This window comes from Caretta caretta, chromosome 3 (genome assembly GCF_965140235.1).
Source record: "Caretta caretta isolate rCarCar2 chromosome 3, rCarCar1.hap1, whole genome shotgun sequence".
Lineage (NCBI taxonomy): Eukaryota > Metazoa > Chordata > Testudines > Cheloniidae > Caretta > Caretta caretta.
In genome coordinates, this window is record NC_134208.1 from 205,260,477 (window position 1) to 205,548,834 (window position 288,358).

Here is a 288,358-nt window from a genome sequence, read left to right on the forward strand (position 1 = left end):
CATTTACATTGGTCAAACTGGACAGTCTCTACGTAAAAGAATAAATGGACACAAATCAGATGTCAAGAATTATAACATTCATAAACCAGTCAGAGAACACTTCAATCTCTCTGGTCACATAACCACAGACATGAAGGTCGCTATCTTAAAACAAAAAAACTTCAAATCCAGACTCCAGCGAGAAACTGCTGAATTGGAATTCATTTGCAAATTGGATACTATTAATTTAGGCTTAAATAGAGACTGGGAGTGGCTAAGTCATTATGCAAGGTAGCCTATTTCCCCTTGTTTTTTCCTACCCCCCCCCCCGACGTTCTGGTTAAACTTGGATTTAAACTTGGAGAGTGGTCAGTTTGGATGAGCTATTGCCAGCAGGAGAGTGAGTTTGTGTGTGTATGGGGGTTGGGGGGGGTGAGAAAACCTGGATTTGTGCTGGAAATGGCCCACCTTGATTATCATGCACATTGTAGGGAGAGTGGTCACTTTGGATGAGCTATTACCAGCAGGATAGTGAGTTTGTGTGTGTGGTTTTTGGAGGGGGGTGAGGGGGTGAGAGAACCTGGATTTGTGCAGGAAATGGCCCACCTTGATTATCATGCACATTGTGTAGAGAGTTGTCACTTTGGATGGGCTATTACCAGCAGGAGAGTGAGTTTGTGTGTGGGGGGATGGAGGGTGAGAAAACCTGGATTTGTGCTGGAAATGGCCCAACTTGATGATCACTTTAGATAAGCTATTACCAGCAGGACAGTGGGGTGGGAGGAGGTATTGTTTCATGATCTCTGCGTGTATATAAAGTCTGCTGCAGTATCCACGGTATGCATCCAATGAAGTGAGCTGTAGCTCACGAAAGCTCATGCTCAAATAAATCGGTTAGTCTCTAAGGTGCCACAAGTCCTCCTTTTCTTTTTGCGAATACAGACTAACAGGGCTGTTACTCTGAAACCTATGGAAATATAGCCTGCCTAGACAAACCTGCTATCAGGTGGGTGCACAACCAAATGAAAACCTGTGCTCCGAGAGCAGTTCTCAATGGTTCACAGTCCACCTGGAAGGGCATATTGACTGGGATCCCACAGGGATCTGTCCTAAATCTGTTTCTTTCAAGATCTTCATAAATGATTTAAATAATGGCATAAACAGTATGCTTTTATAAAGTTTGTGGATGATACCAAACTGAGAGGGGTTAGAGGTGCTTTGGCGGACAGGACTAGAATTCAAAATGATCTTGACAAACGAGAGAAATGGTCTGAAATAAATAAGACGAAATTCAATAAGGACAAATGCAAAGTATTTAGGAAGGAACAATCAATTGCACAAATACAACACGGGAAATGACTACCTAGAAAGGAGTACGGCGGAAAGGGATCTGGAGGTTAGAGTGGATCACAAACTAAATATGAGTCAACAGTGTAAAACGCTTGCAAAAAAAAAAAATCATCGTTCTGGGCTGTATTAGCAGGAGTGTAAGCAAGACACGGGAAGCAATTCTTTCACTCTACTCTGCACTGACAAGGCCTCTGCTGGAGAAAATGTGACCTAGGACAATAAAGATTAAAAAAACTGGGTTGTTTAATCTGGAGAAGAGAAGACTGAGTAGGGGGTGGGGGAGAGGGGAACGTAACAATCTTCAAATATGTAAAGGTTGTTATAAAGAGGAGGGTGACAAATTGTTCTCCGTATTCACTGAGGCTAGGCAGTAGGCTTAAATTGCACAAAGGATGGTTTAGGTTGGACATTAGGAAAAACTTCCTAATTGTCAGGGTGGTTAAGCTCTGGAATAAATTGCCCAGGGAGGTTGTGGAATCTCCATCACTGGAGGTTTTTAAGAGCAGGTTAGACAAACACCTGTCAGGGATGGTCTAGATAATACTTAGCCTTGCTTCAGTGCAGGCCCTGAGCAATGTAACAAGGTTGATCTAATTTTTGAGAGTAGACCAGATCACAGTTGCAGCGCTACATCTTTTAATAGTAATTTCAAGAGGAGCAAGTTTCCAGGCAGATGAGCTGTGACATAGTGGAGGGATACTTATCTTTCAGACTAATTAGTCCTCACCTCAGGGTGTTGAGAGGATAACAGGAATGCTGATTCAGGAAACCTGAGCTACTCTAATCCTTGCTTGAGGATCCATTGTCTACTCACAGAAAGATAATTAGCATAAAGTACAAGGGAGAGACTTTTGTTCTGTGTTTGTGCAGCACCTAGCACAATGGGTCTAGTGAGTAGGGCAATGAAAAGGGAATCATAAGACTGGAGTCTCATGACTTCCAGCTTGCCATTTCTGCTATGTACGCTTGTGCAAGTTATTTCACCTCTCTGTACCCTTTGTCTTGTCTACTCAGGTTAACTGTCCAAGGTAGATTGTGAATGACCAGTGGGGTCCTGGTCTGAGACTGGGCCTCCTGCAATGAACGTTTTTTTCAAACTAGAGCTAGAAACTGATTTGCCAAGAAATAACAAGTACCAGAAGCTGAAATTTCAGCATATCCTTGTTATGTGCGCAATATTATGGATGGATGGCACTGGAAATGAGAGAGACCTCCTGCTATGTGAATGTATTTTGGAAGTCTTAGAGCACATCACCAATGAAGAACTGGTTTATTAAGCAGTTCAAGTTGGCATCTGTCTACCTGTGTCTTTAAAGTGCCTTGCACAATGGGCCCTGATTCTCATAGGAACCCTGGGGTGCTACTAATTTTATTTCACTGTCTCTGAAATCAAACTCCTGCTGGGTGTAGCAAAAATGTGTTTCAGTAAATAAAGAACAAGTTTTCTATCATTTGGGCCTTTCTGAACTTGGTTTATGTTGTCTCCACTGTCCATCTCAGGAGAGCCGGCAAACTCAGAATAAACACAGTCAGTTTTCTTTTTCAAATTAGAATCATAGAATATCAGGGTTGGAAGGGACCTCAGGAGGTCATCTAGTCCAACCCCCTGCTCAAAGCAGGATCAATCCCCAATTTTTGCCCCTGATCCCTAAATGACCCCCTCAAGGATTGAACTCTGGGTTTAGCACACCAATGCTCAAACCACTGAGCTATCCCTCCTTCAGTTTCCTTGGTCTGACTGAGAAGATGGACTCCAGTGTGGCAGTGTATGGCTGTGCTTGCATTCACTAGTGGTTTATAATTATATGGTAAAAATGAGAAACTGAAAAATAGTGAGCGGTGACACTTTTTTGTATTTTTATGTCTGATTTTGTAAGAAAATAGTCTTTAAGTGAGGTGTAACTTGGGGGTACACAACACAAATCAGACTCCTGAAAAGGGGTACAGTAGTCTGGAAAGGTTGAGAGACACTGGTTTAGAGGGAACCACGATTCTGGATTTTGTACTGAAAATGGAATATCTTATTCATATAAACTTTAGATCTTTGAGCAGCTTTAAGGAGGTCAGACCCTTTGAGGAGGTCAGACCTGATGATCACAGAGGTGCCTGCTGACCTTTAAATCTAGAATTTATGACTGGATTTCAACTTCGCCTCCAAAGAAAAAATGTCTGAGCAGACTGTGTTTCTGAATCCTTTATCTAGCCGAGTAAAACCCGTGCTGATTTTAGAGCAGTTAGAAGAGTCAAGCTTTAAGCAGAATGCTGGTCTAAACCTTAACTAAAGTAGACCTGGAGAGGTTCACTAGCATTCAAACCCTCAAGAGACCGTTCAAACATCAGAAATTCATTGGCCAGAAGGCCCTATAAAGCAGGCTGGGGATCTGAAACTAACAGTCCAAATGCAAGCTGGTGATAGTCACACCCAAATACTGTTCTTATCTGGGAAATCAGATGCAAGATCTGCTTTAGTTCCTGGTAGAAAAAATTAACTCCAGTAGCCAGGTTGCGTGGCATATACTGATAGCACAGAGCTAACAGGTGCTCTTTAACAATGCCTACCAGAGCTACCTTTCCACAGAAAAGTCCAAAGGTTACAGACTGTGTCAATAATGATATACCAGGATCTTTGATAGAGAAACCACTTGCCCTGTGACTCTCAGGCTCTTTTCATTGTTACATTTGACTGGAAATAGTGAAGGGCTAGTTAGGTTTATCTGCTGCTCCTCGAGCACCATCTGCTGCCTATTCTGGGTAGTCCTGCATTTGTATCCAATGTCTTCCCTTTGGAGAATAGGGTGGGTCTTTAGCATCCAGTCTGAAGAAGATTATTAATTGTATTATCATAGTGCCTTGAAGCCCCAGTCATGGACCGTGAACCCATTGTGCTAAGCTGTAGCCTTCAAAATGATTTAAAAACAACAACATCTTTTCCCCCTTTTCTACTGCAAGGTCTATTTCCGTCCATTCCATTACCAGCGGGGGCAGAGGTTTGGCATAGCCGTGACTTCTGCAGCATGAGCAAGACAGGAAGCTCTTAAAAGAAAAGCCCCATCCTTATTTGAAGAGGCTGCTCCCTGGCAATTCAGGCTGCCTTAGGCCAGAGCCTGCATAGGGGCGGGGTGTGTGTGTGTGTGTGTGTGTGAAATGACTGTGATGTGCTGGACCAATCTGCAAATCAAATTATTGACCCCGTGGAGTCTGCACTGGGAGTCTCCATTATGACAGTGAGATGGTGCTCAGTCTAACGAAGAGTGCTTCTGCAGAGGGCTCGTCCCCACTACAGACACAGCGCCTTGTTGTTTCTGCTCGACACCAGGCACACACAGTAAAATGACAGAGAGGCGCCTCAATGAGTGACAGGAGATCCATAAAACCCTCTGTTGTGCTGAGCCCTCCCCTGAGCTGACATCTCAAAGGGCGTGAAAAGCGGGAAGCAAGTCGGTGTGACTAGCTGGGTAGCTGGGATGTTACAATTCTTGTTGAAAGGACGCCCAGAAGGGAGACAAAGAAATGATGTGACGCAAAGGGAGTTTGAACTAAAAGATCCACTGACTACAGGGCTCAGGCAGCTCGTGAGGCTACCCAAGCTAACGGGCAAATCGTTGCAAGATGAGGGAAAGTTTGTACGTGGACCATCAAAAATGTGCTTTGATTGGGTCATTTAGATGAGACCAGCTTCCTAACCCTGCTGTGCACTTCTGGGGAGTGCTGGGCAATGCACATAGCTCAGTGGGGCAGCGGCATCAGTCTCACAGGGGCCGTTCTCTTCACTGTGGTCATCACTACGGCCACCCATGCTGGGACCTGGGGCTTTACCTGTTGCCTTTCTTGCTGACCCTGAAATGGATATTATGATTGGTTCAGACAAAAAGGCAAGCAATGACATCACCAGTGCCATGGTGATGCCCTGTATGAAGGTTCTTGTCACCCCCTCCCAGCATGAGAGTTTGCACCCTCTGTCTTATTCCTTCTTCCGACATCTTGTCTTTTTGCCAGCACAGCTCTAACCTTGCAAGGCTTTGGGGCCAGTTCTCCAAGCAAAAAGCTGTCCTGGGCAGCCCAACCTCAGTGAAAAAGATTGGTCTCCCCCAGATTGGCCAGAGGAAATTAAATGTAGATCAGCCAGACACTTCTCAGAGCGGAGGAGTAAAGCCAGATCCCGGGGTGTCGGACGGAGTCTTGGGGCATGTACTTTGTTTGTAGCTTTCCAGCAACTGAACTGCCACCCAGGCAGGAGACAAAGCAGCATTTACTGCACTTCTTTTATCCCTCCCCTGTTGTTAATTCTATGTACTGCACCCCAGGACCCCATTGTTGTGCTAGGCACTGTACAAACACAGAACAAAAGGACAGCCCCGGCTTCAAAGGGTATGTCTACATAGCAATTAAACACCCGCAGCTGGCCCTGGTCAAGACATTAGGGCTCACTTGAGCTCTGGGATCCCATGAGGGGGTGGGGATGGTCCCAGAGCCTGGGCTCCGGCCTGAGCCCAAAGTCTACAGAGCAATTTTTAGTCCCACAGCCCAAGCCCCAGTGTAGACGTACCCCAAAAGCTTACGCTCTCCGTAACTGTGTGTGTTTATCCTGTTTTGAGAGGAGATACCACGAGAGTTTAACATCAGGGCCTGAGAGCTAACACCTCAAAATGATACTTCCTCACCAAGGATAATTGACAGCCTCTGAGAAACTGTCAAGCAACAGTTATTCTCTTTGAAAAACTTCAGACTCTAAAGTTTAGAGGCATACGCTTGGGCCTATGTGTGCATGCAGGCCTGTACACACGCACATATAGTGAAGAGGGAATTACACACAGTGATACACAGATTAATTTGATCATTTTTATGTAAAATGTTTAATGTATTTTTTTTTCTTTTAAAGCATTTAATAAAAGTTTGCATTGTCCTGTATGCAGCAAGACAAACCGCCTCCCTGGCAACAACACCCTGAACCCACATCCCGATTCATGTGGAGCTGGAAGAGTAGTAAATGGGTAACCGGAAAGAATGCCCTCACAAGTCTAACTGATCTTCCCAAAACACCAGGGGAGGAATGTACTTCTCTAATGCAAGAGGGACCTTTTATTGCTGCACTATGACAGGTTTGCATAGCAAATAGAAAAGGAGACTATCTGAAGTACAAAGCAATATCTGAGATTTTTATCCCATACCCTTTTTCTTGCACAGCCACTGATTTTTTCCCCCAAAATATCCATGCCTATGCTATCGTGTTAATTACCAATATTAGTTGTCTGGTCTGGAGTAATAGCTCTTTGTGACTGGTGTAACTTCATTGACTTTAATGGAGTGGCAGCTACTTAGTTACATTGCCAATTTTCAGACCAACCTGTCAGTATTTTATTGGAAACAATAATATTAAAGAACAGCCTGACAGCAATAATGCAGAAGATGTCGCTTTAAAGCACACCATCACAGGGTGTTAGGGGATGAGGTTCTTTGGCCTGTGTTCCGCCAGAGGTCCCTTCTGATGTTAAAATCTGTGGCTCTATCTCCATGCCTTGAGCCACAGGTATTGGAATAGACTCACATAACAGCCTAAACTCCTTAAAAGAAACAATACATATTTTGTGTAACAAAAGCCATGTTATTGTGAGATTGCAAAGGCTTTGATTTTTTTTTTAAGTAAGCAAAAATCATCATCACCCTCGAAACCGTTAATCTAATCAGCGCAAAAAGACAGGGCGAAAGAATTGGCATGTCCTACAAGCTGCACAGCAAAACTGAACTGGGAAAGAGAACACATGGAAGTATGATCACAACGCTATAGGAGGTCCTTATTCAAAGCCCCTTGACATTAATGGAAAGGCGCCCATTGAGTTCAACAAATTTATTTGAGCATAAGCTTTCGTGAGCTACAGCTCACTTCATCGGATGCATTCAGTGGAAAATACCTGGTGCATTGGCATCTGATGAAGTGAGCTGTAGCTCACGAAAGCTTATGCTCAAATAAATTGGTTAGTCTCTAAGGTGCCACAAGTCCTCTTTTTCTTTTTGCGAATACAGACTAACACAGCTGCTACTCTGAAACCTGTCATTGAGTTCAATGGCTATTGGCTCTGGTCCTTAAAGCAAAGTGAGGACTTCCCAAACAGTGCCCATCCAGCCCTTGGATTAGCTGTTCTCTTTCAGATTTCATTTTCTTCCCACTGTATTCCCTTACACATTCCATCCATCTGTAACCTTTACATGAACAGTCAATTCTTTCTTAGTTCCTGGCAGTGTGGGGGCTGAGCCTGCTGCCAGAGAACAGGCAAGCTGATGATTCAAGCTTTGCTCACATGGTACATGGTCTTAATTGTGCTTTGTGACTGCGAGTGCTCTAGATCAGCGTTTTTCAAACTTTGGGTCGCGGCATGTCAGGCACCAGGTCGCTCTGGTCAGCACTGCTGACCAGGACGCTAAAAGTCCCATTGGTGGAGCTGCCCAGCTGAGGCAGGCTAAACCTGTTTCGACACCGCGCTGTGCTCTGGAAGCAGCCAGCAGCGGGTCCAGCTTCTAGACGGGGGGCCACGGGGCTCTGCACGCTGCCCCTGCCCTGAGCACCAGCTCCGCACTCCCATTGGCTGGGAACCAGCCAAAGGGAACGGCGGTGCCTGGAGGCGAGAGTCACGTGAAGCCACTTGCGCACCTCCACCTAGGAGCTGGACCTTCTGCTGGCCACTTCCGCGGCGCAGCGCGGTCCACGGTGCCAGGACAGGCGGGAAGCCTGCCTTTGCACCCCAGCTGCGCTGCTGACCGGGAGCCGCCTCAGGCAAGTCCGCACCCCAACCCTGCACCCCAATCCCCTGCCCCAGTCCTGAGCCCCCCCAAACCTGGAACCACTTCCTGTACCCCAAAGCTCTCATCCCCAGCCCCACCCCAGAGCCTGCACCCCCAGCCCACAGCCCCCTCCCACACCCTGAACCCCTCATCCCCAGCCACACCCCACAGCCCTCATCCCTGTACCTCTGCCCCAGCCCTGAGCCCCTCCCACGCCCCAAACCCCTCATCCCCAACTCCGTTGGGTTGCGGGCATCAACAATTTTCTTCAACTGGGTCCCCAGGTCCCCAGAAAAAAAAAGTTTGAAAGCCACTGCTCTAGATCTTTGCTGTCAAATAGCTCAGAAGAAAATACAGCCTGCACCTCCTGCCCCCAAGGTAAGGAAATACACAATGAACTGGTTTCAGAGTAGCAGCCATGTTAGTCTGTATCCGCAAAAAGAAAAGGAGGACTTGTGGCACCTTAGAGACTAACAAATTTATTGGCGCATTATGCTCAAATAAATTTGTTAGTCTCTAAGGTGCCACAAGTCCTCCTTTTCTTTTTACACACAATGAACAGGCCCTGCTTTAAGCAGCCCTGTTGAGTATTCCCTGGACCACACTGATTAGCTCATTGAATTCACTGCTCTGAAAATGGCCCCTGTCTGTGAACTTGTAAAGCTCTGCGTTGAGCTCATTGGCCACTGCCTGCTGCTCACTCCAGGGAAGAAAAGGATCATCTGTGGAAGCAAACTGCACAATGCGATTGCAGTTAGCCTTGATCTTCTCCCATTGCCAAGGTCGGTTAAAGTATCCTGAAGGGCACAAAAACAATCATTATGGAACTGAATCTAACCTCTCTGTGGTATCTTCAATGTCCTGTTTACTTCCTTGTAAATTTCCAATGCAAATAAATTTCTTCTTGGGACCAGATGCAAACTGGGAGCAGTCACGGATTTAAAAGATTTCTGACTGCCCAGTGTCAAGCAATCAGTCTCCGGTTTGTGGATAAGCAGGCATATGTGAAAGGACAGGACTCTCCTTTCAAATTATTAGGAAATGTCATGCTAGTAATTTTATTGGTTCAAGAGAATGCCACACGTAGATCAGATGAGATCAACTTACCGCTCTCTCTTTCATTCTCATCTCCCAAGTCGGAAACGTAAGCAGACACTAAAATAACTGCATACACCTTGTGAGTTTCTGCAAACCTGAGAAAAAAAGGAACCAGGTGACTAAGCCGGCTGTACATCATTCTCGTACACAATACATAGTTCCTGTCATTTTAAGCAGTTTGCACCTTTGGGAGATGGTTTTTACCTTCTAATCTATCATTTAAGAACATGAAAAAAATCTAGATTGTTTTTACATTTAAAGGAGAACGAGAAGCAGGGAACAGCAGAAGTCAAGACAGAGTAACTGACTGAATCTGACAGCAGGGCTCTACAATGTCCTTTCTGCAAAGATGGGGTGAAGTTCATGTAAAAGATTTGGACAGGTTACAGCTACAGGCAAGTCACCCAAGGATTTTCAGATGGATCATGTAATGCTATAGCACCCAAACTATTACATTCGATTGAGGTGGGGGTGTTTTATCGTGGCATTCCGTCCCCATTGTTACACATCCAGTTCTTCAATGGCAGATCAGAGGCCCAATACAGAGCCAATCCCGAATCCCTTATGCATGGTTCTAATCCCATTAAAAGCATTCTACTCACACTGATGTCAGGGGGTATTTTTGCCATTGATCTCAAGTCAAGCAGAACTGGGATCATTAGCTTAAATCGGCCTGATCACATTAGAGTGTGAAACATGAAGCTCTGTGCAATGTCCCCTGTACTGTACCTCATGGCAGCAGCCGCACCAGAACTGTGTCCAATAATGATAGTCTGCTCATCGCAATGGAGTTCTGATTCCATGAATGGCAGCCAGATTCTCTCTCGAGCTGTAACTGATTTTTAGAGAAGCGATTCAATTGCTTTGTGCTTCCTTATCTGGCAAAGAATGAACTCTTCTCCTCCTCCCCACCCCGGCTGGCATGCTCTATGTGCATCTCTTTCAGGGATTTTCTCTCTGTTTAATTCTCCGTGTACTTATTGCTTGGGAAAGGGGTTAGGTTAGCAGCCCTGGAAACCAAAGGCCTCTGTTTATCCCTACTATGCATCAAGTGTACACTGCAGCTGTGCAAATTCCAACCATGCTACCCCACCAAAAAGCACTTCCACATGGAGCTGGAGGTGCCAGGTGTAAGGGTCAGTGTGTAGTTTAACCTTCACGGCTCAGTCTTTGGCCTCTTGGCTGAGATTGCCAACAAAGACACCAGTCCTGATGGTGGTGGTGGTGTTGTGGACACCGGGGTCTGCTGGAAACTGGGCTGAGACAGAGACTATTTGTCTAGAACTACTGGCAGAAAGAGCGATCTGGAATGTCAGCCTTCATGAACACTTCCCCACCGAGCTCCCCAGTTTGCTCCAGCTCATCCAGGGCCCCGTGGAATCTCTGGGGCTTGCAGGTCTTAGTCAAGCATGTATTGTCTGTGCACGAGCAATGTTTTGCATCACAGTATGTGCACGTAACATTCAGATGAGCATCCCAAGCCCTCTCCCGATTAAAGCATGTGAGCAGGCTATGCACTATGGATCTCCTTGTGGGCTGGGGGTGCACCAACTCCCCAAGCATGAAGACAGCCACTGAGATAGTGCAGGCTCATATTCATTTTCTGGAAATATTGAGCATGGGATAAGGCAAAATAAGGGGACAAGAAAAAACAGACTTACTTGGGTCAGGCATATTTCGAAGTATACACTGGAAACCAGGTATCTGTGTGGAGAATACCAATGATTGCACTGTCAAAGGTTGTCTCTTAGCAAGCAAAGTTAGACAACTACTGGATTGCTCACTTTCCTCCAGAGGGTCTTCAAAGACGGGCCTTGCTACAGTGTGTCAGGTTGAAAGGTTGAACGCTTGAGGTGGACTGGGGAACACGGAGAAGAGTGAGTAGCTAGTATTTACCTAGTCCTTTGAAAACGTAAAGCACTGTACACACTGCAAATTATTATATCCTGGGTGGAGGGAGATTGCTGATTTTACAAATACTCCTCATTTGAATTACCAGCAATCTCTCTCAAACATACCTTTTGGGGTTCTCCCTTGGGGGACCAATCACTGCACTCTTGTGCTTGCATCTCACTAAGAGCGATCCCTTATTTCTGTGCTAACTTTCTCCTCCATATGCTGTCAAGTGGCTGAACGTCATAACAGAAATACCTGAGTGGAATTACAGGGAACCAGGTGAGAGTCCCGAGAGGAGCAATAAAGCATCATATACTGCATCCTTCATGCATCATTCAAATCAGTGTGCTGGATCTTCCCCCAAAAGGGAGGTCTGAACAAGCCTGAGGGGAGGGGGGGATGTTATATGACAAAGACAAGAATCACAGAGAAAGTCACTTACTTCTAATGCTGAACAAGGAACTTTATTAGAGTAAGAAAAACTATATGATCTCTCTCTCTCGCTCTCTGATTCACTACAGAAGTTCTGCCTAGACCAGAGATTCTCAAACTGTGGTCCGCGGACCAAGCTCCATTCAGGTGGTCCGCGGACAGTTCCCTCTAAGGTGCACACCTGGGCAGCCAAACATGAGAGAATGAAGGGCCACCCACCTATTTAGTGGAGCTGCACAGGCAGGGGGTAGGTGGGAGGGGGCAGTAGGGTGAGAAGGCAGCTGGGGGGAATTTGGAACGTGCAGGGCTATGGCTGCCAGGGAGAAACACCCCCACTCCTTCCCAGCCCCAGCTTGGGGGGCTGTCCTGGTGCGGGAGAGAGGGCACATCCATTGCATTAGAAAGGTAAGACTACTGATATTAAAATATGAGTTGTGTGCTTTTATTTGTAGAACAAACAACGTTTATTATTATTATTAAGGTTTTTTATATATAGCACTTTTATGCAAAGCGCATTACAATAGTTAGCTAACAGTACAAACAATATTTGGAAAGATCATTAAGTGGTCTGCTGAGACCCTCAGCAATTTTCAAGTGGTCGGCGAAAAAAAAAAAGTTTGAGAACCACTGGCCTAGACCCTTCCCCAGTCCCCCTCCTGCTTGCCAGCTGTGGATTTAAAGAAAGGGAACATAGATGCTAAACCTCATAAAAGGGAAGCAGAGACTGGGGCACACAGCTTGACGAGGAAAAGAAGCCAGGTGCCTGATCCAGGGTGTTCCAAACACCTGGTGGGGAGAAGAGTAAATAAATGCAGTCAGATCAAACCTCGTGTCATCACCACGTCTCACCTCCTCTAGTCTTTCCCACACCCATCTGTACCAGTTGGCTTGCTCGATATCGCCTGACCCGTTCCCAGGTACGATAACAGCTTTAGTGGCAGGAAGCTTCTGCCGCACCTGGAACATGCTGCTGCCGCACTGCAGCAGGAGGAGCAGATGCTTTTGCTGATACAGACTAACAGGGCAATCACTCTGAAGCCAAGAAGAGGGGATCCTGGGATGGCTGGGAAATGGAGGCAGAAAGGAGGCATCTTGGGAGTTGAAGTTTTCTCGGTAGAAAATTATTCACAGTGTGGTCCTTGCTGTCATTTGTCGCTCTCTGAAATAAGCTAATTTAGAAACTCCAAAGCACAAGTTAATGAGACAAAAGCAACACGTCAAAGACTTGAAAATCACAATGGGAGCTAGCGCCTTACCTGCTACTTGTCAATTTTGTTTGCAGTGTTGTAGTCATGTTGGTCCCAACTCCCAGGATATTAGAGAGACAAGGCGGGTGACGTAACACCTCTTACTGGACCAACTTCTGCTGGCAAGAGAGACAAACTTTCAAGCTACACAGAGTTCTTCTTCTTGTTAATTTTGTTATTTCCATCTTTTTTTTGGATGTTTGTACAGTGTCTAGCACAATGGGGCCCGTCCTGGTCCACAATTGGGGGTCTGCAGACAAATAAATTGGTTAGTCTCTAAGGTGCCACAAGTACTCCTTTTCTTTTTGCCACTTGATTTAAGGGGATTATGGGACATGGGATTATGGGATTCCAGAGGCTGATCAGAGCACAGTAAAGCAACACCTCGTTCACACTGGCGTTGCGGGGCGAGGGTGCAGCAAACATTATTCCACTCGCCGAGGTGGAGTACCAGCAGCCCTGTAGCCGCGGAGTCAGAGTGCTCTGTGTGCCTTGCCAGTGTGGATGGGTATTGAACTAGTGTGCCTAGGGCTCCTTTATTGCACTGTAACTCGCAAGTGTAGCCAAGCCCTTAGTATAGACTGGTCATGGAGAGTGTCACGCTGTCTGGAATGGCTCACGACTGAGAGTGCTAACCTCGGAGCAGACTGTCAAAAGCAGGGCAGATACCCCAAGCTGGTGGTATGTTCTATAATTAGATTTCACCAACCCAGTAACAAATATGAACTAAATCACGGTAACAGTCTTACCATGGAATTCAAGACAGTCCCCTTGGGCTCTCCAGACTTTCATGCCACCCAGGCAAGCTGAACTTAGTGATAAATGGTCACTTGCACCAAAAATCACAAAATATTCAGGTTGCTTCTAGTCGCAAGAGACCAGTCACTTACCCCAGATCAATTTGTACCTTAGATCTCTCACCAAAGACAATGCCTGTAACCAATCCTGTAACAAACTAACCAAAGGTTTATTAACTGGGAAAAAGAAATGAGTCATTCATAGATTAAAGCAAGCAAGCACATACACAGATGAATTTCAGTCTGGGATTCAAAAGGTGACAGAGCTATAGCAATCTGTTAGCATGCCACTGAATGTCTTTTTAGGGCTTAACCCAGGTCGACCCTGGGGATCTCTGCTTTTTGTTTCTTAGCTCCAGCCCTTGTGAGAGATGAAAAAAATCCATGTCCATTATTTTTATATCCCTCTTCCAGCATCCAAACGGATGGGATGAGGACTTCTGCACTACTTCTCCATCCGTGGGTAGGGCAATTAACAAAGCTTTTGTCCTATGATGGCCCACTTAATTTTTGATAGTCCTGCTGGGTGGGCGTGGGTGTGTGTGGGGGAGAGACTGAGTTCACAAGTCAGGCATTTTTATAATTATAAAACAAATTTATATTTTACCTTGTAGGAAGGAATACAGACAAGTGAGGTTAATGCATGCAGAAATTTACAAGCATTTAATAGAGTCTAAACAGTAAATACATTCTTATGAGACTAATACCTATTTTGAACACAACTAACACAGGTGAGCTCGCTAGGTTTCCAGCTATGAGTTTTGTCAGTTCTTAGCTAATGCATATGACCTTGGCAAGAGTTGGCACCTGGTTTACCAGCACTACAGAGGGCCTTAGCCCTTTGTATACAAACAGTACTGGGATTATTTAGTGGTCACATAGTCCATTAAATAGTATCTCTAAAAGAGTGAAAAATTCCCCTCCTACATCAGGTCTTGAGTCTCCAAAACTGGGTTCAGTCCCTTATACCAGTTGTGAGCTTGGCCCTCAGTCTTCCTGCAGATACCCACCGTCACGGCGTGTGTTTTGTTAAACATGACTTCTCCGTTGTTTTATAGCCATCTCTATAGCATCAATTGAGATGGTGTCAGAATACCTATTCCACCCCACAGGTTTCCCATTTGTCTTGGTGTTTGTGCTGACTTTGTCTGGGCCACCCCACATTGCCTGGATCCTCTGTTCAGTGTAAGGGCCTGGGGCAATTTGTGGGGTGACATTTTGTTGCCACGTAAGGATGCTTTGGTACAAGATGGGGACACACGTTTTGACGTGAGAAAGGGGCCTTTGAATGCGCGGCTTGTTTAACGCGACAGGGCCAAGGGCGAAGGAGGCTTTTAAGCGGCACGGGGCGGCGAGGCTTTGATGTGACTGTTGGGTGTCACTGCACTCGGCGTCGGGGTGATGTTTGTGCCAGGAGGCGGGCACCCTCGGGGCTGGCACGGCGGGGTGGCGAGGTGAGCACGTTTGCCGTGTGGTCTCCACCTCAGGGGGGCGAAGGCAGAGGCGGCTTGGTGAGGGAACCTCAGGGGAGCCGCACCCATGCCCAGGGCACAGAGAGCTGGCTGGCTGGGGGATGCCCACATCACCAGGACTCACAGCTGCCCTCCCCGCTTCCACCCCCATCCGCCAGCGGCCCACTGGAAGGGCGAGTCAGCGCTAACCCTGCAAGGCCCCGCCCACGACCGGGAGCCTCATGGAGCCGCCCGCCATACTGGATGCGGGCGGAAGCCCGTAACGAGGCGCGGGTGCCCTCCGCTGAGACGGCGACAGCAGCCGCGCAATGGTGCCGCCATCTTGGGCAAGGGCAATGTAGCCGGCGAGGCGCCCGCGCCGCCATCTCGCTGTCGGGCAGCCCCGCCGCTGAGCTGGCCTTTCGGGCGCGGGCGCTGCCGGGACACGGATCGTCGGGCGCTGCGAAGCGGAGCCGGCAGAGCGACAGCACCGCGGGCAGGTGGGTGTTCGGGGGCGGCGGGAGGGCAGGTCTCGGCAGGGCCCCCCGGTGCTGAGGCTGGGGAGGGGAGGAAATGGGAGGGGGGGGTCCGCCAGGGCGGGAGGGTTCCCCGGGTGGGGGGAGGGGGCGACGGCTCCCCCCGGGCCAGTGGGGAAGGTGCCAGGGGAGGGGGACCCCTGGGTCAGGGGAGGGGTGGGGTGAAGGGGGTCCCCCGGGTCAGGGGAGGGGTGGGGGATGGGGCGAAGGGGGTCCCCCGGGTCAGGGGAGGGGGTTCCTTTCCAGTGGGGGATGGGGTGCGAAGGTCTCCCAGTGGGGGAAAGGGTGCGGGGGTCCTGTGGGTCAGGGGAGGGGATTCCCCCAGTGGGGGATGGGGTGTGGGGGCGAGGAAGGTCCCCTGGGTCAGGGGAGGAGGTCCCCCAAGTGGGCGATGGGGCAAGAGAGTCTCGTGGGTCAGGGGAGGGAGTCCTGCCAGTCGGTGGATGGGGTGAAGGGGTCCCCCAGTGGGGGGTGGGGTCAGTTTCCCCAGGCCACTGTAGGAGGGGAAAGGGCCCCACTGTTGCTTTTGGGGCCGCCTCCTCTACGATTTGGGACTTGAGTAGGGCTGCTCGACCTGTCCAGGTTCCCCAGTATTGTCCCGTTTCTGAGGTCACTGCCCCGGGAATCTGTCGGGGTAGCTATAAGATGTTCGGGGTGTTCGGTGCTCGCTGCCCAGCTTGATGTGCTCAGGATCATCCTGAATATTGTGCTGGTTTTGTACTTTGGAGGTGGCAACCCTAGGGCTCAGAGAACGGGGGGAGGATCCCCTGGGCCTCTGTTGTGGGCAGTGAAGGAGGGACAAGGACCCCCACATCACTGATTCCCCCACTCTATGTGGAGGTTGGTGTGAGGCCACTGTGTTGCTGTTGGAGTGGGATGGGGGAGTCTCCCCCAGTATGGGGTTGGCAGGAGGGGCCCTGCCTCATTATTGCATTTTCTGTGTAATTTTTGGTAAACCTTTACTCTCTTTCACAGAGGAAACAGCTAAAATTTCTCCTTTTTTAAAAATGTTGCCCTGATCTCCTCACTCTCTAACTAACACCCGCAGTTCAACAAACTTCACAAAGACCTTCTGAGAACATCTTGGATACAAGCCCCATTTAAAACTAAAGAGGCAAGAGGTTCCTCTATTAACCCAGGATTAGCTAACTTCTTTACGTCAGGATTAGTCAATTCCGTCAGCTCCTGTTTTGTGATGCTATCAGCCTGCCTATCTGACTCACAGGCTCTGCTCAGCACAGGGACCCTGGTGAGGGTGTCATGATGTTTAGATGCAGCTGAGTGGCTCACAGGAGAGAGCTCTGAACCCTGGGGATGGGGTTGTGTGTGGAGCACTTAGAGGAAGTAGTACTGTGTAGAGGGTTTGAGGATTCCTCCTCACATCCTCAGCCGTAAGACCGATGCAAAGAATTTATTTAGTTTCTCCGCAATTGCCTTATCATCCTTGAATGCTCCTTTAGCATCTCGATCGTCCAGTGGCCCCACTGGTTGTTTAGCAGGCTTCCTGCTTCTGATTTACTGACTTTTTTTTTTTTTTGCTATTATTTTTTGAGTCTTTGGCTAGCTGTTCTTCAAAATTTTTTGGCCTTCCTAATTATATTTGTACACTTCATTAGCTAGAGTTTACGCTCCTTTCTATTTTCCTCATTAAAATTTAACTTCCACTTTTTAAGGATGCCTTTTTGCCTCTCACTGCTTCTTTTACTTTGTTGTTTAGCCATGGTGGCTCTTTTTTTGGTTCTCTTACTATGTTTTTAATTTGGGGCATACATTTAAGTTGAGCCTCTATTATGGTGTCTTTAAAAAGTTTCCATGCGGCTTGCAGGGATTTTACTTTTGGTACTGTACCTTTTAATTTCTGGGTAACTAACCTTATTTTTGTGAAGTTCCCCTTTCTGAAATTAAATGCTACAGTGTTGGCCGTTGACCATTAACATGCATATGGATCCTAACAGGGACTGATATGGTCTTGCTTTTGAGCGGGTCTGTATTTTCTGGGATGCCTCAAGGATGGTGGGCAGTTTCTTATGTGTCGTGAAGGTGCTCTCATATGGGGTTCCCCAGGATTTCATCTTGTCTTGTCTTGTTCAGTGTGTATGTGGTGCTGGTAGACAGTTTGGTAAGGCAGCAGGAATGATGATTTCTTCAGTATGCTAAAGGAACTCAGCTCTCTTTCCATGCCATGTCTTCTGTAAGATGTCATCAGGCAAATTATTCTCTGACGGAGATTGGGACATGGCTTCACATTAGGGTGACTGACACGCAACCCAGCTGTGACTGAGAGAATGCTTACAGTGAGTATGAGGGAGACATTTCTTCTGTCTGCATCTCTGCTTAATGTTTGTGTCTGTGGTTGGTTTGTAAGTGCACCTGAGGATCTTTTTATCTCCACTGCTACCGGAGTCCCAGACGGCAGTGGTGGTCAAATGTATTTCCTACCTGCCCTTGGTGAGGATGTTGTGTCCTTTTCCTTTTGGATACAGACTTTGGCCTGATTAGCCATGCTTGTGTCACCTGTAGGATCGATTATTGCAATGCACTTTACATGGGTCTTCTCCTTGCAACCCTTTAGAAATTGCAGCCAGTGCAGAATCTCACGTAGGGATTTCAGATAGGGACCACGTTACACGATGCTCCATGATCTGCATGGCAACCAGTGATTTCCAGGTGAAACAGCACCTTATATTTCTACCTTGAAAGCCCTAAATAGTTTGGGGTCTTTTTGTCTCTTGCTGCCACAGAGCAGAGATCATCTGAAGTGTTCAGGCTAACAGTTCCCTTTCCTGCTACAAACAGGGGAGGGCTGGCAGCAAGATGTCCTCTGTGAAAGGTCCTGCATTCTACAACTTGCTTCTTCCTTTGGTCCACACACATTCTCATTTGGTGACTTTCAGGCTGTATTGGAAGCCTGACCAGTTTTCTCCAAGCCTTCCATGGGGTAGCCTGCAGCCCAGTCAGCACACAGCTGCAGCCCACGTGACATTCTCAGGGTCATACAGGTAGTATATATACTGTGTGAATGCAGCCCACATAACACATACAGAGCTGCATACGTGGCCCACAGTAGTAAATAGGTTGAGAACCACTGATCTGGAAGCTGTGAGGCTGAGGTCGGCAACAGAGTTGGGGAACTGGGGTGTTTACCGCAAAGAGATGCTCATGCTTAATGGGGAATAATCTTGTGTGAGGGAGAGGTCTACCTGCAGCATTTGGGATCTGCTGATTTCAGTTGGCTGATTTCAGTAGCTTGGCCAGAGCACTGGGTGAGAGCTTAATAGATGTGGATGTACTCATACTGGCTCATTTTATTGTGGGATTGGCTAATTTCATCATGTAGGGCCTGATCCTGCAGTGGCTTGTGTATGACTGTAACTTACTCGTGTGAGTAGTCCCACTGATGGGTGTCCATCTTTGCAGAATTTCCGACTTTTGATGGTATTCTCTTTAGGGCTGGAATCTCGTCATCTTGTGTTTATCTGCCAAGTGATAACTCCCTTGTCGTGCTGTCGCTCAAGTGAGTGGTTCCTGAATGAACATGTGTCATATCGGTTGTCCTTTCTTTCAGAACCTTGAAGATTCCATGGCGACATATCTGGAGTTCATTCAGCAAAATGAAGAGCGAGACGGAGTGCGTTTCAGCTGGAACGTGTGGCCTTCCAGCAGGTTGGAGGCTACAAGAATGGTCGTACCCTTGGCCTGTCTACTGACTCCCCTGAAAGAACGTCTAGACCTGCCGCCTGTACAATATGAACCAGTGCTTTGCAGCAGGCAGACTTGCAAAGCCGTGCTCAACCCGCTTTGGTATGAATTTCTGACTTAACTCTAACCTCTGAATGTTAACATTGGATGGAAATAGAGCTTATCGCAATCTGTTTTCCCTGATCTGCATCCCTTTCCTTCCCCGTCTCTCAGGCCAGGGCCTGTTCCAAGAGACCCTTCAGATTAGGTGTCCTGAAATTTTTCAAACACTTGCACACGTAGTGATAAGTAAAGAATGCCAGTCTGCTAGTCTGGGCTGCCAGAATGAGAAGGAAGCAGAAATGGGGTGGAGAGGCAAATGGTTATCCGAGCTCGGGGGTCAGCGATTCAAGGGAAGCCAGCACTGATGTGCAAATAGCTACATATATCTAATCACTGAGACGTTGCCCTTGTGTAATGTTAGTATGCTGTGCACCTTAAACTGAATGAAAAGCATGGCTAGCGCCTAGAGGCTGCAGTGATGGGCGTATTAGTCGAGCCCTGCACAGATACAAAATTGGTCTCTGCATCCAACCCACAAGCCACAAAAGTGGTCCATGGATATCCACATCTGCGGATATAAAGCAGTTATCTGTGGATTTGCAGGGCTCTACATATTAATTAGGGCCAGGAATGTCTGAAGAGACTGGTCTCTGTGCTTTTGGTGGCAAAGTGGGAATTTGAATCAACGCTGTAGTCCTCCTGGATGTAGGTGAGGTTTGATGTAAGTAGAAAGGTTTTGTTTGTGTGTGTGCTTTTATTTTAGGGGAGGAAACACTTTCTGTGTTCTCAGACTCCCATGATGATCTTATGGACATGCGTGTCTTCTGAAAAGTATTGGGAAGAAGGTGTTGCCAATGAGATCAACAGGAAGTGTGATTGTAAAGGAAGGCTAGAGAAGGGGTAGGCAACCTATGGCATGGGTGCCAAAGGCGGCATGTGAGCTAATTTTCAGTGGCACTCGCAATGCCTGGGTCCTGGCCACTGGTCTGGGGGGCTCTGCATTTTAATTTAATTTTAAATGAAGCTTCTTAAACATTTTAAAAACCTTATTTACTTTACATACAACAATAGTTTAGTTATATATTATAGACTTATAGAAAGAGACCTTCTAAAAACGTTGAAATGTATTACTGGCACGCGAAACAAATTAGAGTGAATAAATGAAGACTCGGCACACCACTTCTGAAAGGTTGCCGACCCCTGAGCTAGAGGAAGGAGAGTACATCCAAGTGTTACTGCACTAGTCTTCACACTATAAAATTACAGGGGCTAAGGGGGCCAAGCTTTTTGGAGCAGGGAACCATCATTTTGTTTGTACATCCCTTGCACATTAGGGTCCAGCTCCAAGACTGTGCATCATAGATCCTACTGCAATACAAATAATAAATAACAGTAATATTCCACTGACTTGTGGCATCTGTTAACTATCAGCTAGTTACGCGTTGGGAGCAAAAACACCAACCCCAAAACACAGGCTGAAAATTGAGAGGTGACTTTATTCCGGTGTAAGGACCTTCCCAGGGAGAAAATACTGGGTACTAAAAGGCTCTTTAACCTAGTGGAGAAAGGCAGAACAGGAACCCAAAGTCAGACAAATTCAAATTAGAAGTAAGGCACAGATTTTTAACAGTGAAAGTGGTTAACCATTGGAACAAACTACTGGGCGAAATGGTGATGCCTTTCTGAACTAGATGCGTTATGTTCTCTTGATGTCTTCAGATCAAACCTTGATGTCTTTCTGGCAGATATGCTGGTAGTCAGACACAAGTTATTGAAAAAAGAAAAGGAGTACTTGTGGCACCTTAGAGACTAACCAATTTATTTGAGCATGAGCTTTCGTGAGCTACAGCTCACTTCATCGGATGCAGTGAGCTGTAGCTCACGAAAGCTCATGCTCAAATAAATTGGTTAGTCTCTAAGGTGCCACAAGTACTCCTTTTCTTTTTGCGAATACAGACTAACACGGCTGTTACTCTGAAACAAGTTATTGAGCTCAATATAGGGGTAACTGGATGACATGCTGTGGCCTGTGTTCTACAGAAAGTCGGACTAGATCTACTGGTTCCTTCTGGCTTTAAAATCTGTGTTTCTGAGGTCCTTTAACTCGGTCATTAAAATTAAGAAAATATATTGAGTGTTTTTATTTTCTTTCATCTCAACTGTAAAGCCTGGTAGGTGTTTGGCTATAAAATCGATACCTTTGTACTAAATGTCCCACCTTTCCTTTCTTCTAGCCAAGTTGATTATCGTGCCAAGCTCTGGGCCTGTAACTTCTGTTTTCAGAGAAACCAGGTAGGTTGGGAAAGTGCTTCACTTTCTCATTATCTTCTCTATCACCTTCATGCTCTCTTCATTGAGTATTCAATTGATAGCATTCTCTAGCGAAGGGTAGAAATTTCTGCTAATGAGACCCTTCCCCATGGCCTCTTTCTCTTGGTGCACCCAGTTCAGCATTTCTTTTTACTCAGTGTGATGTGAAAGCAGTGGAATCTCATCTCTTCTAGTCTTGGTTCAGTTTTGCCAGTGGCTGTTTGCCAGCACATGTGCTACAGGCAGCTGATCTGTAGTTATTTTTGTGCCTTACATTTTCATCATATTCTTTGTGCATGTTGAGGCCAGGGCTCATCATTGTCTTTTGTTCTTCTGAGTATGAAACTTGCAGTGCTGTAAGTGGATGTCTGCTGTCAGAAACACTGTGTGTCATCTGACTAAACGATTCTCAGTTGCTTTCTAATTGAATTATGCTTCAGACCTATACACATGCTGCTAACCACCACTGCTATCCATTCATAATGAAAAGCAGTGAAGAACCAATGCTGCATTTTATTCAGGTAAAAGAGTTTGCTGCTGTATCAGGAAATAAGCAATTGAGCAACACGTACTTGAATTCGAAAGCTTTCCTCCCTTGTACATCATCCAGCCTTCATAATGCAGGAGATATACCTGCTGTTGTACATTTCTTCAAATAACCTGCACAGTTAACTTGCTTTTTCTAATCCTTGCTTCTCATTTTCAGTTCCCTCCAGCGTATGCAGGCATATCCGAAATAAATCAGCCAGCAGAACTTATGCCTCAGTTTTCCACAATCGAATACATAGTGCAGGTAAGTGCATCATGGTCAAGCTTGGGATTCTCAGAAAACATTTGAAACACATATGTATGCTGTAAGATTATTTAAGATAACTTGAATAAAGTGTTTTCATGAGCAAAGTGCAGTTGGACTTTAGGTTAATTAAGCACAGTTTAAACTCCCTGCTGTTTGTCTGATCTCTTGGGTTAAGCCATTCTTTTTAGCTTTTTAATTTAAATAAGTTTCCTCTCAAAATCTGTGTATACAATTTTCATGTGAAGACTGGAGAGTGGAAATGGATGCAGTTTCTTACGTTTAGCATCCAGATTCTCTATTTTAATTAAATAGAAGCCAAACAAGCCATATTCTAAGCATTTGTCTACACTTGGAAATTGACCGGAATAGCTATTCTGCAGTAGCTGTTCCTGAATAACTCCATGTGCAGACATCCTTATTCCAGGACAAGAGTGCCTTGTTCTGGTTTAGTTTAACCCATTTCAGAATTAATCTGTGTGTAGACAAGCCCTTAGTCTTGTTGTTATAGACTGTGGCCCAGTCCTGCCAACCCACTGAGCAATGGGTCTCTAAAACCAGTTTCATAGTTCAAATAAGTCAATGGAGAGATAAATGTCTCCCAGGTCTTTGTCCTGCCTGCATTGTGCTTTGTTCTTGATGCCTCCAGTCATGAGAAAAGGTGACCATCTTTTGCTGATCCAGTTGCGGATCTGTTTTAGCTGTTCTCTATCGTTCAGGAGGAGCGCTGTGATATTCCCGAAACAAGATATTTTAACTTGCTGACTTTTAATGGATATTTGTGAGTGAAAGACATAAGAGTTTTCTTATTTCTGTAACCATTGTGATTAAAATATTTTGTTTCATTATGAGAATTCCCAGCCCAAGGAGGGTGGGCAGTATGTGTCACTGAGAGCATATACAGATTCATAGTAAACCTTTTTCTTTCCACAACAGAGAGGTGCACCAACCCCACTGATCTTCCTTTACGTTGTTGACACGTGTCTGGAAGAGGAAGACTTGCAAGCATTGAAGGAATCCCTGCAGATGTCCTTGAGTCTGCTGCCTCCAGATGCACTGGTGGGGCTGATCACATTTGGCAGAATGGTCCAGGTTCATGAACTGAGCTGCGAAGGAATTTCCAAGAGCTATGTTTTCAGAGGGACCAAGGACCTGACAGCTAAGCAAATACAGGTGTGTTCTGCCTTCTCTTCCTACACTTAATCTAACATGTAATTCCATTTAGGTCTCTTATCACGTTCCCCCCATTTTCAAACTCTTGGCTTGTAGAGAGCAAATAGGAAGGATGGTCTAGTGTTTAGGGCACTAACCTTAGGGAGACCTGGTTCAATTTCTTGCTCTGCTGTAGACTTCCTGTGTGACCTTGGGCAAGTCACTTAACCTGTCTGTGCCTTGGTTTCCCCTGTCTGTTAAATGGGGAGAATAGCAAACTCACAGAGGTGTATGAGGATAAATATATTAAAGAATGTGAAGCAGTTAGATACTAGGGGAAGAGGGGCTAGATAAATACCTCGGATCAGTAGCTAGATAGTAAATAATAGATCTGATGTTTAAGTAATCAAGTTTATCCTTCCCACCGCTTCCCTCTGTCTTGTAGGATATGCTGGGTCTTACAAGGCCTGTGGTACCCGTTCAGCAGGGAAGACCTCTTCAGCCTCAGGAACAGCCACCTATTTCAAGCAGGTAAGTGGCTCAGTGAAACACACTATCCCAGAAGGGCAGGACAGAGCCCATGTTCACATTATGACTTGTAGGACCCAAACCCCTAAATGCGGGTTTCTTAAAGACAATCCTTTGTAAGATGGCTTGAGTTCTCTCATTGCAATAACTTGTTTACAATTGTAGATCTATATTGATGAGGTTTATTTGAGCAGCCTATAGTGCTTTCATAGTGTCTGTTTCTTACAGACTCCAAAAATAGCGCCATCCACGCTGGATTTCTATATGGAGCCAGCATTTGAAAACTTATTACTTAAAGTGTAAGCAGAGACTGCCTTTTTATTCTGTGTTTGTACAGTGCCTAGCACAATGGGACCTTGGTCTGTGACTGGGATTCCTAGGCACTAATGAAATACAAATAATAATATTGTAAAAGTCGAGCAGAATAATGAATTATTAGAAAACAGCGGGAGTTTGTTTCCAGATTAAACTGTTTTTCCCTGTGTTGGGTCCTAGCTCATGTGCTCTCTGTCACTCACTCACTCATAAAGCTCTCGTTCCGTGGTCAGTTCTCTTGTGCATTTTGGTGGAGTAGCTTTTCCAAGTCCTCATGCTATGTGCTCTTTGTATCTTGCTCTGATCAAATTGTGTATCTGTTCCTTGTGCCTGTTTTGAAAACTTCAGGTGTAAGAGGTGCATTACTTTGATACAGTTTTTGGCAGCAAAGACCAAACCAATAGGATTTATAATTGTTCATTTTGAATTCTTGCAGGTTCCTGCAGCCCGTACAGAAGATTGACATGAACCTGACAGATCTTCTTGGGGAACTACAGAGGGACCCGTGGCCAGTGACTCAGGGAAAGCGACCCTTGCGATCAACTGGAGTAGCTTTGTCAATTGCTGTTGGTTTATTGGAGGTAATCCTAATTCACTCTTAATATGAGATTACCTGGTAAAATTAAAATCTTACGGGATTATGCTGTGCTTGGCCAGTATGTCTCAGTATTTGAAAGACTTGGTCTGTGGCCTGATTGTGTATCAATAGGGTTCATGGTCCATTTTGGTCAATTTCATGGCTAGAGGATTTTAAAATTAGTTAATTTCATGTTTTCAGATATTTACATCTGAAATTTCATGGTGGCGTAACCATGGGGGTCCTCTCCCAAAAGGTGGTCAGGGTGGGGGTGGGTCGCAAGGCTATTGTCGGGGGGTCGTGGGATTGCCACCCTTACTTCACAGCCAGAGAGGAGAGAACGCGTTTTTTACGGCCATGAATTTGGTAGAGCCTTACATATCAGATGTGAGTGTAGTTTGTCACATCCCTTAACTTTTGAAATACCTACTCAACTTTGTTATGGGAAAATGACCCTACTTGACTCCTCCTGGGTGTGATGTCAGGGATAGTTACGCTTAAATAATATTTGAAAGATACTTTGTATGAGGGCATTCAGGAATCTCAGAGATATTTACAAACAATATTTGGCTTTCAGATGCATCAGAGGCTCACTGCATCTCTGTGGAATCATACACTGGTTTTGTGGATAGATCACCTGAGGCATAGGGGGGAAGATGGGAGCAGAAATCTGGGGTGGGAGCATGAAATCTGTCCTCCCCTTGTTTAGAAATTGACAGTGGTGCATCAGTCCCCACTATTCCATGTCAAGAAGGCAGGAATTATTTTTTAAGGGAGCACCCAAACACTCCCATCATAATCAGCCCCCTGATGTGCTAGGTGCTGTACACAGAGGTAGACAGACCTTGCCCCAAAAAGTATATTAAAAGTATTGCTGTCCTTTAATCTCTAAAATAAGGCTTTAATTTTATTTTAGGGCACATTTCCAAACACAGGGGCCAGAATAATGTTGTTTACAGGCGGGCCACCGACACAAGGGCCTGGCATGGTGGTAGGAGACGAACTGAAAACCCCCATTCGTTCCTGGCATGACATAGAGAAGGACAATGCACGGTACATGAAAAAGGCCACAAAGGTAGGTCTTGCTGTCTGCTAAAGCAAAGACACTGCTTCTGCTGCACAAACGATGTCGTGGACCTGCTGGGTATAACTGGTTTGGGTGTTACGGTGTATGTGGTGGCAACATAGTTGTGCCAGCTCATGGCTCTAAGCCACCCCTAGGGAGCCAATAGCTAATCCTAGGTCTGTATTGGTGAGCTGCACTTCACCCTACTAACCCCTTTGTGCAACTTTACTAGTGACAAGCACGCTGCTTCTTCGTGGCCCTGAAGCCTGTATGCCCAAACATGGACCTGGGTCTCCCTCAGATACAGATGCTGTTTTTATTACCTAGGTCAAGGTATAAGGCCGGGTTCTGTTCCACCAAGTCCCAAACAAGGCTAAGTCTCTCAGTCCTAGTCTGCATCCAGCACAGGTCTCTCTCCAGAGAGCAAGAAGGTATTTTAGCCTCTCTTCCTCAGCCGTTCGGAGGGCAGAAGGATTCGACCCTCAGTTCCAGGAGTATCCTAACCCCTCTTCTCTTCCTGGCAAGAGAGCGCATTTGCATCTCCTGCTGAGAACCAGTCAATCTCCAAATGCCTCCTGGGTCTTCTTGACACATTGCTAAGTGGTTAAAATGTGCTGTATTTACTCTGAATGTACAGTGCAGTTTGGAGATGATAACAAAGGTCATAGAAGTGAAACGCAAGCTCTAATGCAGTGCTCGTTGTGTATTGTGGCTCTGGGATTTGGGGCCCTTACTTTAGGGGTGGTATGTCACCATTAAAATAGAACATGCTTTCCCAAGGGGCAAATTCCTGCTTTGGCCCCAGCTGTAGAACCCAAGGAAATCCTTACCTGCCTATTGGAATGTTTTAAAAACTCTGCGTGCCCTTTGTCTCCACAGCACTACGAGATTCTAGCTAATCGCACAGCAGCCAACGGCCACTGCATTGATATCTACGCCTGTGCTCTTGATCAGACTGGCCTTTTGGAGATGAAGTGTTGTGCAAACCTTACTGGGTATGTCCTCAGCCCTGAGCAGTGAGCAAGCATGGCCCTGTCTTTTGAGGGGGAAGAGTGGGATAGGAAATGATTAGTTTGATATAAATGTATGGAGGTGAAAATTATTGTCATTTCTCTGATTCTAAGCATTAGCAGTCAGATCTTGTGTCTGTTGTATTCAATGGCAAAGCTGCCATTGACTTCAGTAGCGCAGGGTCGTACTTCAGGGCAGCTTGTATGGGATGAATTTTGATGCAGTCAGTGGCAAAGCAGATGTCCTGTTTAGAGAAGGGTGATTTAATGTTTTAACCAACTCCTAAACCCTGGATGCGGTCTTTTTCTACAAACACGTTTTATTTCACTGAGACTTAGCAAGGACACTTCCAGAGAGGAGAGCTGAAAAACAGATTAAGCAGTGACATGATGAGCAGTGGCATTATGAGCATAATGTTAAGTGCTTGTTAATCCTGCACAGTGTCATGCAAAATGAAATTTTCTGCAGGGACCAGGAGGGCTTGGTTATGGGCTTGGTGCTAAGGCACTGGATTGAATTTGGTTCAGGGTAGTAGCAGAATTATAATTTCTTACGGATGCTAGGCCTCTCTGGAGTCAAGAAGCCAGTGCCAAGAGTCATTTCAGTCCCTAGTGGGCATGTATCCCCAGTCCAACCATCATCATTTGCACTGAGTAGCACCCTTGCTGGTGTCAGAGTAACAGCCATGTTAGTCTGTATTCGCAAAAAGAAAAAGAGTACTTGTGGCACCTTAGAGACTAACCAATTTATTTGAGCATAAGCTTCCGTGAGCTACAGCTCACTTCATTGGATGCATTCCATGGAAAGTGTAGAAGATCTTTTTATACACACAAAGCATGAAAAAATACCTCCTCCCACCCCACTCTCCTGCTGGTAATAGCTTATCTAAAGTGATCACTCTCCTTACAATGTGTGTGATAATCAAGGTGGGCCATTTCCAGCACAAATCCAGGGTTTAACAAGAACGTTGGGGGGGGAGAACAAGGGGAAATAGGTTACCTTGCATAATGACTTTTTTTTTTTATTTGCAAATTGGATACAATTAACTTAGGCTTGAATAGAGACTGGGAGTGGCTAAGTCATTATGCAAGGTAACCTATTTCCCCTTGTTTTTTCCTCTCCCCCCCCACCCCAGATGTTCTTGTTAAACCCTGAATTTGTGCTAGAAATGGCCCAACTTGATTATCATACACGTTGTAAGGAGAGTGATCACTTTAGATAAGCAGGAGAGTGGGGTGGGGGGAGGTATTTTTTCATGCTTTGTGTGTATAAAAGGATCTTCTACACTTTCCACAGTATGCATCCGATGAAGTGAGCTGTAGCTCACGAAAGCTTATGCTCAAATAAATTGGTTAGTCTCTAAGGTGCCACAAGTACTCCTTACCCTTGCTGGTGGCATTTGCAGAGGTGCCAACCACTACATGGATTATTGTAGGGACTGTCTGTCTCTTTAATCTGCCAGTTGAGATCTACTGGGCCAGTTATCTGGAAAGTCCCTATGCTCGTCTTGCTGGCGGCAAGGTGTTTTCGATAGAAGATTCTTAGCTCTAGAATTGCCTTCCCTTTCTTGGTGTGATAGACCTTCAGTCTGCGCTATTAGGCCCTATCCATTTACTCGGGCTTTTTCTGAGGAGGTGAGTTAATTAGAAGAGGATTTAGTTGGTGGTTGTTTGGGGGTGGGGGAGTTCCGTAATGTGTCAAGCATCATCACTGCTAGGGCATCAAGTAGTTTATGAGTTAGGTGCACTGCATGCATTGGAAAATAAACAGATAAAGACAGAACTACCCTCTAGCCCTAGAATTCGGTTTCCCCAATCTCCATTCTAGCACACAGATGGGGAAGACTGCACTGCCATTGCAAAAACTGTTCTGTGGCCAAACGGACAACTCCCTGGCTGTCAATCTAACCCCTTTCATAAACACTTACTGTACTTTCCATTTTTGTGTTAACCCAGAACTTGCTCCTTTGTGCCCTGCTCCTGGGGGTGGTGCCAGCATGTTCAGATTTGAGGATTGGAATGCATCCTTCCTGTAGCTAGTTCCTTACTTTGCAATTCGCCGTGGAAACTTTTAAAAAGTCTGTCTGTCTCTGTGTGGTGGGAGAAGGGTAGGAGAGGGACATCTTTTGCAATTCCGTTCCAGTTACTTGTTGTTTAGTTCCCTTGTCATTTTCCTTTCCCAGGGGTCACATGGTGATGGGAGACTCTTTCAACACTTCTCTCTTCAAGCAGACATTCCAGCGGGTGTTTAGCAAAGACTTCCATGGAGAATTCCGTATGGCGTTTGGTGCTACGTTAGAAGTGAAGGTGAGAGATAGGGCGCATTAAACAGACCGAACAGATAAATCAGTAAAGAGCACTCCGATGTAACAGATTGTTAAATAGTTGGTTCTGTCTAGGATGTAAACAATGAAATACTTAAGCTTACTTTGCAACATTTTAGTGAGTTATTTTAAATTTCCAGTGGCTCTTAGTGATGGAAGCAGCAGCCAGAGAGAGTGTATGTTTTGAAACCAAGCCTGTTTGGAGGAAATACTAAGATCCTGACACTTAGTATCTAACCTAACTCCTCAGCCTTCCAAGCTGTTCCATGCAGGCAGATCCCTGCACTTGGTGCTGAGCCCCACTGACTTGAAGCATCCATGTCCCTTGGGCTGCTGGAAGGGAGGAACTTTCTCTCTGGTCCCATCTTGGAGCCTGTTGAATAGTGAGTGGCTTGGGCTCTGCTGCTCTCCCCTTCCCCTGCCTCCATTTTTGGTGTTGTCCCTCCCCACACTGAATAGCTCCAGTGCCTGCAGCTGCAGCAGGAGAAAGAAATTGACCAGATTTTTGTCACTGTCACAGACTATGGATATTTTGGGGTGTTTTTCCTTAGGGAAAGCTTAATCTTTGCAGAGATGAATGGCTTGGCCCTACTTGCCCTAACTGGTCAAGGACAATTTCCTACTCCCACAGGCAATTGTGGGCTTGTGGTTTTTGTCTGAAATCTGATTATGTAGATCAGAGGTTCTCAAACTCTAATCGTGGAGTGGCGTTCAGAGATACAGTCACGTGGGCTACATTTCCTCCCCTTCACGGTTGCACAACATCCCTGTGGCAACTGCAACAATAGCTACCTTGGAAAATTAGTGGATGTGGTTTAACTGTCTTTTAATGTAACTTAGCAGCTGGAAAGGAGGAGGAGAAGGCAGCTCCATGTGACCTGCCAGGTTTCTGCAGAGCAGTTTGGGAACCTCTGATCATCAATGTCTTTTCTGATTAAAGCTGAGCGGCTGTGTACTTTGTTTGACTGATTTGATTTTCGGACTTTTCTGACCCTATTTTAGACTTCTAGGGAGCTGAAAATCTCAGGGGCTATTGGACCATGCGTATCACTAAACGCTAAAGGACCATGCGTCTCTGAAAACGTAAGTTACCAACATGGAAGATCTTTCATAAAGAAGTAAATAAACAGTGCAAAGCCCAGGCTAGAGGTAAATTGGGTGCATTGTGGAGGTGACATGCTTGGTCTTTGAATGAGGGGTGCGGTCTCCTGCAGGGCTGCTCTTAATGTGTTCCACGGATGGCTGACCAGTGGAAAAAGATGACTGGTGTCCTTGGAGAAGACAGCTGAATCTGGCTTCAGCTGTTAAACAGTAAAGCTTTCATTTAATTATTTGTTTTCAAGTTCACTTTTGGACTTTAACGTGTATCTAGGTGTGAGATGCAGTAGAAGGCACGTGCTGAGTCTTACCTTTGGTCAGAATTTAAAGTGGTCTTAACTTATCCTGCACTAGAGAAAAGATCACCACTTTCTTTTTTTTCCTTTGAACCCTCTCCAGGAACTTGGTATTGGAAGTACATGTCAGTGGAAAATCTGTAGCCTGGATCCCAGCTCAACTCTTGCCATATATTTTGAAGTGGTGAATCAGGTCAGTCCAGTTTTTTTCCTCATTCATGTAGAGTTACAGAATACTGTTGTCTATAGTAGCCAACACCTCCCTAGCAGATCCCCGAAGAGTAATTACAATGGTCCCTTTGTAACGTATGAGATACCAATTAACAAGTGTCATATCTAGAAAAAAACAGTCTCACACAGACTGCATTCATGCTCCTACTTGCTCTGCTGATGAAAAGCACGATAAGAGCTAAGTGATAAATGTTTTTACCTTGCACAGTGACGCTGTTGTTTCTCTTTTCTCTTCCCTACCTGTTATACTTATTCCATGTGCTTTTTTTCCACTGTTGTAGGGATGAGAAACTGCTCCCCTCCTTTATTGCCCAACTGATGTAGAGCCTGTTAGCAAAGTATCTAATTAACTTGCCACCCCCATTCTTACTCTGGGGTTGCTTAATACTCCTTATATTTTCCAGCAGCGCTGAAAAGTGACCACCTTGAGCAGCGGGACTGAAGCTTGCAATTATACTCAGGCCTGACGTATAATGCATTGCAGTTCTTTTGCTGTTCTGTAACTCTACCCTAGAAACGCTTCATGAGAGTAACACTTTATTCCTCTGTTTTGCAGCACAATGCACCAATACCTCAGGGTGGCAGAGGCGCCGTGCAGTTTGTCACTCAGTATCAGCACTCCAGTACACAGAGACGCATTCGAGTAACCACCATTGCCAGAAAGTGAGCTCCATAGGCCAGTCCCTACTGTATTGTTCTTTGATGGCAGAAGCGTTAGTATAATCTGTATTTCTGAATTTTTCCAGCGGTCTGGGTGGATTGGACGCAGGGTGTTTTGCCTGTACAGCATGATCCAGTTTTTGTACTTGGTAAAGATGAATGTATGTAGCACTAACTTTGCTATTATCAGTTGGGCAGATGCGCAGAGTCAGCTCCAACATATAGAAGCGGCGTTTGACCAGGAAGCAGCTGCAGTGTTAATGGCTCGTCTGGGAGTCTACAGAGCTGAGTCGGAGGAGGGACCTGATGTACTGCGATGGCTAGACAGGCAGCTAATCAGATTGGTAAGTGTGATGGGCGAATCTTGTTGGGTTAAATCTGAAACTGTGTAAACTACTAGGCTCTGTCTACACCTAAAACGCTACAGCTGCGCTGCTGTAGCTCTTCAGTGTAGACACTCACTGCAGCAACGGGAGGGGAGGTTATTGCTGTAGTTCTCCACCACCCCGAGATGTACTTAGATCAACAGAAAAATTCTTCCATCAGCTTAGTGCTGTGTACACTGGGGGTAAGTCACAGCTACAACTCTCAGGGATATAGATTTTTTTCACACCCCTGAGAGACATAGCTGTGCCAATGTAAGCTTCCAGTGTAGACCAGCCCATAAACATCAGCTAGTCCACTACTGATCATTTCAGCAGAATCGTCCAGCTGACGTGATTATATTACAACGCCAGACTGCCTCCAACTTTTCTACAGGAGCCAAAAGTCCCAGCTGCCGAAATCTCCAGCTATGCCCCAACGGCTTTTAGGGCTGGTCTGTGCTAACAAATTAAATTGACCCAGCTACATCGCTCATGGGTATGAAAAACCTACACCTGGAGTGATGGAGTTAAGCCGACCTAAGTCCCCGGCATAGGTGGTGTTAGGTTGACGGAAGAATTATTCTTTCGATCTAGCTACCGCCTCCTGGGGAGGTAGATTAACTACAGCAATGGGAGAACCCCTCCTGTCACTCGGGTAAGTGTCCATCCTGAAGTGCTACAGCAGTCCAGCAACAGTACTGAAGCCGTGCTGCTGTGGCATTTTAAGTGTAGACATAGCCTACAATGCTGCTATGTTGTGTTCGTACAAAAGCCTGTGGCATGTCCAGTTCTGAAAATGTGGGGTCAGTGTAAAATAAAAGTGAATTGAATACTAAACAAATGCGAGGGGCTGGCTACTGCTCTTATTTGCAGTGTTCATTTGCATATTTCAGTCATTAAAACCGTCGATTTTCAATGACACTGCTGCAGAATTTCCAGTCTGCTGTTGCAGAGCCAAGGAACGTTGGGCCAGCCAGTGTTTCGTAGCATACAAAACACCTTGGCAATAATGAAGCCTAAGTGATGTGATATACAAAGCATTAAATGAGAGCCAGCTATCAGATCATAACTGATCCAATAAAAAACATTAATTTCGTGGAAGCAATTTTTTTCCCCTTTAGTTATTTTTAATCTGACCTTTGTACTAAGCTTATGATATGTATTTACATGCTAAAATATGATAAGTGAAGATGGAGTCCAATCATTATTCCAGAAACAGCCCCGCATATTAGTGACTTAATTGATAATGTGAAAAGAATATAAGAACAGCCATACTCTGTCAGATCAAAGTCCATCTAGCTCAGTATCCTGTCTTCCAACAGTGGCCAATGCCAGGTGCTTCTGAGGGAATGAACAGAACAGGTTAATTATCAAGTGATCCATCCTGTGTCATCCAGTCCCAGCTACTAGCAGTGAGATGTTGAGACACCACATTGTGTAATGTTTCTCTGTATTACCCGTTGGTAATACGCATTCCTTCCAACAGTGTCAGAAGTTTGGACAATATAACAAGGATGATCCGAATTCCTTCAGACTGTCAGATTCATTTTCTCTGTATCCCCAGGTAAGGACTCCACTTTGCATAGACATGGAGATGTGGAAAAAGGCAGTTACAGGCAGAAATGTCAAAACACACAATTATGATTGTCTGATGATTTTTAAATTTGTTGTGATGCAAGTCAGCACCCTGGCATGCAGTTAAATGCTGTAAACGATTGGTAGATGAAGCTTCCAAAGAGTTAATTAGAGGAAAGACTTTGGCAGTAACTTATTGTACATTCAGACTGGACTTGTGAATAGGGAGGTTAAAAAAAAAAAATTCCATTTTTTTTTCTTTTTTCTTTTCTCATTCATCTTTCTATTTAAATGTAGTTTATGTTCCACTTGCGACGATCTCCATTTCTTCAAGTGTTTAATAACAGCCCGGATGAATCTTCCTATTACCGTCATCACTTTGCCAGACAAGATCTGACCCAGTCCCTCATCATGATCCAGCCCATCCTTTATTCCTATTCTTTCTCTGGACCACCTGAGGTAAGTCACTGACTTGCTATGTTGAGCAGAGAGCTTTGGAACAGTCCTTAATAATGTCTAGTCAGTCATCAAAATGGTACTGTTTTATACAAATGGTCCAGCTTGTAGTATGGTCTGCCTTTAATTAAGATAATTATTCAGAAAAATATTTGTATTTCAAAGACAAGTATAGTCTTTTAAAATTCTAAAGTTGTGAACATACAGTAAACATAATATTCTTTTGATGAGAGATTCTTGTCCAAGATCATTTCAAATCAAACTCATGTAGTTGAAAAATAGCTTTTCTACACATTATATTTCCTGCAGAAACCTTGATGATTCGTTCCGCGATACTTGTGTCATTGGCTACAGTCTGAAATTTGCTTATTCGGACTGATTGGCACTCAATTGATTCTGTTGTGTACTGCTGTAGAACAGTGATCTATTGCACTGAACTTGAAGTTTAATACAGTTCTGAGGGCATCATGGTGACTGACTTCTCATTTTATCTTTCCCAGCCTGTGCTTTTGGACAGCAGCAGCATTCTTGCTGACAGAATTCTGCTGATGGATACTTTCTTCCAGATTGTAATCTACCTTGGTGAGGTACAGTGCAAATCATGTGTCTTTCTCTTGTTACCCTGCACCATTACTGTGTGTGTAAAACGAGCCGTTTGAAAAGCTTGGGCTAGTGTAATGACACCAATGTTAATTCCCCTGAAATATTGCCTCTAAAGGCATGTCAGTTTGCAATGGCTCAGTTATCTGCTTCCTGTTTTTTGAAGAGATTTGGTCTCCGCGAGAGATATGCACACAGATCTAATTAATGTGAATGTGCGTTGTATGTACACCTGAGTCAAGCAGGAGGAATCATCACCTTCCTGTAATGTTGCAGTTTGAGCCAATCAGCTGTTTTGTTGAAATCTGTTGCGGGAAGGGGTAAATTTGTATGTGAGTGGAGCAGGTCTCTGTAGCCTTATAAACACTACAAGAAAATGATTACTGCCATGGTATTTAAGTCTGTTAAACTAAGAAATAGCAATTTTTAACAATGCTGTGCATATCCCTCATAAATGTATATTTTGATGAACTTTAAACTATTGGTTATTTTCAACAAATTGCTCTTGCAGCTCTACAGAAATAAATGTAGATATTTGGCTGAGTTTCTCATCTTGTTAGCATGTTCTTTATTTGAATTCAGGATTAGACAAATACTAAGTAATTGACTAAATAATAAAAATGTGTTTCCTATAACATTTTACTGTTTTAAAGCACAAAAGTTACAAAGTGAGGGGTAACATGGAGACTTCTCTCCTACTTTCTCTCTTTTCCTCCAATAGACGATTGCACAGTGGCGGAAAGCTGGCTACCAAGACATGCCTGAATATGAAAACTTCAAGCATTTACTGCAAGCCCCATTGGACGATGCCCAGGAAATATTGCAGACTAGATTCCCAATGCCGCGTTATATTAACACTGAACATGGAGGCAGTCAGGTACGGCAAAGCCTTATCCAGGAGCACGTGTCTATTACTTTTGATTGAAGCAAGTTCATAGGTTTAGTAATAAGCTGATTCTGTAGACTAAATAACTTTGCAGTAATTCAACCCTCAAAGTGTACAGCCTATATATCTTTCCTTGTGAGCCCTTACCCTAATAGTCTGTTTTAAAAGCGTAGTTTAGAAATTGTTCATGGGACAGGCCTTTGAAATAAAAGGGTGCAAAAAAGAAAATGGTCAGATGACATACTGCATGGAGAATAAATGATAGTTACATATCAAAACGTATCTAGCTTAAGTAATACATTCAGTGCAACTTTGTTTATGAGTCACGCTGGATTAGAAGCCTAGTCCTGGCATTCTCTCTTCCGAAGCCTATGGCAGCATTCATAACTAGCAACAAGTGGGAACACTTGTACCAACAAAAATTGGTATAGTCCATATGCCTCTGGTAATAAGAAGCTATTTAGCTTTATCTTCCTCTTATTCCCTTCTCTGCTTATCACACCCTCTATAAAAGCAGCATAACTGCCACATCAGTTAGCAGCAGTAACTGATGTCCAAAAATATTGGTCAAATGTTTAGCTATTACAGTGATCAAGAGATGAAAACCATTGCATCATGTGGTTACCATAGTGATATCCATAATAGATATTGCATTGGAACTTTAGTGGGACATCAGTTCAAGTTAAATGAGAAAAAAATATTCTCTAGACAAGGGCCTGAAAGCAAAGGCTAGCCAGACTGCTGTGGTGACCTGAGGTGTGGTGATAAGTCCTGAAGGAGTTGATGTTCTTTATTTTATTATTTTTGTAATATTTTGTTTGTTTTTTACAGGCCCGCTTCCTCTTGTCTAAAGTGAACCCCTCTCAGACTCACAATAACCTCTATGCGTGGGGACAGGTGAGTTATGGAGGAGTTACTGCTGTTGGAGGAAGGACAGAAGCATGCATATATAAGATACACATTTTTAAATTTATATTTTCCTTCCCCATTCTATTTGCTTTCTAATCACATAGCATTAGGCTATGAACAATGGCTTGCTTAGTTCCTGTGGGTTGCTTTAGACCTCTCATGCTTCTCCCCTGGCTAGCAACTTTCACAGACATTGATGCCTTGATGATTTGAAATTCTGTCATGTTTTGTGAGGGGAGAAAACATCTCCCTGTAACAATGGAGCTAAGAACGGAACTTCTGTGTGTTGGCTCTGATAGTCACAGTATTTAAAAACGGAGAAATGTACAACTCAATTCTGAGGAGTCAGATTTTCTTTATAACCTAGACATACATCGTGTGTTCATTACAATAAATATCAACTGATTAGAATATACTAGCTAAACTAGATGAACAGGGAACAATTAGATGAACAAAAATAACTTGCACATTCAGGATAATATTTTCAAACCTCGGGTTTCAGAGGAACAGCCGTGTTAGTCTGTATTCGCAAAAAGAAAAGGAGTACTTGTGGCACCTTAGAGACTAACCAATTTATTTGAGCATGAGCTTGCTGATGAAGTGAGCTGTAGCTCACGAAAGCTCATGCTCAAATAAATTGGTTAGTCTCTAAGGTGCCACAAGTACTCCTTTTCTATTTTCAAACCTGGATGTCTAATGTTAAGCTCCTAATTTTTTTTTAAAATTAAGATCCTAAATAAAGGTAACATGATAATTAGTGGGAACAGTAATCTGCTTGTTGGGTCCTGAGCACCTAAACAGCTTTTGCTGACTTCAGTGGGAGCTGCCAGAGCTCAGCAACTCTGAAAACCAAGCTACTTTGATTTAGGCTGCACTTCCAAAGTTTCAGGCAGTCAGGTTTGAAAATGTTGGCCACAATATCATCTTGATCTACCCTTCACTAACTGGTCTGATACCATTAGATCACAGCTGGTTTACATTAGTACTCTGGTACTATAGAGTAAAAATATTAATAATAAATGAATCAACCCACCAGGTATAAGTATACTGCATCTGAATATACAATGTGCTTGTTTTTGTGTCTGTTCATTCTTCCTCTACCTTTATGTTGTCTATGTAAACTTTCCGGGGCAGGGATACACAGGTTGCTTCTTGAATAATCAATATTTCACTCTGTATTCTTTTGGGAATCCACAATATGGAATGTTGTTGCTTTTGTTACCAAGCAGCTTCTTCCCAATATATCCTTATGCAATTGATTTAGCAGGCAATTAGGGTAGAGCACTGAAGCCTGACATCCTTTCAGAACAGTCCTAGTGGTAACTGTGTTTGCTTTGTTCTTAGTTATTTACTAATTTATTTTATATTATTGTAGGAATCAGGATCTCCAATCCTAACGGATGATGTTAGTCTCCAGGTGTTCATGGATCATCTGAAAAAGTTGGCAGTGTCAAGTGCATCATAACTTTGACTTAACAAGGAAGTGACCAAAAAAAAAAAGCGAAGAATTACTGGGATCATGGTGACAATTAGTGTGGAAAAACGTACTACATTCCTTTCCCTCTTTGAGATCAAGGCTTTTAAATATTACACAAAATGAATATTCAAGGAGAGTTTTGTACTTAGTTCTTTTAGTTTTTAATTTATTTGTATTCCTTTTTTATGTGATCTCTCTGATCTTTATTTTTTTCATACATTGCAGCCCAAGGATGTTTTAGCTGATATAGATATTAATACATTTTTAGATTAATTTTAATGGCCTGTGTGTAATATAATTAAAAAAACAGTAACTTGCCTTTCAGCAGCTTCATCAGGGGGACTATACTGATGAAAAATAAAAGTGGAGGAGAGCATTTAGTGCTGGACTGAACTTGTGTGTGTGTGTGTCTGTCTACGCTGAGAGGTTGACTTTATCACACAATAAAGTACACTATGAACTTGAACTTTTTCTTTGTTCTTGAAATCTTAGAATGCTTCATCTTGTTACTTCATTATGTTATGGCTCAGACCTGCTCCTGTATATAGGGTTATGTTGATGAAAAACATAAGGACTTGATCTAAATTACCTTTATTAATTTCCAGCTCTGTTGATTTGCATTGACTTCACTAAATTGACTTGCATTGACTTGTAATTACAGGAATTTTAATATTGGCTTTGTTGAATGTAACACTTATTTTATATAGACCAAAAATAACATTTCTTGCCCATAATTGTCACAGAATTTGAGGGTTTTTTTCCAGACTTGTTAATACAACAAGATTTTCTGCATTTCATTTACCCTCTTCAAAACCACTGATATGAGCCAAGAATGAAGAATGTGTCTATAGCTAGATTTCACATCACAAGTGTGTTGCTAATGGTAAGATGCTTTATATAGCTCTGTCTGTAAAATCTAATTTTAACACATGCCACACCTTTGAAATGCAGTCTGCAGACCCCTACAATCCCTCCCCCACAGAGCCCAGCCCTGATGCCCCCCAGCCAATACACCCGCACCCCCTTCCCTCCCAGAGCCAAGCCACAGGGCCCTCCTGGCCTAGATACCCACACTCTCTTCCCCCCTGAACCTAGCTGTGCCCCTGGTTTTGCTAAGATACCCACATCCTTTTTGCCCCAGAACCCAGGGATTCAGAGGGATGCAGGGTTTGGGGGTAGGAGGGGGCTCTGAGCTGGGGCAAGGGGTTGGGGTGCAGGGTCTGGGAGGGAGTTGGGGGCAGGAGGAGGCTCTGAGCTGGGGCAGGAGGTTGGGGGGCAGGGTCTGGGAGGGAGTTTGGGGGCAGAAGGGGGGCTCCGAGCTGGGGCAGGGGGGCTGGGTCTGGGAGGGAGTTTGGGGGCAGTAGGAGGCTCTGAGCTGGGGCAGGGGCGATGAGGCCAGGGTCTGGGAGGGAGTTTGGGGGCAGGAGGAGGCTCTGAGCCGGGGCAGGGGCTTGGGGGGCAGGGTCTGGGAGGGAGTTTGGGGGCAGGAGGGGGCTCTGAGCCGGGGCAGGAAGTTGGGGGGCAGGGTCTGGGAGGGAGTTTGGGGGCAGGAGGGGGCTCTGAGCGGGGGCAGGGTCTTGGGGGGCAGGGTCTGGGAGGGGAGTTTGGGGGCAGGAGGAGGCTCTGAGCCGGGGCAGGGTCTTGGGGGGCAGGGTCTGGGAGGGAGTTTGGGGGCAGGAGGGGGCTCTGAGCCGGGGCAGGGGCTTGGGGGGCAGGGTCTGGGAGGGAGTTTGGGGGCAGGAGGGGGCTCTGAGCCGGGGCAGGGGCTTGGGGGGCAGGGTCTGGGAGGGAGTTTGGGGGCAGGAGGGGGCTCTGAGCGGGGGCAGGGTCTGGGAGGCAGGGTCTGGGGGGGGAGTTTGGGGGCAGAGGGGGCTCTGAGCCGGGGCAGGGGCGATGAGGCCAGGGTCTGGGAGGGAGTTTGGGGGCAGGAGGAGGCTCTGAGCCGGGGCAGGGTCTTGGGGGGCAGGGTCTGGGAGGGGAGTTTGGGGGCAGGAGGAGGCTCTGAGCAGGGGCTTGGGGGGCAGGGTCTGGGAGGGAGTTTGGGGGCAGGAGGGGGCTCTGAGCCGGGGCAGGGTCTGGGAGGCAGGGTCTGGGGGGGGGCAGGAGGGGGCTCTGAGCTGGGGCAGGGGCGATGAGGCCAGGGTCTGGGAGGGAGTTTGGGGGCAGGAGGAGGCTCTGAGCCGGGACAGGGGCTTGGGGGGCAGGGTCTGGGAGGGAGTTTGGGGGCAGGAGGGGGCTCTGAGCGGGGGCAGGGGCGTGGGGGGCAGGGTCTGGGAGGGAGTTTGGGGGCAGGAGGGGGCTCTGAGCCGGGGCAGGGGCTTGGGGGGCAGGGTCTGGGAGGGAGTTTGGGGGCAGGAGGGGGCTCTGAGCCAGGGCAGGAGGTTGGGGGGCAGGGTCTGGGAGGGAGTTTGGGGGCAGGAGGGGGCTCTGAGCCGGGGCAGGGTCTGGGAGGCAGGGTCTGGGGGGGGCAGGAGGGGGCTCTGAGCTGGGGCAGGGGCGATGAGGCCAGGGTCTGGGAGGGAGTTTGGGGGCAGGAGGGGGCTCTGAGCGGGGGCAGGGGCGTGGGGGGCAGGGTCTGGGAGGGAGTTTGGGGGCAGGAGGAGGCTCTGAGCCGGGGCAGGGTCTTGGGGGGCAGGGTCTGGGAGGGAGTTTGGGGGCAGGAGGGGGCTCTGAGCTGGGGCAGGGGCTTGGGGGGCAGGGTCTGGGAGGGAGTTTGGGGGCAGGAGGGGGCTCTGAGCCGGGGCAGGGTCTTGGGGGGCAGGGTCTGGGAGGGAGTTTGGGGGCAGGAGGGGGCTCTGAGCTGGGGCAGGAGGTTGGGGGGCAGGGTCTGGGAGGGAGTTTGGGGGCAGGAGGGGGCTCTGAGCAGGGGCAGGGGCCTGGGGGGCAGGGTCTGGGGGGGGAGTTTGGGGGCAGGAGGGGGCTCTGAGCGGGGGCAGGGTCTGGGAGGCAGGGTCTGGGGGGGGAGTTTGGGGGCAGAGGGGGCTCTGAGCCGGGGCAGGGGCGATGAGGCCAGGGTCTGGGAGGGAGTTTGGGGGCAGGAGGAGGCTCTGAGCCGGGACAGGGGCTTGGGGGGCAGGGTCTGGGAGGGAGTTTGGGGGCAGGAGGGGGCTCTGAGCCGGGGCAGGGGCTTGGGGGGCAGGGTCTGGGGGGGGAGTTTGGGGGCAGGAGGGGGCTCTGAGCGGGGGCAGGGGCTTGGGGGGCAGGGTCTGGGGGGGGAGTTTGGGGGCAGGAGGGGGCTCTGAGCGGGGGCAGGGTCTGGGGGGCTGGGTCTGGGGGGGGAGTTTGGGGGCAGAGGGGGCTCTGAGCCGGGGCAGGGGCGATGAGGCCAGGGTCTGGGAGGGAGTTTGGGGGCAGGAGGAGGCTCTGAGCCTGGACAGGAGCTTGGGGGGCAGGGTCTGGGAGGGAGTTTGGGGGCAGGAGGGGGCTCTGAGCTGGGGCAGGGGCTTGGGGGGCAGGGTCTGGGAGGGAGTTTGGGGGCAGGAGGGGGCTCTGAGCCGGGGCAGGGGCTTGGGGGGCAGGGTCTGGGAGGGAGTTTGGGGGCAGGAGGGGGCTCTGAGCTGGGGCAGGGGCCTGGGGGACAGGGTCTGGGGGGGGAGTTTGGGGACAGGAGGGGGCTCTGAGCGGGGGCAGGGGCCTGGGGGGCAGGGTCTGGGAGGGAGTTTGGGGGCAGGAGGGGGCTCTGAGCGGGGGCAGGGGCCTGGGGGACAGGGTCTGGGGGGGGAGTTTGGGGGCAGGAGGGGGCTCTGAGCGGGGGCAGGGTCTGGGAGGGGGCTCTGAGCGGGGGCAGGGGCGTGGGGGGCAGGGTCTGGGAGGGAGTTTGGGGGCAGGAGGAGGCTCTGAGCCGGGGCAGGGTCTTGGGGGGCAGGGTCTGGGAGGGAGTTTGGGGGCAGGAGGGAGCTCTGAGCCGGGGCAGGGTCTTGGGGGGCAGGGTCTGGGAGGGAGTTTGGGGGCAGGAGGGGGCTCTGAGCGGGGGCAGGGGTCTGGGGGGGGAGTTTGGGGGCAGAGGGGGCTCTGAGCCGGGGCAGGGGCGATGAGGCCAGGGTCTGGGAGGGAGTTTGGGGGCAGGAGGGGGCTCTGAGCGGGGGCAGGGGCTTGGGGGGCAGGGTCTGGGAGGGAGTTTGGGGGCAGGAGGGGGCTCTGAGCCGGGGCAGGGGCTTGGGGGGCAGGGTCTGGGAGGGAGTTTGGGGGCAGGAGGGGGCTCTGAGCTGGGGCAGGGTCTTGGGGGGCAGGGTCTGGGAGGGAGTTTGGGGGCAGGAGGGGGCTCTGAGCGGGGGCAGGGGTCTGGGGGGGGAGTTTGGGGGCAGAGGGGGCTCTGAGCCGGGGCAGGGGCGATGAGGCCAGGGTCTGGGAGGGAGTTTGGGGGCAGGAGGGGGCTCTGAGCGGGGGCAGGGGCTTGGGGGGCAGGGTCTGGGAGGGAGTTTGGGGGCAGGAGGGGGCTCTGAGCCGGGGCAGGGGCTTGGGGGGCAGGGTCTGGGAGGGAGTTTGGGGGCAGGAGGGGGCTCTGAGCTGGGGCAGGGGCTTGGGGGACAGGGTCTGGGGGGGGAGTTTGGGGACAGGAGGAGGCTCTGAGCCTGGACAGGGGCTTGGGGGGCAGGGTCTGGGAGGGAGTTTGGGGGCAGGAGGAGGCTCTGAGCCTGGACAGGGGCTTGGGGGGCAGGGTCTGGGAGGGAGTTTGGGGACAGGAGGGGGCTCTGAGCCGGGGCAGGGTCTGGGAGGGAGTTTGGGGGCAGGAGGGGGCTCTGAGCTGGGGCAGGGGCTTGGGGGGCAGGGTCTGGGGGGGGAGTTTGGGGGCAGGAGGGGGCTCTGAGCGGGGGCAGGGTCTGGGAGGGGGCTGAGCCGGGGCAGGGGTGCGGGGCAGGGGTGCGGGGCGGAGGCTCCGGCCGGGCGGCGCAGCGGGGCTCAGGCGGCCCGCCGCGGGCCTGTCCCTGCGGGGAGGGGGCAGCAGGTCTCCCTGCGCCCCCCTCGCTCGAACCGGCCCGTGGAGCCACCTGCCCCCCGCCCCGGGGGTTTAGTTTTGCGGGGCCCCGGGCGGCGGCCCCAAAGCCCCGGCCCCCACCGCGCAGGGGAGCGGGGTCTCTGGGGGAGACCGGCCGCCCCGCCCCAGCCGCCGGGGCAGTGCGCCTGCGCGAGTCCGCGTTTGCTCCCGGAAAGACCCAGCCTCCCCATCACGCACTCTCGCAGCCTTGGCGTGAGGCCGCGCCCAGCGCAGGGGCCGCACCCGCTGGGTTCGCTGCACGCAGCCAATAGGAGCGGGCGTTGCCGGCCGCCGGCGCGGCGCGCAGCCAATAGGAGCGGGCGTTGCCGGCCGCCGGGGCGGCGCGCAGCCAATAGGAGCGGGCGTTGCCGGCCGCCGGCGCGGCGCGCAGCCAATAGGAGCGGGCGTTGCCGGCCGCCGGCGCGGCGCGCAGCCAATAGGAGCGGGCGTTGCCGGCCGCCGGCGCGCGGGGGCCGGACGATGTTCTCGCAGCAGGCGTTGCGCTGGAAGGCGCGCTTTGCCGCCCTGTACGCCGTGGGCACCTGGAGCTTCCTGGGCTTCGTCTTCTTCTACTACTACTGGCGCGACCGCCCGGAGCAGCTGCCGCCCGGTACGGGCAGGGCCCGCCTGAGGCCTCGCACAGCCGGGCCCCGCCCCCGACCCCGCCGCGCCTGCCGGGGCCGGAGGTGTCTCTGGGTGTGCGGGGCTAGGCCCGCCCCCTGGGTGTGCGGGGGTTGATCCTGGGGGCCTTGGACGCAGCGTGGCGACCTTCCCCTGGCCCGTTCCTGTGCGTGGGGCTCGGTGCCGGGCGACTGACCCAGGGCGTCCCCCCCGGCGGGCGCGAAGGCCTCAGGGCGCTCCCTGTTTCGGGTGCCTGGCTTGTGTGTCCCCAATTGAACGTCGGGGAGATCAGGGGAGGCTGGAAGTGCTGGCGTTCAGAAACGTGCAGAGCCCGTGCTCACATGGGTGGTGGGCCTCCAGTTTTGCACCCACATTTAATTGTGCTTGTGTGTAACGGTGCCTGCAACGTGAGAGGGGTCCAGTGAAGGCTCAGTCAATATTTAGGCCCCTGTTCAGTTGGTGAGTTGCCCTTGACTTGTAACTTGAAGGTGATCTACAAAGGGCATAAGATGGAGGGAAGCTTGCACCCATATTTGCTGCTGGATGATATGTAAAGAAGTCTTGACAGTTTTGTTTCAAAAACGTTTCCTGTTTGCTACAAAAACTGACTAAAAATATAGTTCTTGCAGTATCTGGATACAACTGTGTTGGCAGCCATAAGCAGGGAAACAAAAGAGTGCTGAAGAATGACCCCCCCCCCCATTTTTTTTTAATTAGGTGAAGAGAAAACTCCTCCAAGGGAGACACCAGCAGATGTCTTTTTCACATCAACAATAACATATAAACAGAATGCTGTACATCCTACAGGTGGACTGCATGATTATGTGAAATCCGTCTTTGCAACCAGTGATGGCCCTGGTCCAGAAGAGTAACATCCTGGAAATTAGAAATTTGATACGTATAGAAGAGAAATGACTTTCATCACGATTGCTTGCTTGGACATGAAAAGTCTTTAGTTGAAGTGCAGGTTTCATTCTATTTCAATTTAAAAAAAACCACCCCCCCCTCACCCCCACGCAAACACACACACTCTCTCCTCCTCCCCCCACCCCAAAAACAAACCAACAAACCGCAGAATAATTTGCAAAGCCTAATAAACCTTTTCAACTCTGTTAAAGGCAGTGTTTTCCCAGAAACTCTTGGAGGGCTGAAATATTAAATAAATTACAAATGATTAAACTTCCTATAATTAAATCTATGTAGTTTGAAGTTTATTTTAATGATATTGCACACCATGTAGTGTCTACTAAATTAACATAATTGCCTCCACTAGAGCTTTAGCTTTGATCAGGTAATAAGAAATTGCACAGAGTCAGTTTAGGGATTGTGAATGTGAGCCAGTCTTGGACACCAACTGCTCTTCCAGTAAAGTGAATTATATTTTACTTTGTTGGATTTTGAGAGAGTCCTCATGTTATTTACTTCCATTCCCAAAAACAAAATTAAGTGACTCAAGTGTACACCACTCACTAGGAGTAACTCATCTGTTTCATCTCTTTTCCTAAAGGAGTGAAGTTAAAGGTGTAAATAGTGCCCAGTATTAACTGCACTCTCACCAACAGCTGTGTCCATTTTCATGACTCAACTGTTCTACCAGGTCACTTTCCTGAAGCAATTTTTATGTGTAAAGTTGCATTAGCAACAACTTAAAAGTGTGGCTCCCATCTGAAGAGCACCTCGGTGAAAATGGCACTACTTTACTCCACAGATCAGTTCACTATGTGTATTCAGAGTCATCTCTGTGTGTATACAGAGTTACTGTACTGGTAAATGTATTTTATCTTAGCATTGCAGAGACAACAGATATGGGAGTCTGAGTTGGTCTGTTTTCTGGCTGGAACTTCAGCAAGAGAATTGTTAAGAAGCACTACTATAAAAATCAAAGTTATGCCTGAACATTTATTTATTACTGATATGTAACACTTGCCTGGCACTTGCCATATTCAAAGTACTGTGCAAACATTGACTAGCCTTCTTGTATTATAAGTAACATCTGAGATCGCTAACTGAAAAGAGTAGAGAAATACCTCTGTTTTCAGTTGCTCATCTAGTGCTTTGACAGTTTTCCTTATGTTGCTCTTTCATACAGCAGTGGAGGAGAGATGCACACTATCTGCAAACATGGGGCAGGTGTACCTGAAGTTACTTAGGTTAGACTTAAAGTTGATCATGTCTTTTTACAAAGTACCATTTACAGAATCTTTACCAATGAGGTGTTTGCCATAATTATACACCTTCACTACCACTATATTACATCTCATCTGGGTTAGGGAAGATCAGTAAACTGGAAATAACATAGTTTGATTTTCAGAGCTCAGCAGGATTTTATAGTAGTAGCAGCTATGGAAGCAATTTTTTTTAATTTATTAACTGAACACACATGATGTGGAAATCATGGAGCAGTAAATATGAAATGCTATCTTTAGAATAACTTTTCAGATTGGGAACACAGTAAAATCTTTAATCTCTTAAATCTTGATTGTTTTGCAGGATTTAAAAAATCTTAAAATTGTAATGGGTGGAGGGGAGAGAACATCATCTGGATTAATCACAAAACTAGAAAATTTTAAAAGGCAGGCGCTTAAGAGACGTTTGGTGCTTTCTCTGCTGGATTTATAGTATTAAGTAACTAATCAGTATTCCCAAATCCATGTTGACAGTAGTGATGTTAATCCACAAGTAATGCATTTTTATTACAGTTAGGCATTGTTTAAAGTGAAGTAGATTTAAAAAAACTACAAGAAAAGCCGTGAATTGAGCAGTATTTGAAAAACAAGACACAAAAATCAACTTTGTTTAGGAAAAGAAACTCCTGCTTGAGGTATTTCCAAGGACTTTAAAACAAAAAACAGCTAAGTGTGTACTACCTTCAGGATAGTCAAACTCCATAAAACAGAAGCTTTATATGTGACCATCAACAGCTGCTAGTATGTAGTGTAGGTAAGGGATAAGTCCATCAGTGGAGATATTTGCATTTACTTTGAAAGGAGTGTCTGCTTTTCTGAGAAATGGTGAATGAACAGCCAAAGAAAGCTTTTAGTAAGAGGGTGGAGGTGTAGTTTACTGAGTTAAAGAATCTTATTTTGCAACCAAAGGCAGATTTCCATAAACACATTTTAAATTGAAGTCTGTATTTTAAAAAGCATGTAGGCCTAGTCAGGGAGTAATTGTGGAGGGGAAATGGGTCTTTCTATTTAGCCTGCTAATCAAATGGATCTTCTTTCTTTAAATTATAAATCAGATCAAGTCTCTCTTCACTTTTTTTTTCTTTAAAATGAACACAATCAACTTGAAATCTAGTCATTTAAAAAAGAATTAGAGGTAGTTTCAGGTACACCACCTGACCCTGAATTCAGTTGTCAGTTTTTGCAGGGTGATATATTTTTTTCCTATTTGTACATGGTTTCTCCCTCTCCGTTAGCTGCCTGAAAAACCATGTGAACAAGGGAAACTGAACATAAGGACAGTCATACTGGGTCAGACCAAAGGTCCATCTAGCCCAGTATCCTGTCTTCCAACAGTGGCCAATGCCAGGTTCCCCAGAGGAAATGAACAGAACAGGTAATCATCAAGTGATCCATCTCCTGTTTCCCATTCCCAGTAGACAAAGTGCTATCAAAAGCACAAGACATTTTTCAGATAGAAGTGTGATGGCAAAGCTTTACCACAGCCTTCCCTCCAATTTTCTACCTCAGTTGTCATTGTCGTCTTACCGGATGTGGAGCTTGCCAAACCAATTTGCAGCAGACTCAGTGAAGGTTAGATATGACTTTCCCTTGAAGAAATTATTCCCCATCTTTTGATTACACACACTTCATTAGTTCAGTGCTATTTCCCAGGCCCTGCCCCTACCTACTCAATCTACCACCAAGAATTAATTAGTTAATATTTCTAGCACCTCATACTTCCTCCCTTCTCAACACTTGGGACTCTTCAGAGTGACTCCCTTGCCTGTCAGTTGTTCCTTGCTTTAGTGGTGGTACCAGCACCAATTTTATGCAGTCTTTGGTTGGGTAGAAGATGGGTCCTTCTGGTGGTGGACTAGGTGGTCAGCTGGAGAATGAGTGTTCTTGGTTTTTAAGGTGGGGAGGTCTCTCCAGGAAGATGGGAGAGCAGGTTTCCTCCCGGGTGGTGGGAATGGTGTTAGTATGGAGCTGGGTAGGTACAGCAGGGAGGAAGCCAGGAGGCAGTAGTGAGAGGATTCCTACTTACTGTAGCAGCATCTTGATTCTGTCTCCATATGGTGCTATTAGAATGGGGTGAGGTGTGGGGCTTACAAGAACTATCTCGTGTCTCCCTAATACACACCTAGTGGCACTGGTGAGGAATGCAAGAAGGACTTCCTCGGGCAGTAGTGACTGCTTTCTAGAGAGGGTTGACCACTAGCAAGCAGAGCTGGCCTTGGCCGTTTGGGTAGATCGTGAATAATTTTTTTATTGCTTTTCCTTTCCCAAATTTACCCAGATTCTGTGATTATCCCACTACTTTACACACGGCAGGTCTGCTGATCTGGGGTGGGTAGTAAAATTATTCTTTAGGATACTCTCCAATCATGACTAATTGGGTGGGTGGGTACTTTAGGTCCTTTAAACCTTACTTCTTTTCCTTAACATAGTGGGTTCATGTTTTCAAGGCTGACTTCTCATGGGAAAAACCATGTCTTTTGTTTAACAAAGCTGAGATTCAGCTTTACAGGGCCCAAGGATGGCTCAGTTAACGGTGGGCTTGAACTACGATGGCTTATGATAGGGTAGTCACATTCTTTTTTGGCTAACATTTTGTATTCCAGAATCTGGCCAAAGTCAGAGAAGACCATCCCAATTTCTCAGAGGGCAGGTCCACTGTGGGGCTAGGTGGCACACTTCGTATCACCCTTAAAAGTTCACTGCTGTGCTGAACTTGAAAAGGCTCACCACCTCAATGCCTTCTCCTCTGTCTTTAAAACCACCCTTAGCATATACTGTCAAGTGGGTAAGCTAAAGGCCACGGGGAAGTGGCGACAAAATGACACTTAGGAATTTTGTGCTGAAAGTGGCCATTTCTGTGGCAACAGAATAGCGGCTTGCACGGAGCGCTGTTTAACGTGGTCACTTGAGTGGTGGTAACATAAATGTGAGGAAAACCAATCACAAAGCTAAAACCAGGACCTCTTGCCTGCATAGATTTCCCTGACATTAGAAACAGCCAGGATGTGTAGCAGCCTTTCTGCTGACTGTCAGCATCAGCGCCTGCCGGCTTGGGTGCAAGACCGGCTTGGTAGCCCTGAAGAAGATCCTCTGCCCACCCTTGTACCTGAGCAAACATCCTGATTTTCATTTTCAAGGAAGACAGTAGTATTTCCCACTCCCACAGGGAGTGTCCCCCATTCTCTCTAGGGGGCTGCCCCCCATTTCCCACTCCTTTGGGGAGAGTCCCCCATTCTCTCCATGGGGTCTGCTCTGATTCCTCCCCTATCTGGCCTGTCCCCTTCTATCCCTCTGTCTATAGGGGCTGCTGCACCCCACCCGGGACTGTCCCTCCCCTATGGGAATGCCCCCCGTTCTCTCCAGAGGGGCGGTCCCGTTCCCCTCCCTGCACCAGGGGCAGAGCTCAGCCCGACCCCCTGCGGGCGCCCCCCCCGACGGCTGCCGGCCGGGAGGCTGCAGTGCCCGCCGGGGCCTGGAGGGGGCGGCCGCGGCCGCTGATTCCCGGATCCCGGCGCTGTCCGCGCCGCCGCCGCCGCCGATCCCCGGCCGGGCCTGGCTGCGCCACCGCGGCACCATGAAGGCGATAATCCAGCGGGTCACCCAGGCCAGCGTGACAGGTCAGCGCCGGGCCCGGCCTCCGGCCCACGGGCATCACCCCTCTGCCCCCCGGCCCTCGGGGACCTCCCCCGGACCCCCTTCCCCCGTCCTTTCTGCCCCCCCGGATCCCCCCCCGTCCTCGCCCTGTACCCAGACCCCCCCTTCCTCCCCCCCGGATCCCCCTCCCCCTGCACCCCGGACCCCCCCGTCCTTCCTTCCCCCCAGACCCCCCCGTCCTTCCCCTGCACCCCGGAGCCCCCTCCCCCTGTACCCCAGACCCCCCCTTCCTCCCCCCCGGATCCCCCTCCCCCTGCACCCCGGACCCCCCCGTCCTTCCTTCCCCCCAGACCCCCCCCGTCCTTCCCCTGCACCCCGGACCCCCCTCCCCCTGTACCCCAGACCCCCCCTTCCTTCCCCCCCCGGATCCCCCTCCCCCTGCACCCCGGACCCCCCCCGTCCTTCCTACCCCCCAGACCCCCCCCGTCCTTCCCCTGCACCCCGGACCCCCCCTTCCTTCCCCCCAATCCCCCTCCCCCTGCATCCCGGACCCCCCCGTCCTTCCTACCCCCCCGGGCCCCCCCTCCCCCTGCACCCCGGACCTCCCCGCCCTTCCTACCCCCCAGACCCCCCCGTCCTTCCCCTGCAACCCGGACCCCCCCTTCCTTCCCCCCCGGATCCCCCTCCCCCTGCACCCCGGACCCCCCCGTCCTTCCTTCCCCCCAGACCCCCCCCGTCCTTCCCCTGCACCCCGGACCCCCCTCCCCCTGTACCCCAGACCCCCCCTTCCTTCCCCCCCCGGATCCCCCTCCCCCTGCACCCCGGACCCCCCCCGTCCTTCCTACCCCCCAGACCCCCCCCGTCCTTCCCCTGCACCCCGGACCCCCCCTTCCTTCCCCCCAATCCCCCTCCCCCTGCATCCCGGACCCCCCCGTCCTTCCTACCCCCCCGGGCCCCCCCTCCCCCTGCACCCCGGACCTCCCCGCCCTTCCTACCCCCCAGACCCCCCCGTCCTTCCCCTGCAACCCGGACCCCCCCTTCCTTCCCCCCCGGATCCCCCTCCCCCTGCACCCCGGACCCCCCCGTCCTTCCTTCCCCCGCCGGGCCCCCCCTCCCCCGTCCTTCCCCTGCACCCCAGACCCCCCCTTCCTCCCCCCCGGATCCCCCTCCCCCTCCCCCTGCACCCCGGACCCCCCCGTCCTTCCTTCCCCCCAGACCCCCCCGTCCTTCCTCCCCCCGGACCCCCCTCCCCCTGTACCCCAGACCCCCCCTTCCTTCCCCCCCCGGATCCCCCTCCCCCTGCACCCCGGACCCCCCCGTCCTTCCTACCCCCCAGACCCCCCCGTCCTTCCCCTGCACCCCGGACCCCCCCTTCCTTCCCCCCCAATCCCCCTCCCCCTGCATCCCAGACCCCCCCGTCCTTCCTACCCCCCCGAGCCCCCCCTCCCCCGTCCTTCCTCCCCCTGGACCCCCCTCCCCCTGCACCCCGGACCTCCCCGCCCTTCCTACCCCCCAGACCCCCCCGTCCTTCCCCTGCACCCCGGACCCCCCCTTCCTTCCCCCCCAGATCCCCCTCCCCCTGCACCCCGGACCCCCCCGTCCTTCCTTCCCCCGCCGGGCACCCCCTCCCCCGTCCTTCCCCTGCACCCCAGACCCCCCCTTCCTCCCCCCCCGGATCCCCCTCCCCCTGCACCCCGGACCCCCCCGTCCTTCCTTCCCCCCAGACCCCCCCCGTCCTTCCTCCCCCCGGACCCCCCTCCCCCTGTACCCCAGACCCCCCCTTCCTTCCCCCCCCGGATCCCCCTCCCCCTGCACCCCGGACCCCCCCTTCCTTCCCCCCCAATCCCCCTCCCCCTGCATCCCGGACCCCCGCGTCCTTCCTACCCCCCCGGGCCCCCCCTCCCCCATCCTTCCTCCCCCCGGACCCCCCTCCCCCTGCACCCCGGACCTCCCCACCCTTCCTACCCCCCAGACCCCCCCGTCCTTCCTCTGCACCCCGGACCCCCCCTTCCTTCCCCCCCGATCCCCCTCCCCCTGCACCCCGGACCCCCCCGTCCTTCCTACCCCCCCTGGACCCCCCCTCCCCGTCCTTCCTCCCCCCGGATCCCCCTCCCCCTGCACCCCGGACCTCCCCGCCCTTCCTACCCCCCCGGGCCCCCCCTCCCCCGTCCTTCCTTCCCCCCCCGGATCCCCCCTGTTCTTCCCCTGCACCCCGGACACCCCCTTCCTTCCTCCCCCCGGATCCCCCTCCCCCTGCACCCCGGACCCCCCCGTCCTTCCTTCCCCCCGACCTTCCCTTGCACCCCCCCTCCCCCTGTCCTTCCTCCCCCCCGACCCCCCTCTCCTGTCCTTCCCTTGCACCCCCTCCCCCTCTGTCCTTCCTCCCCCCCCGGATGCTCTCCCCTGTCCTTCCCTTGCACCCCTTCCCCCTGTCCTCCCCCCGCCCCCCTGTTCTTCCTCCCCTGGACCCTTCTCCCCCGTCCTTCCCCTTGTACCCCATCATTCTCCTGCATCCCCCTCCCTTTGCACCCCCTGCCGTTCCCCCTCCTTCCCCTGCACCCCCAGCCCTTCCCCCTCCCCTTGCACCCCCGACACCTGCACCCCTGGCCTTCTTTCTCCCCCTGCATGTCCTGTCCTTATCTCTCCCCTTGCACCCTGCCCTCCCCAGGTGTCCTTCCCACCCTCCACAGCACCCTCACTCCTGGCACCTTGTGTCCTTCCCACCCCCTGCATCCGCTTTTCCACCCACATGCTGCCTCTGGCCCCCACCTTTCTATGCATCCACTGACCTTCCCATCCACATACCTGCAAATGCTGCCCCTGCACTCCCACACACTGTTCCATCCCTGCACCCACCCACACTCCCCAGTACCCACCTATCCATGCACCCAGTGTTCCTCCTGCCCCTTCACCCACCGTCCTACCCTCTCCCACTGTCCTTCTCACCCACATACCCATTCCCACATTCCCTGTACCCACCATTCATCCCACCTACTGGCCCCCTCCGCCCACGTACCCACATCCCACCCTCCCACTCCCCTTATGCGTCTACAATCCATGCCACCCAACTGTTCTCCCCACCCATTCTCTTTTACTAAACCTTGAGTAAACCACTATGAAGCTTTCCCAGAAGAGCCCCATCACCTTGTGCTGAGTAAAAGCTTTCATTCAAAATCTCCTTCAAGATTAAAAACAAAACAAAAGCCCTTCTAAATGTTAGTGCTGCCTTCCCGAGCCTGCAGCCAGCCCCAGTGCCTCTGCTGCTGCTCAGTGCTTTGCTGAGTTGTGCCACAAAGAGAACAGACCAGGGCCCCCTTCGTTCTCTCTGCTGATGTTTAGGACCTTTGGACAGCCACGGAGCTCACAGCACTAAAGTGAAAACCATTGTGTTGCAGTTGGGTAATCTCAGAGCAGCTGTGGGAGCAGGCATTATAGCTATTCACTGGGGAGAAGGACTCAAAGACAAGGATGAGTAGTGGAGAGAGCACTGGACAGGGACTTGTGAGTCCTGGGTTCTATTCCTAGCTCTGCCCCTGGGTTGCTGGGTGACCCTGGGCAAGTTATTTCACTTCTACATGCCTCAGTTTTTCCATCTGTAAAACGGAGATAATGATTTGTAACTCCTGTGTATAGTGCTTTGAGATCTACTGATGAAAAGCGTTATATATATAATCATTATTCTCCCATTGCTACATTCGGCTACGCTTGCTGTTTGGGAGCCTCCCAATTAAGTTCAAATTTTGTCATTGGTGTAGATGGTTAAAAGGCCCCTTTCAGAGAAGGAACTGATTGATGTGTACTTCCAGCATGCCTGCTACATTTGATTTGACTTGACCTGCTCATAACCTATCTCTTTCAGTTTGCATAGTCCAGAGGTCAGGTTGTCTGTCTGTCTGTCTTCTATTTGGTGGAACTCCCTCTGCAAATTAATTATTTTCTGTTTACTTTCAGTCTTAGTTGTTCAACACACTTCTGTCTTTTGTGTCTTTACTGTTATTCACTGATACAAGGGAATATTGCTGCATAAATCAATTATAATAACATGACTGTAATTGCATGTTGGATTAACTGCTGACTGTTATTGATGGTAGTAGGGCTTTGCTGATCTGCACCTGGCTAAGAGGTTGCAGCTATCTCTTCTGGATGCAGACCTCACTACTGTGATCCATGCCTTTATCACTTTTTGTTCTGTGTTTGTACAGCACCTATGACAGCAGGGCAGTGGTACATGACTAGGGATCCTAGATGCTCCCTCAGGACAGATAACAATAATAGTGCAATACATTCAATTTGGGGCTCCCCTTAAATCCACCTGGAAACTGAAGCAGACCGTCAATACAGCAGCCCACTTATTAATCGGAGTATCTTACGTTGAGCATGGCACCAGTGCTCTGCGATCCACGCTGACGACGTGCTGATTTGTGGATGGGATTTAAAGTGTTGGCTTTGACCCATAAAGCCCTAAGTGGCTTGGGACATGCCTGTCTGAGGGAAATATAGTTGAGATAAGCCGAGGTGCTTTACTGGTGACCTCTCAGTATCAATCAGAGATGGCTGGGGACAAGATAGTCTCCATGAAGACCCTTCAACTCTATAATTTGCTCCTTCCAAACCCTCATTGGAAATTGTCCAAATCTGTTGACCCCTCAGGTGTGCTACGCAGCCAATCACTTGTTGTAGGGTTTTGAGCGAGGGCATGCTGGAGGGTGGGTAAGGTTCTGTTCACGGCTTTGACTCTCCTCTTTCATGGCAGTTTATATTCTGTTTTGTGGGTTTCCGCTGGCTTTTTTCTTGTTCGTACAGGTATGGTTGTGTTTTTTAACAAATATTAAAATGTGCTTATCTCAGTGGGATTTTTTTAGATGTTGTATAAATCTAAATAAAATAATCCTAGCCATGGCCATGGGTTCTCATTAAAATCACTTTTTATCTCTTTCAGCATATTACAGTGGGCCTAGAGGGACGTATTTTGTTTTAGATTTCATGAAACTGATGTTTGTTTTCATGTGGTTGGATAGAATTGGCCCATTTATACCAAGATCCGTTTTCGTAGACAGATTCGAAGGCCAGAAGGGACCGTTGTGGTCATCTCCTCTGACTTGCTGCATAACAAGGTCACAGGGTGTCCCTGTGTTCATTCCTGCTTTGAGTTCAATAGCTGTGTTAGAGCATTACGTTTAGAAAAACACTCAGAAAGCTCGACATGTTAACATGACTGGGATATGAACCCATGCCTCCAGGGGAAACTGCAGTCTCCCCATAGCCTGCTTAGCCAACCTGAGAGCTGTAGAGAACATAGGTCTACTTGGTCTCAGCTTAGGGCCTTAGCCACTGCATCATAATGTGTGTCTCTTTGCAAATCTTGAAAAAACAAAATATTGAATGCAACTTATTTTTTGCAGGGTGGAAAGTACCAAAAAAAAATCAATCTTTAAAAAATGTTAATTTTTTTAGGGACTTCTGCAATGCAGAAATCAAATGAGTTTATTGATTTCATACAGTTGGGTAAATTTTCAAAGAATTATTTCACGTTCTTAACCAAGTGATTCGTATTGACTCTAATGAGAATTGCAGTACTAAAACTCTTCATGCAATGTTTTGAAATGCTGGAGCAAGCATATTGAGCTGCCAGATCGCCTCTTCATTTAGCAAATCAATTTCACGAGAGGCAAGGGGCTGATATTTTGTAACTCACAAAAAAAACCCAAGGGTGCCACTACATATTGCCTTTCAAGGGATGCTAGAAATGTAAACATAGGGAGTAAACATTTGGAATGCTGGTATGGCATGTGTACATGTTCTGATTTTTCTTACAGCATTGCAAGATGCTAAAATTACTTGTAAGGTAATTCTCCTTTCACAGAAATGACTTTCAGTCCTCTCTGTAAAATTGAATTGGTGTACCTGAGCCAACATGCTGTGGACAGCTAGTTAATTCTTTAAGTTCAAGTGACGTTTCCAGAAAGTGTTTATTGTACCATTGCCTGTTGGAATTGATGCTTGGAGGTGGCATAAAACCAGATAGGGTGTTTAATTTCTCTCTCTTTTTGTTGTTGTCCTGCAGTGGGTGGGGAACAAATAAGTTCCATTGGACGAGGCATCTGTGTGTTGCTGGGTATTTCTTTGGAAGATACGCACAAAGAGCTGGAACACATGTAAGTCATGACATGCATTGAATGTTTCCTTGTAATTCCTGTTCATTCATATGCTACTCACTCCATATCAGTAATATCAGAACTATCTTCAGAAAGTAGGGCCTCTTGCTGTAGGAAAATGTGAGCTTCTCTATGTTCTTTTTTTTATGTTACACTTTGTGTGTGGGCCTCCTAGTTATAGTTTAGCTTCATTTTATGCAGCACTGTGGAAAAGTCTCCCCAAAATAAATAAACCAACCACTACATGTTTTTCCCAGAAAATAACCTCCCATTGTTTTTTTTTTCTGGGCGTTTTTTCTGGGTGTTTTAAAAATTTCTATCTGTGTCACTATAAACTGTTTACATTAACATAGAACATATTTGAAAGGTTTTGTGATACTAGAAATCTTAGGATCTCTTTTCAATCTGCACATGAAAACTTTAGCGCTTCTGAAAAGTTAAAAGGGACGTGAGGGGACCATCAAGGTTTTTGTTAAGTCGACAAGACAGAGTAAGAAAACTAAAGACATGTCTAGAGAGGGAAGGGGAATGAAATAGCTGGAGTGATTAGTGATTGGTGATTAGAGAGAAGAGTGGAGAATGGGTGAATCAATTGTAATTAGATGCTGAAGAGAGACGGTGCGTGGAGTGTGAACTGTACCGGGGCTTGACTTGTTAGAATCCAAACTTCTTAGAAGATGGGCAAGAAATTTGAAAATGTGCTTCTGTGTAAAGCTGGGCTATCTTATCTCACTTTTCCGATCTTCACAGTGTGTTCGATTCACTGAGTCACTGTATCTCATACTTGCTTTAGTACCTGTGAAAGCTGGTGATCAATACTGCACATAGGTGATTAGAATGTAGAGATACCCAAACTCCAAGGGATTAATTTATCTGACTCAACATATATGAAGTTGAATAAAGAGTCAGGAAATAAACAATTGAATGGACTGAGCTATTGAAGAGAGAGAATTATTCTTAAATAAAATATAAACATGGTCCAGAATTGCTAAGGAGAAAAAATGACACACTGGTTTAACCAGTTTCTTCAAGTGCCATTGAATGAAACTTTCTCTGTTGCTCCTGCAAATGAGACAATTTCAATGCTGTCATCATCTGCAAAGTGCAGCAGTGATGATGATGATTTAAGTCCCTGCCGCAGGCCTGCAGCCTTTAATCAGCAGCTCGATTCAGGAGCAGTTTCTGTTTCTTTGACACCCAGAGATTCTTGAACATCAATATATGACTGTGCCATAAAAACAGCTGAAAGGCAAAGACTTAGCTTGATGATAAGTGCATTCCAAGTTTAGGCTAATAACATCCTCTTCAATGTGGAACAAAATGATCAATTTAAAGTGATGACTGTAGTGTTTTTCCCTGGATGTACTCCTCCAGACAAACTTAAACTCGCAGGACTCATTACTAGGTGCTGCAAGTGATGAAACAGAGGAAAAGTTAAAGGAAGAACTTAAAAGAATCAAGATGGATGGGAATGGACTATTATTATTGATTGAACACTAGAAGTGAACCAACAATGCATATATATAGAGGGAGCAATTGCATCTCTGCGTACGACTATTGTTGGGCCCAGTTTATAGTTGCCCTGTGGCCCATTTGTGTGCCCAGTCTAGGCAGTTGGTTCTGTTTTCTAAATCAGTTTTAACCCCTCAAATAAATAATTGTCCTCCGCAGTCAATTAATTCTCATTCAAATTATTTAGCCCCAAATTGCCAGTTTGACTCCCCAAATAATTTTGCCCTCCCCTAACTCCACTGCCCCTGTTTCTGCTGCTTTCATGGACTCTGAGCCTTCCAGCTTACCCGCTCCTCTCTCCCTGCTCCCTTCCTGTGCAAAGCACAGTACTCCCTGCTCCCTTCCTTCCTCCTTGCTTTGTTAGCGAAGCCCTGACTCCAGATGACTTGTTGTCCTCCCAGGGACACACTGCGCCTGTGCAAGGGGACAGAGCTCACATTGTGTGTGGCCGTTTCCTGACTTTTGAGATCTTCCTTTTCTAATCTAAATTTTCTTGTAATAAGTCTAATTTCTCCACGCAGTGAGAGGATCATAGTCCTCAATGCCTGTTTACATCTTAAACCAGACAGTTCTGTTTTGATTTAGCCAGTGAAAGGCAAGCTTTCAGAATTTGGGGTTTTCTCGTGGTACTCTCTGGCCTGTTGTTGTTTTATTCCCATCCCAATCCCACATTCTCTAGCAGGATGTTTAAGAGAAGGCTTTTATACAAATAGTGTGATGAGTTTGTAAGGGCTTTCATGCCTATGGCTCTGTATGTGTGATATTGATAAGATCCCCCTTTTTTAGGGGAAGGGATGAATGAATGGCTTGTAACTTTGCCATTTGTGATCAAATACCTGTACAGATATATTATAATATATATCTTGATACCTGTGCGCCATTCACATCTGTTAACCTTACACATGATGATTAGGAACGAGCCGAGGTCATGCAAGTAGCCTTCTTTGTTCTGTTTCTCCTCACAGGGTTCGCAAGATTTTAAACTTGCGTGTGTTTGAAGACGAAAGCGGGAAACACTGGTCTAAAAGCGTGATGGATAAACAGTATGAGGTGCTTTGTGTCAGCCAGTTTACTCTGCAGTGCATCCTGAAAGGAAACAAACCAGACTATCACATGGCTATGCCTGCAGAGCAAGCAGAGTCTTTCTACAACAACTTCCTAGAACAACTTAAAAAAGCCTACAAACCAGAGCTTATTAAAGGTAAGGTAGACCCGATATGTTTGAAAAAGGGGTACTTTAAAAATGTTGTGGGTGACTTTTGTCTTTCCCATTTAGGGTAGAACTGAGTCCTTTCTGGGGTTTAAGCTCCAGTCTTTAATGTCCCCAGCAAAAGCTGCTTACATAGACAGCTCCCTAAGATTTGCCATCTTCTCTTTGCCACTTCGTAACGTTGATGCTTTGCTCCATAGACGATGCCTCAGTCTTTCTTCCCAGTTGTGGCCATGCTACTACCCCAGACAGCTAGACCAAACCAGAATCTTCTCTCCTTAATGTTTTTCTACTAGTTGCACTTAAAAGTGAATGGGGTAGTGAACATTATGACTTTCACTTTTTACTCCTTCATTTCCCACCATGTCACATGTTGATGATGGTAATAGGATATGCTATATGTTGCTGATACTAGGATATTATCTAGTCAGTCTGTTCTCTGCTCCATTCATAGTTACTAAACAGCAGTCTTCTCTTGGCTAAAGGAAACATGGTGGATGCCATTCTTCCTTGCTCTCAGGCCTCTGTTCATCTTTTCTCTCTGCTTCCTATGGTCCTCTCCTAATTTGTGTTGAATTTTTAGTATAACTGTATAGCAAACAAGTGTATACAGCAAGAACATTGGTGTTAATTTTGCTATCGCTAATAGGGTAGATTGAAGTATAAAAATATAACTCGTATTGTACAGGTCTGCTTCATCCTGCTTAAGAGGAAAGCAGAAAAGTAAGGAGAAGAATGGTAGATAGGGAAAGGTTTAAGGGTTAATCTCCTGATTGACAGTATATGAACCATAATTATCCCAGATACCTGTGTATCGTATGGACTTTCAAAAGAGATTGTGTCTGCTAGTGATGAAATCCATTCCTAAAATGTCAGTCTCGTGTCAGCTTTCCAGTGTCTTAGTATAATATTTTTTTGCAGTTAATATGCTGATAATGATCTAAGTAATGTTGTTCTGATAGACGCTTCAGTTTTGACACATAATATAGGAAACCTAAATCTGATGAAATCACAGCGTTCTTGCGTCCTGAAATTTTAAACTCTAGCTTTCAGACTGCTTCTTATCCACCATCGTTAAAGCCTACATCACATATTTCTTTTTATGTGTATGTCAAGTTATTACTAAGTAAGGGGCCTGTTTTTGTGCTCACTGAAGGCAGTAACAAAACTTCCCTGGAAGTCAACGAGACCAGAATCTGGTCCAGTACTGACTTTGCTTGGTTGAATCCTCATCTCTCAGTGAAATTAAACTGAAAACCATAGGTGTGTTTTCCCCCAAAGAATGAAATATAGAAGGTTTGGCATATCTAGCTTTGTTTTCTGGCTTTGTGGAATATTCTGTTTCATTGGTTCTGAACTCTCATACCACAGCGCTTCACTTTGAGGCTTCTTATATTTTGACAGCAATCTTTTAAATGCTCTCTCTTTCTCTCCCCCCTGTCCCCAAGTAACATAATAGTTGTGCACTTGAAATAAAATAGTAATCACCACTGCCTCTTGAATGTCTGCTTTTACTTTAAAAATAGCTTTGATTTCTGCTCTGTCTTGCTGCAATTGTATGTTTAAAAATGCACACTGTCTGTAATAGTGTTGTGTGATGGGTCGGGAATTGCTGTCCTCACTACTGTGCCAGGTAATACACATTTCAAACTAGCTCAGTTAAAAGAACCATCTACTAATTTATACTTTCTGGAGGCTGTTCCAGTCTGTGTCCTATTGAGTCTAATTCTGCTGATGGATATTAAAATCTCCTCCAGCAATTTGTGGCTTACAGAGTGCTATGCCTTTGCCAGAATATTTGAAACTTTCTGAAGTTTGTAAACAGTCTGTGTGCTGCCCCAGCTCTGTGCAGACAGCCGGCATCACAGACATTGAGTGAACCACCCAATGACCAAAAGATCCGTTAAGGTACGAAGGCACCAGGCCAGGTTTATTGTCAACAAAGCACAGTAATAGCACCTGGCAGACTCTACGAGGATACTAAGACACGTATGCTTGTAACTACGGACGTAGCTCAGTGAATGGTGGGACTTTCCATTCCCCCCTTGGCTGGACAAAGATACTCCCTCTGAGATACATCTTTATACCCTGATACAAACAAATTATGTGCTGCCTCTGACATAGTTATTGCCTCCAGACATGGCTAATTATCACCCACCACCTTGTACATGTTGGTTCGATCGAAACATTTCTATTACGTACTGTCATCCTGACCTTACCTTTTAGGAGGTCAGTGTGTTCCTGTTATCCTTGGGGAATGTTTTTGTACCATCCTCGATATTGGGATGTTTTGGTACCACTTGATATCGGGGTATGTTTGCGTGAGTGCTCTGTCCTTAGCACTTCTTAGGAATGTGTATTTCTGCAATATTAGCCCTGTTTTTGCTAGATTCTGTGAGCAGGTCCTGTCTCATACCAGGCCTCTGATGCAAGGGCTTATTCTCAGGCTCTCTTCCTAGTACACCCGGTAGTTTGGCTGATGGCAGTCGCAAACTGTAATAATCTTGCTGAGCTGGAGCACTGTAGCTAACGGAGCTTTCATATTCAGTGAAGAGATACACCAGTGGGGCTTGTGGAGCTCACCAGACCTTTGGCAAAGTTGTAATAACCAGTCTAGGACGTGATGGACCATTCAAATATCCTGACATCTGTACTGAAAACTTCCAAAAGTCAGCAGCCTACATTGCCAGAAATTATTCTGTGCATTAGATTTTATGAGGGATAATGGGAGGAATGGTCTACTGGCCAGAGAACTAGTCGGGGACCCAGGTTCAGTTCCTCGAATATATTATGGAAATGAGGGCCAGGGGAGGAGATAATTATCTAAGACTATGTCTACACTACCCAATTAACCCATGTGATTGGAATCCAGGTTAGCCTAGCCCAGATATGAGCGTGCCGACTGCAAAGCAATGCTTGAGTTACTGTGGCCTCACTATTTCTGCACTTCTCCCGTCTGGGGGCATAGCCTATGGTTCTTTGAGAAGCTCTAAGATTCTTTTTCAGCTGTTTGTGTCAATTCCAAGAGAACATGTCTGTCCTTTGGGAGGGAGAGAATTGTGGGAAGGGTATTGGAGGACTATTAGCACTTGAATGATTTAGCCTGAAGGTTACAGCCAAAGTCAAACTGGAACCCAGGCTCTAGCCCACATCCCCAGCTGAGCCAGCAAACCTGGGCTTAAAACACCTCCAAACCCAGGTCAGAGGTCTTTGTGTGGACAGTAGGGGAGTTAAGGCCAAAACCTGGATGAGAGCTTGGGTTTAATTGCGCAGTGCAGACATATCCTTAGATAGATTTATGAATAAAACAAATATGAAGTTTCTAGGCCATGCTGTCTGAGAGATGTGTCCAAAGAATATTCTAAAAGCAAATTACTTCTATTTTTAAAGTCTCATATCTCAGAAATGTCTTGTTTGTTTCACCTTAAATACAGAAAAGAAAAAAAAATTCTGTGGCCCTGGAGGTACCACACATAGAAACCTCTAAAGGAAAAGGATTTAAAAAAATTAAGAGGGTGATGATGTAAGCAAAAATGAACTTGTGATTTTAATTAAATTTTTACACATAGAGTAATGCCTATAAGCGTATTGTATCAAAGAGAAAGTTGAAAGGTATTTTGGTCAATTGATAAGTGCATAGGCAGGGAGAAGGTATTTGATGAGAGGGCTCCTAAATCTAATAGATATAGGCATACCAAAATCCAATGGCTGGAAGTTGACGTAAAAATATTCAAAAAGAAATAGATGTGTATTTGTTACAGGAAAGGAAATTAACCATTGGAGTAGCTTGCCAAGGGATGTTGTACACTCTGCATGACTTGGAGTCTGCAAATCGAGACTGGCTGTTTTTCTAAAACAGTGTTTCCCAAACTAGGGACGCCGCTTGTGCAGGGAAAGCCCCTGGTGGGCCAGGCCGGTTTGTTTACCTGCCGTGTCTGCAGGTTCGGCCGATCGTGGCTCCCCCCGGCCGTGGTTCGCCGCTGCAGGCCAATGGGAGCTGTGGGAAGCGGCGCGAGCCGAGAGACGTACTGGCCGCCGCTTTCCACAGCCCCCATTGGCCGGGCACAGTGAACCGCGGCCGGTGGGAGCCGTGATCGACTGAACCTGCGGACGTGGCAGGTAAACAAACCGCCCGGGCCTGCCAGGGACTTTCCCTGCACAAGCGGCGTCCCTAGTTTGGGAAACACTGCCCTAAAACATTCACGAGCTCAGCTACAAATTTTCCTGTTTGATGCAGGAATCACTGGATGTGGCCTGTGTTACGTAGGAGGTCAGATTAGATGGTCATCATGGTTCCGTCTGGACTAAATATCTTGTTACCTCGTCAGCTATCTCAACAGGCAGACCTGAGAGCACAAGGGAAGCTAGGCACTGCCTTCACAACTCCCGCTTCCTTCATTCCTGGTGCAGCCCCAAAGTGCTAAGGTGGGTTATGCTGACTCTGAGCAGACAAGCTAGTTTTCTCCCTCTAGCTGTGGCCACTCCACAGCTATCCTTTCCCAAGCCCTGGTCAGGATTATTACCCAGCAATCCCTTGGTGCTTCACAACACTTCAGAAGACCGAGGGAACTGCCTCCCCCTAGAAAGGCCTTGTCCAAGAAATAGCACCTAGATGGTCTTGTCTCCATGTCTTCTATGGACAATACAGGAAGTCCACCAAAAATATAAAAGAAATCCAGGAAGCATCGCAGGGATTTGGACTCTTCCACAGAATCTTATGCTTCCTTCCCTTGTCAAAGGAAGAAAGGAATGATCAGAACTCAAGAAGTCATATGCAGGGTCAGAGAACAGTCTGTTCTCCGTTGTCTAGCTTGGCACTGTGTCCAGGTGTGTTGGTACCGTGTTATGCCAACAGCTAGGCAAGATGGAGAGAGGTACTGCTGTCAGGCAAGTATTTTTCCCTCCTGCAGTTAGGTGGGGCCAGGCTTGCCTCTCAACTCATGCCTTCAGGAATCATTACATCTGAATGAGAAGCGCCCGCTAAGAGAGGATGTCTGAACTGACAGGTAAGGAAGTATCTCAGCTTTTGCTAAAAGGAGCAACTTCTGGTACAGGTACCCAAAATAGAGGCAGCAGTTGCCACGTGTATGAAGAAAATGGTGACTCCTGCTGAAGGAGAATACATGCCTTAGAAACAGGTAGAGAGACCAAAACGAGCCTGTCTATGAAGGCTGTAGAGAACTCGTAGTTCCATCATCTTTCACTTGCTCTTCCAGAACAGTATTGATGAGGTGCAAGGAAGTGATAGAAATCCCATCCCGTCTGAAGCACCGTGCTATCCAGTGCAGCCGCCAGAGCATGGTCTGTGACCGAGTACTTGGAAAGCTGACTCGCAAGCCAAATAACTGCTAGCAACTGCCCCCGGGAGGGATGACAGACTCTCTGGAGACTTTCTAGCTAAGGTGGTCTTCCTCCTCACTTTGTCTGTGAGATCCCATGAGAGAGTGAAGCTGCATAGAACGAAAGCTGGCTTTCCTTTCATTATTATGCCATTTTGAAGTACCACTCTGCTTTGACCTTTGTAGAAACAGAGGCTCCAGGGCAGGGAGATATAGACAGGGCACGTCTACATCAGCAGCGTTACAGCAGTGCAGCGCGTCTGGTGAAGACACACCATGCCAATGGGAGAAGCTCTCCCACCGATGTAGCACTGTCCACACCCGCGCTTAGGTCAGTGTCACTTACGTCACTCAGGGGTGTGGATTATTCACACGGTGTGAGTCATACCAAAGTAAGCTCTAGTGTAGACCAAGCCTTAAGTATAAGGAGCCAGAGCATTAGCAGCAAGTGTTTCCATTTTAAGATGATGTTTTCAGTAGCTCTTATCTTTTTTAATTCTGTTTATCTTTTGGACTGAAATTTGACAAGCTTGGCGTCTGCCTGAGGTGAATGTTGTTTGAATCAAAACAATTCATCCAATTTTAACTATGGGGCTATAAACCTGGTGCCATCTGCGTAATATGGGCATATGTAACATACAAATAATAATCACCTTTTTGGTACAAGTTCATCCAGGGTTTATAGTCACTTCCTGGAGAAGCTATTGTAAACATGTAACTACTTTGCATATTTTTTTGGGTATTGGTGTGGACCATCCCTGCTAGCCTATGTTTAATGCTAGAGTTCCAGATTTAATGTGTTTATCAGAAACAGGAACCTCTCCCTCTGAGTGGGAACCAAACCTGTAAGATGTACTGTGCCATAATCGATATAAATGCAAAGAGATTTTCCCTAAACATTTGAATAGGTATTTAGACTTTAGGTCTGTGAACATGGCTATTGGTTAACCATTGTTAAATTCAGAGTTCTGAAACTTATTTTTCAGCTGGGAATCATTTATAATAGTCCCAGAAAACATTTGCCCATGTGATTCACCAGCAAACCTCTGGGCCACAAATATAGAAAAACGATCTGGGGTTTCTCTGTGGGTTTTAATCTGTTGTGGGTGGCAAAGAGTTTAAGAAATGTGCAAAAGAATTATAATGATTGTGGCTTTTTGATTGCTCTGACGTCATCTCCCCGTGGGGGTCCCCTTTCATGTTCCAGTCTCCTGCAAGTTTGCAAATTGAGAAAGAGGCAGTACAAGGGAGATCAGGTCTGTTTTTTGCTTGCTTGGTAGCAATTCAGTCTCATAAATTTGTTTTATTTTCCATTATTACTTGGTATTTTTGCTGCGTAGCTAGTTAGCAATTGAGAATAGAATGGCATTTCCTCAGGATAGTGAATATTTCATGGTATCTTTTTTTGAATGGAAAATCAGGTTTGTCATAGCTTTTTTTAAAGCAGTAATTCTTCATCATTGTCAGTCCTTAGGGAAGTCATTAGTGAGTTTCCATTGCAAGAAATCTCATTTTGCATTGTGTTTTGGAACGTTGTGACTTTTAGCCCCCAAAGAGCGGCAGTGCGTTGTTACATCTTTGATTATCAGAAAGAAACTAGCAGCTTCGGTACTGATCTGGTTACCGTTGTTCAAAGCAAGTTGCTCCCATCTGTGTGGAAAGATTTGTTCAAACCCCCACCTGCAGTTCAGAGCCCAAGCAAAGGACTGGGAAACAACATGGGAGTTTGGGAGGGCGAGAATAATCTTCAGCCTCTCGGCCTGAAGGGAGGGTGTGAAGCGCTGTGCAGGCTGGCTTCAGCCACTGCCACAGAATGTACAGTATAGGCAGTTGTGTTCTGAAGACCCTCTCTTCCCATGAGCACGCAGGGTGGGACCTGCTGTGGCCAAACCCATGCCACTCCTCTGCCTCACGCGCAGCCCCTTGCACTTTCCCGGAGAGCTGCCTTGGAGCTGGGATCTACATGACACAGGGCCGCGCGGTACCCCTGGATGGACTGTTTGCGGGGTGGCCTGCTGAGCAACAGAAACATGGTATTTCTGCTGAGATTCCGAATGTATGCACCTGCAATGGGCCAGTTGGGATTCATATTCGTAGCAAAACTCAGCTTGTATCTGGCAAACAGAAAAAGGGTCTCAGAACATTTCTTCAGGTATGTTACACAGTCAGAAATGGGGCTTTCCCACGTCACCTCTACTGTCCGCTAACGTCTGATCTATTAGACGTGGCTTAATGCACATCTGTGCTGGGAACACTAATCCAAGGTCAGGGGAAACATTTTCCCCCGGGGTTTTTCACCACTTTGAAGAATGGAAGAAGCCCTTGTGCTTGGGGAGCTTTAACTCATTTTAGTCCGTAATTTTGAGGAGGCGCTTGCTCGGAATCAGAAGTTCCATCAGAGACTGGCTCAGCATGCACAAAAACTTGGAGTAGCAAATTTTGACATGTGGCTATTTCCTATCTGCTGAAAATCCTTTTCAAGCATTATCCAAAATAGCACAACGTTTTTGCAGATGTTCTTCACCAAAACAATTAAGCTCTGGTAGCATTGTCATAAGGCAGCGCGTCAGTGATCTGTTCCAGCCTAGGGGTGCTCCAGGCTACTTAAGGGGTTTCCAGCTACCCGTGTTCAGTGGTAAAGGAGCCTCTGGGGAACTGTTCCTCTCTATCTGTCTGGTATCCTCTTCCCTCTCCCACGAGGCATTACACACAGTTTTTCTCTCTGTGTTGCCACCTCCTGTCTCTACGGCAGGCCTAAAAAGGAGACTGAAGCTCATGCATCGGGAGAGGGAATGTGTTGGGTCTAGCATAGGAGCAATCTGAACTGCATAGGAAGGAAGGGAGACAAGGAGAGTACGGGGGGCAGGGGGACAAACTTGGGATGGAGGAAGCTGAAGAAATGTAAAGAGCTGCAGGAGAAATAAAGGAGGGACGAGAAGGAAAAGGAACAGGCAGAAAAGGACAGGAGAAAATTTGTACAGAGAAAAACCCGAGACTGCAGCGAAGTATGGGCTGGATGAATGCACTATAAGGTGGGTAGAAAGTTGGCTAGATTGTCGGGCTCAACGGGTAGTGATCAATGGCTCCATGTCTAGTTGGCAGCCGGTGTCAAGTGGACTGCCCCAGGGGTCAGTCTTGGGGCCGGTTTTGTTCAATATCTTCAAAAATGATCTGGAGGATGGTGTGGATTGCACTCTCAGCAAATTTGCGGATGACACTAAACTAGGAGGAGTGGTAGATACGCTGGAGGGCAGGGATAGGATACAGAGGGACCTAGACAAATTGGAGGATTGGGCCAAAAGAAATCTGATGAGGTTCAATAAGGATAAGTGCAGGGTCCTGCACTTAGGACGGAAGAACCCAATGCACCGCTACCGACTAGGGACCGAATGGCTAGGCAGCAGTTCTGCGGAAAAGGACCTAGGGGTGACAGTGGACGAGAAGCTGGATATGAGTCAGCAGTGTGCCCTTGTTGCCAAGAAGGCCAATGGCATTTTGGGCTGTATAAGTAGGGGTATAGCGAGCAGACCGAGGAACATGATCGTTCCCCTCTATTCGACATTGGTAAGGCCTCATCTGGAGTACTGTGTCCAGTTTTGGGCCCCACACTACAAGAAGGATGTGGATAAATTGGAGAGAGTCCAGCGAAGGGCAACAAAAATGATTAGGGGTCTGGAACACATGACTTATGAGGAGAGGTTGAGGGAATTGGGATTGTTTAGTCTGCAGAAGAGAAGAATGAGGGGGGATTTGATAGCTGCTTTCAACTACCTGAGAGGTGGTTCCAGAGAGGATGGTTCTAGACTATTCTCAGTGGTAGAAGAGGACAGGACAAGGAGTAATGGTCTCAAGTTGCAGTGGGGGAGGTTTAGGTTGGATATTAGGAAAAACTTTTTCACGCGGAGGGTGGTGAAACACTGGAATGCGTTACCTAGGGAGGTGGTAGAATCTCCTTCCTTAGAAGTTTTTAAGGTCAGACTTGACAAAGCCCTGGCTGGGATGATTTAATTGGGGATTGGTCCTGCTTCGAGCAGGGGGTTAGACTAGATGACCTCCTGAGGTCCCTTCCAACCCTGATATTCTATGATTCTATGATTCTTTTTGAGACCAAGTTTGGTGGGAAGTGGAGTGCCCAGGCACTAATCCATGGTGTAGTGGGCACCCTAGGAAAAAATGCTGTAAATAGATAAAAGAAAAGGAGGACTTGTGGCACCTTAGAGACTAACAAATTTATTTGAACATAAGCTTTCGTGAGCTACAGCTCACTTCATGAAGTCTACCCCCCACCCTCCCTCCCTCTCCCCCCCCACTGCCTCCTATATCTTTCCAATATGAGCGATGAACCTTTATCCAGCCACCCCATAAAGCCTGTATGCCACCCTCCATTTTAGCTGCTTATTATCGTTAAATACTGTGTTCTTGCCTCTTATCCTCCAAATACAGACCAGAAACATGGCCCTCTACCACCCTGACTTCCTGGCATGGTTTCAAAAACACAAATACATGCTGCATCTTTATTCTCTGACTGAAAGAGCACTGTCTCTTGTGTGCCATTCTAGCATGAACTAAGAGCTCAGTCTACCCATCAGGTTTCTCTTTCTGTATTGGAAGCTCTGTTATACTTTCAGCATTCACTCAGCTCAGCATTCACCCCTCGATCGTAAACCACATCCCTACCTTTTCCCACTTCACGCAATGTGTATATCAGAGGCGACAGGCTTCAGAGAGCCCCCATTTACCAAAACAGGCTATGAAGCTATTATTTATTGTATTATCATAGTGCCTTGGACCCCTAGTAATGGACAAGAACTCCATTCAAACACAGAACAAAAAAATGGTCCCTTCCCCAAATTACATTGCATTACATTTTTATTAGATGAAAGCATGAGTGTTTATTTCTGCTTAATTTATTTATAAGCATTTCATTCTAGGAAGTTGCTGGGTGCTCAACACTCTTGAAAGTCAGGCCATTTATCTAGGCACCTACATATAGGAATAAAGGCCTAACATAAAAAGCCATTTAAAAAAAATGTCGATCCCACTTTTTCCATAGTGTGATCCCTCAGGGCGCAGCCTTCTTTCAAGAGTTCTGTGACATTTTTTTTCTTTTCATTTTCAGATGGCAAGTTTGGAGCCTACATGCAGGTAAACATCCAGAATGATGGTCCTGTGACTATAGAACTGGAATCCCCTGCTGCCACGACGGACCCGAAGCAGGTAAGCCATTAGAAGGCTCTAATTCAGAGCGAGGGGAGACACTTGTACAGTTCTCAGGGTGGACGTGCCCTGCTGACAGTTGGGTGGCTTGGGGCTTTACCTTGTTCTGTATCACACGGTACAGCTGACTTTTGTCATAAGGTCTTAATGCTTTCTGAATTGCTCCTGCAAAGTTAAATAATTTTTCTTCAGTCCCCTGGCTTCTTGGAAGCTGCCTACTGTCTTGCTAAAGGTCACGTATGTGTCATGTGGAGCTGCATTTATAGTACATTCTTCATTAAGGCTGCCTTTTAATCATGAGTCATAGATCGTTTTTTTTTTAATGTATTTGCTTTTTATTTTACAATCAAGACTTTTGACATTTTGGGGCTCTTGTACATGGGTGGGTGCATGGGGTGATCTACAGGCAAACTAGTTTTTCTGAGGAACTAGAGTGCTGCCAGATTAAACCCTGAGCAGCGTGGGAGGCTAATGAGAAGTAGGGACAGCACTGCTGTGATGCACTGGATCCGACTAGAGAACTCTGAGAATTTAGTTCCTCTCAGGTGATGAGGATTCCCTACCCTCTAGGGTAAAGATAATTATTCGTGGAGTTATGTTGGGGTTTTCCGTTTCATTCTAGAACGACAGTTGCTGTTGCATATTCATATCGGTCCTCTTGTATCATGGAACTGACACGGTCTAATGTCTCTGGAATACAAATGGTGGCTGTAATCCCTGATGCTTTTTTACTACTGTATACTTATATAATTTTCTCCCTTATCACCATGATGACTCTTTGACTGTTCGTAAAAATTGGCATGATAAAGCAGCACTGTTTTAGCATGATAACCAAAAACATATCTCAATGCATAATAGCATAAGACAAACCGTGATGGACTTGAGTTCATACAGGGTTTTACCCAAGGCAAGTTGTACATTTTCCATGTGTTGATCTTGCCTGTATCTCCTTTTTATGGGCAGTCTTTTTGCAATAACGGAGACTGCTTCTGGAATTGGAGACTGAGGATTGCTCAGTCTTTCTTCAATACGTTTTCTTTTTAAAAAGCACATTCTTTATTCCTGGAAGAGCACACGTAACACTAGGTGTCAGTAGAGTTACATTACTTCAGAGATTGTGTTTATATACAGGTTTCAGAGGAACAGCCGTGTTAGTCTGTATTCGCAAAAAGAAAAGGAGTACTTGTGGCACCTTAGAGACTAACCAATTTATTTGAGCATGAGCTTTCGTGAGCTACAGCTCACTTCATCAGATGCATACCGTATCTGATGAAGTGAGCTGTAGCTCACGAAAGCTCATGCTCAAATAAATTGGTTAGTCTCTAAGGTGCCACAAGTACTCCTTTTCTTTTTGTTTATATACAGTTTTTTAAACAAATATCAGAGTAGGTAAATCAGAAATTCTAGATATCCTTGGATAGTCTTCAAATGTTATTGGGGGCCTTAAAGAAAAGGGAGAATGGTAAAACCCTATGAGGAGTCTTATCCGCAGTAGAATCTCTTGCATATAATTCCTTTAAAATTGCACAATAGAGCTTTAAACAATGCTAATCAGAAAAAAAAAGTGTCTAAATTGGACACAAGAGCCCCAAAGGAAGCAGAGAGAGGATCAACTGAATAATTCTGGTGATTAATAAGCTTCCTTCATTTGCCCCTGCATTGGGTGAGTCTTTGTGGCTACACAGGGGTATGTAATGGCAAGCCTGTCTACCTTCCTAAATTACTATATTTTTATATGTACAGGATAAGCTGTGCTGGAGTTTGGAGATGGTAACTCAACTATATTAAAGGTTTAATCAATACAAATTCCTATCATAAACTGAATAAAGTGACCTTGTCTTGAGAAATAATTTATCTTGAGAGCTGACTTTGCTGTAGGCAAATGTGATGACTGCTTTGATTAGGAAGGTGAAGGTAGAAGTTTAATGAAGAACATCAGATAAAAATAAATACAAGCTACTCTAGTGATAGATTAACATGTAGAGTATTTGGTATTTCTAATTTGGTATTTCTAAATCACTTTAGTCTCTCTTGCATACAGTTTCCCATTTCTCTTCAATTAGGGTTGCTCAGAACTTTTATGGGTGTGTTGCTGCACTAATACCTGTAGATCAAAGGAGTCGCCACTTTGGGACACCTGTAGGGGAAAGATACTTCCGAGTTCACTGCCAAACCTGACACTCCTCCTTTTTGTATCTATGGAATGACATTGGGCCATGTTGTAATTGAATGTTAATTCAACTGCCCATTATATCTAAGCATCATCAGCTATTCTCCTTTTTGGAAAGTGTGAAAAGCCTGAAGGGCCAGTGGTTAACTGAAGAGTGGGTAGTTCTCCCCCACCAAAGAGGAGCAATAGGGGTCGCTGTTTTAAACACAGGTATTGTAATTTGCCTCCCTTGTGATTGCTATCTGATAATTGCATTACCAAGGTAAAAGAACCATTTCCAGGAAGTGCAAGAGTTAATTTGAGCCTGGTGCACAGCATGAAGTCCTGATTTATCGTCCCCCACTTTGCCTCTCTAACTCTACAGCCTGTGTTACTGAAATTGCAAAACTGAAAGATTTTGTTCCATGTTCTTGGAACTACTCATAAATTAAATGTGGTGAGTGTGCCCCCTTCTTACCTCTAGCCTTTTAGGCTTATTCCTAATCTGCATCTCTCTCAGAGACTCATTTTAATCTTTGTGTTGAACCATAAAACATTTCTAATCTCCAACCTGGATTGTAATGCTGAACAAAACATCTGTTGTACTAAAACTGTTCTACACTTCAGAGCATTAATGAGACAGTGCATGTTTAGTCCGTTTTTTAGCACACAGGCTGATTTTCCAGCATTACAGACTTGACCTGCAAAAGGCAAGCGGCAGGCTTTTAGTTCGTGATGAGCTGGGTAAAATGTTTCCAGTAATATGACTTTCAGTATTTCATTCAATAGCACTTTTAGATTTATAGATTCAAATATTGTATTGTTGTTTGGAGCATATTTTTCTAACTCTCTTCTTCCCAGTTCAAAATAATTTGGTACTGCAGTAGCATGTTTATATTTAAATGTATTTTAATACTTATTAGCAATTGTCTTTACTTATAAGATTTTTTTTTTCTAAGTAGAAACTTTTATCTTTCAATTTATTTGTACAAATGCAAACATAATTCTTGACATGTCAAGAATATGGCCATGTCTAGGAAGGGAAAAGGGATGGACTTTTACGTAACATTGAAAAGTGTGTAATATAAAACCTATAGATAGGCTTGGAAGAATGAGATTTTTATTGATAAATGTCAATGAACATTGATTTCACCGAACACGCACAAAGAAAAAATATTTCCATCAATAATAATCGAAATTCACGATAGGCCAGGTAAGAAAAATGCTGCTTGAGAGAACTTATTAGAATTTGATTTAAGGCTATTTGCTGTGTATATTTTGACATATATGTTGGCAATTTGTATTTTAATGCTCACAAAGCTTTAACTTTTTGAATCTCAGCATCTACTGTCATTAAATAATTATTGTCCAATGCGCTCATAGTCTGAGCCTCCCATATCTTTCCACAACTGTGAAAATTTAAATGGATAAAAATAGCCAAAAAAAAATGCTTAAATGTAACTATCAGTATCTGTTGAAATGATAAAAATAAATAAATAAAATTGAATTTGGCTAAGCCTACCTATAGAGTTAAGTTGAACAGTTATTAGCTGCCTTTGGTACCATTAACACGAGGCGGCTGTTTTTGCTAAGCCGTTTCAAAATGGAGTGCTGGTTCTCACGTGGTTCTTCACAGTTCCATCTTGTCTCCCCTTTTCTTTCACATGCATATAAGGCCACCGGGAGGAGTTAGTGAGGATATGTGGGTTGTTGTGTCGTCAGCATGCTGATGACCCCCAGCTCTGTAGCCCCGATGCAGAAAGATACTTAAGCATGTGAGTAGTCCCCATGGAGACCCATGCTGTATTGGGACTTGCTTGTCATTCTCCTCTGATTTAGCCATAGTAGATTATATCTTTAGCCAGCCCTTGTCTACATAAAATTGCTTTGCCTGTATACCAATCCCAGCAGAGGCCTCTAATGTAGACACATCTTATGCTGATCGAAGGGGTTTTTCTGTCAGTATAATAACACCATACTAATGCTATATTATTACGGTAGTTACTACTACGCTTCTGTTGACACAGCTATGTTGAACTTTGTCATGTAGACCTGGCCTTGGTGTTTGTTTGAGATTGCGGTATAGCATGTAAATAAAGTCAATACCACAGTTGACACTTACATTTTCTGATTTGGTACTTTCAGCAGAGTGGTCAAGGATGGAAAAAGCTTAGAGGCTGAACTTCCCCCTAATCCTTCTAGTTAGCCCCTGTTAGATCAGATTCAGGTACGATAGCCAGACAGTGTGAGAAAGGTCACACTACCACCATTTCCAGACTAACCCAGGTCTGTGGATTGAGTACTGCAGTCTACATAGTACAAAGTCCACTTCCTAGAGTATCTGGGTTTTTTAATGAACATAAAAATAAATTAAAGTACTAAAACAAAAATGTGATCAGTAAACACATTTCACATTTGTTTTGTTTATAAATATATTGTTAGGAAAGCTGAAAAAATCTGTGTCCCAGATGATGCATATCAATTTATAAAAGTCAGAGAATAATAAAGAAAAAATAGATTCTCCTTATTTGGGAAGAGGTTTTCATGGCTTGAAGTTGATGTATAATTTATGAAATGTAAATATGAGATTATAAGATGCTCACTCTTGAGGCCAAGCGGGGATTTCTCGGTGCACAGAGCTAAAATTGGAGTGCCCTTATGGAAATTGCATAAGGTCAAAGCTTTTTAGTAGCCCTTTCATCCCTAACTTGTTACACACCCTTCTTGTTTTTATTGTTATTAATACAACATATTGAGGCATTTGCCAGAACTCTTTTGAGTATTTAGCATGAAAGTGTGTTGTTTTTCTTCCATTTTAATCATAGATGTGCAGCTTTAGTTTTTTCTGTCCTAAGGAGATTCTCTAATGCTGTAAAGCACATGTGTGAAATCTTTCTTCAATAGTTGAAACAATACCTGATGACACAACATATGAACCCTGAGCATTAGAACCGTAAGAGATCCAAAATCAGTCCCATAAGTTCAAATAAGTAGCTGTTCCAGTTCGGAGGACAGAATGACAAAGTTCTTATTTCAAATGCATGGAAATAAATGTCCTGACTTTTCCAGATATTTGTGATACTTGGGAAGGAAATAATTTGGGGTTTGCTGCTGAAATAGGACACTGAGGTTTAGAGAACTGAAGCTGTTGTTTACTAGGTCTGGGGACCAAGTCTTACATTAAAGAAATCTGTCAGTAACTCCATGAGGAATTCCAGAGGAAACCTTTCTCCTGATGGCTTGTTCAAGTTATAGTAGCTAATTTGAGAGCTCGTCTGCACATCTAAACAGAACAGTCCTTGCCTAATGCAATATCTGGTTGACTTTGTTCATTTTGTGTGGCCAGTGCCAGTGTCTATCAAGACAAGCACGGAAGGATAGGGAACTTCCAGTGTACAATGGACAACATCTAAAATCACATCTTTGTCTGCCTTCCATGCACTAATTAAAAAGTATCCAAGTTGGGGTTGCACATGGACCATTATTCTATTCTCTCTTATTCTAGGCATTTAAACTGTGCCTATCACCATAGTACCTGAGTGCATTACAACTTCTAAAAGTTAGATTGAATACATTTCTGTTTTTCTCCCTCTCCCCCTCTCTACTCCATCCTTTTGGTTTGCTTTGTTGTGGGGAAATGACACTGAAGCCATGAGATGTTTGTTTTGAATGTGGCAAGGTCTGTGGCCATTCTGATCTCTTGCAGAAGCAAGTTCCGCAGTTGGTTACCAAGTTATTTCACCTGCCATTGCAAGGTAGGCTGTTTCATTGCTTCTGAGGTATGTTGCTGTTGTGGGAGGTCATGACTGCAGCGGAGAGAGGTGCCTATCTCCATGGAGGGCCTTGAACATCAGGACTGAAATCTTAAATGTGACTCTTTCTCCCCTTCCCTGGGGAGTTAGTGAAGCAAGTGAACTCCCAAGGGGAGAGGTTGACTAACCTGTATCGTTAAGGAGGGGGGCTGCATTCTGAACTAAATGGAATCTCTTTTCAGGGCTGGTGTCCGCATTCCTAGGTACAGTACATTAAGATTGTGGGACCTGGAGCTTACAAATGCATGGACCAGAATGGCTAGGTTGGAGCTGGGAAAAGGGGAAATAAGTTACTTACACAGGCTGATAGATGTACACAGTGGGTTTTTAAAAAAAAAACAAACAAAAAAACCCAACCAAAAATATAAATACCATAAAGCAAAACTTCTGTCCCGAAGAACTTAAAATCTAAAGGTATTCAGCTAACTTCTACCCTTGGTTAGAGTGGTTTTGCTGGGGTTCAACTGATGTAAATGAGAACACAGGTCAGCCTATTACGCTGTAGTTTCATTATTAATCTTGGCATCTCAACTTTTGAGGTGTGCTTGATGTAGTGAGCCTTAGATTTCCAGATGTGTGGTGTAGTGTTATATTTTCTTTGAACTTTTCAGAGCACTTGACTTCTGAAGTGTCACAGATCTGTCTGCCAGCATCCTGGCAGACCTTGGTGTGGTGTTGATTCCAGTTTAATGAGTAGGAAATAGCATCTGGCAACCATACACTTGAGCGAGACCAGCTGAGGAAAATAGCGACTCCCTGGGGACCATAGGTTGGGGAAATCAAATCTTTCTGACTGTACCTCAGATAGTGTCTAGCCTGTCGTTAAAAATTGGGTATGAGATAATTAATCTTCGTTGGCCATTAATACCAGACACGATGAGAAATACCTGTGCAGCCTTGCCCCCAGCACTCGGATGGAATGAAAGAGTCATGTGCTGTGTTAATTAGTACCGTACTGTCAGAACAACTTTCCCTTTTAATAAAACATGTAAAATGTTGCTTGCGAATGGCAGGGAGGCAGTGAGGACAGACAAATAGTATTTTTTGGCTGCAGCTTTGTTGAACCGTAATACAGGAGCTCTTCTAAAAACAACCTGTCCTGGCAGCGGTGAAGGGGATGAGGAGGGGCAGGCCTCAGTTCCCATTTTCTGTGCTCTAACTGGGCCTCCTAATGAGCCTGCAGTATTCCCAGGCTTGGCAAAGACCACAGACCCTTTTGCAGCTATGGAGACTGGATCAAAACGAGGAACACTCCGCCTGTGGCTCCCTTGTTGACTAGCTAATCCCAGCTCCTGGAAGAAGTGCTGGGCACTAAGCAATAGCAGCTTCCTTAACAGAGGGATGCCATTTGCCAACAGCCACTGTCAATCTTTCATGGGGGTGACCCTGCCCCTCCTCTCCACCCTGCATTCTGGGCAGGCCAGGATGGACCAACCTGCTTCACCACTTCTCTGACTTCTTTATTTTCTTTCTCTTTCTGCTGCTCAAATATGAGACTTGAAAACTTTGCCAAACACCCAGTAGGCACTAAGATGAGCCACACTCCAGAGGCAATGCCCAATTCAGAAATCAAGCCCTTCCCCCACTCACCTGCAAGGAAAGGGTAGCTGTTGGGATTCCTGCAAGGATGCTGTCCTTGGACCCTTTTCAGTGGCTCCCTCTTTTGTAGCCTCAGACTACAAGCTTCAAACATCTACATCATCTGTCTCTGGTTGCTGGACGGGATATTGAATGTTCACATGCTCTCTCCTCCCCTCTCACATTGTGCAGGCTCCTGGCTTCTACAAGGGAGGATCTCTACTAATTCATCCTTCTCCCAACCTCCATTGTGGGTCCCCCTCCCCCCATCCCCGTATAGCCCAAGTTCCTGCCTCTCCAGTTGCTCAGAACTTTCCCAAGTTGCAGAAGGATGCAGCTGTCTCGAATCTGGTTGGTTTCACTGCTGCTCATGAGGTTCGAACAGCAGCACTAAAAACGGACCCGACCGTTCTGTTTTTCCTCTGCTGCAGCAGAAGCACCGGAGGTGTGTACAGACGTAAGAAGACGCTAAGGTTTTATCGGCAAGATTACTGGAACCATACGGGATGGAATCTCTTTTTTTTTTTTTTTTAAGTGAAAGCCTAGATTCTGCAGAAGTTGATGGCACTTAAAAAGGGAAAGCTCCTATTTACTGTGGATGATTGGATTTTTCAGCCTCAGATGCCCTATATTTTGGAGACTTAAACTCCTGTTACTCCTAAGTTGCCACTTAAAAAGAAATAATCATAACTATTGATGGGAGAAGACGTGAAATTATATGAAATTGCAGTATGTTCATTTTTCTTTTAATAAGCATTTTCTGGTTTTGTGCATGTGGCTGTTTAAAACCCCCCAAAACATTCAAAATATTGATTAAAAAAATTAGACCTGTTTATTGGCTGCAGAAAGTTGTACCTGGATTCATGCTTATATTTGTGACTGAGCAATTGGAAAGATTCTTTGGTGATTCAGTCTACTGAGGATATAATGCTTCTGTTGTTTTTCATTCCCAATGTTTTATTTTAAAATCTTTCCAGATGACACGCTATTGATATTGTGTCAATACTGCTTTGTGCCATACTTATGAACTCAAGTCCTTGCAGTTCTGTTTGCACTTTTATCAGCCAAAGCCATGGAAATCTCAATTTATAGTCTCCACAGTCGGTCATATTTTATTAGTTCCAAGCAGCTTTTTGACGAGTGGAAACAATGGTAATATCTGTTTAATAAAATGTTCTGTGGAATTAGATTAATAAGAGACATTCAGCATTATGGTTGCAATAGAGAGAAGCTGATTTTGGTGGTGATGCAGACTTTTCAGTTTTTCTGAACACTAGTTGATGGTACATGCATTAGCTCTTCAGTGAAATTAAATTCTTTATATCAAAACATAAAGGGCCATTTTATATCTGAAAACAAACATCTCTGGAGAATAGACTTGCACAAGGAGTAAGCATTGTTTTGTAATCACTCTTTATCTAAAATGTAAATTAAAAAAAAAAGTAAGCTACCAATAGTTTGGGTAGAATATTCCAATGTCTAAATATCTGTATTACAGTTGTACTGTACTGTAGAACCAAACTAGTTTGTGCTTCAGTGAGCTGCATACTGGCAGATCTGCACTGAAAACAGACTTTCAGGTGAACCAGATTCTAATGCCATGCTCTGGGCCAAACCGTATGGGCCATATCATGCTGTTTGTGGGTTGATAGGGGAATGCTCTGTAACCTGTCCTGGGCCAGTGCTCAGTAATGTCCAGAAATGGAATAAGGACATTTGAATACTGCATGCACATCTGTTTGCCCCATCTCAAAAAAGATATATTGGAATTGGAAAAGGTACAGAAAAGGGCAACAAAAATGATAAGGGGTATGGAACGGCTGCCATAGGAGGAGAGATTAATAAGACTGGGACTTTTCAGCTTGGAAAAGAGATGACTAAGGTGAGGGTATGATAGAGGTCTATAAAATCGTGGCTGGTGTGGAGAAAGTAAATAAGGAAGTGTTATTTACTCCTTCTCATAACACAAGAACTAGAGGTCACCAAATGAAATTAATAGGCAGCAGGTTTAACACAAACAAAAGGAAGTATTTCTGCACACAACGCACAATCAACCTATGGAACTCTTTGTCAGCTGATGTTGTGAAGGCCAAGACTATAACAGGGCTCAAAAAAGAACTAGATAAGTTCATGGAGGATAGCTCCATCAATGGCTACTAATCAGGATGGGCAGGGATGCAAAACCTGTGTGCCAGAAGCTGAGTCTGGGCGACAGGGGATGGGTCACTTGATGATGACCTGTTCTGTTCATTCCCTCTGAAGTACCTGGCATTGGCTACTGTCGGAAGACAGGATGCTGGACTAGATGGACCATGGGTCTGACCCAATATGGCCATTCTTATGAAATAAGTTGGTGATGCTGATCTTTCTCCTTATGAGTTGTGGAATTTCCATATTGGATCAGATTGATGGCACACCTAGCTCACGTATCCTGACTCTACCGTTACGCAGTAGGTTTTCTACTTGCGATATTTCAAAGGAAGCTATGCAGTAATATGCTGATGGGTTTGCTTTTGTTCTGAAGCATGAGGGCTGGTGCCTCTTACACATTCTAGTCCTAGCTAGTGTAGCTGTAGACGATTTAGTTAGTATGCAGATAAATGTTTTCCATCTTTTTATAATCATTCTCAGTACTTTGCCTCAATATCTTGTGGCAATGAGTTCCACATTTTTATGACATTAAACCATGCTCTAGGATTGTGCAGCAAGGTAAATGGGAGTATCTGACTGATCTTCCAAAGACTGATTATTTTATTCAGCTCCAGCATGCTGCTACCTATTTGTTACCTACCCAAATTAAATACACTCTCCTCCATATGGAAGTCTCTCCATGACTTTTCTGGGCTTTGTTGATTTCTGCTGTATCCTTTTTGAAATGGAGTGATCAAAATTGAACACAGTACTCAAGACTTGCCTGTACTTAGCACTGGAATTTCAATGATGGGTTTTTTGCTACCAAGCCAGTGCTATAGTATGAACAGATTTCTCAGAGTTTTGCAATTTGTTCTAAAGAACGTGTATTAAATAAAGCCAGAGCATATACGCTGGTTTCTACAAAGGCTGTAATGTCATCTGCCTTCCAATGATGAAGAATCACATTGTCAGCAATGTCTTTTAGGCATACCTCTGTCTTCTGTATAGTTCCTGAGCATTGACCCAGACTGGGGTGACTCCCCCTCATGTATAAATGTATTCCTTCCACAAAATGAGACATAGCTAGAACCAAATATCCCAGGGTGCTATTTAAAGTGTGTGATTTGACTGAAGTAGGACACTGTATTGGCAAATGATGTATAAAGTGGACTCCAGAGACTCCAAGCAGCTTCCATTCCAGTATACCGTCATCCCTTATTTCACTAGAAAAGTTTTAAATGATCACTAGTGCTGTGAGACAACAGAGTTTTCCACTGAAGTCATTATGTGGCGGGAGATGAGGAGCCTCTTTGCATTTTCCATCTATTTGGTGTTTGTAAATTTCTGTCGATTTCTGATGTAGCTGACAGACAGTTTCCCCTAACTGGCAACTACCCTTTTCAGCACTGTCTTACTTTTTACCTATGCATACTTTTGAACAGTGCAAACTTTTAAAATTATAACAGACTAATAACAGTAAGATTGTCAGTCAACAGAATGTTTTTCCTTTGAATTGCAGAATTGCATTCTACTGAATGTCCCAGGTCTGTGTTGTTGTACTGAGTGTCCTGTTTTCCCCTTGTCCTTACTTGATGTGCCTTGGGACTCTGATACTCTCACGTCAGCAGAAGTGAATTACAACAGATCTTTGAGAACTTTGTTTTATGGTGGTGTGCGTGTGTAATTCTCACAGCTTTTTTGATAAATGTTAAGGTTTTGTTTTTATCCTTTTGCAGTTTAACTTTTTAATGCATTTTGTGTTCACTTTTTGGCAAGCCCAATGAGATTTAACATCAATTTTTAATTTGCTGGAGTAAATCCTCACAGCAGATAAACTGGGACAGTCTTAGAAAACTTTTTGACTGGAAGTTTCATGTTGCTAGCCAGAAAGAAGTACTCAGAATGCTTAAATCTGAGCCACAGTAAATAATCGATGTTAATATCTTTACCTGAACCTTGCTTTTCATAAATGCATCATGGGAGCTCATTCTTTTTTTAACTACATCATTTATTAAATTTGTCTTTGTTTTTTAAAAATATTGAAACAATGCTGTGTTCTATTTAAATGGTAAAAAGGAAATCTATGGCTTTTAAATAAAGGGAAACAATTTTCAAGTGACTTTTAATTTTTTTTTTTTAATACCTGTGCTTATGTCTTAAGAATTACTAGGGACACTATTAACCTTTTAGACCTTTGTGAAGAGTTTGATCTTGAGTCAAATTGCCTTTTATTTTTTAAAAGGGCACCAGACACTTTCACAGTAATATAAAAGAAGAATTTACTCTGACAGCGCCTGGCTTGTTTGACTTAGCTCGTGAAAGCAGTTCAGAGCCGAAGACCAGCACATTGACTTCACTTTATAAAACAAAACATAAATCAGCTACTTTATACAAATTATATAGTTGTCAAAAAATAAAATCCCTAGTTTTGAGGTTTTAATCTAATTGTTTAACTCTTTGAAAGTTAAAAGCACTGTCAAAAGCACTTAGGTGTGTAGGACCCAGACATGTTCCCTTTCAGAGGGCTAACACATTGCAGCTCCACATTGAGACACTTGCAACTTTAAAAATCTCCGCTGCTCCATCATTGTCCTTTAGAAAAATGCTAGACTTCTACTCAAGTTCCGCTTCCTCTGTCTGGCAATTTCGACTCTGCTTCTTACCTTCTCCCTTCTCTTTGTGATTGCTGTTCCTTTTCCTTTCCCCCGTGCTCTCTGTGAGCCCTAGGGTACAACTAAGTGTAATGGGCTGAAATTAACTCCCTTCGTTGAATTAATACGTTTGTTTTAAATGGAAAATATACTGTAATACATTTTTTGAACTTTTTTTCCCTTATGTATCCAGCACATTTTAGGTAGTTCTATTCAGCACTCCTGGGGGAATTCTGCACCAAAAAATTAAAAATTCTGGCACAATATTTTAAAATTCTGCAAATTTTATTTGTCAAAATAACACTACATAATCACGCCAGTTTCAGTTATTTTGCTAATTTATTTCAAAATACCTGTCAGCAAGTATGTCTGTAACAATACAGACACACACAAAAATTCTCCCAGGAATAGAGAGTTACAGAAACCCCTACGGCAACCCAGTTCCTGTTTCTCTGTCCCCTTTCTGCCTCCTCCCCAGAGCCCAGTCAGGAGGCCAGACACCCACAACTCTTCTCCCCCAAGAGCCCAGCCATGGGCCTGGCCCAGGCATTCATATCCCCTCCCTCCCAGAGCCCAGCCATGGCCCCCCCACATCCCAGACACGCACCCCAGAGTCCAGCCATGGGGCCCTCTCCAGCCCAGACACTCACACCCCCTCCCCCCTCAGAGGCCAGCTGCAGGGCTTCCCCCCGCCCAGACACTCACACATCCTACCCTCTAAAGTCCAGGGATCCAGAGTGAGAAACAGCCTGATGCTGGGTCCTGGGCTTGCACAGAGTTTCCTGCCTGCCGCAGTCTCCTTCCTTCAGGGCATGCTGGGAACTGCAGCTGCCAGGTACCCTCCAGTTCCCTCCCCCTCCCCCCGGCCTTGTCTTCTATATGTGAGCTGGGCTCTGCTGTGTCCAGCAGGCCCTAGTGGCGGACAACATCTTTTCAGCCCATTTCTGTTGGGGGGAAAAAAGAAAATTCTCTAACATTAATTTCTGCAAAATTCTGCATTGCGCAGTGGCGCAGAATTCCCCCAGGAGTAATTCAGCTAATAAATTGTTTAAAAAAATAATGCTGTTTTTGTGGCTTGTTAATTTAATTTGAATTTTTATCCAAATAGATTTCAGAGTAGCAGCCGTGTTAGTCTGTATTCGCAAAAAGAAAAGGAGTACTTGTGGCACCTTAGAGACTAACCAATTTATTTGAGCATAAGCTTTCATGAGCTACAGCTCATGCATCCGATGAAGTGAGCTGTAGCTCATGAAAGCTTATGCTCAAATAAATTGGCTAGTCTCTAAGGTGCCACTAGTATTCCTTTTATCCAAATAGAGCTTGACACAAATCACCTATAAAAATCTAGTAAATAACAGAAAATGATGAGTGATGCAATTAACATAATAAAAAATATAAAAATTAAGAAAGTGAATAAGTGTAAATTAAACGGTATCATTGCTTAAATCAACAGTTCCCAGACTCTGGTTTGTGACCCCAAATGGGGTTAGGCCATCAGCAGATGGGATCGTGGGTCCAGCAGGCCAGATTCAGCCCAGAGACGATGTCATCTAATCTACAAAATGCGCAGGGCATGCGAGGTCACAGTGTGCAGAGGATGCCATTTTTGTAGATCAAAATGGCAGCCTCTTTGTGGTGTGACCTCACATGTAAAGGGTGTGTGAGGCCAAGTTGTGGGGAGGCTGCTATTTTGTAAAATGGTGGCCTCCTGGAGTGGTGTTTGTGGAGCAGATCCGGACATGTTGGCTGAGCGGAGGTGGGTGTGCAGATGCCGTTCTGTCATTCGCACCATCTGGCTGTGCAAGCATCCAGTTGAGAGACTTGAATCCAGAAAATCCTTATCTGTGGGCAACAGTCTTATCAACAGAGCATCCTCTCTGTTGGGGCTGGTAGGAGCCTGTGCTAGCCTTTTCTGAGATAGGAATCTGCAGGAGCTTGGAAGCTCCTTAAGGCAGGGCGCATATCTTGTTTTATGCCACCATGAGTACCCTGTTGGCACTTGATAAAGAATCATTGTAAGTCACTGTACCTGTGATGCCTTAATGTCACCACACAGGGCCTTCCTAAGTCCTGGCTTCATTTGCTTAACTCTGAATTCCTCTTTCTGATTTGTGATAACAGGCACAATGGACTCATTTTATAGAGAGTGTGTGCTTCAGCCTCCCGCAGTGAGTCTAATGATGCAGTTATGAACAAAAACGAGAGTGCAAGAAATGTGCTCACAGATATGATGAGGCTTTCTTTGAGTATGACGTCACCAGTGTGTTTTTGTCAAGAACGAAGAAAAGCCAAAATGCCTGCTGTCACACTGACTTATCTAGTAAAAGCATGATGCCTAATAAACTTAAACAACATTTGGAACCCCTTCAGAAGGAACACATTGGAAAACCAAGGTAATTTTTCCAGCGCCGGAAAGAATGTTTGCGACAACGAGTGCAATTCAAGAGAGCTATGTCTGACTCTGACCACGCTCAAAAGGCATCATTTGAGGTGAGTTACTGCATTGCATAGGCCAAGAGCCCTCCCACAGTTCGAGACCCTTTGTTTTTGCCAGCTTCAATTGATATGCAGAAGGTAATGTGTGGGGAAACCAAGGCAAACAGACTTAAAGCTATACCACTCTGCAACAACACAGTGAAGCAATGGATTGAGTTGATAGTGGCAGATTAGGAAAACACACTGGTGGAGCGGTCTGAAAAACATGGATACTTTTGCTCTTCAAGTTGATGTGAGCACTGAGGGCATGATGCACATTTCTTGGTTGAAATACACATGGGAGGGTGCAGTTCTCAAAGATATTCTGTTCTGACTCCCTCTTCCTGGGCACAAGACTGCCCAAGGAATGTTCAGTGTGCTACATGCAAGACAAAAGTATCCCATGTGATTGCATGGTGGGCTTTTGCACAGATGGAACTCCGTCTACAGCAGGCCACAAAGCAGGTCAGGCTGCCTTGGTAGAGAAAGTTGCTCCATCTGTTGTGTGGACTCACTGCATGATTCACAGAGAACAACTGGCAACTAAAACTCTGAGTCCAGACCTAGGTGAAGTATTGCAGGAGATCTCATCTATTACGAACCTCAACAAGACTCAGCCTCTTCGCACGTGTTCGTTTGCAAAACTGTGTGAAGACGTGGGATCCGATAATGATGTGGTGTTGTTCCACAGTGATGCAAGTTGGCTTTCAAGAGGAATAGCACTAGGATGACTTTTTGAACTGTGAGATGAGCTGTGTGCCTATGCAGTGGAGTGCAAAAAGTGAATTTGTTGATTTTCTATGTGATCAAAGGAAGATGTGACTTCTTGCCTGTGCCACGGACACGTTTGGGAAACTGAAGGAATTGAATACAGGTCTGCAAGGAAAGAACATCCACATCCTTCAGCGAGTGATCAACTCACAGGATTCATGAAGCAAATTGATTTCTGGAAGAATAATCTATTGAGGGCAAACTGTGAATCCTTCCCACAGCTTTGCAAGTTCCTGGCTGACAGTGAAATTATTTAGCTTCCCACACAGGTGATGGCTGAGCATCTCAGCTGGATGGAGGAACAGTTTGCATCCTTTTTCCCAGACTTGGACATGACAAAGTATAACTGGGTGCAAAGCCCCTTTAAGTGCAAGCCTGAGGCCATGGTTTTGCCAGCAGCTGAAATTGAACAGCTCATTGAAATTTCATAAGAACATAAGAACGGCCATATTGGGTCAAACCAAAGGTCCATCCAGCCCAGTGTCCTGTCTCCTGACAGTGGCCAGTGCCAGGTGCCCCAGAGGGAATGAACAGAACAGGGAATCCTCAAGTGATCCATCCCCTGTCACCCATTCCCAGCTTCTGGCAAATAGAGGCTAGGGACACCATCCCTGCCCATTTTGGCTAATAGCCATTGATGGACCTACTCTCCATGAACTTACCTAGTTCTTGTTTGAACCCTGTTGTAGTCAATGTGATCGATTCTTTCAGGGAACATGTGCTCAACTTTCTCTCCCGGAGTTCTGGTTCAATGTCAAGAATGAATATCCTGCACTCTCAACACGTGCCTTGAAACTGATGCTACCATTCGCGAGCACATATTTGTGTGAAGCTGGATTCAGTGCCCTTCTGTCCATCAAGTCTCAGTATCGATCTACCGTTGATGTCACATCAGAGATTAGATGTGTAATTTCTCCCACACAGCTGGACTTCGAGAAGCTGTGTTGCAACATGCAAGCCCATGTGTCACATTAGAGGCATTAAATAACATACTTAATATGTAAATTTGTTAGTCGCTGTGTTGCTTCGTTGCTGTATGGGGTCACCAGAAACAGTCTCCAAGTGGGGTCATGCAGGCAAAAAGTTTGGGAACCCCTGGATTAAATAAATGCATAGCTAGAGTATCTTCCTGATTAGCAAAAAAGAAGCACCAAATTTAGTGGTAACTAAATGTGCAACTAAGTCTAGTTGCAAATCAACATGTTTTAATAGTTACCAACCAATGAGAATCAACCTTCTTTAGCATTTGTACTTTTAGTTATTTTCCTAAACACGATTCAAACCAATGGTTTAAATCAAGGTTTCCTGCTTGCTGATTTAAATGATTAAAATTGGTGATGTAAATCACTTCAATTTAAATCAACCCACCGTATGGAAAAGTATGGTAATGTCAGGGTCTGAACAAGGGAGGGCAGGAGCAAGGATCAGAGCGGGGTCAAACCGGAGGCTGGGAGTAGCAGAGGAGTTTGTAGTCAGCCTCTAGGTCAGGGTCCATACCAAGGGTCAGAGTCCAAGCCAGGTTTCTGGGTCAGGAGGCGAAGTCTAAATCAAGCTGAGGTCGAAGTCACGAGTTCAAGAGCCAGAATGGTCTTGGCGGCTACAGGAAATCAGCAATTACCTTTGCCTGGATACTTCCTGGAACACCCCTTTGGTTCACCCAGCATGGGGAGCCAATCAGGAGCCATGAGACTGTTGCCTGTCAGACCCCTGAGGTGGGACTTCCCATGGTCTCTGTCCACAGCGCATCATGAGTAGCAGAGAACAAACTGGTTGTGGCAGCCTGGAGATGTCTGCAGGCCCGTGTTCTAGACCTGCTGGGCCTTATAGCTAGACCTGATCCAGTGGTATGAAGAGATACAAAATAAGCCTGGTGCTTGAGGAGTTCACACTTGATATTTGGTTGGTGAAATGTTGTTATAGAACACACAACCAGTTTTGGGTGTGTGCCCAGTGTCTTAACAGTCTGCGCTGCAGTTGGCATTCATGGTCGTGAGCCACTCTAGACAACCTGACATGCACTCTCTTGACTTCTGCAGCAAAGCTGTTAACCGTGTTGTCCAGATAGTGCTATCCGGCACATGGACTCTTGCCTGACAAGGACTGGCAAGGCGGGCTGTTAAACTCTTTGTGACTACTGGGGGGTGGGGGTGGGGAACTACTGGGGGTGAGGGCAGAACCCACTAAACAAGAGGCAGGAGACTGACAGTGACTGATTCTCCAGGTCAAGTGGTTAGTGCTTGAGGCTGGGCAGACAAGGATATGGAGGCTGAATTCTGGGTGATGTGGGAACCCACAAATAACCCCTCTGTGGTGTTCAATAAAGACTGGGAGAGGATGAAATTAAGACATTATCTGTCTAAAAGCTCTGTTTTAATGGGCTGTCATAGTAAAAAAGTAGGCAAAGGAGGAGTTCCCCAGGAATCACAGATTGCTGAATAAATGTAATTTTGAGTGTGTGTTAGGGAGTAGAGGGTCAGGAAGAGCAGAAGATAGTATATATATTTTTTTCAACAGGCCTTGGCTGCTGAGACAAGAGAGAGCCATTTCAGGCAGAACTTGGCAATACTGACTAGCTCCTGTTTGCTTAAGCTCCTTCACTTTTCCTGCAGGTGTGAAGGAATACCAAATAAGAAGATGCAGAATTGGAGTGAGCTCCCGGTAGAGGTGATGGGTGGAGAGGGAGATGATATGATATACTTCAGCTTTAGGAGAAAAGCAGGCCTGTTGTTGTTCCCTTGACGTGGGCCTATCCTATCCAGATGAAGTTGCTTTCTATTAAAGAAGCAATTCTAATGCAGCAATTACCTTTTGTATTTGGCTTTAACAGCTGGTGCCCATCAAATCAATGCCTGCTTCTCATCAGCATCTGGTGTTCTTTGAAACAACAGGGAATCGAAACTTCCAAGATTCCTCACTTCATCCTAGGGGAGAAACCAATGACCCTCCACAAGCACAGAGGCTAACCTTTCCAGAGGCAGAGATGCAATTGGCCTCATTAAACACAGGCTGTTAGATCCCAAACAGGACTTGTAGAGTACTGAACACTTTCATTTGTAAAGACGTTTGAGAGTCTAATAACCATGCTGCAATTGTAATACTAGTGAAACCCTTTTGAAATTTCATTTACAAGAAGAGTAGTGCTAGAAATAATACATATTAAGGCATATGGCAGGGAGCTCATGAGGTATATCGTTATTCCAAAGTGTTCTAACACCCTTGTGGAGTGAATACTTTCCAGTGAATTTCATATCATTTAAAAACATCTGTTCTCTTTGATGACAGTTATTTTCTGACTTTAGTTTACATTTTTGTAAACTTGTTAAGATATAGCTTGGTGATATGGGAGCCCTTAAGAGGAGGATTAATACTCCTAAAAAAACAGAACAAAAAGAGGGGTAGGAATGGAGAAAGAGATCTGTTCCTTTGTCAATGCATCCAGAATTCCAATTCACATAAATTAGTTATTAGCTTAAAAAAAAAAAGCAACCCTGCAGTTGTGTACTGGGTATTAACTCTAGACTATGTTATTACCAAGTTATCAGAAAAGATACTCAAATTTTATTATTTTATTATTATGCTTATATGTTTTGCAACAAAATTTGGGTTGAAGTATGTTTTTGAACTGAAAGAAAAGCTATGATAAAAAGTTAGCCAAGTTTATATCTGTGGACATACGGATATTCAGTTGTGAGGGCATTAGCAAATCAGAATTCAAGGATTTGCATACTCTAGTTACAAAAAGATTGTAAATTCGTAATTACTGGGGTGGAGGGGGATCCCTATTCTCTGACTAGCTCAGACTGTAATTTACATCAGTGACTTAATTTAGGGTATGTCTACACAACAAAATTAGGTCGAATTTATAGAAGTCGGTTTTGTAGAAAGCGTTTTTATACAGTTGATTGAGTGTGTCCCCACACAAATGCTCTAAGTGCATGTAGTCGGCGGAGTGTGTCCACAGTACCGAGGCAACCATCGACTTCCAGAGCGTTGCACTGTGGGTGGCTATCCCACAGTTCCCGCAGTCTCCGCTGCCCATTTGAATTCTGGGTAGAAATCCCAGTGCCTGATGGGGCTAAAACATTGTCACGGGTGGTTCTGGGTACATAACGTCAGGCCCCCCGTTCCCTCCCTCCCTCCGTGAAAGCAGCAGCAGACAATCATTTCGCGCCTTTTTTCTTGAGTTACCTGTGCAGACGCCATACCATGGCAAGCATGGAGCCCGCTCAGGTATCCGTCACCGTATGTCTCCTGGGTGCTGGCAGACGCGGTACTGCATTGCTACACAGCAACAGTTTATTGCCTTTTGGCAGCAGACAGTGCAGTATGACTGGTAGCCGTCATCGACGTAGTCCTGGGTGCCTGGGCAAACATGGGAGTGACTCAGCCAGGTCATTTCCCTTGTTTCGTCTCGTGGCAATTCAGTCCTACCGGCAGTGCACTGTCTTTTAACCTCCAGCTAGCAGAAGATGATGGCTAGTCGTCATACTGCAGCGTCTTCTGCCGAGCACCCAGGAGATGATGACGGCTAGCAGTTGTACTGCACAGTCTGCTGCCAGCAAGATGTATAAAGATAGATGAAGTGGCTCAAAACAAGAAATAGACCAGATTTGTTTTGTATTCATTTTCTCCTCTCTCCCTCTGTGAAATCAACGGCCTGTTAAACCCAGTTTTGAGTTCTGTCCTTGAGGGGGCCATTCAGTTTCTCCCAAAGCCATCCCCTTTGTTGATTTTAATTCCCTGTAAGCCATGTCGTCAGTCGCCCCTCCCTCTGTCAGGGCAACGGCAGACAATCGTTCCGCGCCTTTTTTCTGTGCAGACGCCATACCATGGCAAGCATGGAGCCCGCTCAGATCACTTTGGCAATTAGGAGCACATTAAACACCACGCGCATTATCCAGCAGTATATGCAGCACCAGAATCTAGCAAAGCGATACCGGGCGAGTAGGCGACGTCAGCGCGGTGACGTGAGTGATGAGGACATGGACACAGACTTCTCTCAAAGCACGGGCCCTGGCAATGGGGGCATCATGATGCTAATGGGGCATGTTCATGCGGTGGTACGCCGATTCTGGGCTTGGGAAACAAGCACAAACTGGTGGGACCGCATAGTGTTGCAGGTCTGGGACGATTCCCAGTGGTTGCGAAACTTTCGCATGCGTAAGGGCACTTTCATGGAACTATGTGACTTGCTTTCTCCTGCCCTGAGGCACAAGACTACCAAGATGAGAGCAGCCCTCACAGTTGAGAAGCGAGTGGCAAGAGCCCTGTGGAAGCTTGCAACGCCAGACAGCTACTGGTCAGTCGGGAATCAATTTGGAGTGGGCAAATCTACTGTGGGGGCTGCTGTGATGCAAGTAGCCAACGCAATCAAAGATCTGCTGATATCAAGAGTAGCAACCCTGGGAAATGTGCAGGTCATAGTGGATGGCTTTGCTGCAATGGGATTCCCTAACTGTGGTGGAGCCATAGACGGAACCCATATCCCTATCTTGGCACCGGAGCACCAAGCCGGCAAGTACATAAACCGCAAGGGGTACTTTTCAATAGTGCTGCAAGCACTGGTGGATCACAAGGGACGTTTCACCAACATCAACATGGGATGGCCGGGAAAGGTACACGATGCTTGCATCTTCAGGAACTCTGGTCTGTTTCAAAAGCTGCAAGAAGGGACTTTATTCTCAGAGCAGAAAATAACCGTTGGGGATGTTGAAATGCCTATAGTTATCCTTGGGGATCCAGCTTACCCCTTAATGCCATGGCTCATGAAGCCGTACACAGGCAACCTGGACAGTAGTCAGGAGTTGTTCAACTACAGGCTGAGCAAGTGCAGAATGGTGGTAGAATGTGCATTTGGACATTTAAAAGCGCGCTGGTGCAGTTTACTGACTCGATTAGACCTCAGCTAAACCAATATTCCCACTGTTATTACTGCTTGCTGTGAGCTCCACAATATCTGTGAGAGTAAGGGGGAGACGTTTATGGCGGGGTGGGAGGTTGAGGCAAATCGCCTGGCTGCTGGTTTCGCACAGCCAGACACCAGGGTGGTTAGAAGAGCACAGGAGGGCGCGGTGTGCATCAGAGAAGCTTTGAAAACCAGTTTCATGACTGGCCAGGCTACGGTGTGAAAATTCTGTTTGTTTCTTCTTGATGAAACCCCCTGCCCCTTGGTTCACTCTACTTCCCTGTAAGCTAACCACCCTCCCCTCCTCCCTTCGATCACCGCTTGCAGAGGCAATAAAGTCATTGTTGCTTCACATTCATGCATTCTTTATTCATTCATCACACAAATAGGGGGATAACTACCAACGTAGCCCAGGAGGGGTGGTGGAGGAGAGAAGCACCAGGAGGGGTGGTGGAGGAGGGAAGGACAAGGCCACACAGCACTTTAAAAGTTTAAAACTTTAAAACTTATTGAATGCCAGCCTTCTGTTGCTTGGGCAATCCTCTGGGGTGGAGTGGCCAGGTGGCCGGAGGCCCCCCCACCGCGTTCTTGGGCGTCTGGGTGAGGAGGCTATGGAACTTGGGGAGGAGGGTGGTTGGTTACACAGGGGCTGTAGCAGCGGTCTGTGCTCCTGCTGCCTTTCCTGCAGCTCAACCATACGCTGGAGCACATTGGTTTGATCCTCCAGCAGCCTCAGCATTGAATCCTGCCTCCTCTCATCACGCTGCTGCCACCTTTCAGCTTCAGCCCTCTCTTCAGCCCGCCAGCTCTCCTCCTGGTCATTTTGTGCTTTTCCTGCATTCTGACATTGTCTGCCTCCACGCATTCATCTGTGCTCTGTCAGTGTGGGAGGACACCATGAGCTCAGAGAACATTTCATCACGAGTGCGGTTTTTTTGCCTTCTAATCTTCACTAGCTTCTGGGAAGGAGAAGATCCTGTGATCCTTGAAACACATGCAGCTGGTGGAGAAAAAAAAAATAGACAGTGGTATTTAAAAAGACACATTTTTGAGAACAATGGCTACACTCTTTCACGGTAAACCTTGCTGTTAACATTACATACACAGCACATGTGCTGTCGTTCCAAGGTTGCATTTTGCCTCCCGCAACCACGTGGCTAGCCCCTTACCCCTCCCCGTGGCTAACAGCGGGGAACATTTCTGTTCAGCCATAGGCTAACAGCCCAGCAGGAACAGGCACCTCTGAATGTCCCCTTAAGAAATCACCCTATTTCAACCAGGTGACTATGAATGATATCACTCTCCTGAGGATAACACAGAGAGATAAAGAACGGATGTTGTTTGAATGCCAGCAAACATACACTGCAATGCTTTGTTCTACAATGATTCCCGAGTACATGCTACTGGCCTGGTGTGGTAAAGTGTCCTACCGTGGTGGATGGAATAAGGCTGCCCTCCCCAGAAAACTTTTGCAAAGATTTTGGGAGTACATCCAGGAGAGCTGCAAATGCCAGGGCAAAGTAATCCTTTCACATGCTTGCTTTTAAACCATGTATAGTATTTTAAAAGGTACACTCACCAGAGGTCCCTTCTCTGCCTGGCAGGTCCGGGAGGCAGCCTTGGGTGGGTTCGGGGGGTACTGGCTCCAGGTCCAGAGTGAGAAACAGTTCCTGACTGTCAGGAAAACCGGTTTCTCCGCTTGTTTGCTGTGAGCTATCTACAACTTCATCATTATCATCTTCCTCGTCCCCAACCCTGCTTCCGTGTTGCCTCCATCTCCATTGAAGGAGTCAAACAACATGGCTGGGGTAGTGGTGGCTGAACTCCCTAAAATGGCATGCAGCTCGTCATAGAAGCGGCATGTTTGGGGCTCTGACCCGGAGCGGCCGTTTGCCTCTCTGGTTTTCTGGTAGGCTTGCCTCAGCTCCTTAAGTTTTATGCGGCATTGCTTCGGGCCCCTGTTATGGCCTCTGTCCTTCATGTCCTGGGAGATTTTAACAAATGTTTTGGCATTTTGAAAACTGTAACGGAGTTCTGATAGCACAGATTCCTCTCCCCATACAGCGATCAGATCCCGTACCTCCCGTTCGGTCCATGCTGGAGCTCTTTTGCGATTCTGGGACTCCATCATGGTCACTTCTGCTGGTCACCTCTGCTGATGAGTTCTGGCCAGCATGGCAAGCTGCAGGTGACCATGCAAACAGGAAACTGAAATTCAAAAGTTTGCGGGCCTTTTCCTGTCTACCTGGCCAGTGCATCTGAGTTGAGAGTGCTGTCCAGAGCGGTCACAATAGAGCACTCTGGGGTAGCTCCCGGAGGCCAATACCGTCTAATTGCGTTCACAGTACCCCAAATTCGATCCGACAAGGCTGATTTAAGCGCTAATCCACTTGTCAGGGGTGGAGGAAGGAAATCGATTTTAAGAGCCCTTTAATAAGTCGAAAAAAAGGGCTTCATCATGTGGACGGGTGCAGGTTTACATTGATTTAATGCTGCTAAATTCAACCAAAACTCCTAGTGTAGACCAGGGCTTACATGTGCATCAAGGGGAGTAAAGATGCCTTAGTGTTCAGATGCTTTTTAGTGCTTGTAATTTTTTTTTATTCATAATATAAGTGAAAAGCTTTCAGTTCAATAACTGCAATTACGTGCTGGAAAATAAAATTGGCATTTATTTTTTCCAGTGCAATAGTTAAAGCTAAAATCTCTGATGGAAAATATATTTTGAAAAGTAACTTTGTAAAAACACCATAGGGTTCCATGTATGTATTCTTGGTAATTTTTTCATATTAAATCCTTTTGTTAACAAGTAGAAAATTATATTTTTAACTTTAGCCCTGTGGGTTGAATTAGGAGATTTGAAAGTTGGACTGGTTAAAAGTTCTGTTGCCAAAATTCAAACCATAATAGAATCCAGCATGCTCTCTCCCTCTTTTGTAGCTGTGGTGGTGCATTAGCATTGTCAGTATTTTTTTTTAAGTTTATTTTTGTCAGTAAAGTAAGACTGTATTATAACTCTGAATATTCATAGGGAGCAAAGCCCTTTATTATGAAGGTGATATTTTAAAATGGGGCCAGGTATTTATCTCCTGAACAAATACACGCGGAGGAGGAAGAAAGCTAATACAAAAAGTCTGGCTTTTGAATAGCTGTAGAATCAGCACATGATCTCTTCTGCCCCGACTAGTCTAAGGGATTCACAGTGGCAGGACCACACCAGGGTACTGTGGAATCCTAAGGATCCTGGACAGCTGCATGAAAGGTCCCTCAGTCACGGCAGTGTGGCCAGGCCAACAGCCATGCTGCCGTTGGCTTGATGGCTTGCGTTTCATTGTGTCTGTGTCTATGCTAGGGAATTCCCATTGGGGCTACCACCTGTTAAGATACACTGATTATAAGCTCTTGGGTGCAGGGGAAGTCTTTTTGTTCTGTGTACAGCACGTAGTACAATGGGGCCTGGTGCATCACTGGGGATACTGGGCGCTACTGCAATATACGTAATAATAGGAGCCCTAGGATGGACAAAGATCTTACGACTTCCAGTATTTTTGCCACCATCTCACTTAAACCTGCTGAGCAGTACACCTTCTGAGTGGGCTCAAAGCCGCATTAGCAGCCTTTATATTTTACTGTCGAAGGCACGAAGCTCTTGATAGCAGGGAGCTTGAATTCAGTTATTCCTCCTCACCCCAGACACGCAGAGTCTTTCTACTGTGTGGATCTTTCATGGAGGGTAGTATGGATGCAATAGGGAAGGGAAAGATCATCCCATGGTCATCTTTTCAACAAGGGCTTTTTCCATAGATTCACTCCCCTCTGTATCATAGTCAATTATCTGACTGTAACCACACTTTCATAGATTTAAGTCCAGAAGTGCCCATTATGATCATCTAATCTGACCTGCATAGTGCAGGCCAAAGATCCTCACCCAGGGACTTATGTATCAAACCCATAACTTCGGTTTGAACAACAGTATTTGTTTTGGAAAGACCTCCCTTTTAACGGTAGACTTTTTGTACACCTAGTTAACTTAGTATTCTTAAGTAAACTACTCTGCTTTCTTCTAAGGCAGTTTTTTGGCTTTGCCAAAGTTATCACGAAGAAAGATCTTGGCACTGATCCTTTCATCTTGACATACAGTCTGGTAAGCAGCACTTTAAACAGGCAGTTGGTCTAGGCATTCGGATGTGAGACAAATAACAGGTTGGTTAGCATCATGGTAGTTTGCTGAGTTATAGGAACACATTGCGTAGCAATTGCTGAAATCCAGAGAATTGCTAAGGAAATTTAAGCTCAGAATCAAGCAATTTGTTTGACAGTTTCTGTCAGAAGATAAATGACATCTATTTAGAGTATGAGTACTTTTTTCTTCCCCCTGTGAAGCATGTTTTGAAACTAAAAAGCACAAAGGGTATTGCTGTAGAAGGGAACACCATGTTCAGGCTAGTTGTAGCATAAATTGTGGTACATTATGTCTTCAGATCTTGATTATTATAGATGATTTTATGTGTATATATATATATATATATATGATATAGATGGTTGATGAACCAACATACTCAGTCATCCGCATCACTGTAGTATCTGAGCTCCTCCCAGATATTTAAAAATAGAAATAATAATTTCTCCTTTCCTTCCTTCCCTCCCAATCTAGTCTGACCTCCTGCATAGTGCAGGCCAAAGAATGTCACCCAATAATTTCTGCTTGATGAGTTTTATATGGTTATTTTGCTTGCGTGCTTGCTTTGTTGTTTGTGAGTGTGCTGAGCATCTCTGTTTTGAAGAAATTTACTAAGGAAAGCTAGGGCAAAGAAATGAGTTTTGAATTTAACTGTGGAAGTGTCAAGGTCCATGGTGGTTCTTATCTCTTGAGGTTGTGAGTTCCATAGCCTTGCTCCAGCTCCTCTAAAAGATCTGTCTCCTCTGTTTGCAAGCCCCCTTGTAGGTGGTGGATGGTTTTTCCATTGTTCTGGTAAAATGCAATTATTAAAATAATTAATTATTAAAATTAAAATTACAGTACAGCTGCACTGCTGTAGTGTAGACTAGGGGTTCTCAAACTGCGGTCCATGAAGGTACTCTATGGAGTCTACAAGTCATGTCCAGCTCTAGGGGATCATCCCCGGGACCGCTGGCCCCACTGATCAACTCCTTCCCCTCCCTCCCAGTGCCTCCTGCATACCACGGAACAGCTGTTCAGCGGCTTGCAGGAGGCACTGGGAGGTAGGGGGAAGAGCAGAGATGGGGCGTGCTCAGGGGACGGGGCAGAAAGAGGCAGGGAAGAGGTGGGGAGGAGGTGGGGCAGGGGTGGGGTCTTGGGGGCAAGGGGTAGAGTGGGGGTTGAGCACCCTCAGAGAAAATTAGAAGTTGGATTGAGGATCCGAGAAAAAATTTAAATCAAAATGGGGGTCCTCAGGTTGCTAAAGTTTTGAGAACCACTGGTGTAGACATTAACTACAGCAGCAGAAGGGGTTCTTCCATAAACGCAGTGCTGTCTATTAGGTTAGCTTGATTACATCTTTCAGGGGTGTGAAAAATTCACACCCCTTGAGCAGCATAGCTGGATCAGCCTACCTTTCTAGTGTAGATCAGTCTGGAGAAAGAGATGATTTCTCTGGTATTTGGGGCCAGAATGAAGGAGGCATAAAGAGTTTGGAACATCAGAACAGAGACCTTGACCTGAACTTTATGCATTGAGGAGCCTTTTCAGAGAGTAGAACACAAGGTGACATTCATGGAAATCGGTGTTGCTAAGCAAATAGGCTGTTGCAGTTTGAACCTACTGGGAGTTTTTTGAGGTATAATTATAATTAGAGCTGTAAATACCACCAAGATTAGTAGCTTAGTCTGCCTTTCAAACACCACATTTGTATCTAGGAATTGATATTTGTAAGAGGAAAATCCAAATTATATTTATTTACTGCACTTTAATCAAGCAGCGCCAATACTCAGTTACGTAATTTTTTTGATCTGAGGGCGCAAATGCAGATCTGTGGTGTCCCCTTTTGCTTATTGGACAAGTTTATATGACTGTCTCTCAGTGTACATGATACATGAGTTGTGACAGGCCAAAACAGGCTTTATCCATTAAATGTCGACTGGTCTTTTTATCTAGGATTTTCTGACACTCCTATTATTGTATCTTTTGGTCTTTTATCTATTGTAACCAATGTCCACATTGTTGTCAGTGGTAATTGATGTAAATGTGGAAGTCACCAAGTACAGTACATTTTGATTACCCCAGTGCTAGAGTCAACAAGATCCCAAATGGTAGCAGGGGAGAGGGTGAATGACCTGTACGCCACCACAGCTATGTTAATATCATGTAGAGGGTTAGCCAAAGTAGACATGTCACATTTGAACAAATGCCACTTTTGGGATAGCACGCATCTTACATCTCAGATGGAAATCCACAGTCACTTCCTCTCCGTTGCCCATTCTAGGTGCATGCTAAACTGAGTACCCATGCAAGCGAAGTTGGCAGTCTTACCCACAATTGAACCCAGACCTGCATTGCATAGCACTGTCCTAAGGGGAAGGTGTCAGTCTCTTACTTGAGTCATGACTACTGCATGTGGAATATGGACAGATTAGTAACTGATTTGTGCTTGGCTGTTAAATTTATAATCCCTCATATCTCCTGGTTTGTTACTACAAAAATCTGAGGTAACTGATGCTCCAGATTGATCAATCTTCCAAACTCCGATTCAGTCCTCCTGGCCATCCTGATATGGCCCTCAAAAATTCACATCTTCCTTAAGACGAAGGCCCAAGATCAACCTCTCAGCAGAGCACCAAGGCCAAATCCCTTGGATTGACAATATCTCAACATGTAGCTGGGTCAACAGAGGGTGTCTTCAATATCCTCTCTTTACCCAAACCCCAAGTCTCCACCATTAATTGACAATCACTTATTTGCTCTGTTGGGTGATATAGAATTCCCATTTAGTCTCCCTATCAGTACTGAAAAGTTGTATCTAACCTCTGAGTAGATTTCAGAATCCTTGTCTGACATGGGCTGTTCCAAGTTCACCTCCTGCGTTACCACCAAAGTCAACTGGGGAACCTCATCCACAAGGTGGTGGAGGCTGTGCCAATGATCCAGGAGACCTAGTTTTACAGTGACTTTTGCTCTTTGGGTTCACTTGTATTTACAAATTGTATTGTCTTTACCATCACTTTAAAAAAAAAAAGAGAGAGAGAAAGTGAGAAGGAAAGGAAAGCTGCCAGTTCATTTATAAATTTTTCTGTAATAGAAGTCTTTATGATGCTTCTGCTGTGATTAATTTTTCTGCAGCTTGGCAGTTCTTGCCCTGGAATCTAAATTTTAATCACATTTGAATTCTCTTTCCTTTGTAGCCTGTTCATGCTAGAATCTGCCTTCTCCAGTCCAAAGTCTTTTATTAAAAAACAAAAGAAATCTGACTAATAAAACATAATATGAAATGTCACAGAGTATATAACACCTTCCCATAATAAACGTAATTGATTAGTAAAGAACTGTTTTAATAATTTCTTGACTCTGTTACGCTATATTGAGCAACACAAATTCAGCTTGCTTTTCTGGCTGAGTAGACTCCATGCTATGCAATTTTTAAAGCATCACTCTTCCTAACTTAATTCCTATAGCCAAGAATAAGAGCAATAAGTTATCCTAGTACTGTTTATTACATAGTGTAAAGTACTGAAGCTGTCTTCTGTCTGACTTTTAGTAGGCTTTATCATCACACTTTAACTTGTTTGCTGGAAGAGGTGTTAAAATATTTTTGACTTTTGTCTGTTTTGTGTCTCTGCCTGTCTGTCTTGCAATTCTTCAGAACTGAAATAAAATTGAGAACCATACCTGCCCATGCCTGATTTGGTCAAATTTATTACTGGATTACGTAGAAAAGAAACAAGCCCGTTGGAATGAGCTTCCAGTAGAGAAGAAGGTCGGGAAAAATACTCCATTGAATTCCCTTTTGTTTAATGTTAAGTTAGGTCCTGTCTACATTGAGGGTATGTTTACCCTTAAAATGCTACAGCAGCACAGTGGCTGCTCCGCTGTAGCACTTCAGTGTAGACACTCACTACGCTGCAGAGGCAGAAGGGGTTTTCCGATTGCTACAGCTAGTCCACCTCCCGAAGAGCTGGTAGCTAAGTTGATGGAAGAATTCTTCCATCGACCTAGCACTGCCTAGGCTGGGGGGGGGGGTCTGTAGGTCCGCACCCTAAGCTATACCGATGTAAGTTTTCAGTGTAGAACAGCTCTGAGATGTGTAAGCGTTAGCACCATTTTAGAAAGCCTTGTTAAAACGTGTTTCTCTAGAAAGGTGCTAATATGGTATCCCTCATCATCACAGATGGTACTAAAGTGCCTTTATAAAACTGTCAACAGATTGTCTTTAGCCTAGGTAGGGATCTCAGGTCTGGTCTACACTACAGACCTATATTGGTATAACTACATGGCTCAGGGATGTGGAAAAACCACACCCCTGAGCAAAGTAGTTAGGCTGACCTAACTGCCCGTCTGGACAGCACTATGTCAGTGGTAGAGCTTCTCCCGCCAACCTAACTACAGCCTTTCAGAGAGGTGGATTAACTACGCAATGCAGGGTTTTTCATGTAGACATGACCTAGGTAGTGGGGGGCAGAGGGGGGGGCAATGTTGGCTAATGATTAGTACAGGGAGCTAGAAGTAAGAACATCTCGGGGTTTCTTCTGAGTGTTGCTGATTGACTGTATGACCTTGAGGAAGCCAGTGAATATTTATGTATTCATTAATGGTATTTACCAACCCTCCTCACCACCCTGAGATTCTTGTGTGAAAAGCGCTTTATAGGTGGAGTAGTCCAGAAATAAGTCACATCTGCATTTTTTTTCTAGTGAAGGAAGCCTGAATAAGTGACGCATTTTCAAGACCAATAAAAACCTTAACAGCAAATATTCAACATGTTGGTTCCCCAGCTATAGTCTGATGGATTAGTAGTTTTAGAATTTTTTAGGTTTTGTAAAGAAAAACAGTGCGATGATTAGATATTATTAATTGCAAAGTCTTTGTTGCATATATACTGGAACATTTCATGACTCTAATAGGTGGACTGTTACGTAACAAGATATTTTGCAATTTCAGAAAATAGTATTTATAAAAGAATACAAATAAAGGCATTTAAGAATAAGTACTTTCTTCTTTCTGGTAAACCTAATAATTCAAGGTCCATAGACTAGAAGTTTGCTGATAATACGTGGATATGGACCATCTGAGCACTCGGGCCAGATTATGCTTTATGTGGGAGTAGCCTGTGTCACAGTCCGGAAGCTTGCCGAGTTTCTCCTCATGGAATGTTTCTAGAACTGTTGCCTCAAAGTGTCCAGGCCTGGCTGGGGTTTGCCCCCTCTTTAAATGAGATCTGTGTGGGGCACAGGGTTATCTGTGGGGGGACAGTCTGTCCCCTGCAGCCTCAGTGGTATCATGGCTCCAGCTGCAGTATGAATACCGTGTCTGATGCTCTCAAAGAGCTTGACAGACATTAAGAAGTGAAGTGTGTCAACACCTTTGTGAGCAAGGGAGAGCTCAGCCCCAATTTACTGACAGGGAAATGGGCCCAGAGAAGGAGTGGACGAGACTGGGACGGAACCCAGGTGGGCTGAGTCCCACTCCTGTACTTATTTAGAAACAGGGATGATTCCGGAATGAATGAGTATTGAGCATTTTTTACCCACTGAAGCCTATTGTGATTTACATTTTCTGTGGCTTTGGCTTGAAAGACCAACTCTCTTGGTAACAGTTGCTATGGGAAACATGCTGTACTGTTACATTAGTAGCGGTAAATTACTGAACTTCATGATCTAAATTCTCTGCTTGTTTGGTTTTTAAAAAAGATCTTGTTTTGTATTTCCTGGCTCATAATTCTGCACATTATTGCTCTCAGAATTGCTTTTTATGGCTTTTATAATAGCTGCTTTTTATGAGGGATTTATAGCTTATTATACTTTCACTCCACTTCTAGAAATACAGTCGGTCAATGAAATACCTGCCTTTGAAATAAGGTAAACAGTTCTGTAGGCGGCTGTGTTGTATTTGGTTAAATTCTCCATTATCCAGCACTGTTGAAATGAAAAACAAAACAAAGCATAGACTTGAGTATATTTTAGAATAATCTTCCCTAGGTTCTAGACGTTTGAGAACTGTACTAATGGAAACCACAAAGGCTTTCAGCTTTAAGCCTCAGTCCAGTGGCAAGAATGTGAGCAAAGAGTCAACAGTCCAGTGTGACCTCCCAGAGGCCTTGTACCCGATGAATGTACAGTCTCAGGAAGATTAGCTGCTGCCATAGCCTTTGGAAAGCTAAGTACATGCTCCACACACGGGACCAGCTCTGTATAAGCTTCTTGTGCTCCCTGAATCCAAGGACAGAGATTGTGTCAAGTTCCTTCCCATGGATGAATGAGTGGAAGGGTAGCCTTGTGGCTAAGGCATTGTACTGTGTACTGACAAGTCTGAATACGCTCCCTAGCCCGAAAACAGACTTCCTGTGTGACTGCAGGAAAGTTGCATATGGCCTGGTTTTTTTAGAGGTGTTGCACAACCACAGTTCTCATCACCTTCTGTGGGAGTTGTAAGCGATCAGCACCTATGAAAATCAGGCCATTCCTTTCTCTGTCCCTCAGTTTCTCCATCTGTAAAATTGAATTAATACCACCTCCCTGCCTCACAGGGGTGTTGGGAGGCTTAATTCATGTTGGGTTGCTCAGATACTGCAATGATGAGCACCAGAGAAAAGCCTGTAAAAATCAAATGGTAGGAAGAGAGAGGTGAAAGCTTTTTTGCACCCTCTTCTACCCATTGCCCTTGCACACCTATATATGGTGAGATGCAGTTTGGCCCCAACCCTGTTCCTTTTAGTTCAAACTGAGGTCAGGTTGGGGGCACCTACTGAGCAAAACTAGTTACTATCTGAAACCTCTTTAATGGCCTCTCTGAAAATGAATTGGTGGCCTTCGTCCAGGTCCTAGTGCATAGATGTTCACAGTGAAAAACCTACCACAATTGGCAGGAAGTCGCACACTTGTTAGCAGACACTTACCACAGTTGCGCCAGTGAGTGCCAGTCTTGGCTGACAGGCCAAGAAGGAACGGGCATGCTTACCAAGTTTATTCTTTTTCATTATTTCATGTTAAAGCCCTTAGCAGTTTTAGAGAATTTGTTGAATAAAATCTCTTTGCATATAATCTTGGATAACATTTGTTCTAAAATCAGTATTTCACCAGGGGTAAAAAGTTAAGGCAAACGTTACTCCAGGGTACCAGAATTTCCTTCAAATTGCTCCAAGAATGAACTGTTACATGTAAACTTTAAATTTAAAAAAGGTCTGAGAGCTTGTCAGCGGACAGAGTAATCTCTCTAAAACAGAATGTACATCTAAAGCCAGTGGAAAGAGAATGCATGAGAATTAAAACTATATAAATAAACTAACAAGCTTAAATAGTATGTAGCGGATACTTCTGCTGGCATAATGTTTGTTTGTATCCAGTACCCTCAGTGTTTTTATTCTGTGCCTTTTGTGTGACCATTTGCCCCCCAGCATCCGCATGCGTTTGCTATATTTTTGCATTGTTCAGCCTTGGTATTCACCATCAGATATAGTTTAAAGGGAATTCCTCTGTTGCTTGTACTGAGATTTCAACGCACGTTGTCAGAGGCACTGTCACCTCTGTCACTTAGGCTCTCTTCATCATAATACTGTTTGATGTATCTGCTGTCATTTAGGATTGGTTGTAGGGGAGGTAAAGAGATGTTAGATAAGGAAGAATTACCGGTAATTTATGTTTGTCACCCTTGTCTTCCCTCAACATCCTAACACTGCGTTCTTCTCTGCTATAATGTAGTCTGGTGGCATGTTTGTAGCATGGGAAATGTTGTAACTGCAAGTGAAAGGCTAGTGCTTCTTGCTTCCTGTTCAACAAGTGGAGACAAATTGCTCGATAATGTGTGATTGTAAGATGGGCAAAAGGAGATTAAAACAATTGCTGAGAAGTAATTCATTCATGTCTTTATGTATATTTCACTGTCACTTAATTTTTAAAAGGGAGTGGCTATTTCAGATTATAAATGGTAATTCTAACCGTTATAATTCTTCTGTAATACTGATTTAATCTAATTCTGGCTATTTAAATATACTTCATATTTCTCTGGACTACACTGTTATAAATAAATCAGTTAAAAATTAAACTAAGGGCAATAAGTGTCTCCTGAGAGGTTGTATAATAAAAATTAGAAGCTGGAAGTGGCCCAGTTGTAGGTGAAACACGAGTAAAAAGCAGTCATCAGAATAACTTTATTAGTTGTAAAATGCCGGTCTCTTTTTCTGATATTGTTAGAAGGATGGTATATTTAGTACGTGGTTGAAACAATAAGTAAAAATAAAATTATAAAATACCTACGTGCTCATGAGAGAAAAGGCCTAACCGCTGGCTTTTATCATGAGAGAAAAAGTCATGACTCACTGATGTACTAGAATTCTATGGACATGTCAGTAGAGTAGGAAATAAAGGAGAGCCGACTGACAGTTTATTTGCACCTTCAAAAAAACCTTTTGAAAATGTCCCTCAGGAGAGGCTATTGAGAAAACTAGGTAGTCATGGGATGAGAGGCGAAGTACTGTCATGGATCAGAAACTGGCTCAGAGACAGAAAACAGAATAGGAGTAAAAGGCCCTTTTTCATAAGACCAAGAGGTTAACAGAGGGATGATGAAACAATACTAGGAGCGGTGTTTAATATGTTTAAGAATTTGGAAAAATTTGACAATTATTTCAGTTTTCTCAAAACCAAAGAAGAGGATGAGGTCGTTCAGAGGGACTTAACCATGTCAGGTGCATGTTGACAAGTGCAAGGTAAAGCACATTAGAAGGAACCATTTGAACTACTTGCACACCTTACTAGGATATAAATTAACTGTAAGCACTTTGGTGTGTGGTGGAGAGAGAGACCCAAGGATCATTGCAGAGAGATCAATGGAGATCGCTGCTCAATGTGAATCGCCAATCAAAAAAGCAAACAAAATTTTAGGATTCTTAGGGAATTTGGAAAGTGCTTAGTGCATAGTGTGCACAACCACAGAAAAAATAATACTATAAATTATTACAATGCCACTGTATAAATCATTTGCACATTGTCTGGAATACTGTGTTCAGTCCTGGTCAACCTATCTTGAAAAAGGATGTAGCAAAATGGAAGGTGGTGGTGGTTGGGGTATCCAGACAACAAAAATGATTTGACGCATAGAAAAACTTCCATGGAAAGGGTTTTTAAAACAGTTCCAGTGTTTCACTTAAGACATGTTTACAAAGGCATTCAAATTAATAAATGTTCTAGAAAGGGTAGATCAGGGATTTCTGTTCATGCTTGCTCATGATACAAAAGCAAAAGGATGTGCAACAAAATTGAAAGTTACAAATTTAAAGCTGATAATGCTATGGGTGAAAAGTTCTTTCATTTGCCTGTGGAATGTACTGCTCCAAGCCATCTTTGAGGCCAAGAGCATAGCAGAATTAAAAAAAAAAAAAAAAAAGTTGGACGTATGTCCATGTACAAAAAAAGTCACAATTAGAATCAACACTGATCCCTCCAGGCATAAGCAAGCGACTGACTAATGGGGCTTAGATAGAAACTTTACTTGTGGATAGTTAATCCAAAACTGTCTCCGGTAAGATTTCTTGTAACTTTTTCTGAAACATCTGGAACTGGCCACTGTTGGAAACAGGGTACTGTGCTAGATGCACCACTGGTTTGGTCCTAATGGATAAGATGGAAAGAATGTCACTGTAGGAGATTGGAATTAGCAGAAGAAGATAAAAGAGTAGGAAAGAACTAGAAGGAAGAAAAGGGAAAAGATTGCATAGGATGGGAGGGCAGAGAGAATATTTTCTTGTCTTCTGTTTGTTACTTCCTATGTACAGTAAAAAATAAACTTTAAAACAAAATCTTGAGTAGTAACATCATATTGTTGCTTTTGCTATTATATGACCACTTATTTATTGTAGCTTTGGAATATGCGACTACCTGTGGGATGTTCAAAGAGCCATCTCTGAGATATGGACTGAAGAGATGGTCACCTCGAGTAGCAAAATACTAGGAGCAACACAATATTCAGTAATTGCTTGCATTGGAGACTGCAGCCCTGTAAGCAGCAGAATACCTAGAGCTGGCCTCATCCTATAGGTACTATCTCACCTATGGAAGCCAGCCATATGTTACAGAAACAAAGACCTGAGTGGTGTTTCAAACACCCTTCTCAGAATGTTAAGTTTTTGTAATACCTTCCATCAGTTAAAGAATAGAGACAAGTCTCATAGTTAGCACTCACATAATGTTGTATAAAGAAAAGGAGTACTTGTGGCATGTTGACCGTTGTGTATTACCCACATCCATATAGAGACTGCCACCAGGTAAAGCTGTTTCAGTAAACTTTATTCAGTGCTGACATATATAAATTAGTTTACATAGTAATCCCCAAAAGACTGATTAGGACAATTATAGCCAGATAGAACACTTATGTCACGTTTGTCATGTTTTGGGGAAGGCTTGGGAGAAAGAATCTTCAAGATTCTTTTGAAGGAGCATGTGTCTAGCAGGAGATGCCAGCCAGAGCTGAGGTCTTAGGAGGTTTTAGGGTGAAGGGATGGCATGGTGGTGGTGGGGGCGGCAGTGGCATAGTGACAGATCAAAAAAGAAAAACCTTTGAAAGCATTAGGCATAATTATGGAAGTTTAAATTGGAAATGTACAGTGCATTTTTAATACTTCTACTAGGAAAGAGTATAGCAGTTTTAATGTTTAATGCATGTACTGTAATGGAAGACTGAATTGCTCTCCAAGGTCCCCATTTATTCCATTACTGTCCAGAAGGAAATAAATTACATTCTATTTTAGACCCATATTTTGGAACTGGACACTATCGTGGGAGAGAAGCGGGGAACAAGAGCATTGCAACAGGCTTTGTCATTGCATCTGGCGCTATCTGTTCTGTGAAGCACTGCACCCATCTATGCTGCTCTATAAGTAATAAATCATAATAATTTAGTGCCTCTGTGAATTGAGTGGAGAGGATTTTGAATGGGGGTGGAATGGCTTAAGAGTGAGATTTAATTAAGTTACACTTTTAATGGCAGAATGATCTTGATTCTAGAAAATCCAGTAAGTAAATTCCAGATAAATTTTCTGTTGTTTATATTGTTAAAAATACCATAACTCTGCACCGGCGAGTGATTTCTTTGCTGAGTGCACCACTGACATTTTTTAAATCACGATTTGATGTTTTTCTAAAAGATAAGCTCTAGGAATTACCCTTCTGGCCTTGGAATCTATGAAATCTATGAAAAATGAAACCTGGTATTATAAATGTGTTGCCCTTTCCATGCTGTCATTTTCCTGTCATTTTTAGTTTAGAGTCCTTTAATATGGTTTTGTTCAAGGCACTCAGATTCCGCAAGGGTACAAGCAGAAGAGGTGGGTGATTGTATTTTATGTAGGGTTGGCGGTTAACACTGAATCATTTGAGTAATAGCTTATTGTTGGGCAGTTGGTATAAAATGGTATAACATCAAACGAACCTAAAAACAGAATTATCTTGATTACTTGCCTTCTGGTGTCTCATGTACATGATATCTTGGATGTAAGAAGCACATTAATCGCGGCTGAAGTTCTATTAATAAAGGAAGAGAAGGGGAAAAAGAAATTGCCTGCCTACAAATTTGACACGAGATTGATCACAGCATATCAAGGTGATATACTGAAAACTTTCCGGCCTGTATCTGTAGGACTTCCCATCCCATTTTCTTCCTTCCTTTCTTTTTTTTTTTTTTTTTTTTTTTTTAAATTTCAAGGAGAGGCTTTGCTGGGTTCACTCTCCCCTTCATTTTTCTTTCTCACCATTACGTCATGGTGGCCCTCTTGACTCCACTGAAAGAGGCGTCCATTAAGTGTGCTCCCAATGCTGAGCATAGGCGATTGTCTGAAGGATATGAGATGCCTCCTCCCACCACAGACTGGGAAAGTTGCTTCTGCAGTGTTCACAGTCTCTGACAGCTTGGAACCCAACATTGGCTTTGCCACTGGAATGCGTAATCTGCTGCTAGATAACAAGCCTAGCCTGGCACAATAAGATATTTGAGCCATTTCTTAGCAATCTGTTAAACCTTAAGGATATGATTCTGACCCACCTGCACACTGGTGTAAATTAGGAGTAACTTTACTGAAGTCCATGCAATTAGATCGGCATAAATGAGATGAGGTTCAGGTCCTCAATGGTTTCTTTAAACAGGTATTAGACCAAAAATTACACAATCTGCGACAGTAGTCCAGACTGGGAGGTTTTATGTTCCGGTCTCAAAGATCAATGCCGAGTAGGAAAATTGAACTAAAACCCAACAGTGGTCAAACTAAGTATGAACTCTTCTTAGAGTTTCACATTAATGTAGTATCTCAAGGCTTCCACCTAAAATAGATTGGCGGAAGAGGCGTGTGGGGTTCCAGAAAGTTCTGCCTGAGACAGAGGTTTATTTGTCTGGTTTTTGTGCTGGGGAGGGGGCAAAGGGTAAAAGAAAGGTGGTTGATGTTGTGAATGTTCTGGTTATATTGGAAAAGCTTTATCACCTTGGAAGGTTTTGTGGCATTTTCGAAAGGTGGTCAGGCACTGGATTCACCTAATCTTCTCTAGAAATTGATGCTGTAGCTGGATGCCCCTAACTTAGAATGCTCTGCTCCCAACACTCCCAAGCTTCATTCTGAGCTTTGTGATCTGCGTTCTCCCAGAGGCATGCAACTGTGCTGGCAGTTGGTAGATGGAGATGTGATCTCTGGGACGTGACCCATTAATTGCTTTAAAGGTTAGGGCCAAGGATGCATGCCATTAAAATAAACGTAACTCTGCTCCTTCTGTTCACCGGTTATGATGGAATGAGTTCTTCATATTGCCTCCGGCAGCAACAGCTACCGACAACCTGTCTTTCTGATGCTCCCTATTGGCGCCTCTCCCTCTGTGACCTTTCTGCTTGTTGTTGTGGCTCTCGCACAGATAGTCACAGCAAGCAGCCCCGACAAGAAAATAAGGAAAAATCAAACAACTGAAAAGAAAAACAGATCAAGGGCCGAATTCTGCACAGTGTGTGGGGAGACAACCACGGACCCAAAAGGAGAATGAGACAGATAGACAAATCTAAAGCTTTCTCACCTGTTCATGGGCCTACAGGTGAGAAAATAAACTAGGTTTTGTCGTGCAGTTATCAGGCTAGAAGTATGGCTTCCAAAACTAGCGAGCCTAAAAACTTCCTGCTATGCTGCCAACAGGAATTTAGACTATTCTCCATATGATGCAAGCCTTCCTGCCTCTGGGCTTGCTGAATAATTTGTCTCTCTCCTCCTGTCTGATCTTGCTGTAGTATTCCTCTCTTACTTTTTTTAAAGGACCCAGCTCATGCCCTTCCCTCAGTGGCCCATCAAAAAGTGCCCTGGTTTTTAAAGGCAGTTGAGGAAGATTAATTCCCTGTTTATTGCATGCACCCCTGAGCTATTATCAGAGAGCTGAAGACCTGTCTTGGGATTCAGAGAGAGGAGTGCTCAGTTTAGAAACCGTTCTGAAAGGAGACACTGAAGTAAATAGGTTTCCAGTGTAGTCTGCTGGAACTAAAAATGTTCCTAGGCTGTAAATGTGGCAGAACTGTATAAACCTCCAAAAACGGGGACTCTTCCTTTCAACAGCTCTGTCTGTGGCTCTGGGAGGCGTAACATACTTCTGCTTTGTCCTTCTGACTGTCAGCAGATTGCCTTACCAGCTCCTCCAGTAGAGAGCCTTCTACTCTTCTGGGACGCAGATTACCTCAGGCAAAGGAGGCCTGGCTGTAGCTTCAGCATGGCACTAGATAGACTTCTCCCAGTTCTGTCTGTTTCAAGACAGGAAGTTTCCTTGCCTCCCTTGGTCTAGCAACAATCAAAAAAGAGAACTGGCATGTTTGTTTGTTTATAGTTTCACCTCCTTTCTGTAGGGACAATATTCGAGTTCTGCAAATAGAGCTGCTGAGATGTTTACTCTATTTTATATTTCCTAAAAGCTATACTAGATGTCAGGTACAAAGGCACCCCAGGTTGAAGCTGGTGAAGTCTGCATTCGTTGCCATAGGTCCACATAAATTACTGGCATCTGGTGCTTACTTCAGATTCCCATAGTCAGCACTACCTGGCGTACTGTCATCTCCAATACGAAGCAGTGCCACACAGACTATCAGCAGCTCCTGGAGGCTGCAGAATACAATGCAAGTCATGGTAGCAGCCTTGATAGGCAGCTGTGGTCTAGATGATTGGTGTTAATCCATGCAGCTTTGAAACAAGCAATGATGTCAGTGGTTCAGTCACTACTTGGACTTTTTCAGAGTTCAGGGGCTTGATTCGTCACTGCTTTGCACTTTGTAAAATGTTATCAGATCAGAAATGGTAGTTGGACACCCGCTTTACACTCAAATTCAGCAGATGGGAATACACAAGAAGCAAGGCACTTGAGAATTGGATCACGTGGCAAACAAGACCCAGCTATTTCCCCTTAAATTCCGATTCAGATGATGAGTATTTGGAAATGTGATTCAATATACCTCTAAGAAAACTGTTCTCCGTCCCACCCAAGAGGGAGAAAATAAAACACAACATCAGATCCTCTATCTAACAGAAAGTCCTCTATGAAAAGAGGTGTAGCTCTGATGGTTCTGTTAGTTTAATATGTGGAGGTAGTCCTATGATCCAGACCCCACACCAGCGGCTAGTTGATAATTCCCATTCAAAAAGGGGCTCAGTTTCCAGAAACAGCAGTACACAAAACACACTGGGGAACTTGTAGTGTGCAGCCTCAGGGTCCACATGGATAGTTAGTGCATGTTTACTGGAACACTGTAGATTTACACCCCAGTTTGCGATGGAATAACTTTGTTCAGACCAGCCCTAAGTACTGTATATAGATGATTATCACTCTATAGGTATCAAACAGATCATGGTATAGGGAATCCATTCCCACCTCAAGGCAATCTAATTCTGTTTCCTTGGAGACTATGATTTCATGCTAGGCCAAATCAAGCAACTCCAGCCCTATTGGTCTGATTATTGAAAAGAAAAGCTAAAGGCAGGTCTGCACTTCAAACTCTGCAGTGGCACAGATTCACCGGTGCAGCTGCGCCGCTGTAATGCTTCAGGGAAGATACCACTACACCGAAAGGAGAGCGTCTCCCGTTGCAGGAGTTAATCCACCTCCACGAGAGGCTGTAGCTGTGTCAGTGGGAGATGCATTCCATTGACACAGCGCTGTCCACATCGCCGGGGGGGGTGAGGGGGAGGTCGGTATAACTGCATCGTTTAGGGGTGGATTTTTCACACCCCGGACTGACGTAGATATACCAGTGTAAGTTTATAGTGGGCTAAGGCTCCTTACAGTTCTTTGACGGTGTAAAGGGGCTGTAAAGTGTCCTAAATTACGTTCACACTCACTCTAAGACTCTTTTATGCTTCCAGAGGGGCATAAGGATCTGAGCGCTGGTCTACATTAGGGGGTGGGATCAATCTAAGTTACGCAACTTCAGTTACATGAAGTTGACTCTGCCTGCACCTCTCACGGCTGTGGAGTACAGGAGTCGACCGGAGAGCGCTCGGGGGTCAATTTATCGCAGCTAGACTGGACGCGATAAATCGATTCTTGCTGGATTGATCACTGCCTGCCGATCTGTCGGGTAGTGTAGACATACCCTTAGTGTGAATGAGAATTGGGGTGTACGAGGGCTAGATTTTTCTGGCCTAGTAGTTTATGTTACTGCATTCTTTGTACATTGGCACTTGATCGCTGAGTCTGAAAGAAATTTTGCACATAACAGTAACTTGAGTGTTACTGAATTGTTGAAAGCCGTTGGATTAAAACACGTTGAGTGGGATTGTCAAAAGCACTCGTCGTTGGCGTAAGTCAGATCCTATTGAAGTCAATGATAAAACTTGCCCTGCTGCTTAAATATATTCGGTAACACTCATGAGTACTGGGATATTTTAGATTTATCCAAAATCTTGCTAATGGTGTCACCGGGCAATATGTAGTTAGATGTAAAAGTGGAAAACAAGACAGACTTATTTACGTTGTTGCTAAAATGACCCCATGATCCTATCAGGTCTGTTCCAGACATTCACCTCTTCAGGTAGATGCCTTCTTTTTACTGTTGTGCTGTTTATTTCCTCTCCTTAGCCATATGCCTGTACATTTGTTAATAACAAATCTTACCTTTTGGTGTACAGTCTACTGGTCTGCCACATTATTTGCAGTTTACTTCTGTCTTCCTGTGTATTTACTGCCACTCTCTTTTTAGTGTGGTGGGGAAATTCGCTCATGGCTTAATTGCTACCTTTCATGATTGCTAATGAAAATATTAAGTGCAAGATTTTGGGTCCTATTATTGACTCCACCCTTTCCTCCCTTCCCTGTAGTATAGCACTTTCTTGCTTTCTTTCTTGCTTTCCGGTCTTTACTCTCATTAATGTTCGTTAAAAGTGAAACTTCTTGTATCCTTTCCAGTTATTAATTCTTTTGACCTTCAGTAGCTTCATACATTTTTGCGGGAGAGTTTTTTGCCTACTTTAAACTCATTATATTTAAAGAGATTAACTTGCAAGATGTAGAAGATGCCAATAGCCTATCTCTCTCACCCCCAAAATAATTTTACAGCTGCCAAACAGGAGCAGTAAAGGCAGCCTGGAGTGTTTGAATTAAATGCCTTTATTAGTATTACACCTCTGGCTAATAATTAGAATTTGATATACGTGAGACATATATTAATTGCTGGAAAAGACTCATTTTCCTCTTCCTTTATGGAGGAAAAACAATATTCAGATAGGTTTCAGAGTAACAGCCGTGTTAGTCTGTATTCGCAAAAAGAAAAGGAGTACTTGTGGCACGTTAGAGACTAACCAATTTATTTGAGCATGAGCTTTCGTGAGCTACAGCTCACTTCATCGGATGCATACCGTGGAAACTGCAGCAGACTTTATATATACACAGAGAATATGAAACAATAGCTCCTCCCACCCCACTGTCCTGCTGGTAATAGCTTATTCAGATAATACTCCGTTCTAGTTTTTTCATAGATGACAGTTAATTAATGAGATTCTGATGTTTGAACACGAGGAAAATGAAGCAATAGTACCCTTTTCTTTAACTTCGTTTTGTTTTTAAATACGTACTCCAATAAATCATTATCATCCTTATGAAACAGATGACTGAATGGTGTCAGCAGAAAGTGGTATACCCAGAATGCATCCAATTGTTTTGGAAATGTCATTGAGAATCCTTTACGGAGGCTAAGATTGGTTGGTGTCTGTTTTTGGTATAGTGCCTCAGTATGCTCTATGAAATCTGAGCCAGAGGGTTAGTGATAATAAATTCATGTGATTGAAAATGTGTCATTACACAAAGTAAAATGATTTCCACATGTTTATTTCCCTCCCCACTGTTCCTCACACGTTCTTGTCAACTGCTGGAAATGGCCCACCTTGATTATCACTACAAAAGGTTTTTTTTCTCGCCTGCTGGTAATAGCTCACGTTACCTGATCGCTCTCGTTACAGTGTGTATGGTAACACCCACTGTTTCATGTCCTCTGTGTATATAAAATCTCCCCACTGTATTTTCCACTGTATGCATCTGATGAAGTGAGCTGTAGCTCACGAAAGCTTATGCTCAGATAAATTGGTTAGTCTCTAAGGTGCCACAAGTCCTCCTTTTCTTTGTACGGAAAGTGTGTCTCTCTATTGTTTTTGATGTTGTAGTTTCCTATTTAAAAATAATAATTCTGAGGTTTCAGCAGTGTAAAATAAACTGCCTCAGAAGAAATCAATAACTAATCTGGTCTAAGAAAAACATATGAATTGACCTTTGACTTACGTTCTGTAAGGACTATTAGGTGGTATATGCTGCTTCAGAAGAAAAACACTGTGTAAAATAATATGTAGTCAAAAGACTATAATTTTTTCTGCAATGTTTAATACAACCTTCTGCCCTGTTTCTCAAGCACTTACCCAAGTACATAACGTTAGTTGTCATTATTCAACTGCTTTGGTCTGGTCTACACTATAGACCTATATCGGTATAACTGTGTCGCTCAGGGGTGTGAAAAATCCACACTCCTGAGCAATGTAGTTCTACTGACCTAATCCCCTGTGTAGGCAGCTCTATGTTGGTGGGAGATTTTCTCCCACCAACATAGCTATCGCCTCTAGGGGAGGTGGATTAACTACGGTAGAACCTCAGAGTTGTAAACACCTTGGGAATGGAGGTTGTTCATAACTCTGAACAGAACATTGTGGGTGTTTTTTCAAAACTTTACAACTGAACACTGACTTAATACAGCTTTGAAACTTTACTATGCAGAAGAAAAATGCTGCTTTTAACCATCTTAATTTAAATGAAATAAGCACAGACACAGTTTCCTTCCCTTGTCCAATCTTTTTTTTTTTAAACTTTCCCTTTATTTTTTAGTAGTTTACATTTAACACAGTACAGTACTTTCTTTGCTTTTCTTTTTTGTGTCTCTGCTGCTGCCTGATTGCTTACTTCCGGTTCTAAATGAGGTGTGTGGTTGACCGATCAGCTTGTAACTTTGGTGTTTGTACCTGTGAGGTTCTACTGTACACCGACGGGAGAGCTTTCTCTTGTCAGCGTAGGAGTGTCTTCACTTAAGCGCCGATGCAGCATTTTAAGTGTAGACCTGCTCTTAGTTGTGTAACGTTATTCCCATGCATAAGGCTATGTCTACGCTTAACATGCCAGAGTGCATCACTGTAGCGCTTCAGTGTAAACGCTTATTACAGCAACAGGACTGGTTCTCCCATCACTATAGGACATCCACCTCCCTGGGAAGCGGCAACTAGGTCAACAGAAGATTTCTGCTGTCGGCCTAACGCTGTCTACTTCAGGAGTTGGGTCAGCCTAACTACGTCTCTCTGGGGTGTGGATTTTTCACAGCCCTCAGAGACGTAGCTACGATGATGTAACTTTTCAGTGTAGACCAACCCTTAGTTTCTCCCTTGCATAAATGAAAACTATATTGGCACTTTAATTCTTAACCTTTTAACTTGTTCACAAAAATATTGTCTTTGCTCACATTTTCTCAGAAGAGGGTGCATTTTGAGTTTCTATCATAACTCAGCAGATGTATGCCAGCTGGAATCTGTACACCATTAGCGGATAATAACTGGCTAAACAGATGAACGCAAATAAAGCTAGTAGAGAAAGGAGTGAAAATGTCTGGCATCATGGGTGATTGTTCTTTACAGTACGTGCCACCTGTTTGTTTTTTCCGTATAGCCTGGACATCAAAGCTTCCGTAATGCCATTGTGAAGCGGTGCTTTAAGCTTGAGCTACCTGGCCCGTGGGGGCCTGCGTGGGTTGGATCTAGTGTGCTACTGAAGCTCAAGGTAGTAATGCAGTGTGGATGCAGCAGCTCAAGTTGCAATCACCCATCAGCTGCTAATCCAATCCCTCTGTGCAGCTCGAGTGTTTGGACGTGTGGTGATTCTCAGGGTATGTCTACGCTGCAAAAGCTGTAGCCTGAATCCAGCTAGCGGGGGTAACCAGAGCAGGGAAGACAGGGCAATGTGGGCTTCCGTACAAGCCTGGCCCAGACCCTGCTAGCCTGCACTGAAGCCTGGGCTACACTCTCCTCCCTGCTGTTGTTAGCAAGGCTGGAACTGAAGGTAGCACTGGTAGCTACACCATGCCCAGATTTTGCTGTGTAGCTGTCCCCTCACTCTGCTCTTGCGGAGCGAGGCTAGCCCTCAAGTGGAGCAACTCGAGCAAACCGGTGCAGTGAAGGCAAGCCCCTAGTGTGTATTTAAAATCTTGCCTCAAACTAAACCATAAAGAAAGCAGTAAATAATAATAAATAAAAAGCTGAGGACTGCTTATTTTTTCTCATTACACTTTAATCTAATTCCATCTATGCTGACTGCTGCATTTTGTTGCATTCCATGCTGAATGCTGGCATGTCAAAAGGAATATATCACGGACAGAAGCTACTACGTGCAGATATTGCATCCCTTATCTGGCATATTGTGAACCAGAGAAACAGCTAATGTATGTAGTATATCTGCCTTAACCAGCAATTTGAGGTTAAGATTAGGTTTATCCATACATGAAGAACATACAGTTCTGAAAACAGTCCCATGATATTGGTGTTATTCTTCAAACCCAACTGTTAGAATCAGGAGAATTCATGAGAGTCTCAGCTTTCATTAAAACAAAGTAAATTTCTAGTAAGTTTCTAGTTTTTGTGGCAACAAGCTTGAAAACATAAAACGGGGGCACTCCAGAGGCTCAGGAACTAGTAGGCAAGTAAAGAGTCAATTTAAAAAAAAATCTCATGATTGTTAAGCCAGTCTCATGATGTTGAACTTGAGGTTGGCAATACTGCAGTGTTCAGTATTGAGACTAATCTGTTTGGCAGTCTCTCTCTGTTGTTCGGATAGGTGAAAATGTGATTTTTTGTCTTTAGTTCTCATAAGTTGACTCCTTGGTGACTGAAATAACTTAATGCTTGTTCCTGGTGGTTCTTCGGGCATGATTCTGTACCTGCTGAAGTCAGCTCCCACTGAATTCAATGGCACGGGATCAGGCACTTGTAGTATACTGAGCCATGGTTGTGTCATTGGCTTTTTTATGGGGTAGAGGACTGTTTATTGCAACTTTCAGGAGTCATACTTTGTGAAAGGGATGGCACTGTTGCAAAGTAATCTTGTATTTTGTCTCTGAGACACAATGGAGACTGGTGTTCTGTGGGGTATTTTTGGTGCGTGTCATTAATTTGTGTAGGATGGGGAGAACTAGTAGGCTAATAGACAGTGGGTTGGTTTTTTTTTATAAAGGTGCAACAGGCAAACGAGTAGTGAGTGCAGGACCTATTGTTCTGAAAGTCTGCTTATTAGATAAAACTTATCTGTTCGGATTTGGTAATGATGCTCATGAACAAAATCTTTTAAAATACTTTGTAATCTAGCAGGCTTAGAATTTTAGAATTGAAGGAGGAGCAAAGAAAGTAAATAGTGTTGGGATGATTCATATTAAATACCTCAGGGTAAGTTACAGTATAATTAAACACAAGTTATAGACCATTATGCCTTGTGGTTATATATCATCTGCTTTTTATTACCTTGGTGAACATTTTATTATTTTTCAGGCTCTAGAGTAAGAGTGCTGGTATCACTTTTCTAATCAGCAACAGATTAATTGCCTGCAGATTTAAAAAAACAATATGTAATTACAATTCTACATTACAGAGAAAAATGTCAGCTTGTGGCAGAAATGTATAATTATCTACCTATTATACATCTTCAAATTATTTTCCATTCACTTTTAAAAAATGAGCAATACTAGTTAAGGTATGAGCATGACCCGGAACGTCCATTTTACAGTAACAAAGAGTTAAAATTAGGGCTTTCAAGTGATTAAAAAAATTAACCGTGATTAATCGCATTGTTAAACAATAATAGAATACCATTTATTTAAATATTGTTGGATGTTTTCTACATTTTCAAATATATTGATTTCAATTACAACACAGAATACAAAGTGTACAGTGCTCACTTTATATTTATTTTTGATTACAAGTGTTTGCACTGTAAAAAAATAAAATAAATAGTATTTTTCAATTCACCTAATACAAGTAGTGTAGTGCAATCTCTTTATCATGAAAGCTGAACTTACAAATGTAGAATTATGTACAAAAAAACTTGCATTCAAAAATAAAACAATGTAAAATTTTAGAGCCTGCAAGTCCACTCAGTCCTACTTCTTGTTCATCCAATCACTCAGACAAACAAGTTTGTTTACATTTGCAGGAGATAATGCTGCCCGCTTCTTGTTTACAATGTCACCTGAAAGGGAGAACAAGCATTCTCATGGCACTGTTGTAGCTGGCGTTGCAAGATATTTACATGCCAGCTGCACCAAAGAGTCATATGTCCATTCATGATTCAACCACCATTTCAGGGGACATGCATCCATGCTGATGATGGGTTCTGCTCGACAACAATCCAAAGCATTGCGGACTGACCCATGTTCATTTTCATTATCTGAGTCAGATGCCACCAGCAGAAGGTTGATTTTCTTTTTTGGTAGTTCGGGTTCTGTAGTTTCCATATTGGAGTGTTGCTCTTTTAAGACTTCTGAAAGCAAGCTCCATGCCTCATCCCTCTCAGATTTTGGATGGCACTTCAGATTCTTAAACCTTGGGTCGACTTCTATAGCTATCTTTAGAAATCTCACATTGGTACCTTCTTTGCATTTTGTCATATCTGCAGTAAAAGTGTTCTTAAAATGAACAACACATGCTGGGTCATCATCCGAGACTGCTATAACATGAAATATATGGCAGAATGCGGGTAAAACAGAGCAGGGGACATACAATTCTCCCCCAAGGAGTTCAGTCACAAATTTAATTAACATATTATTTTTTTAATGAGCATCATCAGCATTGAAGCATGTCCTCTGGAATGGTGGCGGAAGCCTGAAGGAGCACACGAATGTTTAATAAACGTGGGACGTAAATACCTTGCAATGTCAGCTACAAAAGTGCCATGCAAATGCCTGTTCTCACTTTCTGGTGATGTTGTAAATAAGAAGAGGGTAGGATTATCTCCTGTGAATGTAAACAAACTCGTTTGTTTTAGCCATTGGCGGAACAAGAAGAAGGACTGAGTGGACTTGTAGGCTCTGAAGTTTTACATTGTTTTGTTTTGGGTGCAGTTATGTAAAAATAAATCTACATTTGTAAGTTGAACTTTCATTACAAAGAGATTGGACTATAGTACTTGTATGAGGTGAATTGAAAAATACTGTTTCTTTGTTTATCATTTTTACAGTGCAAATATTTGTAATAAAAATAATATACACTTTGATTTGAATTACAACATAGAATACAATATATATGAAAATGTAAAAAAGCATCCAAAATATTTAATAATTTTCAATTGATAGTCTATTGTTTAAAAGTGCAATTAAAACTGCAATTCATCGCCATTAATTTTTTTAGTCCCCATTAATTTTTTGGAGTTAATCACGTGAGTTAACTGCGATTAATTGACAGCCCAAGTTAAAATTAAGGAAAGTAGCATAAAACAGTTATGGCTGGATTATATTTTTAAAATACAGTGCTCTGGTAGGGGAGGGTTCAAAGTTGCAAAACACCAGCTGCAGCCCGTAGAGGCATTGTGCCCCGAGTCAATCACAGGGGGTCCTATGGGAAGCACCCAGAACAGTGGCTGCTTCTCCTTCCCTTTTAGAGGGTGCAGAGTGCATTTCCCCATACATGCATACTGGCCTAGGTCTGCTGGCTGGTGCAGAGTGCTTCACCCCTTTAAGCTTGAAAGGTGGTCAGTTTATGAATTTGCTATGGCGCCAGTTAGATTTTAAAACTGAAATCTAACAAACTAAATTTGCCAAAACATTAGATTCCAATAGGATAACCTCTTTTATTGAGTCCAGGGAGCATTAGTGTACTAGTTTAATGCTGGGTTTTTTCTGGTCAAGTCAAATCCTACTGAGGAAAATAGAAAGGAGCATAAACTCTAGCCAGTCAAGTGTAAAAGTGTAATTAAGCAGGCCAAAAAATAATATGAAGAGTAGATATAGTGTATTTAGATTTTCAGAAAGCCTTTGACAAGGTCTCTCACCAACCATTATCCAGTGTAGCCTTCCATCACTACAACATTGTTACCAACTCCTAGTCCCTTTCGCAAGTGCTCCAACCCACAGAGGTCATCCAGTGGGCAGCTCGACCGACAGCTTTAAACTGTCACCAGCCTTCTGTTCTCCTCTCGGCTAGGTGGCAGTACAGCCTACTTGGATGAAAGAGAATGGATCACTTGATAAAGCGCTCTGTTTTGTTCATTCCCTCTGAAGTATCTGGCACCGGCCACTGTCAGAAGACAGGATACTGGTCTGGATGGACCATTGGTATGACTCAGTATGGCTGTTCTTACGTTCAGCTTTTAACTTGAACAGTATGTCTCAAATCAGGACACTTGCTTATACTTAACCAACCACAATTTATTTATTCTGCCAGAACCACATTAATATATAATCAACGTTTCCCCGCTCAAATATACACGTAATCAGTGTTGTGTATTATTATGCACAGAATACAGTCCTGCAAGCAATTATCACAGACTAGAGTTGAGGGTCAGTAGTTCTATCAAACAACAATGCAAATTACCAGGATTTCTTATTACATTTATTTATGATCAACAATTCTAAAAAAAAAACCACATTTATCAGACTTCCAATGGTGCACTTGTCTTTAAGGCACTGTGAAGAGTGTGGTTATTTCTCTTTGACTAGATTAATCCAAGAGGGACAAGTTGAGAATGTTAAAAGAAATTGCTTAAAACCTCTCAGACTCAGTCTCTCTCAGACCAATTTGCTTGGATTTATAAAGGAGTAAAAATCTAAAATATGGTTACTTGAGGTCTCACCAGAGAGTGTAGACTCCGCAAGATAACCTATAGTTATTTATATCAAAGAACAGAAGAGGAAATACAACCTTTGAGATGAAATCTCACCACCACTTCTTATCCTCTTAACCCAGGGACGGGAGAGACTCCTTTCCACATGGTTGGTCATGGCATTATTTACATTTAGGATTCTGCAGCTTCTTGTGTTGGGTTCAGTCAACTCCCCTGAGCGCATGGTAACCTCCATTTTATATACACTAGTTTCAGGGTTCATTGGAGGGGGCACCCTCTGATTTCCATTGGTCGGGTGCCAAGTGATTGCACAGATTTCAGCTCTTAGTTAGTTGACTGGCAAAGTATCACAAATGGACAAATCACCATTTTACTCCCATTTTCCAGTCTCATTTTTAAATCTTTTTTGCTTGTTATGTAAATAGCATAAGAGTAATGTTAACCATGTACATACAGTAAGCTGATTTACTTCTTTCTAGATATCATATATAAAACCACCCACAGTTTCATGGGATATCTCTCTTTTTTTTTTTTTTTTAAATATCTGTTACTTCTGTGCTCTGATCTAAACATTGGGATGTAATTTCTATATATACTCACATTATGCAACTGCTTAGATCAGCCATGTCAAAACAGAGATTTAATTTTCCTATGGGTGGTTTTTTAGTAGAGGTGATGAAGCATGATTTTTTCTGCAAAGCACAGAAACTGATAAAATAAAACCAGTAATACAAAGATGACAGAAATAATAATACTAAACAAGTATTTCCAGGCTGCAACACTATTTATGGCAGCCTTCACTGTGAATGCATGATTGATTGATCAACCAGCAATTTATGGCTTTTTAGCTTGTTGAGTAAATCTGCTGTTTATGGAAGGTTCATTTTTATTGAATGGTTCAGAATCGACATCTATTTTGCAAACCCTGTTGAGTACATTCATAATTTATTATTGATGAAACAGGCTTATTTATAGCAGGCCTGTTTAGCAGGAAAGCACTGGAAGGTATTGCTGGAAGTGTGTTCATTCAGATTTCTAGGTTAGTGTTTTAAAATGATGCGCAATTTCAGCATATTTGTACTAACTGCTTTTCACAGTTCATTGTTCAAGGGAGGTATAAAAGCACAACATACTCTAGCCACATTCTGTGTGAACTGTTTTCAAAATGGAACTTGGATTTTCAAGAATGAGGTGTCAAAAGTGCTTTTCTCCTCCGTTCAAACAATTTTGGAAATTTAAAGTATGATCTGTTTTTTAAAATCAGGTTTCTCTCAGCTTGTGATCTATTTTATTTTATATACAAGAAAACTCCATTAACCCTCCCAAAGATTGCAGAATCAAGCACTCTAATGCTAGGAATGGCCATGCTAAAGTTTTTCTTTATGCAACCTTAATTGGGCCCTCTTGTTTGTGTGCGTTATAATAGCCTCCCCTAACATCACATAGAGTCTGTGGCAAAGCCAGAGGTAGAGTTCAGCTATCCTGGGTCCCAGGCCAGTGCCATAACAACAAGAGAACATTTTTCGTCTCCTCATTGCCTTTGGACTCATTTGCTGTCCATCCCATACACTGAGGCTGGGATCCTGTAGAACAAATTGGAACAAATAGTGCATGGTCATGTGATTAAAGGCAATATCAATTCATACGCACAGGCGGGCTGAATTAAGATTGGATAGGCACCCCTAATTCTGACACTTCCGAATTTAGGAATTGTTGATTTAGCAATATTAACATTCTTTAAACAGCAAAAGGTGTGGTGCTGACCTCAGGAGTATCACCCAAATTTTGAGTTCCTTTTTAAAGATATGGAAGTGCTAGAGCCCTTCAAAGAAATAACTGGAAACATTTTTTAACACTGGCAAAAATACTTATTTTTCCCCTATCTGCATTAGGAAAATGTCTGAGCCATTTGTTGAAACGTAAAAAAAGAAAAGAAAATCACCTTGAGACAGTGAGAAAGGAAGACTCCAGTCTGAAGAGTTAAGGTTTGGCAGGTTATACGTGATTGAAAGTGGGGTTTATCATGGAAAGTGTTAGCCAACCTTAGATAGGCATCACCACCAGTTCTGCTTATAATTATATTGTTCAGAGAGCTTATATAACTTATGGAAAGCTTACCCTCCATTTTCATGTTTGCATATGGTTTTGTGAACAGTATTAAAACCATTCTGTATATTCCGTGAGTTGTATTCTGCCCTATTTACAGCATTCCCCTTTAGTTGTCTCAGGTTTATGCTTAATTTAAGTAAGCCATACTACATAAAGCTTTTTTTTTTTTTCGTTCCTTGGGGTGACTTTGTGTTTTGCACAGCAGCTAGGCACTGAGGGCTCTTAAAATTCTTAGTGCTTTAACTTCATTTTTGTCTGTAGGGGAAGATCTCTTGATCCTCTCACAGTCAACAAACACCACGTCCCTTTTACATTTTTTTTTTTAAATTGTAGGTGCCTCTAAATTTCCATGGTAATAATAACCTTTCCCAGGGAAATCTAGAGGCAACTACATCTAAAAAAATTTCTCAAAAAAAACTTGCCAAGTGCCAGGCTGGCTTGACCTTCTGTAGGTGTGCAAGGAAGGAGGTCCCAAGAAGCCTTCCTCTCTATTGCGCCAGCCCCTGCAGGTGGTACAATTCCAGTCCTGTTATGTTTCAGAGTAACAGCCGTGTTAGTCTGTATTCGCAAAAAGAAAAGGAGTACTTGTGGCACCTTAGAGACTAACCAATTTATTTGAGCATGAGCTTTCGTGAGCTACAGCTCACTTCATCGGATGCAAACTGCTCCCTCCAAGCACCATGGAGGATTCAAGACTCCCCAAAGGTGGAGGGAGGAGCTGGGGCCCAGGGGTTAATGTTGTCAATCTCCCAGAATATAACCCTGCACAGTCTATAAGTACCTTCATGGGGAGACGATTTCTGATACTAGAGGGCTCTTATACCTAGCAGTCAAAGGCACAAAAAGATATAATGGCTGGAAGCTGAAGCTAGACCAAAATTTTATGTGAGGGCCGTTGACTGCTAGAAGAGCTTACCAAGGGATGTGGTGGATTCTCTGTTATCTGAAGTCTCTAAATCAGGATGGGATGTCTCTCTGAAAGGGGCAGAAGTTATGGGCTTGATCCAAGCATCGCTGGGTGTAGTTCTGTGGCCTGTGTTAGGCAGGAACTCGGACTAGATGATCTTAAGTGAAGCTTTCCATGCTAAAATAAACTGCGCTGGCCTATTGTTTGTTCCTGTCTAAGGAACCTACCGTAGACCTGGTTCCTAAAAATGCTTTTGCACGGGCTTTGCCTCACTTCACTCGTGTGATCACTGGCACTACTCACGTGGATAAAGTTAATGGTATGCAGAAGGTTTTGCAGGAGCAAGGTTTTTAGTTTCGTGACCTTTTCTTTTAAAACACGAACCCCATGCTTTGTGTGTGTGTGTGTGTGAACTATTCAGTTAGTTCAATCCAGTAGTTACAACTCGTCTTACGACCAGACAGTACCACAGATGTAGTGAAGGGGAAACATGCTGTAGGGGAAATAGTTTTCAGTATCAAGCTTCCAAACTTGTGATTATGAGTGAGAAATGGAACATATATTTTAAAAATAATGAAAAATACCACGGCAATAGCCAGTTCTTGACTTGGCATCTTTGTTAAAATGCATTCAGGAATGATAAACCCAGCTGCTGTAGTTGATTATTGTGGTAAATGTTCATTTCTGGAACCTTTTACTTTGAATCCAATAACATGTGAAATGGACAAGATGGCCCATCCCCATGAAAAAAAATTACCACAATACATTAAGAAAAAATTAAAACACCATGTCAAAAGATATAGCTTCCAGATTATTGGCTGACAAGAAAATAATTCAGAATTTATTTATTGATTTTTAAGCCATAGATACATTCTTTCCCCGTTGCAGCATAGGTACATTGCTGGCAGAATAGAGCCAGAGAAACAAAGAAGCTGGGCAGGTGAGAACATTAATTTCTTTTGCATGTCAGTGACAAACTGAAATGGAAGTCCAGGCCATGAGTTTTGAAAGTGGGTGCCTAAAGATGAGATCCTCAAGAAGTTTGGCCTGATTTTTTTCCCAAAAATGGTGAGCCACTCTCAGCTCCCCCTGAAATCAGCAGAAGCTAAGGTGCTCAGCAGTTATGAAAAATCAGGCAAACTTTTATTCAGGAGCCTTACTTAAGGGTTCATTTTAAAAAAAAATTTTTGGCCCCTGTTTTCATACTCAGTTTAAAGTCAGACATTTTGGTCAGTCGGTGCAACTGGGATTAGGACCTTGCTTGATCAGAAGTTTGTGTGAGAGGTAAGTCATTTAAACTTAATTTCTTTGGGCTGGGATTTTGATTGTTCTTGGCCGCTCAACAAGGATGGTATTTAAAACAACTGAAATATTTAAAAAGGATCATATTTTTCTTAACAGTATGATGACACCCTTAATCAATAGAATAATCCCTCCCATTCACATTTGAGCCTCTTCACTAGACACAAGAACAGCTCCTGAAATGTTAGGTAATGGGACATTTCAGAGAGTCATAGAAAAAAGAAACTTTCCTTTAAAGAGTACATGGGCTCAAACTGGAAATGTGGCCATGCTCTTCAGCTTTTTAGCATTCTATAAAATCAAATGCTTGATAGATGAGTTATTTAACAGTGCAACACTGTATTGCAACACTTTTTTTCATTCATTTCAATAATAAGTGAATGTTATGTAGGGTTCTTGTTGGACCTCATCCTTTTCCATGGATTAATATTTCATATCCTGTGCATAATGTTGTGTTAATTTGTATATTAGTACTAAAGTTAGCTGAATTATTTGTTGCCAGTATTATTCACTGGGCTCATAATATTTTTTTCTGTTTGCAAAACATTTTCAAACCAGTGCTGATTTCTGAGAATGTATTTGTTGTCTATAACTATTTGTTGGATAGTTTGGGTGGATACTTGCACACTCTTCAGTGTATTTGCTGTTTGTTACCTGTGGTCTGATTGGTCACCATAGTCAAGTGGAATTGTTTCTGTTTCCTGATTGAATGGCTGGACCATTTTGGGCGGGAGGATAATGTACAGTGAATACCACAGGCTGTAGGAGAAGTGAAACTACAACAACCTGGCTGGGTTCAGTTGTAGAGCATCTTTGATAGGGGTTTACTCAGGTTTGTGGAGGCCTGTCAGAGGCATGGGAGAACACCCTTCATTCCTGTTGGTCTGAGAAGTACCTAGTGACATGTATGGCTGGTAGATTTCTGGATTGCATTCCCTTCATAGCCAGTAGATGGCGATGTCTTGCAAATGTTTTAGTCCATATTTAATCAGAGGAAGATGAAACTCTGAAAGTTGAACCAACTGTTTGACATGTTATAAAACTGACTGTGTACAAATATAGTTGATTGATTGATCAATACATTGCATACATATGCAGTTATTCCTCAAACCTAGAAGAACTGCAGGAAAATCCCGAAGAACTGCTTCATAAAGTTACACTTGTGAAAGACAGAAGGGCGAACATTCATCCCTCAAAGACAAAAGTGCTAACTTCATTTTATTATCATTAACTTAAAAAGACAAAAAGAGAAGAAAAGAAAAATGAATTGATCAAAAGTAGAGCTACGTAAATAAATTTTGGAAGAAACGTTAAAGAAATCTTCTAATAATCATAGAAAATCTAGCCCTCCTATTTGACTTCCGTGTTTTGTAAAGCAAGTATTCAGTTCTTCACGTGGAAACCCAAAGGAATTGAAATTTACATTAGAAAGAAATATATGAATTAAGCAAGATAAAAAAAGCATATCTTAACAAAGCATAGACCTATTCACTTAGAGACTATATGAAAGAGAGATTTCCAGCCTTAAAACATTAATTTAAATATTTTAATATTTGAGGCTGAGGCATTTGACTTGCAAGTTCCTCTGCATGAGAGCAAGATAACGTTTGAAAAAGAAATGACGCTTGTCTCTTTGGACCTTTTCTACCCTAGACACTTTTTCTTAAAATTTCCTGCTGTTGCTACCACCGGTACAATTACATTGACATGTTTACTTCTGTGTCAGCTAGACCTGCTCTGAGCAGGGTCAAAGGATGTGGTAAAAATATCTGAGCCCTATATATGGTATGTCATGTGGTGGAGCTGTAACCATGATGAATTACAGGGTTTAATTTTCGTCGTGTAGATAAGGAACTTTCTTGTAGCTGAACTTCAAATGTAAGTCCAGTCAGCCCTGGACTGTATCTCCTTGTCATTGCATGCTTGTTGCTGAGACCAGTTAATATGGTTTTGTTTGGAAATGACTAAAAAAATTATCCTTCTCTGATTAACAGGTTTGTCTCAGAAATGAAGATAATTAGCTAGCCAAGACCTTGCTTCAGGAGCATGCTATTGTCCCAAGAAAAGGAGCAGGCAATATGCATCATATAGAAAAAGTCTTGATCCATTATTAACCATAAAATTGATGTCTTTCACTTTTATGTAATATTTTTGCTTGCCACATAAAACTGATCTGTTCTAATGAAAAATATACTTCAATGAACAAGACTTTAAGCAAGCTCCTGTCTGAATTTTGGGCCAAATTTGGATGTAACTCTGTTGACAGCAGGGATGAGGTTAGCCCATTTAGATGAGACTTTGCTTTGCCTGTTGCTATCCAGTGCTTGTCGTCGTTCATTTGTGCGTAGATGTAAAACTTGCTCAGTGAAAAAAACCAAGTTGAATTGTGTAAAGTAGCTCCTTTTCTTTAAAGAAATGCAACAAAACACACTTCTGCTTTTGTGTGGGAATTTAGTCCCTGTCAAAGGTGCTGGATTGACAAACTTGAAGACTTAAGTTTACTCTCTACAGAACAAGAACAACATGAGCAGTAGCGATGCAAGCTTCCTCACACTGCTCTGCCAATGTGGCTGAAATCTGACCTGGCGAGCCCGTCTTTCAGGGTTGGAGTGTAGTTCAAGGCACCTGATGGGATTGTCTTGCGGGGTTGGAGTGCATTTCAGTGCCAGTGCCCATTCTCACTTGTCTGGCAAGACTGCTCTGAGCATTGTCAGTTAATGCTAATTTTGGTGGTGCTTTTTCACAGTGTGGACACTGGTAACTGTACTGATAGCCCTGTACACTGATCTTATATAACAGATTTCTAGACAGACATCAGGTAATTATTTTTGGTTACTACTGACGTGGTCCGGATTCTCATCACTAAGTGAAAAGCTGTATATCCTGTTGCTAATCCCCTCAGCCATCTTGTCCTTCTGTAAATTATTTTAAAGCATAACAAACAATGATCTAATGGATTCTCTTTTTATTCTGTGTTGATACAGCACCTAACACGGTGTTGGGGTCTGGGTCCATGATTGGAGCTCCTAGGTGTTAACGAAATACAAATAACGAATAATGAGGTTTGTTTAATTTGCAAGGTTTCTTACTTTTAGATGAGTTGTCTAGTTTTTTTTCTTCTAGATTGATTGTGAAGACAATGTGTTTTGTAGAGTTTCCTCTAATACAAGTAACTAGAAGAAATCTGTTAAGACTTGCAATGGTCTGGACACACAAAAGCCCTCAACTTATTCTTAAGAATACATACCCCTAACTATCAGAAGGTGCTATTAACAAAACTTTGAAGCATTTTGGTTTTATTTTGTTTTGGGGACTTTTTTCCCGCTGTTCAATAAACTTTATCTACAAACATCTCTGAAACATCGTTGGAAAGCTTACAATGTGTAGGAAGTATTCTTAACTCAACACCTCATATAGTGACTGGTCCTGCAAAGACAGAAGTTTGTGGGTAACTTCATTCACATGAGTAGTCTCTTTGACGTCAATCATTAACTTTTTGTCAGGATTGGGCAGTAATCCATAACCTGTCCTGGTGGGACCACTCCTTGTACTAGCAAGAAGTAATGCACTTCCTGTGGAAGATTCATACCAGTTGCATACTGTTCATCTTACAGTGATTAATATTGAGGAATTAGAAGTAGTGGAATATGTTCACTAGGAATTGAGCGAAGGCAGCCTTTGCTACTAAACTCATTTCGGTTAATACCAGAAGTTGGATTTGCACAGGTTTGCAGAGTTGAAAGTTCAAGCTGTTGCCCACTTAATCCTTCCTAATCTGGTCAGGATTCAAGAGAAACACTTTGACTGGCCATTTTTTGTTAAAATCCATTTGTTTTACAAATTTTATTTGTGAAAATCTATCGGAGCTGAAGGTTAAATAGAAGTGGAATTCATGTTGCTTTGCTTCTCTGATAAAGGATTTGAGAAAGACAGACTATCTTTCTTTTATTCACAAAGTTTTGTGGGGTTTTGGTTTGTGGCATCAGTTTGTTTTGCATCTTGTAATAGCAGTAGAATTTAAAGCAAAATGCAAGGGCTTTTCAGCACTAATCATGAAGTTTATCTGACAGCTGTTTTATCTTTGTGCAGCTTTGCTTAACTGTTAAGAATGATACCATAATACCACATTATCCAATTATAATTTTTTCCCCTTTTCATTAGAAATGTGCCTTATCTAAATCCCTTCATAAAAATTGTGTGCTCTTGGTTTACAGCAATGCAGGGGAAAGCTGGCTTATTTTTAATTTTGCATAATAACGTTTTGGCATCCCAAATGTAATCTGTGTATATTTGGACATTTACGTTGCCGGAGGCAAAAAGCAGATGCCATTCTTCTGCTGTATGGGCAGGATCCCCTAACCGTTGCTTTTTCTCAGGATCAGCTAATTGTGCTGCTTCCCCAGTCTCGGTATATAAAGCCCATCGCACAGCGTATTGCACATGTGAAAAACAGCCACAGCCCTCTGCCCTGGCACTAACAGTTGCTGTTTTCTCCAGCGCCAGTGCTTGCTAACTCATACGATTTGAATCACGAGTCTCAGGATATCTGGTATTTCTCTGAAGGATCTGTTCCAGTCATACCGTTCCATGAGACTCTCAGCTTTCATTAAAAAATACTAATAAATAAATAAAAAATATCTCCCTCGTGGCTGCAGTGGAAAGCTTAAAAACGTGAATGTGAAAGGCTCCAATGCCAAAAGGCAAATAAGAACCACCCTAAATGTCAGGTTTCAGAGCAGCAGCCGTGTTAGTCGGTATTTGCAAAAAGAAAAGGAGGACTTGTGGCATCTTAGAGACTAACCAATTTATTTAAGCATAAGCTTTCATGAGCTACAGCTCACTTCATCGGATGCATTCAGTGGAAAATACAGTGGGGAGATTTATATACACAGAGAACATGAAACAATGGGTGTTACCATACACACTGTAAGGAGAGTGATCACTTAAGATGAGCTAATACCAGCAGGAGAGTGGGGGGGAAGGGCGGGAAAAAACCTTTTGTAGTGATAATCAAGGTGAGCCATTTCCAGCAGTTGACAAGAACATCTGGGGAACAGTGGGGTGGGGGGTGGGGGGAAATAAACATGGGGAAATAGTTTTACTTTGTGTAATGACCCATCCACTCCCAGTCTCTATTCAAGCCTAAGTTAATTGTATCCAGTTTGCAAATTAATTCCAATTCAGCAGTCTCTTGTTGGAGTCTGTTGGACTGGTTCTTGTTGGAACCCCGACCTGGGGTATTCTATCTGCTACCCAAGATCCATAAACCTGGAAATCCTGGATGCCCCATCATCTCAGGCATTGGCACCCTGACAGCAGGATTGTCTGGCTATGTAGACTCCCTCCTCAGGCCCTACGCTACCAGCACTCCCAGCTATCTTCGAGACACCACTGACTTCCTGAGGAAACTACAATCCATCGGTGATCTTCCTGAAAACACCATCCTGGCCACTATGGATGTAGAAGCCCTCTACACCAACATTCCACACAAAGATGGACTACAGGCCATCAGGAACAGTATCCCCGATAATGTCACGGCAAACCTGGTGGCTGAACTTTGTGACTTTGTCCTCACCCATAACTATTTCACATTTGGGGACAATGTATACCTTCAAATCAGCAGCACTGCTATGGGTACGCGCATGGCCTCACAGTATGCCAACATTTTTATGGCTGACTTAGAACAACGCTTCCTCAGCTCTCGTCCCCTAATGCCCCTACTCTACTTGCGCTACACTGATGACATCTTCATCATCTGGACCCATGGAAAAGAAGCCCTTGAGGAATTCCACCACAATTTCAACAGTTTACTTCCCACCCATCAACCTCAGCCTGGACCAGTCCACACAAGAGGTCCACTTCCTGCACACTATGGTGCTAATAAGCAATGGTCACATAAACACCACCCTATACCGGAAACCTACTGACCGCTATTCCTACCTACATGCCTCCAGCTTTCACCCAGATCACACCACACGATCCATTCTCTACAGCCAAGCTCTGCGATACAGCTGCATTTGCTCCAACCCCTCAGACAGAGACAAACACCTACAAGATCTCTATCAAGCATTCTTACAACTACAGTACCCACCTGCTGAAGTGAAGAAACAGATTGACAGAGCCAGAAGAGTACCCAGAAGTCACCTACTACAGGACAGGCCCAACAAAGAAAATAACAGAACGCCACTAGCCATCACCTTCAGCCCCCAACTAAAACCTTTCCAATGCATCATCAAGACTCTACAACCTATCCTGAAGGACGACCCATCACTCTCACAGATCTTGGGAGACAGGCCAGTCCTTGCTTACAGACAGCCCCCCAACCTGAAACAAATACTCACCAGCAACCACACACCACGCAACAGAACCACTAACCCAGGAACCTATCCTTGCAACAAAGCCTGTTGCCAACTGTGTCCACATACCTATTTAGGGGACACCATCATAGGGCCTAATCACATCAGCCACACTATCAGAGGCTCATTCACCTGTACATCCACCAATGTGATATATGCCATCATGTGCCAGCAATGCCCCTCTGCCATGTACATTGGTCAAACTGGACAGTCTCTACGTGAAAGAATAAATGGACACAAATCAGATGTCAAAAATTATAACATTCAAAAACCAGTCAGAGAACACTTCAATCTTTCTGGTCACTCGATTAGAGACCTAAAAGTGACAATTCTTCAACAAAAAATTCTTCAACAAAAAAGACTTGTTATAGTCTTGGCCTTCAAAATATCCTCTGGTAAAGCGTTCCACAGGTTGACTGTGCATTGTGTGAAGAAATACTTTTGTTTATTTTAAATCTGCTGCCTATTAATTTCATTTGGTGACCCCTAGTTCTTGTGTTATGAGAAGGAGTAAATAACACTTCCTTATTTACTTTCTCCACACTAGTCATGATTTTAAAGACCTCTGCCATATCTCCTCCTTAGTCATCTCTTTTCCAAGCTGAAAAATCCCAGTCTTATTAATGACAGGTTTCAAAGTAACAACCGTGTTAGTCTGTATTCGCAAAAAGAAAAGGAGTACTTGTGGCACCTTAGAGACTAACCAATTTATTTGAGCATAAGCTTTCGTGAGCTACAGCTCACTTCATCGGATGCATACTGTGGAAAATACAGATGTTCTTATACATACAAACCATGAAAAAATGGGTGTTTACCACTACAAAAGGTTTTCTCTCCCCCACCCCACTCTCCTACTGGTAATACCTTATCTAAAGTGATCACTCTCCTTACAATGTGTATGATAATCAAGGTGGGCCATTTCCAGCACAAATCCAGGTTTTCTCCCCCCCCACCCCACCCCCCACAAACCCACTCTCCTGTTGGTAATAGCTTATCTAAAGTGATCACTCTCCTTACAATGTGTATGATTATCAAAGTGGGCCATTTCCAGCACAAATCCAGGTTCCCCCCCCCGCCTTTCCACACACACAAACCCACTAGCCATCACCTTCAGCCCCCAACTAAACCCCCTCCAACGCATTATTAAGGATCTACAACCTATCCTGAAGGATGACCCAACACTCTCACAAATCTTGGGAAACAGACCAGTCCTTGCCTACAGACAGCCCCCCAACCTGAAGCGAATACTCACCAGCAACCACATACCACACAACAGAACCACTAACCCAGGAACCTATCCTTGCAACAAAGCCCGTTGCCAACTGTGCCCACATATCTATTCAGGGGACACCATCACAGGGCCTAATAACATCAGCCACACTATCAGAGGCTCGTTCACCTGCACATCCACCAATGTGATATATGCCATCATGTGCCAGCAATGCCCCTCTGCCATGTACATTGGTCAAACTGGACAGTCTCTACGTAAAAGAATAAATGGACACAAATCAGATGTCAAGAATTATAACATTCATAAACCAGTCAGAGAACACTTCAATCTCTCTGGTCACGCGATTACAGACATGAAAGTTTCGATATTACAACAGAAAAACTTCAAAACCAGACTCCAGCGAGAGACTGTTGAATTGGAATGCATTTGCAAATTGGATACAATTAACTTAGGCTTGAATAGGGACTGGGAGTGGCTAAGTCATTATGCAAGGTAACCTATTTCCCCTTGTTTTTTCCTACCCCTCCCCCCCAGACGTTCTTGTTAAACCCTGGATTTGTGCTGGAAATGGCCCACCTTGATTATCATACACATTGTAAGGAGAGTGATCACTTTAGATAAGCTATTACCAGCAGGAGAGTGGGGTGGGGGGAGAGAAAACCTTTTGTAGTGGTAAACACCCATTTTTTCATGGTTTGTATGTATAAGAACATCTTCTGTATTTTCTACAGTATGCATCTGATGAAGTGAGCTGTAGCTCACGAAAGCTTATGCTCAAATAAATTGGTTAGTCTTATTAATCTTTCCTCATACGGAAGCCGTTCCGTACCCCGAATCATTTTTGTTGCCCTTTTCTGAACCTTTTCCAATCCCAATATGTCTTTTTTGAAATGGGACGACCAGATCTGCACGCAGTATTCAAGATGTTGGCCGTACCATGGAGTTATATAGAGGCAATAGATTTTTGTCTTCTTATCTATCCCTTTTTTAATGATTCCCAACATTCTGTTTGCTTTTTTGATTGCGGCTGCACGTTGGGTGGATGTTTTCAGAGAACTACCCACAAGGACTCCAAGATCTCTTTCTTGAGTGGTAACAGCTAATTTAGACCCCATCATTTTATATGTATAGTTGGGATTATGTTTTCCAATGTGCATTACTTTTGTGTAGTTCCCCTCTCTGAAATTAAATGCTACTGTAGTGTGCTGCTTTTGTCTCTCCCCCCTCCCAGGGATGTTAAATTTCATTCTTATGGTCACTATTATCAAGCAGTTCTGCTATATTCACCTCTTGGACCAGATCCTGTGCTGCACATAGGACTAAATCAAGAATTGCCTCTCCTCTTGGGTTCCAGAACGAGCTGCTCCAAGAAGCAGTTATTTAAGGTATCAAGAAACTTTGTCTCTGCATCCCGTCCTCAGGTGGCATGTACCCAGTCAATATGGGGATAGCTAAAATCCCCCATTATTACTGAGTTTTTTATAGCCTCTCTAATCTCTCTGCATTTCACAGTCACTATCACCATCCTGGTCATGTGATCGATAGTATATCCCTACTGCTATATTCTTATTATTAGAGCATGGAATTACTATCCAAAGAGATTCCATGGTACAGTTTGGTTCATTTAAGATTTTTACTTTATTTGACTCTGCGCTTTCTTTCACTTGATATGCCAGCTTGTTTCAGAGTGTTTTTATTAAAGGCAAAACTGATTTTTAAAAGTGACATGACATGACTCTACAACTGACATAATGGCAGACATTTCAGTGTTGATGAAACCTCCTGTCTTAACGTTCTGTCAAGCTTTCCATTATAAGAATTCCAGTTTTAGGATTTCAGATCTGTCATGTACTGTTAAATTGCCTAATGCTAGAATTTGGCACAGAAGTTGTCAACCCAGATGTAAATGTTGACCTTTTTCAAAATTGTTATCGCATACATCAGTTAATCTGCATGTTGATTATTTAAGGGCTTTTTTTTTTTAGTGGTGGAAAAAATGTGTATTTACATAGTTCCAGATGATTTGATTATCAGCTCAGTCACAACGAAAGAAAATATAAATATTAAATGGAAGAAGTTGCCTTCTGTATTGTGAGGGCTTTTGCATTTTTATATGGGATGAGGAGAAAAATAGCCTTACAACACCTGAGATATTTCAAGACACTTTTGACTCCTACCATGCTCCAAGAAGTCAGCAGTTGAACCAAAACTGAAGCTGATATTTAAAGAAATAACCATGGGTTCTTGATTCAGAACACATGGGTGGAATTGGAGGATTATTTCTGTGTAACTGATTGGTTTGGTATGGTGTGTTCTCCCTTCCCCCTGGCCCTCTCTGGCTGAGGACCAGAAAGATAACACAAATGAGCTCCAGGACACTGCATCAGTAGATTGGATGGTCAGAGTTTCCAGGGTCTACATTTGAAAATTATGGTTTCCTAATTAGTTTGAAGGCTTAATTGCTCCCCTTGCAGCCCATACTCATTTAACAAGGTATGTAGTCTGTGATCCTCTCAGGATGTCTTGGAAAATATGGAAATGCTCTTCATTGACTACAGCATTTGCACACATGAAGTCTCTCAACAATAACAAATCAACAAACACAGTGTAATGGTAACAATAAAATGTCTTATGCTTGTTTTTAAAACCATCTCAAAGGACATTGTGATCTTTATAAAAAGTTCAGTAATACATTGAAAGCTTGCAAGACATGATTTGTTGGACCAGAGTGTTTACAATTCAGATTATATTCTATCCAAAGCCAAAAAATGGAACTAACTTAACTCTTTTTAAACATAGTGACAACATTGTACTTGCTTATCACATCATTTTAACAAACCCAAGCACTTAAAAGCAAGGAAGTGAAAAGCGAAGGTCAAAATCAGTCTTGTACTAGGAATACTTATTTGATCACATCCCAAGTATCTGAACTCTGACCCACAGATTAATGGTACGGTGATGGTAGCATATAAGTACATAGTTAGATTGTTGTCTCATACATGTCATTCACGAGTTCTTTGTATTTTTGCTGAGGGTAACAATCTGCTTTTTAATCTTTTAATAAAGTATTATGTAATAGATACTACATCCCATGTCTGACACAAGTTGTAGGCTAATTTAGCAACTAAAAAGGTGGGTACCTTTTTTTCTTCAAGCCATTTGTTACATCTTTTCCATTTTGGGGGGAGAATACTGCCATTTCGACCACTGCAACCCAGGGACAGGACTGAATTACCTGGTTATCTCAGTTCCCATTTTTTGTCTATTAAAGGTGCCACATCCTCTAAGAAAGGGGTTTATTCAAATACTGACACCTGGATTCCTGACCTGCTTTGAGATGGATCTGGAGTTGTCTTTAGATCTCTAGTTAATTTTCTATCTGTAGTGCCTTATTCTGCTTGGTTTAGTCTATTTGATTTTTAGAAATATGAACTGTTTCAAACGATAAAAATGACCTTTGCAAATATTTCATTAAATATACATGAGTCTTTACTATTTCTTTCGAAGTTGTATTTTTGTTTTCACATGCATCTATCCAGTAACTTGAAGACTGTTATCCTAAGAGCATATCTGGTCCATTTGCATATCAAATATATAATATAAAAATATAGAATAAACATTGTGGCTTTTCTGCTTCATAATGCAAATTCCACAATTTGCATACACTGCTGCTTTCCAAGTTCAGAAAGTACAGACTTAGATTTCTTAGGTTGGTTCACAGTGTTCTCAGAGAAAATTTGACTGTTTGATTCATGGTGCCATATGTTGTTTTTTAAACAATTGAATAATATGAGGAGCAGGAGAACATCGTTTACAAAATAATGGGTTTCATCTGGTTCAGATCATCACATCATTATCACAAACTATTAAATAAAAGTTATGGAAGGTACGGTTACACGGCTGGAGCAGAGATTGTTTCCACCACCGTTATTTAAGGTAGGTGGGTCATTGTTGCGATTAAGTGTGTTTCAGTAAAGGGAGTGATTGTAATTCTACGAGGAAACACATTGATAACACGAGTAACTTCTCAGAGGTTTGTCGTAGTGGGTCTTGTCTACCATCTCCTCATGGCACCTTTGCATTGGTGTAGCTGGAGGTTAATATCGGATTTATAAATGTAACTGATAACCGCTAGGTTGAGGGCTAAGCGATTGAAGATTGCTGGTATTTATTTAGTTAGTTTTTATTTGTTTATTATTTGCACATATCAAAATACATATAACATTTTTTAAAACTGGTTGGGAATGTTTGAGTTCTTCATGTTAGCATGTTCCCATTCTGTTCCCTCACCCTCAGTTTTTCCTTCCCTTGTGCAATTTGTCACACTTGTTGTGTTGCTTCTTAAATTAGATTGTTAACTCCTTGCAGTAGGGACAGTCGTGTTTACACTGGGCTGAGCTCAATGAGGCTCTGCTTCTGATTTGGGCCTTTGGAGTTTACCATTACCACAACATAAATAACCACCAGCATGAACTGCATGTACCACCTGTCAGTGCTTTGTGAGAGGCTGAACAGCCAAAAATTACAAAGGTTCTTAAAATAATAATTCTACTTTAGGGGTACAAATACTCCGTAGAAGAAATCCCACGGCAGCGAGCCTGAGTCAACTGACTGGGCTCTGAGACCCAGTGAGAGGGCAGGGTCTCAAAGCCTGGGCTTCAGCCCAATTGAAAACATCTACGCTGCTATTCTGAGCCCCACAAGCCCAAGTCAGTTGACATGGGCTCTGAGACTCGCTGCCGTGGTTTTTTGTTTGGCTGGTTTTTGCAGTGCAAATGTACCGTAGATTTCCTGGGATGCAAATGTACCAATTTTCCATTATCACCTAAAACATTCACTTGCTGTATTATCTGTAGTGTTGCTGGGAAAATAATGCGCATGTTATATAATTTATAATAATATATAATGGGATTTAGACTGTTGTACATATAGGTGATACATATACATTGGGCGAAATATTACATACTTGTCCTCATGACTTATCAATATACTGTATGGCATGAATTAAACTATTACACTATACCATCTCAGACAGGAAAAAGAAGCTGTTTCTCAGCTTGCTGAATAGTAACACGTAAACTAGCTCAGTTTGTTCTCTGTTGATTTCATTCCCAAAAAGTCCTGATGGCCTTGAAATGATGATATGCAGCTAACACATTAACCCAGAAGAAATTGGAAAAAGCAGTTTGATAAATTACAGTAGATTACAGAAAATCAAATCAACTGATAAACTAAAATCATGAAGTGTCTCTAGTCAGTAGGGTAGCTATTGATAAGCAACATACCTGAAATGTGTTGCAGGCTGCTTCTCTGAAAAATGGGAGATAAATGCCAAAGTGACACCGACATTCAACTTAATTTGGTTTTTCACATTGGGTTGAAGGCTTCTACATTGAGAAATGATTTCTTCATTATTTTCCTTTTAAATATTAGGTCTACAATGTTAGCAGAGATTTCTCTCTGATGTGGCTGAAATTGGGTGTTCTGTTCTCCTCGCTTTGGACCATACAAATGTTTTTCTCTGTAAAGATAACATTCCCCTCTAGCATGGTCGTGTAGGCTGGGTCTCAGAACACGGGATGTCTTTATTTGGTTCCTGGCTCTGCCTTAGTCATAACATTACAGAATAAGAAATGGCTGAAATTATGAAGCCCCTCTAAAACACGAGGCTGTACAGCTGGTGAGTTTCCACTGGAATTCTACAAGAGCTTTGGCCCAGATCCACAAAAGGGACTTAGGCATCTAAACCCCAGACTTAAACAACTAAGTTTGGGGGTAGGCACCTATGTCTGGGGTTTGGCTCCCCCGCAATTCACAGAACTCCTGCCAAATTCTGTAGGCATCTAAACTCACTTGGTGCTTAAGTTTTCAGGGTAAAATTTCCCTTAGTGCCTAAGTTTCTGCCTCTGGACATGTGCGCTGCTCCCTCCCTCTAGGTGTCCAGGCACCTTTCTCCTGCCGAAGCCCCGGCGTGATTCACAGGCCAGGGAAGACATTTGTTGGCCGCCTAACCCAAGTATGGGGTCTGATCTGGTAAGCATGCTCAGAGGCCGTCTACCGGATCGTATCCTATTCAAATCTAGGAGGAGGAGGTGGTGGTAGTACCCACTTTTTAACTTCTAACCCAGTGGTTAGAGCACCCCCCTAGGATGTAGAAGACGTAGGTTCAGTTCCACCCCCCCTCTGCCAGAAGGCGGGAGAGGATTTGCCCAGGGGTCTCCCACCTCTCAGGAGAGTGCTCTGACCACTGAGCTATGGGATATCCTGGTGTGTGGCCCCCTCACTCTCTCCCATTGAAGTTGTTCCACTGTGGATAGATAATGAAAGAGTGATTGGAGCAGGCTGATTGGACCCTGGGTCTCCCAGGTGGCCGCCCTAACCTCTGGACTACAGAGTCATTCTCATTGTCTCTCTGGTCCAATGACTGTTTCACTGTGAATAAATACTTATATAGTCACTGGGCCAGAGAGAGTGAGTGTGACTGACTCCAGGTGGGTTCCCATTCATGGTTCACTAAGCAGAGATAGGTGCCTCCATGTAGCCTGGACTTAAGAGCCTGTCTCTGAGAAAGGGTGAGGTTTTTTAGCACACCCGCCCTGTCCTCGTTGGTTCCCTGCCCAGTGTACTGGATTTTGCAGATAGCATTCTAAGGCACCCATCTCCCAACTTAGGCTTTGTGGATTGCAGTGGTGTTCCTGTGATTTTTCTAGATGCCTAAAAGTTAGGTGCCGAAGTGCTCAGCATTGTGAGGCCTAAGTCCCTTTGTGTATCCGGGGCTTTGAAATTAAACTCTCCCTCCTTGTTTGATCCAGGTCTTTAATCAGTTTTCCATATTGTCAAATGACCAGGTACTGCACTCCCAAAAGAAGAGCGTGAGGATGAGTGCTCTTCTATTCACCTCCAATCCACTGAGATCACATCTTATAAATTATTCACTTTTCTTGTGACGTTAGGAACCATTGAAAATGTTTTTATTGTAGTTGCAGAAGAGAGGTTCAAATTCAGGAAGTTTTTGGTGCTATTGTCTAATATTCTGTTTGTATTTTTAAAGTGTTTCTTTTCCTTTCTCTTTGTTAATAGCTGGCAAAGCTTGAAAAACAGCAGCAAAGGAAAGAGAAGACCAGAACCAAGGCACCCTCTGAATCAAGTAGAGAAAGAAATGCCCCTCGTAATAAGGAGGACCCCAGTGCAAGCAGTGGGGCAGAGGGAGATGTGTCTTCTGAAAGGGAACCTTGATCCTCAAAAGCAGGCCTCAGGTACGAGTCCTTGACACTTGCCCAGATACTCTGACAGTCACCTTGCAAATGCCTAAAGGCCTAATAGTGATACCCTTGTTCGCAGTGACTAGCCTAAGGGGCTATTTGTTGGGCGAGGTACTTATTCATTGTGAACAAGGGTATCCTCAGCCTGGCCCTAAAGGAGACAGCTAAGTTGGAGATGACAGCATCTTTGATTTAGAGAATTCAAAAGTATATCTCCTCTTCAGTTCAGCTTCTTGAACAGTCACTTTTTTCTCGTTTATTATTGGCTGCAATTCTAACACCTCTACTAACCCCGAACCCAGACTGTGGTGTACATGACCGAGTGAGATCCTCAGCCCCGTTCTGCCCCACGTTTATGCTGGGCGAAAGGGTCCAAGCGCAAAGAAGGTCTGAAAGCCCTGGTTCCAGCCAGGAGAGGACTCCCATAATAAAGAACTCTGGCTGCCTTCTCAGGACACCACTACAAGCCCTGGTGTAGGGGGAGTGCCAGGGGTTGGTGGTAGGAGGGGTGTGTTGAAGGCAGAGTCGCAACACGCAGTCCATAGGGAAGCCAGCTGCCTCTCCAGCCCCCAGAGCAGACCAGGATTAGGAGAGAGCAAAATTGGTTAAAGCCACCGCCACCATAGCCTTCACCCAACTCCTCTCCAGCTGGTGGCAAGTTCTGCGCTGTGCCTCACAGAGGTGCAGCACGAAATCTCACCCCTAGCAGTTAAAATGCTGGAAATCACTCAAAACCTTGCACATACTAAGGCTTCCGCCAGGACTACCAGCAGAAATGTTGGCAGCACCAGTAGGAGTTGTCTGTAGACAAGGCCCAAGTGTGAATTTGGCTCGCAGTTGTGACTATTGGCAGGTACACTTCTGAAAAATCCTTGGCTATGTAGGAAAAGGTACAATCTTTTCTAAAGCTACCCTTATATTAGCCTAGGTTACGGAATCCTCTTGGGGCTGAAACTAGGACCCTCCCAGCTGCCCACCCTCTGCCTTCCATTCAGGATGATTCCTCCTGCTTGCTGCTTGTACCACCAGCATGGGGTGCATTGGGAGCACTGGAGAGAGTGTCTCCTTACTCTTAAAAAGAAAAGGAGTACTTGTGGCACCTTAGAGACTCACCAATTTATTTGAGCATAAGCTTTCGTGAGCTCACGAAAGCTTATGCTCAAATAAATTGGTGAGTCTCTAAGGTGCCACAAGTACTCCTTTTCTTTTTGCGAATACAGACTAACACGGCTGTTACTCTGAATCCTTACTCTTAGTTATGGTGCCTGACACTACAGTGATTTCTGGCTGCCAGACGGAGCAATTGCAGGCAAAATCCGGCTCAGCCACCGCAGCCCTGGCATGGAACGTGCTCAGTGTAGATAGGATCTCCAAAGAATTTAGCTGCCAAATTCGAACAAGTTTCTACTGCTCACGTGCAAACTGAGATTTTCAGAGAGTTATAACTTGGCCAAATGTGGGTGGATTTCCTGGGGACAGCAAAAGGCACACCCCAGATACGGCGGGGAATCCCTTACCAAATTTCAAGTCCCTGCTGCAAAGCCAGGGAGAAGCTAGAATATCTCAACAAAACAGTTACAATTTTTTTTAAATGGACAAAACATCTTTTTTCTTAATCTCATTCTCTGAAACAGCTAAACTTGTTTCGGTGAAACTTTCCCCCAAAAATTCAGCCCAAGGTTGAATATAGGTCTGCACATATTTATATACATACACGTAGCATTTCAAGATATCTTTGGGTTTTATGAACGCAAGTAGCAAAGTTCTTAAGCATTTATTTCCAAACAATTTCCTTATTTCCTGCTTCTTTAAACCCAGATGCTTCAAACATTAAAATGAACTCTAAAGTTGTATGTTTTGCATTTCAAACTACAAATATGTATATAGAGTGATCATTTTGTGAACCATGTTCACCTGCAGGTGATAGGGTGTTTTTGTCTTTTATCATTTTCCTGTGAGAGTTTGTTGGAGTGTAGAGATAGTCCGGTTTCACCCACATAGTTGTTGGGGCGTTCAGTGTACTGGATGAAGTACACCACATCTTGTGATAGGCATGTATAGGACCCATGGATCTTGATGTGTGTTGATCATTGTAGCAGTGGAGATAAGTCTGCAGGTTTGGCATCTGTTGTTCTGGCAGGGTCTGATGATGCTTTGAGTTGTTTTCGGGTCCTGGTCTGTGGGGAGCTTGCTTCTAATGAGGAGCTTAGAGAGGTTGGGGGGGGTGTTTGAAGGCCAGAAGAGGGGGTTTAGGAAAGATTTCTTCCAGGATGGTGTCCCCATAGAGTATGGGCTGTAGTTCTTTGATGCTATCCCATATGGATTCCAGTGTGAGGTGGTACGTGACAACTAGGGGTGTGGTCAGAGAGGGTTTTATTTCTGTGTTGAAGCAGGTTCTCTCAGGGTATTTGAGTGGCCTCTTCCACAATGTGAACGACTTCTCTGGTGGAGTGCCCATGTTCGGTGAATGTGGTTTTGTGTGTGTTAAGGTGTGTATCCCGGACTTTCTCCTCGGAGCATATCACTACGCTCTCCAATGAACTCGCACAGGAAAACAATAAAAAACAAAAACACCCTATCACCTGCGGGTGAACCTTTTCACAAAGCGATCACTCTAGATCTGACCTATCAGCCCTCGTCCTCAAAGGAAATCTGCACAACACTTTCAAAGATGAGCCTGGGAGCTTAAATTTATTACTCTGCTAGACACTAACAATCATGGACTGAACAGAGACGCTGGATTTATGACTTATTCCAACAACCTGTGGCCCACTAACCCCATCTTTTTGTCCTATGACTGCAGGGGTGCTTGAATGGTCCCTTACAATATGTGCTAACTACTTATGCTAAACAATCTGTTCCACCTTGTATTTTGTGATGATGCTGGAAGTTCCTTTCCCATCCCTGAAGAAGAGCGCTGTGTGGCTTGAAAGCTTGTTTTTCTCACCCACAGAAGTTGGTTCAACAAAAGATATAACCTCACCCACCTTGTCTCTCTAATATCCTGAGTCCGACATGACTACAACTACACAGCATTCATTAAAGATATGGCAGAAATAGGAGTTCACAGACAGGCTTCTGTAAAAAGAGAGACTGTCAAGACTGGGACTGTTAATTTAGAGGAGAAGAATAGGAGGATATGGTAGAGGTATGCATAATAATGAATGGTATACAGAAAGTAAATCAGATGCTCCTGATTTATCCTTTCTTATAGTAGAAGAACAAGTAGCATTCAAAGAACAGAAAGACAACCCATTTAAAACGTATTAAAGGCAGTATTTTCATACAGCTCATAATTAACCTGCGATAGGCATTGCCACAATATAACATTGAATCCTAGATCTTTGTAGGAGTCAGATGACCCATTCGTATGACTTATGTAAATATCTAAAAGAATTAGACATAGATATCGTTTATGAGGACATCCATTTGGCATTGGATGGTATTTAAAATAGGGATATAAACCCTCATGTTTTAGGGCATCTTTTTTGTTTTTTAATTACTAACAAAAGAAGAAGAAACTGGCCATTAACTAGTACCTGGAATTGACCACTTGCAGCGATGGGATACTGGAACAGATGGACCACTAGTTTGGTGCCGTATGTCAATGCTTCTTTTCCTATAAGAAGAGTAGATTCATAGGTTATAAAACCATTGTGATCATCTTGTCTGACCTCCTTTAGAGCACAGGCCTTAGGACTTTCCTGAATTAGTTCCTGTTTTGAACGAGAGCATATTTTTTAGGAAAACATCCAATCTTGATTTAAAAATAGGTGGAATAATATAGGAGTTGTCATACATCTTTGAAACTAGATCTTTGGAAAGGGAATGTAAGTAGTAAATTCTTTTGTGCCTGGGATTAGTGGAATAAATGTACCTTACTCTTTTGGGTTTAAGTCTTCTTTTGTTAATGTGTTGTAAATGTCATTCTTAAGCTTTTTGTAGGTTTTAAAGCTCTTATGTTCCACATTGGTGGAAATGCAAAATGCCACTTAATTTAATAAAATCATCTGAACGAAAGGAGACGTCACACATCTGCAATGCAACATTCTGACAGGACCATGCTTTTGGTATTTGAAAACTTGAAGCCAGGTGACTGGCATCTGCCATTTTCCTGAATGAGAAGCAGTGGCATGTGGAGAAAATGGACATGTTCCGTGTAAACTGAACAAACAAGAATAGCGAGGCTTCTTTTCTGGAGGAAAAAAAGGAAAGTCTTTTTCATTCACAACACAGATGGACTTTCTTCAGTTCATGATAATTATCAGATACAAACTTTTGCTTATACAATGTCACCAAAGACCTGTCTGCAATTTTCAGCGACCAGTTAGACAGTAGTTCATTGTCGTCGCTGCATAGCTCCATACTTTTGCTTTTCAGACCCTCATGTAGGTGTCAAGAGGGGTCAGTGCTCTTGTGGGCTTTTTTTCTTTTTGTCTGGAATGTTTTAATTCTCAACTAATTTTGTTCTGTGGGTATTTTCCTCAGTTGTTGATCATTTTCTTGTATTTGTGGAGATACATGAAATAGTCAGTGGTGTGGAAACATCTTAATTGGTGGCGTTTTCATTTACAGAAGCTTTCATGTTTCTCTTGATTTCCGGAGTAGGATGTTCCTTACTCTCATTTAGCCAGAATTTTCAGATGGCTTGTGTGGAAGAAATTGGACATGTGGAAGGGGTAGCATGGTGGGTTAAAGGGTAGAAGAATAGGGGTGGGATTGAAGGATTGATGGTTTGGGAGATGGAAAAAATGTACAATCTTGTGCAAAATTTCCTTTGAAGGTAAGAAAATATCTTCAGGTTCAGTTAGTGTTCCCAGGCGATCAAAAGTTCTGCATATATATATCAGAAAGAAATGTGACTTGCTTATTTTGTCAAATGGACACAAAACTGCTAAAAGCTACTTTCTTTTTCTTATCCTGTTGCTTTAATGCACATGAGCCAGAAGGTTTTATAGGACTTTTCCATTAGCAGCAAAAATCATACCATCCCCAGCCTTGTTCCAGCTAGCGAAGCCTGGTTTATGGTGTCTCCTTTTTAAAAGATTCTGACAAAGTCAACTCTATCTTAAAAAAAAAAATCTTGTATGTGGAAGAAATTGGACATGTGCTTGGAAGGAGGAGCATGGTGGGCTGTAGGGCACAAGGATAGGGGAGGTGTTGAAAGATTCATGGTTGCGGGGGAGAATGTAATTAATGGATTGTGGGGAAATACGAGTATGGAATTGATGGTTAAGAACAGCCAGATTGGGTCAGACCCAAGGTCCATCTAGCCCAGTATCCTGTCTTCCCACAGCGGCCAATGCCAGGTGCCCCAGAGGGAATAAACAGAACAGGCAATCACCCAAATGCTCCATGCCCTATTGCCCACTCCCAGCCTCTGGTTTGTTAAGGGGTTAGGGAAGAGCAGGGAATAAATAGATGGATTTGGGTCGGTGAGCAGGCTGTTGGTTTGGGGGGTGGTTTTTTGCTTAGGGGACATTACATGAACCTCTAAGGCTAACATTTTTAGGGAAGCCCCCTGTTAACATTTTGGCAGCACATCTCTGGTCAGGCGTACCTTTCGTCTAAAACGGGTTTTTGGAAAACAGTTTCCTGACAGTGAGGTGTGTTACACAAGCTTTATAAAGTAGTGGCGAAAACCCCCGTGAGTGCCTGACTCAAAACTCGATTGGACAAAGCACTTAAGGTTATACGGCAGGGGATGGTCGTAGACTGAGGAGTGAACTATGTTACCATATATGTTTCTTTCATTTTTAATTTCTCTTATTTTTATGAGACCTGCTCCTGGTGAAATGATGGTACTTTTAAAAAAAATTGCTCTGTATTTCAGCTGAAGAATCAGAACCGTGTGTACCTGAATCCATTGTCCAGGTTTGCATCTTGTTCTTTATTTCTTTTTGTGGAGTTTGATGACTTGCCAGCCTGCCATGCATTAGTTTAGCTGCACTCAAATGACTAAATCCAGTGGCGGGTGCATGAAGCAAAATTTAAAACAAAGAGGGTACTCCTTGATGGTACAGCGTTTTGTAGCTGGTGCTGCAGTTGCCTGTACGCTGTTCCTGTTTCAGGAAGCCGACAGAGCCTGCTAAAGTGAGCTGCAGATTTCTCATAGCTTTGCACTGGAAGCTGACACTGAAGAGCTGAAAAATCCTTGGAGGCCTTAACATCACATATATCAAGAAAGATCTAAGAAAGTGAATAAAATGAATGACTGTACAATCTTGTGCAAAATTTCCTTTGAAGATACAAAGATACTTTCCAGTTCGGTTCAAGTTCCCAGGCGATCAACGGTTCTGCATTCATCAGGAAGAAATGTGACTTGGTTATTTTATCAAATGACATAAAACTGCTAAAAGCTGCTTCTGTTTTTCTTATCCTCTTGCTTTAAGGCACGCCAGCCAGAAGTCCTGCAGGGCTTTTCCATTAGCAGAGATAAGCATACCAGTTATATCCATAGCCCCGTCCCAGCTAGTGAAGAAGGGTTTGTAATGTGTCTCCTTTAAAAGATTCTGACACAGTCAAGCTCCATATTCTGACTCTTTAAGCAGAATAAGATACTTTTTTCAGCAGCTCTTGTCCTGATCTGACCTTGGTGTGACTAGAAAGAAATATCCTGCCCTGAGCAGATTAATCTTGCTCCCACCTTATCTTATTCTGTCACTGTGGATTCACAAATCAGCTGTTGGGTTGTCACACTCCAGGTTCCATCAATCAAGACCTACCATACCAATTGTAATAATAATTTGTTTTCTCTCTCTCTCTCTCCCAGCTAAAGCCCTTTCTCATATTTATATCCATTGTGTACACTAACTGCATCATCAATTATACTTTTTCATCCTTCTTTTCCAGACACAACACCTCAGGCTTTCCTGATATGTTGTTCGCTGCTTTATTCCTCAAAATCCCTTGTCTTTAAAAACATCTGGGCTTGATTCTCATTTACACCCAAGCCTTTTTACACCACAATGGCAGCACAGAGGGGGCATTAGAGTGGGTACAAATGTAATTTCCTTCCATTTGAAGGCCCCTTTACTCTGCCAGAGAAGTGTAAAATAGCCTTGGTGTAAATGAGAATCAAGCCCCGCTGGGTCTGTTGTTAGTTTGACTCAAGAGACCTGAACTTTGTCTTGGCCTATAATATACTTAAGTGAAAATAATGCACTCAGTGGTAACAGTCATAAAAATATTATTTGTAAAAACAAAAACAGCTGTGACTCTTTGGGGCTGAGAGAATACCCCACATCCTGACAGTTGATAGGATTATTAGAATCCATTCCCCACAGTTCTGAGCGTGGTAATAAATGCCTTTGGGAGAGACTTCTTAACTCCTGACAGCCACTCATGTCTGCCATAATCCAGATCTAGTGTATAGAGATTTAGCTGAATCTGGACCTGATTCTAGCTGGAGTCTAGTAAATTCTTATTCTCAAGCTCTCTGGTGGCCTGTCTGGAAATCCTATTCTTTGTCCTCTTCAGCGTTAAGAGGCACTGAGATATTTTGCCCTCCTAGCTTTCCCTAATAGTGAGGCATCTCTGTGAAAGCAGTGGCCACCATAATTTATCTCCAGAAAACATTGTCTCCAAGAGTTGCTATGGAATCCATCTAAAAGTGGAAAAGAGACCAGAAATGAGTCATCCAGTTATGACTCCCTAACTTCCTAATATTTCTAAATATTTTTGAGGATGACTTGGACAAATGGCCCTTTCCGTTCATCCTGGCAGCTGCTATCGAGACGTTTTGATCCGACATGTAGTCCTCTTTAATTGCCACGTCCCTGAGTATCTTGTAATCTCGGACATGGTTGAGGTCTCTAAGACAGGGCTTCCCACCCTTTCTTTGAACACTTCTACTGGTCTGGGTAGAATTTTCAAAGGTGCCCAAGGGATGGGCCTGCTTCCCACTGAAAATCAATAGGACATAGTTGCTTAAATCACTTGGGCACCTTTGAAAATTTTCTCCTTTACTAATAAGAAGGCAGTGCTTCCCTTGAATGGCTATTTGAGATCTCAGTTTGTTAATCGTTTTCATTTATTACCACAGTGACTAAGTTAGACCTGGTCCCTCCTCTCAAATGCTGTAGCTATAGAGCTCAGGCTGGACTATGATTTATCAGGTATTGGTTAGAAACTGCTTTGATCTGTGATGCCGCTTGGTGCATAGGGCTACAGGGATGAATTCCACAGTATGGTAGGTCCCATACCTATTGGATCCAAGCGAATGAATGAATGAAGTTGCACGAGGAGGTTCTCTATAAAGGCTTTAGTCTGTTCAGGGAAGATCTTGAGAAACCTTTAAGTGGAAACATTTCTTTGTCTTGGAATCATAGAGTATGCAGTCCCATGCTCCAGTCCTCAGCTCTGTTAATGTTCTCTACCTGTTAACATCCTGCTGGCTTACTAACACCAGCTAGCCTACAGTTCACTCTTCAAAACGTCTCCTGATAAACTAGATGATCCCTTCATTTTTAGTACTGGAGTGGCATATTACACATTCAGTAAATCTAATATTTCCACTGGCCAGTTGCCATTACTGTATTTTTGCGGACACTATTTACGATGTACTTTAGTAAACAAAAGGAGCTCTGACCCATGGCAGTATGTATGCGGGGGTTTGCCAGGGGGTTTGCCAGATGAGAATGCAGGATTTCTAATGAGATCTAATTAAGTGCTGTTTACCGAAGAAGTTTTGTTATGCATATGAGAATTATTTTTCTCTCTTCACTGCAATCAAAACAAATGAGGTTTCTGTGACATATAACTGCTGAAATCAAGCCAGAAGGTAGAGAGGGTTACTTTAAGAGCTTACTATTATATGGTCTATACTTAAGAGCAACAGAGGCTGGTTGTGTTTGCAACATCTTGTTTTAATATTGGAGGAAGGGGAAGCACATAGTAAATTTTTGCTACGTCTTGTTAATAGCCCAACAATTTTGGCCTCACCATTACACTGCGTAGATACAAATCTGCAGATCTTCCACTGGATGGGGGCTGTTCCTTTTTGTGGGGTGCCATTAGTTATTTATTTTAGCTACTCAGCCGTGTATTTTTATCCTGGTTTTTAAATGGAACTCTGATCTAGAGTGGTGTAGGTAAGTGGGGTGTGCGTAGCAAAGGGAAAAACGTTCATGGAGGAGACTTCACATGACTGCAAGCAAAGGTATTTTTCTTCATGTGGTTTGAAAGAAGCCTGTAAGTTTCCTGTATGTCTCTAGTGATATTCATATTTCTTTTTGCATTTAACAGTTTGTCATACAAAGGCTATGTTGGATCCTTAAGAATTCACAGTTTACGTTATCCTCAGCGTCGATCTTAAAAGACTTTGGAAAAGAAAGAAAAGCAGGAAAACAGAACTAAGAAATTGTGACTCTCCATCATTCTGTACTAAAAACAACCAAAGGAATGTTATCAGTTTCAGGTAAAATGTATTTGTAGTAGTGAAAATGATTCACAGCTTTTTTCTGTGTATCTGCGTTTGTTTTCACATGGTTAGTGAATGAAGGGTGACTGTTTTCATGCCGATTGTAACAGAACATATGATAACAGAACACATGATCAGTTTCCAAAAATAAATTCAATTTTCCTCAAATTCTGACTTTAATTCTGGAGATATCTCAAAGCAAGCTTGAATTTTCATTTTCGTTGTGTGGTGTCATGTGCTTCCCGTTTCCATAGCAATGTGTATATCTGTGTACATTACCATATATTGTACAATCTATGTTTAACACCAGGTTTGGGAGTGCAGTCTTTTTTCATGTATCATTGATCATTTATCGTGAAATACGTGTGTCTTATAAAATTTTTTTTTAAAAAAGAAAACACTTTATTAAACAAATTACGCTACCTTATCGCCTGCTGGTGTTTGATATGGATTGCTGTAATCTTGGGGATGCAATGAACTTTAACAATACAACTAATGCAGAGCACAAGTATCTGTCCGAAAAGTTTGTAATTGAAGAGTATCGTATTCCTCTCGCCCTTAAAAAAAATTCTATTGACAAAAGTTTCTGCCTTGGTACATTTAACTCTTTTAGGCATAGTCAATCTAGATCTTCTAGACACTTTCTGCTGGCCACCAAAATTTAGAGGCAGCCGCTCCATCTACAGTATCTTGCATTTGGTGATATTTCTATCAGATGCAGAGGCAGAATAACCTTTGAAAACTGGCAGAGTGCAGTGAGAGCAGAGAAATAGCAGGCTACGGAAACTGCTGTTGTGTGAAAGCCCAGGAAATTTTAGTCCTGTCCCTTTAAGTCCTCTGAGAGGGGAAATTAAAGGCTGTGATGTTTGCTTCTTTGTTAGATGTAGTAGTACTTTTATAAAGTGTATTTGTCAAGGAAGGAATTATTGTTACCAGGTTTCAGAGTAGTAGCCGTGTTAGTCTGTATTCGCAAAAAGAAAAGGAGGACTTGTGGCACCTTAGAGACTAACCAATTTATTTGAGCATAAGCTTTCGTGAGCTACAGCATCCGATGAAGTACTCCTTTTCTTATTGTTACCAGGGTAACCCCAGGCAAGAACATAATTCCTGCTAAATAGCTGAATAGCAGTGATTCATTAACAACAACAACAGTTTGTCGTACATTGGTTTCAGTGTTTCAGCATTTATTTTAAAAATTTACTTGTATGCCTGGATGGATTCTAAATTGCTTTTGTCACTAGATTATTCTTTTGGAAGATGAACCATTTACTTTCTGAAGCCTTAGATTTCCTCTGAACTCTGTCTCTGTATCTTATGATGTGAAAACTGTTATATCCCTTATTGTTGAGCTACCTCACTGATGACCTGTCATTCTGAATCCAATTGTTACTGTATTGCAAGACTATAAAGCCATCCATGGTCTTTTGCTCATGTAGCATTTCCAAATGCTGCTCTCTGCTTGTGTTTATAATTCACAGTTTATTGTCTAATAAAACATTTGACAGAGGACAGGAAGAATTCAGAAACTCACCATGTATGGCTATTCTTACAAAGATTTGGCTGGCCACAACGCTGGCACTCTAAACAGAGCAGTAAGTAGCTAACATTGGTTGAAAGGTTTCAATTAATCTTGCTTTTAATGGTTCACTTGATTGTAGACCCTAATCTTGCCACCACGCAGACCATAAACCATATCAAGTCATTTCCTGGTGCGAAAGGCATTTTGCGTCTCCGTGTATAAGTGGTTGTTTTTAATTTGGGAGGAAGGGAATCATTTCTCTCCTAACGTGTCTTGTCACTTTGGATTCTTTTGGTATATAAACAGTGTCCTGACAATCTGGATCAGATCGGTGTTTAATCAGTTGTGAGGAATGAATCCGACCAGCTTCGTAGCAGAGTCCCAGACATCCGAAACACTGATGCTATATTTGAAGCAACAGCTCCACTTACTTTGGGATCCCTCTGTTGTACCTACCTAAGCCCTTCTGTCACACACTTGCCACAGCCCACTTCTGAATTCTTGCATTCCGTCCTGTAGCTTGAAAGTATGGCATGGACATAGTCACCCCTTTTGCATTCGGGAAGGTAAATTGGGAGACATTAAATCAAAGAACAGCTTTTAAAATCCAAAGAGAAAGCAAAGAGAAACTAAACAAACTTTGAGCGGAATTCTAGGGGGATGAGTGTGTTGTTTCTCTCCTGATCTGTCATTAAAATGAGAGGAAGGAGGATCTGGTGGTATGGGGGCTAGCCTGCAATTTAGGAGCCCCTCAGTCAATAACCTGCTTTGTCACAGACTTCCTGTGTGTCCTTGGGCATATCACTTAGCCTCTGTGTCTCAGTTCCCGTACAACACACTGGGGACAGAGAGCTACGACAGGGAGTGAGGGGAGCTATTGAGACTGGGGGGAATGCCGGCTTCAGGCGGGGAAGGGGCATCCCGGCAGTTTCTACTGCCATTCCTGGGCAGCTGGTGCCCAGTGCTTTCCCCTCCCTCTCGGTGACGTCCCCTGTCACCCACCTAGGTGCTGGTACCCCAGCCTGGGGGCTGGTCCATGTGCTCTGGCCCCTCCCACACTGTGGGTGTCTCTGCTGGTAGTCCCTTCTGCTCCCTAGTGGCTGGCCCAATCTCCTGCATCATGGTGGCAATTCCAGCCCCTGCTGCCGCTCTGCTCTTGTCTCTGCCCCCTCCCCGGGTGCGTGGGGGGAAACATAGCTGGTGCCTGCTCTCGCCTCTGCAAGAGTCATGGGGATGGAAACCACCCGGAGGGCGGAAACCGAGATCCATTCCCTGGTATTTACATTGCGGGGGAGCTAGCCTCCACTGCGCCCCTGCACCACATCATGATTTCTGGAGTAGTCTGGCACCGATGCCACTGTGTATGTGACTATGTAAAAAAGATTGATTTAGATCTTACACTGTGGATTTGCTGTCACAAGGGCATTATCAGGAGCCAGAGTCCTGATTCCACAGCAAATGCACATCCCACAGTCTTCACTTCACAGCTACTTGCTATCCATTTATACTGGATGGGTTTTCTTAGCTCCTTTCCATCCCAGTATAGAATCCTGCTGCATTTCTACACTAGAAATCTTATGGGTCTTACAATAGACTCAAAGTTTGGGGAGATGGGAGTGTTTCTAACCAAATAATCTGTTTTCATGTTGCAACAATGCCTCAGGAATCTGAATGGAGCTTTAGAATGTCTCCTAGTTTTAATTATTCCAGTCATGATGGCAAAACACAGTCTTGGGCTGTGAGGATATCGGTAACCTTGGCACCACCCTAACCGGGCAGAAGTTAGAAAACCTCATGATTAGAAGACTTACAGTGGGGCTTTCCTGCTATGCCAGGCCTATCGAAAGTAGGCTTTCAATGTTCAGCCCCCACATACAATGTTTGAGTTAGGATTTTTTTTAAGTATGCACCCTGATTTCAAGACAGCAGTCCTGTTCAGGACAGCAGTGAATTATGTGCCGAGCGTTAAGCATGCACTTCTGTTCCTCAAGTGGGACTGTGGAGAATGGACCACATACGGTGAAGTTAACAATGTTTGCATCCCCCTAACACAGCTAAGACTTCTCTTGTGATCTGTGAATATCTTAACTTTAATGTCCTACAAGCTTTCATTTACAAGAGCAACATCATGTTGACCCAAGGGTAGGTATAATTCCAAGTGCTAATGGATTTGAAACAACCATCAGTTCTGAATGAAAGGCAAGACTGCTGTGTGATGCGTGATGCTGTCTGGATATGATGGACTGTGTCCATCAAGGCTAAAAAGTCTGATGGTTTCAAATACATCATTGATGTTAATCCCACCCAAGCCTTTTGTCCTTAACCCACTCCAATAAATATGATGCCACAGTCGGCCTACAGATGACTAATGCTGTCATGTTTGCAGCTGAGGTCAAGAGTTTTGTTTACTCAATTTTGATGAGGCCCAAGATACTGGCAGTGTTACACCGAAACAAGTTTCCACATGACAGCCTTTTATGGCATTAAACTGTAACTGTTGTGCTTGATCCTTTGGCCCGTTTTTGTTGTGTAGCAACGATGACAACTTCTTGTTGAAATCTAGCTCTCATTAGCTACTAAATTGTTTTGTTCTCTGGATGGAGGTAGCATGCTACATAGTGGGAGGAAGAAAGGACTTACCGATCCAATGTTAATGTGCAAGAACCAGGAGTCACTGCCTTTGATAGGGTACTTCCCGACACAATTGGAAAAGATAGAGTGACAGATGTCATTGAATATTTCAGAAATGCCAAGCTTGTACCTGTTTGTTGTGTGGTTGTTCTGGTACAAGGTACAAGCCTTCCAAAGGTTTTTTTGCCCTCACTGCTCCCTAACTTGTTTCAAGACTGAGCTTCATAAGTTTACGGAGGGGATAGTATGAGGAGATTGGCTACAGTGGCATCTAGCTGATCTGCGACTGCCATTAGCAAATATCTCCAATGGCCGGTGATGGGACACTAGATGGGGAGGGCTCTGAGTTACTACAATGAATTCTTTCCCGGGGGTCTGGCTGCTGGGTCTTGCCCACATGCTGAGAATCCAACTGATCGCCGTATTTAGGGTCAGGAAGAAATTTCCTCCCAAGTCAGATTGGCAGAGACCCTGGGGTTTTTTTTGCCTTCCTCTGCAACATGGGTCACGGGTCACTTACATGTTTAAACTAGTGTAAATGGTGGATTCTCTGTCACTGGAAGTCTTTAAGTCATGATGTGAGACTTCATTAACTCAGCCTATTACAGGAGTGGGTGGGCAAGGTTCTGTGGTTTGCAATGTGCAGGAGGTCAGACTAGATGATCATGAATGGTCCCTTCTGGCCTTAAAGTCTGAGTCTGTGTGCACAAAAGTTTAATACTTTCCTTCATCCAATGAATCTTGATCTGAGTCAACCCACCCAGTCAGCTTTTATCTCCTGTCTCTCCCTCTTTGGGGCATGTGTGACATTTTGACATGGAAGGACATGTACGTGTATGTATGAGTGTTCCGGGGAGGAGGGATTTAACATTACTTTGTTTGGCTAAAAGGCAGTTTTCCCTTTTTAATCTGTTTACAAATATTCAGATTCACAAGTGATGAATAAGGTGGTGGTCATTTAGTTTCCTTTACGCAGATTTGGACTCCTGAACAATCTACTCCTGGACATCTACTTGTGCTCGCTCATAGGAGAGGAGGAAGCTGTGCAAAGGAGTGAGAAGAAGATGTGTGTGAAAGGAGGGAGTGGCCAATTAACATCAGCTTGTATATGAAGCTGCTTCTTACTCAGAAAGCCTGGTGTCTGTAAGCTCCAGCCTGAGGTTGTCTACCTTCACGCTGGCATTTCTGGAGTCAGAATCGGAGGAGGATGTTTTTGGGACACTGGGACCTTCATTCCTCATGATGCTGAATTGCAGGAACATGGATTAAATAATCATTACATTTTAACAATGGAAATGGGACCTCAGTTGAGTAACCCTGTGTCCATTTCTCTGTAACCCTCTTCCTGCCTTGCTTCATTCCCTGCTCATTGAGTGATTGGTCCCCACCCTCACATGGCTGCTGATGCTGAATTGTGGGCCGTATGGGGCGAGGTTCGTGGTCTTGTTCAGTTAAGCACCTCATAAGCTTTTTACTGCTGTAAAACCACAAGCCCTGTAAACACCGCTAAAAATGGGCTCATTGCAATGAAAAAGTGGCTGCTGTCTTGTAAAGTCCTAGGAAATGTTTCTCCTCAGGAGTCCCAAGAAAGTCCTGTGAAGTTTGTATGCAACAAATCAGACTGCAAGAAATTCTGCGTTTTGTTCTTTTTGTTTTTCAGCTTGAAATGCCCATGAGGAGTGAACACAACTTCAAGCTGAATACAAATGTCCTTCATCTCTTTGTCTAAATAGAATATTTGCAAATCATCCTGTTGGGATTTACCCCACCACTGAGGCAATTTACCATGTGTTTTTATTGCCCCACCTTCCAATCCTACTCTTGGTTGCTCAACCAGGGGTGGGGGTGGGGAAGGATATCTTCTTGATAACTAGAAATTATGCTATGAGTCCTTTCAATTTACAGTAAATCTGTCACTGTGGATTATATTCAGGTAAGGCTGTAATTATAACAATAAAAAAGTTTATTGGGCATCATGCACGTGTTTGAGACAAATATTAAATCTATGATCTGGACTGGCAAAAAGAGTAGCCTAAGGCAGTATTGTTATGTCATGTTGTGGAATCTATACTGCTGAGGTATGCTGGATAATACCGGTAACATTTGATCTTACTTTATTAAGTCAATGGCTGCTGAGCAAATTACTGGCTAGTTTAATTTGGCTTTGTATTTGATATATAGTATATTTAGAGAGAGACATGCACAAATTGAACACAGATAGAACTCTAGGGTTACAAATGTACATAGTCCAAAAATCAGTAATGGCTGAAATTAAGGTTGAACACACAGAGCAAAAAATTTCAAATTTCAGTGCCTAAAGGCAGGCACCTAAATACAAGTGGTCTGATCTGCAGAGGGCCTGAGTGCACGCAACTTTCACTGAGCCCAAGTTTGAAAATCACAGAATCTAGAAATGTAGGGCTGGAAGGGACCGCGAGAGGTCATCTAGTCCAGTCCCCTGCTCTGAGGCACCAGCAAGTCAACCTAGACCTTCCTTGACAGGTGTTTGTCTAACCTGTTCTTAAAAATCTTCAGTCTACCCCAGATCTTAACTGTCCTTAGGGCTAAGTTTTCCTAATATCTAACCTAAATCTCCCCTGCTGCAGATTAAGCTTGTTACTTCTTGCCCTGTCTTCAGTGGACATGGACAGTGTTGAATTTTCTCCATTTTCCAACAGCCCTTAATATATTTGAAGACTGTTATCAGGTTCCCCCTTCAGTCTTCTTTTCTCAAGGCTAAACATGCCCAGTTTTTTAACCTTTCCTCATAGGTCAGGTTTTCTAAACCTTTGATCATTTTTGTTGCTCTTCTCTGGGCTCTCTCCATTTGTCCACATCTTTCCTGAAGTGTGGTGCCCAGAGCTGGACCCAGTACTCCAGCTGTGGCCTCACCAGCGCTGAATAGAGCAGGACAGTTACCGCCTGAATCTTACATATAACCCTGCTGGTAATACACCCGAGAACATTAGGCTTTTTCTCAATGGCATCACATTGTTGACTCATACTCAGTTCGTGATCCACTCTAATCCCCAGACCATTTTTCAGCAGTACTACTACCTAGCCAGTTATTCGCCACTTCGTAGTGGTTCATTTGATTTTTCCTTCCTATGTGTAGTACTTTGCACTTGTCTTTATTGAATTTCATCTTGTTGACTTCTGACCAGTTCTCCAGTTTGTCAAGGTCATTTATTAGAATTCTAATCCTGTCCTCCAAAGTGTTTGCAACCCCTCCAAGTGCAGTGGTGTTCACCAATTTTGTAAGCATAATCTCCACGCCATTATCCAAGTCATTAATGAAAATATTGAGAGTACCTGACCCAGGACAGACCCCTATGGAATTTCACGAAGTACGCCCTTCCAGTTTGACAGAGAACCATCAATAATGACTCTTTGAGTAGGGTTTTTCAACCGCTTGTGCCACCTGCCTTATAGTAATTTCATCTGGATCATATTTCTCTAATGTGCTTATGAGAATGTCATGTGGGACTGTATCAAAAGCCTTACTGAAAACTACTGCTCCCCCAAAACCAGCAACCCTGTCAAAGAAGGAAATTAGGTTGGTTTGGCATGATTTGTTTTTGACAAACCCATGTTGGCTGTTGCTTATAACCCTGTTATTCTCTAGGTACGGTACTTACAAATGGATTGTTTAATAATTTGTTCCAGTATCTTTCCTGGTATTGAAATGAGGCTGACTGGTCGATATTTCCCTGGGCTCTCCTATGTTTGTCCTTCTCCATTCCTCTAGGACCTCACCTGTTCTCCATTAGTTCTTGAAGAGAATTGCTCCAACAAGTACCTTAGGATGAATTTCATCAGGCCCTGCCAGCTTCGGTAAATTAGATTTATTCTAGGGCTGTCGATCACAGTTAACTCGCACAATTAACTAAAAAATAATCGCCATTAAAACAATTAATTGCAGTGTTAATTGCACTGTTAAGCACTAGAATACCAATTGACATTTATGAAGTATTTTTGGATGTTCTACATTTTCAAGCATATTGATTTCAGTTACAACACAGAATACAAAGTGCACAGTGCTCATTTATATTATTATTTTTGATGACAAATATTTGCACTGTAAAATCAAAAGAAAGGGTATTTTTCAATTCACCTAATACAAGTAACTGGAGTGGAATCTCTTATCGTGAAAGACGCCAATAAGTGTAAGGATCTATAGCCCTGTCCGATCAGAAGCAACTAGGATTTTGAGGGAGGTTACATTTCACAGTGCATTATGTGATAAATTGTAGGGGCAAGCTCTTTGTGCTCTGCTTGTGGCTGCAGTGACATTTCTACCAACGAGGCCATGGACCGGCGGGACAGCGCTGCTTTAAGCTCTGCGTCCACTGGTCCCTTGCTAGCAGGGTCTGTATGCATGTGCTGGGGGTAGGGTGACCAGACAGCAAGTGTGAAAAATCAGGACAGGGGTGGGGGGGTAATAGGTGCCTATATAAGAAAAAGCCCCCCAAATCAGGACTGTCCCTATAAATCAGGACATCTAGTCACTCTAGCTGGGGGAGAGGGAAGGCTAGTTTGACGTTGCATGTTCTAATTTTAGATGATCAGAGCCCCTGGGGCTCCTCCCAGTGTACGCTGCCAGGTAGGTATTAGCGGGGCACGTGTACATCCCAGGAATCGGGAATGCATGGGAATGCCTGAGCAGTGGCTGCTTGTCTCTGATGCGGGCAGGTTGGCAAAGCACAGCACAGAGGGGCCAAGTTCTCCCTTCTTGGTTTTTAGTGGCCCACTGTGTCTCACAGTTCGCCCTGAGGAGGCTGACCTCCAGAATGGCAATGAGAGACACTGACAGCCGTGCACAAATATCAGCAACCAGCGTTTCCTCCTGCAAATGTGAGTTATACTAAAAAAGGGAAGGGGAGCGAGGAGCGGCCTTCATGGGTTGGAGGGGGATTAAAGAGGGTGCCAGAATGTGGTTTCCTGGCAGCAGAGAAAAGGAACTGTGTATTATTATGGAAATTCAGGCTCCAGTAGCTATTTGTCTGCGAGTACATTGTGACAATCTCCTTAGAAGGCTTCCAAAGAAACATATTAAATATATTTCACTGTTGAATCATTAGCCCAAGCCAGACACGCCGGGTCCTGGTTCGTGTCCTGGGGTTCGTAAGGCATTACAGATGCTTGACAACCTCAGAACTGTGACTGACTTAGTTGTTTTGACATAGCACCTAAGCACCCCAGTCATGGAGCAGGACCCCCGTGCGCTAGGCCCTGTACAAACACAGAATGAAAAGACATTCTCTGCCCCCAGGAGATGCCAATCTAAGTATAAAACAAGAGACAACAGGTGGATACAGACTGTCAAGGGAATACAAGGAAACGACGAAACAAGATTGGTCTCATTGCTAATCTGTGGTGAGGATGCTGAAAATTAGGACCAACAAGAACAAAAAGAAGTCATTAAAGATACAGGGCAAATTATTACTGATAATGCGGGGCACTTCTCTGTTGTCCTTTAATTGCCGATCTCAAAACTCTTTGAAAACACTGTCAAGGCTTGCACCATCCCTTATAATTCGGCTTGGCAGAATTTGATTTTGATTTTGTTATATTTTTGACAGAAAATATCGATGTTTAGCTTTAAGCATTCCACCCCCCCCACACACAATTTTTATTGATTTATATTTTCCCAGTTGCGGGAAAGTAGAGGGTGGCAATCAGACAACAGCTTGGGAAAGACGATTATTTCATGACAGCAGATGGAGAGATTCAAGAAGTTAAAGCCGTATAACCGTTAAAACCGTTGTCAACATCACATGCAAAAGATGCAAAGCGAATAGCCTTACATCAAACTCATGAGTTCTCTAACAGCATTTTTCTTATTGGGCTCACCTGTAAATTTTGATGGAAATATTTTTGCATCGGTTTGTGTGTACAGTGAGATTGACGTTTACCAATAAAAATCTAATCCTTCCACGCCTGTTTATGATGTATGTAGCTGGTGTTAGACACATTTTACAAACAGGTTAATTCAGAAACAGAGGTTGTCGCTATAGCTGGTTAAAAAGGGAGGAAAATTTGGCTTTTGTTAAACATCAAATTTCAAGACTAGCTGTGACCTCTGTTATCATGTAATCTGACCTCCTGGGTAATGCAAACCAGAGAAGCTCACTTTGATCCCTGCATCAAGCCCAGTGACTTGTGGTTGAGCTAGAGTGCGTCTTTTAGAAAGAGTTGATTTAAAGACTGCAAGTGATTGAGAATCTGCCATGTCCTATGGAAAGGCTGCTCCGATGGTTAACAGCCCTCTGTGTCTCTTATTTCCAGGTTGAATTTTTCTGGCTGCCAGGGTGTGGCATTGATGGGTTATTTTTAGGCTAGGATGGCGCTAGTAGATTTGAAGGGAGGAGTGGGAGGGTATGACACACAGGGAATGTCACAGTATGGCGGAAAATGCCATGTTGGAGGAAGTTAAACCTCTGGCCACTGGCTATATCTATGTGGATGAACAGAAGGCTTCATTCTGCAGGGCTGCTAGTCTGTCCCCTCTCAGGAGAAATGCATTTTTTCCCCCACGTTGAATGTAACATTCACTTGTTAGCCGATTGTCCTGGCTGCTCTCACTCCCCAAGATACTGTTCAGGAGACAGAAATGTTGCAGATCAGCTAGCACATGCAAATCTCTGTTCTTACGTGAAGCGATGCTCTTTGGAGAGGCACTGGGTGGAATTTTCAAAAGCACTCAAACCCAGATCCTCAAAAGGTATTTAGGCATCCAACTCCGGTTGATTTCAAGGGAAGTCGGGAACCTAAATGTCGTTGAAGATCTGGGCCTTAGTGCTGGTCCCATTCCAAGTTCATGATAACTTTGGTCCCATTCCAAGTTCATGATAAAATTCCCACTTGGGGTTAGGGCATGCTGAGTGCTTTGAAAACCTGACTCATCCTGCACTGAGACATAGAACTGGCTGAAAACGTTGTCAACATGTTTTTTTTTTTTTTCCAGTGGAAAAGGGCTTTTTGTCAAAAATGGCAATTCCCATTGGAAGTGTCTGTTTTCAGTCTTTTCTGGAGGTTTCAGTAAAAAAACAAAAATACCCATTTTTGGTTAGTTTCTGGCAACCGAGAATGTGTCATCTGAAAAATGTTCAATTTTGGACAAAAACCACAAAAATGTTCATTTTCTTCAAAAATGTTTCTTTGGAGGGGGTAGGGGAAAGGGATAATTCCCCACCGGCTCTACCAGAGCTAATATAATGGCTTATTTAAGATTCAGGATGACTGCAGTTTGGCCTCAAGAAGATGTGTGTCTGTAACAACCTCGGTCTTGTAACTGCACCTGAATGGCACTGCAGGGGGTGATGTTCAGACCCCAGCTCTTCATTCAGCTGCGCATTAATTCAATTTGTTCCTCACAGTATTCTTACTGTACTGCCGAGCCTCTAAATGAACTGCTTTATATGCCTGGCACTGGTCTCCTGAGTCAGTTGCTTTCTCTCCATCTGCCTCATCAACTGTGTTTTGCATACAGTATTTGGCAAAGGATGGCAAAAAATAAGGCTCTACCAGGCTTTAGAAGTCAACACTGTTTATTTTGTCTCAAGGGTTTGTGGTTAAGAACTGAAGGGAGCTCCCCTTTGCATGATGTCCAGCTTGGGTGGAACATGAACATATGCAGATCTTTTCTTGCTAAGCAAGACAACTTTATAGCATAAAGAAAGTGTGTTTCTCTAGTTGTTCCTATGCACTGAACAGCCGGCTCTCCTTGACTGCGGGGAGAATAGTTTCTTTTCAACAGATGTTTAGACCCCTTTCCACCACTTCTTTAAAGAGGCCTTAAAGCGCAGGTCACATGTCCCTTTGCAGCTGCCCTGACTGTTTGCCCTCAATAGTTTTCCCTCCCCATTTCCCCTTTCTATAACTAACGCTGCCGGTACTTCCCTGTTGGAACGTTAACTGGGTCACCTAACCTGCTTCAAAATGCTTCAGAGTTAGGAGAAACCTGCTTGCTTTCTGCTCCTGGGGGTGAGCTTCAGACAGGGGGATTCCTAGAAACTTCTAGGTGCGGAATGCTAATTGTGCATCTGCACCAAGGTCCCAGACAAAATGAATTCCTCTCCCTGCTTCTCTTTAGACAGCTTAAAGAGATATTTCCCTATTAGGGGTGTGGGTTACACCAGTCAACCTTTTCCATACTTGGACTCTCTCCTCCCCCACAAATCTCCCTCCCACTTAGCAATGTGGGAACAGCAAGGGAGTCACAACTCCATGACCCCGTTCCCCAGTCCAATTTAACTACATGCCTTTCTTGTCTTCTAAATTAAGAGTTTTTTAAAGAAAAGATCTGACCTGTTGGGTGACAGATGGGATCCACTCCAATTTAGGTTTAAACAGTTTTTTGTAGCCTTTACTTTGTATGTTTTAAGACCGTGCAATTATTACCTATGAATTACTTATACGTTCCAAAAACAGATCAGGGAAGAAGAGTAACTGATCAAGTTACCTCTCCTGGGGACAGGGTGACTTTTTTTTTTCAGATCTCTGGTCCTGCTATGTTCTGCCTTGTGTCTTCTCCACTCTCTTGTTGTCAATCATGATCTTTTATACCCTGTTCCGTAACTTTACGCAGACTCTGTTACTCCGTTACCTCATCTATGAACCCACCCATTCTAAACCCCTTGACTAAAACTTGTTCGGCATAAATCGCAATGGCTAACACATTTTGGCTTACCCTGCTTAAGCTTATATTTGTCTATTTCTACCACATGTTCTCTGCTGTTAATCCCACTGGCTCCACCCAGTTGTTTTAGCTTGCTGGTCTGTTTTGGGGCCTTGGGTTTTTGCTTGTTAGCTCGGGGGCGGGGGCGGGAGGGAGGGACCTGAAATTAACAATTCGCTCACAACGATCTGTTTCACCTTACTATTTACACAGAGCAAGGTTTTACAAAGTAAGACAGACAAACCAGGTTTCACACCACCCAGACGCTGTTTCAACAGTGTTCTGAAATGCTGCATCAGCGGAGACAAAAGCAAAAATTCCTTTATCTTTTCTTTTTCCATATGGAAAATATATATTTATATATATATAAAAGATTCATTTCTCTAACATTATTTAATATATAGTTCTGACTAACACTGTTTTCCAACAGACCCTGGAATGGCTGGAAGCAACTGATCCGAACATTATTGGTCCCAATTCTCAATCCTTCTTAACAGCCCTTTGATCTGCTTTTTCACTACCAGAGGGGATCGTCAGCACTGTGGAGCTGACTAACGCATCTCATTTCTTTGGCTTGGGTATGCTCCCACCTAGAGAGGATTTGTGAGTTGGTCAGATATTTTTCCCCCCTTCACCATTGGAGAGGTGAGTTTATGCAGAACCTGTTTGTGTGTTTGATTAGCTAGGACCAGTGGGGATGTTGTGGATACTAGTGCAAGTCTTTCCTTATGCTGTAGATATTTCTAGTAACTTCTCTTCTCCTTGTTCACAATATCACTAATATTTTCCATAGATTTGCCCCTCTGATTACAAAATAATTCCCCGGGCTAATACAAAGACTGAACGACATCTCGGTGAGACGAATTTCCAGCCACACTAAAAATGAGCAAAATCCCTTAGCATAGAAGCACGGGTGGGGAGAAGTGCAAAGTACAGGGACTGGGTTTTTCAAAAGCCATCAGCATTGGCCTTACTCGGCTCCTATTGAAGTCAACGGTAAAAGTCCCACTGACTCCAATGGGAGCAGAGTCAGGCCAAGGCTGAGAATCTTGTAATATCCTACCAGCATCGTGACACATAATGAATGCATTTTTAGAGAGAGAATTGCTGCGTGATCAGTTTGGCATAGGTCCAGCGTAACGGCACTTCTGACCTCTCCGTGACCTGGAGAGCATCCTACTCGGACCTTCAGCCATTGGCCTTCTCAGGGCAGGACCCCACAATCTTCTTCCTCCAGAACAAGGGTTTGGAGGCAGTTCTGCCTGCCATTCACTGTGATCGCTCTAATGAGCCTGGCATAGTCCAGCAATTGCCATCCTGCTCTCTCCCAAACAAAATGGCAGGTTTACCAGCGACCAGTCAGCCTTCATGAAGCAAAGTAGAGGAAGAATATCCTAAAAACAACCAACAGTTTGGACACATGCGTGTATGACCAAGCATCCTCTATCTTCTATCCCTTCAGACCGTGGCTGCGGGGTCTGTCCCTCTGGGTCACAGTCTCATGTCAGTTCTTGGATCCAGTGGGAGAGATACTTCCTGTGTATCAGGCTGCCCACTTGATAGCGTTCTGTTTGCTGGGCCTCTTGAACCCAGTTAAAGCCAGTCTATGTGTCTCCTCCCAGGGGGTTGTACTTCTGCAGACTTGTTTTCCTGCCTAGAGCTGGTATGAATTATCCCCTCCTGATGCTGTTAATTCCTGAGGGTTCATTTGTGCTTATTGACTTCCCCATAGTCACTGCATTGTTTGATTTGTTTCAAGAAAATAAATTAACCCTCTTTCTCCCCCCAGTAGATAACAATACACGGGAAGAGGGGAAACTTTTCCCCTCTCACTTTTTTTTCCCCCATAAAAATAGCACAATCATCACAATAATCAAAGAATCTCACTGAAAACTAATTATAATCATCTGGGGCAATATGACATGTCTTATTAAGAAGTCACACACTGTCATCCATGCACCATCATATTCATAATCTGCTTGCTATCAAACTTTGAGACTAAGGAAACTATAAAGGGTCTAATAAATTTAGACAGGGAAGAGGGAGATTTCAAATGAGTTGCCTTTAAAAAGGTTTTTAAAATACTATAAAAGGAGTGGATGGAAGATGAAATTCTGCCTCAGAATTAAAAAATAGTTAAAGAGTTCCTCACCTCTATCACCAAGCACACACAGTAATCTCACAGGATTTGCTTTAATGACATTTCAGTTATCATTAGTTTCTGATATATGCCATTTACATTCACATTCCCCTTTTCAAGTTGCTCAGTCACAGAGTTTGGTGCCATCATTTTGCACCTGACAGCCGCTCTCTCTTCTCCAGGAGCTTTCATTTTCGCCTCTCCTATTAGAATGCATGGCTCAGAATGACATTTTAAACGCGAGCGGGTCTGATTTAGACTCCAAAGGATCAAATTTGGAATGTAAATTCCATATGGCAGCGAAGTTAGCATCAGTGAAATACTAGCGGGATTGAATGGTTTGAGAGAAGATGGTTGAGTCACAGATTTAACAGCTTTTGTTTCCCTGTGGCAGCATGAATGAATCCATAGGTAAACTCTGATTTATATCTCCACTCTTCTGTCTCTGTCTCTCATTTCTGAGGAGCATAATGGGGACAAAGGAGGGGGAACAGCAGAAGAAATTAACTGATCGTGGTAAATAGGCCCAATGGCCTGTGATGGGATGTCAGATGGGGTGGGATCTGAGTTACTACAGAGAATTCTTTCCTGGGTATCGGGCTGGTGAATCTTGCCCACATGCTCAAGGTTCAGCTGATTGCCATATTTGGGGTTGGAAAGGAATTTTCCTCCAGGGCAGATTGGAAGAGGCTCTGGGGGGTTTTCGCCTTCCTCTGTAGCATGGGGCACGGGTCACTTGCTGGAGGATTTTCTGCACCTTGGTCTTTAAACCATGATTTGAGGACTTCAATAGCTCAGACATAGGTGAGAGGTTTATTGCAGGAGTGGGCGGGTGAGATTCTGTGGCCTGCGTTGTGCGGGAAATCAGACTAGCTGATCATAATTGTCCCTTCTGACCTTAATATCTATGAGTCTATGAGAAAGCACATCCCTTCAAGCCCGATGCATGAATCAAAGCAACAACAAAGTGCATTAGGGAAAGATGCTGACCAGACTATTAACAACCCCAAATGAAAAATCTCCCCCAAGGGGAGACTGAACAACAGGGAACTACCCAGGACATCCAAACAAAAGAAAAGCAAGTGGTGTCAATTGGACAGGAGGCTTTAATCTTCCTCATGATGTCAACGCTAGCTTCAGCGAAGATGGGGGTGGAGCCAGTGATTGGCTGATTCATTAAAGAACTGCTTATTCATTTGCCAGCATCCCTTTGTGTACCTGACCCTGAACAGGAAATGCTCAGTTAGAGCGATTTCCCAAGGGTTGATCATAACTGGAGAGGAAGAGCAATTGATTGTAGTTTCCACTCTTTCCCTAACATAAGCCTCTTCTAAGTACCAGTGGAAGGCCCTGATTCAGCAAAGCATTTAAGCACATGCATAACTTGAAGCACAAGCTTACATCCTATCTTAAGCATATGCCTGAAGTTAAGGACACGCTTAAGGGCTTTGCTCAGTAAGGATGAATTGCTGAATCGGGGGAGAAAGTGCTAGTTCAGAAGCCAAACTAAAGGAGGGTGTGTGCGTCCGGGACCGACGGCTGTTTGGAGGGATGCAAATGCCAAGGAACGTTCCATGTGTTTATTCTCTAATTCCTGCAGCTCTTATTCCTTGACAGATTTCCCAAAGAGCTTTCATAGCTAATCCCTGTGTATTTGGTAGGCTGCTCACTGTCAGAATGCGGCTCCCCCTGCTGGAATGGCGCTTTCTGAGCCCTGTTGCAAACCCATCCAACTGCTTCGCTGGTTTCCTAGCATGTGCAGAGCCTAGTCCTCACCTCTACATACAACAGTTCTGCCCTGCCCTGTTAGGCCAGAACTTTAGGTTATATACCTGGCACGGCTCTCTGCACACCCAAGCAGCGCCTCCCACGTCTAGACAGCTGTTTTTAACAGTGTGGTGTCCCGCTCCCCTGCCAGAGCCTTTCACTCCCGCATGTAGCTACACACCGCAGTGTGGAGGCAGCCTGCTGTTCACAGTGGTGTGCAGCGCCACATACCCTACATGGCACCACAAGGGTAGACAAGGCCTTAGGCTATGTCTACACGCAAGCATGAGGTGTGCTTGTGTAACCCACACACCTCCTGGGTGTGGTGTTCTGTCCCATCTAGTGACATTGAGGCCAGAGAGAGAGAGTGTGAGTGTGGGTTAAATGCGTCTTCTCTACAGCCTCATGTGGCAGAGGCTCATGTATGAAGCTCCAGAGGTCCCAGGTTCGATCCTGCCCGCCGCCGACCGGTGTCTGTCAGTGTTCCACTTGCATCATGTGTAGCTGAACCAAAGTTAGCTTTAATCTAGCTAGCGTGGCTACCATAATGAAACTGCGGCAGTACGGGCTACCCCGGGAGTAATTCCACAGTTCCAGGTGGGTTTGTACAGCCCTTGCTGCTGCAGCTTCACTGCTCTGGTACCTGAATTAGCTAGATCAAAGCTCGCTGCAATGTCGCCATACCCCTAGACAGCCCTGGGGACGTGTCTAAGCTCGTTGATTTGCCCTATGGGCTGCAGCACTGCCCAGAATCTCCACTGCGCTGCATGCTGCAAGCCTGACACCCTCCAACCCAGGGCTTATGAGAGGTCCTGAGAGGACAGCTGTATGGGTCGTCTTGTCCTGGGGAATCTTCTCCCACCCAGCCAGAACCAAGCCTTTTAGGGCCCCTTGTCATCTCTCCTGCTCTTTAACCAGACAGAAAGGGACTGGCGCGTGGTGCGGATCTCACTCCAGAATCTCAAACCCAACTAAAGGACCTTCGGAGTCATCTTAAATCAGAGGTTAATGCCTCTGTCCTTTCCTGATGAAGATCACACCAGAGGCACTGAAAAACCCCTTGAAATACACTTCTTCACTCTGAAGCTATTATAGGAATGAAACTATAAAGTAGGTAACTTCCAGCCCAGCAACTGTGGAAAGAAGAAATATACCTGTGATTAGAATAGCTCCAGTTTCCAGTAGTAGCTTGCCCTCCGTTAGACTCACAGTTTATATACGTCCGCAAAAAATTATGGCACAGTTTCCCCCTAGGATTTTAAGAAAGGGGAATAAATGCTGTTTGAATGCACAATGTAATATCTACAGAGAGTATGAATTCCCCCTGGAAATTTGCTTCAGAACAGATCACCTTTTATAGCTCACGCTTACAAGAGAAATTCAAAAAGGCCAACCAGACATTGCTTTACTACATGGTAGTCTAGGCAGCTATGTACTGCCCTGTCTGACAGCTCATCACTAAGCTCTGGTGGCCCATAATTGCTGCAGCAATATTAGGTGGGACACCAGTGTTAGGACCAACAAAGCTGCCCCCTTATTTGTCCATCTTTGATCTCATTTTTATATCTGTGGATTCTCCTTTTTACTAATCATCCTGAGGCATTCCCAATCCAGATCAGACTTGCAGTCCATCTAGCCCAGTATTCTGCCTCTGACAGTGGCCATCACCAGATGTTTCAGGGGAAGGTGTGAGAACTCCACGAAACGTGGCGATGAGATAACCTGCCCCCAGAGAAAGTTTTTTTCCAGCTTCTGCCAATGGGAGATTCCTTCTCTTGAGAGCAGCAGTGCTCCCCTGAAGTGCTAGGCAGGTGCAAAATGGCTGCAGATTGTAAACCTGCGGTGAGTTTCAGCCCTTCTCTAGTCCTGAAGAGGCACCCACGTCCATACAAAATACTTGTTAGTGTGGCGCAATGTAAAGGGTTATGTGCATCCATAGCTCAAGGCCTCATCAATAGCCAGCAATGTGGCCATCTCAAACACAGAGAAGAGGTACCCTGGCCATTGAAAGTCACAAGGCAGCTGAATGCCAGTGAGACTCAGGAGGCCGCGTAGAGCTGGTTGGGAAATAGGATACCCTCGCTGGCAACGTTGGCAGAAGCCAGACAAATCTCGGTGCTGTTGAAAATCGCAGGAGAACAGTTGGATTTTTTGTTGAAAACCCCAACGTTTCCCTGTTTTCCGCCCAAAACCAACATGTTTTTTCCTCCAATTTTCAACTGTTTTTTAACCAGACATTTCCTCCAAACATTTTTGTTTACTCAACCCCCCCAAGCCCAGATTAAAGAATATGGGGTCCTTGCACACTATGGAAATTGGGGGACCCTGTGCATGATGGAACCTAGACAGTGCATGTGATATACAAAACAACCCCCACTCTGGGCAAGGCCTCAGTATGCCACCCCATCCTACCCCTGAGAATAGAGGTGCTCACCAGGGTGGGAAGCAAGACTGCCAGGGGGACAGGAGGTACAGTGAGCTTTCTCATGGTTCAATGGTTCTGGTAGAAGCTTGTGTGGGGGGTGTCCACCAAGTACCATGTTGAAATGCCTCTCACTCAGGTTTGGCCCAGCTGCCCCTCCATCATGACAGAGCAGTGGGGAGAGGGGCTGGGTCAAATTTGAGTGAGTCGCCTTGTGACCTGGCACACTATATTTCAGAGCTACTCAGGTTTTGTTTTTTTCTGGTGGTTGGGGTTCCCACAGAGATGGGGGTCCCTGTGCGAGTCCATCTAGTGCACATTGGTTAATCCGGGCCTGAAAACCCCAATTTTCCATTAAAACAAGTTTTGATGGAACATTTTGACCAGCCGGTTTCCTAAGTCACTTAGGTGTTTTTGAAAATGTTACCACTGTCTCAGTTGCATTCCCAGCTAGACGCCACTTTGCAGGAAATACTTGGGTCAACTCCTCAGCTGCTATAATTCAATCGACTTCACTGAGGCTCTGCCGATTCACCCCCCCTGAGGATGTGACCTTCCGTATTTGATACAGTATTTCATACAGCTTAACACAGGCTGGCACCTTGCTCAATCAATTACATGTGTGTGTTGTGAGTACAAAGTGCTTCCAGATTAACAATGGCACAAGGGCAGTGGCTAATAAGTCTCTGTGTTTTTTACAGGGGCCTCATTTCAATTGTTCTTCTAAAAGACGATTAACCCCCTGCTAGGTTCCTCTACTGGGTTTATTAGATTATGAAGTATCACCTGATTATAGGATCATCCTGACCAGACAGACTTTGTCACAGGGCACTGGCTGAGCACTGAGTGCTTTTATGAGATCTCTGACCGACTTTATCTCCAAGCTATTGCTCCAGGCCAAGAAGGTATAACAGTTTAAACTTGGAATAAAGATCCATCATGTAAATTCCTACTGAAAGGAACTGTTACAGTGCGAGGTACTGGGGACTGCTTGGATCACAAACCTCTTCACATAAGATAGCTGTAAATAACACTTAAGGGGCCATACCTAAAACAAGGCGTAATAGAATCCGCTCAGAGACTAGCACCCTGTGGGCAGGGGGGTTCAGCTGGGTGTTGTGACCAGGTCTGTGTGTATGAGGGAACACAGAAACTGAGAGGAAAAGAAGAGAGACTCAAAGGAGGAAGAAAGCCAAGCAACAGCCTGTACGCATGGTATGCCCCTGGAAAAAGCTAGAGAGAGAGCTTTTGGGTCTGGTGTTGGGTAAAGAGGCCTGGGACTGTAAGCTAAGAAACTGCTCCCTTGGTTTTTGGCAGGACAGGCAAGTTGGACAGTTGCCCTGCGTCCCAACTTCCAGTGGGTGCTGGACTGCTGTGCAGTGAGGCTGGAGAGGGGCACTGAAAATGGTTTCCCCTCTCTCCGCCATTAAAATGGCTAGGGCAGCTCCTGGTTCTTGGGTCCTCCTGCATTCAGAGAAGCAGGACTTTGTACGTTCCTCGTAAATCAGGGGTTCTCAAACTGGGGGTCGGGACCCCCCAGGGGATTGTGAGGTTATTAAATGGAGGGTTGTGAACTGTCAGTCTCCACCCCAAACCCCGCTATGCCTCCAGCATTTATAATAGTGTTAAATATATTAAAAAATGTTTATAATTTATAAGGGGGGGTCACACTCAGGGGCTTGCTGTGTGAAAGGGGTCACCACTACATGAGTTTGAGAACCACTGTGTAAATAAACAAGATTGCATCTAAGAAAATACCAGACTCCATCCATTTCTACTTCCAGCTGGGCCCCAAAATTTGACTAGGCCACTCGGGTCAAAAAGCAGCAATCCTGGTGTTAGTGGTGGGACCTAGTTTCCAAGGAGAGAAATTGTGAGCTGGTATACCCGTCAAACCGAGACAGAGCAAATATTGGAGGTGCTTGCAGAAATCAAGACTGGCCAGCAGGATTTAAAACAAGATCTAAAATAGGAGCTGGAGGTATTTCAGAAAGGGCTTAGACAGGACTGCAGATCGAGATGAGATCCCTGTTAGAGCAGCAAGGACACAGTGACCGGACAGATTGAGAAACCCAGCTGCAACACACCCAGGCTGGAATGGTAAAACAGATTGATGACAGGACCAGCAATCTGACTGCCGCAGCGTGGAGATTTTCCATGAAACAGTGGAGACCAAACAGGCTTTGGCCAGTCTGGAACTTGCTCACCAAGATGAGTTCCGGCAAGGACTTAAGGAGCTGGAAACCCAGCTCCAGAAGGAAATGAAAGGGTCACAGAACACAGCTGAAGGCAGCCTCCTGGATGAGGAATTGAGCCAGCCAGAAGGCTTGGGTAAGACCGGGCATTGATACCCGTTTTCTACCCTGCTTGTGACCCACAGAGGCCCAGAAGGGAGAGATCAGGCTGTCCCAGTCCAAATTATGCAAAACCTTTCAGGGTAAAACTCCCTAGGAGGCTTATTTGACTCAATTCAACATTATAGCTCAAATGAATGGCTGGGAAGATGGACAGTAAGGGGGTTACTAGTAGCCAGGTTGAGTGGCCCAGCTCTGACGGTGCTGTAGACTTACCCCCAAAAAACAGACACAGTTATCTAGGCCTGGTGCAAGTCCCTGATGTGGTTTGGAGCTAGACCTCAATCTGAGTGGGCCAGGGCACAGCAAAGACCTAGAATAGAGGGGAAACAGAAACCCCAACTGAACAGGCAGAGGACCTCTGGGGGCTTGCATTCCAGGTGTACCCAGATACCAACGAGGCCTTCCAAGATAAACTGGTGATGGACCAGTTTATAGATGCTTATCTGGATGTGGACTTGCAGATCAAGATCAGAGAAAGGAGCCTAAAAGCACTCTGAGAGGCTGGGGAAATAGCCAGGGAACTTGAATCTTTCCTTTCAGCAGTTCTCTGGAAGAGGCAACAACCACTAGTGAGGAAGACGGAAGTTGATTGCCATGAGCCCTGTAAGCCCAGCTCCATGTTGAGTGTGTGTGAGGAGAGAGGAGATTCTAACCTGGTTGTTAAAAGAAGGGAAATTGGCAATAATGCAAAACTTAATGGAAAAAGTCCAGTTGAATGCTGAGAACCTGAGAGGAACAGAAGAGAAACCCCGAAGAGGAAGCAAGCTGAGTAGCAACCTGTGAGCACAGCCTGACCCTGGAAAAATCTGGAGCGAGCGTTAGGGTTGGCTAAAGAGGTTTGGGGCTGTGAGTTAAGAAACTGTTCCCTTTCGTTCTTGGTTCCGCCTGTGTTCGGAGAAGCAGGATTTCATACATTCCTTTTAAATAAACAAGACTGCATTAAAGAAAATACCAGACTCCCTCAATTTCTGTTTCAAGCTGGAACATCCCCACGGCCCTGAAATTTGACTCGCTGCTCAGGTCAAAAAGGGGCAACCGTATTACCTGGGCTAGGTTGACTTTATAAGGCATGACAGATCAGAGCTGTAGAATTAAAGGGCTGTTGCTGGAAATGGGAGGGCCTGACTACAGAGACATGGACCTCTAGGAGAGAAACATCTTCCTTCCTTCCAGTGCTGAATCCTCCAATACAGTTTCAACTGTCTCCAATTCTTTTCACCTTGTCAGCCTCCTCAACAGAAAGGTTGGAAGTAATGGGATTAACTCTAGGGGATCATTACCACGCTCTCTCTTGTGCTGTCAGTGTCTGACAGCCAGATTTTATTTACTTCCATGGGAGCTGGCTGCTCAGCACTTCTGAAAACTCCAGCGACTTATTCTGGCACCTAAATAAGGATTTGGGAGCCTAGCTTTACGTCGCTGTGTTTAAAAACTTTGGCTTTTGCATCAGTCTGCAAGTCCAGGTCCCGTCCAGCACGGGCAGAGGTGTGTATTTCAACTGACTCATCGCTTAGAAAGGGAACGTTTTAGAGGATGCAAGTGAAAGTTACCCTTTGAGAACAGAGGTTGTCATTTCCAGATTCGCCCTCCAACTGTGATGGAGAGCAGTGAAATCCTTCCATGTCTGAATTATTGTAGGGTGGGATTGGTCTTACTCCACTCCCTTTGAGGTCTAGGGGAGTTTCACCATTCACTGAGGGCAGAGTTAGGCTAGTGCTAAGCATCCGCAAACTTCCCACATGTGCTTTGGAAAGATGCAGCCCCCTGTTACTTGGAATACTGAACTAGGTCTCATGGAAACCTTTCAGGATGTGGATGAGTTCAAGCGATCAGAACTGAATATGCTGGCCAGACTTTTTTTATTTCACCCTCCCCTGACTGACCCCTTCCCTTCCTTCTAGACTTTATAAATCCTTACAAAACTAATTGGAGGATTTATATGGACTTATGGGTACAGGATGCATGTCTGTGTTTTCCTAATTTAGTTTAGAGATTTATTTGGAATCACAAAGCTCCCGGGATTAATGATGTCAAACTTCTCCCTACAGCAGGGTGACTTATCTCTGGCAGATATGCCCCTATAACATCAGGCAGCCAGAGTCCAGTCAACGATTTCTCTGCAATCAGAGGATCCCTTGTCCTTCTGGACAATAACACTGTAATACTGTCTGTCCAGTGTTACTTTTCATACAGAGCTCATGGAGCACTTCTATAACCCACCTTGTGAATGCAGCCCCCTTAGAAGCTGTAGGAGCTATTATTAACCAAAGTGGAAAGTAACTTACACAGTGAAAGTGCATGGGGGAGTGGAATGTCATTTTCCAGATTAGAATTTGTCCAAGACACTGGACCACAAAAAGTGCTACAGCATCTTCAGTGTCACAAATGGTCAGGAGCTCCAATTTACATCTGATCTGTAAGACTGCAGCTCCAAGAGTACAGCAGTGGTACCCTGCTGGGGTCAGGAGTCACAGGGAAGAATGCCTCCCATTGAGTCACTACCAACTACTTCCAGATCTCTTGGGTTTTCCTTGGCACTTCCCCATCCAAGTTCTGATAAGGCCCAGTTCTACTGAGTATATAACAAGAATTCAGCCCGGTATGGCCTGGCCACAGTTCTTCTCACTTCCCTAATAATTCATCTTGTGTCCTAGAGGAGACACCGTTAAAGGGAAGTGAAATAGCTTGGGGAACCCTGGAAAGGCAAATATGGACCTCATCACAGAACTGAGTTTGGGTGAACTTCCTGAATAGAGCCTACCCTTGTGGGGCGATGGTCTATTTGCATAAGGCTGCCACAGGGCCAGGTTATCAGATTTTCAAAGTACATTTAGATGCAGCAATTCCTCAGATGTCTTCAGGTAGGATTTGGGAAAGAGATAGGAGGTGGAACAGCCTGTTTAACATGTTACTGTCTAAGTGGCACTTCTAATCCTGGCCTACTGGACTTCTGCATTTTAATCACTAGTTCTGATCTAGATTTTCCATTTTGCATAGGAAAATCAGTAGCAATATCCCAGTTCTGCAACAATGAGTCATCGAGCCTCAGTTACAGACTATAAAGGCTGGTCACTATAGTTCCTGGTTAAAGTGCAAAAGGAGATCTGTGTATAGTGTCTATAAGGAGGATGCTCACATAGATAAAGGGATGGTTCCCCAATCTCAGATTTCTCATAGGGGAACAGCATTACCAACTTTGTATCTTGCCTTTGACCTTTTGCAGCAGTGCTGTGTTGTTCTCACAAAATGTTTGCTGGTGGTCATGGCCTGGCTACACCATGTGGGGATGCCCTGCAACATGGAAAACTGGGTGGCCAAGGACAGCACTCTGGAAGGTCTGAAAAGAGCAATCTGTGCCACCACTGGGGTGGAGTCACTAGAGGTCAGGATACGGTATTCAGAGTCTCAACTTGTCTACCACAGACAAGTAGTACATAGGAGCCCAGCTAGACATGGCTCAGCACCAAGTCTCTTTGCTCCAGGGCAGGATCCAGGACATCGGGTCTGCCAGCAAGGATAAGTAAGAATCAGGAAGAGACAGTTCACACGATGTTCTGAAGATTAAGCCTCCTGGTTGCAAGGGTATTCACAGTACCAATGGCACTACCCGGGACAACCTCACCAGACCCTGAAATTCCAGTAGAAGGAAGCAACACAGGGACTGCAACATCACATCCAAGTAATAGACAAGCCCTGGGCTTTTCTGGCCTGGTGGTATTCCAGGGACAGTCTCTAATTAGGAGTGGGTCCCTAAACAGCTCCCATTCAAATGGCAGGTACCATTCTGGGACAAGGAGCCCACACAGAGGGACTCCACCCCTCGGGACCTGGGCCCAGATTCACAAAGGGACTGAGGTGTTGTGATGCTGAGTGTTGTGGTGCCTAATTTTTAGGCACCTAGAAAATCACTGGAACCATACTGGGATCCACAAAGCCTGAGGTAGGCACTGTGACCCTAAGAGCACCTCAGTGCCAGCTGGTAAGGGACATAGCAGTGAGCTTGAGCTGGCCTGACCAGCCCAGGGTACCCCAATTCACTGTTGTCATACTCTGTATCTAAAATGGGTCCTGTGAGGTGTCATATGCGACCTGGGGATACATGGGTGATTAATGTCATTGTAACATGTATGTATGGCAGCTGGTTTCCAGAGCTCTCATTTATGGCATGGCTTGATAACTCTATCGTCCTAATTTGCATCAGCAAACATAGTAGGCTCCACTTTTCCTCTAGCAAATAAAGCTCACCAATAGCTTGTTTCAGGAGGAATTATGGATGCTCACCAATATTATGCTTTGAAGTCTGTGACCAAACAGAGGGAGAGAAACAGGTTTTCTCCCAGACAGGAGGGAAAGCAGCTATCCAGCTGTCTCCTGTGTACATTAACCATGGTGGAATCAAACCACAGGAAGCCCCATTTACAAATCAGCAGAGGAATGGGAAGGGAAGAATAGTACTGGGTCATTCTGCCTCTTGAAACAGAGTCCATGAACTCAGAGTTGGAAGGGGAAACAGAGCCATTTTGGCTTCTTTCCTCTAGAAAGACAAGGGAAGTCAGCACCTTGTAATTTTGTGGAATGTCCTGACTGAGTGAAAATCCACCGTAGCTGGAAAGAAAAGGACTGGGAAGAAAACTAGCTTGAACCAAGGCTGTAGCTTGTTGAGTTAAGTCTTAGCCCCTTGAAAGCATATTTTACAGTTATTTGCTTGTAACCATTTTGTCCTTATTCCTTGTACTTGAATTCACTTTAAAACCTCTTTCTATTAATAAACTTGTTTTACTTTGAATCTAAACCAACCCAGTGCTGTGTTGGAATTGAAGTGATTGTTAACTCCAGTTAAAGTAGTCAGCTGAGCTCTTTGCCTCTTGAAAGGAGCAATGAATCTTATTAATTCTCTGAGTACCCCAGGAGAGGGCTGGACACTTCAGGGCAGATGGTTTTGGGACAATTCAGGATTAGGGGTATGTTTGGGTTACCCTGAAAGTAGTAACCCAGGCTGGTGGAGACCAGGGTGGGGTGTTGTAGGCAGGCTGCTGGAGTCAGAGCACTGAAGCAGGGCTGCACAGCACACAGCCACTCTGGGAACTGCACGTTCATCTGCTAGCTGTTGGTCTCTGCTGCTGTGGCTCACAGCCCAGAGCACTGAAGGCACCCAGGGTCACAGGGCTAGAATTCTGCTTCTCTGAAGACATCATCTTGACAGATTCTCATCCACCTCCTCTCTGGGCTTGGAAACTACCTTTCTGCAGAAGTACCGGAACAATTTTTATAGTGGGGGTGGTGAGAGCCATTGAACCAAACTGTAAACCCCAGATATAATGAAGACCACTTCAAGCCAGGAGGTGCTGCAGCACTCCCCACACTCCTCGTTCCAGCAGCTATGACTCTCTGGACTGCTTGGAGTGCTAGGGGCTCTGACTCAGACCCTAGGTCTCCAGGGTTTAAACCTTTAAGAGTAAGCGGAGTTCTGTCTGCTTCACACCGTGGAGCTTAGTAACAGCAAGGCTGCTGTAAGATGTCATCTTCAGAAGAATTACAGTTCAGTAGTTTTCCCACCTTCTCTATCCAGAAATGCTGCAAAACCAGTCTCTTGCATGTCTGTCTGTTCCTGGTGTGAACCAAGAAGAGCAGAGCTGTATAAAAACAGACAGCATTTAAATGTTCAGAATCTCAGCTAGTATTCTGTTAGGGTTCATTTTGATTTCTCATCATTCTTAATCCTAGCTGGTTAGCTGAACCCTAATTCTGGCCCAAAGAGTGACTCCATCAGGCCTGATTATCTTGTGTCTATGGAAGAGTACACGAGGTCATTCCTTAGCCAGACTAGAGTTAGCTGTATTGCCTGAGAGGTTCAGATGATTGTTAGGGGGCTTATTCCTTCACCCACTTACTTCCCTGGTCCTTCTCGCATGAACAGAGAGCAACAATACCCGAAGTCCAAAGGTGCAAACAATTCGATGTTTATTGGGGTGAACTTCCAGCAAGCATGATTCCAGTTTCCTTCCTTAGTATCCTCCTTCCCAGCTCTGACACCACAGAGCCTTACACCTGTGTCCCTGTTCCCATTCCTACCCTGAGCCAAACATGATTCCAACTTCCTTACTCCCATTCCCTGTTCCCATTTCCCCCTTTAGCAAAACATGATTCCAATTTTCTTACCCCCATTCCCTGTTCCCATCTCCCTCCCCCACACGCCCACCCCCTCCCACCCACGCCCAGTCACTTCCTCATTGACTACAGATTATATAGTAAAACTTGAGTTCTGCTTAGCTATACCTTAACCAATCATTTTCCTGAAATTTAACTAACCAATCCTAACATATTGTAACATGATTATGTAACCAATTATATCCCACCACCTCAATTAGTTTACACCCAGCAAAATTAATTATACAGCAGACAGGAACAATCACAGAACCAGACAGAGATTATACAGACAAACAACAGCAAAGTGGGAACTATAATGACAAAACAATACAGAAGTGAGGATTTCACATCCCAGCTATTGATAAGTGAGTTCTTGCCAGACAGGATGCTATCAAACTAAGTTTCCTTTTACATTTTCTAGGCACTTCCCTTTCTCTGGAGGTGATAGGAATACAATCCTGTCCTGATAGTGCCTAACAGCCCAATAGCACCTTATTTCAATGTGACTAGTTTGGAATGTGAGGATGTGATCGGTCGCTTCCCAGCTTATGGCTGCCTCTGCTGCTTAGCCAAAGGCCTGAGCCTAAGCACAGGGCCACAAACTGTCACAGTAAGAGAAGGCCCTTACACTGGCAGACAGTGGTTTTGATTCTTTCTTTTATACCTCTATCACTAGCCAAGTGATAAGAATACACCTAAATTCTTAGAGTATAGGCCTTTACAGACAGGCCTGAATATCTATATCCTAACAATGATGTACCTCCTTCCCGCTCCCTGGAATGTCGCTCTCAGAGGCTGTGATGTTGCCAAGAGAAGAACGCACACGACAACTCTATTCTAGTAGCAAAGTGCTGGCTGATGAAAGCCAAGTGTTCTTCAGAAACCTGCTATTGAAGGACAAGTCTGCCAGATCCAGGGAAATACAGAGTAAGCACAGTCCCCGGTTAGTCCAGTGCAGAGTGCCAGGAATGTGATTGTCACCCTGGGCCATCCTAGCCAGGAACACACCCAATCACTCAATCTTCACAATTTTTTGTGGTGTCTGCTGCCGTGTCTCCAGGCACTGGGGATACCCCTAAAGTGTCGCCGTATTACTAATTAAGTAAAGAATGGATGTGTCCCAGGGAAAATTCATCAGTATTTAGCTAAAGATCTTCTGCTAGAGAATAAAACATACAGCTGGGCCCTCTATCTGTCATGCCTGCTACCCAGAAGGGAGCTGTAGGTCCAACACCTCGCCATTCTAAAGCCTCCACAGCTAACCCCTCCGATAGCATTCCCACCCAGCAATTTCGTGCCAAGGAAACACTCCACACTGCTTCTTAGCTCAGCCTGCCAGGGAGCAGGTCTCATTTATGGCATGGGTTGATAATTCTGTCAGCCTAATTAGCATCATCAGACACGCTCGATTCCAGGAGGCCTCTAGGAAATAGAACTTTCCCATAGCTTGTTTGAAGAGTCAGGCCCCGTGGTTTCCAGGTTTGGCAAATCCAGTTAAACTTCTTCCTGCATCTTGTTAGATGGGAGAAAAAAAATGATCTGTCAGGATGTTCTCTATTGCCCTTCTCATCCCTCTGTGCCTGGGAACTCTTACCCCCATCAAACAGCCATTTAAGGACATTGATAGGCAGCAGAGCTGGTAGTTTGAATGTGTTTACTAATGTCCTCCTGATGGTTGTTCAGGTGCCATCTCATTCATGACCCCCCCACTCCTTTTGGTGACAATACAAACATCTGAAAAAACAGAGGGTCCACATCTAAAAGGTGTTAAGATGAGCAGCCCCTCCACCTCCTATCCAAAATGTACAGGAATGAGAAGAAGCATGCTGAGAATTTTAAGTGATCTATAATGGCATGGTCCAGGACCAGGAGGAAGGCGCACACACAGCTTATGTTCTGTGCACCATGTCCTCGATTTGACTGCATTAATCTTCTGGGGTCTGACTTGAGGAAAGAAAACAGGAGGAGTTAGGCAAGGACACCCCATTCCGGCATGAGCATATTTAAAAAAAAACCCCGTAAATCCCACTGCAACCCATTTTTAGTAACTGTGACCCCCATTAACCCAGCACGGGACTCTGTTTCTTAGCAGTTGGTCTGTATAAGAATCTGGTTCTACTTTCTGGTAACAGAGCAATCAACTCAAGCAGTAGCAGCTCATGCTCTTAGATCGAGCGGTCCCAAATTCAGTCCGTACTTACCTTCCTGTAGCAGGGCAGACACCCCTCTCTGGCCCTGAAAGAGTTAAAAGCCAGCCCTTGGAGAGGGCTGGGGCTGAGAGCCAATAAGAAGAGGCTGGGAGGCAGCCAATCAGGGCCAGGCTAGGCCCTATAAAAGAGCTGCCAGGCCAGAAGGCAAACAGTCTCTCTCTAGCTTTGGAGAGAGATGGACCTAGCTGCCTGGGAGCACAAAGGTATGCTGAGCTCAGCTCAGCTCAGCTCAGCTCCTGCCTGGCAACTCCCCAGGCTGAGGCCTTGGGAAAGACCTAAGCAGGTACTGGGGCTGTGGAGGTGCAGCCCAGTGATAGGCAGAGGCAGCTGGTCCAACCCTCTTGCCAATGATGAGTGGCCGTTACAGACTGCAGTTTGCCCCAGGGAAAGCAGGCTAGATTGCGACTGGCAGTAGCCACTGAGGCAAGGTGGGCTTAGAGAGTTGGGGGTTCCCCTAGGAGGGGAGACCCACAGTGTGGGGGCACTGCTGTGGGGCAGAACCCCAAGGTAAAGGGCACTGGGGTCTGGGAGGGACATGGGGCCTGAGGCAGGAGAGACACCGGCCAACAGGAGGTGCTCGGAGGGCTGGAAAAGAGCTAATTCCTGGGATGACCACCAGGAGGCGCTGCAGCAGTGAGTGCTAGATCTGCTACACTTCCCCACTTGTGTTACGCAACACAAGCTGAAGATTCACGAACACTGCTCACTATAAAGTACAACAGATCGAGGACCTTAATAAGAAAGGTTGCTTATCATTAATATAGTTCAGTGGGGATGCCTGTAGATTCCCACCCTTGGCAGTGAGTATGTATGGAAGATCCCCAAAAAGAACTGCAGTATTCATGGACAAGCAATTTTACATAGTGTTTTAACACACAATTAGTACTTATTAGTACTATCCTTCTGAGGCAGTCAGATTTATGGTAATAAGTTGAGCACTGCTAGGACAGGATTGATTTAGTGTTCCAAGACACTCCAAAAATGTGTTAACTTTGCTGTCAGATATGTAGCATAGCAAACCAGATGATTTTATGCAGTGGTAGAAAGGTTCCAACTGCAGTCATTTGAATGCCCTGCATAACTCATGGGGGTACTCATCCAAAGCCCACTGAAGCTAATGAAAATCTTCAGTGTAACTTGAAGGACAATATGGAGAGGCTAAAAATGTACAGAAAACACAAGAAGAGTTTGCACAGTACAAGGACTTCTATAAACAAAAAGAAGGATGGGGGTGGGGGGGAAGGGAAGATGCTGAGAAATTTTGAGCAGAAGGAGACAATTTAAGAAGTTCAAAGCTAATAAACAAAACAAAATTCCAGAATTGGAGCTGATCAAGAACTGGAATTGCCAACATTTCGAAATCTGCCTTTGTTCCAAAATGGAACAGCAACAACAACAAAAAGTTTGGGGTCAATTGAAACATTTTGTTTTGGTACAATTGAAATGTTTTGACTTTTATATTAGACTATAACATTTCCAAACAATGTCAATTTGAAACGAAAATCAAAACGTCCCATTCCAGTATGGTCAAAGCGTTTCGACCTTAACACTTCATTCTAAGGTTTTCCAAACAAAATTTCATCAAAAGCAACGTGCTCCCGGGGGAACGGTTTGATTTTGATGAAATGGCATTTTCGGAGGGAAAACTGTTCTGTTAGAAAAGTTTTGACCAGCTCTGCCCCACCTAATGTATCAGAGTAAAGCTTAAACAGGCTAGAACATTGTAAGCAAAGCATTACACAATAAGAAACCAGGCTCCCATGCATCTGTGATGAATCTGCTGAGCAATAAGAGTTGAGAAGAGAGCTGTGTAATATGTGGTGCTCTTCTCTTACTCCATAGGGCTCTAGTCAGCATCAAGGGAAGGTTCTCTGTCACTTGGAGCGTTGGTGATGGGTGATTCACAGAGGCAGGGTGTCTGGGTTGCCCAGGGAGGAGCATGCTGGTTGCCAGCTGCTGGAGTGTCTCAGAGGGTAGCTGGCTCTCAGAAGGGGTTACGGGCCCAGCTACCTCTGACAGGATCCACAAGGGGAACTGAGGCAGCTCAGGTTCACCTGGGAGTAGTTAACGCACTGAGACGGGGAGGCAGTTAGTCAGGCAAGGAAGCTGCTGGGCATGCCAAAGGTTAAGGACCTCAGGTAGAGGAAAACCTCCTGAGAGGAAAGGTGGCTGCCAGAGAGCTCGCAGGGAGAGGATCCCTCCAGCAAACTGGTGAGAAGCTGCCAGACAAATGGACACCCTAAAGAGGCAGAAACAGGGCAGGAGGCTGCGGGAGGCTACAGAGCTAGGAAGTAGCCCAGGGAACAGCAAGGGATGGGAGAGACTGGTTCTGGCTGTTCCAAACAAGGGCCCCGAGCTGGAGCCCAGTGGAGCGATGGGCCTGGGTTCCCCCCTGCTAGGGACTTTTAGAGAAGAAACTCCTAAACCCAGGAGACCCAGGACTGATTAGCTGCTACTGGAGCCACACTCAGCTGCAAGGGGGTGAGCAGGAGGCAACGGGGCCCCTTCTACAGACTGCCCCTTGGCACCCACCCTGCGTAGAGCCTGAGAAGCTGTGATCTTGATTTCCTGGGCCATTAGCTGCTTGGAACGGTACCAAAGGCTAGAGCTGGTTTAAATTTTTCCCATTTTGATTTTTCAATGTGATTTCTCAAAGATTCAGCTTTTGACCAAAAGTTTTCGTCAGGGTTTGGTCTGATCTTTAGCCAGCTCCAGAACGGGGCAATTTTACTTTTGTAAAATTTCAAAATGTAAAAAAAGACCATTTCTTCAAGAAGATTTCGTGCCTTTTTTTAAAGTGGGTTTTCAACCCGGGACTGTTCCGAGTCAGCTGGGTGAGTGCAGTGCTCCAGAATCCCTATGATGAGGGAGTTTTACCACAACATCTTCTTCCTCACATGCTTCACTTCAAGCACTGTGCATAGTCCCATTGACGTCAGGAGGGTTACTCAGATACTTGATGTGAAGTACAGCTATAAGTGTTTGCAGAAATAGGGCCTACCTAATTGTCACCAATTGAACTGTTTAGCTCAACCCTGGCAGTAGATGTTCTTATTCAAGAATGCCTTTTAAAAATTGCCAGATTGGATAAGGTCAAGGTACCAGCCCTTGTATCAAATAACACTGCCATAAGCACCAAGATTTTAGTTCCTTTGCTTCAGCATTGAATTTTATTTTCTCCAAGTGAAAACAGTTCCACAAAAATCAAACAGCTAAGCCAGCTCCTTTCCCCTGCTGCAGGGGCTCCTGCAGAGGCGTACCTGTAGAGCTGGTTAAAAATCAGAATTGAAATTTCAAAGTCTGATTTCATCCCAAGCCAGAGGAGGACAAAAAGTCGAAGCCTCAGATTTTTTTGTGTGCAAACCAAAATAAGCCCCCAAATATTTCATTTCAACCTCAGCGAAACACTTCATGTCGACAGTTATATTCTGATTTGTGCACAGTATCACAAAAGTCAAAACACAACATTTTGATAATTTCCCCATCCAAAATTTCGATGGGACTCAATGCACTCCTGCAAAACATTTCAGTTTAATCACATCAGTGGTTTCCAATAGTTCTTCAACTGTTCTAGTGGAAAATCTCCCAGTAGCTCTATTTCCTTATTCTCTACAGGTCTCTCTCTCTCTAGCTAGCCTCAGGCTGCCCACTAGCTAGGCCTGCTGGGAGATATCTGACTCATATGCTCTTATTACATGACCACTGGATGCGTTCCCTTTTCCTGGGAAGGCAATCTACGCTTGGTGTAGGCAAGGCTGAGTCCCCAACCCTCTTAAAGGGCCAGCTCACCCTGTAAAAGGTCTCATACAAGAGCTAAGGCCCCGATCCTCAAAGGTGCCTGGCTCCCATTGATATCAATGGGCATTAGGTGCTAAAAACCTTTGAGGATGTGGGCCTAAAAGCGAAAGGCTTCAAAACCAGGTCATAATGAACTCCTTTTGCATTAGCAGTGGTTGCCACAGCGAAAAAGTGAGCTGCAAACCTTGCTGAAAGCAGCTGCAGGGGATTGGGCAGGCGTGTGGGAGGCGGTCATTAAGAAACACTGCAAATACAGCCAGGAAGCTGCAATTAGGGATGTTGTCACAGACAAAAAAAATGCCCCGAAGACCAAAATTCTAAAAGAGTCTGTGATCAAATCAAATTGCATATAGCAGTGAATCAAAGTGGCCCTAATTATCCGGCCACAGTTACAATCAGCACAGGTGTTCATTCATGAAGGGAGGAGGTTGCTAGGCTGCCATGGCCCCTTTTCCATGGCGATGCTCACCCCCACCGCAGCATGGCGTAACCTAATTTAGTTGGCCTTCCTTTATGAGGTCTGTGATTGTCTTTGGATCTAAGACAACCCTCCCCCCCCCACCATGGTAGCCATTACAGTCTCTCATCATAACAACAGTTACAATAGTCACAGCTTTCATCATCTGTTCACCACCCGAGGGGTATGAGAATGCTTCCCTGCAATAGACAGACGTTCTTAGGGGATGTCTACACTGCCAAGGAAGATGTACGGCAGTGAGTCTCCAGCCTGGGCCCAGATGTCTGCACTGATATTTTTAGCCCCAGAGCACAAGTCCCGCGAGCCCAAGTCAGCTGACCAGGGCTCTGAGAATCGCTGCTGCAGGGTTGATTATTTATTTATTGTTGCAGTGTAGATGTACCCGTAGGCAGTTCATGATCCTTTCTCTGTCCCTCTCCCTCCCAGCGTCATAAAGGCAGGAACAGTAGGGGACAGAACATTGGATGCAGCCAGTGTTAAAGAGTCGGAAAGGTCATCTGTGTAAGGTCATCGTTGTCGCTGTGGTGACGAAAACCCTGGCCTGTGTGGAATGACTGTCACCCCCCTCTTTGTACACACAGGGCCAGAGTCTCAGCTACACTGAGGCCCCTTTTACAGGGCCCTGGCAGCTTAAAGAGGTTTGAAACCACAGGGGCCCTCCCTGGCAGGGGTAGAGATGGCATACGGGCTTGACACTGGCCCTGTTCCCCATTGCCAGAGTAGCGGATGGATCGGAGACATGTCAGGAGCACACTGCAACAGTATGTCTAGTCTCTGCTTCCCAAGTAAGTTGGGTGAGCCCTGTGGCCAGCCCATGCGTGGTCTCAGACAACAGGGAGCACAGGGGTGTGATGAGTGTTTAGTGCCTTGGGTGTCATCTGAGGTAATTGCCTGTGAGTCCTAAGAGTCCAGCCAATCCACAAGCCAGCCTCTAACCAGGTAGCCCTCAGGTAGGTATATGTTCCTAATGAAAGCAGTGATTCCAGTCTGGTCATTACCTTGCCAAAAAGAAAAGGAGTACTTGTGGCACGGCTGCTACTCTATTACCTTGCCAGGGATACTCCCAGCTGCCTGGTAGTTCTGGCAGACAGCCCCGGCACCATCCTGGGCCTGCTCCTGCTCCTGCTCCAGCTCCAGTCCTGGCCGTTGCCCGGCTGTTCTGACCAGAGGTGGCTTCTAACTGCATTTGTGCCCCCCACCACCATGGAAATGAAGAATCAGAACCGGAGCCTAGAAACTCAGAACCACATGGTTCTCCTGCAGACACAGCCAGCCCCATGCAGCATCCTGCCATTTGCCTGTGAAACGCTTGAGTATCACTTATTCGCAGAAAAGGTCTCAGCATAGATTGTGCTGCATCCTGCCATAACCAAGCACTAAGTCACACGCTGTTCCAAGCTGGGAGAAGTGCAATGAGCTGTAGCTAGGTCATTGGTTATTTCAATAGGAAACATCAAAGGCCATTTCCTTTTCCTACTCATTTGTTCAGTTAGTTTTCAGAAGCATTGACGAAGATATTTCAGTAGAGCAGGCACCAGCAGTCCACTGGGCTGCCATTACAACCCATGCTTTGGTCCCAGTTATTTCCACCCCCCCACCCCCCTGTGTTACGTCATTTTACATTGTTTTGCAGGCTGAGATAATCTGGAGAGAAAATCTCTGTTATCAATCTCGAGCGCTTGTGTTTCTGAATGATGAACATCCAAGACATGAGGCTAAGTCCATGGGACTCGGCAACCATCTCACCACGGCTGACGATAACAACAAGACTTGCGGCTTTCAATCGACAGGCATTTGGCATTGTCGTTGATCCTGTCAATACTATGCTGAGGGAGGGAAGTGGGAACCTCCCCATGGCACAGCTGGCAGATGGAAGCAGAGATTAAAAGCCAGATTCTGCTACCCGTACTCGGGTCAAGTAGTATCCTAGAGAAGATTAGATTTTTCCGTCTAAATGGGCCGGATCCTCGGGTCTGGCTGAGCTGTGCTTGGAGCAGTTCCCAAGCCGGCTGGGCAGGGCAAATGGCTGCCCAATGCCACCTTTGTTGTCTCAGAATCCTGGTAGAAGCTGACGTTTGGTTGAGTCTGTTGTAACTAGTGCTGGCAGGAACAGCCTGATGGGGCCAGTCTGCTGGCCAAGGGTCGTGAGAGTACAAGGTGCTTCAGCCATGCTCTCCCGACACACCTGTAGGCCATGCTCTCCCCTCACCCTCAACCCTTGTGCACCTCGGATCTTGCCCAGTCTATCTCGAGCTAAACTTCTCCTGTTTCCTCCCAGACCCTCTCCCCTCCCACTCTGCTTTTTCCACGGGCAGCTCCTCTGTCCTACCCGCATCTCCAATGCACTGGACGATGGGAGTTCTTTGCACCAGCCCGGGCTTGGTTCCCTTGTTTAGCTGATGGTTGCAGGCTGATTTGTTGGTTCGTGGCACAGAATAGCTCATGGCTTTGCAGCTGTGGTGGCAGTGGGTTTGCCTGGGTTTCTTGCTCTACTGGCATTGCCTAGGAGAGCGAGTCAAATGTGAGATGATATAGGGGAGGGAAGAGAAACTATATGCCAAGAAACATCACCATTAGACAAAGAAGTTTGCATAACGTTTGGGTGTATGTGTAGGGTGAGGGTCTAGCCTGGAGAACGGAAAATGAAAGCCATAGGTAAAGAAGAGGACAGTCGTTTGGAATGTCACCTAGCCATACAATCCATTTGAGTCCCCCATGTAGCAGTGCGTTGCTGTCTAGCTGAAGCCAGCTTCTTCTTAGAATAGTAATACCCAGGTTTTGTACAGTGCTGTTCATCAGTAGATCTCAAAGCATTTTACCAAGGAGGTTAGAACATCATTATCCCCATTTTACAGATGGTGAAACCAAGGCAAAGAGAGGGTAACTGACTTGCCCAAGATCATCTTGTAGGTAATTGGCTGAACCAGGAAGAGGAACCAGGCTTGAATGTCAGGCCAATGCTGCCTCCAACAGGTGATTAAATTACGCTGGAACATTCCCACACCAAAATCTGATGCCCTCAACACCTCTCCAAGTGAGGAACAAATCCCTACAAATGGGTAAATTTTGGGGAAAGATCCTGGCTGTGATGGCAATTTCTAGCAGGCTTCCAAGTCAAATGAGCTACCCCATTCCATATGTTGGCAAATGGGCTGCTATGAAGCCTAGCTAAGCTACAGCAGCATTCAAGTGTGTGCTAGGAAGAGAGACAAGTTTCCAGTGAGAAGACCCAGCTAGAGAACACGATGCTGGCGGAAGGAAATGTTCAAAGAAATAAAGGTTTGGTCTGTGAATGGAAAGTTACTGTGCTCCCTCAGTCAAAGCAGCATCCAAGTGAGATAGCAGCGTCAGCCACACATTGCTGCACATCAGGAGAATTCAGTGCAGTGTTAAAACTCAAAAGAGAAGAGGAAAAAAGCTGATTGGAGTGAAAGTTAAAATTCCCTCAAATCATTACAGCACAGTCAGGGAGCCACCTGCTAAAGAAACTCTCACAGTGTCTTCATTTTCATTTCCAGCTTCTCTAGATAGCTTCTCCAGAGAATGTAAGTAGAGGTGTAGCTAGGCACCAAAGCCCGTGTATGGACTTACAGAATAGCACGTGCACGTGTGGATGAAGTTCTATGGCCTGTGTGATAGAGGAAGTCAGACTAGATGATCTAAGAGTCCCAGAAAATCTACAAAACTCTGACTCATTTGTGTCTATGAGAAAACATCTAATTTCAAAGCAGCCAGATTCATATACAACTAGAGATGGATGAAAATTTGTGGCTGGTCTAGCAGGATTGGTGAATTCTCAGTGAGGAAGGATGGCCTAGTGGTTAGGGGGCTGACCTGGGACTTAGGAGACTCTGTTTCAGTTCCCTGCTCCATCACAGACTTCCTGTGTGACTTTGGGCAAGTCATTTAGCCTCTCTGTGGCTCAGTTCCCATCTGAAGAAGAGTGAGGCGCCACTGGAACAAAGAAACTGCCCATTGAAACATCATGAAAATAATGTGCCTATGACTGAGTCGGTCATGGGATACATAGATATAGATGGCACAGGGGTTTGGTGAGGCTGAATCATTAAAGATTGCGAGGCACTCAGATACCTCAGATGGGTGCCATATTAATACCATAGACTTGGTCTACACCTAAAACGTAAGTCAGTCTAGTTATGTTACTCAGGGCTGTGAAAAATTTTGCGCCCTGTGTGATATAGTTAGGTCGACCTAGCCCCCATTATAGATGCAGCGTGGTCGATGGAAAAATTCTTCTGTCAACCTAGCGCCTGCCTCTCCAGGGACTGGATTTACTACCACGATGGGAGAGCCCCGTGTCTACAGCATAGTGGTACAGCGGCGTAGCTGCAGCTGTGCCATTGTGGCACTTGCAGGATAGACAGGATACTGATCCTGGGTAGCATACAGAGTCATTTTGTGGGTTGTTGTTACTAATATTTTAAAAACTTCTTGTCTCTCGCAAATGTGTAAAATACAGAACAGGAAAACTGGGAGTAAGGCTGTGGCATATGGAGCTTTAAGACAGAGAGTTTGCATGGTTACTGCGGCTTTAAAATTTGGATCATTCTGGACTGGCAGGGCTCAAAAGACAAGTCAGAAGGCAACTGTTGCAGCTGGACTTGATTGGAGGCTGGACTCAAGAATGACGTGACTGTGGCTATAGCTGGTAGGTAACGAACCCCCTCCTCGCTGTGCTAACAGTTCACTTTTTGATACTGTATTATTTTCTTGCTGCTGTTGTTCTGATCCAGTTAAAGTTACGGTACTTAGTGAAAAATGTGTAATTGTATTATTAGATACTGGGACACGTAACAAAGGCTACATATACACATCTCAAGGTGGCTATGCACACACATTTTGAAGAGTTAAAGACAGTCACAAATACTCAGACTTGGTGTCTGTGACTGCTATATTGTGTAACCCTGTGATATATACAGGTTGTGTGTAGTCTACAGCCCACAGTTACAAATGCAGTATTCCTGAATTAAGCGTATAACAAACATCCCATTGCTAGCCAACAACAACAAAACCCCCCAACTTATTTCACAACTATGATATAATCATGGCTGTTAAGTAAAAAGCATGAAATGTGACATTAAATGCAACCATCCCCACATTTTAACACTGTAAAGTATTAACCAATAAAATTACAGTATGCAAATGAACTAACACTTTAGGCTGATTGGCTGGGTTACCTCTGATGTCACAATGCCACCACCCCAACAATGATTTCACATTATTGAAAAAATTTAAATAATACCTTTAATACAAAAGCAGAAGGCAAGGTTTACGAAGGAAACACAAAAGTACGGTACAATAATCAGCAGACAGACAAATCAGACAACGGTTCATTGTTGGTATCTTGAGGTCAAATTGTAGTCTGCAGCAAATCTGCAAAGAGAGATGTGGAAGGAAAGAAAGAAAACGTACCTTCAGACTAAGATCAAAGAGACAGAAGAAGCCACTGGCTCAGGCTCCTACGTGGCTCTGACCTCCACCTCCGCTAAATCTTCAGGGAAAGCCGCTGGCCTCCAGAGTGATCTTATATTTGAGGAAATTGGTCACCGTATTAAGGAAATGGGAAGCCAGATGGTCAAGAAAGTGAATGCCATATTTCAGTGGGACATCACTAGAGATGGAAAGATGGTGGTGCAGTGGACTCTTGACTTAAAGACTGGCTCTGGAGAGATCTACCAAGGAGCTTCACGTTGTCCTGCTGACACGGTCTTTACCCTTTCCGATCATGACTTCATGCAGTTGGCCCTGGGCAAGATTAAGCCCCATAGGGCACTCTTTGTTGGCAGGCTGAAGGTAAGAGGCAACATCATGTTGGGTCAGAAGCTGGAGATGATTCTTAAAAATCATGCTAAACTCTGAGCTACACAGTGCCTTACTGGTGGCAAGAACGGCCAAGACTGAATTCCTTTTGTCATACAGCAGAGTTGCTCACAATGGAGACTGAAAAAAGCACATCCTATTTTAATGCAAATTCTTACTATTCAAGTTTGGAGACACTCTACAGCTAATTTGATTGATCAATTATTATTGTTACAGTAAACTGGGAGTTAATAGCATAATGCACCATGTCTCTCACTGGTCCTCAATGGAAGCTTTCGTCATGCATTTGCTTAGCCGCAGCAAGCATATGGAATGCGTACAGTGCTTTACATTTCAGTCTCAGGAAAGTATGTGCCTGCCACTCTGAGGTTCAGGAGAGCAGGGTTCACACCCTGAGCTTCCAAAGATGACTGGGGCTGGGAACACTGCAGTCATCACCCGCCCAGAGAAGGTTTTGAACCTCCAGTGTTCCTCCACAGCCAAATGGGAAAGTAGTGGTGAGACACTGCCAGATTCAGTCCTCGGGTAACTCCACTGAATGCTGGGGATGAATATGGCCCATTGAGACATGTTCAAGACGGAGTTATGGCCAGTACTTTTAACCAGAGGGAGGTCACTACAACATGGATTTGTGGAGGCAGGTGGGGGAGGCAGGTACCAGTAAATCGTAAAACTGGGGGGAAGACATAGCATGGGACAATCTCTAAACATAAGGAGATCACTTCTGGAGCATGTCATTAAGCCATGTTCAACATTATTTGGAGAAGCCAATGGGTGCTGCGACTTCCCCAGAGTTCTGGAAGCCATGCAACACAACACCTCAAAAGAAGGTGTTCCATAAGGCTGAGGAGCTCAAAAGTCCAATTGGCTGCCTTGCATGATGTTTTTATGGAGGAATTGCCGTAGCTGAACAGGCCAGGGGCTCTTTTTCTGACACTGGCCAATTCCTGACCACTGACCAAGTCTGTGAATCCAGTCATATGTGAAGCATAAGGATTGATAGGCCATGTTGTTTTATCTTAACTTGTGCGAATGTAGATGCTATTCTTATCATAAGTCTAATCCTTTGTTGAAAATTACTAAACTACTTGCCTTAATATTTTCCTGCAGCAGTGGGTTCCACAGGTTAAGTGGGCCTTATATAAACATCCTTTTAATGTTTTCCCCCTTCATAGTATCACCTTGTTCTTGAATGATGGAAAGGAGAACTATGAGCACCTGCCCAGGTTTATCTCTGCCAGTCATTAATTTATATATCTCAGTCATATCTCCTGTTACTTTTCCCTTGCCAAGTTAAATTGTGGAGTCCTCATAACACCCCTGTAGGATAGGTGTGCATTTTACACATGGCATATTGAGTCATAGACAAGTATAGTGATTTACAAATCACTGGCAGAGATGAGATTAGAACTCAGACCTCCTGACTCCCAGCGTTTTGCTTTCACCACAACACCTAACTGCCTTCAGTGCCATAACAGTAGTAGAGCTGGGCAGGAGCTGGACTTTTGGTTCTGTGGGAATTTCCATAATTTTGAAATGTTTTCCATTCTGAAAGGGAGCAAAAACAAATATATATTTTTAAAATTTCCTTTGAAATGAAATTCTGAAAAAAAAATGGGTTGATTGAAATGTTTGCTTTTGATAAAAAACAAACATTTCATTCTGATTTTGACCTTTTTAAACTTTTTTAAAAGCATAGAAACAATGATGAACTTTGTTTCAACAAGTCTTTTTGAAATGGGACATTGAAATGCTCCATCCTGAAAATGCTGAAGCGAGACGTTACATTCTCAAAACACTTCATTTCTTTTTGTACAAAATTTTGTAAAAATTGACACTTTTAAAAAAACGTTTTGATTTCAACAAAAATAATGTTTTTCACTGAACAAAGTATTTTGATGAAAAATTTCCACCCAGCTCTAGGTGACAGTTGCTATGTTATTCCACATCCCTTTCTCAATGCAACCTAACATCTTACTCACCACAAAGCAAACATCTTTGCTCTGCTTTCCAATAGTGATGCTTTATCGAGATACTCAAAGGTATTTAGGCTCTTAACTTAGGACCTTAAATATCTTTGAGGACCTGGGCCTTAGATCTTTATCCTGAGGGGATACAACCAGTTCAAAAATTGTCAGTGTGGCTGAGTAGTTTGACTTGTTTTTTCTACAGAGCATTACATTGCAAGTTGTTTGCGCTGAATTAGCAATGGGCCTGAGTCAAACCCTATGAGCCAGCTCTCCTGAACTTTGGGGAAACTTCAGATCCAGACTGGCCGGTGCCCTTGGTAGTCAGGGCTCTGCTGTAACTTTACAATCTGCATTGAATAAGGGGTGAGTAGCTGCCCCAGGGGAAGAGCAAGGAAAAATTGCCACTCCAAGTCACCATTCCCCATCCGCACGGGGAGATGTAAGTCACATTGAAGAAGAGAAAGGGCTGTGACAATCTAATCCTTAATGAGCTTAACCTAAACTCCTTATCTTCTGAACCTCCAGGAGGCTGAAATGTAGCCTTTGCTACTCAGGTGTGTGTTACTGAATTCCACTTTTCAGGGAGTTGCCCTATTCTCTAAGGACTCTCTGGAGTTTCTGGTCACCCTCCCTAGTAGTCCTGACTAACCTAAATCAAAATGCACATTTGTCATAAGAACTCCTTGTTCTTACATTTGTCCCAGTTTGGGGGATAGGTCTGCTTCTAGCTACGATACCCACTTCAGGCTCACGAAGCTCTTGGTGTCTGTATAGAGGTTAGAATCTGCCATTCCATGGTATTCCTGTTGGAAACTTTGCTAGAGGATGACTCCTGCACAGGTTGGTGTGATGTTCACATCTTAATGCTGGCCTGAATGTCACTGATCTTTAGTTCACTGCAAGATATCAAGTCAGGAGGAGACCTGCCTGATTCTAAAAGAATGAACCGTTCACCCCAAACTGAGCCAAACTGTATTTTTGAGTCTTGAAATAGTGCCTAAGGGCCAGATTTTCAAAGGTATTTAGGTGCTTAAAGATGCAGATAGGTGACCAATGGGATTTTTCAAAAAGATTTTCAACGGGAGTTAGGTGTTTAACCTGTTTGTGGGGTTTTGAAAATCCCACTAGATGCCTATCTGCAGCTTTAAGCAGCTAAATACCTTTGAAAATCTGGCCCAAAATGTTTAAATACTATTTGAAAATGGGACTTAGTTTCCTAAGTCACGTAGGCCCTTTTGAAAATTTTACCCAGTGACTTTTCAGTATTAAACTGAACCTAACCCACTCACCAAATATGTGTATCATGGGATGTTGTGAAGGCCAGAAGTATAACTGGGTTCAAAAGAGAATTAGATAAGTTCATGGAGGATGGGTCCATTGATGGCTGTTAGCCAGGATGGTCAGGGATGTAACCCCATGCTCCCAGTATCTCTAAACCTCTGACTGCCAGAAGCTGGGACTGGATGACAAGAGATGAATCACTTGTAACTGGCCTGTTCAGTTACTTCCCTCTGAAGCATCTGGCATTGGCCACTGTCAGAGACAGGATACTGGGCTAGATGGACCATAGGTGTGACCTGGTATGGCCATTCTTATGAGTTTAAGGCCTGAAGGGACCCCCTGATCATCTAGAGGCTCAGGGGCACCTAGCTATGATCTCCTTTTCACACTCCTTAGTTAATGCGAATGGGACTCAAGCTCTTAACCAGGGGTGATATGGGCCAGTTTGCTAGCAATCTGGGTTGCATTGGTGCTTCGGATCACTGATGTTTTGGAAGAAGTAAGGATTTTTTCACATATAAGGAACATTGACCAGTGACCATCTCATTTCTGGGAAATCCCTTTGGAGTGTTTAAAACCCTGAATTCTCCTTCAGCCTCAAAGCTTTTCCAATAGAACAAGCCCTGTTGGGTGAATTGGAATCCAGATGGGAGTGTCCTGCCAGCAGTGACAGCATTAGTCCCTTTTCTCAAGGGACAGAACCCCTTTGTCCCAGGTGCAGCAAGGAGTCACCTCGAGTGAAGGCACCAGACATCACAAACAAGAACCCAAGACCCAACCTCTGTGAGGAGAGGGGAGAAACCACTACAAGCAGCAAGCAAGCAGGGAGGACACTTGAGCCACACCTCATGGTTTGGCAGGACAACAAGAATAAAATCCGAGGGGTCTGAGTCTTCCCTGCTGAAGTCAGTGACAAAATAGCTATTGAGTCTAATGCAAGGATCAGGCCTCAAGTGATCAGTCTAGCACCACTCTCCTTTTCCATCATGCAGATTACTCGCTCATTCTCTGAAGTCATCCTCTCCTGCATAATCGTGTATAGAGGCCCCAGTTGAGATTAGGGCCCCATCGTGGCAAGCACTGTATATCCACATAGAAAGAGACGGTCTCTGCACCAGAGCGCTTACAGTCTAAATAGACAAGATCAAGGAAGGATTAATATCCCCATTTATTGGGAAAATGAGGCACAGAGAGGTTAAATGACTTGCTGAAGGTCATACAGGGAGTGTGGCAGAGCCAGGAATTGAACCCAGAATTGAGTGCCAGTCCAGTGCCTTTACAAGACTTTCCTTCCTCCTGCAAAAGTGGTAAGCACCACAGAAGGGGAATGCTGATGCCCTGTGCTGTTCCTAAATGGAGCTCCCTTCTGTGCTTAGAAGCTTTAGAAAAGAAGGTGACTTTGCAGGATGATTTCTGATCTGTGTGCTGCACATGTAGTGTCGCGGGGTTTGTTTGGATTGGGCAGGGAACACTCCCTCAGTACAGACACAGCAAGGATCTGATCATCTCTGCATCTCAACGGCAAAATCCAAATCGTGCTTTCAGGAGAAGTGTCTGCACCGCTGAGACACAGTCGGCCGATGGAGGTCTTTGATAAGGCACTAGTAGTGTCATTTGCAGTGATAAAAGTTTGCTATCTTAACTAGTCGCTTCTGTTGGTTTTTATTTACTCAGGCATTTGAGTGCAGTTTTGGGAAATTCACTGAGACAACCTCAGATGAAACCTTTAGCAAGAGGAATGATGAATATTCAAATGAGATCTCGATGAATTTCTAATATCCGTGAATGCAGCCATATGGGATATTACAAGAAGCCAGCAGATAAGAATGCTTTTTGAATTCTTATGCTGGCATACAGTGACGTTTGATGTTTGAGCAGATTTGGTTACATTTGTACCAATAAATACTAAACACAGGATGATATCATTTCATTTCCAGCCAGGGATACCCAGTACCAGAATATCTCACTCAAGCAAACCAACGTCCAGTGTAATTTCAGAACTGTGAACTAAATGTAAAACAGGGACCGGGAATCTTTGTGGAGATGTAGACAACTTGTGTTGGTTGGGTTCAAAGTTGAAATATGTGCAAGAGCCGCTGTATATTTTTGACTTGTAAGACACAGATGGTGGCTTTTTTAATAATTCAGAAGAAGTTATTAAATATATCAAGAAGAAGGTAGGAGAGCAACGCTGAAAGAGACCAGGACATGCATGAGGCTTGTTTTCTAGAGAGTTTAACTCAAGTCTGGGAGCTTATAGAGGGGGGATTTTCCAGACACTGCAAATACAAAGTGGATCGCTCATGCTCTGCTCTGAGTGTCCTGCAGACAAAGCTCCCAATCCTGCAAACTGCCTGGAGCTCCAGGCATTGAGGATAGCAAACAAACACACTATTGAGGGTTCTGCCCTCTTCTTAAAGGCACAGTTTCCATTTCTATTCAGGGCACATGGTTAACAATGCATCCACTAGCAAAATACAATGAGTACAAGTACCACAATAAAACAAATATTTAAAAAACATAAAAAGAAAAGGAGTACTTGTGGCACCTTAGAGACTAACCAATCTATTTGAGCATGAGCTTTTGTGAGCTACAGCTCACTTCATCGGATGCATACCGTGGAAACTGCAGCAGACTTTATATATACACAGAAAGAAAAGGGGTACTTGTGGCACCTTAGAGACTAACCAATTTATTTGAGCATGAGCTTTCGTGAGCTACAGCTCACTTCATCGGATGCGATGAAGTGAGCTGTAGCTCACGAAAGCTCATGCTCAAATAAATTGGTTAGTCTCTAAGGTGCCACAAGTACCCCTTTTCTTTTTGCGAATACAGACTAACACGGCTGTTACTCTGAAACCTATATACACAGAGAATATGAAACAATACCTCCTCTCACCCCACTGTCCTGCTGGTAATAGCTTATCTAAAGTGATCATCAGGTTGGGCCATTTCCAGCACAAATCCAGGTTTTCTCACCCTCCACCCCCCCACACAAATTCACTCTCCTGCTGGTGATAGCCCATCCAAAGTGACAACTCTCTACACAATGTGCATGATAATCAAGTTGGGCCATTTCCTGCACAAATCCAGGTTCCCTCACCCCCCTCCCAAAAACCACACACACAAACTCACTATCCTGCTGGTAATAGCTCATCCAAAGTGACCATTCTCCCTACAATGTGCATGATAATTAAGGTGGGCCATTTCCAGCACAAATCCAGGTTTTCTCACATCCCCCCCACCCCCATACACACACAAACTCACTCTCCTGCTGGTAATAGCTCATCCAAACTGACCACTCTCCAAGTTTAAATCCAAGTTAAACCAGAACATCGGGGGAGGGTAGGAAAAAACAAGAGGAAATAGGCTACCTTGCATAATGACTTAGCCACTCCCAGTCTCTATTTAAGCCTAAATTAATAGTATCCAATTTGCAAATGAATTCCAATTCAGCAGTTTCTCGCTGGAGTCTGGATTTGAAGTTTTTTTGTTTTAAGATAGCGACCTTCATGTCTGTGATTGCGTGACCAGAGAGATTGAAGTGTTCTCCGACTGGTTTATGAATGTTATAATTCTTGACATCTGATTTGTGTCCATTTATTCTTTTACGTAGAGACTGTCCAGTTTGACCAATGTACATGGCAGAGGGGCATTGCTGGCACATGAAAACATTAAAAAACATTATTAAACATTATTAAAAAACAAACATTCACTTCTGAATATCTTCAGATAGCAGTTATTCCAGGCTTGTCACATGTACAACGAGATGTTTGTCAGATGAATGTGTAACTTACAAATGTTTTACAGGTATCCTAGTAGAATATGCAATACAACTCCTAATTACTTATCAATGTGGAGGTAATCTAGGGACATTTTAAAGAAGTTAAGGGGCCCATATCTGAATTTAAATGTGCTATTGTTTCTATTGTAAATATGTTAGTCTGTTTTAATGTTTCTGCTACAGCTCCTTGTAATGTTTTCATCTGAGTCCCCAGCATATATGGCTGTTGTGTTATATTTCAGTATAAGTAGGTTTTTATCTGATGCATTTTACATATTGAGAAAATAAACATTTTAAACAAAGTACGTGTGTGTGTGTGTGTATTTGTGTTGGTTTTGATACATCTTGGTATTCTGGGGGCGATTCAAGCAGATTTGTTTCCTTTACAAATGGGTTCAACCTTTTCTGTGGTGCTGCCCTGAATTTAGTGGTCTCTTTTTGTTTGTTTGTTTAGATTAAAGAACAATACAAATGCCCATTGGATAAACTCCAGGCACTTTAACAATTAGTTAGATTAACGATGGTAAATAGTAACCATCTCACAGCAAAAAATAATTGTAGACAAATTGTACTGGGAGGGCTTGAGCTCTGTGTTGAGAGCCTGGGGCTAAGCCAGTCTCGATTGGAGGATGGGCCCCACCTGAGAGGAATCAGGTGATTTCTGTATAAAAGGAGCTGCAGCTCTCCTGTGTCTGTAAAAACTGCAGGAAGCAAGAAGGTTCTCGCAGGGCCCTAAGTTAGCAGGGGAAAATTCAGTGCAGGCAAGGAAGCTTCAGGGAAGAGAAGGAGGAAGAAAAGCTCTCCTAACAGCGAGGGCTAGGAGAGACCCTGACTAACTGGGGAAAGATCTGGCAGACATTTGGGGGAACTTGAGAAGAGAGGCAGGAAGTAGCCCAAGGAAAACTGCAGCAAAGGTAAAGGAGCAAATCTAGCTGTTCAGTACAGGGGCCTGGGCCAGAACCCAGAGTTGAGGGTGGGACTTGGGTTCCCCTACTGGCCCCAAGAAAGGGGATGTACAAGCCCATTGCAAGGGTTATTGAGCCCTGCACAGGTGCAGTAGGTTGAACTGAGGACTGGCTGAGGAAGAGTCCCAGAGAGGGCAGAAGGATTTTTGTTTCTGTTGAAGACATTTTTGGACTTTTAGTTTGGGACAGTTGGGACCCTGGAAGGGGTGGACTAAAGAAGGTGACCCAGCCAGAGAGCCAGGTTACCATCTAGGCTGACCAGATAGCAAGAGTGAAAAATCCGGACAGGGGTGGGGGGTAATAGGCACCTATATAAGCAAAAGCCCCATATATAGGGACTATCCCTATAAAATCGGGACATCTGGTCACCCTATTACCATCTGGTCCCTCATAATCTCTCCTCTTTGTGTGCTCCCACACAGTCCCTCCTCATTTTGCTCATTGTGTGCTCGCTTGTGATCCATCTTTCTCCTCCTCGCATCCTCCCTCATGGTTCCTCCTCATTCATTGCCTTGTGGTTCCTCCTCATTGTGCTCCCTCATGGATTGTCATCCTCCTGCTCCTTACCTGCTCCCTGTAATTCATCCTTATCCTTTTCTCACACTTCCTTGTGGTTCCTCCTCCTCTCATGCTCCCTTAGGGTCATTTCTCCCACCCCACTTTTCTTGCCCTCTTCTCCCCCCCATCTCAGTCCCTGCAGACTCCAGTCCGGTTCTGACCCTGGCTTCCCCAGCCTGTCCTGGATCTGCTGCTGTCTGGAGCCTGAGTGTGGTGGGATTTCTAGGCAACCACTGGGCTTCAGCTGCTGGAATCACAGCATGGTTGTATTGTCTCCTGTGATGAGATGCAGGGACAAGGAGGATAACCAGAGAAGCAAAGAAATTATCAAGGGCAGGATCCAATGGCCAGGCCCCTGCCCGCAGACCACTGTACTCCAAACAAGAAACTGTAACCGCCAATGAGTCTGGGCCAAATACTACACCACGAGAGAGATCAATGGATCCCTGTCCGGTGCTGGTAGACTCTTGGGCACAGGTTTTCACTGCACGCTCAGTATTGTGGATAAGAGCCACCCAGGGAGCCTGAAGAACATTGAGACCTTTTGGTGGTGTAGTCCCAGGTTCCAGACCAAACCAAACTCATCTCAAGATCATGGGAATATGACAAACCACTGTTGCTTGGGGCACCCTCCATCTAGCCTGTGACTTCCTGTATCATCAAGGAGAGACAGTTTGCCCTGACACCTGTGGGGGTGAAACGAAGGTATACAAGGTCGCCATGGAGACGAATGTGACTCTATCCCTGGGGAGTGAGACGGTTGTTCCTGCAGAGGTGAAAGGGAACCTGACAGAAGGGCTGAAAAGGTACGATGGAACCCCCACCATTAGGTCGACATGAATTCCTGGTGGCCTGGATCATAGGCAAAAGTATGAGAGGCTGTGTTGCAATGAGAGGTGCCATTATGACCCCCAAGTCATGTACCAGGGAATGGGGTTTGGTACCTGGCACCTGAAGATGATTGTGTATCCACAGGCAGTGTTCCAAGTACTGGCAATTCAGCAAGGTGCTGGGAAAAGAGGGAGTCACTGAGACAGACTGAACCCGGGAGTGAAGCAAGTGCTGGAGAAGCTACGCCAAGCCAATTTAAAGGTGAAATCAGTAAAATGCATTTTTTTTCTGTAATCAAGTAAATGACCTGGGGCATGTCTATGATCTCAGAAGATGTGTGTGTGTGTGTGTGTGTGTGTGGGGGGGGGCTGATGGGAGTTCTAGTCGCCTGCTTAGCAGATCCATCACTCAAATGTGGGTTGAGAGGCATGGACTTTGAGAGAAACAACTTAAGATTCTTCCTTTTATGTTTCTACTTCTTTTCTGTGCTTGCAGAGAGAGAAAACCAGCCCAGCCAAAGTCCCATTCTTGGGTTAATGCTCCTATCCCATTTATGAAGAGATTTCAGTTGCTGTTAACTTCTGAAAAGGAAAATTGGGGCTACGTTGGGTACAAGCAGCCGCCCACAGCAGTGAGGCTCAGGGCCCAAGTCTACAGACTCGGACTCGTGCTACGGTGCTAAAAAGTGCTGTGTAAACATTTGGGCTCAGATTGGAGCTCGGGCTCTATAGCCTAGGGAGGTGGGTAGCTGGAACCCATAGAATGAGCCCGAGTCTGTAGACCCGGGCTCTGAGACTCGCTGCTACTTTGCAGTGTAGACACATCCGTTGTGGCTTGGAGTTGAAGTTAAAAAAGCGACTTGGGAGTCTTAATCCTATTTTAAAAAATGATCTAAACATGGAGGGCCAGATTTTCAAAGGTTTTTAGGTACCTGAAGCAGCAGATAGGCACCCAGTGGCATTTTCAAATTGACTGCAATGGGAGTTAGCTGCCTAACCTGTTTAAGTGGAATCCCACTAGGCGCCTCACTGCATCTTAAGGAACTGAAGTACTTTGAAAATCTGGCCTTTCGGAGCCTATATCTCATTGAAAGTCAATGGGATTTTGTCTCAGACAATTAGGACCCTCTTTTGAAAATGGAACTTAGGCGCTTTGGAAAATGCCACCCTAGGACTACATGATTGCCCAAGGGAGTCAGAACTCAATTTACGCCCTTGGCCTGTGTCTTTGATCCAGGCATGTGATGGTGTTTTTATTATTTGCATTGCAGCAGCACCCAGAGTCCCCAGCCAGGAATGGGGCTCTGTTATGATGTGGCTCAGTGCATGCATCTGGTGAGATGCAGTCCCTGCCTTGGAGAGCTGGCTATCTATTTAGACAAGACAGACAGGGCGGGATGGGAAACAGAGACATGAAGATGGGAAGGGACATGCCTAAGGTCACAGAACAGGTCTCCTGAGTCCCTGTCCTGTGCTCTACTCACTGGATCATACTGTGCTGCATGCTTTTCACCCCACCTCCCATCCCCCATCTGGAGCAGATAGCCAGGGACTGGGCAGAACCTTGGTTCCGTCCCTATCACTGACCAGGGCAGCTGGGGTGGAATGGGGCATGTCATCATAGAATCATAGAAGATTAGGGTGGGAAGAGACCCCATGAGGTCATCTAGTCCAACCCCCTGCTCAAAGCAGGACCAACCCCAACTAAATCATCCCAGCCAGGGCTTTGTCAAGCTGGGCCTTAAAAACCTCTAAGGAAGGAGATTCCACCACCTCCCTAGGTAACCCATTCCAGTGCTTCACCACCCTCCTGGTGAAATACTTTTTCCTAATATCCAACCTAGACCTCCCTCACTGCAACTTGAAGCCAGTGCTCCTTGTTCTGTTATCTGCCACCACTGAGAACAGCCCAACTCTATCCTCTTTGGAACCCTCCTTCAGGTAGTTGAAGGCTGCTATCAAATCCCCCCCTCACTCTTCTCTTCTGCAGACTTCTGCATTTACGGCTGGTGCAGGCCAACAGTAAATGAGTCCCTCGTTGCTCATGGCCAGGATTAAAGACACTACCCAGCCCTTTGATAGCGGGAGTTCTGAACCTAAGGGTTTCATTCTAGCCGTGGGAGCAATGCTTGGGTGATGCCAGAGCTGAGCCCCACTCATTCAACACTGCCTCCTTTGATGAGAGATCAGATTCAGTGCAAATGAGCTTTCCCACCCCCACCCCCCCCTCCATTTTCGCCAGTGAATTCCAACACTGGAAGAGAGGCAAATTTCTGACACACACACTCTCTCTCTCTCTCTCCAAGCATCTGACTTGGCTAATCATAACAAACATCTGTCAACTACTAAAAATAACCGCTTTGTACCATTTTGCAAAGCATAATATTTATATAGCTCAGCAGTATAATTAAAGTAATGTTTAGTTAACACTTGAAAACAGCTGGAAACTCACCAAAGCACATTGCAAGATTTATAGCCCATATTAATAGCCTGCTTGTTAGGAAGTGTTGGGGAATTTTGCAGACTTTCAATAGACACTGAGATGTAGAGCCTGATCCTCAGTGGGTGTAAAGTCAATGGAGCTACACTGATTTACAGCAGCTGAGGATCTGGTCTGTGGATTAGTATGTAACACTGGCTTCTCACCATGCTTAATAAAGATCCATTTCCTGCAAGTCTGCATGCTGCATTTCATATTGCTAACAAAACACAGAGGAGCTCATGTAAATTCAGGCCCCTGTACAACAGTGACTCTAGGACAGAAACTGCCCTGAAAGTAGAGTTGCCAACTCTGACTGAAGCTATTCCGGGAGATCCCCCCAACATGACATAATGTCATTTTCTTAAAATATCCTATTAAAATCTCCTGCATTGCTTTCAATAGTCACCGGGAGATTGATGCTGAATATTCTGGGAGACTCCAGGCCGAACCGGGAGGGTTGGCAAACCTGCCTGAAAGCCTTCTGTAGGATGGCCTTTATCTCTGGTGGGTGCTTCAAAAACTGTGGGTGGAGGGCTGGATCCCCCCAACCTGTCACTGGAAGAAGGAGTAAACTGCAAGTGTAAACCCACAATGATTCCACTCCACTCTGTGGGAATGGCCCATGTAGGGGACTTTGGGTCTCTAAACGTTGATGAGATATTGGCAGGAGACCATAAGCAAAAAGCTGTGTCCTCATTCCTGTATTGGTCTCTTCCACCTGTCCTAGCCTAGGAGTGAATAAAACTAATTGATTTCCATCTGAATGATCTCTCAATGTCTTTTAGCTTAAAATGCTCACAAGATGTGCCCTGTAAGAAGTGTTTGTACTGTGATTTAGGGAGGATTATTTAATTAGTTTAATTTTGGATTAAAAATAATCAGATGGAAAGATGCAATAGCAATGTAATGGGTATATTGGCCCTTTTAGAGTAGAGGGCCCAGAAGACTCCATACTAGGGAGCCGCAATGAAAAAAGACCCAGGAAATAGCCTGGTAGAGGAAAAGAGGAAATAGTGTCAGGGAATTAGGAATTGGATGGAGAGGAGGAACCCCAGGACACTGTTCCTTTAAGGGCCTGGGATCAGGAGCCCTGTTGGTAGGGTGTGGCAGACACCCCTCTCTTCCAGCCAACCAGGAGGAGCTGTCTGGAGGAGGGCAGTATATAGACTGCCTTCTCCCTCAGGGAAGAGTGTAGCAAAAGAAGGAAGCTTGGGGCCAGAAGGCTAAACTCCAAAGAGAGAGAGCAACGAGAAGTAACCCTGTGAAGATCTGGCTGTAGCAGGAGAAGTGCATGGTGTGGATGACTGAAGAACTAAAGATAAGTAGGAACCTTTGGCTGGCAGTGATGGACTTTATTGGTGGGACTGTTTGAGGTCATTAAACCAGCCCCAAGTGGAGGGTGGAAGGACTAATCAGAAAGGCTGGGGGGGTGGTGTCTACAAGGGGCCCCAAAAGGGGGGAATGGAGAGAGGCTGCTGCAAAGAGAATCCGGCCAGGAGGGGCTGCTCAGGAAGTGGCAGCTCTGTTACAAGCAGTTTTACTTCTTTGTCAGGTGAAATGGTTTTTAGTTGTGGAATTGAAAGGAGGAGATATTTGAGACATTTATTGTTTTGTGGTGGAAAGCGATCCTGGCAATATGGCAACGTGCTTCTCGCTCAAATGAGCTGGTACTCCTCATTCTCAGCGGCATGTTTCCTCATGTTGTTCTGCTCTGGGTCTGGATGCTTTTTTTTAATGGTAATTACAGCAGTCGGAGCTCAAGTGCTGGTAGAAGCTCAGTGGGCAAAGGCTTTGACTTGCATGGGGCTGACAGTGTAGAGGGTCGGAGGCACTGGCCTTGTGATTGACCAGCGACACCAGCTCAGCAGCAAACCATCCAGGTCAGAGGATGACGGTTGGCCACGTGGGGACATTTTTAAACATACTATTTTTTTTTAGGGTTGATGCTTTGTGTCCCACTCTTGCATGTGTACGCACACACATAAATTGTGTTCACTCTTTGTCTATTTTTAACTGATCTGTTAAAAATCTCTTAACATCTCTCCTCCTTGCTGTCTCATTTCCAGTTCCCTCTGGAGCGATGCTGCTCAAGGAACTGAAAGTGCAGTTTAGTTGGTTGTTTAATGTGGCTACCTTTCCACTTGGCTTCTCAGCAGCAGCCAGCCCAGTGGGTGACAGCAGGGGTCTCATGGCAACCTAGTGTTGTCATTAGTGGATCATCATGGTGTACAAACTACAGCAGTGCTCCATGATCCACTAATGACAACGGGCTGACACTGGGCTGGCAGGTGTTAGGCTGTACTTGGGCACAGGCCTCCAGCAGATCCCTGGTATCCATGGCAACTGTGTTCTGAGCCCTTGACCAGTTATGTGGGGATGCCAATCCCTGCCCCCAAAGGAAATTCTTGGAGGGCAAACTCATGAGGCCAGGCTTCACACAAGCCTCAGTAAAGGTGGCACAGCCCAGACAGGGGGGATGGCAAAGGTGGCTTCATGCAATGTTTGTACCTCCCTGTCTCAGGGCTGCTCTGAGAGCCATGCTGCCTATCGGCTGGTCTGCAAAGTGCTCTAGCCACTCCCCTTTCTGCCTCCAACACCCCCTCCTGCCCCTTGTATGCCTCTTCATTGCGGGCTACAAGAAGGGGCAGGACTCTGGTCACATTACTTTAGCCTTACTCTACCCCTGTGGAAATTCCTCTGGGGCTGCCAGAGCAACGTATAGGCAGCTCTGGCAGCCATATCTGTATCTGGGCCATAGAATCTCCAGTCCCCCATGTGGAATTAACCTGCAGAGGCACCAATTTAGCCTTTCCTCTTTTGCATCCAGTTTAGCCTCTTGAACCGGGCAGAGCAACAGAGGGATTTGCTGTGACTCTTTGTTGGTATCACATTAACTGTGTACCGAAATGGCAATGCCTCTTGGCTTTCATCTGCTAGTTCAGACTCCATCACCATACACACCCATGCGTATACCTGTTTGTGGAAGGGTAAATAACCAGTTAATGGAACAATGTAGCTGGAGATGTGGTGGAGAATCCACTACTCGAAATCTTTACTTGAGGACTGGATTTCTTTCTAAAAGGCTGGCTCTAATTCCCACGCAAGCCATGGGCTTGATGCAGGAATCACTGCATGAAGTTCTCTAGCCTGTGGTCTACAGGAGGTGAGAAGAGACGGTGACAATGGCCCCTTCTGGCTTTGGAATCTATGAATCAATGTGCTTATAGAAAATAATTTTCTGCCTTGATAAGATGCTGTATTGACATCAGTGGAGACCAAGAGTCAGATGCTCGGCTCTGCTAAATCAATGGAGCTGTATTGATTTATATGACCTGAAGATCTGGCCCAACGTCTGCAATGGCATATTGCCCCTTCCTTCAGTAAAGCCACTGGAAGGGATTAAGGGCAAGGAAAGTTCCAAATTGTTCCATGGGATTTTGCCCTCTAGGGAAAGAGTAATAGGGGTCCATTTCCCAACCCCCATGGATCCTGGGGGATCTGCATGACATATGAGCTTAGAGGCAGTCTGCCCACACCCACTTTGCTCTTGCCACACTCTTTTCCATTCCCAACTGGTAGCAATGAAGGCGTTTGGCTTTGCAGGCTCTAGGCCAGTGGAGGGCCATGGTTACAGTAAGATGATTCTCTTGGGGCTGGTTAGACAGAATCTTTGGTCAGATATCACTAGCGGTGTGGTGCAAAGTGGCTGCAGGCCACCAAGGATCTGGCTCCATAGATCTACTATAGACCCCTGCTAAATGACTGAAATTCCAGGGGGCGGATTACTTGAGCAGACCCAAGGCATTGCCATAATATAATCCCAACCATCAGGAAATTGCAGTTCCTGGTTGATGAACACCCCAGACGCTGGGCCTGATAACTCTATTGCCTTGTACGTCATGTTATCATTCACACCTGCTTTGTGTGTGTGTGTGCGCTTCTTCACACATTGCAAAGAAGTGTAAGCACTGGGGGTTGGTAATACTGCTCAAGTTAAGCACATGCTTAATAATAAGGTCCCAAAGCGCTTTACAAAGGAGGTCAGTATCATTATTACAGCAAGGCAAAAAACTGCAAAATGCAGGTTTGGAAACATGAAAGCAACATCATTTGTGAAACACTTTGATGAATTGTTCATGGGGGAGGGATCCCAAGATTCTGAAAGAGTCTAAATGACACTTTTGAAATGAGATTTTTTTTGTTTGTTTGAAATTTCCTTCATATTTAAATGTTGCTTAAAATTAAAAACCTAAGAAAACCTCTCAATCTAACAAAAACATTTTGGTTTTCCAAAACGAAAAGCTTTTGTTTTTGTTTGACTCTAAATGAATTCCCCCCGCCCCTCAGAATTACCAGGGAACCAAAAAAACCCACTTGATGCCCAGCTCCCATAAGAACAGCCATACTGCGTCAGACCAAAGGTCCACCTAGCCCAGTATCCTGTCTTCCGACAGTGGCCAATGCCAGGTGCCCCAGAGGGAATGAACAGAACAGGTAATCATCAAGTGATCCATCCCCTGTCGCCCATTCTCAGCTTCTGGCAAACAGAGGCTAGGGACACCATCCCTGCCCATCTGGATAATAGCTATTGATGGACCTATCCTCCATGGATTTATCTAGTTCTTTTTTGAAACCCATTATAATCTTTGCCTTCACAACATCCCCTGGCAAGGAGTTCCACAGGTTGACTGTGCATTGTGTGAAAATATACTTCCTTTTGTTTGTTTTAAACCTGCTGCCTATTAATTTCATTTGCTGGCTCGTAGTTCTTGTGTTATGAGAAGGAGTAAATAACACTTCCTTATTTACTTTCTCCACAACAGTCATGATTTTATAGACCTCTATCATAGCCCTCCTTAGTCATCTCTTTTCCAAGCTGAAAAGTCCCAGTCTTATTAATCTCTCCTCAGATGGCAGCCGTTCCATACCCCAATCATTTTTGTTGTCCTTTTCTGAAACTTTTCCAAGTCCAATATACCATTTTTGAGATGGGGTGACCATATCTGCACACAGTATTCAAGATGTGGGCGTACCATGAATTTATATAGAGGAAATATATTTTCTGTCTTATTATCTATCCCTTTCTTAGTGATTCCTAACATTCTGTTTGGTTTTTTGACTGTGGCTGCACATTGAGTGGATGTTTTCAGAGAACTATCCACAATGACTCCAAGATTTCTTTCTGGAGTGGTAACAGCTAATTTAGACCTCATCATTTTATATGTATAGTTGGGGTTATGTTTTCCAATGTGCATTACTTTGCATTTATCAACGCTGAATTTCATCTGCCATTTTGTTGCCCAGTCACTCAGTTTCGTGAGATCCTTTTGTAACTTTTCGCAGTCTGCCTGGGACTTAACTATCTTGAGTAGTTTTGTATCATCTGCAAATTTTGCCACCTCATTGTTTACCCCTTTTCCCAGATCATTTATGAATATCTTGAATAGGACTGGGCCCAGTACAGACCCCTGAGGGACTCCACTATTTACCTCTCTCCATTCTGAAAACTGACCATTTATTCCTACCCTTTGTTTCCTATCTTTTAACCAGTTACCAATCCATGAAAGAACCTTCCCTTTTATCCTATGACTGCTTACTTTGCTAAAGAGCCTTTGGTGAGGGACCTTGTCAAAGGCTTTCTGAAAATCTAAATACACTATATCCACTGGATCCCCCTTGTCCACATGCTTGTTGACCCCCTCAAAGAATTCAAGTAGATTGGTGAGGCATGATTTCTCTTTACAAAAACCATGTTCACCATTCCCCAACAAATTATGTTCATCTATGCGTCTGACAGTTTTGTTCTTTACTATAGTTTCAACCAGTTTGCCCGGCACTGAAGTCAGGCTTACCGGTCTGTAATTGCTGGGGTCACCTCTGGAGCCCTTTTTAAAAATTGGTGTCACATTAGCTATCCTCTGGTCATTTGGTACAGAAACTGATTTAAATGATAGGTTACAGACTACAGTTAGTACCCCTGCAATTTCATATTTGAGTTCCTTCAGAACTCTTGGGTGAATACCATCTGGTCCTGGTGACTTATTACTGTTTAGTTTCAGTCTGTTCCCAAACCTCCTCTAATGACACCTCAATCATGGACAGTTCCTCAGATTTGTCACCTAAAAAGAATGGCTCAGGTTTGAGAAGGAGTATTAGTGGCACCTTAGAGACTAACCAATTTATCTGAGCGTAAGCTTTCGTGAGCTACAGCTCACTTCATCGGAGAAGTGAGCTGTAGCTCACGAAAGCTTATGCTCAAATAAATTGGTTAGTCTCCAAGGTGCCCTAGTACTCCTTTTCTTTTTGAGAATACAGACTAACACGGCTGCTACTCTGAAACCTGTCAGGTTTGAGAATCTGCCTCTCATCCTCAGCCATGAAAACCGATGCAAAGAATTCATTTAGCTTCTCCGCAATGGCCTTATCGTCCTTGAATGCTCCTTTAGCATCTGGATTGTCCAGTGGCCTCACTGGTTGTTTAGCAGGCTTCCTGCGTCTGATGTACTTAAAAATTTTTGCTATTACTTTTTGAGTCTTTGGCTAGCTGTTCTTCAAATTCTTTTTTGGCCTTCCTAATTATATTTTTACACTTCATTTGCCAGAGTTTATGCTCCTTTCTATTTTCCTCACTAGGATTTAACTTCTACTTTTTAAAGGATGCCTTTTTGCTTCTCACTGCTTCTTTTACTTTGTTTAGTCACGGTGGCTCTTTTTTGGTTCTCTTACTATGTTTTTTTAATTTGGGGTATACATTTAAGTTGAACCTCTCTTATGGTGTCTTTAAAAAGTTCCCATGTGGCTTGCAGGGATTTCACTTTTGGTGCTGAACCTTTTAATTTTTGTTTAACTAATCTCCTCATTTTTGTGTAGTTCTTCTTTCTGAAATTAAATGCTACAGTGCTGGGCTGCTGGGGTGTTTTCCCTGCCACAAGGATGTTAAATTTAATTATATTAGAGTCACTATTACCAAGCAGTCCAGCTATATTCACCTCTTGGACCTGATCTTGTGCTTCACTTAGGACTAAATCAAGAATTGCCTCTCCTCTTGTGGGTTCCAGGACTAACTGCTCCAAGAAGCAGTCATTTAAGTTGCCAAGAAACTTTATCTCTGCATCCCTTCCTGAGGTGATATGTACCCAGTCAATATGGGATAGCTGAAATCCCCCATTATTAGTGAGTTTTTTATTTTTGTAGCCCCTCTAATCTCCCTGAGCATTTCACAGATAGGGATTGTCTTCAGCACATGCTTGAATACTTTGCTGAATTGGAACATTAGAGAACAAACATTGCAGAGTAGCGTTCATTGAGAAGTTGTGTGTGCTGGGTAAATAATTTTTTGAAATGCACTTGCTATGAGGGGGGAGGGGAAAATATGTGGCTCTCAAACCAGTGGTATGTTCCAGTCCTATTGATTAGACATTTGTCTCAGCCAGTGGTACTGGTGTATGTTTAGATCTGTTTGTGTGGGAGGAATTGTAATTGGGACAGCTAGAACCCTACCAAGAGCTGGGGATTTTGTTTTGACGGGAAGCAGGCCTTCCCCCAGTCCACACGTGTGTGATTAAACCAGTTACGCAGGGAACACAAGGGAGCCATTTACCCATTTACAAAGTTAAATATATTGTAGCTAAATATTGTAAATTGCCTGGCATGTTTGTATAAGTGAGGTAGGGGATGTCGGGTTCAGTAAATCAGTTCCATGGTAGATCTGGTGGGGCTGTGGGCCTCTTAATTCTGTTTCTCACATTCTCCTCGGTTTCATATTGGATTTCTTGACCTGCGACAGCCACCTTTGTGCTCTCTCCCATGCTGCCCCCTGCGTGTGGGACAGCCTTCATGAATGGATTGACAGGGCCAACAGACTCTCCTCCATCAAATCCCTCCGCAGGACTCACTTCTACTATAATGCCTGCAAGAAATGAGCCACGTGAGTCTTTCTATTAATGAACAGGTCCTATGGAGAGATTTGCTGTAGCAAGAATGGTGAGTGGTACAATGCAAAGCACTGACCCCATGTGGGACTATCATTCTGCTTCACTATAAAGCTGTTTTCTTGGAATCCCAACTCACTATTATTAATTTGTATTATGGTGTTATTTAGAGACCCCAACTGAGATCAGGGCCCCACTGCGCCAGGGGCTGTACAAACATGTAGCAGTACTACCATCCCCAAGGATTCAGAAATAATGAGTTTGACTAAAAATAATTATGATTTAAAAAAAAATCTGGGGTTTTTTGTTTTTTGGTATTTGACCCCTGAGGTTACCCTTGCTTCTCGTTTTCCGTGGTTGCTATGTAACCACGAGGGCATATTTTTAAAATGAAAGTTGAAATTCCCAAATACTCTCTTGACTCCAGCAACTGTAATTTTTTAAAAAGAAAAACACGAAATATGGCCAGACTCACAACCAAATCACAAAGAGTTGGTGACACTGAAACAGCAAAAGACCTGCAGAGTTTGCCATCACCCTAGAGAAGTAATGGGAAGGGAAACCAAGGCAGAGAAAGGTGAAGTAAATTGTCCAGGGTTGGACAGAGACTAGAGGGGGAGCCAGGATTAGAATGCTTATCTCCTTACGTCTAGTACAGGGGTGTCATAAATATAAAGGGAGGGGTAAACCCCTTTGAAATCCCTCCTGGCCAGGGGAAAGCTCCTCTCACCTGTAAAGGGTTAAGAAGCTAAAGGTAACCTCGCTGGCACCTGACCAAAATGACCAATGAGGAGACAAGATACTTTCAAAAGCTGGGAGGAGGGAGAGAAACAAAGGGTCTGGGTCTGTCTGTATGCTGGTTTCTGCCAGGGATAGACCAGGAATGGAGTCTTAGAACTTTTAGTAAGTAATCTAGCTAGGTATGTGTTAGATTATGATTTCTTTAAATGGCTGAGAAAAGAATTGTGCTGAATAGAATAACTATTTCTGCCTGTGTATCTTCTTTGTAACTTAAGGTTTTGCCTAGAGGGGTTCTCTATGTTTTGGAATCTAATTACCCTGTAAGGTATCTACCATCCTGATTTTACAGGGGGGATTTCTTTATTTCTATTTACTTCTATTTTTATTAAAAGTCTTCTTGTAAAAAACTGAATGCTTTTTCATTGTTCTCAGATCCAAGGGTTTGGGTCTGTGGTCACCTATGCAAATTGGTGAGGCTTTTTATCCAACATTTCCCAGGAAAGGGGGGGTGCAAGTGTTGGGAGGATTGTTCATTGTTCTTAAGATCCAAGGGTCTGGGTCTGTAGTCACCTAGGCAAATTGGTGAGGCTTTTTACCAAACCTTGTCCAGGAAGTGGGGTGCAAGGTTTTGGGAAGTATTTTGGGGGGGAAAGACGCGTCCAAACAGCTCTTCCCCAGTAACCAGTATTAGTTTGGTGGTGGTAGCGGCCAGTCCAAGGATAACGGGTGTAATATTTTGTACCTTGGGGAAGTTTTGACCTAAGCTGGTAAAGATAAGCTTAGGAGGTTTTTCATGCAGGTCCCCACATCTGTACCCTAGAGTTCAGAGTGGGGGAGGAACCTTGACAAGGGGTGACCAACCTGAGCCTGAGAAGGAGTCAGAATTTACCAATGTGCATTGCCAAAGAGCCACAGTAATACATCATCAGCTCCCCCATCCCATTCCCCATCCCTCCCCACACCTCTGGATCAGCTGTTCCGTGGCGTGCAGGAGGCTCGGGGGGGTAGAGGAGCGAGGGCACTGCAGGCTGAGGGAAGGGGGCGGGAAGGGGTGGAGTGGGGGAAGGACCTGTGGCAGAGCCAGGAGATGAGCAATGAGCACCGCACCCCCCCCCAGCACATTGGGAATTTGGCGCCTGCAGCTCCAGCCCCGGAGTCGGTGCCTATCCAAGGAGCTGCATATTAACTTCTGAAGAGCCACATGGCCACCCCTGTCTAGTACAATGGCCTCCCTAGTGGGCCGCACTGTCTCCCACTAACAAGCTATTAATATGTCTTTACTTGATTCTCTGTCTCTCCCCTGCTGTCATTTTTTTTTTTAAATACAAAATATACTGCAGTAGCTGTTCTCAAGAAGTTGCTTTCGATCCAGCTAAAAAGAAGTCCCTCTAGTTCACCAATGCAAACCTCTGGCAAATGCTGAAATAAACATTTAAAAACCCGGAGCAGTAAAATTGAATAACAATAGCACAGCTCAGCAGGCAACTGAATTACTATGTTAAAAACTCTCTCCAAACAAAGTAGTGAAAGCTACAGATGTGTTGTCACTTAATCATGAAATGATCATGTATAAAATTGGCTCTTTAGAAGGAGCACTGAGCATATGCTACCTTCATTCTTCATTCCTTCAGTTGTTTTATACATGGCCTGTTGGTGTATACGCTTGCATGTGAATTTGGACTGAAGGGATGAATGTTGTCACTATGTGGGAACATGGCAGAGACATAATTATCTGCATCATTTCCCTTTGTCTGGGAAACCGCTTTTGGGGCAGGAAAGCAAGTCCCTTGTTCTCACCCTGCTTCATCAAAAAGGGATCTTAAGGCAGCAACCTTTGCAAACCTGGGGCCCTGAATCAGCACTGATTCTTTACTTTCTTTGGCAAAGCACTTAAGCACATGTGGTGAGGCAGAAAGGCCCCACACCAGCAGAGAAGGGGTTAAGGAGAGCCTATGGGCCCAGCTGGTCCCGCCCTGCTATACCAGCAGCCAATGACAAGCCTGGAGGGGGAATAAAAGGAGAGAGCCTGGCTCACTTTAGGGCTGACTGGCAAGAAAGGAGAATGGAGCTCAGCTTGAAGGAGGCTTTGCTTGCCTAGAGATGGGCCTGCTAGCTACAGCAGCCAGTGGGGAGTAACAGTTAGACTCCCCAAGGAGCAAGTGCGACACAAATCGGAGACTGTTTGGGAATCAAGCCCAAAGGAAAGGGCATGAATATCCCCCACCTCCCCTCCGAAGACTGGGTGGATGGCTCAGTATTGAGCTAGGTTTCCTTTTTGTTAAATGTTTTGAGGCTGAGTCCATCAACTTCCCCTCAGAAGGAGATCAGACAATATGCTGGTGGACCAGAGCCTGCCTCAGTGGACTCCAGAGATAGAGACCCCCAACCCTGAGGAGATGTATGACCACATCTGGGCACTCAGAAAATCCACAAGGGGGCGCTGCTCTAGCTGAACCTTCACAATGTGCTTAACTTCAATGAGGCTTAACTAAATACTTTCTTAAGAGGGTTGGTGCTGCTGAATCGGGGCCCCAGGCTTGAAAACGGATGTTGGGCCTAAAGATCACTTCTTGATAGAGTGGGGTGAGAACAAGGCATTTTGTTCTCCTATGCCAAAGCTGTTTCCCAGACAAAGGTAGAGATGCAGATAATTATGCCTCTTTGCTCAACTAGGTCCTGGGTGTTTAAAGTTAGACTCCCAAGTCAGCTGCAGTTAGCAGGAATCACTATCTTTGGAAACCAGACACTTGGGCCCAGAGTCACAAAGATATCTAGGCACCTAACTTCCTACTGAGGTGCTAGGCCTTAGGTGCCTAAATATGGACTTGGAATCTAAATTTAGGTACCCAGGTTTGAAAACTTTGGCCACAGTGATCACTGTGTTTTGAGAAGTTCCTTTGGGTAAATCATCGTTTTGACTGGTTGTGCAAATTGCATGTCAGAATTGCTGGCTCTTATTGGTAACTAAAAATCAGTTCTAGTTAGGTAACCATTCACCTGTCAGATGTTCTGGAGAAATTAATTGATTTTTTTTTTTGAGGCCAGAAGGGACCATTATGATTTTCTGTATAACACAGGCCAGAGAATCTCTCCTATAATTCCTGCATCAAGCCAATAACTTGTGGTTGAGCTCAGTCAGAAAGACAGCCAGTCTTGATTTAAAGACTTCAAGTGAATCCACCATGTTCCTCGGTAAGTGGTTCCAGTTGTCAGTTAGCCTAATCTTTGGAAATGTGCAACTCATTTGTAGTCTGAATTGTCTAGCTTCAGCTTGCAGCCATCAGATCTTGTTCTGCCTAAATCTGCTACATTAGAGCTCTTTCTCAGAAATCTTCTCCCCATGTATGACGTCTCCCCCCCCCCCCCCCCGTCGCCCCCTTTTTCACTGTCTTATTCCAGGGAATCAAACACACACAAACAAAAAGCTCTTTGTGAGGGTTAGATTCATGTATTTACTTGCTTCCCCGCCTTCTCCTGACTTTTGCTTGATAGATGGCTGTTTGACTTTTTGGGTGCCACAAAGAAAAAGCAAGGGAATAAAACTGAAGGAGAAAAAATTAGGGGAAAGAAACCCTTGTCATTAGATTTCTTTGAAGGAAAAGTCTCCTATGCAAAGCAGGCTTTTCTTTCTGTTAAAATCTAATAGATATGAGAAGTAAAATAGACATGCCTGGAGGTCAGTGGCAGATCAGCTCCTAACTCCCTTAGGTTCCTTTGGAAATTCCAGTCTAATTTAAACAAGTCACTTATCCAAGTAGATTGATGTATTGGAGGATGGCATGTTTGACATTATCACAGAAGGATGAACACACTTCAATACCTGACTAACCTGCAGAGCTGTACCTGGGGAAAGGCTGAATTACCTATGTTGCATGTGAAGATAGATCAGAAGTGTCCAGTGAACCAATGGATAGGGAAGCCCTGTGAGCCGCTAGGTTATCCAATCGGATACAGCATGCCCACTGGATTTTTAAAAACAAATAAGTGGCTGGCTATATGCTTAGCAGATCTCTGTCTAAGCATCTTGGTTGCTCAGAGAGCATGAAGGTCCCTGGAGTGTGTAAATATGAGAAGTCCTTATGTAAGAACTGGAACTGATGTGCACAGTGACTCACTCGGCTTAGCATGGTAACATATTGGGTAGCGCATCCACCAAGGAGGCTCTCATGGTGAAGTTGCATAAGGGTATCCTTGACTGGCTCCGTGGTGCAGGTGAGCCCCCCAGTTGGTGTCAGCTGGCCAGGGTGGAAAGGTGACAAAACAGTTCTTGGTACAGGGCAAGCACTGGTAGGCTGAAATTCCTTTCCGCTGAGGTCAGAACAGAAGGTATCATCAACTGGCCTGGTGTTGTGTATGTTACCATGCCAGGGATACAGGCATGGGAAGGACCTGGGGATTACAGTGGACGAGAAGCTGGGTGTGAGTCAGCAGTGTGCCCTTGTTGCCAAGAAGGCCAACGGCATATTGGGCTGTATTAGTAGGAGCATTGCCAGCAGATCAAGAAAGTGATTATTCCCCTCTATTCGGCACTGGTGAGGCCACACCTGGAGTATTGTGTTCAGTTTTTGTCCCCCCACTACAGAAAGGATGTGGACAAATTGGAGAGAGTCCATTGGAGGGCTTAGGGCACATGACTTACAAGGAGAGGATGGGGGAACTGGGGTTATTCAGTCTTCAGAAGAGAAGAGTGAGGGGGGATTTGATAGCAGCTTTCAGCTACCTGAAGGGGGGGTTCCAGAGAGGATGGTTCTAGACTATTCTCAGTGGTGGCAGATGACAGAACAAGAAGCAATGGTCTCAAGTTGCAGTGCTGGAGGTCTAGGTTGGATATTAGGAAACACTAGTTCACTAGCAGGGTGGTGAAGCACTGGAATGGGCTCCCTAGGGAGGTGGTGGAATCTCCATCCTTAGAGGTTTTTAAGGCCCGGCTTGACAAAGCTCTGGCTGGGATCATTTAGTTGGGGTTGGTTCTGCTTTGAGCAGGGGGTTGGACTTGATGACCTCCTGAGGTCTCTTCCAACCCTGATATTCTATGATTCTAAGATTGGAGGCCAGATGCTTGGATGGTGTAATCAGTACTGCTCTACTGAAGTCAATGGAGCTACAGTGAGTGACACCAGCTCAGGATCTGGCCATGGATTTTTTCTCTGAATTACAACAGATGATATCAGTGTTTCTTTCCACATATTTTTTTTTACTAACTTTTGATTTTTCTGCAAAGGTGACATATTTTAAAAAAAATCAAACTCAGAAATGAATTTAAAATGGAATGAATGTAAAAATCAAAATTAAGAGAAGGAAGAACACTGTTTTATAATGACTTATAGTGCAGTAGCACCTAGGAGCTCTCGTCATTGACCAGGACCCTATTGTGCTAGGCAAATAGACTCTCTCTGTTTAAGAGGGCTTAGAATCTGAATAAAAGACAAGAGACAACAGGTAGCTAGACAGTCAGATGGGGAGCACAAGGAGACAGCACTGGGATAGGCAGTGGTCTCAGCGCAGCTGATGATCCATATTGACACAAATCACTGTTGCTGAAGGGGATTCTCCTTTAGCTCAAGTGGCCGGAGCCTATGACTTGAGAGCAGGAAGGGTAAAGCTATTACCATGAAGTTCCGAGTGTTCCCCTGCCATGGTGCAGCATCGCTCCAACACTGGCATTCGAAGATGGCCCCAAATGTGTTACCATCCTATCCCAAACTTCTTTGTTATTAATTGACTGGTAGAACTGATGTCAAAACAGGGTCCCAGTTGTCAACAAGTGTATATGTTACCTTCCCCTTCTGTGTACAATGATTATCAACAGAGCTGGCTGAAAATTTGGGGCATTTCAAAATTTCAGTGCAACATTTTTTGGTGGAAAACATTCATCAACACTTGGAATTTTCAAACCCGTTCACGAAGAACTTTCAGCATTTTGAAGCCCTCTCTCATGATCAACAAGGGGCACTTTTCCCCCTGGTGTTTAAGGATGGCCAGTGAAGTCAATGACATTGATTAAAATGGAATTTTCCCAAGTCTAGGCATGATCAGTGTGAAAACCTCTTAGCAGCGCCAAGAGATGGCTGTAATAGTGGCGTGACTGATTTGATCTCTGGGTGAGATTAACAAGCCTTCTACACTGACGGTCACCACTGTCCCTTGTTGGCTGAAGCAGGATGATTGTAGACCCTGGGCTTGGGGATCACCAAGGGGAACAAACACCGCTCTGGGGAACGTAATGATGCTATTAATAGTTTGCACATCTCTCCACACAGGGGACAGCAGGAGCAGCTTGAAGGAGCCTTCACAGTCTCCTGACACTCACTAAGCACTGACATTTATACTCTACTCTGGATTCCCCCTCCCCTGTTCGCTTTATTGTCACTGACGATATGTTCCTTGTCCTACCACTGCAGCCCCGCAGCTGCCCAGCCTCACACTCCCAACACACTGTGCCCCACACTCTGCTTCCCTCTGATCTGCTTTCTGTCCTACTTCCTTTCCACCCCTCCCTTCACTCATTCTCCTTTTGTACTCCTGCAATCCCTTCTTGCCTCTGCTGTTAAAAGAGCTGCCACGTTTTACCCCTTAGGTATCTGCATTTGGGGGAAGGGCCAAGATAATCCTCTCTGGATGTGTCAGATATCTGGGGAGCCTGCTGGATGTAAGGTGCTATGTGGACATAAGGGACACAAATCCAGCTACTATCAGAAATCCTATCTCCACTGAAGGCAGTAGGAGTTTTGCCACTGACTTCAGTGGAGCCAGGGATTCACCCAATTATCGTTTCCCCAACATGGTGTCGCATTAATTTGGACCTTGCTTCAACTGTGGTTTATTATTCTGGTACCCCTAGCAGCCCCAATAGGGGTTAGGGCAGTGGTCCCCAAACTTTTAAGTGTTGCCCCGTGGCTGGGGCTGGGGCTGGGGTTGGAGACAGAGCCATGGCTGGGAGCGGGGCCAGGCGTGGGGCCGGAAGCTGGGGCCGTGGCTGTGGCTGGGGGCAGAGCAGGGCTGCATGGCGCTCCCTCCTTGCCCCCCATGGGGGCTGGCCTGGGCCCACAGCCCCCCCAAATGTTCCTCTGTGCCCCCCTAGGGGCGAGCGCCCCACAGTTTGGGGACCACTGGGTTAGGGCCTCATTTTGTTCGATGAATGTACTATTCTGGCAGGTGTCCAAGGGGAACAACCACCGCTCTGGGGAATGTGATGATGCTATCAAGAGTTTGCACATCTCTCCACACAGGGGACACCTGTTCTGTAGTGGGGGTGCTGAAGGCGGAAACCATATATTTGGTTGTTATTACTGCTTCATGCCCCGGGGTACTGTGGCACCCCCAGCACCTCTAGTTCCAGCACACCTGGTCACCAGGTAGCTCTCGCACAGTCTTCCAAGTTTTTTCTTAGTGCGTGAACAAGTTTTGACTCTTGGAAAGACATGCTGTGTTGTAGGTAGTTCTTGTTATGAAGCCTAATGTGTGGCGGCAGTGAGTGGCCCTTGGAGAGGGAGCTGTGTGAGCAGCAGAAGAGTTTGCTCTCTGCCTTGGCCTCTGATTAAAGTCAGTTCTTGAGGCAGAGTTGCTCCCTGGGAACCAAGCACTTGAGCTGAGATTTCCTGAAAGACGAGATTGTGCTTCAAGCTGTTTGACCACCTCTGTTCCATGTATATGTATAACTAAAACAAGACGAGAGAAAACAGCTGGATGCAATGAACAGCTGGGGCAGCATAAGGTAACAGCAAGACAGTTAAGATCAGCGTAATAAGAAGAGGCCAGAGCATACCAGCTGCTTTAATCATTAAACTCAAATAATTCTTTTCCAAATAGTCTTTCTGATGTCCAGCTGTCCACCTTAGCCATTGATGTTTTTTTTACTCTACACCAGTTTGTGAGTGAGATTTAGTGCCTGGCACTTGACTAGATATACATATTTTTAAAAGGCATATAAGAATTCAGTGGGGATTTGATAAACAAAATCAGTTTCTAAATACCATTCGAGGGAGGCAGTAGATGAAGAAACTGGGAAAAGAGGAGTGTCAGCACTGTCTAACGACTCCTCATTTGCTTTTATTCATCTCTTGCCATTGTTTATGATTGCGGTATTTGCAAGCCGTTCATCTGACTTCCACGTATGAATATTCCTTGCAATTTTCTTATATTGTTTCCTAATTTCACATTTAGAGCAGCACACAACCGTGCTCTGGCTGCTGTCTCGAGGACGTGGAATCTGGCTGAATAATCCAGCCCTGGATTTCTCAATTTCTGGAGCTTGTGTGTTGCACAAAATGGCATTCAGTTTTGAAAGGCACAAGCCTTCAGAAGCTGAGGATGCCAGCTGGTGTCTTTGAACATGCAGCACAGAAGGGAAATCACAGTGGAATTATGCAAAGCAGTTGCTTTGCAGTTGTTGATCAGAACCAAATGCTCTCGGATTGTCGCTGTAAGGATTCCACTGCTTAGTCTTAGAATACAGTGTTCACATCGAGATGCCATTTCTGTCGAAGAGGTCATTCCACCTGACAGCGCTCTGAGTTAGTTTCCCAGATCTGAAAAAGAGTCTGTGTAGCTCAAAGGCTTGTCTCTCTCACCGGCAGGAGCTGGTCCAATAAGCTCACCCTTCTTTTCTCTCTAGTATCCAGGGACCAACACTGGACACAGCTAGATTCCTTGGCTGTGTGTTTTAGCAGGGGATGTTCTAGGACAAACAGTGGTCACCTTCAATGCCTTGTTGCAGTTCAGGTAGGAGGATAGAGAGCCACATGTGGTTACAACAGAGCTCCGTGTTTTATTAGCAATAACACAGAAGAGAGATTGTGGATTGTTCTGCTCCCTGTCCAGCTGGCTGACTGGGCTCTGACTCTGTTGTTAGCACTGCGTATCAATCACCTGCTTTCCAGACACGCAGAGAGGCAAAGGCAGTAACAGGAGAGCACTCAGAGGGAAGGACCTGGAGCCGCAATCTGCAGGACTGCTGCATGACGGGACCCAGCATAGGCTCTCACCAAGGGGCTGCTACCAGAGCAGGGTGAAGAGCAGATTTTCTGGATCTCTGGTGACTCTGAGCAAACAAAAACAAAAACCCCGGTTTTGGATAGAATCAAGAAAGAAATTTTCAAAACATTCCAGTGAATCAAAAAGTAGAGATAAAATAATAATTGAGGGTGAAGTGAAACACTTTGTGAAATTTTTCTGATTTTTGACCATTTTAAAGGTTTTATTTAATTTACTTTAAAAAAAAAATGGAAAATTTGACATGAAAATTCCTTTCAAGCCCAAACCCCATAAAAGGTTTTGGGTTTTTTTCTGGAATTTTCTAGGTTCTTTTGACATGAACAATTTGGTGAATTCAACAGGAAGTCTGGAAGCATTTTGCCAAATCTGCATTTTTTCCCCTGCTGCTCTCCAAAAAAGTTGTTTGGAAAAGCTCTGCCCAGCTCTAGGTGTGACCCCCTCAGGGGATCTGTTAGCAGGGCGGGGGGCTGCATTATGGCTTGATCAAAGAGGAGTCCGGAAACTTTATCCTACCATGTAGTCCTGGGCCTGAGAATCCCTGGTCTTTTGTGTTCGTTCCTGTCAGCACAACACCCCCCCCTTGCTTGCCTGAAGAAGAAATGGGGCCAGCATCTAGCTAAGTATCCTGCTGGGAAGAACTGCAACGCTTCATGCAGGAAGAGATGCAATGGGAGGAATGGGTGATATTAAAACAATCCTATTATAGAACTCTTTCGGTCAGCTATTCAACTCACAGCCATTGGGCAGCCCACTTCAACTTTGCCTGCTGGAGATCTCGGAAGCTGCCTGCTGTCTGCCTAATCCTGACATCGGGATGCTTTGCTGAGCCTGCTAACTGCTGAACGCTCATTACAAATGACGCCCTAAATTGCACGTGCCAGGGTGAGATGGAGCAATTAAAGGCGACTTGCTGCTGCTTAGTTGCCAGACTCTGAGCAGAACTGAGTCAGGTCCCAAAAAGAATCGATGTGTCTGCCAGTTGGGAGGTTTTGTATCTTCTTGTACAATGCTAGGCATTTCTCACCAGAGGAAGAAATGCAAGAGCATGTCAGTTATTCTCAGTACTACCTCTGGGTCCCAAATGAGATCAGGCCTCCCCGTGGTAGGCCTCCTACAAACTGATAGGAAGAGAAGTCACTGCCGCAGAGATCTTACAGGCTCCACAGACAAGACAGATAAGGTGTGGAAGGTGAAGTAACTCATCCAGCAGCTCAGTACCAGACGCAGGAACAGAAGAAACATATTGCACAAGCTTCATATCAGTTTTGTGTGTTGGTCTGTCACAGAATTCATTCTTACTGCATGACGCTTACAACAGTGACATTTGGGCCAGATTCTCACATACAACCTTAAAGTGGGTATAAATTACAGTGAAAGAGTCCTTAGTGTAAGGGCTTGTCTGTACTTGAAAGTTAATTTGGATGAATGTAGGGTGTACATTTAAAGCCCAATAGCTATTCCTGAATAGCCCCTTGCGTGGACACTTATTCCTGTTTAGCTTAATCCATGAAAGAACCTAGCACAGAAGTGGATCATGCTAAAGAGGAACAAGGCACTTCTATTCTGGACTAAGTGTATCCGCACATGCATCTGACGAAGTGGGTATTCACCCACGAAAGCTTAGGCTCCAATAGGTCTGTTAGTCTATAAGGTGACCCAGGACTCTTTTCCGCTTTTACAGATCCAGACTAACACGGCTACCCCTCTGATACTCCACACATGGAGTTATTCTGAAATAGCTATTCCTAAATAACTCTGTGTAGACAAGCTGTAACTGAGAATCAGGCCTATTTGGTTTTAAACAAACACGTAAAGAATCTTTGCTTTGAAAGTTGTGGAGTATCTAGGAATAAATAAATAAGAGTGGGCACAATGACATCAGTGGTATATATATTGCACAGCCGGGAAAGACATTTATTTTTAAGGTAATAAGCAAGAGAGAAAAGAGCAGAAGAAATAAGTAGACCCCACTCTTCAAAAGCATGGGAACTTTTGTGCTCATGCATCCATATTTGCAAGCACAAGAGTTTGTGCACCTGCCACAAGTTGGCCATGTGCAATTTTGAAAGATCTGGACCACACTTGATTTGGACATTCTATAATATCTGGGCACACTGTTACATTCCAGTCTAATTCTAAGGCACATCAAAAACTTAAAATTACAAGATGACTTAAGCTTGTAATTTAAAATTTTTCCACCTACTATTGAATGGTCCACATGTTGGTGCAGTCTCCTCTTGCTGGCTCAAAGTTATAGGCTAAATATTGACCCAGACCTTGGACATAATACAAAAGCGTAATGTCATACGAGCAAAAGTTGCTGATATTTCTCAAGATCCATATCTCAACCATCCAAACTGGATGAATAACTATCAAGAAACTCTCCTAAAGACACCGCCCCCGGGGTCAGTGCTGGATGCTAACTTGGGGTGGGGGAAATATGCTTTTGGTAAGCACAATAGTGGAAGAATAATTCATGTCTCTCTGAATCTTACATACATAACCTTTCCATACATAAAATGCCATAGTCCATCTTTAATAATGATACATTTTAATTTAAAAACTCATATTAAGATATTCTAACTTATTACACTATAGCAGGTCACAATGGGAGAAGGTGGACACGGATGGCTGTAACAGTCGCACAAGTCTGTATGTATTTGCTAAGTGTACAGTTTGACAGTTTGGGTTTTTTAAAATAAGATGAGTGACCAGGAGAGGTTAATGAGTCACTAAGAGGCCACTAGCCTAGCCTGTATCACGCGGCAATTTGCAAATGGATGGATGATTGTGGTTGAGCCGTGTCCATTCAAATTAATTTGGGGAAGATATTTCATGCAGAAGGGATGGAGGAGGAGACGGGCATTCATTAGTGTGATGTGGTTGACATGGGATAAGGGCCCAAGCTGTGCAAATTGGTCAGCTGACAGTCCTTTGTACCACAAACCTAGCCGCGTCGTTACGGCACTGCTGAGAGTCCCAATGTGACCTATTGTTTTTTGTGGACGTTAAGAGTGTAAATAGCCTTGTGGCTCTTGGCTTTAGTCTCTCTGTGCCTTAATCCCCCATCTGCAGCCTTTATGTTGAATCCTTTTCTTCCTCACCTACTCTGTCTTGTCTATTTAGACTGCAGGTGCTTCTTGTCAGGGACTGTCTCATAATATATGTTTGTACAGCACCTAGCACAATGCAGGCTTTAGATAATACTGTGATGTTCCTTGGAAAGGGCCTACTTAGAAATGTAGCCAAGGAGCTTTTGCCGTCTCACCCCTTCCAAGCCCCTCAACAGGGAGGGGAATTCTCCACATGGAGGACGGGAGCACACCCTCAAAGACCATTTGTGTTCCAGACTGACTTGTTAATGTATACTTTTTAAAATGAACAACCTGGGTCTGAAATACCTTTCCGCTGTGGACCTCTAAGACAACAGAGTTGGCTGGATTGCCCTTGCTGTCTGTCCTGTGGTTGCACCAGAACCGAGCCAGCAAGCTGGGCCTTCCCAGTTCAGGAGTCAGGTCTATGGGAATCCCCCTCTGAAAATGCCTACTGCCAGCTTCCTGTGGCTGTCTGCTAATCTGGATACAAGGCCTAGGTATTCAGCTCCATCTTGATCTCACCAACGTTTCCTTTTAGGATCTGATTTTTTTTAGGCCCATTTGTATCGAAAATCCTGGTTCCCTGGGCACAGAGGTCAGTTCACTTTTGTTTCCTAGATACTATATTTGAGAAAAGAAAGAAATCTCTGGCATTAATAGCTCACTGGGGGAGGACGTTTTCTCAGACCTCTGCTTCTGATCCATAAAAGGGTTTAGCTTGATGAAGCTATCCTTGAACTGTAGGCATCTAGCCTGGAGAGCTCCTTATTAAACCACAAATTCTCTTAAACGTTCATTGCCCTCAAGCCCTAACCTCCTTCTGTGAACTGGCTATGATGACTGGCAGCATAAAAGTCACTTCTGCCTGTTCGTGCCACTTCCTTTTGTGTGTGAGAGGAGAGAGCGAGCACTGGCAAGGGCGTCTGGGTTTGTTTCCCTACCCCATTTAACATCAGTGAAATGGTATCCAAATTTAGGCCGTCATTGTGAGGCTTTCTGCTTTGTGTTAGCCACAGTAATGTTCAGAAGTTGGAAAGGGCAGATGAACTGCAGGGAATCTCCCATCATTCACTTCATTTTTAGCGCCTCATTTTCCAAGTGACCTGTAATTCCACCTAGTCTACACGGAGGGCTCTGAAAAAGAGTTTCTCAACAGCTCTTGCCTTTCAAGTGAAGGGGAATATATTTATTCCTGCAGAACTTCTGCCCCCCAGAAATGGTAAAAGCAAAACTAAGCATGTAGGTAGTTTAATTTTTAAGGGCCAAATTCTCTCGGGAGACGTCTTCGCTGCCAAAAAAGGCACGTTCTTCATTCGGGTGAGCTAACTCCCTTTAGCTAACTTGGCTTAAAATAACAATGAAGGCTTTGCAATTTAGCTTTTAACTCGGGTCAGCAGCTCAAATTAAAATCCATAGGGGAGCTTGGGGTGGAACACCAGCTGCTGACCCAAATTAAAAGCTGAGTTGTTGTGACTTCACCGTGGTTTTAACCTGAGTTAGCTAACGTGGGTTAGTTAGCCTGAGTTAAGAACCCAGGTTTTTTTTGCAGTAAATGTGTACCCTTGGGTCCATTCTTCTCCACAATGGAAATCTCTTCGGCATGTTTCATGCTCATGCCATGTGCGGCACTTCCCTTTGTGTCAATGGTAGATCTGTGAGGTGCAGGGCCTGTACTCCAGACAGCGATTCTGTAAACTCTGCATTGTGAAATCACATTTTTATTGCCTCGCTGGTTTCCAGGTCAAAATTCTAAATCATTTGGGTAAATCTCCACAACTACTGAAATCCAAGGATTTATACTAACTGAGGACCTATCCCCATTTGACTATTTCTAACACTAGCCCTGCAAATTCCCCCTGGGATCTGAAAAGCAGGCTGGATTCTTTCACTCTCTCGCATCATCACCAACAATAAAGATTCTATAGGCAAGATGAGAATGTCCCCAGTTACACCTGCATGGTCCATGGGACTGCATAGGTGTAACTTGTCTCCAGTGGAGTTGTACAAGTGAAACTGGGCCACTCTTTGCCCCAGGAGCAGGCATTTCTGCTGATGAATGAAAAGTAATAGAATCCAGCTCACTCTCCCATAGCACTTTTGCTTCTTCAGGGCTCCTAGCAATCAAAAGCACTAAAAGTTTACCTTTCTCCTCACTTAATAGCTATGACTCTGAGCACAGGGAGAAAATGTATTGAGCAAGAAGGGGACATTTCACTTTACAAAGCAGAATTGTACTCAAATGTGAATATACTGGACCCGAATCTTCTCTCAAGGCCCTGGGCCGAAGCTCACTGAAGTTGACTTCAGTTGGCTTTGGATCAGGCCCATTTGCCAGACTAAATCAAGAGTAACCCTGATGAACTCAACGTCATTACACGATCATAAAATCAGGGCAAGGGAGAGGAGAATGAATGCTCATTTGGTTGTGATTCGAACAATGATTGCGATGAAGGTTTTCAGAAAGCAGCTATTTCAATTTTCAGGTACACTGCTCACATCTGAATGCATTGGTGCTGGCATTTCTCCTTCGGCTTCCGGGGCTGAATGAATCACTTTATGAACAAAATGAAAATCTCCAGTTCTGTTCTTTAATGTAGTAAATTATGTATTTATACTCTGTCTTGAGGGGGCAAGTTAATCTTTGCTTCTGCTTGTCCCCTTCTCAGGTTGTCCCCAGACATTTGAAGTCAAAGTTCCTTAACCCAGTGAGAGATTCTCTTTATTCCAAATGGCTTTTGAAAGTGCACCCTGACAAAGCCATCATTTTTAGGGATTTAGCCTTGCTAAAGCCAAGAGAAATCTTGTGCCTTCAGAAAACTCTAATCTCCAAGTTATCTGTCATCACTAACCGTTTTTGCCAGCAGATCAAACATAATTTAGATTTGTTCTGCACGATCCGCAGGGACATTACGGTACACTCTCTTGTAGCAATCCAGCAGCAGCAAAGGGAGAGAAGTGGGAGGGGGAGCCTTGTTTGAGCTTTAATCCTGCAGGCCAAAGGAGGAGTAGGGCATTGTTTGAGATTCCTAACAATTTCAACTGAGCCTGCACTTTTGCTGTGTTCTGATTACTTGCAGGGAAGAGGAGGCTGTCCGATAATACTTGGCTTTGCAAGCTGATTAGGTCACCCTTCAGCCTGTTAAATGCTTCAGAAAATTAAATCTTGTCCTCAGCTCTAGCTGGGAGCCACAGACTGTATAAATGAATCCATCAAAACGCCTTTCCCCGCCCCCTGTGATTACTGCTTTTCCTTTAACCTTCTGAAAGTGACACGGATGTGTTCTCAGTTCAAGTCTTAATTCAAGGCTATCAGGCTTTTAAGTCATGCCACAACCTAGTTCTACTGTAGCAACATCTAAATAGACAGTGTGCCTCCTTGTACCTGCTAAACACTTCATTGCTTTACCTCCCCAGAACTTAACTGCCGAGTCACAAGCAAGTGGTAAACGAGTGTGTAGATCTTTAATGATAGGTTCTACCCCATGTAGATTCCCATCAGCCCGCCCCCTTTAGACGAGTCTATGACGGAATGCACCCCTGTATTGACACCCCACATACTATTGTTGTAATTTTTGTACAGAATATGCCTTCTGAGGTATCTTTTTTTAAAATAAATGAATAATTCATGTAACATCATGATGAGATGTGTGTAGTAACCTTACATGTAAAGTTATAAATGTAAGCTGAAATCATGACTGAATTGTGTTTATCAGACAAATCTGGGGACTGGGTAAACCTGTTTCTCAAAGATGAAGGACAAGCTGATGCCTCTAGCTAGGTGTCATCAAATCTGATGGGCCATCACGTATCAAGTGACCATTCTTGAGCAGGAACAAACAGATCTGCATCTTAGCAAACAACAGCATGGAACCTTGTTCACTGCAAGACTCCTTGACGCCAACCTCACAGTGGAAATGAACTGTATCTAGGGCTAACCCTCAAGAAAATGCATTTCAAAGGGTGACTGAACTACAAAAGGGAGGGGCAATCCCCTGTTATCTCTCCCTATCCATCTCTCTCCTTTTTACTTAAGAAGACAAAAGACACAGCCACTGGACTTCGGCAACAGATCCTGGCTTGAAACTGGGTTGGCAATGCTGCTGGGAATCTGGTAAGAATTTCACCTTGAACCAAGTCCAGTTGAGTTTAGAAAGCATTTTATCTTTATTTCTCTTGCGACCATTTCTGACTTTAATGCCTTATACTTGTGCTCACTTAACATCTCTCTGTAGTTAAATACACTTGTTTTAGTCTTTAATTAAAACTAATCCAGTGTTGTCTTTAAACTGAGCTGTGCGGGTAGCTCCATTTAGGGTAGGAAACTGATCCCCTTAGAGGGACAATGGACCTAATGTAGCTGGACTGTCCAGAAGAAGGTTGAACAGTGCAGAACACATGTTTTTTGAGGGAAATACAGGACTGGGAGTGTGTTGGGGTCACCCATGTGAGCAGTAACCAAGGCAGCTGGAAGCCAGACTGTGGCTGGTGTGTTGCTAGCAGGCTGTTGGGGTCAGAGCTGCTGGACCAGGGCTGTGGCTACACACAGATGCTTAGCATACTGTTTGGCTGTTTGAGGAGTCCAGGTTGGGAGCTACAGCAGCAAGGCATTGTGAGGCACCCCAGCTTGCAGAGCAGGGGTGACACAGCCTCTCACTGGTCTGGATTGCACCTCAGAGTGTCAGAGTCCACAGGCCACTGACTGACACCATAGCAAGGGGGTTATTGGCTTGATAACTTTGCTCTGAGCACCTTATCCTTGGTTGCATAATCCAGCTGCTTCTGTCCCAACTGACACCAGCCCACCTTTAGGCCAGTTGGTTTTAGATGAAGATTGCTGCATGTGCATATTCTTGTCGTTTCCTGCCTCCGGTGATTTTTGTTTCCACCTGTGGAACAGTCAAAGCATCAAAAACCATTGCCAGAGCTCCTGGGGACTTTTGGCCAAATGCATCCTGGCGCTGAGACTGAGAGGCAGCAGCTTGCATCTCCTATATTTGGGAGGACAGTCCTCCTTGCGCTCCCTGCAGCCACAGCCTGTCTGGGGCTTGCAGCAGAACGGGACTGTCCAGGTGTAGGACTCCCCCAACCATGTCTCCTCCTGCTCCAGGGGACTCTGTAGGGCCAGCATAGTGCTTGTTCTGCTCCTCATGCAGAGACCTTTGTACTGGTCCTGTCTTCTGTGGGGGTAGGACTTTCACGGGTTCAAAGAGAAACACTGAATCTGCCCTGTAACACTAGGCTGGAAATTAAGAAGAGATTCCTGGTTCAATCCCTGTGGACTCCCAACACCTGCATTCTTCCGTTAATGATTTAGTACAAACTTGCTCCTTTCTGACCCTCCCTGCAATGCACAGAATGAGTCTCTTGGGGCTACAGCCTGCTGTATGGAGAATGGACTTGATGTTGCTGTCTCTTTTCCTTCTCTGAATACTATGATGCAGCAGCATCTGGAGATTTCACTCCCATGCTGTGTACTGCCTACGGTAGACCATTAATGACTGAGATGAGGAATCTTACCTGGGCCTTCTGTCCAAAAGGGCAGAACACCAGCAAACAGATCACCAGCTGAGCATCCACTGCTGAGTGCCTGCACGTTGGAAAAAAATTGACCACTAACCATCTCCTTCTTCCAACCCCCACCAAATAGAAATAGCTGCTGCTGTTAGAACCTATGCTACATCATCCTGAAAAAAACAATGGCGTATAAAACTCCTCAAAGTCCATTTAAAATGCCAACCACAATGGAGCTCCCTCCCATCTTTACAAAGAACACTGAAAGGGAACATGTCAAGGGAAAGTGAGAATTCAGCAAACAATTCAAAATCAGCCTTCCAAATGTTCTTTCTGGGTGCCACACAATTCCCTGGCTGGTTGGGTGTTTGGTGCTGATGTCTCATATGTTGGAGACCCTAAAGGGTTTTCATCTTCCTCTGCAGCATGGGGCACAGGTCACTTGCTGGTTGGAACTAGAGCACCCGGTTTATTCTCTGTAGCTTGAAATGTTGAAATCAAGATTTGAGGACTTCAGCAACTCAGCCAGAGGCTATGGGTCTATTGCGGGAGTGGGCGGGTGAAGTTCTGTGGCCTGCAATGTGCAGGTCAGACTAGACGTTCATGATGGTCCCTTTTGGACTTAAAGTCTGAGAGTCAGAAAACGATTCTGGTGTTGAGCTGCCCTGTTATTTATGAAAGATTATTAAAATCAGCACCATTTTAGTTTTGTGGTTAAGCCACTGGACTGGGACTCAGGGTTCAATCCCTGGCTCTGCCACAGATTTGTGTGTGAACTTGAAGTCGCTGAATCTTTCTGTGCCTCAGTTCCCCATCTGTAAAAGGAGGACAATGCCAGAGTTGCAAAGGTATTTAGGTGTCGTGTGGGATTTCCAAAGGTGTTCAGGCATTGAACTTCCAATGGGAACATACCCAACGGGAGTTAGGCACCTAGGAGCTTTGAAAAATCCCGTGGGGCACTTACCTGCAGCTATAGACATCTAAATACCTTTGAAAATCTGGCCCTTTGCCTCCTAACTTGCAGGGCTGTTGTGAGGATATATTCTTTGATGATTGAGACGTTCAGATACTACAGTGGTGGCAGGCCATGAAAGAACCTAGATAGCTAAGATCTCACCCAAACCTATTTAGGGCAAATAAAAACTACAGCCATTTTCTACCACCTATAACCTCCCAGTTTGTAGAACTATGATCTGTCAGTAGTAGAGCTGGTAGGAAATTTTTTGACTAAATGTTTTTTAGTTGAAAAATTCAGATTTGTTGAAACTTTTCACGGGAAAAGGTTGGGTTTAACAAATGTATTTACTTGGGGGGAGGAGGGGAGAAGCATGGAAATCATGAAAATGTTTTGACTTTTTCCAAATGAAAATTTTCAGTTTCCTGGTTTGAAATGTAAGCAAATTATAGTATGATTATTTTAAAAAATGGGTAGAAAACAACGCTTTGAAATTATCAGAATGAAACATTTCGATTGACTTGACCAAACTTTTCAGGGATTTTTGGTTGAGTAAAACGTTTTGAATTTTCAAATTTTCGTGTTGCTTTGGATTGGGAAAAAATTCCAAAATTTTTAATTTTCATGGGTTGGGAAAAACATTTCTCACTCAGCTCCAGCCAGTGTTGAACTTGGACCTGGCCAGAAGACATAATGTGGCTTATTTATACTTACATCCTGGACATCTCCCACTAAACAGGGGCTAAGGGGCACTCCTGTGGTTAGTTTAGTTCTTGTTTTGCTGGCTAGGGTAAAAATTGCTATGAACATACACTTCTGGATATGTCTCTTGATCACTGCATTAAATAACAGAACTAATAGTGTCTTTCAATGTAAAATGCAAAGACGCCAACATGGATATCCTATTATGTTCCCAACAAGTACAAATAAACTCCTTATTTCCACCCTGCTGGTTTAAAGGGAAAAGGTGACCAGTCACAGAATGGCTACTTGCAATGTCTTGATTTAAGAATTTATTCCCAGTGTAACTGAGCAATTTATGATGAGCAGCTCTTGATGTACTAAGAGAGATTGAAGCCAGAAGAGCAAACTCTGTGCCTATTTAGGGTGACCAGACAGCAAGTATGAAAAATTGGGTCAGGGTTTGGGAAGTAATAGGCACCTATAGAAGAAAAAGCCCTGAATATCTGGACTGTCCCTATAAAATGGGACATCTGGTCACCCGAGTGCATATTAGGTACTTCCATGGCTACCGTTGCTGTCATATCTGAGCATATCACAATCTTTTTCAATGCAGAACACCTTGGTGAAGTATTATGTCCATTTGCACAGAGATACTAAGTGACTTGCCTATGGTCACACAGAAAGCCTGTGGCAGAGCAGGGAATTGAATCTAAGTTAGTGCCATAACCACAGGACAGTCCTTTCTCTCATTCGTTACTGATGGAATTCCACTGAAGAAATGGAGAATCCGGAATGGAATTTGGCCTAGTCTCTAACTCTTTTTTTTTAGCTACACCTGCAAGTACAATATACAAGCTGGTACAGCCACATTAATATCCTGCACCTCTGAACTTTCCATCAAAGATGTCTGCCATAAGGCACCAATCAGTTTGCACTAACTGGCATGGGAGATGGAAATGTTCCTACAGAAGGTACTGCCAAAGGGTCCTTTGGGGGCATCCCGTCTGTCCTGGGTAGAAAATGCAGTTGAGGCAGGGAGCATGCAAGAAAATTACCTTAAAATGGAAGAAAAAAATTGAAAACAAAGGAACATGAGGGAAAACAGAGGGAGAACACTACCATTCAGTGAGAAGGTTGGACATCTCTTCAGGAACTCGTGAAAGTGCCCTGTGGTAAATCTTGTTTCATGCATGTATTATAATCCCTAATAGCACATGGCGGGGGGAGGGGAGGAATAAACTCACCTCATTCTCTGGGCATTGGTCACAAAGACCAAAGATTCAGAAATAGGCCTATAAGGCCTCACCGTCATCATCCTCAAACACGGATAATCTACCAAGGACCATTGAGCCAGCCAGAATGACCATTCCTGATGGCATCACACCAGGCATGTGCTGTGAAGTGCCCAGATCTGGCTCAATCCTGTGAATCCACTAATCGCTAGAGTGGCCCCCAGGCAGTGCCAGGTAGAGTCAGGACACACACCTCTTTGCATGTCAATGGAGATAGTGAGAGCACAGCATGCAGGGGTGTTTTTGTCCATGCAGTTGACCTAGCCAAAAAGCACGCAGTGCCACTTTTTACTACAATGAGTGACTGAAGAAGGGCAAGATCTCTGAGATTATGACATTTTGCAGAAAGTCAAGACATTTTTTGCTTAGGATGTGGTGCTGACAGCGCATATGGAATGCCTCGAGCTGCTCCAAGTCTGCCTGTAAGAGGGTCCAGGTTTCTAACTTGTAGAGCAATACAGGCAGTATGTAGGTCTGATAGATATCTGATGGATAGATTCTGAATTTTGTCTCAGTGCAAAGATGTTTTTGCATCCATAAGCATGGACTTCATGCAGGAAATGGCAAGACCTATTAGTTGAAGAGCATCTTGTTTGCTGTGACCAGTTGAACTTTGCTTGCAGCCTAGGTAGGTGGAACTTGTCAATCCTCTCCATGACATTGGAGCCATTTGGCTTTCCAAAGGGGAAGACGGTCACCATTTTACCACCTGATTCTGCAGGTGGAGGGGCAAAGATAGGTAGCACACAGTTCCCAGCAGTTCAGCCCTGCATAGACAATTCAGATGAGCACAGAGCCAGCCACACCACGGTGAACTTATTATGAGTACACCATTAGCAATAGGTATCTCAGTCTCAGGGAATATGCGAGATTAATTAGGTTCTGATTATTAGTCTTTCTTTGCAGTTCCTAGATGTAGTCAGTTCCCACTTTTCTATACTATTTTAATTGCTGCTGTTAAGATATGTCCAGGAAAACATGTTGGATGAATGTTGTCTTTGTCAGGCCAGTTGACAGCTGTTTTCACAAGGGTGCATGTATTTCTGGGAGCTCTCCAGGTACAGTTGATTCTCAGTTGAACTTTCTTAATTAGAAAGAGTGAATGTGTAGACTGTTTTATAAGCAATCAAAGACAGTGGGAGTTCTCCATTAGGGGGGCTTTGTTGAGGCTACTATCCTTTGTCCTGGGGTGGGTCAGCTAGACCTAGATACCTCTATGTTCATTCTCAGCCCAAGTCCCATGCTGTCTTTTGACGAAGCTTTGGTCACTTTTTGTGAGCCCCCAGGCATTTGAGGATGATTGTTCAAACTGTAGTCAATACTGAGACCTTTCTTATCCAAATCTAGTTCATGGAATTCTCCCTCCCCAAAGAGGTCCTGGAAAGATTCTGATGATTTTGTAGTTACTAATGCATACTTTATACAGCCTAGGATAGAGACGTGACTAAGGGGTTGGTAGAAACCAACCAGATAATAAATCTTTGTTGTCCCACGTGGAGAAATCTTGGACTGTTTTTACTTTCTGTTTTATGAATCTGAGCTGTGATCTCCATTGATTTTTGCTACTTTTCTATTCCTGTTTGAGCTATTCTTTGGTGATTGTATAACTACAACAGCCTGAATTCTTGTTGAAAAGCGAAATTGTCATATGCAATTTCACCATGCTGTGGGTACCACTACATACCTGAGATAAAACTAGGCTAGCACATGCATGCTCAACACCTGAGGTTTTTCTCCATGAAGAGAGGCTGGGAAGAAAGAGTGATAAGAATCTCCTGGCTTAGCTTTTGTGGCCTTGATAGACCAAGTGCTACACACCACATCTCTTTGAAATATCCTAGGAGCTTAATATCTTCATATCCCTTAGCAAAAAATGAGGTGTCCTGCTCTTTGAGAAGACACACTTGTTGGTCTCGTGCCCTTTAACCAAACAGTTCCCAAGATTACGATCTGCAGCATCTTCAGCCCCCAACTCACAATTAAAGACGGCTAAGCCAGGCAAAAATAACAACCATTCAGATATCTTTCTATTGTAATATAAAATAAAACAATACAGAATATTAAAGCAAACGAGATATGATATAAAGCTCTGCAGTCTGTGCAATCAGATCTGGAGGTAATAAGCAAAGATTTATGGTCAAGAAGAGGGCATTCTCCTTGATGCTTTTTGTGCCTGTCACTTACCGAGAGAAAGTAGAGATTTCCTAAGCGTTTCTTTAATTAGACTGAACATTTCATTTAATAAAATAAGTAACCCAAATCAGAAGATTGTGACTTATAATTTCCAAGTCTCATGTGGATGAGAATAATTATAAGTATCTCCTAAAATTCAATAAAGGTAAAGACAGGTTTGAAATAACTGAAGTTGTAATAAATTATTATAATTTTATTAATAAGCCTCAATATAGCTGCAAAAGTGGTTATCCTCAAATAGCAGACTGCTACCTCTATGAGGCATGACCACCAGAGGGTGACAAAGGGCCCAGCTTGTGTTTGTGTGGGTTATATACACATCAGTCAAATTAAAGTGATACTGCAATGTCTTTGGTGTGTGGAACAAATATTGAGAAAATGCAGTATGGCCTAGTGGGTGGAGTCCTAACTGTGCCTCAGTAAAATAAGGATAATGACATCTGCCTCTTTTGTAAAGCTCTTTGAGTGCTATTTTTAGAAAGTGCCATATAATAGCTAGGTATTATATCATATAAGGACATAATGAAGGTGGGAGATGTTGCTGCTTTTCTTTCTCAGCTACTAGCATCTAGTTCCTCATTTCACCAGTGACTAATTTAGCATTACTTTCTATCCCAGTGGAATTGGATATTTAGAGCCTGATCCTCTTCCATCTGAAGTCGAGGGGAAATCTTCCACGATGCAAGATCTGGTTCTGAGTCAGGCTGCCTTCTTTAGGGTGCCGATTCAGCAGTCCATCCCCATTCAGCAAAGCACATGCTTAAATCCCATTGATTTTCAATTAGATTTAAGCACATGCTTGAAGTTAAAGATGTTATGACTTTCCGGGGTGCAATACAGACCAGTGAGGGGCTGTGTCACCATTTGCCCTGCAACCTGGGGTGCCTCTCAATGCTTTGCTGCTGTAGCTTCCAACCTGGGCTCCTCACAAAGAGCCAAACAGCATGCAGGTCACCCCCTGAGTGTCTTTGTATAGCCACTGACCTGGTCCAGCAGCTCTGACCGCAGCAGCTTGTTGGCAAACACCAGACACACTCTGGCTTCCACCAGCCTGGGTTACCACTTGCAGGGTGACCCCAACACACTCCCAGTCCTGAGTTTTCCCCCCAAAAGTGTATACTGCACTGTCCAGCCCTCTCCTGGACAGTCCAGATAGATTAGGTCTGTCACCCCTCTAAGGGGATCAACATACAACAGTTTGCCACCTGTTAAATGGAGTTACCCAAACAATTCACAACACAATCAATTTTAATTCAAAAATAAAACAAGCTTTTTTACAAAGAGAGATTTTTAAGTGAGTACAAGTAATGAGGCATTAACGCCAGAAATGGTTACAAGAGAAATAAAGATAAAATGCTTTCTAAACTCACCAAACTAGACTTGGTTCAAGATGAAGTCCCTTACCACATGTCTTCAGTACACTGCTGACCAAATTCTCAGGCCAGGATCTGCTCCCAAAGTCCATAGTCTATTTCTTTTGTCTTCTTAGATGGATAGGGAGAGAGAACTGGGGATGTTTTTTGCCCCTCCCTTTCATAGTTCAATCACCCTTTGAAATGTATTTTCCTGAGAGTGACCCCTAAATAAAGTTCTTTGTAGCTGAGACCAAGGAGACATGGAGTCTGGTGGAGAAAGGAAGCTTCATGCTGTTTCTTTTCACCTGTTTATGCTGAAATGCAGATTTTCTTTCTCTTTGTTCTTCTCCCTCTTACTGCCTGAAGACTCTGTTTACATCTAATATGCAAATTGAGGTAAACACACAGCTCTTTGTTTAAGACAGGCCTGCTTGACCAGTTCTACCTAATCAGGGCTTTGTGAGTTTGAACACGTGCCTTTAACATCATGCAGGGGAGAGATTTTATAACTTTACACATAATGTTGCTACACACACTTCACCATGATATTATTGACTAGTGAGTTGTTGTTTTTTTTTAAATTATACATCACAAGTCAAATTTTGTACAAATATTACAATAGTATGTATGGTGTGAATACAGTGGTGCATTTAGTCACAAATGTGCTTAAGTGACTTGCTTAATAAGGATGGATTTAATCACATGATTAAATGCTTTTTGAAATGGGCCCAGAGATAGCTCTCAAGGATGGAGAAAGGAGGGCTAGAGGGAAAATTTTCAAGATTATTTAGCAGTTTTAACACTCACAGACCTCATTCATGGCTTCTGAGAAGAACAGGTAACACACCGGGTAGAAAAATAAATGTGAGTTTTGTGAAGTGATACTGTTAGCTTGTTATTAGCATTAAAACTCTGCATGGACATATGTTTAATCTGAATCATAATGCAAATGGAAAAGGAGTACTTGTGGCACCTTAGAGACTAACCAATTTATTTGAGCATGAGCTTTCGTGAGCTACGAAGTGAGCTGTAGCTCACGAAAGCTCATGCTCAAATAAATTGGTTAGTCTCTAAGGTGCCACAAGTACTCCTTTTCTTTTTGCGAATACAGACTAACACGGCTGTTCCTCTGAAACCTGTCATAATGCAAATGCTTCATTAGTCATCCAGTAAATTAGATTTGTTTCTTTAATCTTTCTTGTTCTATGAATAGCTGTAAATTTTCTTCCAAAGTCCTCTTAAAAAGTGGCGGTGAGGCAGTTCAACTTGTCTGTTCCCAAAAAACGATAGAGTATTCTTTAGAATTTAAATAGTTCTGACCAGATCTAGTTTCTGCCTTGGTCTGTATTTGAAGCTGAGGGTTCATATGATTGCTTAGTCTCTTAGGTTCATGCCAGGCTGAGTGTCACTTGTCATAATAAGAGCTACGTGACAAAAGGAGTTGTTTGGCACTTAATGCTGAGAAAATGTGACTTTTATCATTAATTGATTTAGGAGACATTGTCTACAGCACTGCATGTCCATAATAACCCAGCTGTGTATTCTCTCCATCCTGGCACTGAAGATGAGTTTAATTCTATAATTGTCATACTCCTTGCTGCATTATGCATTCAGCTTCACTCTTCAGAAAGAAACATCAAGGAAGATACTGACAATTAAAAATCTGCACAGTAAGCTTCGGTGCCACTTGAGTTTTCAGCTAGTAAAATACAAAGGTATAACTGCCAACTGGAGCTCTCTTCATTAAAGGGACATTACCAAACAGAAGCCAGGAATGAACACTGTGTACATAGGTAAGCTCATAAAATGTCATTTTCTGGGCATCTTGTCTCCTCTTGGCTGCTTGTTGGCATCTGACTTCCCATGTGACACCAGGCTGGAGAATTTCATCCTGTGATTCCTGTATCAAGCCCATATCCTATGGTTGGCTAGACAGAACATTAGAGAGACAAGGTAGGTGAGGTAATATCTGCTTTTGGACCAACTTCTGTTGGTGAGAGAGTCCAGTACAAGGTATTACCTCACCCAGCTTGTCTCTCTAATAGCCTGGGTCCAACACGGCTACAGCTACACATCATAGATAGAGCATCTACTTTAGAAAGACACTTATCTTGATGTAAAGGTTTCAAATGATGGAGAACACAGTATGTCTCTAGGTAAGGTGTTCCAGTGGTTAATTGCCCTCACTTTGCTGCTGGCATATAAACAAATAGGTAAAAAAAAAAAACCACAGACAGGGAAGGTGGGGAAGGGACATTAATGTTAATGTCCCTGTATAGGAGAAAGGACCAGATTATCCCTTGCACTGCCATGAGTGGAAGAGACTCCTATCTGGCACAGCTGAGGGGGTGGGTTAGAGGGGACATGCCACTTCAATTTCATCAGCCTCCCCCACCCCTTATCTTGACCCTGAGAAGCCTCCACCATGGGTGCTGACCAGGGGCAGGAATGCGTAGATACCGCGGTGGTGAGTGCTGTGTATATGCACAGCTATGGTCGGGACTGGGCTGGAACAGCAGATGTTCGCCGCAGCATTGTCTTCCTGGAAAGCTGCTGGGATCGGCCCATCTGATCACACTGACCCAGTCTACACCATCTGACTCCCTTCCCCGCTTCGGGCATAGAAACAGCTCCCCATCCAGTAGCTTCTGTTGCCCCAGGGGGCTGGGGACCAAGACAGAGGTGCAGGGCAGCCAGCATTGCTCGTGAGACACACAGGACTTGCACTGGGGCAATATGGCCCTCAGGGAATCAGAGCAACTCTGTGAGTGCAGTACTGGTGTGTTCCCAGTTCCCTATCGGGGCAACCCCGGGAGGAGCCAATCTGGCCAAAAGTCATTGGGGCCAGACTGTGCCCTTTTTTTATTCAGCTGAGCAGGAAGTAAAGAGGAGGGAAAGGTGCTCTAGGCCTCCGCTTGGCCTCTGCAACTGTTGGGTCTGATGAAGAGTGCAACCCCTACCTTCCAGTGCATCTCCTACCTTCCAGATTTCCCCAAACACACACTGCAAAAAAATGTGTGGGGAGTGGGTGGAGCTTGGCTTTGCCTCACCCTGTCACTGGAGTGCACCATATCTGTGTATAGGTAAATAGTGAGTAGGTACAGTGCCAGTAGATGGCGCTCAAGAATTCATAGCATGGTTCCTGGTTTTGGAGGACCAACAAAACTTGCCATGCTCTGCAAATAGCTTCTTATAGCAGCTCTTTATGCCAGATTTTAGCTCTCCCCAGCTGTCCAGATTAGCTGGCCAAACACAAGGTAGGGAAATAAACTGCATCCTCCTAAGGGACACAGTAAGAGGGGAGGAATTGTCACAACTGAGTCCCAGTTCCTTCTCGAGGCTGCTCTGGGATGGAGCAATCACACACACTTCCCCTTGCTGAGGCTGGGCCTGAATGCTCAGTCTGGGTCTTAGAAAGGAAAGGCACTTTATTGTCCAGCTCACAGCAGGCGATGGTAAATAATGGAGAGTAAAAATTAAAAATACCAAACGACCCTCCTGATAAACAGTTTTCAAATGAGTGCAGTTCTTGGCGATGTCCCTTTCAGTCCAGTTCTAAGACTGTATCTCTTGCCCTTAGCAAGGTCGATTCGAAGCACATTTCACTTTCAGAGGGCGGCTTGGATATTAGTAGCTTGTTTGTGTTTGCTAATTTTATTAGGTATGGATTGTTTATCATTAACTGAACAGACCTCTCGTCCTTTCCCCACAGGACAGCTTTGAATAATACATGCCGAGTCTCAGCAGACCCACTGCTGCCACAATATTTTAATAAATACACAACGCTGCATTTGTCTTTCCTGTGTGTGCCAGAAGAGGAATTATTTTGGATACTGATATCAACCCAAGCAATCAGCTGTTCAATTGACTATTTGCAACTGGATCCACATGGCTAACAAGAGCTAATAAATTCTTTCCCTGGCTCCTCTGCCAAGACTGAGAGATCATGGCAGTCACTGCCTAGACAAGTGGATTTATTCTCAGTGACGATTCACTCTCCTCTCTATCATCCACGCAAGGAGGTGGCTTGTCCCTCCCCAGCTGGAATACTGGCATCCCAAATACACAGGCCATTTTCTCACACTTTTCTTCGTTGGTTTCTTCCATGAGAAATTATAAAGATCACTTGTCTGAGTACATGTAGTATCAGCTTACACCAGAGCTGGTTGGAAGACAGCCCCCTTTTCCCCCCTGTAGAATATTCTGATTATTTGATATCATGGGAGATGTAGTCTGGCTGGGGAACCCAGCTTATAGAGGAAAATGGGGACATGAGAAACCCAAACTAAAACTCCCGTGAGGCACTGTGGCAGCATTTCCAGGTTGAACTATAACACTTTTTGGATTTTTTTTTTTTTTGCGTGTCTGTTTTTTTGATGAAAAACTAATTTTCAGGGGAAAGCAGACTTTTAACAAAAATCATTCAAATACTCAATTTCCCATCAAAAAGCAGTTTTCACGGAAAATTTTCAGCCCACCTTAATCCACAACCTTCTGTACTATGGGCTTATTTTTGCTTTCATTGAAGTCAATGGCCAAACACCCGTTGCCTTCAGTGCGGGACAGAGATGCACCAGTGAACATCATGTCTGAGGGCCAAGAAAATTATACAAGTATTATTTGTATAACAATTGAGATGAGGGCCCCAATGTGTGAGACTCTGTGTATGCACATATTAACAGACAACACATGCATAAAAGAGTTTACACTCACTCTGTATGTCTACACTGCAACAACAACAAAAAGATGTTCTTTATTCAGATTAGTTTAATTTCAAGTTAAAATAGCAGGGAAGGCGAGGCAAGTTGGCTTTTAACTCAGGTTAACAGCTTGAGTTGAATCCATGTTTCCCCTATTCGGTTTAACTTGAGCTGCTAACCCACTTAAAAGCTGAGTTGTCATGTCGTCAGTGTTCTTTTAACCTGGGTTAGCTAGCCCAAGATAAAAACAGATATTTTTTTTGCAGTGTAGACATACCCTAAAAGGAGGAGGTAAACAAAAGCAGCACAATCATCCCCATTTTATAGACTGGGGATTAAGGCCAAGATCGATTCAGTGATGTGCCCAAGGAGTCTATTGACAAAGCCAATACTTTGAACCTTGATTTCTTGACTCCTACTTGAGCATTTTATCCATTTGTCCATCTTACCTCAATCAGCAATCTGAAGCTGTAATGACTATCGCTTCTGCCCTTCCCTCGGATTATTCTTAAGGAGTGTGAGGAAGTTACTAATTGTAAGGTTATCAATGTAATTTTTTATTGTGTAGGGTATTTTCTTCTTCTCTTGAGGGAAGTGTGGCTGGGTTAGTTGATCAGTGTTGTGGCAAAGATATATCAAAGACATGTGCCTTACATGTGCTAAGAGCGATAGAGAAAATGTGGTGATTGTTATTTTCACAACATACAAATAGAGAAGTTGGATAACAATGGCCACACTGGGTCAGACCAATGGTCCATCTTGCCTGGTATCCTGTCTTCTGAGAGTGGCCAGTGCCAGATGCTTTAGAGTGAATGAACAGAACAGGGCAATTAGTAAGTGATCCATCTCCTGTTATCCAGTCCCAGCTTCTGGCAGTCAGAGGTTTCGGGACACAAAGACCATGGGGTTGTGTCCCTGATCATCTTGGCTAATAACCATTGATGGACCTATCTTCCATGAACTTATCTAATTCTTCTTTGAACCCAATTATAGTTTTGGCCTTCACAACATGCCCTGGCAACGAGTTCCATAGGTTGACTGTGCATTGTGTGAAGATGTACTTCCTTATGTTTGATTTAAACCTGTTGCCTGTTGATTTTATTGGGTGAGCGTTGGTTCTTGTGTTATGTGAAGGAGTAAATAAAACTTCCCTATTCACTTTCTCCACGCCAGTCATGATTTTATAGACCTCTATTTCCCCTTAGTCATCTTGTTTCTTATTGGAGGTGGCCAGCAAATGGTATCATGATTGGTCTCTGAAGGATTAGCTTTAAGGAAGGACTCTCTAAGAAAAGGGGAAAGAGAGCCTAAGAAGGAAAGTTGCCTCAAGTGGCTTTTTAGTGACATGCATATCTAGTACAGGTGCCTAAGAAGGCGTGGAACAGAAATTTCTGTCTAAAACTTCTTCTGTTCTAATGACCTGGGGCTAATGATCCAGCTCCATTGAAGTGGGAAAGATTCCCCTTGATCTCAACGGGCTTCAGATCAATCCCTCAGCCTGCTCTGACTGAAGCTAGAAGGTATTTCAAAGCCATGCCCCAGAGAGATGACTTGGTGTCTGTGACATGACTCCGCAGGGAAATGCTACTGAAGCAAAGACCCTAGCGTTCGGGGAACAGGTCATTGTTGTTCTGGAGGAAATTCTTAGTGAGACACAGTAGGAAAGGGATGTAAGTTACCCAGGCTACCACTAATGTCTTTGCACTGGCAGATGTAAATGGGTGTAACTTGAAGAGAGCTACGTACACCCACCAGGATCTGGCCCCGTGAACAGTTCCATGTTTGCTCTTCCCCAGGAGTACCATCCCCATAAACATCTTGTTTGCTACTGCTGCTGCAGCAGCGGAAGAAGCTGTTTAGTTAGCACTATGCGGCAGATTAGGTGTAGTCTCTCCATAATACACATGTGATGTGGGACAGGGTGATGGGTGACCCCAAATCAGTCACCCATATGTGTCATAGGCCTGGGCAGAGTGTGGGAGAATGGGTCCTTCCCCCGGGGCTGTGGGAAGCCGTGGGGGTTGAGGGGTTTGTAGAACCCGTCCCACACTCACCCAGCAGTAACAGCTCTTGTGGCACGAGGCTGGCTGGGCCCGCTTCCCTGCTCCGAGCATTATGACCTGGTACATGGAGTCGCAGTGCTGTTCAGGTCTGGCCCAGCCACCCCTCCACCATGATGATGGGCAGCCAGGAGGGCCAAATTTGATTGAGTGGCGCCGTGATGCCACGTGCCAGGTTCCAATGCCACTCACACAAATTTGACTTGGACAGTCGCCAGTAGGGGGCTGGTTGGGCCAAACCTAAACAGCGCTGCGCCCCGGAGGTTGCAATGCCAGGAGTGAGGAGCCACGCTCAGCCAGCCCCGTGGGACAGGAGCTGCTGCTATGGTATGCATGATGTACTTATTTAGTACTTAGTACAGTCATGTGTATATTATATATTGTGGGTAAGAAATATTGAGTAAGCCATATGGTTTTTGCACTGTTCCTGTTTACTGGTCCTAACATGCCATCCATGTTTACAAATGGGTCCTGAGCCAAAATAGTTGCGAACCTCTAATCTAGGGCGCAACTTCTGCTAAGAATTGTACGAGTCCTGCCTCTTTAAAGGCTAAGATGTAGGTGCTAAGGTAAAGGCAAAAACGAGCTGTCTGCTCAGTTACCCATTCGGCTGAGGACAGTAAGCAATAGAAAGGGAGTTAATTAGCATTCCGAAAGCATCTCCTCTGCCAACAGACAATCACTTGGTGTAAGATGGGGTTGAAAGTCCCCGGTGGTACAGATCAACCCTCGGAGCACTATGTGGGGGATAAGATGCAGAGGGGGACTGAAAACTGTTTGAGCTACAGCACTGAATGTAATCCCAAATGAACTGGGAAACGGACCCCCTGGGAGAATTGCTTCAGAGGTGGGGTGTCTGGTATGGTAACGCATCAGGCACATCAAAGAAACCTGAGAGGTATAATAGGGCTGTGAAGGGAATTTGAGAGATCTGAAACCAAGGACTGACAGGCTGGGAGGCTGAACTGGTCACTGAGGGAAAAGGAGAAAGTGCAGCCTTAGAAATGTACAGGTTTATTTATTCCTTTTATTCGCTGTAACTCAACTTAAGGCGAACCCAGCTGGGTGAGCTTTTGCAGAGTTTCATTAGGCCAGCTTCTCGGCTGATGTAAACGAGAGCACTCCATTGATGTCAGCAGAGGCGTCCTGATTTGCGCCAGCTGAGGTTCTGGCCCTACATGTGGTGTTTATCCCCTTTCTTTGGCTTTGATCTGTTGTTCTCTCGCACATCTTAATCAATTTTGTTTCTAATTAGACCACTTGGGTCTGAGGCTGTTGCTGGGGAATTTCACGTAGACTGGGACAGAGAAGGGAGAAAAACAACCTGCATCCTCTAAGAAGAGGCAGCGAAGGAAGGGAGCGTGGAACGTCTCTCTGCTCAGGATCCTCAGGCAAGAGGAGGTGGGTTCTTTTTGCTCCAGGGGTGTTCTCCAGCAGGTGCACAGGAAGGCTTACTGGCCAGACGGGAACTGAGCTGAAGGTGGGAATGGGGACCCCTAAGATGACCTCTGTGGTTCTACTGCAGTTGTCTGAAGCCACTTGCATTCACAGACTCCGTGCCTGTCCCCTGAAACAGACATATGTGCGTCGTTGTAATAGAGCTCAGGGTCTATTACTCCATAAACAACAACTTCTGCCATCTGAGCTGAAGGAGACTCCTGTATCTGAGGCCTGGGCATGCTCCAGTTAAGTCAACAGGGGCTCAGTGAGAGCAGGAGCATATACCATTAGTATTAGGGTGCTTATCCTATTTACAGGCTGGCCACTAGGTGCAGAGTGCTAGGGTTTATATCCTATCTATAGGACAACCAGTGGAAGGGGGTATAGTTGCATACACATGAGCAGATCTGATGCTCACCATTACAGAACACAATGGTATGCCACCAGCTAGTACATTACAGTTCCACCTCATAGCTTTGACATGGAAACGTAGTTGTTCCCACCACCTGTAGGACATGTGCTTTGGGGCTAGGCCCCTGTTGGGGGATATTCTCACTCCATTTCCTGTGCTGGTCGCAGAATTTTCTGTTAAGTATGTTTAGTGCTGGCTGAGGGGCACACCATCTGGTACATCCCATATCCTCAGCTGGTGTAAATCAGCAGAACTCTGAAGTCACTGGAGGTATGCCAATTTACACCAGTTAGGGGGATGACCCAATTTTGTTAAAGTGGCCAAAATCCAAATGACAACCCAGATTCCACCATGACTCAATGAGGTCAGTGTGGGCTGTAGAGGGCGTAAACAAGGACAGAACTTTCCTCTCTCGGTTTGCCTGAAGCCTGCACATTGCAGTGACTGCTATTAACATTTAAACTCCACAGGGACATAAACAATCTGGGCCAGAGAACAGTGCATCTAGCCCCAAAGCATTGAAATGAGCGAGCCTTGAAACTTCTGGAGAATAACAGAAGTCAGAAAGGATATCTTGTTCCAACTGAGCAAATTAGAGATAATACAGGCTGCTTCTGGCATAGATGACCCACATTATACCCAAAGCAAACCTACTCTTGGGGTGTGCATTCATCTATAATCTACTGGTTGAATTTCAGCACCTCTTCTAGGTATTATGTACTGTCTGATTACTTTTATAGTACAGCGGCTTAAGATGTTAAACTATATGAAATTTGCAAGCCCTCTGTGTGTGTGTGGGATCATATGTACAAGTGGCTGCGTTATCCTCGGCATGGTGAGCTTGCAGCCAGCATGATCATTTTGAGCCGAAACCAGAAGTGTCATAAAAATGTGGCTCATTGCCATGTGCTCATGCGGGCATACGAGAGACTCGATCGAAATGGCCTCATATGGAGTAAAATGAATTTCTGGACAGGGGAAAAAATACAAAAAAATTCATCTAAGTCCCTTTAATCGTAACACTTGAGGTAAAGAAATGTTAAATTATATTTGGGCTACCAGAGGGTCTTCTTTAAATCAAGCCAGGAGGCTGTTTTATTGCCTTGTGCTCAACGAATCTAGAGTAGTTTTGTTCTCTGTAGAGGACCAGTAAGGCTCTTTATACAGAATAGTAAAACAAATGGCCATGTTACTCTTTCCAAACGGCAGTCAGGCTATGAATCCACAGGGAAAACCTTGTGCTGTGGAAAATTAGAAACTGAGGACCAGATTCTCATTTACACTACGGAGCTGTTGTAAACATAGGTGCTGGACCTGGGGGTGCTGCTGCACCCCCAGCTTGAAGTGGTTTCCATCATATACAGGGTTTACAGTTTGATTCAATGGCTCTCAGCACCCCCACTATAAAAATTGCCCCTGATTGTAAATGCAGATTAAATTGTCACCCACCTTGCGGCCCATTACACCGCCAGAATGGTGTAAAGAGGCCTTAGTGAAAAACAGAATCTGCCCCGACCTAAACAAGGATGGCCAGCTGAACTGGGGTCATGACATTCACATGCTATATCATGCTTTGGAGCCAGACCACATTGTGGTGGGTCTGTTTTAAACTCTCAGAGTAGAGGTTTGTTTCATGATGATAACTGTAGCACAGAAATTGTGATTTATATAGATCTGTTCATGGGGAAGGGAGTGATATGCATTGACTGGAGATCACGCCCCTTTTCTTTATCTGAGTTTTCTCTTTTACTTAACGCCCAGCAATCTGAGAGATTTCTTTGCTGTGTAGGAAATCACACTGAAAATTAGAAAATTGATGTTGACTGTTTTTAGTAGAGCTCTGTAAAATATTTCACCACAAGCTGTCCTGACTACCATCTTTTAACACAGTCCTTTGTGTTATTGTTCTTTCAGCTACAATAACCTTTATATATAAACAGCGGCAGGCCAGATCCTCAGGTGGAGTAAATCTGCATGTCTCCATTGAAGTCAATTAACACCAGCAGAGGATCTGACTCATAATCTTCAAATCTAGCTCTACATGCCGGGGATTATGATTTTTATACTGCAGATCTTGCTTACTTCACCTGCTTTCCTGCTGTATGTCCAGTAGAACCTCAAAGTTACAAACGCCTCAGGAATGGAAGTTGTTCATAACTCTGAAATGTTCGTAACACTGACAAAAAGTGCTGGTTCTTTCAAAAGTTTACAACTGAACATTGATTTAATACAGCTTTGAAACTTCACTATGCAGAAGAAAAATGCTGCTTTTAACTATCGTAATTTAAATGAAACAAACAAGAAACGGTTTTCTTACCTTGTCAAATCTTTTTTTTTAAACTTTCCCTTTATATTTTTTAGTAGTTTACATTTAACACAGTACTGTACTGTACTTGCTTTTTATTTTAATTTTTTTTTGTCTCTGCTGCTGCCTGATTGCGTACTTCCGGTTCCAAATGAGGTGTGTGGTTGACTGTTCAGTTTGTAACTCTGGTGTTCGTAACTCTGAGTTTCTGCTGTAATGCAGTCGAGGAAAGTCACTCCTAGAAAGTCCCCAAATCATTGCTTGGCTTCTATATTTGGCCAGGAAGTGTGAAGAAGAATCTTTCCAAGGTGCCCTGCACATTTGCATTTTGTTTCTGTGGCGCCTTGTGCATTGTTAAGGAACACTGCCGGGCTTTTGTTTTTCATGTTTCCCAGAACTAGTTGTGCTCAACGCACCAGTTGTATTGAGGAACTGATCAAAGACAGTCTGAGTGAAGGGAAGTATTGCAATAGGATGTAACAAGCGTGTAATGCTCATTCATGTTATAGATTACTGCAAGGGAAGCACCAGGCATTGGGGAAACTATAGGGCCGGTGTAAACCAGCATAGCTCCCTTCCACTTTAAGTGTAGCTCTACAGAGGGCTGTGTGTCTATCATACTCGTTAGCCCACCAATGAACATTGCATGATAACAAGCAGAAGGAGACGTTTAAAGAAAGGACAAAAGCCAAAGCAAGACAAATCAGTTGTTGGGACTGAATGCACACTGCAGCCCCAACGTTTACTAGTGACACCTTGCACTGCTAAGTGCCGGGCATCTGAAAGAGCTTTTAAAAAGGTGCCATTGCTCCCATTTTATAGACAGAGCTGCTGAAGCAGAAAGCGCTTACAGCTAATGTTCCCCTAAGCCTCAGCAGCATCCTGGGGCTAGTGTTGAAATGGTTTTGTCTTGGCCAGGCTGCCGGTTTTATCATTTTCATCAGCAGTTGAGAGAGGGGCAGGCAGATGATGAGCAAAGTTTCACTTTCCTGATGCCGACAGAATCTAAGGGACTTGCTCACCATGAGCCAGTGGCAGAACCAGGTGCAGAACCCTGGACCCTAACCAGTGCTATGGTGCTTTATTTTCAGGGATCAGCAGTATGAGGGGACCTCCCTATCTCATTTGTTCCTCCGCAGTGCCCAGGCGTAATGCAGCCACCACAGATCATGGCAATAAGATTCCATCACATATTCCCTAGTTCTTTCCATCCGGTAAAGACCCACATCTGACAGTGTATGCTGATGTTCTCTTTTTCTGTTGGCTGCACAGGTCTCCTGGAAAATAGGGCTAGCGATTTGGAGAGCCCTATGAGACTAATGACATTTACGCTGCCGTGGAGTGCGGGAACAGTCTATAGCCCTTGTGGCAGGCAGGATACAGCAGGCTCTCAGGCTGAATTTGGAGAAAACATAAGTATTCAGGTCCAACAAAACTTCTGCATACAGGAGCAAAGAGCGTTCGCAGGCAGCCCATCGTGTCTCCTACCTGCTCGCTCCTTAAACAAGGACAACAGCTGTGCCATCCCAAAGCAGTGATTTGTCTCTGTCGTCCTTGTTGCATTGCAACTCTAGGTGACACAGACCAGATTTATTTTGGGCGAAGAACATGCTGCAGTTCCCTGTCCAGCCAGGTCACGCTGTTTCAAGAAGTAAACTTTTTAGGGTCTATTTCATTTGACAACACAGTCCTGCAATAGCACCGCAGGACGTAGAGGTGAGGGGAGAGCTTCCCACCTCACTGCCTTGGTTCATGGCCAAACGAGCTCCATTTTATGGTGATTAAAAATAAAGACAAGGATGTGAGAGACAGAGCATGGGTGGGATTCTTTACTGCAGCTCGCTCAATGTGCAGGCCAAAAGCAGTGTGTTTCATTAGCAAACAATGATGTGTCAGACAGATCTTATTAAGCATGGTGAGAGGTCAGCGTTGCATGCTCGGGTGTGTTTGGGAACAGCCAGGCTGTAGCTTGCATTCCTGAGCCCCTGGTGTCACACCAAACTAGGTCCCTTATGGACCTGACCCGCCTTCCCTTGTTCCACTCATCGTACTACAGGAACAGGACAACAGTGGCTTTAATTCCCCCTCCCAATTCTGGGCTAGTGCAGGAGTCAGTGTGGCCCCTTGGTGTAAATTAATTAGTCTCCTAAAGGCCAGCAGTGTAGTGCTCTGCATTCTGGAGCACCCCAGGGTTCCCCAGTGTGTGCCACACTACAGCCCTGCCACTTCTGCTCCCTGTATCGGAGCTTGCATGGAGAGCCACTGTCTGGTATTTTACAGCAGCCCTACACAGCATCTGTGCCAGAATAATTCTGCCCCCCTGGCTGCCACCTGAGCAGTGTATCGGGGCTACAGCACAGTGGAGAATCTCTCCCCATATGTCTGGGGCTCGGAGGTGGGAAATAAAACCTGTTCTAGTAATAGCAAAGTGCAGGTGGAGAGTGGATCTATTTGGATGAAGAGGAAAGAGGGCTTTTAAGGAAAAAAAAATTTGCATCTTGAATATTTGATAATCTGCTGTTTGAGTGAGCTTTAAAATTCCATCTCCGTATACGAGAAGGGAACTGAAAATCGTGTAGCCCCTATTATTGTGGGTGCCATAGAACCCACAATATTTTGTGCTCCTGCCTGGTGGCTTTGTCAACAGCAGTTAAATAACAAGCCCAATTCCCAGGGCTGTGCTGACAGCCGTGATTGATGCTGGCGAAGTGCAAAGCCAAAATAAAAGTTGAGTCAAACTCAACCTTGTTCCAAATGTCCCTCATTCTAACCAGGCCACGGGGAGGGGCCATTCAGCCCTGAAATACGTTTGAAGTCATCTTTCAGATATTCTGTGGAAGCTGTGTGAAATCCAGTGGATTATTGGAGAAATCCCAGAATGCATCATTCTAGGACAACACAGAGCTCATAGGGCTTGTGTGCTGCTAAGTTCATGGTAGGTGTGATGTCTGTTCCAGTGGGGGGCAGAGTGAAGGTGCCTTTCACCTCTTACCCTGGGCTTTCCAGTCTGTCTCGCTCCCCCCCTCCTACTCCATGCACCCAGCCTGTCTGCCCCTTCTCCGGGAGCATGGGCGCTTCCCATGGGTGCCCCTTCTCCCAGAGCTCTGGGGCAGGTTCATCCACCCCCTGAGGCTGCACCACCCCTGACACAGGCCACTTTTCCTCTGGAATGATCCAGCCCACTGCTTCCATTTCATTTCTCTTCCTTTATCGGGGTGAACCCCAGTGCTCTCTAAAATGGAATATAGAAAATGGCCTGGGTACTTGGTGCATAAGCTGGATGTTCAAAAGCGCAGGGTAGCACATAGATCTCCTGCTAGCAAGCACGATCCAGGTTGGAAAGCAGACTGAATGTAACCAGGAGACAGAGTGCACCTTGTGAGAACACTGTGGAGCAGAGCCACATGCTTATTATGTAATTCAGTACTAGTGCTGGGACATAAGCCGTTTAATTCCCATGTGATGAGCTCCCCTGAGTCCTACAATAAATGCCCAGGCCTGCCAACACTTTCAACACTGCTGCTGTATTGTGGGAGTGCTTGTCACCCCCCCCCCCCCGCAAGATCCGAGCCCCATTGTGCTGCACGGACACACAGTGAGAGCCCATCCCTGCTCCAAAACTAACTGAAAAAGACAAAGGGTGGGAGCAAGGAACATGGATGAGCCCTCTCATGGTACAAAGCATTACCCCTAGCATCAAGGGTCTGCACAGCTAATGCCTGTCTCCTGCACATTAAAGCCAAAAAGCCAGGCTCCCGTTGGCGTCATTGAGACTCCTGGTTTGGACTATTCTTTTCCAGCAGCATGTTTTCACCACTCAGGCCCCATGGCCATGTGACTTTTCATGCTGATTCGCAGGTCTCGTGAGCTTCAGAAAATACCTACAGTCCAGATCCTCAACGGTGTTTAGACACCTAACTCCCATTGGTAGGCTCCTAAGTCCCTTTGCCCAGTAACACTAACTCTCATGATGGCAACAGGGGATCTGGAGGCAATAATCTTGTTTCTGTCATTCATGGCTTAAACCTTTTCCTCTCCTTGTTGGTTCATTACTGCCTTTTCCCAAGCAGGCAGTTTGTAAAGTCCCTGCAAGAGGGGAAGGAGCCTGGTTGGTAGCAGTAGTTAAGGATCAAACAGCGTGACAATGGCGAATACCTTGAATCGCTACTGCTGACGGGAACTGGGAGGTTCTCTGAGGAAAAGCCGTAGTGGCCAGCTCTGTAAAAGAGCAAAGTGGGGGCCAAGGAGTGAAATGTTTGTGCTTTGAAACACTGGGTTTCTCAGTCAGTCAGTCCTGCTTCTTGGTTATGTAAAAAATGCAAGTTGGAGGCCTGATGGGGGACACATCAATGTGGTTGTTCTGCTGCACTCGTACCAAGAGACCAGCTGCTCCTAATTGCAGTGGCTTGGCATGGCTGCATTCTCAGCACCGCACGCAGCCGGCAGGGATTGAACCTAAGACGGCAGGATCTTAAAGGACAAGCAGGGACTGCCTGAGCTAAAAGACCCACCGCTGTTAGCTAAGGCTCATCAATCTCTATAGCCCAGCCGTCAGCAGAGAGAAACAGAGCACCATGCTGAGTGGAGGTGGGTCACAGGTGCAAAATGTCTCCTTCCCTACCACCTGCCTGTCCCCCTGAGTTGTCCCCTTTGTGCCATGGTGGCCCAAAGCTCCCGGACACTGGCCCTGTCTCCCCACTGAGACATATTACCCAGCTCAGGGAGTGCTTTGTAAGTAGGGACTGGGCATGACAGTGGAGGGGTATGGAGGAGGCATGGCCAGCACATGCTGCAGTCTGCCCATCCCCTGTTGACAGATGGGGCCTTGGGGACAATTGGCAACTGCTGCAGGTTAGAGCAGATCCCAAACTTCCTGTTCCCCTCCATCCCCTCACACCTGCTGTGGTGAGTAAATTTCTGCTGCAGCCCAGAATCTGGGCTTAAGTGAGGTTGTATGGTTTGTTCTTGACACAACAAACAACATGAAGGAACCACAGTCCTAACTATAGCTTCACACTGCTACTCTGGCTGCTTTCTAAAACATAAACCGGGTGAGCACCACTAGAGGGCCCACAAACTGATTAATGGGCTACTCTTGCTAGATTTAAACCATTAACATGGCTTATGGAATTGCCCCTCTGGCTTACAAGATTGTTGAAGGTAACAATTCTGTGCTGTGAGCAAGTGAACCTACACTGCAGACTCTTCTACTTCATCATTTGACTATTCGCAGAGGGGGGGGGGGGGTGACCTAAAACAATGCAGAGAAAACAAATCCATTCAGTCAATTTATAGAATAGCACTTTCAATTGACTGTCGAATGCCCCAGTTCCTGTGAGTTTCCCATCTGTTTCACAGATTTCTTGCATGGGGCAATCAGAAATGCTTCCTTATGCAGTAATGTGGCATCTCGCTATCTTGCTGACTCAGGAAGAAGCTGTCCGTATAACCATAGGCGCCAACTCCGTGGGTGCTCTAGGGCTGGAGTGCCCACAAAACATGTTTGCGGGTGCTTAGCCCTCACTGGCAGCCAAGCTCCTCCTCCCCCCGCAGCGCCTCCTGCCTGCCGGTGACCCCACCACCGATCAAGTCCTCCCCCTCCCTCCCAGTGCCACCCGTGCACCACGATTAGCTGTTCCACAGTGTGCAGGAGGCGCTGGGAGGGAGGGGGAAGAGTGGGGATGGGGTGTGTTTGGGGGAGGGGGCGGAGTGAGGTGGGTGAGGCCTTGGGAGAAGGGGTGGAGTGGGGGCTGGGGGGCGGAGTGGGAGTGGGAAGAGGCGGGGACTTGGGGGAAGCAGTGGGGGTGGGGGCAGGGTCTGGGGCTGAGTGGGGGTTCAGCACCCCTGGGGAAAACTGGAAGCCGGCGCCTGTGCATATAACACAATTAGTGCAGCTGCATTGGAGAGGAAGGATGGCCTTGCAGTTGAGACACTGCACTGGGACTCAGGCTTGGCTTCTGTTTCCAGCTCTACCCTCCACCTCTGTGTGACCCTAAGCAGGTCATTTCATCTCTCTGTGCCTCAGTTCCCCTTCTGTAACATGGGGACAATAATTCTGCCTCCTCTGTTTGGACTGTGAGCTGTCTGGGGCAAGGTCTGTTGTCTCTTGTTACGTTTGTGTACACGACAGCATAGCACAATGGCACTCGCATCTTGGAATCTGCAGAAAGAGATGCCACGGCTCAAGCAATTTTTTACTTTTATAACTGATATGGCAAGCCCAGGGGTTGTGGGGCTATGAACTGCCAAGCCTAGAGGTGCCGGGGCTCAGTCCTAGCATACCCTGGCACAAATTAAACACTGCCTGTTCCTATAATACTCCCTGTAACAGGGTGGGTTTGCCCTGTGGGCTGGACAGGCTGAGCTAAGACCGTCTGATTACAGAATGAGCCCCACCTGAGGGGAATGAGGCAATTCCCCATAAAGAGCCAGGCTTCCTGGTGATAAAACCCCGCTGGGGAAAGAACTGGAGTGAGAGCTACATAGGAAACTCAGTGCAGGCAAGAAAAAGGCCTGGGGGAGACCCTTAGTAACAAGGGAAGTGACCGGGAGACCTGGTGGGATCTGAGAAGAGTGTTTGGAAGCAGCCCAGGGAAAACTGCAAGCAGAGATAAAGGAGCAGACCTAGCCTAGAACCAAGAGTCAGGAGTGGGGCTGGGTTCCCCTACTGGCCCAAAGGAAGAGGGGGAGCAAGTCCATAGAAAGGATTATTGAGCCCCCCAAAGGGGCTGTAGGCTGAGCTGTGGAAGAGCCCCAGAGAAGGTGGAAGGACTCTCCTCTGGTAAAGACGCTTTGGGACTTCTAGTTTGGGACAACTGGGACCCTCAAGATGGTGGCCTAGCTGGAGGGCTGGTTTGCCAGGCAGAGAAATCGCCATAGCAACATCAGCTCAGGGTGCTAGCCCAGCGAGAGAGCTGCGATGCCGTGCCTGGCCACGAGGGGGCACCCTGTGGTGAGTGAACTGGGTTATTGTCCCTCAGAAATGGAAAGTAATAATGGCGTTTGTTCGGATTGCCCGTTCCCAAAGGACAGACATGAGGCAATTGACGGTCTTTATTAGAACCAAATGTAATTGTGCATAATAATGAAGCAGTGCACTGTTACCAGTCTGAGTTATAAGTTATACAGTGCAGTAAGTGTGCACGGTACTTTATCATGCACAAAGACGGAGTCCCTGTCCCAAAGAGCTTACCGTGTAAGTGAAGACAAACCGGAGATGACAAGTTATGGGCATGTGGGGCAGGAATAAGGAGGAGAGGCAGGACAACATGACTACATGATCCCTCAGGAGCCTGGGGACTGTCTCAAAGGTAGCAAATCTGTGTCCTGTTTGTTTTCATTGAGTTTATTTCTAAGAGGAGAAAGCAGCTCTGGTTTAGAATAGAGCCATCCTTGAATGACCATGGTCACAAGGGTTTCTTTCATCCAAGAGGCCCTTGTCTGTTCCCTAATGTGTGTGGCTGGCAGGTCCTGGGAAGGGGCAAATCAAGTCTCTGGTTAGAGGCAACGACAGCAGAAAAACAAGGCTCAGCTGTCACAAGGACCTGAACTAGTGGTTGAGGAGAAGGTGCCCCTCCAACTGGCCACGGGTGGGAATAGGAGGTGCTGACTCACGTCCTTTCAAGGAGTAGCACTGCCAGGGAGCTGCCTTCAGGCAACACCAGCCAGGGGTGGGGAGGGGAAATCCGCACAGATGGGGCTGTTGAAGGGGCCAGCAGTGAAGCTGTGTCTCCTGCCATACGTAGTCCAGTGCTGGATGGCACCACTTTGTCATCCACGAGCCGGGTTGGCAAACTGGACAAGAGGGGAAAAGTCATAGTGGGAGAGTAGAAATCATCAATTTTGTAACGTCAAACGGCAACATGGCATCAGCCCCTCCACACACGCACTGTGAAGTATACTGTAACTTTAAAACACTGCTGAACAACTGCCATTGTCTCCACCGCCAGCCGCACCAGAGGCTGTTGTGTGCCGCCAAACTAGTTGCAGTGCTGTTAAAAGGAGAACGCGCCTGTTTGTTTAAACCAAGCGCCTGGCTGCGCCTCGCAAGATGTGCCTATCTGATAAACATGTCTGGGCTGGGGAAGCGGTAGATGAAAGCTGTTTTGTGCAACGAAGCCAGACATGAAACAAAGCCTAGAGGAGACTGTGATTTCCAAACTGCCTATCCCTCTGAGTGAAAATCACGGAGTGAAGGATGGCTTTGGCAAGGACTTCTATAAATGGCATGTGTGTCTGGAATTCCTTCAGCAAACATTTCCTTATACTCCCTGCTTCATCTAGTCGATGAAAGGCTGAGGGGATTGGCAGTGAATTCTCCTTTCCTTCTCACCACTAATTAAATTCCCTCTCCCTACCCCATCTGTACAGCACAGGTGAGGCTGGATATGTTGTAGATGTGTAATATTTAACATTATAGTTCAACCTATTGTATGTTAGGGGCCACATCCACTTCAATGGAGCGAATGCTGATTTACGTCAGCTAAAGAATTAGCCCTCAGTTCTTCGAACATATGCAATGGGTTCCACGGTTATTCCTCGCAGCTCTGTACTTTGGCATCTTTTTAGTGCTAGAAGTTGTAAAGGATCAGCTTCACTTCAGGTTAGGCCCAACACTTGCTTTTGTTAAAGTGTTTTACAAACCCAAATATGAACCGACGTGGTTTCATCACATTTTAAAAAAAAAATTAGGGGAAACTTGTTTTTATATTTCAACATTCTCCATGTGATGATGCAAACCCAAACGCCAAACCAATGCCCGGTTGTGCTAGCAGCGGAGACCCAGAAAGCATCTAGAAACAAAAGTGAAACTGACCAAACTGAAATGAAATGTAAATGGGGAGGAGGGGGGAAGCAAACAGAGCATAAATGATGGCCAGCAAAAATAATTTAGGTTTTGAAAGTGATTTTTTGGTCTAATAAACTACGATTATTAACACAAGAAAGGATTCATTTTTAAAGATATAAATCTGAATTTGACAATCTCCCTTAAGACTTTTTGGGAAAAAGTTAAACATGCACAGTTTATAATTATAAAAATGGGGGTGTGACTGGGATGATTTAAAGTCTTTGAAGGTCTCTCTGCTGAACGGGTAATGTCTGTAGGATACGCCCTAGGGGTACCCAGGGTTAAGGTACCTCTCCACCCCCTGCCCTTGGTATGAAGCAGTCTTGTCTCTGCTTGCTGTGGATCAGCCCCTTGAATCTCCCAGCCTCTGCAGCACAAGAACTGCCCCACCAGGCCTCACTTTCTCTGTACAGGTAGCAAGAAGCACACACCAAACCCCAAGTCCTGCCAGCATTTCCTTCAGCATCCAGCCCCGATCCACTGGCCACTCGCAGAATTACCAGGCTGCTGTCCCCAAGGAAACAGTACACACTAGCTTGCAATCTCTGTCTTAGGACCATCACTTTGTTTAACACTGCGACCCTGGCATTTATCTATAGAGAAAACAGATTTTCAAGTGAGGGTGAGTAAGAATATTGGAAACAAATGGTTACATTTAAAACAGAATCATAACACGCTTTCTAGAGACTAAACTTAACTAACAGGCTAGCCTCCAGTCTAAGCTTGTCTCGACCAAAGTTCTCTCCAGTGTTTTCAGCCAGGCTTGGTGAAAACCCCTTTTTTCATGAAGCAAAACCACTGTTCTCTTACTTCCTCAGTGAAGGGTGTTGTCTTTGCCCCCCAAATACAGTAGAGCAAGCCTTAGATGTGCATCTCAGATAGGGTTTGCCCTCCTGCCCTCCCCATACTCCTTCTGCTGTTTTTTCTCTTCCTGTTTAGTTCCTTTCTGCAGTCCCCACAACCCTTCATTAGCATTCATTTCAGATGGGTGAAAGGAGCCAGCTAAATCAACACTAACCTGACAGGAAAATGGTTTGTCACCTTTGCTGGTGACCAGTCCCTAGACATACACCTTATCATTTTCTGTGTCTGTATATAACTCCTTACAAACAGCCGTACATGCGTCTTGCAACAATATCAATGAGCAGGGTGAGACCAGCTCTTATTTGAGATGTCACATTTACACTCTAGTTTGCCCAAGAAAGTCATACTAGACTCAGAAGTTTCCTGTAGCCCCTTCCCAGTTGTCACTAAGTGGTGCCTAGGTCACGGTCTGTACAAATTATAAGTCCTATGTGTCTGTCAGGCCACAAACTCCATTTTGCATATGCAGCCTCCTGCCTTCTTAGGGCCTGTTTGCCTCCACCTTGGGTTGAAAATTTCAAAGGCTGGTGGCGAAAGAGGAATGATAGAGGATAGTTGACTCTTCAATACCCAACCATCGGAAGTCTAGTCACTCTAGCACAGTGGTACCCAAAATTTTTACCTCACACCCCCCCTTTACCCCTATCTGTGGCTCCGGAAGGTTGTGGCTCCAGAAGGGGGGGGCATGGATAGGGTAAGGGGGCTGAGACTGGGGCCACAGTTGGGGGCAGGCATGGAGAACAGCAGCCCGGGGGCTGGGGGCAGAAGTGGGTGGCGCTCCCTCCCAACCCCCTGTGGGGGCTGGCCCAGGCCCTAGCTGTGCCCCCCTGAATGGTCCTCTGCACCCCCCTAGAGGGGCTCACTCCACAGATTGGGGACCTCTGCTCTAGCCCAAAGACTAATCCCTGCCCAGAAGAACTGGTTTAGCCAGAGGGAAGTCACCTTGGCAATGAAGACCCCTGAAAAATTTATGCTCGTGGGAAGGCTGGCAAGGATAATGCCTGCCACGGGAATCTGAAGGCTTTAAAGGGGCAGAAGCTGGTCTGCATGGGAGGCCATTTTGTTTGGTCCATGAGGGGGAGACCACTTGCCATGTAACAGCCCGCTTGAAAGCTTGTCTTTCTCACCAACAGAAGTTGGTCCAATAAAAGAGATTACTTCACCCACCTTGTCTCAGTGTTAAGAGGCATTTGAACAAATTCCTCTAGCTAGGGACTAAATCTCTGTGTTTGTCCTGCCTCAGACTTGTACAGGGAAACAAATTAACTGTGAGAGCTCCATGGCTTTTTAGTGGCAGCTCTTAAGTAGCATTTTCCTCCCTAGGGCCTGCAGGGGCTGGAAAGATCCATGGGAAACCCAGCTTCGACCTCTCAGATCCACAGCCACTTTGTCTATCAAGTGACCTCAGAAGGGTATTCATCACTTTGCTCTTGCCTGCACAGGGCAGGGCCAGGGAGCATAAGTACCTAATTCTGCCACTGGCCAGGTGCATGGTGGGGTATTTTCACTCTCTCAGAAACCACTATGAAAAGACAGGTTACTTATTTAGACGGTAAATTCTTTGGAGGGAAGAGACTTTGTGTTCAGTTTGCACAGAGCCTGGCGCAATGTGCTTCTAGTTCATAACTGGGGCTAGTAGATGCTTTGGTAGTATCAATAATAAACCAGATGGTCTATCATTCATCCTACACCCCTATATTTGCTTTACGAAAACCAAGGAAATTGGCCAAAGAATGAAAAGTATTATTTAAACCCAACTTGTATTGGAAGGTCTGCGCCTGCTGTCCTTCTTTGCTTAGATCCAGCTGAGCTCCGCCTGTGGAAGGACTGCAGGATGGAGACTGAAGCCATATGAAAACATGCTGTTCATGGATCTCTCAGAAAAGGAGGTGCACATTTCTCAGACACTGCAGAATGAGATTTCCCTGTTTCTCTTTAAAAAGTGACACTCGGGGGTTGTCTTCAGTGCAAAATTAATTTGAGCTGAGTGTTGCCCTTAACTCAAGTCCCGTCCACACATGCAAACCCTTAACTTGAGTGCTGTGATGCTCTTAACTGGAGCTGGATGGCCTAAGAGGGAGTATAGGCTAATGCTGGAGTTAGTACAACTCATCAGCTGCTGACACAACAACTCGGTAGTATGGACACACACGCGTGCCCTTTGAATGCCACTGGTCCTCCAGTGCTATCCCACAATTCCCCCCGTGTGCCCAGAAAGAACAGGCAACCTCTCCACATGTCACTGGGAAAGAAGTCACAAGGCGGCTCAGCTTCCTGCGGTGCAAAGAACCATGGGATGTGCCCCGCCGTCTGTCTTAGCGGCTCACACAATTGAGTGCAACACCATTGTGGATGCAGCCGCTTGTGTGTTCTATCATAGGGCGGGTCTACGCGACTGCTTACGTCACTGTAACTTGTGTCGCTCAGGAGTGTGAAAAAGACCCTTCCCACCTTGAGCAACGCAAGTTACCATGACCTAAGCGCTGTCCATACCGGCGCTGTGTTGGTGGGAGACACTCTCGGAGGTGGAATCATTATGCCAGCAGGAGAGAGCTCTCCCATTGGACGTGCTACAGTGACACAGCTGCATTGGGTGACCTGCACACATTGTGACTGTCCCCCCACCATGTTATGCTACTGTGAGAGGAGTGACTTGAGTGTAGATAACTCAGCAGTGAAGACATACCCTCTGAGATGTCTACAGCCCTGAAGGCACGAGCCAAGGTAGGCTGTTACAAATTCAATGTAACAAACTTCTACTGAAAAAAAAACTTGTGAGGCAGCCCTCCCCCCCTTTTCTGAGCAGATTTAACACACCAGTCTGGTAATGTATTTGGCCTGGCATTACATGCTCCTGAGTGTTAGGAATGTAGCAGGGTATAAACATTTATACTGTCCTTTCTAACCCTATCGCTTTGATCTCCTCCATATAGTTTTCCAGCAATGCCTACTGGCAATGGAAAAATGAATTAGCTTGAGCTAATTTGTTTTTCCTTCATATACAAGTGCACTAACTCTTGGGAAACGACATGCCAAAGTGGGGCTCCGAGGCTGCTGTGCAGATGTGTGCAGCTAAATCAAGCTTTAAAAAGACTTGGAGAGGTGGGGTGTGGGTGTGTGTATGTGGGGGCAGTGTTTAAAAATGTGTGTGTTCTTCAATGCTAAAATCTTAACTGCTTTGGGGAAAGAATGTGTCTAGCTACGTGGCCTTTTCTGCAGGCCTTTATATGGGAACAGAGAAGAATGTTAGAAGGATAAGACTTTTCTCTTGTACACACGCAGGAAATATAATTATCGGGCCACATCCTCAGCTGATGTAAACTGATGTAGTTTCATTGGATTAATTGGAGCTACCCTGGATTACAGCACAGAATCTAGTCCAATGGCTTTCTATCTTGCTGGCTCTCTACTGCTGGAATATGCATGTTGGGCAAATGACTGTGGCTATTTAGATTTTGCTACTCTATAATATATGCTTATTGCTTATTTCTATGCACAGCCAAGACTTTCACAAGTGACTAGTGATTTTGGGTGCCTGGGAGAGATGCCATAACATGCCCTGATCTTCAGAACGTGCTGAGCCCCCAGCTCCGAAAATTAGGCTTGTTTGCGGTGACTCAAATTGGGCACCTGAATTGTAAGGCCCCCCAAACCCACGAGTCATACTTGAAAACCTTGGCCTGTGCCTTTCAAAGGCTTAATGCTTCCAGTCACCTCCACTGGGTTGGTGTGTCAGCCCTCGCTCCCCAGAACGAGCTCAGTCTCACATGAGACACCACTGGACCTATTTAACCAGGAGATAATATGGTATTATCCTTGTATTCTAGCTTGGTCATATCTTGCACTGATGGCTGCAACCTTCGGGTTAGGTGGAGAGTAGATTGGCCAGAGCACTGACAATGTGTGAGCAGTCATGAGAAGATCCATTCAGAACCGTGGTCCTGGGCTGTGGAGGTCAGATCTGGACTTTCCCAAAACCGGGGAGTGGTTCACAGCCGGAGATTCTGCTCATGCCCATCTCTGCTGTATTTGTGGATGCCACAATTCTCCAACCATAACATCATTGTTTCCTTAGTACCCAAAGCACTTTGAATGACGACACAAGACTACTTTTTTTTTTTTTTAAAGGACAGAAGCCCCTGGCCTGTGCACATTGCCAAGACGTTTAATTGTGTGCTTAACTGGCTGCAGCGCACAGTACATTTACTTTAGCACAAAAAATATGGCTTAAATTCCTGAGAGTAGAACAGGAGTTAGCCCAATGACAAATGGTGTGAATACGTTAGCAGGGCAGAGGAGATTCAATAGGCTATATGCTCGGCAGTGAGTGATCTCTGCAGTTCTTAAGTCATTCATTTCCCTCCCGCTAACTTCGGAGGTAATTAAAATACCCTTCTGTCTTCAGACTTTCTTGAAATCCACAGGAAAAAAGTAACACGCAGCATTTGGTGGCCAGACAACCTTCATGCTGTGTATCGATGAAGGAAACATGATGAGCATAAACCCTTCCTTCTTCTTCAGCTGATAGGTGGGTTGAATCTGGCTTATACTCTGTGTGTGTGTGTGTGTGTGTGTGTGTGTGTGCACGCACGCGTGTGCTGCTCCCTTTGAAATGCCCAATGGTATGCGTACAATGGCAAAATAAAGCCCTACCCCTTTATCAATGTATTGCAAAGCCTGGTGCTATGATATTCACTTCCTGTATCTATGGAAGAGGAATGCATTACACTAATATTTCTTTGTTCTCTGCCTGTCATGTACCTGCCTCTCCAATTGCTTACAAGCTGTAGTGCAATATATGTGGTAGATGGTGTGTGTGGCTATGTAATGGGTTGGACGGATTGTCAAGAGCAGTTTTGCACCAGGGTGGGGGTGGTGGGGAGTCAAGAAGGCAATGGGGAAGAGGGGGCGGGAGAGCATGAGGCATTGAAAATGTTGTTGTAGTCTAAAGTAAATCAAGTCTTGCTCCCCCACTTCCTGAACACCTTTCCCTTCAAGGTCATGTGTTCTCTGTCAACCTCTCCATACACACACACACACATCAGTTATGCAAGCTTAGTATTGGTATTGAGACGTGTTTTACGCTGGCTTCTCGAATAAATGTAAGAGGATTGCTAAATGACTGACTTCAAATAAGGGATCACCGGCCTGAAGAGGTTGAGAAATACTGGTCTTATTGGTCGGGTACTGCATTGAACTTTAATTTTAGGGTAGTTAAAGAGACCCAACAATTCAAGAAATAAGGAATTCGGGCTGAAAGTATAGGGCTGTTCTTTATGTCTGGAGAAGCAGGATAGCTTTGTGGTTAAGGCACCGAAGAATCAGGTGATGTGGGTCCAGTTCCTGGCTTTGCCACAGACTTTTTATGTGACTTTGGGCAAGTCGCTTAATTGCTCTGTGCCTCAGTTTCCCATCTGTGAAAAGTGGATAACAATACTTCCTTTGTCTGTCTCGAGAGATTATAAGGGCTCTGGAACAGGGTCTGTATAGCACCTAACACAAGAGATTCCTGATTTCAATAAGGGCCTCTGGGCACTATTTAATACTAATAATCATTATTACAGGAATATACAAAATGGCGGAAATGGACTGATGTGGTCACAGCACAATCCTAAGAGCTTTTGCTGGCAGATTATGAATAAATGTGAGAATTACACAGTCCATTCCTGGACAATTTGTGATCAGGAGACAAAGGTAAAGTCTGTTCAGTTAACTAGTCCTTTTGATCATAACCAACTTGCTCCACTGTAGTTGTCGTGCAGAGTCCAGGCTGTAACTTCACCCTTAACTAGTCATGTTGGGGTACCAAAAGCATCACACACAGCATTTAAAATCATCTGCTATTTTGAGATCTGTACAAGGGATGATGCTACAGGTGGAATTTCAGTATTAATTCTGTATGTTCTGGCTCATGTGGGTGTAAGCCAGTCTTTCATGGTTATTTGCATGCACTGTTTGAACACTAATTCCTTCTGTTATGGTCCTGTTTAAGAGGAGAAGAGCTTAGCACCAACCAAAATACAAGCTTTGAAAAGTACCAATGATCCTGTGTAGATACAAGAGCTTAAATCTGTATTTTACCATAAAGATGATGATTGTTATTGAAGGTGATTGGTTTGGTAAGAGTTGAGAGCATTCTCCGTGCTGCACAAGGCACAGATGAAGACATGGCCTCTTCCTTTAAGATATTATAAATCACAAAGGAGCTGACAATGTAAAAGCATTGTCAAGGCCATAAGGAACACAGTGTCAGTTAATATGCATTTTTCAAGCTTACATAACTAGCCCTTCCTCCTTCTGGTTTCCCTACTTCGTTTGGGTTGCACCCATGAATGCCAGAAAACAGCAGAAGGGGGCTCACTGAATCTACAGATGGGCAAATTGCTCTTTTGTGTTTGAAAGGCGAGGACACACTGTGCCTGCCAACCATTCTGCCACCTCCCAGAAACCTCCTAACTACCTTCACAAAAACCTCGTTGTTCATCTTGGGTGCAAGTGATGCTCTAGTCCATTCAGACTGGTGGGGTAATAGTGCTACTTTATTGTAATGTTGTTGGATTGGCAAAGCATCGGTAGCTCATCATGCACCTGGAAAGAAGCAGAAGCAAAGTGCTACTAATGTAGCGTGCTGGGTCTTTGAGCTTTCGAGAATCAGAGCTTTGGTTGTGATCCAGAGGTCTATTGTGTGGTTTTGATTTAAGATCTACTGCTTTCCCTGTGTGGTCGTCTGAGGCAGCTGCTATTGTGGTTTGCAAACTTTCTCACAACACTGGTAACCAGAAGCTCCTTGACTGCAGTATTTCAGCTGAGTGGTTAGAGGACCGTCTGCCAGCTTTTGGCCACACACTGGAGCAGACTTAACCCAATAATAGAGTCTCTAGTAGAGCCATTAGTAGTTGGAGTCATTGTGTGTTCATTCCAAAGGTTACCGCAACTTAAACTCATGCTGGGCTGCTAATGTTCTACAGGCAGCAGCACTGGGGATGGGAAACTGTCCCTGGCCAGGGCAGGGGAAGCTGTAATAAGCTTATCTCAGCAGGTAGGCTACCTTGCTTATCTTACTGAGTATCTTCATGCTTCTGTCGATCCAACTTTCTTCGTACTGAGTGTTAAAACAGACAATAGCTTCCAATATTCCTGGGAGGATGACTATAGATATGTAAACCTTAATTGTTACATTTCTTCATGTTCCATAGTTCCTGACACCAGCCATTTTTTTAAAAATGAAACTCTGATCTTTATTGAAAAATGAAACCTCCCCAGCAGAACTGTACTAACACGAGAGGTTATTTGTCCTTCGTATAACTCCACAGAGCTCAATGGAGTTTAAGGGCCAAATTTATTCATAATGCCATGCGGAGTTTGTCAGGGATTAATTTGGCCTATTAAGAATGAGGAAAATATTGTGAGCCAACTGTCTGTACAAAAACAGGCCTATAAAGGATAAGTAATACTTGTGGTAGGCTATGGTACATTAATTATCTGAGTAAACCCACCACAGTAACACTTGGTTCTACTTTCCTTCTGCTAAGACCTGGCAGAACAATGCTTGGTCAGACTAAAGTAATCTTTTAGACCTGAGCCTCTGCTTTGAAGTGACACCCGGCCTGCATTTGTATTCTCAGGACCCCAAATGAAAGTGTGGCATTGAGATACCAGAAAAGGGGTGAGGGAGAACCATAGAGTCTGCAGATGGAAAAGACCCACTAGTGTTAGCCATCTAGACCAGTCGCTCTCAAACTTTCTAGACTACTGTACCCCTTTCAGGAGTCTGATTTCTTTTGAGTACCCCAAGTTTCACCTCGTTAAACCTCCACCATTGGACTTGAGTCCTCACCTGCAACACCTAGGCCTGGGCCTCTTTCCCAATGGAACAATCATATCAACTGCTGTCGTAACCTACAGGCTAATCCTGCTATTGGTCTCAGAACAGCTGGTTATAAGCCACCACCTGTTCCTGTGTGGGGGATTCTCACTTCCTGAGGGGAAGGGTTAATGCTTGAAGGGCCAGCTTTTCAAGAGAGCTCAGGGCCCAATTTTCAGGAGCTCAGCACCCAAAACTGGGGCCGGCTTTTCCAAAGTGTTCAGCAGCCTGTGCTGGGTTCCTCCTGGGTTTCCCTGGGAACTGGGGTATCAATGAGCCTGCCTGACCCACCAGCCTGGGTTCCCTTTACACTGTACTGCTGAGGCAAGCCAGCCAGGCCCTCCCTCAGGCTTCAGACTACACTTTTACCAGCACACTCACAGGTAGGGACACACCTGGCTGCAGAAACACACAGAACTTGAAATCAGCTCTGCATGGGAAGACTCACCCTGAGTGATAAACAGGCTGGCAGATTCTTAAGGTACAAGCTGCCTTGGCTTTCCCAGGTTTTCATACACAGACTAAAAATCCCTCTAGCCTGGGACCATTACTTCCCACAGTTCAGTCCTTGCCCCTCGGGTGTTTCCAGGTGTGTTGTTGTAGGGAGAGTGAGGTACCATCACAATGTCACTGTCCCCCTTTTATATCTTCTTCCCACTTGCTGGAAAGATCTACTGCTGTAATTTGGGTCAAACAGTTCCCATTGTATAATGCTACCTCTGAGAGGTTTCTATTGTACCCAGTTTATGGGGTAATTCTTGTGCATCTCCTCAATAAGCCATGAACATTGTTTGGCCTTTTTACTGTTGTACCTGAAAGGCTGCTTGTGGGTGTTTTCAATCTCACAATGTGTTTCAGTAACACATACACAGCCAAACTTCATAACTTCACATATGATGGTAGCACATACAATCCAAGGAGATATTAATGTCTAGCAGATAAAGACTTTTATAGTGATACCTCACAAGACGTACTTTGTGAAAAACACATCCTGATGACATGACAGTGGTGAATATTGGGGTGCCAGGGTGTCATACAGCCAATGTCCCAAACTCTTCTGAAAACATGGCACCCACTGTAAGTGCCTCCAGGCCACTGCACCGGCTTGGCCCCACACAGGTTTGCCTCAGGATTTCTAACAATGAGAGGAGCCTCCCCTGTTGTTCCCTTTATCCCTGCAAAAAGGCTGCTCTCAGACTAACTCATTGACAAAGTTAAAATAAAAGGTGAAGAAAAGCATTTGTGTTGGAAACTGCTCAGCAAGTGAACCCATCTTGACCGCCTTTCTGTAGCACAGCCTGTGTGCTCTGAGGCGTGCTGATTTGCTGTCTGTGTTACACTTTCATGGCAGCCTCTCCAAAACAAGAAGCCTGAGATGAAACAGAAGCAGTCCTTGACACATCACGTCTAAACAGTATTCTATACCTGCCTGGTTGCAAGATGAGCTTGTGGCTGTGAAAGGCCACAGAAGACCGTGTGAAATATCCTAACCTCCAGCAACTCATGTAAATGACTGAATTCATCTCTCCCTGCAGCAAAATGACCCCTTTCCCTTGGTGTCAGAAGGAATCCAGTGGGCCATGCAGACAGGGTCTCTTACTGTCTCCCTGGAACCGAGAAAGCAAACTTGTTTCCTACCTTTTCTTATTATTATGGTAGCGCTAGAAGCCCCAGTCATAGAGCAGGACCCCATCACGACAGCAGCTGTTCAAACACGGAACAAAGAGGGTTCCTGCCCCAAGAGACAAGACAAGAGACAACCACTGGATACAGACAGGAGTACAAGGCAGCAGTGGGTACGTCTACATTTGACCTGGGAGGTGTGATCACCAGCTCTCTTAAATGTACCTATTGGCCACCATGATGGGCAGTGATCTCAGAATGCCCAGCTGCCTAACCATTATTAAACCCAAATCCTACCAAAGCGGGATACTCCACTGCACATGCTTCTGCCCCTGGGAAGAGGAGAAGAGAACAAACTACTCATGGCCGATTGTGTAGTAGTGGTGCTTAATGCATGTCTGGAAGGTGCTTAGCTACTACAGGGACGAGAGCAGTACAGGGATTTCTGTGGAATAGAACAAGCCCTCTTCAGGGAATTAAGCGTAAAAGATTTTATTTGCTGCAGCTATTTTTCTTTCTTTCAACGAGGAAGAAAAATCATTTGGCCAGAGGAACAAGGGAGCACTGTGGGGACTAGCCAATATAGCTGGGAAACCAGTTACATTGTTTGCCCCTGGGCGACAGACCGAGATTCCATACAATAGGGCACTTGGAATTGAAAATGGTCCTGCATTTGATTGTGAAATCAAGCCAGTCAAAAGTGGTGGTGAGGAGCAACTGCAATGATTCAATGTAATGACCCTCTACCTGTAGCTGAAATAAATATACCAGCCCTGTGTTTGCTAAAATAGCAGCAGAACAGGGAAAGGAAAGTGCCGTTGAGGCACAGGTATTGAGGTTGGAGTCACAACAATTTTTGTTTTACTGCGTGAACCTGGAGAGTCAGCTGCTCAGCCACTATAAGTCAACATATCTCCACGGACCTCAGGAGAATTGTGCCAGTTTACAGAAGCTCGGGATCTGGCCCCAAATTGAATTTCTTCTTAAGCAGAATGCGCCTTCCCCAGTTCTACTGTACTTGTACCATTACTATACTTGATTGTACTTTATCCCAACAACACCCGTGTGAGTCAGTGCAGGGCTAGTATCCCCATTTTACAGAGAGGAAATTGAGGCACAGAGAGACTGACTTGCTTGGGATCCCGTACATAGTTTGTGACAGAGCACGGAACTGAATCCAGGCCTTCCAAGTCCTGATATCAGCGCCCACCTCTGCTTTGCACATGAAGCAGGAGGCTCTCGGGAGCAGCTGGCCAGGGGCTCCAAGGCAGAGGGCAGGAGCAGCACGGGGAGGGGCATCTGAAGTGCATGTTACTTGATAGACTGCTGGGCAGCCACGCAGCTTAGAGGGAACTTAGCTGACCACTAGGCCATCCTTCCACTCTTCAGCAAAGTATTTACGTGTGCGCTTTAGTCCATCCCTGTTCAACAAACACTCCCACACAGGCTGAATTTTAAGCATTAAGAACGTTGTTCAAGGCCCACTGAAGTCAAATCAACACTGCAGTTGTCAGTAAACACAAGATTTCCGTAGCCGTTTTGTTAACACTTGCAGTAAATATATTGGTGGGGGTGGAGAGGAGGCAGGCATACTTTTTTGCTAATGTCCACGATTGGTTGTGAAAAGGTAGGCCACTTTTTTGGTTTTAAAACCTTTTTGTTTTTTTGAAACAAACCAACCCATTGTAAACAATAAAATAACAACACTTACTAACACCAGCTATGCAAGTTGCTTTGACTCTTTGGTTGTCTACTTCCTGATTTCTGACCCATTGGCCTTTTGGCAAGAAAGCCCATAGGGCCTACTCCTCCTCTCAGTTTCACTAGTGTAACTCAGGTGAGAACTGAATCCGGCTGTTACTGTCCCTGAATAGTCCAGCTGAAGCCAATGTAACTCCAACTGTAAAGGTTTGCGGGACTGGCCCCCAAGTTTGGGAGGCCATAGCTGTCTGCCTATATCTGAGCCTGGGGTCTGTTCGTGCCAGTGAGTGCTCTTGAAAAGTGATGGGATGTGGAGGGGTATAAATTAAATATCTATAACTTATACTGCTGGTAAACAGGTTTGGTTTTTTGCATTGTACAAACAGAACTCAGCTCCTCAGAAGAGCATTTTGCCAGCTTGTTTTCATCTTACAATTGCCCAGCAAAGATCTGTAACTATTCAGGCCTTATTTTCCCCCCCTTTAGTTTGGAGGCAAATGCTGGTGATAACCTGCAGTCATGACAATTCTATGTCAACCCCCCCTACTCTCATATTTCCTCTCCCCTAAACATTTTCACCGGTATTGCTGCTATGAGGTCTGTTTGTGGCTTCAGCAGCTGCTGTTTCAGTTGCCAGGATGCTGCTGCACAGCTCCCAGACATTTCCCAGGCCCACATGTCTTAGCAAGTGCAGCTGGCGCTTTGGTAGTAACGAGCAAAGAAAGAGGGTCATCAAGTCTGAGTTCTTTGCTAACAGACGGCACATGCCTCCATTCAGGTAGCATTCCTGGTGATTTGCCAGCTTGTGGCAGTGAAAGCTGCCAGAGGAACTCACAACCTGGTTCTCTGCAGCCTGTGTCTTGAGCACCTGTGTAAAGTGCCACTGTTGCGATTTGCACAGGTCTAAATGATGGCACATGCTGCAGGGCAGGGGAGGATTGGGCCAAGAGTTTCTGCTGAAGGGGAGGAGGGGAGGTGGAGAATATTATCTTCAATTACTGCGTTTAAGCCCTGTAACCTCTCTGCTCCCAGAAACACCTCAGCATCAGATCAGTGAGCCAGATTCACAGCTGCAACAAGCTGCTTGTCTGCTCCTCCTGATTGCAGGGGTGAACAGGTGATGCTGAGGGCCCCACAATGCAGAAGTGGAGAATAGGGAGGGAGGAGAGAGAGGATGTCTGCACTGGAGGGGATACCCTTCCTATGAGGCAGCTTTAGAGCTGCTTTTGCGGCATCACAGAGCAGCCAGCTGCGGGGCCAGGAATCCAGCCCATGACGTGGTGTGGAATGTTTAAATACAATGTGGCAGGACAGGAGTGGATCAGCAGGGAACTATTTATATTACTATCAAGTAATTAATGTATCTGAACCCATTGGTGCTGTTCCTAAAGCCCCAGCTCTTGGAGTCAGGTGCTAAGTTTTTTTTAATGAAAGCTGAGATTCTCATGTTAAGTTTCTACCAGTCATCTTTCAGGATAAGAGCTTGAAAATATGACTGCTAGATGCTATGATACCAGAAGTCTCTAAGGTGCCACAAGTACTCCTTTTCTTTTTGTGAATACAGACTAACATGGCTGCTACTCTGAAAGAAGAAAAATGGTTATCGCTGTACACAAATCTCATGGATTCTGAATGCTCGGGGTTGCCAATAATGGGTGCTACTGAACACGAGGGACAGAAGCACACCCAAAATGTGTAATCAGTAATTCCCTCCTAAAGGGCAACAGTTAATGAGGAGCATACTCTGAATTCCCAGTGATTCTGCTATAAATGAGAGGTGCAATCATCCACCCTCAGCAGGTGAAATGAGCAAGTCGCCTAGCTCTAGTGAGGTTGAACTGCGTGGGTTTCTGATGGGCTTGTCACAGAGCATTTTGTGCACAAGTTCATAATGTTACTATCTGAGACTATGGATGCAAAGAAATGTCAACTCCTTTCTGCTGGGCTCATGACCCACAGTTCTACGTTGTCTGACCTTCTTGTAATTGATGTTTTCCCCTTAAGAATTCCTCCTGAAAATACAAAACACTTCACAGTAACTGCATGGGTGGGGATTTATTTACTTTCTGGTATTAAAATAACAGACCCCACTCAAATTTTCTATGCAGAGCCAGATCATCCATTCCTCTAATGCTGCGCTTAGTGCAGCATTGGTCAAAGATCCCTTTAAATCACCTTTATTCTGGGTTCAGCTCCCTGTGCTGTTTAAAACAGCAACAGACATCCTATGCACTGAATGAGGCAGGGGGTCTTCTGTGTGTGGTGGGGAAGCAGTATGTGATCACATCATAAAAGACTGTCTCATAATGCATGTGCATGAGGGGGCTGAATTAAGGTGACACAGGCAACCTTAATTCTAGCATTTCTTAACTTTTAAGTGCTTGACTTTTCAACCTTAACTTTTTTTTTAACTGTAGGTGGAGAGTTTATATTTAATTAGGAGCTTGTATTGTGGTGGCACTCAAATACCTCCATCAGGTTCAGGGCCCCTTTGTGCCCCTGTTTAAAATAAAGGATGCCTAATTAGGTCAGTAGATGGTATGTGACTACGTTGTAAAGGAAGTTTGGCTGGGAAAGCTCTAGTGAAAGCTGGGGAGAAATCTGTAAGTTCTGTTGTGTAACAATGAAGAACTGGAACTGAAAGCCACACTGGTGGATGTAAAGTGACCCTGGCAATCTTAAGAAGCCAAGAAGGGTGATGTTGCCAAGGGAAGCAGAGGAAGCAGTGGTAGTAAACCCAGAGATAGACCAGGAGATAGAGAGGTGGGGGAGGAAGGAGTCCAGGGAAGCAACTCCAGGGTCTGAAACTGAGCAGACCTGGATTGCTAGTCATAGAGTCTCTGGGCCAAACCTGGAGTTGCAGGCAGGCCTGGATTTCCCCTACCTGCCCCTGGCAAAGTGGCCCAGGACCTGAAATTGGAATAGAAGACTGTCTGAGATGTGCCACTTGTAGGATTCGTTACCTCAGAAGTGTGTGTGTGTGTAATATGTAGTGACCTGTGTGCGTGTGAAATATGTAGTGACCTGGCTGGAGGGCTGAGTCCCAGAGGTAGAGGGACCAAAGAATGCGCAACTGATGACCTGGGGCAAAAGCCACAAGGAGGCGAACCTGTGGGGCCCTTCACAAGCTGGAAAAGCTGTTTTCACTGCTGCCAGCCTCCAGGAGGGGAGGGACAACCCTGAAAACATCCGGGATTGATGACCCTTTCTCTCTCCCATCTCCTGCCAAAGGAAAGGCCAAGAGACTTTCCAAACTGCCCCTTTACTTCTGCCTGAGGGGCCTGATCCAAAGTGTCTTTGGTGGGCTTGGGATCCAGCTCCCACCCTGTATAGAAGAGCTTAAGGCCCAATACTCTGTGGTGCAAATTGGTGCAGCTTCACAGAGTTCAATGGACTTTGCCAGTTTACTCCAGCTGAGAATCTGGCCCTTAGCCTCATTTGTCATCTTGGACCCCAGCCACCAGACCTCCTGAGCCTTTGCTATTTGTGATGAAGGCTTTTGTACCATGTTTCAATAAGACACTTAAACCCTCCTTCTTTTATTTTCTATTAAATGTCACTAATTTAAATTGTCACAGCTTGAGGGCCGCAAGCCAAAGCCTCTGTGGTCTCTTGTGTAATGGCAGCCTCTGTGCTGATCAACTGGGAGCAAAAGAGCATTTGTCCTGTGGGAGACAGAGGAGCAGCTGCCTGTGGATGCTTGAAAATAAACCAACGGGGGTGGGGGGCAGGGTTAGCACGAGTAGCGCTCCAGCTGGAATGACGCTTTCTGGCGTTGTGCTCCTTGGCAGGAGCAGAAAGGGACATGCACATCTCTTGATTTTTCCTCCCCATTGCAGTGGTACTGGAGTGGGGGGGCAGGGTTACAGGCTGTAGGGGACGGGGACTTGGAGATTCTTGAGGGGACAGATTGTATTCAGCTTTACATTAGCAGTTTGAATCCAGTCTGTGTTGGCAGAGGCTGATGCTTGGCTTTCAAAGGACTCGAGGGCACACACCCAAATCCCATTGAAATTCAGTGGGAATTGGGTGCCTAACTCCATTTGACTTCTCTGAAAACATCAGCCTGGAAGTGTCCCTCCCTGCCTGGAGTCCTGCATGAAGGGGGTTGCTGGTTTCCACCCAAATTCTAGAGGGCAGTTGTGCATGTCACATGACCCGCCATCACCATTTGCAGGAGGCAATGTAGCACTCGTATGGGAATGCCAGGGTTAGATTTACCTGCACCCTGTCTCCTTAAGGATTGAAGGCCTACTGAGGTGATCAAAAGGGAGGGGACTGTTATGGGGTGCAGATGTGGTTGCAGCTACCAATTTTGGAATGTTCCAAAAAGACTCTGCAACAATGAGGATGGTGCAAAGCGGGGATGGGGTGGTGTTTTTTTGTTTCTGGGATGCTACGCTTAATAAAACTCCAGCTTTAAGATTGTCCATGGTCTGGTTGTATAACATGAGCACCCAGGTGGGTGATGGTAAGAGAAGCCAAGAGTTAAATGGGTCTGGAAACCGAATGCTCCTCGAGGTGGCTGAGGCATGCACGGTGTCCAGCCCTTGCAGAGCATGGGCTCAAGCTGGACTGAGGAGAGAGAAGGGAATTCATGGCCAGGGCTGTCTCTTTCAGAAGCTCCAAACTGACTTGGAGAAGAGACACCAAGAGAAAGCAGAGCATGAATTTATCCCAAACTAATGGAGGAATTTCCCTCCAAGTCTGCACAATACAAAAGCACCCTTCCCCTGTTTCTCTACGGCTACTCTCTGGGTGGGATTTTCAACAGCGCCTATGTGATTTGGGAGCACCAGGCTCAGGTGAAGTCAATGGGAGGCGAAGTGTAAATTTTCAAAAGTGACTGGTGATTTTTGGATTCCTTGATTCTTTTGGGTGCCAAACTAGAGATGCCTTCAAAGGGTCCTAATTTTTTTTTGAGGCCAGGGGCTCAGCATGCTCTGAAAATCAGAGGGCCCTTTCCCCTGCAACCTGGGAACTCAAAAATAGAGGCATCTAAAATCGCTAGTCACTCTCACCCGAAAACGTAGGCCTGTGCTCTGAAGTCACTTTAAGGTGTTCTTTGAAACTCCACCTTCTGTCTGTAGCAAGGGTAGTCTCCTCAGACAGTATCTCAGTGAAACCTAGGTGTCCTGAAGAGCTGTTCTTGGTACAGGGCTTCAGAAACGCATTTAAACTGGCTGCCCTCATGGCAGGAGCAATTTGGTGCTGGCACAAAGACTAATATTTAGAGCTACTGAGCCTAAAGGAAGTGAGGAGCCCACAGCATCTATGGAACTCACACCCTACATGGTCCTACATACTCACACCCAAAAGCTTGTCTGAATCCAGAAAATTTAAAGCTCAGTTGAGGCCCTTTTAAAAAATTGACCCTTACAGTCTTACCTGGTGTATTGAAAGTATATACGTTAGTGTTTAGTGGCCCGTGATATACCAGAGGTCAGAATAGATGACCTGATGGTCCCTTCTGGTCTATGACTCTGACTTTCAAAAGTGGCCACTGAAAATATTTCCAGTGTTGCCAGCTCTCATGACTTTAGCACAAGTCAGGGAATATTTGGTGTTTAGAAAAACACCCCACCTCCCGGAGTCACATGATGGCATGAGAATCTCCGCTTCTTTTTAAAAATAGTTTCTAATCCATGTGGCCGTGGAGAAAAGCCCTAAAGGCTCATAAACCAGAAGGCAACAAATTATTATCTTTTCTTTTTCTTTTCTTTTTTTTAACCATCTCATGATTTTGAAGCAAAGTTCATTAATTTTTCTGGTGGTCTGATTCGTGATTTTTGAACACTTGGGGTTGGCGATGTGGTAGCTACTCCCCTGAGTCATCCAGTATTACAATAGTTTTCTTTATCACTTTGTTATTGCGTGAGTTGATTGCACAAAGAATCTGGGATACGTTCTCCTGCAGTCAGGTGGCTGGAGATACTCATACTGGGGATTATACCACTGGGGCTCCAAATGAAGTCAATGCGGTATGTGTAAAGCAAACACATAAATAGATAGAGAGCACAGCACAGCCAGAGCAGGGAGCAACAAGAATCTGCCCCATTGCATCAGCTCTGCAGAAAAGGCTCTCTATGAAATACAGCTCCATGAAGAGTGGAGCTGAGAATATAGACCTAGCAGGGAAATGCTGAAGCTTGGCATTGGTGTGAGAATAATGCCTAGATTCCATAGTCAGTAAATCTATATAAATAATAGAATACCAGGGGCTGGGTGTAATAGTAGAAAATAAAGGCACTGAGGCAGGCCTTGTAATCCTAGCCCATCCTGACAGGAGTTTGTCCAATCTGTTCTTACAAACCTCCAATGATGGGGATTACACAGCCTCCTGTGGAAGTCTATTCCAGAGCTGAAGTACCCTTATAGTTAGAAAGCTTTTCTTGTTATCTAATCTAAATCCCCTTTGCTGTGGATTAAGCCCATTACTACTTGTCCTACCTCAAGTTAACATGGAGAACAATTGATCACCATCCTCTTAATAACATCACTTAATTTATTTGAAGACTTATCAGCCTTCCCACCCCCAGTCTCTTTTCTCAAGACTAAACATGACCAGATTTTTTAACCTTCTCTCATCTGTCAGGTTTTCTAAACCTTTTATCACTTTTGTTGCTCTCCTGTGGACTCTTTCCAGTTTGTCCACATCTTTCTTAGAAAGTGGTGCTCAAAACTGGACAAAATTATTTCAGCTGAGTCCTCATCAGCAGTGAGTAGAGTGGAACAAATACCTCCCCTGTCTTACATACAACATTCCTGTTAATACACCCCAGAATATTTATTTGCTTTTTCTCAACTGCATCACATTGTTAACTCATATTCAATTTGTGAACCCCTGTAGTCCCAGATACTTTTCAGCAATATTACTGCCCAGCCAGTTATTCTCCGTTTTGAAGTTGTGCATTTACCCTGCTTCCTAAGTGTAGTACTGTGCGCTTGTCTTTATTGAATTTCATCTTGTTGACTTCAGACCAATTCTCCAATTTGTCAAGGCCATTTGGATTCTAATCCTGTCTCCAAAGTCCTTGCAACCCCTCCCCAGCTTGGTCTCACCTGCCAATTTTGTAAGCACACTCTCCACTCCATTATCCAACTCATTAATTAAAATAATGAACAGTAGTGGACCCAGGACTGATCCCTCTGGGGCCCCCATGAGATGCATCCCCCCAGTTTGACAGCAAACCAGTGATAACTACTCTCTGAGTATGGTCTTTCAACCAGTTTTGCATCCTCAGTTCCATGTTTTCACGTTTATTTGCTTGTAACCCTTTCTGACTTTATTCTTTTACTTGGCATCTCTTAACCATCTTCTTTTGTGTTGTACTGTTAATATAAACCAGCTCAGTGCTGTGTTGAAATGATAGGGGTTTTTATCCCAGTTAATAAACTGTGGTGTGCTTTTTTGTCTTCAGAGGAACAAAGAAAGCTTATTATTTCTCTGAACTGTCCAGGGAGGGTGAAATATTAAATCACATGTTTTGGGGAAAATTCAGGTTTGGGGGTGTGTTGGGGTCACCTTGCAGGCAGCAACCCAGGCTGGGGCTGTAGACCGACTGCTGGGGTTAGAGCTGCTGAACCAAGGCTGTCTAGTACACAGACACTCAGGGCATGATCTGCATACCTGTAGGCTTCTAGCAAGCATCTCAGGCTGGGAACTACAGCAGCAAAGCCTTGTAAGGCACCCAGGGTTGCAGGACAAGTCATGACAGAACCTTCATTGGTTTGGATTTCACCCTGTCACACCCACTTTATAGCAATTTCCTGTAGACAATATTTCCCTAACTTGTTTATGGGAATGTCATGTGGGACTGTGTCAAAAGCCATACGCAAATCAAGATATATCATGTCTACAGCTTCCCCTCCCTCAACTAGGCCGATAACCCTGATAATCATCACTCAGCGTGAAAGGTGTTCTGTAAATCTATACTACTGCTTTATTTTCCCCTAAGTTCTGGCCTGCTGAATTCACACTTCATTTATTGTACAAATCCAACCTAACGCCCTGTGCTGTGTGAATTGGTGTCGAGGCTCCGTTTTAGCAAAGGAATCGCAAATCCTCAATGTTCTGCAAACAGCATGGTGCTTTGGAAGGAATGTGTTTTGCCATGTGGAAGTGGGCATTTCGACAGATTATTATTTGGCTTTTAACTACCAAGGCCTTTGAATGCAGTATCCCATCGAAGTGATCAAAAACAATCTACTTTGGAACAGATGACTGTAAACAATGCCCAAGGAAACTCAGCGAGAAAGGAAAATGAAAGCTTTTTCAAAAGAGATGAAACAAAATCATTACACAGAACAACTTCAGCATCGTTGCCATTAATAAGCTCAACATATTGAGCCACTGCTTGTGGCGTTACAAACTGACCTCCAATTTTTGCTACTAATGGTAAATGTAAATAACGGGTACCACTTGTAGCAGTAGAGTCTACAATGAAGTGAGCTTAGTACAGACCACCAAAGCCTCTCAGCAAAAGTATGTCGTACATTTAATAGCACCCATAGAATTCTTTTGGAAGCGATTGAGAAGTCAGAAACACTGACCTCTTCAAAATGTCCTAATTGCTGGAATCACAGCAGTGTCTGGAAGCCCCAATTATTAATTATTTGTATGACAGTAGTGCTTGGAAGCTGCAGTCATGAACACTCAGTGTGCAAACACACACAGAAGGGCAGTCCCTGTCCTGAAATATAAAGAGAGGGTGGGAGGGAAAGTAGAAGGAAGTGACTTGCTCCAGGTCATGGCATAGCTGGGGCCAGAGCTCTGATCTCCTTGACTCATCATCCAGTGCTCTACCCACTAGATCACACTCCCTCTTCCCTTTTGAACAGCTGCCCTAACCAGTCTGTTGCAGCACCGACACCCCTGATGCACTGTTCTTCCACTCTGCTCACCTCACTACCTACATTCAGATTTGCTCTGTGGAGGTGGGGGTGCTAGGGTGACCAGATAGCAAGTGTGAAAAATTGGGACAGGCGGTGGAGCGTAATAGGTGCCGATATAAGACAAAGCCCAGAATATCGGGACAGGCCCTATAAAATCAGGACATCTGGTCACCCTAGCCGGTGCTCATATTAATGACAGTTTTCTGAGGTTCCCTGAGGCCAGAGCCCTCCGCGTCTCACCTGCCACCTATAGTCACTGGCCGATTATCAAGAGGTAAGTAATATACATGATCATTGTATTACAGTAGCACCTAGCGGCCCCACAGTGCTAGGTAGCATACACTCATGTTGCGAAAGTCCGTCCCTACCCAAGGAGACTCCAACTTACATTGGCAAGGCAGACAACAGGGAAGAGAGGAGCTGAGGCCCAGAGAGATGAAGGAGCTTGCCCAGTGTTGCATAGGGAATCTGTTGCAGAGCTGAGAACTGAACCAAACCTTCTTGAATCCAACTAGCCCCTTAACCACAATCCCTTCCCACACAGCACTTTCACCCTGTTAGTTACATGCTGTGTCTAACGCAGCTGCTACTGAGCCTCACAAAGTGTTTTCTTTCGAGTGGTTAAAAGCAGCCCCTTAGTTACTCATGCAGCCCCCAATGGTATCAGTAGGGTGACACAAGCATAAACTAGGACCCTACTGTCTGAGAGAATTAAAATCATCCTAGTCCAGATTGTCTAGTGTAGGAGACAGCACCTTACAATCACTCCTGAGCAGAGCTGGGCAGCTTTAGCCATTCATAGGGTGCTCTTGTGATGTTCCCCTTGGGAAGGGGTGGAAATGCTGGATATGTTGACTGGTGAAGACAATCATGGGACTGCCCATTGGCTGATGTCAATCAGCTTCAATGGAGCTGTGGCTGATTTGCACCAGCTGAGAATCAGGCCCACAGATTGTAGAACTACACAGCCTGGGGATCTGGCCTGTTGGTTTCAGTGGAGCTATGGCTGACGTACATCATCTGGGGATCAGCCTCCATTTACTCTCCTGTTCTCTTATCTTCATTGCCCATGATTAGCATTCAGTGATGCAAGTATTAAGGGTTGTATTATTACCAAGTTTTATTAATATTTTCCATTCTTTCTGTTTCATAGCTGATAAAAAGAAACTCGACTAAAAGCAGATATCAGGCAATTTAATTAGCAGACATATATTGTGGGGGGGGAAAATTGCACATAATTACCATGTGACATTCACTGGAAATGAGGAAATGTTTTAATCTCTTAATAATTACCAGTTGACTCACTTACCCACACTATGTTAGATCAAAATCTCTACAACACAAGTCTTAGGTTTTTTTAACCTTGAGTTTCTAATAACACATACACTGCCAAAAAAGAAATCCGCTTAATTAAGGGACGACAACCTGGAGAGATGTTTTACGTGTTAAGTTAATTTTTTCTATACCGACTTCACCATAAACTGCAGATCAGACCCTCCTCGAATACACAATCACTTCAAACTGGAGATAAGCAAACTATTGGCCGTGAACAGTTTGCTCACTGAATTGAATCTTTTCTTTTACCTCTTTACAAATTTGTGCAAAAACAAGATCACACTTTCCACAAATTGGTTCATTGTTTGAAGTTCTCTGAGGTCAGTAGGAGCTGTTGGGTGCTCAGGACTCTTGAAATAGGAGACAGGTGTCTAAACATGAATTTAGGAGTTAATTATAATATCTTGCCCAAATTTCTCCATTGAAAATACATAATCAAACAGGATTAGAGTTTATACAATCACCACGTTCATGCAGCTTGCCTGCTGGTGCACTGATAGTGATGCCTGTTCAGTTTTTTCTCATTATGTCCTTGTGCTCCCCTGTCAGTCTGTATCCATCTGTTATCGCTTGTCTTTGCAAGCTCTTTGGAGCAGGGACTATTTATCTTTCTGTTTGTGCCTAGCACAATGGGGTCCTGATCCATGACTAGGGCTCCTGGAAGCTATGATCATACAAATAATTTAACAATAATAATTAATAATTCTCTATTGGTATTCTCCTATGAAACATTGCAAATATTACCATGAAAGATTACCATTCAAATGTGCGTCTATCTGCAAAGGGGGAAAGAATACATTGGGATATTTACTAAATATGTCATTATAAACTCACTTAAATCCAGCACATTATAGAAACTAATAAGAATACCTAGCTTTTATATAGCACTATTCATCAGTAGATCTCAAAGCACTTTCCAAAGGAGACAAGTGTAATTATCCCCATTTTACAGATGGGTAAACTGAGGCACAGAGCTGTGAAGGCCTAGATTCTCAAAGGTATTTAGGCACGTCACTCCCTTGAAATCAGTGGGAATTAGGCACCTAAATATCCTTTGAGGATCTGGACTGAAGTGACTTGACTAATATCACCCAGCAGGCCAGTGGTAGAGCGAGGAATAGAACCCAGGTCTCCTTAGCACTCAGGAATGTGCCTACTTTAAGCACAGGAACAGTTCAATGGGACTACATGCATGCTAAAAGTTAGGCACATGCTTAAGTATCTTGCTTCCATGAATCTGGATGAGCAATAATTCACTAATGATGCCCAAATAGCATTGCCGAGTGACTTCTGAGCAGTAGTTCAAAGTATATTATCAGAGCCAAAACCGGTTTATTGATTATAAGGCCTTTATCCCATTCACAAGCCTGGAAATATCCACAGATCTGAATGCTGCACTTCAAATTTCACCCAAATGGCAGAGTGTCTGCAAAATCACTGAATGGGTGACAGGGATGGATCACTTGATGATTACCTGTTCTATTCATTCCCTCTGAAGCACCTGGCATTGGCCACTGTTGGAAGACAGGACACTGGGCTAGATGGACCATTAGTCTGACCCAGTACGGCCGTTCTTATGTTCTTAATACTCTTGCCTTCTACTTATGCAGACTAATAGTGACATCTTGTATTTTATGAAGGCAGATCCTCACTATAGTTCTCATATTGTTCAGCAAAAAACTGCAGCACATGCTTGAATTTAACTTAAAGTTGGGCCCAGGATAAGGATGGGATTCTCAAGAGTGCTCCCAGTTCCCATCTAGGGTCAATGGGCCATGGGTACCTCACTTCTTAAGGAGATTTTGACAATCCTACCCTGAGGGCTTTGCTCAGAAGGAAAGATTTAAGCATCTGCTTAAAGGCTCTGCTAAATTGTGGGCCCTGGTGATTTTACAGCAGCTGAGGATCCAGCCCTTTACTTTGAATGGGATCTTAAAGTGGAACTACAGATGGTGACAGAGATTAGAGAGAGAAGATGGTTTTCTAGCATTCTGCTGTAACTCTCATTGAGACTTAGTTCTAGTGGAGATTCTTTGTGAGGCTGGGACCCTGCTGCAGGAGGGTCCCTCTGGCACACACCCCTCAAACTCTCCCTACTGCTACCCCCAGTTCCACCCCCCTGGTAGTAGCAACAATGGCAGTGCTAACGGAGACAAGACACCAGTGGCCACTGGTAGCAGTGATCACAGTCCCTAGAGCTGCTCTGAGCAGGTTAGGAGGCCTGGTGCTTAAAATGCTTGAGATCCTTGGAGCCCTGTATTCATTTTATCTCCGGCTATGCCGACTGGTGAAACTGCACCCAAGGTAACAACAGCTGGCGATTTGTAGGAGGAGGAAAGCCAGTGCAGAGGCACAGCCTAAGAGTACAGGTTTCAACGTTTTCTCTCCTTGCGAGGGCAGACTTCCCACTTCTCTTAAGTAAGCTGACGAGATCATTATTTAATGAATTGAATCAATTGGAAGTGTAATTAAATTTACTGTCCTCCAGCAAAAGGGTGTCACTGCAACCCCAAATAAGAATGGAAAGATCTTCAATCCAAATAATGGTCTGATCCTACTCCAACTCTTATTGATCCAAAGACTTCAGTGGGACTTGGATTGGGCATTAGGTGACCATGGTGTCTTTGCACATGGCATTGAGAGGTGGAGCCTAAGGTTAAGGTAGTTTTTTAAAAACAGCCAATCAGGAGAGCCTGACAAAAGGTTACTTGACATATCTGGAGTCACCGAGAGAGAGGATTGTGGGTAACGGGTCTTGAGGTATAATGAATAAGAGAGACCATTTTTCTCCCCACCAACCGTCCAGTTGCCCTTAACTCCAGAGAGATGGACCTAGATGAGTTTTCAAAGAGGCTGGATTGTGAGTGCTACCAGCTATCATGAACAGTCATGTCTTTGTTGTAACTCAGTGTTCTGCCAGTACTACCAAGACCTTATAGTCAGTTTTCACTAATAGATTTTCTGTATAAGCCAATTAATCTTCATGTTTCCTCTACAGCGCTTTGTGATTGTAGACAGGAAACGTGAGATCCATAACTATAAACCAACATAAGAAACCACAGCATGGAATATCTTGAGTTTACAATATCCATTCAGCTCTTTGCTTCCATTCACACACAACAGCTATCACAGGAGTTTTACAAGCACTGCTTGTGATTGGAGCTGAGTGCATCATTTGCAACAAATGATGAAGCCAATGAACTATGCCTCTTTTCCTGTTCAAGAATTGCCCATGAACAGACTGAACAACAAACACATCTGGGAAAAATCAGGGTTATTCACTGAATAATTTCTGCAAAGAATTCTTGGTCTACAGCTTATTCCTGAACAGTTTGTTCCCAATATACGCTACTTGAAATTCAGGCTGTCTTCATTGGACCATGTGGGTTATATGCTCCACTTTCTCTTCTCTGATTGGCTAAGTGTAACTCTTAGAATTGAGTTTCCATTGTGAAGACTTGTGATTTATGAATGAAAAATTAGCTTTCTGCAAACCCTCCCTTTCCATAATTACTTTAAAATATGCTGTTTCTATGAAGATTCCTTCCAGCACACTTGTTTGCTGGACTATTCATAGGAAGCAAACACACAGTGGAATTAAATGTTTTAAAATTCAAATGGATATTCACATTGAAATTTTTCACAGTACTCACCCAGTCCTAGTTGTAACAGTTGATTACAACATCTGGGAGCAGAGCTTTCCCTAAGCCAGGTTGGATCAATGTAGTGAATTATGCTGTCCTTCCCATATAGACAAGATGTCACAAGCACTGCACCTGCATCCATTCAACCAGTCCTCCTAACTGTATCTCAGAGTGCAGGGCCTCTGGTTTGGAAATTATCTTGGCAGTATTAGGTTGGTGTTTCCCAACTCCTCCAATTCACTGGCACAGCGACAGCTGCAAGGCTTTCTGATGGTGGATATTTCAAAGCAATTTTGTCAAAACCAGTGTCATTGTGTGGATACGACAAAGTAGGTTCTCAAAGGACCCTAATGATTTGGAAAACTCCAAGGCTTTAGCTCAAATGCTTAGTGATGGCCAAAAAACCCCAAACCAAATCAAAACAACATGATCATTCCCCTCTATTCGGCGTTGGTGAGGCCTCATCTGGAGTACTGTGTCCAGTTTTGGGCTCCACACTACAAGAAGGATGTGGAAAAATTGGAAAGAATCCAGCGGAGGGCAACAAAAATGATTAGGGGGCTGGAGCACATGATTAATGAGGAGAGGCGGAGGGAACTGGGATTATTTAGTCTGCAGAAGAGAAGAATGAGGGGGGATTTGATAGCTGCTTTCAACTACCTGAAAGGGGGTTCCAAAGGGGATGGATCTAGACTGTTCTCAGTGGTACCAGATGACAGAAGAAGGAGTAATGGTCTCAAGTTTCAGTGGGAGAGGTTTAGGTTGGTTATTAGGAAAAAAATTTTCACTGGGAGGGTGGTGAAGCACTGGAATGGGTTACCTAAGGAGGTGGTGGAATCTCCTTCCTTAGAGGTTTTTAAGGTCAGGCTTGACAAAGCCCTGGCTGGGATGATTTAGTTGGGGATTGGTCCTGCTTTGAGCAGGGGTTTGGACTAGATGACCTCTTGAGGTCCCTTCCAACCCTGATATTCTATGATTCTATGAAAGTTAGGATGCATAAAGAATAGCATAGAGAATAGAGTTGATAGGAAAAATGTTATTTTTTCAGACATTTTCCGCAGAAAACTTCAAAAAACCAAAATTATCAGATTTTCAGCTAAAAATTGAAATTTGAAATGTTTCAGCCAAACCTTGAAATATTTTCATTCTGAAATGCAGCTATGGTGCCGCAGGGAAGTCATAGTTCAGGTGCTGCATGCTCCTATTCTTTATAAGCCAACTCCCTGGTTGGACTGCATCTCCCACGATGCACCATGGTCTCCCCTTTTGCTGGTGGGAGGGGGTGCATCATGGGAGATGAAGTCTGGCTGAGGAGCCTGGCCCAGAGAAGAAAAATGAGAGCATGAGGCCTCCAAACTACAACTCCCATGAGTGACCTCAGTGCCATTTCAGATGAGAAAAAAATCAAATCCTGAGTGTTCAGTTGATTGACTAAAAACTGAAATTTGCTATGGAAAGCAGATACTTGTTGTGAAAATCTAGTTTATCTGGCAACCCTTTTTTCTATCAACAAACAATTTTGAGAGAGAACTTTAGACCAGCCCTAACAGAGAATAATACTGAAACTATTATTGCCAATATATAACTGATCATAAGCCCTCATGTAGAATACTGTTTTCAGGTTTGGGCACCCTCTCTCTCTAAAAGGATACAGCAGAAATAAGGGTGTTCTGAGATGTGATTAGAAACATGGAAAGACTTCCATGTGAAGAGAGCGTGAAAAGACTGGGGACTGTTTCTCCTTAGAGAGGAGAGAAATAAGAGCCAAATAATGAATGGTCTGGGGATATTAGATGAGGCATTTCTATTCAACCTGTCTCTCAATACAGAAACAATAACTGCCAAAGAGAAACGCACAGATTTAAAATTTTATAACAGTGTAAACTTTTTTTACTGGTACATGCTGAGGCCAAGAGCTTAGCAGGATTCAAAAACAGGATTGAATTAGATGATAAGAATATCAAGAGTTACAATAGCAAGGAAAGGATTAAAAAAAACCAACAAACAAAATGAGGAGTTTGGAAAGGATATAAACTGTTTCAGGGCACAAACCAACCTATAAGCAGGGGTGGGCAAACTTTTTGGCCTGAGGGCCACATCGGGGTTCCGAAACTGTATGGAGGGCTGGGTAGGGAAGGCTGTGCCTCCCCAAACAGCCTGAGCCCTTCCCCCATCCGCCCCCTCCCACTTCCCGCCCCTGACTTCCCCCCTAAGAACCCCTGACCCATCCAACCCCCCCTGCTCCTTGTCCCCTGACTGCCCTCTCCCAGGAACCCCTGCCCCTAACTGGGCCGCCGGGACCCCACCCCCTATCCAACACCCCCGGCTCCCTGTTCCCCGACTGCCCCGACCCCTATCCACACCTCCACCCCCTGACAGCCTCCGCAGGACTCCTACGCCTATCCAACTCCCCCTGTCCCCTGACTCCCCCCTGGGACTCCCTACCCCTTATCCAACCACCCTGCTCTCTTAACCATGCTGCTCAGAGCAGTAGGACTGGCAGCCGTGCCGCCCGGCCAGAGCCAGCCATGCCACCACGCTGCCCGGCAGGAGCTTGCAGCTCCGCTGCCCAGAGTGCTGGTGGCACGGTGAACTGAGGCTGCAGGGGCCATAGTTTGCCCACCTCTGCTATAACTACTGGGGCTTTTCTTGGAGGCAGATTATCATATCGCTGCCTCTGCAGGATTTCTTACACCCTTTCTCTGAAGCATCTGGTATTGGTAACTATCAGAGACAGGATACTAGACTAGATGGACCCTGGATCTGATCCAGTCTGTCAATTCCTACATTCTTATTGCTTTTAAGCCATGTCTCTGAATAGCTGGCTATTTTTGTCAAATAGGATTGAGACATTATGGGTCTCCCCATATGAAGTAGCAGTTTCTGGCTGAGCTGGGCTGTGGAGAGGGAGGGAGTGATACATGCTTTGGTTCCTGGCTGGATAGAATCTATTGCATTTAATAGAAACTGGCTGCTGCATCGCCCTTTGCTTCTTCTTGTGCAATTTGTGTAGTGTTGAGCACTGGCTCTCTGTAGTCTTCCTTTCCCGAGTACCGTTGTCATTGTGGTGCCCGCTCCCCACTGGCAGCAGCTTTGTGGTTTGGCTGGCGTGCCGTCGAGATAAGGGGCTGTTGAATTCTATCTGTTCCCTACATGTTTTGCGGTTGGTGTGTGTTTCAGCAGGAGAGTGCAGAGCTCAAGGAACACATTTTGGGGCCGCCCAACAACAACTGACAGTGGAAACATAAATAGTTCCTGCTAAGGGATGGTGTTTGCTTTGATCCATGTGCCAGCCTCAGAGTATCACAACAGTTTGTTCTTTTTCCTCCTGTCGACTTGCTTGTTTAAGCTGTTCTCCTTCCCGGTTCAGGGTGTGTCTTTGGCTCTGCTATATTGTGCAGGGCCATCAGCCTGTGAGACTGGTAGGTGCATACATAGCTGGGAATGAGGGAGTGCACCTTGCAGAACCCAATAGGGGGTCTGTAGTGATCGTACTATGAATATCTGAGCTACAGCCAGTATCTGAAACATAGGCTTGTTTAAAGGAAGGACATCAGGGGAATGGTGTGACCTCCTGCATGAGCTGAGGGACATTTGTGTCTAGGCCCGTAGGTGGCTTTTGGATAAGGCAGATGTATGCAGTTTGTCTGGGTGCCCCGTCTCCTTGCTGTCAGTGAGATGTACCTGCAGTGGGTATGTTGAGTGAGGGGGTTTGCATGAGCCATGGAGATGCCTGGTTAATTATTTAGGTCACTGGGGGTTAATTTGACTGTACATTCTGACATAAACAGCTCAGGCTGTTGTTATCCAGCATACTAAGGTCTCCATTTTGGTTGATTTGCCTGTAGCCAATGAGAGAGCCTTGTTTTCCCATCAGTCACTGCCCTTCCTTCACCCATTGGTCGGATAGGCACACTACTCTCTGCCCATGAGCCATGTGCTTAGCCATTAATTCCCCTTCTGAGATATCTAAATTGACCCATTTTCCTTCTGATCTTAGCCCAGATCTTGCTGCTGAGAGAGACACATTTCTGGTGCATCCGAGGAATCTTTTAGTACATCAGGTAGAACTAGGAAGAGAGAGTACTCTTCAGTTCTGGCCCCATCCTTTTAACTGACTGCAGGGCATGCGGGGCAGGTGATGCAGAGCACGCAATGTAGTGTTGATTTCTTGTAAATGGGGAAAGGTGGGTAGTGTTCAGTCAATGCCATCCCAGGTTATTGTTCGTGCATTTTCAACCACAGGAGCTAGTCCGTTTCATACAGAGCAACTCTGCCCCCTCCCCATCTTCACATAAAGATCAGAACTCACGATGGTACAGGGGACTGCCCCGGTTCAATATTCTGCTCACTGGTCCAAGATGCTGCTGTCAGTTGATATTTCCTGCTGTGGTCTAGGACTTCCTTTTCATGTAAGGATTTTGGGTTAAAGTCTGCTGCAACAGTCCCCTTTTCTGCATCACTTCTCTTCTGAGCAGGCATATAGCTGATGGGATGAGTTGTTGATACTGACCCAAGTGGCATTTGCATTTCTGATACTGTCTGTCTGTCTCCTGGGTCTACATGTGCTTCTCCCATTACACATAGACTCTGCTCAGCCTCCTGCTGAAATGCTAGTGCCCCAGAATAGTGCAAGTGTGCAATAGTGCCCCAGGGGAGCAAGCGCTATCTGGATGCTGAGTGTGTAGTTAGCTTCAGGCAACTCCGGCAGTCAGAGCAGTAAGCAAACTTTCAGAAATCCTCTACAGCTTGCCCATAGCTTTGAAAATTCCCCTGATTTTTAAGAACATCCCCCTCTGAGCTCCCCAGTTTTCTGATACAGGTGCACACCAGCCTGCAATGTGTCTGAAGATGGACACCCACAAAACAGAGGTATCTGAAAACAGTGAACACTGGGGGCAGGGTGTGCCATTTCAGAACACTGGTGACAGCGCAGGTCTAGCCCAAGCAGCAGCAGCTTATAGATCTATCTTGAATATTTCTTTGGCCCTAGTCACTGTAGTCTCTGAGCACCTCACAATCATGGATAGATTTATCTTCACACATCCCTGGGAGTGCTAGTACTCCCATTTTACAGAGCGGGGACTGAGGCACAAAGAGGCCAAGTGACTTATCCAAGGTCATGCAGGAAATCTGTGGCAGAACAGGATTTGAACCCTGCTCTGCTGAGTCCGAGGGCAGTGCTCTAACCACTAGCCCATCCTTCATTGCGTACATAAAATGTGTCATTTAAGTGCAAGAATATCCCAAGGAATTATCTCACTGCACCTCCCTCAACCCAGCCCTCAGCCCCATGTATTGTGGGGCGATTGCTCATGGCAGTGAGGAGGAGGCTATGTTTGTGGGGATGGGGTGGTGAAACTCTTTTGCAGGCTCACCCAAAATGGCTAAGGCCAGCAATGGGAAGGGCAGCTGCACCATTACAAACAAAGATGGCTGTACCCAGGGCTGGTGCTAGGTTGTTGCTATTAATACAACTGCCCAGTCTGCTTGCCTTTGTTGTTCTGCGTGTCTTCTTGCCCGCGCCTGGCTCCTTGGCCCCTGTGTCATTAATGTCTTTTGTGTAGCTGGAGCCCTGTGAATGCAAGCTGTTTCATCCTGCTGGGGTTGTTTGTATTAGCAAGTGTAAGGTCACGCTAATTGCTTTGCTGACCGGGATAGCTGCTTAAGCTGCAATCCTACGTGCTATAGCAAGATGGGGGTTTTCATAGCTGCCAGTCCTTGACTTGACCCACACCCTTCGATGGAGTAAACTGCCTACAGTAGGATCTGCCCACTGGGCATCAGTTTGCCTGGACATTGCGCCAGGTTCATCACAGGAACAAAGGGTAGGTTACTTCTTACTTTAGTCCAGGTTCAGTAAGTAAACGGCAGTCTGAATGTAACCCTTTCCTTTCCCACTTTAATTAGTAGTTCTGTGGTGGTTACCAAATTCTGGGAGAGATTCTCTGCCCATCCCAGCTGGTGTAAACTGGTGTAGCTCCAATGTTGCCGTGCCAATTAGCATCAGCTGTGGATCTGATCCTGTCTTTCCATGCAAAACACTAATTCAGGCCTAATTCTCCATTCCCATGCATTTTCTGGAGTCATTTACATCAGTAGCATTTTACTCTCACTTTGCACTGTTCTATATTGGCACCGTTCTACACCCTTCTCTGTATTCATTCACACTGGTGTAAATGACAACACAAGGTGTCGGGCAATTCATAGATTCATAGATATTTAGGTCAGAAGGGACCATTATGATCATCTAGTCTTACCTCTGCACAACGCAGGCCACAGAATTTCACCCACCACTCCTGCAAAAAACCTCTCCCCTATGTCTGTACTACTGAAGTCCTCAAATCGTGGTTTAAAGACTTCAAGGAGCAGAGAATCCTCCAGCAACTGACCCGTGCCCCATGCTACAGCGGAAGGCAAAAAACCTCCAGGGCCTCTTCCAATCTGCCCTGGAGGAAAATTCCTTCCCGACCCCAAATATGGTGATCAGCTAAACCCTGAGCATATGGGCAAGATTCATCAGCCAGATACTACAGAAAATTCTTTCCTGGGTAACTCAGATCCCACCCCATCTAATATCCCATCACAGGCCACTGGGCCTATTTACCATGAATATTTAACTACCAAAACCATGTTATCCCATCATACCATCTCCTCCATAAACTTATCAAGTTTAATCTTAAAGCCAGATAGATCTTTTGCCCCCACTGCTTCCCTTGGAAGGCTGTTCCAAAACTCCAAAAACAATGGGAACACTGGCTCTACTTCTTACCTTCGTCATCACATTGCAAGTCCTTTGTTTCTTATTTAGAAGGACAACTTGCCCAAGGTCACCCTGCAGGCCAGTGGCACTGCCAGGAATAAAACCAAGGTCTCCTGACTCCCAGTCCAGGTACTCTGCTCATTAAACTATGCTGGTAACAGGCAGCAGCCATACAATTCTGAATCCTATTAACCTAAAATGAAGGAAAATCTTCTGATGAAGAAAAAGACTCGTTTGATCTTTTAATTAAAAAAAAATCTGGGGACCAAAAATTTGCAGTTCTCCTGGGTGGTTGCTTCAGATCCATTAACTGCAAAATGATTTTTATTACTCACTAAATCTGGTCAAGGCAATCATACGATCTAGCTATAGGCACAAAGTTGCCAGGCTTAAAACATTAAGCTATCCAGGAACCAGCTGCTGTTGTGTATTCTCAGTCATGTTGGTGTTGATTTGCACGGACAATACAAAAATTGTTCAGAAGTAAATCCCTACTGGGCCAGCATGTGCCTACCCAGATGTCTGATATTCTGATGCCCAGCAATATCCAGAAGTGCTGTGCACTAAAAAAGCGTTGCTAGAGATTGTTTTAAGCTTGTAAACAGGAATCCTGAAGAGTTGCACTGTTAATCCTCAGTGCCAAAGAACATGATGATTCACGCTCTCTCACCATCCAAGCATTCCAGGCAAATTGTTCCACTACACCTTTGCTGTTACCAGCAGAGAGGAAAAAAATATTCACCATTGCTGACTGGTATCATAGGGGTAGCCATGTTAGTCTGTATCCACAAAAACAACAAGGCCTCTGGTGGGACCTTAAAGACTAGCAGATTTATTTGGGCATAAGGTTTCGTGTGTAAAAAAAACCCACTTCTTCAGATGCATGGAGTGAAAATTACAGATACAGGCATAAATATACTGGCACATGAAGAGAAGGGAGTTACTTTAAAGTGGAGAACCAGTGTTGACAAGGCCAAGTCAGGGTGGATGTAGTCCACTCCCAATAATTGATGAGGAGGTATCAATACCAAGAGAGGGAAAGTTGCTTTTGTAGTGAGCCAGCCACTCCCAGTCCCTATTCAAGCCCAAACTAATGGTGTTATGTTGTGCGTGGAATACAGTTAATTTGCAATGATACAGTTCTGCGGTGATCTGGAAGCCTACTTTTGCCATCTCTGACTCAAGGAATATTTTCCACACACCACTGAACAGTACACTGACCCACAGGAACCCTCCTACCAACACCACAAGAAGAAGAATTCTGCATGGACTCCTCCTGACGGTCGAAATGACAGACTGGACTTCTACATAGAGTGCTTCCACAGCGGTGCACAGGCTGAAATTGTGAACAAACAGCATCACTTGCCCCATAACTTCAGCTGTACAGAACGCAACGCTATCCACAGCCTCAGAAATAACTCTGACATTATAATCAAAGGGGCTGACCAAGGAGGTGTGGTACATAACAGGCCGGATTACGAACAGGAGGCTGCCAGGCAACTCTCCAACACCACATTCTACAGGCCACTATCCTCCAATCCCACTGAGCAATACCATCTGCTCAGGAAACTCCCTGCTATAGCACAGGAACAAATCTATACCGACGCACCCCTAGAGCCCCGACCTGGGGTATTCTATCTGCTACCCAAGATCCATAAGCCTGGAAATCCTGCATGCCCCATCATCTCAGGCATTGGCACGCTTACAGCCGTGCTATTTGGACTCTCTCCTCAGACCCTACGCTACCATCACTCCTAGCTATCTTCGAGACACGACTGACTTCCTGAGGAAACTACAATGCATTGGTGATCTTCCTGAAAACACCATCCTGACCACCATGGATGTAGAACAGGGGTCTCAAACTCAATTTACCTGAGGGCCAGGGCCAGTCCTCAAATCCTCCCAGCGGGCCAATAACGTCACTGAAGATGGTGTTCAGAAAAGAAAACATTTATATTGTATTTTTTATTTCAAATTTCTTAGAAATAATAAAACTGTCATACAACTATATACAATTCTTCGCCTGCCAGAGAGTTTTTAGTGTTTGCCAGGCACCTGGCAACGCTTCAGTTCTGTCAGTTTGTTGATGTTTGGCCTCAGTGACTGAGCCGTTGAAACCTTCAGGATTGCAGCAAGGTGGGCATCAGACAGTTGTGTTCGGTATTTTGACTTGTTTATATTCTTTGTGGAAAAAAGTGACGCTGCCTCCATGGCTGACTCTGCCCGGCGACGAGTGATGGTATCTCTGTCCCTCTCCCCCAGCCAACGGGAGCTGCGGGGGTGGGGTGGGGGGGGGGAGCAGTGCCTGCAGCAGACATTGCTGGCAGCGTGTCTGCATGCGTCTCTCCTCCGCAGGCCGCATTGGGGAGGTTCTTGGGCCGCAGATGGCCCACAGGCCGGGACTTTGAGACCCCTGATGTAGAAGCTCTTTACACCAATATTCCAAACGAGGATGGACTACAAGCTGTCAGGAACAGTTTCCCTGATGAGGTCACAGCACACCTGGTGGCTGAGCTTTGTGACTTTGTCCTCACCCACAACCATTTCAGATTTGGGGACAACTTGTACCTTCAAGTTAGCGGCACTGCGATGGGTACCCGCATGGCCCCACAGTATGCCAACATTTTTATGGCTGATTTAGAACAACGCTTCCTCAGCTCTCTTCCCCTAGCACCCCTCCTCCACTTGCGCTACATTGATGACATCTTCATCATATGGACCCACGGGAAGGAGGCACTTGAAGAATTCCACCTGGATTTCAACAATTTCCACCCCACCATCAACCTCAGCCTGGACCAGTCCACACAAGAGATCTACTTCCTGGACACTACAGTGCTGGTGATGGTCACATAAACACCACCCTATACCGGAAACCTACTGACCGCTATACTTACCTACATGCCTCCAGCTTCCATCCAGGACACATCACACGATCCATTGTCTACAGCCAAGCTCTAAGATACAACCGCATTTGCTCCAATCCCTCAGACAGAGAGAGACAAACACCTACAAGATCTTTATCAAGCGTTCTTAAAACTACAATACCCACCTGGGGATGTGAGGAAACAGATTGACAGAGCGAGACAGGTACCCAGAAGTCACCTACTACAGGACAGGCCCAACAAGGAAAATAACAGAACACCACTGGCCATCACGTAGAGCCCCCAGCTAAAACCTATCCAGCACATCATCAGCGATCTACAACCTATCCTGGAAAATGATCCTTCACTCTCACAGACTTTGGGAGGCAGGCCAGTCCTCACTTACAGACAGCCCCCCAACCTGAAGCAAATACTGACCAAGAACTACACACCACACCACAGAAACACTAACCCAGCATACACACAAAGAAGTTGATAAAAACCATAAAATACTCTTGCTGGAAGGTTGCAATGTAACATGACTGTATTTCTTAGAATCCAGAATAAAACACAAGAACCCAAAACCCTAGAAAAACAGGCTGCTCCCTTAAAAAAAAATAGAGAGGCACAACTCAACCAACCTTACTGTAGCTGCCTGTCTGCAAACTGACTGCTGCTATGCCCAGATCACATGGGTCTCTAGAAAGTTTATTCCATTCATGGAATTGGTATAACCCATACCAGCAAAATCACTCTTTTACTGGTATAAGCTCTATTTCCACTAGGAGGGTTTGCCAGTATAGCTTGACTGGTAGAGGTATAGCTCTACTGGCAAACCCGTTCTAGTGTAGACAAAGCCCTACTGTTCACAGCCGAGGGGAGCATATAAAAGGAGCCAAACTGAATTGGGCCTGCTGAGGAAACATGGTTGGTAAACAGGGCTTGGATAACCTGGGGACCTACGCTAAAGGTGGGATGAATCGTGGGATTCCACTCTGAGAGCAGTGCAGGTGATGGGCTTGTCACTTGAAAGGAGTGCCCGTGGAGGGATGGAGTGAGGGGACAAATGTACAGTTCACCCTGAAACTGTAACAGTTGTTCTCCCTGTCTCTCTTCA

At 44.8% G+C, this 288,358-nt stretch overlaps 5 protein-coding genes and 1 long non-coding RNA gene across 10 annotated transcripts; 5 read left to right on the plus strand and 1 right to left on the minus strand.

Annotated features, from left to right (window-relative positions):
* Positions 1–8,314: 8,314 nt before the first annotated feature.
* RBBP9 (RB binding protein 9, serine hydrolase) lies at positions 8,315–12,591 on the minus strand. 4 transcript variants are annotated; one of them, XM_048842462.2, is made up of 6 exons: positions 12,382–12,530; positions 11,223–11,355; positions 10,866–10,908; positions 9,934–10,039; positions 9,214–9,299; positions 8,315–8,903 (listed from the first exon to the last, which is right to left on the minus strand). In XM_048842462.2, the coding sequence occupies exons 2-6, from the start codon at positions 11,271–11,273 to the stop codon at positions 8,677–8,679; spliced, it is 513 nt and encodes a 170-aa protein (XP_048698419.1). In that variant the 5' UTR covers positions 11,274–11,355; positions 12,382–12,530; the 3' UTR covers positions 8,315–8,676. The 4 variants fall into 4 exon arrangements, with proteins under 4 accessions (XP_048698419.1, XP_048698418.1, XP_048698420.1 ...); XM_048842461.2 differs by lacking the exons at positions 11,223–11,355; positions 12,382–12,530 and adding exons at positions 11,356–11,483; positions 12,236–12,337; XM_048842463.2 differs by lacking the exon at positions 12,382–12,530 and adding an exon at positions 12,236–12,336.
* Positions 12,592–15,372: 2,781 nt separating this feature from the next.
* SEC23B (SEC23 homolog B, COPII component) lies at positions 15,373–38,398 on the plus strand. Its single transcript, XM_048842459.2, has 20 exons — positions 15,373–15,527; positions 19,129–19,364; positions 21,539–21,596; positions 22,321–22,407; positions 23,344–23,580; positions 24,005–24,090; positions 24,839–24,983; positions 25,896–26,054; positions 26,925–27,040; positions 29,239–29,362; positions 30,382–30,462; positions 30,877–30,966; positions 31,561–31,667; positions 31,855–32,008; positions 33,516–33,593; positions 33,902–34,063; positions 34,561–34,647; positions 35,382–35,537; positions 36,378–36,443; positions 37,831–38,398. The coding sequence occupies exons 2-20, from the start codon at positions 19,144–19,146 to the stop codon at positions 37,918–37,920; spliced, it is 2,304 nt and encodes a 767-aa protein (XP_048698416.2). The 5' UTR covers positions 15,373–15,527; positions 19,129–19,143; the 3' UTR covers positions 37,921–38,398.
* Positions 38,399–43,336: 4,938 nt separating this feature from the next.
* SMIM26 (small integral membrane protein 26) lies at positions 43,337–44,722 on the plus strand. The gene is made up of 2 exons (XM_048842458.2): positions 43,337–43,517; positions 44,246–44,722. Exons 1-2 carry the CDS (start codon positions 43,388–43,390, stop codon positions 44,398–44,400), a joined length of 285 nt encoding a protein of 94 aa, XP_048698415.1. The 5' UTR covers positions 43,337–43,387; the 3' UTR covers positions 44,401–44,722.
* A 4,470-nt stretch (positions 44,723–49,192) lies between these two features.
* DTD1 (D-aminoacyl-tRNA deacylase 1) lies at positions 49,193–147,737 on the plus strand. 2 transcript variants are annotated; one of them, XR_007355573.2, is made up of 7 exons: positions 49,193–49,331; positions 55,373–55,463; positions 57,941–58,176; positions 68,644–68,741; positions 137,713–137,888; positions 143,728–143,768; positions 147,141–147,737. XR_007355573.2 is itself a non-coding variant. In XM_048842457.2 (6 exons), the coding sequence occupies exons 1-5, from the start codon at positions 49,289–49,291 to the stop codon at positions 137,866–137,868; spliced, it is 624 nt and encodes a 207-aa protein (XP_048698414.1). In that variant the 5' UTR covers positions 49,193–49,288; the 3' UTR covers positions 137,869–137,888; positions 147,141–147,737. The 2 variants fall into 2 exon arrangements, 1 of the variants encoding a protein (XP_048698414.1); XM_048842457.2 differs by lacking the exon at positions 143,728–143,768.
* Positions 147,738–149,765: 2,028 nt separating this feature from the next.
* On the plus strand, positions 149,766–157,402 carry LOC142071663 (uncharacterized). Its single transcript, XR_012667885.1, has 2 exons — positions 149,766–155,299; positions 156,209–157,402. It is a non-coding gene; the product is annotated as an uncharacterized LOC142071663 (long non-coding RNA).
* Positions 157,403–186,870: 29,468 nt separating this feature from the next.
* Positions 186,871–187,344, plus strand: SCP2D1 (SCP2 sterol binding domain containing 1). Its single transcript, XM_075126233.1, has one exon. The coding sequence runs from the start codon at positions 186,871–186,873 to the stop codon at positions 187,342–187,344; it is 474 nt and encodes a 157-aa protein (XP_074982334.1).
* The last annotated feature ends 101,014 nt before the right edge of the window (positions 187,345–288,358 follow it).

Excerpts from the sequence above, each read along its gene's own strand:
- RBBP9 (XM_048842460.2), bottom strand. The coding sequence starts at position 12,498 with ATGTTCCAGGTGCGGCAGAAGCTTCCTGCCACTAAAGCTGTTATCGTA. Across the intron at positions 10,040-10,865 it reads TCGAAATATGCCTGACCCAA|TTACAGCTCGAGAGAGAATC; the intron begins GTAAGTCTGTTT and ends TCTAAAAATCAG. Across the intron at positions 9,300-9,933 it reads GGTGCGGCTGCTGCCATGAG|GTTTGCAGAAACTCACAAGG; the intron begins GTACAGTACAGG and ends TTTTTTTCTCAG.
- SEC23B (XM_048842459.2), top strand. The coding sequence starts at position 19,144 with ATGGCGACATATCTGGAGTTCATTCAGCAAAATGAAGAGCGAGACGGA. Across the intron at positions 24,984-25,895 it reads TTGCTGTTGGTTTATTGGAG|GGCACATTTCCAAACACAGG; the intron begins GTAATCCTAATT and ends ATTTTATTTTAG. Across the intron at positions 32,009-33,515 it reads ACAGGCAGCTAATCAGATTG|TGTCAGAAGTTTGGACAATA; the intron begins GTAAGTGTGATG and ends TCCTTCCAACAG.
- SMIM26 (XM_048842458.2), top strand. The coding sequence starts at position 43,388 with ATGTTCTCGCAGCAGGCGTTGCGCTGGAAGGCGCGCTTTGCCGCCCTG. Across the intron at positions 43,518-44,245 it reads CCCGGAGCAGCTGCCGCCCG|GTGAAGAGAAAACTCCTCCA; the intron begins GTACGGGCAGGG and ends TTTTTTAATTAG.
- DTD1 (XM_048842457.2), top strand. The coding sequence starts at position 49,289 with ATGAAGGCGATAATCCAGCGGGTCACCCAGGCCAGCGTGACAG. Across the intron at positions 49,332-55,372 it reads CACCCAGGCCAGCGTGACAG|TGGGTGGGGAACAAATAAGT; the intron begins GTCAGCGCCGGG and ends GTTGTCCTGCAG. Across the intron at positions 55,464-57,940 it reads CACAAAGAGCTGGAACACAT|GGTTCGCAAGATTTTAAACT; the intron begins GTAAGTCATGAC and ends TTCTCCTCACAG.
- SCP2D1 (XM_075126233.1), top strand. The coding sequence starts at position 186,871 with ATGTGGAAGGAAAGAAAGAAAACGTACCTTCAGACTAAGATCAAAGAG.